The sequence below is a fragment of the Sinohyriopsis cumingii genome, chromosome 13, assembly GCF_028554795.1.
Source record: "Sinohyriopsis cumingii isolate HCF-2022 chromosome 13, ASM2855479v2, whole genome shotgun sequence".
Lineage (NCBI taxonomy): Eukaryota > Metazoa > Mollusca > Bivalvia > Unionida > Unionidae > Sinohyriopsis > Sinohyriopsis cumingii.
Genome location: NC_142973.1, coordinates 52,541,259 through 52,829,616, shown reverse-complemented (window position 1 = coordinate 52,829,616; position 288,358 = coordinate 52,541,259). Strand labels below are relative to the sequence as shown.

The 288,358-nt window shown below is 34.1% G+C and overlaps 1 protein-coding gene and 1 long non-coding RNA gene across 2 annotated transcripts; both read left to right on the top strand.

Annotated features, from left to right (window-relative positions):
• The first annotated feature begins 52,715 nt into the window (after positions 1 to 52,715).
• Positions 52,716 to 54,925, top strand: LOC149785561 (uncharacterized). Its single transcript, XR_016413518.1, has 3 exons — positions 52,716 to 52,910; positions 53,319 to 53,361; positions 54,825 to 54,925. It is a non-coding gene; the product is annotated as an uncharacterized LOC149785561 (long non-coding RNA).
• Positions 54,926 to 86,847: 31,922 nt separating this feature from the next.
• LOC149785560 (uncharacterized) lies at positions 86,848 to 276,047 on the top strand. The gene is made up of 62 exons (XM_089979356.1): positions 86,848 to 87,032; positions 88,318 to 88,414; positions 90,098 to 90,257; positions 95,306 to 95,532; positions 99,674 to 99,836; positions 105,237 to 105,462; positions 107,696 to 107,912; positions 108,701 to 108,910; positions 113,759 to 114,062; positions 116,329 to 116,561; positions 124,838 to 125,021; positions 128,891 to 129,014; positions 129,513 to 129,607; positions 130,562 to 130,747; positions 131,775 to 131,955; positions 132,350 to 132,516; positions 134,477 to 134,604; positions 139,592 to 139,838; positions 140,352 to 140,523; positions 143,382 to 143,625; positions 144,292 to 144,409; positions 147,569 to 147,747; positions 149,262 to 149,424; positions 151,311 to 151,511; positions 152,788 to 153,006; positions 155,068 to 155,227; positions 155,704 to 155,966; positions 158,830 to 158,960; positions 161,278 to 161,431; positions 162,486 to 162,713; positions 165,700 to 165,793; positions 167,821 to 167,935; positions 168,493 to 168,641; positions 169,533 to 169,666; positions 174,106 to 174,378; positions 174,622 to 174,903; positions 176,489 to 176,637; positions 185,078 to 185,219; positions 191,488 to 191,591; positions 192,471 to 192,677; positions 193,110 to 193,284; positions 193,878 to 194,152; positions 204,250 to 204,399; positions 204,754 to 205,015; positions 205,999 to 206,144; positions 206,566 to 206,874; positions 209,055 to 209,235; positions 211,901 to 212,103; positions 213,216 to 213,402; positions 218,984 to 219,154; positions 220,878 to 221,297; positions 221,948 to 222,098; positions 224,415 to 224,557; positions 229,510 to 229,601; positions 235,145 to 235,331; positions 239,896 to 240,007; positions 257,404 to 257,614; positions 258,207 to 258,398; positions 259,686 to 259,887; positions 267,035 to 267,350; positions 272,282 to 272,444; positions 275,553 to 276,047. Exons 1-62 carry the CDS (start codon positions 86,872 to 86,874, stop codon positions 275,691 to 275,693), a joined length of 11,580 nt encoding a protein of 3,859 aa, XP_089835482.1. The 5' UTR covers positions 86,848 to 86,871; the 3' UTR covers positions 275,694 to 276,047.
• Positions 276,048 to 288,358: the final 12,311 nt, after the last annotated feature.

Genomic DNA, 288,358 nt, shown 5'->3' with positions numbered 1-288,358 from the left:
CTAGTTGTGTTAGAAATGTCATTTTTCATTGATTATTTCTCTTACGCATGAGGAGAAGGGTAAAAGTTGGAGTTCTTTTTTTTTTCCTTTGCTTAACAGACCAATCATTTTCGAATCCAGACCACTTTTTATTCTAAATACCCATCTTATTCTACTTTTTGCAATGGTTTGCCTGTCAGTGCAGTTCAGACTGGTCTGCCTTAAATCTAAAGTCCAAAAAATCCCAAATCCAGACACAATTGGATTCTGACCACAGGTGAATTTTTGGTGGAAACAAATTGGGTCAAACAAATTATGTTTCTCCCTCTGTATTTTGTAGTGCAGCTAGAAAGTCCAGATTATTTGGTATCATTGCAGAGCTACATCTGTCTACCTTTCTATAATACCACCCACTTTAAATGACCTTGATGCTACAGAGATTGGAAGTAGGCTACTACCTCCTGGTCTGTAAACGAGGTGCCAGGGGTTAATGAGTAAAATAATGGTGAATAATCATCAGTCATGGTGCAAAACCACCTTGTCAGTAAAATTAGGGCACTCACATCTGGCTGTAACCAGCACTTTCCACCAATTCCATTTTAACATTGATGTAGAATGTATAACTAATGAATTTCATTTGAGTCTTTCTGACATAAAGTTTCTTGGCAGTGATATAGGACTCTTACTTTTCTCCATTAGTCTAATTGCTTTTACATTTCCATCTAAACTGAGAGTATCTGACCTCATTTTGCACTTTTTTTTGTATAACAACTTACTCCTTCACTGGCATTTTGTTGTTATTACATAAAATGCTCAGTGTTTACAAGGTAAGTGAGCTTATTAACATAATCTTCTGATTCTCTTTCAAGTGCATTTCATCGTCTATGAGAGTGAAGCCACAATGGCTAATGTACCATTTTACTTTCTGGTGAGCAGAATTGAACTGAGTAATACTGTGCTTCTCAGCAGTTAGCATTTATCATTATAATTATCAGTGGTAATAGTCAGAAATTATCAAAGTGACAAACCTAACATCTTAGGAACATACAGTGGTATGAATAATTGGATTACTTACCACTTTTTATGGATTAAAGTTACTTTATCTGCATGTTGGAACAAGTATCAATGTTAGAAATTATCAAATACTCATTAGATTTCTGTATGTTGCTACCTATGAGGGATAAATTTGTTAATTTTTTTATACTAATATGCTGGCTGTATTAGATCTTATATTAATTTAGGTGTATGGACTATGCAGTCTGAAATAAAGAATTGTCATCTAATCTTCTTTGCAGTAGAACTTGGGATAACTTAGTTTATATAATGCTATTATTTTGCTTCATCATTTGGAATGGAGAGGATGACAATAATTTACTAGACTTTCTTCACCCTGCTGGCTTTGACATGTAAGATATGATGTGTACTTCTGTATATTATAAGAAGCAACAAAGGGAGGCAACCTTTTCCCTAGGTATACACTTTGTAATGATATTCTCTCTGAGAAATTCTTAGACTTTTAGAAAAGTTAGGTCTATATAAAAAATATTTGATTTAGAATTTTCAAGATTTTACCCTTTAATACCTTTATTTTGTATATCTCATTGTTGAGGACCTAAATTTACTGGGTATTTTATAATTGGGATTGTGTTGATGTGCCATTAAGTACAGTACATATTATACTATGAATATATCAATAAGTCTTAATTAGAAATTGTATATTGAAATAATTGCTGACAGTTATAATGTGAGTTAAATTGAAAATTTTAGAGTTGATACTATTTCATATAGGTAAGAAATGTAAAATAACTTTTGTAAACTGTTTAAATCAGTGTATATCATTTCCATAACAAGGGAGATAGTATCACAAGTTGGAGAATCACAGTCATATATTGAGTGTATATGTTTTTGTAGATACAAAGAAATGTTTAGTGGTGAAGTGGGAACATCTTGTATTGTCATGAGTCACTTGTGATAATACAAAATGTTTGCACTTTACAAATGAAACATTTTCTTATATCTACTCAAAAAAACATTCAGTTTTTTTCTGATATATATATATATATATATATATATATATATATATATATATATATTCTCTAAGGCAAAAACCATCAATTTACAATAATTTTCTTCTCCATTCTGTGCTGATGCAGTTAACAGTTGCATTAACTACAGCAATAAAAAGTTCTTAAAAAATTGTTACAATAATTATAGGACAGCAATATTTTACAAATTTAATTTGTACATATAACGATTCAGATTGTGTATTTTGTCAAATTTATGACTGTGTTGATATGAAAATGAAGAGATTTTTATTTTCATTAACACATATTTTGTTTGGGTTGATACAGTGAACATTGTTGGGGTAGGGGTAGTGTAAAAACATCACCAAGCAGTCATATCTGACATATTTCAGAAAGCAACATCTATGATCAACAGATTTTAATGATTGTGAGTTTACTTGCAGTGATTTGGGTTCTATATTTTATTCATTTCTGCATTCTGAATTTTAGAATGACCATGGTAAACATGCAGTCTTGTTTGATTACAGACACTCCACCCAAATTTTGACTGCAACTTAATTTCAGTCTGCAATCAACACTCATCAATGCCTGATGTCTCCGTTATTTTCAGACATGATTATGATTGCTATGAAAGTTAAAGTAGGTACTTAAATCATTTTTATAACTTTGTTTAATAAAGAGTTTTTCCATTATATACTGTTTGTCTTAGAGTGTAACAGGTATCCAGTATTACATTGGTGACCAAGAATATTGAGTTGCTGCAGGTCGTGTAAGTTCAGTCACTGGTAGTTTGCAGTATTCGTGTGGAAAACTAATTATTACAAAGATGTTAATACTACATTTTGTTGCTTGGAGTTCATATTTAGGCATGTGTTGATGGCATCTCCTGATTGAGTACATAAATATATACCAGAGGGTCTAAAGTCTGGACATATTTTAAGATCTTCAAGAGAATGAGAGGGAGAAGGAACACAAGAAGAAGAAAAAGAACATGAACTAGACCTAACTATGAATTACAGGTTTAAATAATATGATAAGGGTACATATATTTAGAGATGTGTACAACTGGAAGAGAGAGAGAGAGAGAGACCTAACTATGAAATTACAGGTTTAAATAATATACATAAGGGCAGATATATTTCCTCAGTGGAATAGAAAATAGTTCCAAAAGTGCTATTACCTGTGGTGAAATATTTTTTCTTCCACTGATATATTTTAATATTTCATTATCATACATATATTTTGCAGGTAAGACTTTTGATTTCTTCCTCTTTGGAGTTGTCCGGATGAGGTAAGTTGCAATTCATATTTTCAGCAAATAGTCCATACAGTTTCAAGTTGTTCTAGTGACATTTTATTGACAGTTATTTCCAAAATAATAAAAATCAGAAGCAAAGACATTATGTTCCAGATTTTTTCTGATGTTTGTTTTGACTATTAAAAGTCAGCAAAGGTATTGCAATATTCATTGCAACCAATGAAGCTTTTTTAATCAGAGTTTTTTTTTTACCTTGCTGCAGTAATTCCAATCAAAGCTATATGTTTGGACACCATAATGATTCAGGTATGATGTCTTTTTTCTGTGTCCTTTAATGATTTAGATCTTAATTTAACATCAGTTGTGCTGATTGCGGTAATGTTTATTGCACTTTTTTCATTATACAGTGAAACCCCATTATAACATGATGGTTACAAAGTGCCATCATGCTATATACCATATCATGTGATATCCTACCAAGTCTCTTAACTGAAAAAAATATTTCATGTGTAATGTGCATCTTCTTAGCTATTCATGATGGAAACTATGGGCTTGAGTCTCAGTTACCAGCTTGTAGTGTAATAAATCAGAAATACCTAAAACTCGTGCTGCATGTTTAATATTTATTGTTTGGCAGAGAACCATTCATTGGTAAATACATGTGCATGTATAACGATATTGACATTTGAAGAGTAAATAAAGTAGATGTACTCATCTCATTACATCCATATTAATAATTCCATCAAAAATTTGGACAGTGAAGCATAATTTCTACAGTTTTTCTGCTTGATTCCATTTGAATCTAAGTACTTTAATTTCTTGCTAATGCACTCACACTAGGTTATGAAACAGTGTATTTTGCAAAACATTCATATCAACTGGATGTGTACAAAGGGTCTGGTTTTGAACCAACATAAAGCTCATATATCTGATATTGGGAGTTTATATTAAAAAAATTGTAGGCTTGAAAAGTGCAGGAATTTCAATTCATCCAAGAAGTCAAGGGTAATTACCTTGTAATGTATTTGCCATGAACTATTCAACAGGTTGAACCCAATGTTGGGGTGAACATTTGATTACATGGGTAAAGAGTGATCTCTCTAAAAACATTTGAATCATTCTCTAAAAGGCAGAACAAAATAAATAAATAAACCCAATATTTATTGAATGTTTGTTTATAACTATGAGTGTGCATTACTGCAGATCAAAACTCGGAATAGTATGTTTGATTATATTAGCAAATATGTCTGCCACTGATATGGGTCTGTTCCTTTTAGTGTTAACATTGCAATGACATGTGTCCAGTGTTCTTTGGAGTGATTTGAAGCTGCATGTCTGCATTTCTGACTAAAAATAAATAGGATTAAGAGTGGGTAGGGATGCATGTATGTGACAAAGACCGAAAATACTCCAGTGAAATTAGGCAATAAATTTGTTTCATTGTTTATGTATGAGTGTTGAGTAGGTGTTCATTGTTAGTCTATTTTTTTTTCCTTAAATAGGTAAGTAAATTATTTGATTTATGAATTAATTTTGATACTTGAGTGTACTGTACCAGATGACTAAGCAGACATCCTGGATTGAGCAACAGTTGTACACATAATGTATTGAAAACAAAGACAAAGAAGATAATGGCTGTATTATTGATTGTCCAATTTAATTAGTGTTACTAATTATTAACCTAACAATTATTAGGTTTTTAAGCAGCTAATGCGCTTCAAAGAAATCAAGTGGCAGTAATCAGATACATGTACTTTCTTTCTTTAAGAATAAAACATGTCAAATTATTAAATCAGATTCTTTTTAATTTTGGCACTAAAGATGGGTATGTCAAGAAATTGTTGAGATTGTTGAGATTGTTGTGAAATTTCAGAAATGTTGACACAATCATGCTGTATTCAATTTCATGTTATAACAAATTGTGTTATTGCAGGTTTCACTGTACCACTCTAATGGAAGTTAACAGATTTAAGTAATATACTTTAAACTAACCCTTAAATATTTTTTATATTTTTTGCTTGTTATTTTTGCAGATACAACGTTATTGACCTATTGGGGGAGCAAAAGTTTCTTGTCAATATGAACCTGAGTGTGTGCTTTGAAGCAAAGGAAGACTGCCTTTTTGATGTACCTGTGCTTCACAGAACATATTTACCAAAGATGCCATGTCATTGGAATGTCCCACATAGAATTGACAGTATGTATAAATTACACAACATAGTATATCAGGTAGGATGTGAATTGTTTGTGCACAGCATATTTAAAATATTTTTAAACATTATGTCTTCTCTTATAAAGAAACAGAGACCATATAGACCCAAAAGTCACAGTTAATTTTTAACAGCATTAATTTTGTTCCTTGGTCTTATTCCTTATGCAGTGTTTTCTAGTTGTTGGAGTGTATGCCCTGGGCTACATCTTATGTATATACATTGTTCTCTTATTTTAGTGTACCTGGATAACTCCCTTATATATATTTTTTAAATTTCATTTAACAATGTTCTCACTAAATAAGAATATCTGATGAATATTGATCAAAGATAATGTTGGTAATCACTACTGATGGCATCATTTGAAAAAACAATCAGTGATAATGTTGGTAATCACAGTATTGATGGCAACATTTGAAAAAACAATCAGTGATAATGTTGGTTATATTTACTGGTGGCAGCATGTGAAGAAATGATCAATGATAATGTTGGTAATCACTACTGATGTCAACATTTGAAGAAATAAAATATCAACTAAATAAGTCTTGTTGAGTGAAATTTGTGTTTCAGTTTTATCTTTCAATTAATTTTTAGTGTAATGATCATAATTATAATATGCCCTCTATGTTTCAAGTGTGAAAAGTGTCAATTGACCGTCAAAGTGTCCATGAGAATCTAATTAATTAGAGACAGTGTTTTAATATGCACCTTTTGCAGAAGTATTTATTGCATCATAACAATCTGTTAAAAGTATACCTGATTTGTATCATCACATTAATTATGTCTTAATCATATCCAGTGAAGTGGACAGAACTTGGATAAAAAAAAGTTAAAAGGCATGCAAATTCTACCTGCAGAAGATCTAGCTGTTTTTGATCATTTTAAATATCTTTAAAATGTATATGAATAATTCTTTTAAGGTAGAATTAAGACCTTCAGTAAGTTGTGAAAACTTGTTTTAAATCCAATTGCTGCAGCAATAAATATGTGATAAAAGAAACAGACCAATCAATCACCATTTTAAATATTATCAAGATGTATAAAAATTAATTCTTGTAAAGTAGAGGACCCTCAAAAAGTTGTGATCACTTGTCTAATCCAATTGCTACAGCATTAAATTTTTAATAAAATATTTGAAAGTAAACAGTAGTTCATCATAGAATTTAATCCTTTGAGCTGAAATTTACATAAAATGATGGATATAATTAAATCATATTTTCCAGATTTTAGCTTGGACAACTGGCTGGAAGACAGAGGATACAGGCTGGGACAGGATCTCTCTTCAGATATAATTTCCGAGTTAATGGAAACACTTGGAATTGTGGAATACTTAGAGGACAAGTCATGTAACAGGAGAGATAATCCCTACATACCAGCAATGGGTGGATGGAGTAATGGTAAATGAACTTTCTGTTGATATTATGTAGGTCTCTTATATCATAGACTGTAGTGTTTCATGCTAACATCAATATTGTCGAAGATATTTTCAAACATTGGCACAGTATATATATATATATATATATATATATATATATATATATATATATATATATATATATATATATATATGAGAAAATTGTCTTTACTCAGGATATTAAAATTAAGAGCAAGAATGTCATTACAGATAAAACTGCCTTGAATGGCCTCTGCTGTGAATGACCACCTATCATTTATGTCCATATTCATCATGTATGGATCAGGTTTTTTTTATATATTAGTACTGTTGTGAGCGACCACCTGCAGAATGCGACCAGTGACCATGATCTTAGGCAAAATAAGTAATTAAAAACTGCTATGAACAACTGCATCGCAAAAACAGATAACCATTGCTGACATATTTTTAATTCTTTGTCACAATGACTGATTAGAAGGCTCTGCAGGCAAGGTGCAGATTGTTCTAAACAAAACTGCTATGAACAAGGGCATTGCAAGCACCATTTTATTAAATTCTTTGCAAATATGACTGCTTAGAAGGATTTGTTCGAAATTAAAGAAAAGTTTAGTCTGGCTGCCAGTTTCTAAAACTTACAGGTCATGCAGGTAGCATCATATGATTCAGACCATAATCCAGGCTAAAGTACATGTCACCAACTACCATTATAGAACCAAAAGTAATTTAAATCCCCATTATGGTGAACCATTCTTTCTTTGAAAGGAGCAGTGAAGGATGTTACATAGTTCAGTGGTTTGTATTTGTTTTCTTTGGCAAATATGCACAACCCTTAATGTCATAATTAGAAACCTTCCTAAATGGCTTCATTGTAGCTGTAAAGTGCATTTTTTGTCTGTGGAGTCAATCCATAATTCCTGGGATGAATGATGCCTTTGTCTTTGTCTTTAATTATGTGTTTACCGTTTTTTAGATTGATTGTTATTGTCAAAAGGTGTTGTTTGTTGCTTTTTTGATGTTACTTTTATTAAAATCTGTGCATGAAGCAATCATATCTGTTCACAATAGTGCAGCCAGTTACACCATTTGTTTATCAAATGAAAATTTGTTTGTGTTTGTAACGTCTCCCTCTTAGTAAGAAGGGTGGTTAATTGGATTTGGCTGGCGTTATCTAGAGGATGACCTAACTCGATATTATAGCCTGGTAGGAGTGAAAGAAGAATAGAATTTCGACAGAGAACTGAGCGAGAATACTGGAAGAAATAAAGCAATACGAGCTCCCTTTGACAAGAAAATTACAAATTTAATCAGAACAAATTAATAATGGCTGGCCCAATAGAATTTAACAGGTGTGTCTAATTTGGATTTATTTCATCATCATCACAAGAGGTGAAAAGAGCGCAATGTCCACGATTGATTGCATCACCTTTCTTTCCTTTGTCCGTATATCAATGACTCTAGTTTATCCTTCCTAAGCTCTATGCTTTGCCCCCTTCGTGGACTTCCTGGTCCTTTTATTCTGACCTCGTCCTTCTTTTCCTCGGACTTCTGTCTTCAGACTGTCCCATCCCTCTTCCAGAAAGCTGTTCCTTAAAGGACATAATTACCCCAAAATTTCTGTATATCTCACTCTCTAAGACATAAATAAAATTCCCTCGCTTTACTTGGAGCATGTTGGCTATCCACACACTGCATAAATTCTGGCTTAGTATGGTAGGACATTGACCTCGTTTTCAGCGGCAGGTCTTAAATTACCAAGTAAGCATCTATTGAATATTACCGTATTCTTTTACATACTACTACATGTTCGATTACTATTGCATGTAATTCACAAATTGTAACTCACAGCCATCCTTAACCTACAAGATTATTCAACCATTACAAAATCAGATATAATTAGGTAAGTATCATTAACTCAAGATAATCTGTATCGTCCTAACAAAGAAAGTTATTTCTTATAACACTATGAAATCCTACACATATGAACATTGGATTGCATGCAATCAATTCTACCAATGAACTAATTGTATAATTAAAAGGTAAACTGCACAACAATTCTAGCATCAACACTTTCCATGAATTGAATAAACGATACATAATATGGAAACCTAGTGATAGCAAACACATTTGCATAAAACAAACAATCAAGTAATTGAATATTACATGAAACTAAAATTGCGTACCTTATTGGTGTTCTCTTTCAGAACTTGTGCACCTTAGCACTAAAACCTGTCTTTCTTTTTACAAGACGGCTACCTGGTCCCTTACTTGTTTAATGAGGAAAGCACTATTTTCTTTAGGCTTCACACAGAGTCAAGACTTTTTCCTCTTTCAGGAGATTTCAGACTAACAAATTTCTACTAAGGTCGTCACTTTAAAGTCTGATTGTTTCTAAAGTGTACACCTTAATTTATTCTGCCCATTCATAGCAGTGGTCCCTAATTTTCCCAAAGAAATAATTCCTTTCATCAGGTTTAGACAGCTCGGAATCTGTGAATGACAGTGTGTAACAATTTCCCTTTGAAAAATGATAAGTGGACATAGGTTGCTACCAAGCGGTTAGGGCTGGTAGCTCAAATGTTTACTTTTTGTGGACCGTGTCAATTTCACTGAGTTGGAATGCTGTCCCTTTGAAGTTTACGTTGACATGGGGGGAGATGAACGAAGAAAGGTCAAAGTGACCCTTCCAAAGACTTTTCTGGCTTAAATGTGATAACATACACCTTCACCTAGTCTTCAAATAAATTTGAATATTGTATGATGTAACTCTTTATTCCTATATATAACTATTTTAAGATTAAACGAATGCAGTATTTTGACAAAAAGTATGAATAATGAGTAAAATGCATAATGAGTAATTGTGGGTATTTTTCCTTCTTAAACCCTATTGGAGTATGACCTTGAAAACCGGTTATCTTGTACAAACCCATTATGAGAAAACACCTATCTTGAGAGACTGCTTTTTGTGGCTGAAGGTTTGGTCTCTCAAGATAGGTTTTACTGTTTAAACTTCTCTTTAAGGAAGATTTTATTCCTTATTAGACTTGGCTAAAATCAAATTAAGATTTCAGTCCACTTTTCTGTACCTTACAAAATTTATTTGAGATGAGAATAAGAGGAATTATGTGGCTGGAATATATTCGTCTTAAAAATGTGTGATGTTTTTATGCCTTGTGTCCAACATAGAAGCCTACAGAATCACCCTTGTCTGTCCATACGTCCTTCCATCCATTGGTTCATTACTCCTTGGTTAGGATTTGCATTTAGGCAAGTTTTATTGCTCTGTTCTGGGTCATCCATGTTTGATTAAGATATTTTTAGTTATTTCTAGAGTATATGTGTCTGCCTCAAAATAATAAATGTTGAATGTTAAAAACACAAAACACTGGTTTGTGACAAATAATGCACATTATGCTGTAGGAGCCCCCAAGAAAATCATTGAAATTATACAAGTAAGGTTAAGTAATGTGTAAGAGAATTTGAGCAGTCCTGTTGCATTTTATGTATGCTAATTTCAATCTTTATGAAAATTACTATGCAAAATTATTTCAAATTTTAAAACTGTATTATCTGATATCTGATTTCACATGTATCATGATTAAGATAAAAGAACAGTTCTACTTACTTAAATAAGATTCTCTTTTCTTTTTAAGCCTGTCCATTGAGCCTAAGGCTTCCTACTCTGTTTGGACCTGTTGGATGTCATGTATTTGACTACTGCACAGGGATGGAATGTTGTTTGGATATTGACTTGTTAGGACGACCGCTTCATACATATTTTCTTATGGATGCCTGCAATGATAGAATGACTGTTGGAATTGAGAAATTGAATTTCAACATATCACTGAAGGAATACAAATGGGGTTTGAGCTTTCTCTCTCTTTCTCTCATGCAGTTAATATGAATTCTTAAAATGTTTCAAGAAACACGTTGCCATGATGAAATAATCAGTATTAGTGATCTCTAATTCTAAATTTGTCACTAAAGCAGTACTTGAACTGTGAGAGTTAATTTTTTGGATATGTTACAGATTTAGTTGTTTTCAATAAGTTGTCTAGCAAAAATGATTGAGACATCCTAGAAAGGATCTTTCAGCTGCAGTTACACATTAACTAATTATGTCTCTACTGTTAATCATCTTTTTTGTCAGATCCTTGTAAAGGTCATTAAGCATTTAGATTCTAGGAAAGCCTTTCTTGCCTGCATATTAGAAAAGTTCTCAGATTTTGTTCTTGCCTGCTTTGGCTTAAGTGAGACATAATGGTTAGTCATTCTGATGATGGAGGTGGCATCGTGAGCATCAAAATTGGTTAAGGTTTATGTTAAAGTTTTTTCTGTATTGTCATAGTCCATAACCCTTTATTGAGCTGCTTTCATACATGGAGGGGGCTCCGAGTGGTTAAAGTGCTCACCATTACAGATCACTGCCATCTCACCTCTGTCTGCATGTTTTCAAGTCTTGGGCTTGATCAATGTGGGTACATGATAAAGCTTGCTTGGAGCTTCCCATGGGTCAGTAGTTCTTCCCAGGGGTTTTACCTGGTTCTTCTTCCTATCTTGTACTGAAAAATGGTATTAAACTCCATAATAAAAATCATCATACATGGACCATGGATCACACTTAGAAAGTTCAATTCACCCACACCCCTCCCAGACCAGGTTAATGACATTTTAACAGTTGGTGAGGTTTCTGGTATAGTCACAAGTCCCAAACCCATTGCGGAAGAGCTGTCATAATTTGAAAGTAGAATTAGTCAGTAGTCTCCATTCAACTCAATGGACCCCATTACTTTCTGTGACCCTGAGGCAAGGTTAAGGTTATGTGAAAATCTCTGATAAATTTTTGCAAAATTGTAATGTATTGTCAAAAGCCCCAGATAGCTATTATGCTTGGACTACAGAATCAGGAAGTTCTGCCCATTTGTATCTAGGCACCCCTTTTCTCTTTGTGGCAAAATCAAGGTCATATTTAAAAAAACACTAGGCAGTTTTTCTTTATGGTCATAAGTCAGAAGTCTTGGAAGACATATCTGTCATACTAGGACTGTTGAACAGTAATGTCTGCCCTTTTATATTCATGCGCCTTGTGACTCGGGCGATGTCAAGGTCATTTGAATGTCAGGTTATAGTTCTTTGTGTAACTGTTATATATTGACAGTATGAAAAAAGGTACCATTTGTCATTTTGTATCCATTCATCCCTATGACCCTAAAACAAGGTAAAAGTCATTTGAAAATCTTGGCTAAGGTTTCATTTAGTTTTCTACTGTAAGGTATAGCTGTCATTGTTTGACTGTAGAATGAGACATCTCTGTTGTTCTTTTAAATCCATGTGCTTGGCCAACCCTCAGTGTTAACTCAAACAAGTCAAAGTCAATTGAAAATCTTGGTTCAGCTTGTGGTTAAATGTTTTTGTAAGGACATACTTCCCATGAGTCTTTGTTATCAGCTGCAGAATAAAGAAGCTTAGATATCCATGGATCATGGTCCTTGCTTTTCACAAATTCATTGTCAGAGTCATTTGAACCAACTTCAGAGTTAAGGTTTCATTTAAGTTTTTGTAAGGTCAAAATTCTTTACCCCCAGAGAGGGATGGATATTTATCATACTAGAAAATCACTAAATACTAATGTCAATGCAGTTTTACTCTCCATTTTTCCCTCGTTCAAGTTTGAAGTCAAAATATAATATACTTATCTTCATCATGCGGTAGAGGAATTAAGAAATATAATTCCTAAAATAAAGTCTTGATTTTCACTATGCTAGATTAAATACTGGTTCAAAACTCAAGTGTTCCATAATATTTCTCCCATGTTATATTCTTGCATGATTTATTTCAGGCCAACCATCAAGAATGTGTCTGTTTGGAATAGCCTGCATGGAGTAAGATATATTTTCATCTGTATCACTACATTGATAAAATTACAACAGGACAGGAAATATTCAGTTTCTTGACAATTTCTAAGCTCTTTAATATGAGAGATAGGCAGCAACACCTACAATATTTTATTGTGAACTGATAACAAATGTATTTTGCTCTCACTCTGATCTTTCACCTTTGAATTGTGAAACTCTGATCGGTTATGTCTCTTTTTATGAACCTAAATGCTGAAATGTATATTTGTCCCAGTTAGAGACTGTCATGAATTTGCAGCAGTATAAACTGGGTCATTTATATTTAAAGTTATATACAGTTCTTAGGTTTCAGCTAATGCTGTGCTCTCAGATAAAACATTTTGCATCCCTATATACATATCTGCAGATATTATTAACAATATTCAAACACATGGAATGACGGAATGCCTTGAGGACAGTTGTTTTGACAAAACTAAATAATAAAAGATACCAGATGGATGGTAAATTCCCATTCGCTATTAACAATATTACTGTCATTTCTTTCATTTGGCAAAATGATAAATTCAGTGCCAAAAGGCATTACCTATAGATGTGATTATGTTTCTATATCTATTGATAAATTTGATACTTATTTGTTAAATTGTATGTAGTAATTAATATGTTTTTTTGTCAGTCACACTTGACAGTTTGTATGACTTAAATACTTTGGATAACTCAAATGTCATTAGCCATACTGTAAAGTTACCCATGCAATAGTACTTTAAAGAATCAGGAAGGGAGATTTTATGTTTGGATAAATAAATTACCCATTTTAAGTTTTATTATAGAATCCTACATTATTTACAATTTCAGCTTTGTTCTTCAAGACTGGGTTTGGGAACGGAAGTACTTGATCAGCCTGAACATTAGTGTGTGTATGGACTCAACTGGACCGTGTGATCTTTCCCTGCAGATTCTAGACCAGACAAGGCTTAGCAAGCCTCTGTGTGAAAGGAAGACAGACTTCCGCATCAGGAGTGAGTAATACAGTCTAAGCTTCTTAGTCTCACCAATAATCTTACAAACGAAAACTCATTCAGAATATTGGATATTTTCAGTCAATAATTTTTTCGTTGGTGGGGAGACTGTTTGCCATCAGTCTGTTTTCTGCACAAATACAGTAAAAATATCAGGTAAATTATATGACATAATGTAAATAATAAAGGAAGTAATATCTGATGGGGAGCAGCATGGAATTAATACACTGCAAAAAAATCATACAAATGATAGTGTTGCAGGATAACATTTCTTTTGCATCTTAGATATATTGAGTTCACTCATAAGAATAATCACTTCCAAATGTGGAAGGACCATCAAGCATGTCAATAATTTTCTTTTAGGCTGGTTGTTTTCTTTATATGAAAACATTTAGTCTGTATTTATATCTTTGGCAGTACTAAATGTTATTTTTCTGGATTTTAGCCTTCAAATACTGTGCAGCATGTAATGTTGAATGGAAAATTAATAAAGAGCAAAGTTGTATACCAAATTATTTTTTTTGGTTTGAATCTAATTATTAAAGCATCAGCTGAAAATAGGATTATGTAAATTGCATTATGAAAAATATAACATAATTAGTTTCTGGCAGCTGTTAAAGGAGGGTGAAAATAAATATATTTTGCACTCTCAGTGGTTAAATAAAGATTATTCTGCAAGACTTACTAATTATTTTAAGAAACTAAACTTGGACATTAACTTTTTGTTGCTGTGTTCTTTTATCATACACTACTTGTTATTGGATTGTCTTTTTTATGATACAGATTTCTCTTTGGCGTATTGGACCAGCGAAAGAGGTCTAAGCTCCATGACTACACTACCTGACTATGTCACATCGGAGCTTCTTGAAAATCTTGGTGTTTCTACATTTTTATATCAAGAACAATGCAATAGACATATAAGTCCATATACACCAATGACAAATGGATTCAGTACAGGTAAATAATGCTATTACATTCAGTAAGCTTCCATAATTATCAAACCTGTGCTTGGCAGGAAGATGAAATAGTGATCACTTTGGCACCCATGTGCCTGTCTGTCTGTATGCCCTTCCATGCATCCATCCACATCCTAGATTAATCTCAGTAATAAAACTTGTTGACTTCTTCTTTTCAGGTTTGGATTATAGCTTCAACTTACACTTATAATTATCTTATGTCATCCTGGTTCATGAGTCATCACATCAAGTGAGGAATCTTTCTTCGCTCATCTGTAAGGTGGAGTGAGCTTATGGTATAGCCTTGAGTCAGTAATGCACTTTGCATTCTTAATTTCTTCTCAAACCCACTGAACCATTTCCAACTAAACTTAGCAGAATTTGACCAAGTATTCCCATGTGAAAACTTTCAGTTTCTTTTACATTTGCAGACATGACTTCTGTCCCAGTCCCTCCATATTTGTTCTGGAAAATCAGTTTGATGATGAATGTGTTCTGGAAATATGGATTTGACTGCATATCCTAGAAAATTCAGCATGGAAAATTTTAAACTAAACAGGATCAGCATTAAAAAAAATACGTTAATGCATGTGCAAGCAACCTCATTTCATTTCAGTGACCTACGATTCGAAAGAAGGTAGATAAAGGATGCTGAACTTATGCAACTGATGATATAATAGTCTGGTTTCCTGCTTTGCATGCTTGAATGCATTGCATTCTGCTATTCAAAGGGTATCACAGTGGAGGGTTAGGGAACCATAATAATTATAAAGGATGATTGGATTTCCTCATAAGTGATTCCTACTGTTCTTTATTACATAGCATTTTTGATCACATCTGAAGAGTTCCGAGTACTTATAAATGATATCCAAACAAAACTTGAGTGATTCAGATGAGGAAACATCCAGTAAGAGATCAAAAGCTAGTAATGGTCTAACCAAGAAACCTGCTATAAAAAGAGCTCAGACATTCAGCAAAGAGTACACTAAGAAGAGGTCATTCATTCATTAGGCTTGGTGTGAAGGGTGTTAACTTTGCTTTTTTGTGGAATTTTCAAATTAGAGATCTCAATAAAATCTGGCATGAATGACGTCTGTAGGCATTGTGTAGTCACTGAGAAACATGTGAGAAACGCTGCATTATGGCAAAAACCAAAGAAAATAAAAAAATTACTGGATTTGTTTAGTCAAGGAATGTTGAAAACAAAAAGAAGTGATTTGGTCTGAGGTGACATTAGTTAACAAATGAATTTAAAACAATATTTAAAGCCTCAGAATTCACACAGCTGTTTCAGTGCTCAAGAAGCAAGGGAAAGAAATCGCTGCTAAAATATCACTCACCTTGACCTTTCTCTGTATCAGCAGATGGCTGCAATGACAGCGTCAGCAGTAAACTACTTAACAGAACTTGCTTAAATATTCAAAAGACATACTGGCATAAAAGGTTTTCAATATTATCAAATGATGTGAACATGCTGTCTAATATAACCAATGTTACTATAAATATAAAGACCTTTAAACAGCCTTTTTCTGAAATACCACTAAAAAGTTTGTCACAAAGCAGTGAGAGTTAAAGTGCTTTTGAATTTTTTTAAAATTAAACTGATCTGCTGCCATAAGTGAACTAGAGAAGCATTTTAGACTTGATTGGTAAAAATACAAAGGCATTTAAATAACTGCTTCTTTTAAAAATGCTAAGATAATTTGACCAAATTTGAAGGAAAGCATCCAATAAAAGAAAAAATGCTGATCTAACATATAATAACCCCTCTGTCACTAAAAATAGAAAAATAATGAATCTCCTCGCAGAACCTTTTCAACAGAATTTGGCCAACAGTGACTGGAAGCATCATAACATAAAGGTCCTACATTATTCAACAGGTGATGGAGATGTGCCTTCAAATATGGATAAAGATACAAACTCTGCGAGATAACTTGAAACGATTGTGGGGATAACAAATTCATTTAACAGTATAGAAATACATTTCTTTCAGAAAGATGTCTCTTGACAGATATTTCTTGGGCAGCTACTCTTTCACTCGGCTATCAGACATTTTTCAGCCAGTGAGTAATTTTGGGCTCATGTGTGCCTCTTGTTCACACTGATAGAACATAAAGCTGTAGATTAACCTTGATATTATTTTTTTGCACTCCTTATACTTCAGTAATATTGTAATTTCTCAGGTACATTTGACCACAGAGTTATGTTACTTTGTGAGTAGGTAGATTCTGATGTATGCAACACAAGTTTATAAACCATATATTAGTGCAGCATACATTCAACTATTTCCTGCCTTTTAAAAAGAATTTCATTTACCTCAGTTTATTTTATGTATTGTTTGTTAGGGTTAGGTGTCCATGCAGCTTAATTTGTGGTGCGTCTTTTGGGTAACTTATCAAATCACTAAAATATGTTAGTTTGATCAAGATTTCATGCTTCAGTGAATTTATACAAGTTTTGCATTGTGGTCAGTTTCGTGGGTGCCATATGGTACAAAGTCATTTAAATTGATAAATCAATGTGTCTTGGTGGACACAATACTATTCTATGAAATGTAGATTGAGATGACCTATATTTATTTCATCTTTGAATTATTCTGCCAGTTTCAAGCCCACTATTGGTCTGTGTCATGAAACTGCAGACATGTACTTGCTTGAAATTAATATTTTTATGGCCAGCTTCTTGATTTCAGTAAAACAATGGCTATATAAACTGTATTTAACTGATTTTATATTTGTTTGAAGCATACATTAATACATACATATGCATATAAATTGTTGTTGTTGTAGGGTTTAACACCATTTTTCAGCACAAGAAAGGCTATGCATGGCAGACAGTATAAATGGTGGAGGAAGAACCCGGGAAAACCCTGGAAAGAACCACCGACCCACAAGAAGATATTGGCAAGCTTTCTCACATACCCACATTGGCTGAGCCTGAGACTCAAACCCACGCAGACAGAGGTGAGATGGCAGTGATCCATAACAGTGAGTGCTTTAGACCACTCAGCCACTCAGAGCACCTGTATGTGTGTCAGTGTGTGTGTGTGTGTGTGTGTGTGTGTGTGTGTATATACCGGTACCCCCTCTTATGACCACTTGTGAGGGGAACATTTTACACTTTTGTACTAATATGCTGGCCTCTGGTAACGTTAGAGGGGTGGCTGTTCCAAGTGATTCTGGCTGTAAGTAGCGGGTGGCCGCTGGTCTAGGGAGCCGTTCAAGAGTGGGACTACTGTATATATATATATATATATAACAGGAATGTTAAGTATGGTTATGGTGAATAAGTACTTGATTTGTAATTGTAATAACAAAAAGGATCCAATCTAATGCTTCAATGAACGCTTTAAATTATCTGAAGTGGAGAGGTATTCTTATGTACACAGTTTTTAGCATGATATAATGCTCTTTCTATTCTTAGTGCAGAGCTAAACTATGTTAATTTTATGATTTTATTTTCAGTTACAAAGTGCCCACTACACTTCACTTTGCCTTCCATCACTGGAAATGCTACATGCTTCATACCAGAAGTTTGTACTGGTGTAGATTGTTGTATGGAAGTCCCCCTTCTTGGCAGATCAGTACATGCATACATCACCATTGATCCATGCACTTATATAATGACAGTTGGGATAGAAAGACTCAGCTTCAATGTTACACTCTTCAACTATGAATGGGGTAATTTATTTATTTATAATTTTTGTTCCAAGTATAAACTGACTATAGTTTGTGTTTCAGAAGTAAATCTATTAATATAAATCAAGTATAAAGTAAATAAATAAAACATAATTAAATAACCCCTAAGATGGTAGTGATTATTAACGTAATTGAAAAGTTATTAAATAATACTAAACTCACATATAATTTGCTGTTCAAGATTTGTTCATTATTGTGAACTTCATATAATAATAATAATAATAATAATGACCTTATTTAAAGAGGGTAACACAATTAGCTAAAAACTAATCTACCTTGAGGCCCTCATACAAAGGAATTCATTTATTTAAGCTGCATCTCTGAAGCCACTGGATATATTGGGTTTGGAAGAAAGAAATAGAGTGGGCATTTCTAATCTCAACTGGAATACTATTCCAGAGCAGAGTTCCAGAGTATTGGAAACTTTTTTAAATAACTCCTTATTTGGTTTGGGAATTTTATACTGTTTGGTAGACATGGATCACAGGTGGGGAGTATTACCAGGTAGCCTATACTGGAATAGTGATTGTAAATATTCAGGAGCACTATTATGAGATATCCTGTACATTAATTTGGCTTTTCTCAAACAGATTCGGTCTTTAATATTTTTAACCTACCAGCTAAACTTTCCTTGCTTTCTTTCTGGATTGATATTAGCCCAAATGCTCTTTTTTGAAGATGTGCCAGCTTTGCTATGTTTTTATCATTTGAATTACCCCATACTGTACTACAGTAGTCCAAATAGGGTTGTATGTAAGTGTTATAAAATAGTTTTCTGTGCCTTTCAGGGAGAAAATGTCTTATCCTACTGAGAAGCCATAAACTTGAATTGACTTTTTTACTGATATGTTTGATATGTTCAGTCCATGATAGGTTATTATCTACCAGAACACCAAGTAGTCTATCATGACAGACCATTTGCAGATTTGTATCCTTCCATGTCAGACATAGTTCATCACTATCAAGATTTGTCCTTCTTTGCCATGTTGAGATAAGTAATATTTTGGTTTTACCAGTATTTACCACCATGTGCACCAGTTTTCCAGTTTGTTTAGTGCATTCTGTAAAGAAATTTCGAGCTCATGCTTTGTGTTTTGGATGTCTGACAATGTTGTGTCATCTGCATACAGATCTGTAGATGATATTAAGTCTCTTAGTAAAAGTGGTAGGTCATTAATAAATAAAATGAATAGTAATAAACCTAGAATTGATAATCCTGATAATATTGCTTCTTATTTCAGGAAAACGAGATCATTTGCACATGATGGGAGTCATCAGAATTGAGTATGCAGTCTATTTTTGTTATAAAGTAATTTGTAATGGTAACAGTACTGTATGTTTTCAATTTACTTAATTTGATTATTTTATATTCTGAATAAATTTAGCACTGTATTCAGATTTTTTCAAGTCTGAAAATTAATTATTCCAACATGTGAATATCATATGCCAACCTTATTGAACCATGTTATTGATCAGTGAATTTGAATCGTGAAAACATTAATTTTCATTAGCTGTCGGTATCCTCAATCTTTATTCCATTTTCCTTGTGATATTTAGCTCCTGTGCCATAACCAGAGGTGTTTTAACTTGTATTTAGCTGCATTTTGACCTCACACCACATTATTGGAAGAAGAAGAACTCAAAATGAGCTAATGGTATGGCACTGCATCCATTGTTCATTTCCTGTCATGTGTCCATCCATCAGCAGAGGTCAGATATCTGATCCAATTTTAATCAGACATGGAATAGAGGTTTATGTCATTCAAAATATGCATGTGTTTGATAAATAAACAAGATGCATAGATTTTATAAGTGAGGTGATCATGCATGTGATTCGTCATCCTTGTTACCACTTGGGATGCCACTTTTTTGATCTAGCCCGTACAGAAATTTCTCATGGATTCCCTATGGAATACTTCAGGAATCTGTATGGAAGAGATATAGACTGAGAAACTTATGGAATTAGGCAATTTATTCCATATCAGTTCCATAAGTACTTCACAGCAAGTGAAAATTCCACATGGAATAAAGTTGCAACTTTAATCCATAAGCACTTTTTTCCATATGCAAAGCAGGCTCCCTGTATTATAGCATCATGGAAAATACCCTCAGAAGAATTAATGACATAAACTATCTGATTCAAATAGAAATATTGGTGGGAGTTAGAGTACATGTACATGTCAGTGTAGCTGATGTGGAAGGAAGAATATATACTCTTATAAATTTGAAGAAACACATGCATGTCAGTTTTCTTTAATTTATTTCCACAAATGTTTAAAAACAGACAAAGACATGACCCAAAAAGTAAAGAAAATGTAAACATGATCAAAAAATTAAAATCCGGTACTACAAGCATAGATGAATCTTTGGATTTTGGAAAATTTTGTGCAAGGTGGATTTTGGGCTTGATCTGATGTTTACTCTGAAAAATAATTTTTTTGGCTTCCTATTAAAATATGCTTTACAAAAATCATACCCTAGTGAAAATGTGACTGAAATTTCAGCAAATTCACAGTGAACATTTTTTGACATTCACTCAAATGTCCTTTTTCACTACAATTATGGTATTTTAGGAGATTTTACAAAAATTTCTGAAAATATCATTGAAAATTTGTCATTGAAATTTCACTGACTCTGCCAACATTTCTGAAAACATCAGTGGGAATTTGTGATTGAAATTTCACTAAGAGTTTGTCAAAAATTCTGAAAATATAGTGATATTTTGTGATTGTAATATCAGTAACATTTCAGTAAAAAATATCAATAAGATATAAGAAAATTTATTTTTTGTTTCTTGTTCAGTTTGAATGATTTTCAGCAGCATTCATATTTCCTGTTTCTTATAGCTGTAATTTTATTGTTTATTTTGGGCACAATAACTTCTTTCCACATCTTTCCTTGTTATATTTCTTTTTCAAATTTTGTTGTTGTTGTTGTGTTTTCATTTAACTTAAACTGGATTTAACTGCCCTCAAACAAGTTTTCTTGTTTTACATTTTAAAACAGAATTTCCCTTTTCTCCTGACCTGAATCTGATTCTCCTCGATACAGACCCTTTTTTTTTAAATATCGTGTCTGAAACTTTTTTTAAATAATGCTTTATTCTGGTCCCATTGATCAACAAGCTTTCTAATAGTATTTGTTCCATTTATTATTTAAAAGATGATCGCTGTAAAGAGCTTTCGGATTGGTCAAAATTTTGTACATGCCCAATGAATCGTTGCATAACGGAAACTAATGAGAATGAGCATGGTTGCTAAACAATTCAAATTTTCGAGTGGGATACGAGATTGAATATACATTTGAAAAATGTGCAGCAATGAGAATTGCTTGAATGCAAAGTCAATGGGAACATAATTGGTCAATCTGTATGAAAACTGAATGCCAGGGCTAGCATTTTGCTTTTTTGTACCATAAAGAGCTTTACAGTTGTGGCTAATGTGCTAAGTAGGACAAAAATTTGAACCAGGATGATTTCAAAGTTATATAACTCAAAACTGATTAGCATCCAGAATGAATTTAAGGAAGGACAACGTATAGATCACTGATGGGAATTGTTGCAAAATACCCATGTCTATCAAAGATAGTCATATTTTTGTGGAATGTTCTTGGCCCTTACGTATAATCATCTGTGAATATCATGAGGCATTATTGTGTATATTATCAAAATATTCTAGGTGTGTTAGAATTCATTGTAAAATAAGAGTAATTATATCATGATAAACGTTTGTCACTTTTGCTTATGGAACAAGGACTAAGTCAAGAGACCACAATGGCATCATAGTTTGTACATTAATCAAAACTCAAGTCTGCAGTTCAAGTAGCATAAGGCAGGTTCCTAGCATTTCTTCTTTTTATAATAAATGTCTGAGATGGATGCTTTTCTGTAATTTTGCATTTTTTTCACAGTTGAATTTTTCAAAGCAGATTAATATTTGATATTTTATATATGTTTATGTGTTCACATATGCCTGTGCATATGTTCCAGGTTTGATACTTTGATTTGTAAAGTCAATTATTTAGTGTCAAGTCTGAGTCTTCACTTGGTGTTGTATATATTGTACATAACAGATAGAAGGCCTCAAGGTAGATTAGTTATGTAACTGAGTTACCTTCTCTAAATAAAGTCATTATTATTATTATTGTTATTATTAACTTCCATATCTCTTGCCTTGGATGTCATATCATTACAACATCTGTATATTTGTTTTCATTCACACTTAATGTCACCTTGGTTAAAAAAGTCCTGTTTAATTCATATCTATTATTAATTTGAAACCTTCTAAAATGTCTGAAAAACTACTGAAACTTTAGTAAAATACTATATAATGATCAAAATTTTAGTGGAGTCTCACAAAAGTTTTAGTCAAATTTTTTGTGAAACCTCACAAATATTTCAGTGAAATTTTAGTGAGATCTCACCACATTTTCAATGAAAGTTTTGGTCGAAATATTTGTGAAATCTCACCAATCTTTTAAATAAAATTAAAAAGACTTGAGTGATGCCATCATAGATTACAAAACATTTGCAATGAAAGAAAATGAGGACAAGAAAAACCTAAGTCTTATTTGATAATGTCTGTCAAAATAATCCATTTTATAAATTAGTGTGAATATTTATCATTGATTCCAAATAATGTCTATGAACCATTAGGCAGTTTAATAGAAATCTGAAGCAGATTTTTTATGGTTTAGGCAGAAAGTACTTAAAAAACCTGTCTGAAATCCACTTTAAGTACACCTGGAAAATTTTGTACGGGATGGACTATTCACAAATTCCATATGGACTATTCACAAATTCCATATGGACTATTGCCAAAGTCCATATGGATTAATCAGAAATTCCATATGGATTATTGCCAAATTCCTTATGGAATTTTAATTTTATTCCATATGGACAACCTACAGATCTCATGGACTAATTTGCATATTTCATGGGATTTTCCATACGGAGTAGGTATGGAATCCATAACATTTCCATATGGATACACTGAAATCCATAAGAGTGGTTCAGCTATAGAATAAAAATGTTCTTATTGATATTTCTCTAAAAGTACATATGGATTCCATATCCATTCTATGTGGAAAATTTTGTGTGGGAGGTTTTATCAAGCTTGAAATATATGCTTATGTGTTAAGGTTTTGAATGAGGTTGGTTATGAGCCACATCTACAGAAATAATAATAATAATAGTAATAATAATAATAATAATAATAATAAAGGCTTTATGTAGAGAAGGTAACTCAATTAGTTTAACAGAACTAATCTGTTTTGAGGCTTTCTATCTGTTATGTACAATATATACAGTATATACAACATGATGTGAATAATCTGGCTTTAAGTAATTTTAAAATTCAAAGTATCAAGCCTGGAACACATGCACAGTCATCTGTGAAAACATAAATATATATAAAACATAAAACATCATCCTGCATTGAAAAATTCAACCATGAAAATGATACAAAATTACAGAAAGAATGAGGTAATCATGCATCTGATTATCTGACCTAATTAGTACTGTGTAGGACACATTTCTGACCTAGTTCTGATCAAACTTGGAAAAATGCTATGTCATTTAGATCTTGGATTGACATGAGTGAGATCCGGCATTATAATTATGTGATCTTGCATCTGATTGAATGAGCTTGTTACCACAATGGAAGACATATTTCTGATCTGATTATGATCAGACCTGAAATATGGGCTTATATCATCAAGATCTTGGATAGGTTCAATAATGAGTGAGATCCATTCATATTAATGTGGTAATCTTACTTCTGATTGGCTGCCCTTGCTACTACCTTTGGCATCAAAATAGCTGTTTGCAAATTAAAGCAAGGGAAGTAATTTATGCTTAATCCTATTAAAAATCACCACTTTCGTTTGTTTTTTTAAGAGAGTTCTCCTTAGAAAACATTTATAATCTTAATGAAAATAATTTTAATAAAAGTTATATAAATGAATATAAAATAATTGCTCGATAACAGTATATGTTTCACCTGAAACTTACATTATACTGTCATTAATTTATTTATATAGGTCCACTGATTTGCCAGGTGATGACTGTAGAAATATTTTGACTATAATACTGTGGAGAAAAATCAACTTACATAATGTTCAGGATTTTCTTTATGTTGTGGGCAGATTGCATTTCATTTGGTTCGTAGGTAAAGAGTGTCAGTTATCTTGCTTATTTTTAGTGCCTTCTTAACATTTTAAAAGTACAATTCAGCAATTGCTACTTTTTTGTGCTGTTTGCTGATCATGATTGATTCAAAGTTTCAGCAAGTTTCATCAGACAAACTCAGATTATTTATGTAATTATTCTGTGTGTAGAGAATATATATCAGTCATAAAGCATCATGTTGTTCAGTCATGCTGACAGTCTTTTCTCCAAGAAACACAATCAGGTCATGCATCCGCAGTTCACTTTCAGTAAATGGAAGTGGATAAGTGAGTTTTAAAAAATATGCGGAGATATTAGTCCAGTGTCTTTTTTTTTTAGCATCAGAGTGGGATTGAACACTTTAAATTTCTTGGAGTAAAAGACATTGTGGTAACTAAGTGCTCCAAATGTTCCTTTCCACTGCAATTTAATTTATGCATGTAATTTGCTTTTACAAGCTTGCAATTTATCAGCTGCTCAGGCCTACATGGGGCTTGTGTTTTAATAAACAAAATTGTAATATTTGTCCTATAGGTGTTAACAGAGGAAGATGCATACGTTAATTTTTCAATGACAATACCACTGTTAAAAATTCTGTATTAAAAGTCAGACATTGAGGGAATTCATCAACACAGGTACAGTAAAAACTGTTATGAGCGACCTGTGCTATCAGCAACCACCTGTCATTTCCAACCACAATTGTAATGCATGGATCGATTTTATTATATAAATGCTCTGTTATGAGTGACCACCTGCTGAACGTGACCAGAGACCGTGATGTCTTGGCTTGACTTAATCCTTTGTAAATAGGAGAGTTCAGGATACATGTAGTATGCAAAGTGTACATTAAATAACACTACAGTTGAACAACCATATAGTGAGATAAACACCGCTAACCATCATTTAATCTTTGTAACAACAACTGCATAGTAAAGATTGTTCTGATAAGGTATTTTAAAAAAATTGGCTATCTACAAGTTTTGTGAAATTTACAAGTCCAGCATATGGTGTCATTTGTAAACTGCAGTAAACCAGACTAAAGTACATGTCACTAACTGCCATTGTAGTGCCGAAGTCATGTCAATAGCCAGTAAGATTAACCATTTTTTCATCAAAGGGAGTAATGATGAACATACACAGTCAATTTAGAGTTTTGTATTTTTCTTTATCTTTGTGAAAACTCACACAATGCTGGTAGTCCTAATGTTCCTGTGAGAAGTCTTTTGAAAGGGCTTCAGTGGGGGGTTGAGTACATCGTTTGTCTTTCCAGTTAATCCGCAATGTCGGGGGTGGGGAGTGAGTGAGCTCTATGTCTTTAATACTAGTAAGTGAGAATCATCTTCAGATTCTTTTTTTAATTTTTATTTCTTTTGTTACAGTGTTTCACCAAGCAACCATCTCTGTTTACCCAGGTGCAGATGGTCGAAACCTTTGTTTATCGAGCCATAACGCTGATGATTTTAACCTTGTCTCAAAAAAAATATATTGTTTCTTGATGAATTAATTATGTCTCTTGGTTTCATTCATTGGTATATAAAATATATTTATTCCACATTTCCCCAACGCCTGATAAAAACCAAAATACATCTAGTTGTTATTATATTACTTCAACAATTATAACAATGGCAGAACCTCCGATGAAAAAAAGAAAAATTCTAATACTGGAATAAAGAACATAATCATGTGATGTTCAAATATAAATTTTATTCACGTTGTTTGAAAATGTATATCTTTATTATATAAAGTTATTTTCAGAGGAATGCATGCAATATTTAACAAGATTTGTGAATGAAAGATATGCTACATGTGCAGTGAATATGGGTAATTTTTTTCTTCAACAATGCTATTGGTCCTGGAACCAGTCCATTTTCACACACCTCTTTTGAGTTATTTTGATAGGAATGCATGCAATATTTAACAAGATTTATGAATGCATGATCTGATACATGTACAGTGAGTATGGGTATTTTTTCTTCTTCAACAATGCTATTGATCCTGGAAACCAGTCCATTTTCACACACCTCTTATGAGAGACCACCAGTCTTGAGAGACCGCTTTTGGTTGGCAGAAGGTGGTTTTTCTCTCATAACAAGTTTTACTGTAAAAAGCATAACTCAATTTTCCTTCTCTAGAGTACATGTAAAGTGGTCATAAATTGCATTAAAATTTCAAATATTTGTTTGCTTCATCTCTTTTCTTTTTCTTTTTATTGCAGCTATATCATCTTTGATTTACAATCAGAGTCTGCCTACCTATTCAACATGGACTTGAGTGTTTGCCTGGAAGCAACTGGTCCTTGTTTGATGAAGGAAACAATATTCAATCATACTAAACTCCCAAAACTGCCCTGTGCATGGAATCAGAGCTATTCAATTCCAGGTACTGTACATCTTAGATCTTCCATCATTTTTCAGAATATGTTTGAAAATATTGCAAGACAGCTAAATTTGTGGTCATGGCAACATATTGTATAATGTGCAGTTTCCCAGTGAGCAATTTGCCAAAAAATGTACATTGCAAATATGTTAAAATTACTAATTAAGTAAAAAATGAATACGTCAAAATACGATTTTCAGAAATGTACAATGTACCTTTATACATTTTTAATGGTGTTAACAAATCATACAAAAATAATATTGTGTGTTCCTGATGAGTGAAAAAAGATTGACAAAGATGGAAAATAGCATGGATAAAATCATGTAGGATTTCAACATTTTGAATAATGAATATTAAAATGTTATAATTTACCTTAATTTTTTTTTTTATTTAAACATTTTGTGTTGTCTAGATTCCACATACATGGACTTAGTCTGATTTTTACATGCATTTTCATAAATATGAAATATGCTGCATTGTGGGAATAATTTTTAATCAAGGTGAAGAATTTTTAAAATTGATGTATTACCTACAGCTGGACAGTCTCGAGCACATGCAATATATTGAGGTCTATGTGAGATTCTGTTACTTTGCAAATAATTTTTTATATTAGATCTGCTCATTGAATTGGTAGATAAATTACACTGATAACTTTTGTCAATTAGAAAGATACAGGTAGACAGGAAATGTTAAACATATCTAAGAATGATGATATGCAGAAGAATATCAGTATATTTTATAGTGTAAACACTAGTAATGATAGATTATTTAATATGATTTCTTGTTGCTGAAATTGTACACGAAATACTATTGTGTTTGGTGACATAATAATGGTACATTAAATAATATCCTCCAGATTTTTCCCTTGAGAGTTGGCTGAAGAAGGAGGGTCTTCCTGCAGGAAATAGTATTTCAAACATAATTTCTTCTCAGTTGTTGGAGTATATTGGATTGGCAGCATATGTTGAAGAGAAGTCTTGCCGCAGATCTGGATCTCCATACTCTCCTTCCAGCAATGGCTGGCACAATGGTAATCAAGAACAAGTCTACATCATTTAAAAATATCATTACTATAATAAGATGATAGACACAAAACACACTTTGAATTTATTTTATGTGTACATATCCAGAGATAACCAACCACTCCGATTTGAGTGGTATCATTCTTCATTTAAAGCTCAGATTATGTCATAATGATAACTTCTATGAGGTTCCAAACTTGCATTTATTACAACTGTACACAGATAAATGATAGTTTAGCAACATTATGTCTAAATCACTGAAACACTGGCAATGTCTGATTGTAATTATTTTATGAAAGTATACCTGAAGGTTTGTATCATAAAACAATTGAATATTAACCAGTCAGAAATCATGTTACCTGGGTATCTTGGCTCACTTGAGAAAACTTTGAAAAGAAGCTGACTAATGGAGATGACAAGTATGTTGAAGGGGATGTACTTTTCAATGAATCAAGAATTTAAAATCATTTATACATACCAAACCCTTTCAGATTCATTGATAATTTTATCTTACATTCAAAGTCACAAGCTTCAAGATATTATGCCAAATTTCTAGATTGTGTTGTAAATGTTATGGACAATACCTGTGACCATTGCATCAGCAAAAATATGTTTCAGTACATTGAATTTTATCAAAACCTACACTAGGGCCATGATGACCAAAGTAGAACTCACTGGCAATGCTTTCAATAAAAATGTGATTTTTAGAAAAATTTAAGCTAATGATATTATTAAAATATTTGCTGATAAGAAAATGTCTTCCAGTTCAAGTGCACTACTCATAGTTTGTGTTAGCCCTGAATGAATACCATACATTTTGTAGTCATTGCTGGAGGGACATCAGAGTGTCACATGCCATTAAAGATGCTTGTTGGAAGCACATTTTTTTAATAGCACTTTGAATCATTGAGGTTTATTTTTTATAATGTTGGATAAAAGTTTAATGTATTCCTACTTATGTCTGGATTATAATCTCTTAAAGCTGATATTCCTATTTCACATTGATAAGTGTTATCATCTTTACTTGTCTGTTTTGATGGTTTTGTAAAACGTGACATTATTTATGAGCACTTTATTGGAAGGGTATGTCTCTGGGTGTGGGATGGAAATGTTCCTTTTTTTGTACATGTAGATTGTTGTATGCTAAGTTTTGAAAATTCATGGTTGTATGAATCATGTAATACATGTAAATTAGTACACATTAATAAATGCAAATTTACAGTACTCTTTATGGATCAATTCATGCAGTTTTCTGTGATGTGCATGAATCTAAAATTCTGTGAGAAAATTGCTGATCTTATATATTGACAGTGACATATGTACATGGAAAAGGTTATCATTGATCCTGGAACAACATAGGTACAAAGAAACCCTGTCACCACTGCAATGTCTCTATCTGCAAACAACTTTTTCTTGAGAGATTCTAGTTTATTGTTTATTTTTATTTTCAAATATTGTCTCATTATTAGTTTTGACCAAAATATCTTTATAGTATTTTAGTTAAAATGAAAGCCGAAATGTGAGAAAATACCTTTACCAAGTACAAATACCTTAGTTATGGTAAAATTTCAGATTGACGATAATGTAAACCAAGATTAAAATTTGGATAAAAATATCTGTTTCAGAAATTCTATTTATCATTATGCCTGTTACTTTAGAAGTATGCTTTTTCCAGGAAAACCACTGAAGCAAGGCTGTTTATTTGTAAGACACAAATCATTTTGTTCACATCTTTCATTGACACAGGAGATATAAAAAATGTAAGAAATTTTTGGCTGAATTTTGTCTCATTCATATTAGGATTATACCGAGCATGCTTTTATACAAATAATGATTAATGTACGAATTTGTTTCCAAAAACTTCATTTTCAGCATGCTCCATGGAAATATCCCTGTCAAACCTTCCTAGTGAAGTGTCATGTTTCATTCCCTCCTTCTGCACTGGTGTTGAATGCTGTGTTGATGTGGATTTGATTGGTCGATCATTCCATACATATGTTTATTTGGACACCTGCAGCTATGTTTTGACCATTGGAATGGAGAGTATCCACTTCAACAAGTCATTGATCAACTATCAATGGGGTATTTTTATTTAAGATGTTCATTTTGCCACTTTTGAGAAGAGATGTAGGACAAATTTTCACTCTGATATTACATTATGTTGCAAACAAGTAAAATTGTATTGCTATATATTATATGGATTTATATATGGTTGAAGTTTAAACATAATGTAGTACTACAACCATTAAAATGACGAGGGTGATAAGTGAAATTTTAGGTGGAGGGAGGGAAGAAATTATCAGTAATTGATGTTTCCCAATTTTGTTTGATGTTGGGGAGTATGATTTCATAGAAGAATGAGCTAGATGGCAATGGTTGTACAGTAAATGAATTATGGTGCATATATGAAGTATGAGACTGCTTTTAAGACTATAAACATTGAGAAATAATCAGTCCAGGACAGTTTAATATCCCTGAGTTTTCTGCCAAAAGTGGGGTGGCAGTTGTGGGACAAAATACTTCATGTAAAGTAAAATGTTTTGTAATGCAAGTTTTAATTAAGAATATCAAAGGATCTGAAGCAAATATCTATCACAACACAAGATTCAACATTTTTTATACGTATAAATCTTTGGTTTAATCTACTTTTGTCATCATCTATATACTTTCAGGACAGCATGAGCAAGTATTTATCTTGGGTGTGTTACGTATAGAGTAAGTGCAAAATTCCATCTAAGCTAATGAATGGGAGAAAAGATAAGCAGTTAGAATGAGAGGAAAACTTATCATCACCAAGGCACAACTTACTCATCTGGGTGTTTTTAAACATGTAATTAAATGTAATCATTGTAAACATGTACACAGCATCTGTCACATTTGTGCAGCATAAACAAGATGCATTATATACAGTAAAACAAGACCACAATTTTGGATGACTCTTTGTCATAAAATACACATTGTCATGAACAGATCAGTTGTGTTATATAACATAGTGATCTTCAGTAATAAACCACCTTGCTTGAGAGGACACTTCTGCTGGCAGGAAATGTGGCTTGCAAAGAATGTTTTGGTGTATTATTTAAAGTGGTTGGTTGGTTGGTGTTTATTGGCAGAGCAGCACATCAATGACTTTTTAGTTTTCAGGCAATGGGAATAAAGGGTCTTCTTCAGGGATACACCATGACAAATGACCTGTCTAGGACAGATTAAAACCTAATACCTTTGGATTTTGGGTCTGGCACTCTAATACAGAATGTATACAAAAGTTCTTATTCATTTTACATGATCTAAGTATTACAGTCTACTTATCCACTTCATTGTAGGCTAAATGTTTTATGGTGCAATAACAATGAGATTATTTAAAGCATAATGCAATTTGTTTCAAAATCTTGAACCATATCATTAGTCAAGCACTTCATTGTAAACAAAAAGATCCATAATGTAAATATTTAAACAACATTGTCTGATGCAGATTCCATGAAAATACAATATCTACCTCTTACTTTCAGATTTGAAATCAACAATCTTCTAGGTGGAAGAAAGTATGTACTCAACATGAATTTAAGTGTCTGTTTTGAAAGCCATGGACCATGTACTGTGTCTGTTGAAGTATTCAGGAATACAGTTTTGCCTAAGGCAGACTGTGGATGGACCAATGGATTTGAAAAGAAGGGTACTGTTTCAGACTTGTAGAACAAAACATTGTTAAAAATCTTGTTAAAAAGGTATAAATAGATATTTTTACTATCTAGAAAAGTAAAAGAAAAAAATATTTATGCGTCTTTCCGAGTATTTCGTGCAAAATGTTTCTTTTTTTATAAATTAAGATGATAATTATAACTTACAGAAAATTTGTAATATTTTTTTCTTCTTCCAGATTTCAGCTTAGACACCTGGCTGGCTTCTAACACCTTGACACATACATATCCACTGTCAGATATTGCACAGTCTATGCTGTTTGAAGAACTTGGAGTTGCCGCCTATTTGCATGAAACACCTTGCAACCTTTCTTCATTTACCCCAAACAAAAATGGGTGGAAATCAGGTTGGTGCCTTGAAAAAATCTGAAATGCTGATTTGAAAGATTCCTTCATTTTTTTTTTCTAGTAGCACATTCTACCATTGCAAAAAAATTCTTACTGTAAATGAGATGATTTAATGCAAGACAGTTTCCTTTTCTCCTTATCAGAATGTCAGAACTGTACTCAAAAACACAAATAATTTGGCTTAACGTACTGAAATACTGTCTTGATTCACTAACCACTAACATCTGTATCTGATTTTCCAGAATATAATTTTGCAAACAACGTAGAATAATACTCAAATGGTCAGCATCTGTAATTAGGTCGTATACACAAAAGTTATAGGGGTTTCTTGTGGCCAAGTGGTCTGAAGCACTCGCCTTTATCACTGCCATTTCACCTCTGTCCTCATGGGTTTGAATCTCAGAATTGGCCAATGTGGGTATGCGAAAATGTTGCCAGTAGCTTCATGTGGGTCAGTGGAGCTTACTGGAGTTTTCACAGTTTCTTCAACCACCAGTTATACTGGCTGCCATGTATAGCCTATATTTTACTGAGGAATGGTTTTAAACTCAAAAAACCACAACAGAAAAGTTGTAAATTTATTTCAACACATAAATGTTATAAAATGAGAAAGGGGACATTGTATAATACACCGTACACTAAAAACTAAAGACCACTGATCAAGTCCATTTCAGCAATATTAAATACATATACCTTTCCATTGTTCTCAACAAATTGTTAACCAAATTAAAACTGATAACTGGAAACCTCACATCATGAAATCTCAGTTTTTTTGCTTGCAGGTAAATGTTAAATTGAGTTAGATTCTAATTTATAACACAGGGAGGTATATGAGGAAATTCCTGTGTGAATTGGCCATTTTTCCAAGTCATTTCAGGTGATTTTCTGCAAGACATTGTAGGTATGACTGGTAAATTATTATTCTTTTGCTAATTCAACCCATCAATGTATCTTTTGCAAAGGAGACCTTCATATTTTTTCATACCCATTATACTATGCAGAAAATAACCCCCACTGACTTGCAAAAGTGACTGATATGTACAGGAATTTTTAGCAGCTGTTGCAGTCTTCGATAAATTAAACTTGTGACTTAAATTTAGGGTACATAGCTTTGGTATTTTCAAGGTTTGTAGTTATGCCCTGAAGAACACAAACTGTATTTTTTTTTTTTTTTTAGCAGTACACCTGTCTATTATCAATTTTATTTCTGCATAATAACTCAAGTTGAGCGCAAATTATAGCAACCTAATTCTGTGGATACCTTGTACTGGGGTAATGTCAAAGCATCTTGATTTTGATTTCAAAAGGTCAAAAGTCATTGTCTAAGTGAACAAATGAAGGAGGTGGTTTCTGCACAATAACATTGTTACTACTTTACAGACCTGGACAAAAACATTGTGGCTGGCTTGGAGTGCCTTTCAATTTTTTTATCAAAAAGTGTAAACGTTCAAGGTTACTGTGTCTGAAAGAAGAAAAATTGTTTCTTCACAAAGATTTCAGTTCTTGACAATGTACCTGCACAACTGGTTGTGGATGATTTGCATGTTGTATAAGAAAACAGCCAAATTTTGTTGGGGCAAAACAATTAAGGCCAGTCTCTGACTGAAAAAAGAAAATTGGTTTTTGTATAATATCTTGATATTAAAAGTCACTACTTATATTGAATTTATTGCTGTAAGAAAGTTAATCAATCACATTTTTAGTAATAATTCAAGTACATCCTTTACCATCAATTCATAGTCTAGGGTTGTTTTTATGTTATTAAGTTTTTTAGAGGGATTCAGTCAATAAAATCGAGTATTACTTGGACTATTTTTGAACCAGTATATTTGTTATTTGAAAAGGAAGTTAAGAATATTGGTGATGTTTACTTGCTTAAAATTTGCAAAATTCATCCCAAGGAAATGAGACTAATTTAAGTATAGAATCTAGACCATGTATCTTACTAAAATCTGTGGAGGACTTGCACACGTGGTATAGAAAAAACCTATTACTTTGAGGTCAGAAGGTCAAAAGTCAAGGTCATTGTTCATATAAAAAAAGCTTTCTTGTCCAGAGTAAGTTCTTTCACAGGACTTTGTAGATGGTTTGCAATTGTGATAGTAAAGAAACATATTGATTATGGGATCTAAAAATCAGAGGTCATGATAATTTGTTCCAAAAGTCATGGACAAGCTAATAAAGCAAATGTATGTTACAGAAGTTTAGACAACATACCTTGACAAAGGGTCTAGGTAAGTAAGACTCATTGTACAATAATCTCCAGAGTCAGCTATGCCCTAACAGAATTTACACAGAGGTCTAGTAAAAACAGGATGGACACATACTGTGCCATTCAAGTTACCCTTGTTTTTAATTTAAATTAAAAAAATTTCAGTAGACTGAAAGGGGACATCTATTTATGGCTGTGTTGAATGAACAATAGGAGAAACCACAAGTCTTGAGAGATTAGATTCTCAGTGCATATATTAATTTCTTTTATCATTTGAAGGTCTCAGTTAAATGAGTATCTATCATGGGAGACGGTTGGCATCATGTGAGATCTCTCAAGACAAGTTCTACTGTCATTTGATATGCAACTTTATATCAAAATTGGATATGCTCAAATATTGCATCCTGTATTAGCCAGTTTAATTTTTCAGAATGTCCTGTCATACTTGATTTGCCAAATCTGAATGATGTTATGAAATGTCATCTGGGAAGGGATTGTGTCAGCATTGAGTGTTGTGTGATGAGTAACATTGTGGACAGAACCTTCCATGCATATGTGAACATTGATGAATGTGAACATAGAATGACTGTTGGAATCGAGAACTTGAACTATACTACATCACTGTTTACATACAACTTTGGTAAGATAATCTCAGTATTTGAAACAAATTATACCAAGTAGATGAACTGATTTACAGTGTATACATCATAATAAACATTAGGCAGCTGAACATAAAGAAATATTTAACCAAGAATCTTATCATTTTGACCAGTGCATTTTTCAATAAACATTGGAATTACTGTACATGTCCAACATAATTCTACTTATGAATAATCTATCATACTTGAGACAATGAAGCATTTTGATTTTATAAGTCTATTTTATTCCTGTAATAAGCTAATCATTCACATTTTTAGTAATAATTCAAGTACATTTTTACCATCAATAAATAGTCTAGAATTGTTTTATGTTATAAAGTTTTTAGAGGGATTCAGTCCATAAAATTGAGTATTCCTGGGACTATTTTTGAAGCAATATATTTGTTGTTTGAAAAGGAAGTTAAGAATATGTTTGATGTTTGTTAGCTTAAAATTTGCAAAATGCATGCCAAGTAAATGAGACTAATTTAACTACACTGTGATGTAGATTAAAATGTAAAATATAATTAAGTATTAATATCTATATTTCATGCAGAAAGCTCAATTTTTATCAGTCAACAATCCATCTATCTACATGCATTTTAAATATTACATTTTATTATGATAGGTGAAAAGGAAACAATTGACCTTGATGGAATGATTCAACTGGAGTGAGTAGAATTATACATAGTAATCACAGATCAATTATTTATTTAGTCTTTGTCTTTCTAAAAACCATAATAAAGGGTAAGAAAGTATTCAACATTATCTGACAGTTTCATTAAAGTAATGATTACATTTATTAATTATTATTATTATTATCATTATTATTATTATTACTGTTATTATTATTTAAGATCTTGCATACATTTTGATTTAATTTCCACATACATACATACATACATGCAGGCATACATACATACATACAAGTTCTTTACAAGCTACCATCACATAAATTCTGTTTTACTATAGTTTCAGTGTATTTCATCTGGAGACAGAAAGGAAGTATCTGATGCAGATGAGCCTATCAGTTTGTTATGATGCCATTGGTCCTTGTGAAGTCAGTGCTGTTGTATTCAATGATACAAAACTACCAAAGCAACCATGTGTGACAGACACAGCTTTCATTGATAAAAGTAAGACTAACTATATTCCCACTGTAATAGAAGGGGGACTCGATCTGTTTCTGATGATGCCACATCAAGCTAGTTGTATTAAATGATATGAATCTAACAAGGCAACCCTGTGTAACAGACTCAGCTTACAGTGATAAAAGACAAACTGTACCCCCACTGGAATAGAAAGGGGAGCCTATCTTTTTGTTATGATGCCACAGGTCCATGTGAAATTGATGCTGTTGTAATCAATGATACAAAACTACCAAAGCAACCATGTGTAATACCAGTAGATCCAGCTTACATTGATAAAAGTTAGACAGGCTGTATTCCTACTATAATAGAAGGGGAGCCTATATGTTTGCTATGATGCCATTGGTCCTTGTGAAGTCAGTGCTGTTGTATTCAATGATGCAAAACTACCAAAGCAACCATGTGTGACAGACCAAGTGTTTAATGACAAGTTTAAGTCTTGTTATGCCCCACAGTGATAGCAGCAGGGGTCATGTTGTTTTGCTGCTGTTGATCTGCATGTCTCTTCTGAATCCTCTTTAGCATTCTAGTGCAAAAGCCAACTAACTTAAGAGTCATGAAATTGTACACATGACATCATGGTTGTAAATAAATGACCTGGCTAGATGTTCAAACAGTTGTGGCAGTTTCTCCATTTTTTCCCCATGTTTTATGAACTTTTTGGACTATTTTGATTATAACCTTGTTTAGCACAATTAAAACAAAAACCAGTGGAGTTGAATAAGTGAAATTTCTGTGGACATATTTGTATTTTTATATGTAGAGGACATTTTTAGATTTTTAAACCATTTCAAAAGTTTTAAATATATTGTACAATTTTGAACTTTTTGGGCTCGAACAATTTTGACAAAAACTCTTAAGTAGGATTCAGCAAAAATCATTTAAGGTAAACAAATCAAGTTAAGTATGCATGATTATATGCATTTGTAGATGACCTGATTAGACTTTTAGGCCATTACTGTAATTTTATAATTTTCTAAATTTTATAATTATTGGGACTTAGATTGTTTTGCCTGCTGAGTAGCAAAATAACAACATTAGAGCAGTTTATTGCATATATGGTATTTTGGTATGAATGTTCATATGTATTTATAAATGACCTAGTTCAATTTTTAGGCAATTTTGACAGTTACGAAGATTTTTCTAAAATTGTAGAATTTTTGGGGACATAGCTCATTTTGATCTACAGAGCAGGAAACTAACATTATAGCAGGTTAACGTAAACATAACTTCTAGTTCATATTTTATTGTGGTCCATGAGAGTGTCTGTCCTTCAGTGCATTATGTCTGCAGTGTATACTTCCCCCTCGATAGCTCATGCTCAATGGGGTCCAAAAATATAGACTGTACTATAAATGAGGGTGCAAGTTACTGTGGGACCTCCCAAAATATAAAAAGTGATGCCATCCCTGCTAGACATAAAGAAAACCATGGGCATGGGGCGTGGGAACTGGGCTGTTTCATGACTGAATACTCATTTTATAATAGTATTGAGATAACTGTGGCCTAGTGGTTAGAGCATCCACCTTGGATGTGGGAGGTTGTGAGTTTGAACCCTGGCAGAGTCATACCAAAGACTTATAAAAATGGTATTTACATCTGCCTCACTAGGCGCTCAACATTAAGACGCTAGTGTTAGGACTGGTCAGCCTGGTATAAGGATAATGTGACTGGCTGGGACATAATCCTACATGTCTGTGGCATTAGTCTGGTTCCCTGAATGGTATGGGTTAGTGGAGTACAAAGCAGGAGCGTACAAAACAAGGAATGAGACTAACTGGTGATACACCACCAAACAAGATTTTTTATAAAAAAAACTAGTGACTTTTATTTTGTGAGACAATTGTCTATTTCAAAACTCAATTTTTGTATTGTTCAATTAGTGAAATATTCGTGCCATGATTTCATTGCAAGCAATAATGAAACTTCTTATCATCCTTGAAGATATCTCTAAGTACCATTTCAGAAATTCTCTGAAACTTATTTCTCCACAATGATCCTTATATGTGAAACAAGCCTGTTTATTTTACAAAGTATTCATTTTGTTGGTTGCCTTGCTATCTTTGATCACATTTATGACTAAGTAGGTTAGTTTAAGGTATTTTTAATTATATTACTTACACAATAACATTTATAACAGTGTTTGAATGATCAGTTGTAATGAATTCACCCAATATATGACAGGGCCGCTACTTCTTAAGCTTTTAGGATTTGCATGCCTTTTAACTTTCTTTTATTCCACCTCCTTTTTTTGATACAAAAGATGCAATTAATGTGAAAATACAAAGGTCAGTTTTTAATTCAATACAACAAATACTACTGCGTGTCACTTATTGATACATGGTCAACAAGTAATTAAGTCTTGAAGCGTTCAAGAATATAGATGTTACAGTAGATTGACACATTTTATGTATAAATACAAGAGGACATGTTACATTTATGATAATTACACTAAAAAGGAACTAAAAACTGGAACTAAAACACAAATTGCACTTGATAAAAAAAATATTTAATTGGTATTTATTTATTAAAGTACTGCCTCCACTAGGCATAAGTCACATTTCATTGATCAAAATTCTGTTGAATATCATTTTTTATGGTGTACTGAGGTGGTCATTTGGAAAGGAACTGTAACAAATTATATGGTTTCTTATTAAAAGTTGATAATTTCATAATGTTGATTAAAATTTCCAGGTCCTATCTACCATTTTTAATGACAAAACAAGTAATGCATCAGTTTTAGTTTTATCAAAATTTTCTTCAGTTTAAAAAAATAGGGATGAATTGTTGTGTATTTTCTGCTTAAAATAAATGGGATCCACTCTTAGTCCGTCATTATAAGCAGGCCCATGAGTTATTAGGGCACAAATTATCGAGGAATTAGTGTATATATTAAGTGGTTTAGTCTATTCTTATATTTGCTGGTTCCCTTAAAGACACAGTTGATTAAACACTGAACAATTGAATAATACAATTCAAGAAAATTTCAAAAGAGCGTGTCACCAGAGATAACACCTTAAAAACAAATTAATATATTTGTTGAAAAGGTTGACTACAAGGTTTTGTTTTCTTACATGTATGACAAATTTGACAGGGACCATTGGATAAGAAAGCACATTTCAAATTCATAATATAAAAAACTTATTACCAAAGTCTCCAATGACATTCCAACAAATTTGACAACTGGTAACATCATGGCCAGTCACCCCAGTAAATTTCAAAATTTGCAGTACCATTTGTGCCAGCCTATATTTTCAAACCATGATTGCATGGAAATGTGTATCTTGCATTGATTGTTCATTATTTATCTTTATGTAACTCATTGTTAACACATATTTTTCATCTGTTTGAAGAATTTTTTCAGGACTCCTGTTGTCTGAATTAACAATTGTTTTGATAATTGATAATGGGGAGACAATAAGACCATTACATTGGACTAAATAAGTGATGTGTTACATGCCAATGACTTAATATAAACATTAATAATTAAGCTACTGGCCTGTGCAAGCCACATATTACCTTGTAGTCCTTGTTGCTTACAATTGGCCAGCAAAACAATTCCTGTTGTCTATTGCAGCAAAATTCCATCTTTTCCTTAGGCACCTGGCTCTGATTTCACTTATAAAGAGATGAAACATTATCATAAGAAGTAATGTAGACAGGGCCAATGTAACCTTTGTAAAGGAATGACTTGCTTTAGTGACACAGATTCTATCAGTGGTTTTTTAGAAGAAATTTTGTTAAACTTTTAATTTTAATTTTTAGTAATGGCAATTAGTTTTGTCTTTAACTTTTTTTCTGGTTTCTTTCTTTATGTTAGTGTCTGTGAACCATATCAAGCCATTTAAAAATCTTTATTAAAAATTTGATCAGCCAGATTCATAGCCTGGCCATTAGAAATAAGATTAGTTCAAAGAGCTAGCCATAGTCCATTAAAATATATATTTTATTTAAAGAAACTATTAGGTTGTTATGTAAATTCACAGAAGTGGTAAGTTTTTGTCAATTTTGTATCTTCAGACTTTTCATATAAGGTCTGGGCGAAAGACAGAGGCTTAACCCATGGAACACCTCCCAGCAAATTCCACTTGGCACATCTTTTTGAGGAGCTTGGCATTGCTGAATATTTGAGTGAAATTCCTTGCAGTAGGCAAAACAAATTGTTTTTGCCCTCAGTTGGTGGATGGAATAATAGTAAGTTTGTCCATATTTTTTTCTGCTGTTATACTTTTTGGGTGCATAGCAAATCTATTTGAGCTTTTAGATTAATAATATCCATTCATATATTTCTCTATCCATCCATCTGTCCATCTTGCATCAGCACATGGTTACAGTTTCTATTTGGGTACGTTTCTTAGATTGTATAACTTATGGAGTCAAAATAATAATAATATTTATAATAATAATGAGGACTTTGTATAGCGCCTAATCTTTAGAAGCTCTAAGCGCTTTACAACATTAGACAACACCTATAAGATGAAAAACATGTATAATGACATGATTACAAAAACAAACACCATGAAATTAGAAAACATAAAAAACATGCTGAAAATATTTAAGGTAGGAAACATTATTAGGCCTTTAAGTTTGTTCTTGCAGTCAAAATAAGTGAGTTTTGAGAGCATTCTTGAATGGGATCACTGTGTCTTTGTGTCTAAGTTCAGTGGACAATTCATTCCATGTTGCTGGGCCCTGGTATGCAAAGGAATGCTGTCCATATGACAGTTGGTATTTAAATGTGTCACATGAAGTACTCTATCGTCCAGTGAAAATTAGTCAATGTTACCTATATTTTATGGTCAAGTGGTTCTGGTTAATCTTTTGCATATAGCTAATATTCTTATTTATTTCATTTTTTTAGGCATAATGGCTGTGAAGTTATGAAATTGTTTAATATGTGGAGTGATAACTCAAGCCACTGTAACCTATATTTCATGATTCAATAATTTGTGCGTATCTTTGCATTGGGCTTTGTTTCTATAGGTTAGGGTTCATGTTTATGCCATTATTTTGGACACATGCTCATGTAGTCACATAAGTTTGAATTAAGGTTTGTCAATCCACAGTTAAAAAAGAAAACAAAGATTTACAAGGTACCACATGAATAAAAATTAATTACAGTATCCATGATTGACAATCTAGTCATATGGCCTTTGTTGTTTTTCAGTTTTAGCATACCTGGTATTAAGTTTATGTGATCTAATGGTATCACCCTGCATCTGGCATTGGTAACCTGTCATGCACTATCCATCAACATGTGCTAATCAATATTTGGCTTCTTCTAATAGAACATATAACCAATAACAGTTGGATAAAGATGATTATGGCATGAAGAGCTTTTAAATACATTGAATGATATTAATTATTCTTTAGTTGTTATTGCCTTTACTAAAAATTAAAATTAAAATTTTTACAAAATTTCTTCCCAAAAACCACTGATAGAATCTGATCAAATTTCGATAAAGCATCCTGGCACAAAGGGCTGTCAGACTTGTATAAGTGATGCCAATCCACTATGAAACATGCAGTTCATCATAACTTAAAAAAAAAAAAGATTTCATTGACATATTTACAAAAACTGCTTAGCAAAATTTGACCTAATATGGCTGGAAACATTCTGGCATCCAGTTCTTTAAACTTTATATAAATGATGCTGATTTACCGTCAGACCTTTACAGGAGTTCTCAAATTAATTGAACAGAATTTTGCAGGATTCTTGTGTGGCAGGGACAAAAGGTGCCAATGAAATATGACCAGTTGTGTGACAGGGATTAAAGGTGACAATGAAATATAACAGAAATCATCTTGGCTGAATGGTCATATAATTTTGAACAGCTGATTATTGAACTACAATCAAATATGACTGCTTTTACTAAAAATAAAATAAAATAGAAGAAAAAAAACATTCCAAGGACTTATTCTCAAAAACTGCGAGCATACTTTGAACCAAAGTGATAGAAGGGAAATGGAGCTGTCAACTTTATGCAAATAATGCTGATTCATGATTAAATAACTCTGTCATTACTGAAAATATAAAATATTTAAACAACTTTATTCTAAAAAAATCTCCTACAGAATATGGCTAACTCTTACAGAAAGTGTCTTTGAAAAAATTATGTTGACTCTTGCATAATGGATGCTGATGTGGCATTAAATATGACAAAGATACAAACAATCGAGAAACCTTGAAACAGTTTTCATATCACCTGCAATAACAGCATTAGTAGGTTTTTCTTCAGAAGTATTCTAATGAGCCATTTTTCTTGGCTAACTACTGTTTCATTTAGCTATTAGGCAGAAGTGAAACAGGCGAGAAACCTCAGGCCCAATTTGCCCCTTGTTCTAGGTCATTGTCAGTGTTAGTCGGGTTCTATGATTGATAGTAGTTATTTTGCTTCAAAATGTCAAGCTGTTTTAAAACTGAACTAAATTCGGTTTTTTCCAGTTGATGCCTATCTTGCTATCTAGTTTGTGAAATGACATCAGTTAGAGATCACAATCCTAATGCATTAGGTTAAAAAAAAATATTATTATCTCTTATTTAATTTTGGAATGTACATGTGGTTATGTAATTAAAGCTAAAATATTATTTTGTTAACTGGAATGATTAAAATGATTTTGTTTAATTGATTTTATTCTTTCCTCAGATTGTTTCATGGATATAGTTCTACCATCTCTGCCAGATACAGTCTCATGTTACATACCCAACACCTGCACAACAGTATCTTGTTGTATGGATAGCACACTGCTTGGAAGATCGTTTGATGCAAATGTGAATATTAGACCCTGTGATGCAGTATTGTTGGTGCAGATTGAAAAGATGATGTTTGACATCTCACTTCTTAATTACAATTGGGGTATGTGCCGTATATTTGTAAAATTTGCACATTTATATATTTACTTTTTTAAGATGAATAATTATGCAGATCCTAGTTATCTAATAATTTTGATTTGAACATGCATATACAGAAGTCTAAAAGCAGAAATGTGAGCATTTTTTTGCTTTAAGTCTATTGCAGCTATTTTTGGGGTATCATATATGTTTAAATGAAATGGCCTCTTAATATACCATAATTACAATTTTACAAACACAATAAATCAATTCTAATTCAGCTATTTTCAATGAATTATAACAATGCTTTCACCTTTTTGTTTTAAACAGGTAAAATGGAACATTTCTACCTGTATGGCATTATTCGTGTAGAGTAAGTATTATATTATTCCCACACTTTAGCAGGGAGGGAATAGTTTGATATTCTTTGTTTGTGAATGCATCTCTCTGTCTTTTCATAGCTTGTATCTCCTCAAATTGCTGAGTGGAAATTCACCAAACCTGCTTAGTCTAGGCTACTTAGGAGGGTTTAATCTGTTTGACTCTTGACCCTGGGAAGTGTCTAAATACAGGTTTTAATTACTTTTGACTAAATTTATTGTGCTGATCATAGCAGGAGTACATGTAATATATGTAATGGATTTTTTATTTTGATTTGTGTGTCACAGTCTGGAGTAGTGTGTATGTCATGACTTAGGGTAGGTGGAATTAAAACCATGAGGATTTTTGATGTTGAGCCATGGAAGTAACTCTATCTGTAATATTTTAATTTGTTAACTATTGAAAGTCTCATTGGTTATTCAGGTGTCTGAGAGAGATAACAAGACAAAGAGATAAGTACAGAAAAAGTCAGTATGCTCAAAGGAGAAAAGATAAGAACAATTAAGGTGATCTTTGATTGCTTTAACATTTAAAGATTAGAAATTGAAAAAATAAAAGTTAAATTCTTTTATACTTGCTAGCTAACTTATTCATTGAGTCTATTTTGAATGCTTACATAAGGTGAATATGCAGCCTCAGTTTTCACACATGTATGGATGCCAGCATGTATGCATGCATGTATGTAAATAACATGCATGTATCTACCATATGTATGTTTGTATGTATGTATACTGTATGTATGTAAGTATGAATGACTGGTTCCAAAACAGGTCAAAATAACATGAAAAGTCTGGAATTTTGAAATTCTGTCCCTGAGCAAGTCTAACTGGGTGGAGTGCATGAAAAATAAATGACATGCATGTATCTACCATATGTATGTTTGTATGTATGTATACTGTATGTATGTAAGTATGAATGAGTGGTTCCAAAACAGGTCAAAATAACATGAAAAGTCTGGAATTTTGAAATTCTGTCCCTGACCAAATCTAACTGGGTGGAGTGCATGAAAAATAAAACTGATAGTTTCTGTATGTTTAATTCCTGGCATCTTTCTATTTCAGCCTGTTTGCTTAACACATCAAGTGTTATCATAATGTAAATATCTTACTAGAGTTTGTTTCGTCTGACCATTTAACATTATATACTTGGTTATAAATCAAGACCTATTGCAAACTGCAGATACCCAGATCTGCCAATACATAATCCACAAGCAGATCTGGACCTGTGTAGCTTATTTGGAGTTATCAGAACAAACAACATAGGCCATGATTTGCATGTGCATTATACGATGACAGATCTGGATCTTTGCTGTTTGTAGTTGGACTTAACTTATAAGTGAGTATATATGGTACTTCTGTTTTAAGTTTAATATAGACAATGTTATCTCAGTCCTAGTTCTTGAAAGATGGTTTTAAGTTCAGCATGCCTAAGCATAAGGTAGAAAATGATGTAAAGATAGCAGCCTGTTTTTTTGTAACAGACTCTTATTATTATGTTAAAGAAATGCATCATGAAACTCAAAGTATATTACCATTAAGCCTAAAGTACTTCCAGTAAAGGAGATATTGTTAGTAAAATTTGTTCTGTTGAGCTGAAAATCTAGGTACCAATACAAGTCTCATTTAAAGCAATGTTATGATAATATTGGGGATGTGGATTGATATTATGTTTGGCAGGGGTTCAGAAAAATGTGGAACTTGTATGTATGTATGTATGTATGTATGTAAATTTAACACCTGGATATCAAGTTGTCCAGTCATAAATTTTACCTCTCAGAAACTAATGTTTCTTTTGCAACTTGTTACAGATTTACAGTTCGCAACCTCGCATCCTCAAGAAAGTACATATTGAATATGAACATGAGTATTTGCCTGGAAGCTAATGGAACTTGTGATCAGGTTGTGCGAGTATTCCAAGACACAATCCTACCTGAAGTTCCATGTTCCTTTGAATCTGGATTTATCAAGCCAGGTAACAAGTTATTTTATCTAAGAGGTTGGAAATAATGCTACTCAGGAGTACTCTGAAAAGCATGACTATTTGTTTTCCTTGTTCCATCCAAGTTCAGCAATAATGGTTGCCTTTCTGGAAATTTGGTGTTACAGAAGTATAACTGGAGCCCCAAGACTACTGTGCAAGGAAAATATATGATTTGTTTCTTAATAACAGAATGTAAAATGAGGTGTGAATATTCCATGCTCTATATATCATTTAATTGTTCTTCAGAGAAAACTGCAGGTGACATTTGCTTTTGATGTCATATAAAATAGATTGTAGGTTAAATTAATCCATAAGACAAATGAAGAAACATGAGGAATATATGGTTTGATTCAGTATGTAATTCTGTACAAAAATTCATTGCCTGTCTGATATACTGATAGAGTGAGAATGAATCATGCTCAGAAACTAGAATTCGCAATGAACAACACTAGTTACAATAGATTTAAATATATGGGATTGCTTGATTTTGTATTGACCTACCTGTCCTATAAACTTCCTGTTTTTTTAAAACTATGCATGTCATTAATGGCTATGGTCAGCTTTGATGGTACATATGTAAGTCAAATAAGGGGTGGTTTACAAGTTGTATTACAAGGTTCTGAATGTTAATGAGCTGAACAGCAAGGTTCTTTATCAGTGAATGGTATGTTAGTGCATCCCATCAAAATATCCCCCATGCACCTGTACACACTTTTTCAGATTATCCAATTATTAAATGCATTTTGGAGTCACTTTTTGGTGGAATGTTGTTGATATAGTGGAAAACCACTTCCAACCATATGGTAGCTTTCATATTGTCTGCCTCTAAGCAAATCTTTGTTTATGGGATTCAGCTAAAATTCACTTGTAGCTGAATCAAGGTTTTATGGAGGGTGTGGCAATATTTGCATGCTGTGCTCCTTAAGAAGACAGCTGGATCATGAAGTAGTATTTCAAACCCTGACATTTCCATAAAAAATAACATATGGATATAACTCTCAAGCAATTTTTCTGGTCTGTAGTCATTGCTATGATTCAAACTTTATTATTATCTCTTGAGTTAGGTTCAGATATTCATTCCATGTTTCCTCTCCTGTGACACTCTAATTCATACATGTATTTGTTGACTTTATTCATATTTGGTGAGTGTTTTAATTTCAACCTAATCCTGTTTTTGATCGGCAGTCAACAAATGCAGAACCTTTCTTGCACAAACCTTTCTGAGCTTCAAATACTTCATCAGTATATTAAAAACAGCTGATGAATTAAAACATGTACATGGTAAAAGAAGTATCTTCCACTGTGTATGAAGCATGTTCATCAGTTGCTTTCTTCACAGCAGCCACTTTCTCTTCATGAATTGCAGATAATGGGTTTACCAGAACAATGGTCATTTTCCATGGATTTGCAGTCATCTTTATAACGATGAAGCCACCTAAAAATTGTAAAATATGAAAGAGAATTGCATGTGTTAATTTTATTCATGTTGGACTTGATATCCACCAGTGTACCTGAAGAATATTTGGATTTTGCAGTATGCTTTTTGCTCAGTAGCAAAATTGTTTTCCTTCCCTGACATTTTAAGGTAGATGGAATTGTTCTCCTTCTCTGATAATTTTAGGTTACTGTCATTTATATATGTTGCCTATATCTGCAGGGGAGTGTCATTCTGCTCACACAACTGCAGCTCATATGATAGATTGTTAATTTGTCTATTAATTAGTACTAAATTTATTGAATGATTCAAAGAAAGAACAGTTCAAATTCAGAATATTCACACCTTTTCAGATACATCTGATCTACATATGTAGAGGTTAAGTAGAACTAATACCAATTTTATGTCTATCTTTCTATCTTTAGAACCATCCATTGATCCCTCATTGGTTCTGTCTCAAAGAATTAAATATAAGTACAGGTTAAACAATAGGTAAAACTACATAAATCTCAATAGGTATAGCTACATAAGTCTATTAGAACTGTACTACCTTCAGGATGACTTCACTTACCAAAACTGGTGACAATGCAAACAAATTCTCGCAAACCTTTCAGATTTGTGTCCTGAAAGTTTATCAGGTCTTAATTAGTGAATTATAGTAATATGCAGGTCTTTTACTTTCTGCAGAATGATAATTGGATCTTGATTTAATTCATATTACATGTGAAACAGGTCTACATGTAAAGTTTTATGTGTTATATTATCATCATGTTGTTAACTATTGATGAGCATGTATTCTTGTACAGTAGTCCCCCTCTTATAAGGCCACCCCTATTGCAGCAGGGAAGTGGCCTTATAATGAGGGTGGTATTTCTGGAGGGGGATGACAAATGCAAATAGTAAATACATAATTTTATTTAAGTCTAAAAATTTACTATTTTCATTAAATAATCACATGCATGTTATGAAATAAATGTAAAACAAACTGTTTCATCATCTTCAAAAGAATGTTATGAATAACCATTGATATAGTTTTAAAACTGTCTTTATAATTATGTTACAAATCATATCATCTGTCACTTTGTTGGTAACAGTCTGAAAACCAAAACCAGTCTTGTCACAATTCAAAATATCCTTGCTGTCATATCCCATGCATATATCGTTTAGTCTTTTGTTCGAATCTTCATTATTAACATCAGCTGATTCTCCACTAAGGACAGAACACTTAACATTGTGTCACACTTGAAATCTTTGCAACCATCCGTTACTTGTGGTAAAGTCATCATATCCCAATTCAACTGACAAAATTGTTGCTTTTTCTTGTCATTCAAATCAGGATACAAACATCTCCTGGGTCAAACAATCTTCCTTTCTCCATCCATTTCACCTTCCCACTTCTGCAGAATTGTTTCCTTATCTTTCACGATATTGTTATGTGAGTCTTTCCGACATTAGTTTTCTGCATGGATCCTCGACACCCCCCCCCCTCGGTCAGTTGAATTAATTTCGCATTCTTTTCTAAACTGAGAATTTTTTTTTCCTCGATGACTTTTTGATCTTTTTGCAGCAAGTTATTCATGTTGCCAACTACAATACTTATAAAACAATTTTGTTATGCATCTAAACAAATTGCCATGTCTTTATAAAGGAAGTGATCTTGTCACGTGATTCGTTAGTCGCAGTCTGGTACCTTATTGTTTTTATACATTTTTTTACACTAAGTGAGAGAAGTCAAAACAGTTTTGATATGTACCATTACATCACGCAGATTTGATCTCGCGTCCGTTAGGATTTGTAATTTTGACAATTATTGTCAGTAGTAGTAGCCACTAATTATCAAAGTCAACAAGCTCAACATCTTAATAAGGGAAGCCATAAAGGCTATCAAACCATTTTCCTGCTGACTTATGTATTGTACATCGATACTGCCACTTCTCAGCTGTTACTACTGTTCAATAATTGTAATTTTAACAATTATCAGAGTGACTAAACCAGGCATCTTATGATAACACAGCAGTAAGGCTAATTGGATGACATGTACTTACCCTTTTGTATGGATTAAAATTTGAGTCTTTCTCAGCTTTATGGAATAAATAAGGCTTCTCATGAGGCATAAATGATATTTTTATGAACCTTAGTGGTACATGTACTTTAGTCAACACTTCTTTCAATAACGAAAACCTGACATCAGGAAACATAAATCTGATTACTTAACACACGTTATGAATAAAATATTGGTTCTGGATACATATTAAAATAAAATGCAGCCGCTTGTGAGGGGTAAATTTTATATTATTGCACTAATATGCTGGCTGCTGGCCGTGTTAGCCGGGTGGCCTTTTGCGAGGGGTACTTTTGAACACAAACTCGTCGGTGCCAACGGATTCTGGCCATAAGGAGTGGGTGGCCGCTGGTCAGGGGATCGTTCAAGAGGGGACTACTGTATACTTATTTAATTAGGTACCTTTCATAATGACATGGCTTTCTTTCAATTCACAATTTCTTTCTTCATAGACTTTGATCTTAGGGTATGGAAACATTATAATGGCTATGGCCCAGACCCAGTCTTATCTGAGATGGCAATCTCCCGGCTGCTGGAGGAGCTTGGAGTGTCTATGCATCTAGAGGATGTACCATGTCACAGAAACTTTACTCCATATTATCCAAGGTCAGACAGTGGCTGGAACAAAGGTAGATAGATAGTTTTATATTTTCAGATATTTAATTCATTATGTAAATTTTCAGTATGGTTCAGATGAAACTACAGGAACTACCTGTGACAAACTCAGCTATAGTGAACTTTGTCATACAAATAAAGTCCATATGATGCTCATGTAATCTATATTTCTTTTATTAAACAAAAATTCCTTTGTGCTGTCAACAATATTTTCTTAATGAAAATGTTTGAAATAGGATTTTCATAACTGAAACTAGTACATCAGACTGTACTTGGAGTGATAGAATGTGAACCAAATTTTGTGGAACCATTTGAATTTTGCAAAGACTGAATTGTTATGGACAGATTAAAATTTTGTGATGATTTTATCGTTTGCCTTGATTTGCATCACATGATATAAAATTAAAATGCATGCATAAGTTTTGCATTCTCTATTGAAAGTATTGTATCTCTGATAGACTATAAACTTATGTGGGCCCTGTTTGATGAAGGTGGCAGAGCTTTATGATAGTAATGCTATCTGGGTGTTCAGCTGTCCATCCATTTAGACATTCATCAATAATTTGGCTTCTGCAGAATAACTTTACTGGGACATGTTTGAATTAAACCATATTTGTTAGGCTGTTATATATTGATAAAACCTTGGATATCATCATTTAGAGGAGTTGTGGCCCCAGAATGGCCCTCTAATTAACTTTTGTTTCAGCAAGGTTTGTGGGATTTAAACCAAATTTGGCATGTAGCTTTATATTGATGAGACTTTAAATTAATTTGATTTCAAATGTTGTACAAGATCATGTACAGAAGTTATTCCTACCAATCTTCATGACTTACTTTTTGCAGCCGAATTTTACCAAGATTTGTTGGATTGCAAACATAGCAAGTAGCCTTATTTTGAGGAGGTTGTAAAAAGTGCAATTTACAGTACTCCATAACTTATTTTACAGGAGATTGTCCCATAAATGTCCAACTTTCTAACTTGTATTTCCAGATACATATGGCATGCACCATTTTAAAGATGAAACCTGAAACAAACTTGGGTTTTCAATGTTTTATGACATTATTTAAATGAATAATACCCCCTGGATGTCAGTTTCTATTGACTTTGCTTTTCACAACTAACTTCACCAACTGTGTTTGCTTTCAGTCATGTTTGCATGCAACTTTATATTGACAGTTCCTTGACTGTGTTACATTTCCAGGTTTCCATGACATCATTTACATGAGTTATGCCCCTTGATCTTCTGTCTCCTGACTTTCCTTTTTGCAGAACAACTCTACCAACTTATACCGATTTTCAACAAAATTGGCATACAGCTTTATATTAATAAGACTTCAAATGAGATTGATATCCCATCTTTCATGACATCATTTACAGGTCTTATATCCTCTGATTGTATGTCCTAATGACTTTGCTTTCCACAGCATAACTTTACCAAGGATTAATGGAATTCAGCCAAATGTGACAGCATCTTTCTTTTGAAATGAATTTAATTTACATCTTTACACAATATCAGTTATAAGTGTTGTCCAGTTTCCTTTGTTTTCGTAACAAGTTTTTAGTTTACAACCCTGCCAAGCAAACTGTAATAAACAGGACCCTTTGTCATTCAGCATTTTAATTAGCTCTATTATAAGACAACTAAAAGGCATAAAAATATGTCTCCCTCGCGTCTCTGCCAGTGGGAGGAAGATATTGGTTTTGTGTTATCTATCTGTCCATCACATTATCTTGTAAGCATGATACATTAAAACTATTGAGTCACATCATACCTAATTGGGTTTTGATACTTTGTGTAGGTCTCAGCACCTGATAATGTTCTGGTGATTGTGATTTTAATTTCAAATATTTTATATATGTTTGAACTCCTTGGCACACAAATTTTGTGTGCAAATAATGCAAAAATCATTAGAGGCAAACAAATGAAATGTATTGGTCATATTTGCATCATTATGTTGATGAATTCGTTACTCTTTAAGGTAATTTTAAGAATGTTTCATACTTTGTTTAAACACATTTTGTACTTTTTGGACTGTGACTTTTTGACATAAAAATTGCTAGAACAATTAAGGATGGACCACTTTAGGTAGACAAATGAAGTTTTGTTAGACTTTTATGCAGTTATGTTTATGAAACCTAATTATATTTTTAAACCATGAAAATGTCCTTGTCTGAATTCACTATAATTCCAAATTAATATTCTAGTCCAAGAATATTATTAAGAACTTTGTAATTCCAGTAAATAATAATTTGTGAATAATAATTTGAATAAAGAAATCCACTCATATTAAAAACTGAACAAGATTGATTCTGCTTCAGATGTTAAAGCAAGAATGAATAATCAAAATGTAAACAAGTTTATATACCCCTCTATTTGACCTAGATTACAATTACCATTTTCTGGAGATACTCAGTCAACTTGATGGGATATTTCTTTTCTGGAAATTTCTAAGGTCAGAATCAAGACTGTATCTTTAACTCAAACTGAAGTAAATATGTTTACAATTAATATGACCTGAATATTTAATCTGTATGCATAGAAATATATTATCTATATACATGTAGTATGTTGTTTACAAAATCATGTCACTGGTCAGGGACACCATCAACTTGAATTTGGAGCAAGATCCAGTACAAAATACAGATATACATTACATATAATAATATAAAATAACCAACAATACAAATTAAATATACATAGTGTAAGCCAAACCAGACCAAGTTTGAAATTTTGATCTCTTGAATAGGTCCCAAGACCTGATTAGGCTTTGGTGACTTCTTTCTTTCTCCAGTCTTTACCTAGTTAGAAACTTTTAGACTAAGTGCCATTTTAGAAAAAACCTTGTATACAGTTACATGATAAGCAATATATCTAACTGAATATGGGGTCAGCTCAGACATTTAGATATAATGAGTTGGTTCAAAACCTGGTTAACATTCATGGTTATTGACTGTTTTGATGAATCAAATTAGGAAAAAATCACCAGACAGTGGATGAATGGAATATGTTAGGCATACTTACATTAACATGTAGATGCCATGATTAGAATTTCAGGCCATTCTATTCTTGTTTTATGTTATCACACTTTGTTGACAGAATTATTATTAGCACAATTTAGCATAAACCATCTGAGATAGACAAATAAAATCTGGTTTGAAAAAATTATCTGTTATGACTTGTGAAAATGGCCTATTTTGTGCATGAATTTCTGTGTCTACCATTGCCAGCAGTAAAGTATACTTCTAACTGAAATTTACATTTTATTTACCAGCTCAAAATAACCAAGCTTTCAGGTTTCTTAGGTATTTTTCATTTCTAGAAGTATATATTTCATGTAAGTGGAAGGGTATGGCCATGTTGAAATGGACAATAACTATTTACATCTATTTATTTTTTTAGATTGTCCCTTGGACATCAAAGTATCCTACCTCCCTGCTGAAGCAGCTTGTTACATTCCAAGCACATGTTCAGGGGTGGACTGCTGTGTTGATGTCAACTTTGTGAGGAGGTCATTCCATATATACACACTACTGGATGAATGCAACTCAGTTTTAACTGTTGGAATTGAGAAACTTAAGTTTAACATATCACTTCAAGATTTTAAGTGGGGTATGTATCTTTTCTCTAAATGAAATGAATGTAAAATTAGATAATGATAATTTGAGCTCCTATTTAATTTTACAATCAACAATGTAAAGGTAAGTATTTGTTCAAAATTTAAAACTTTTTTTCTATTTTTAATAACAGGTATACAAGGCATGCAAAGATGATTCAGCACAAATCTTTTCATGGAGTATTAATTAACCTGAATGATCTTATACTTAGTATCTTATTCTATGTGTAATTCTTTTGAATCTTTGTGGTTGTATTACTTCAAATTCTAAATATTTATATCAATATCCTCAGGATCCACATTTACTGAGAGTAATAAATTACTTTGATATCTTGATTACAAAGAAATGATAACTTGAATTACTCATAACAGGTATTATTAATTTTTTTATTTCTGTTTTTCAGACCAAATAAACAGGTTTTACCTTTATGGAGTGATAAAAATAGAGTAAGTGATATTATCTTTCTGGAGTTGTGTCATTACAATCAAAGGCTTCCATTCAGTGACTTTATTTTGAAACATGCCATGATAGTAAGAATATACTTTTGTTCAGTGACAGATCAGCAGCAATATACAAGAGGACAATAAGATGCTATATCCTGAATTGCTGCAAAATGTGGATAATAAGTATGTACATAAAGATATATGCCCTTTGTGGGCATATAAAGTGTGTACCCATTGGTCAAAGGAAACAATATATGGGAAAAGATGCACTATCAGTAATTATTCATAAAATAATTGTTGAATGAATATTTAAAAATTAATCAAATTTGCACATTTATGAGAATGAAGATTCATCTTACACATCTTGATTAGTGAACTTCTTCAGTAGGGTACAGTTGTTGAGATTATATTAGTTGTCGGGAGCAGAAACCTGCACTGTCAGTTGATGGCAGGCCATAATCATCAAACATTCCCAAGATACAGTACGCTTTTGGTTGCACTCTTCATTTTCTTTCACATTACTGTTGATGTGATTATGAAAGTCATTCTTTAATAAGAGACAGGTCACAAACAAATCATTGATTTTGTCAACTCTTCCTGTGTTCCTATCACTGTAGTACACCGAGGTACAAAGTAACATTATATTCATGATGACACAATGTAATAATCAAGTCATTTCATAATGAACTATCTCAAGATATAAGATCCAGTTTTAGTTGATTTAAAGCACCTTGTTTCATTACCATCCTTTTATTTCTTTAATCAGTCATATTTGTAATATACTCTGCCAAATTGGTTGGTAAATGCAAATATCATAAGAAAAATGACTTCATATGACTCAATTTTAAAATATATGTTTATGCATATAATATAGAATTTACATTATAGTGGCGCATTTTGAAGTTATGATTTTAGAAAAATTATAAGTATTGAATGTCATTACATTGCAGCAAACATGAAAAGGTACTATAATGCAGCTATTTTGTGGGTTTTTTTTTTACTGCCATTGAGGCAGATGGTCAAGAGGGGAAGCAGGACTGATAACAAGTGTTTCATATATCCAGCTTTTACTGACAGTTGTGTGGTTTAAAGTACCCTCCTTATAGTGAACATTATGTCCACTTTAGTTAGTAATTTTTCTACACCTTGTATTGTTATGTTATATTAGTTATAGGTAAATCACAAATGGCATTTGTTTTCTTCAGTACCTAAATTGTACAAACTGATGTAAGAAAAATCTTCTCTGTAGAGGACATAAATGTGATGATCTTTAAAGCATGATAATGCATGAATAATTAGATCGTACAAAAAATTAAAATCAGAATGATGCCTAATGATTACTAAATTAGATTCTTTTGCCATTCGGTCATGTTGTAATAGATAAAATGTTGCATAATTATGCTACTTGTCATACAGAATGACTTATTGTACAGCTGCAAATAATATGCCTATTTCCCTATTTACAGCTACCTCTTTCAAGACTTGCCAAACCAGAAGATTTTCCTGTTCAGCATAAATGTCAGCATATGTTTTGACTCGATGTACTGTGAGAAAACTTGGAAGATCTTCCAAAATACTCTTCTTCCCAAAATGCCATCAAAGTGTGATTGGAACTCCGGTTTTGCGATTTCAGGTATTTGAAAAGGTGTAAGCTAAGCAAAGTAATATTCACTGAATACACTGTTTACACAGTTGTAAAAGACATGACCAAAGTTAAAAATGTTATTTGTATCCATGTAGAATATAACAGTACTTTCAGCTATTTTTTAATCTTGTATATATATATATATATATATATATATATATATTTTCTTTTCCTATGTTGATACAAAAATATATATCATTGTGTGGTACCCAAAAATATATTTTAATGAGTGCCAAAGCCACAAGATAAAAAATATTATTTTGGTACCACAGGATGAAATATATCTGTATTTACATAGGAAAAGAAAACTCTCTTATTATCTTCCAAACTCACTCCAAAATTGAATCTGATAAGATTTATCATCCCAAACCCACTTTTTGTACATTTTTATCACTTTGACCCATTCTGTCACAGTAATGTATATTTTTGACATTTTGTAAACTATTTGACCCAATCTTAAAACAAAGCAAGTCTGATTCAGGAATGCAACACAGTTGGTTAATCATTGTTGTCAAGGAAATTATTCTTCCTACAGCTGTTAATATATTCTGTTTTGTTCTTGGTAAAATTATGTCAGAGAGACAGTTTATTCCACAGTGCACTAATTTCAGCTTGGGTCTTATTATGGTTTGTTGATTATTACATTTGCTTGTATTTCTATATCTTTTGTGCTACTATTTTATTTATTTTGCATGTCACAACAAGATGGAAATGCAGGTCATTCTTTGAAAAACTTCTTCATTCATTTGATCTTGAGATAAAGTTCATGCTCAGTGTGGCTTTATGCTTTGGTTGAATTTTTCCATTCAGTTATATTCCTTTAACAATTTCATTGATTTTGTCAATGTTTGAAATGTCCCATTGTAAAACAAATACAGTTCATTCTGCAATAAGTTTGTTCACCTTTTGACCTTTGGATCAGAGCAACAAGGTTTAATGCAATATGTTGAGTGTTGGCTTAGCATGCAGGCCCTGCCCATGTTTTACGTTTTAACACATTAACCCCTGGAGCTTTTTGTCATTTTCGCCTGAAAATCTAGTAGGAAATGCGTTTTGAAAGCTGTTTCTGAATAGACTCAAAAACCCTAAATCCCCAGTCATCTTTCAATACCATACTGCCTAGCTGTGTTAGAAACATTGGTTTCAGTGGCTATTTGACTTGCGCATGAGCAGATGTGTAAAAGGTGGAGTCTTTTTTTTAATTTTTTTTTTTTTTTTTGCTAAACAGAGCCATTATTTTTATATGGAGACCACTCTTTATTCCAAATGCCCATCTTATCCTACTTTTTGCAAAGGCTCATCTGTCTGTTTGCAGTTCATAATGATTTGCCTTAGATCTGAGACCAAAAAGTCTAAAATCTGGACACAAAAATCGGATTCCATCCATGAGCGAATTTTGGGTAGAAAAAGTCCAGTCCAAAAAATGAGTTTTTTTAAATCTGTATTTTGTAGTGCAACTAGATATTCCATTTTATTTGGTATCATTGTAGAGCTACATCTGTCTACCTTTCTATAATACTGCCCACTTTAGTGTATCATGCATGACCATGACGCTACAGAGCTCGGCAGTAGGCTAAAACCTCCTGCCCCGTTAAGTCATCGCTAGGTGTTAATGTGTTAAATACAATCTTTTATCACCATGATGAGCAGTAATAATAGTATTGTCCAATGCATAAACTGTAAAATTTCTGTTTGAATATTTTACAGATTTTTCATACCAGAACTGGAAAAACAAGCATGGCATCAAACCAAATGATGTTTTGAACCCAACATTGTTGGCAGAACTGACAAATGATCTGGCCATTGCACCATTTTTTATGGATGAAGCATGCCATCATAATTCCTCAGGGGAAAGATGGATCAATGGTAGGTTCCTTTGATGAAGGACTCAAACTCATATCAAACAAAGCTCAATCTGATAATGATTTTAAACAAAAATAAAAACAAGAATAGCATTTCTTAATTGATGGGAACTATTTGATTTGCAAAATATATGTATAGGTTTTATTGACACCTGCAAGCAGTTTATTATTTGTACTGGTTTAGTAGTAATTATAGCTTTGACTCCTTGTGTGATAGTTTTAAATGTAATTGAACTGAAAGAAATACAAGAGTTAATAAAAATACATAAAGATGCTTTTGTACCTTTAACAGATGTTACAAGGGTGATACATAGCAGGCACAATATGTAAAATTGTCTGTCTTGTATCAAATTGTTATTGTTTGCTTGGGGTTTTGTTGTTTTTTAATCCCTAACTGCTTGCCACAGAGGTGTCTTGATTTGTGTTATCCATATATCTGTCCATTGTAAGAAGCATAGCAAGATAGCAAAAACGACTCAAGGTAGAGAGATTTGGCAATCCCCTTTGTATGATATGTTGATGACCATATTAGATTTTCAAGCCACTGGAGCAGTAAACTTGTACCCTCTGGATCTGTACCATGCAACTCTACAGTTGGAAACTTTTTAGGACTGGTACATTTTTATGAAAATTATTGCATGATTAAGTAAAAACCACTTGAAATGAAGTTGAATGGCATGCTATCATGCATATCTAAATGATATATTTAATTTTCTGGCAGTTACAGCAATATTTTGCCCTTTAAAGCTTCTAGACTTACACATTTGTAAAAAATATATATTAATAGGGTTAAAAAAATCACAAGGTATACAAATGGAACTTTGATAGGAATATATATGTGCACATAGATGATCTTATTACATCAGCAGGCTGTTATGTCAATTTTGACTTTTTGACACATTTTTTTAAAATTCTGGCTTTAGACCTTTTTAATGATAGCATTGTTTGCAGGATTAAGCAAGCATCATTTGATGTAGACAAATGAAATGTTTTCTTGCATATGCATATGACAGGAATACATTTTCATGCCACTATAAGAATTTGCACATGTTTGGTTGTTTTTTTTAACCTTTTCTGGATTTTGAATTTTGGGTTATGTGTGTTTTACAGTAACAAATAATTGTATTTGTACATATGTAATTTTGTTCCCCTTCTGGCTGTTAAAGTGAGTAATTATATTTTACGTTTAATATCAGTAGTGAACATTAATCATACATTTCTGATAATTAAATTAATGCAAGATAAAGATTCATGAAGAGTGTTTATGTAGGTTGCAAGAAAATTCATTTTTAAATTTAACAGACAGAGAATTTGTTTCATTTTGTAGACTGCATAAGTGACATAAGTCTGCCTGCATTACCAGACACAATAACATGCCAGATACCCAACTTTTGCACTGGAGTACAATGTTGTCTGAGTGACGGTGTTTTACAGAGGCCTATATCAGTATTAGTCTCAATCGATGCATGCAACCAACAGATGACCATGGCTATAGAGAAATTTTCAGTATCGGTTTCTTTATTCAACTATGAGTGGGGTAAGAACATTTTAAAAAGCAAGACTGTCTTGTCACTAATCAGGGTACCAGAGGCAAAGATGAACATTAGAGGAGAAAGCTGTTGATTCTTTCTTATAACCTTGGTATTTGAAAGAATTGAGAACATTAAATTGCCGTAATCAAGATTAAAAGCTGTTTGAGCTCCTTACACTTGCATCTAGTGGACACAGTTTAGCTTTAAAAATGTTTACTTATTTTATTAGTTTTCCTTATCATTTCAATTGGATTACCAAATAAAAGCTCAGTCTGTTTCATTGATGCCATCTGGAAACTTATTTGTGTGACATGCCTTATAAAGTTTCAAGCACAATTAGAACTCAAGCCCATCAGGTTTTTTTTACAGCTTTGATAAGCTGTTTATGCTTCATGAACAGCATGGATGACACTCCATTTGCCCTACATTACTTTATCTATGTCCATGCATTCTTCTTGTTTCTTTTTTTTTCTTCCTCTGTCACTGTGTGCATCAATGTCAGTTTCACAGTCACAAGCAAGGTTAATTGCTTTTCTTGAAATTCTCATTCTCATCATACATGTTTAAAATCATATTATGGTTTTTCATATGGTAAAAGATCATCAGCATGATTATGCATTTTGTAATTTTTGTTATTATGCCTAATTTGTCATTATGTGGTTTGAATTATATTGTAAACACATTTGCTGTTGTCATGCAACTGATGGATATAATGTGTTAATTGATGTGTAACCTTTCATTTTAAATGTTTACTTGTTGATTTTCCAATGATATTTGAGCTTTATGTTCTTTGTATTGTAGGTAAACCAAATACAATTTCAGTACGTGGGATATACAGGATTAAGTAAGTTTACATTAATGCTAATTGTATCATTTTTTTTCTTCCTGCAAGTGTTTGAGTAATTAAATTTTACTCTTTTACAAGCATCATTTAAAACTACCATGACAAGCAAATAAAAGCATTGTCAGTAATCATGTTAATGTCAATAACAAATATAGTGGTGGAACTATGAAGATGTAAATATTTATCATCATGAATAGATATTTCACATTAATAAACAGAATTTGCAAAGTAGACATATTGATATGGAAAATATACATATTTAATTTTAAGATTCTGGCCAAACATGATTGTTAACATTTTACATTTTGCTTTGCAAACAACAAATAAGAACTTGGTAGCCTACTTTAATAAAATTTTGCAAAAAATGTCATATGAGGTAAAAGAATTCTCTCAGAAGTCCATAATTTAATATTGAATATATGTGTAATATCTTTCAGTCTCCTTGTCCACAATCTGCACTTTGAGAATGTTTTCCTCACCAACATGAATATCAGCATCTGCTTGGAGTCAAATGGCCCATGTGGTGCAACAACTCAAGTGCTTACAGATACAAAACTTCCAAAACTTCCTTGTCCAAGAAAAAGTGGTTTTGCCATAGAAGGTGTACATTTGCTTTAGCTCTTATCACTTACCTAAACTATCAACTCTCTGTGCGCAAAAAGTCTAAACAGATGTGTCATAAAAAATTTTATTTTTTCTAAGTCGATTTATATTCTAGATAAATACTCACTATTATATATCTTTGATATTGTCACATATGGCACGGTTGATTCTTCAGTGTGCATAAATGTTGTATTGTGTTTGGAAATGTAAGTATTTTATGCATTGTAACAGTTGCAATTATGCTGTGTTTCATTTAGTATCTCTAGTAAAGGTTTCACAACCCAGCATTTCTCACAGTGGGAATTGGGTAAAACAGTCAATGGAAATTAATGGAGAAAAAAGTTAGAACATTTCATGGTCATAGACAGAAATCATAGGATATTAATCTTCAGTTTCTCCTTAATGTAGAGATAAGTAAACATATAAACATTTAAGACTAAAAATATGTTGTGCTGTTTAGACTAATTTTATTGAAACCATTCTCTATTTCAGACAATTAGAAACCATATTTACTTTACACATATCAAAACCATTCTGTATTTTAGACACACCAAACCATTCTGTATTTTATATACATCAATACCATTCAGTATCTCAGACAAATCATAACTATTCTGTACTTTAGACTTTTCACTGACACGGTGGCTGAGTGGGAAAGGAACGGACATTAACACTACCCTTTCAGAACCTGTTCTTCGTCAGCTTTACAGAGATCTTATACTCTACAAGTTCTTTGATGACAGCCCATGTAATGGATCAGTCTTCCCATATGGTCCTTCATCTAATGGGTGGAATACAAGTGGGTTATTTTTTTCCTTTAATTGGTGTTTTTAAATCCAGTCTAACCTTTAGCACATTACATCTTTCCCTCTACAACTCATGCACAGTAAGATCCAAGAACAAATTGCACTAGATACCTCTAACATTGAAGAAGGGGGTTCCTAGACATCAAGTAGATCAAGTGGGGAGGTACTGGTGCTGTTTAATGGCTGAATACTCATGCTGTTTAATGGTCGAATACTCATTTAATAATGGCATTGGAAATAATTGTCAGTAAACTACTTCCTCTAATGAAGTTGTTGTCTTTTCAGTATAAAATACCTTTTATTTTCAAGATTACCAGTCCCTGAAAGATTATGAAAAACATTACTCCAGGATGTTTCAACACACATCACATACAGTTGTGCCACTTTGTGTACCTGCAATAATACTGTATTTTGTCACTGCTCTTTGCGCAACTAAACTTAATTTCTTTTTTAAAAAGATTAGAGACATTTATTTTGTGAATCAACTGTTAATGTTGAAACTTGATGTCTAAAAATTGTTTAATTACTGAAATACTGATGTTGTAATTTGATTAAGTAAGAGTGAAACTCATTTTTGTGCAAATCTCTGAGTGCCAATTCAGGAACGTTAAGTTCGCTACAAACTTTGAACTAGTTTCTCCATAATAAATTGCATCTATCAAATAAAGCTTTGCATTCACTGAGTACTCCTTTTGCTTGGTTATCTTTGCTATCTTTGATCACATTTATGAATGACTGTCATAATCTATGGTATTTTTTATTTATTTACACAATAATGTTTGTACCAGTATTCAAGATGTCAACTGAAATAAGTTAATTTGAGACTTTACCATGATAACTAGCTCTTACACAGGTAGAATTTGCATGCTTTGTAACTTGTAAAAATCCCACCCGCTTTATTTGATTTAATACAAAAGGCATAATTAACCTGATAATACAAAAGAGTTTGCTTTTAATTGAGTGTAATAATGCAACAATATGTTTGTAAATCGGAGATCAAAATACAGTCAGCAATTAATTAGGCTCTCACAGAATTACTTGTAGCTGTGAAGGTACATTGAAATTTGCCATGTTTAGATACAACAAGGCATATCACATTGCTGATGATTACACTGAATGTGAATTCCATTAAAAAACTAAAACACAAACTTCATGTCACAAAACTTATATCATTTTTTATTTGTTTCTTAAAGTGATGCCATCAGTAAGCTTTAGTGACATATTCATTGATTGAAATGCTGTCAAATAGTGTTATGTACAATGTACTGAGAAAATGTTTATGGCAAAGAAAGTGTAACAAATTGTAAGTCTGCTCATTAAAAAGTTGAAAATTTCATGATGTTGATATAACGTTCTGGACACTAACAACCATTTTTGATGACAAAATGAGCAGTATATCAGGGTTTTGTTTGCCCATTTTGATCATGATTTTCTTCATATTCCACAAATAATGGTCAAGTCTTTTGGCATTTTCTAGGAAAAAAAACTGTTATTCATGCCTACCCATGTTGTAAGTGGGTTTGCAAGTCAATGAAAGAGCAGTGTATTATGTATTTTTAATGAAATTGAAGCTCTCTTTTAAAAATCGCTCTTAAGCTTGTACTTAAAATTTCAACAAAATTGCTGTTAAGGATAAATTCATTCATGAGAGTCCTCCATTGTATCCATACTGAATCCCAACATTCACTCATTTAACTTTATATAAAAGACAATTTAATTGATGCTAATCAGTAAAAAGATATTTTGTTCAAAAGTTTGCAGGTTGAATTGTTAACTGTTTAAGAAGACAAAATATATATTAGTCTGATTTTAATATTTGGTAATCTAGCATCCATCATAAGGGATTCTCTTAAGCAACTGTGATATTGTCCATCACCAAGACTATGCTTAGCCACTATCTGTGCTTTGAGACCATGAATATACATGTACTTTGTTGATAGAAATAAAGCCATAAGGGTTCTCTGTTATTAGTAGTGATGCTGACTCTTCGGTAATTTCCTTTTCAGTACCATAATAATCCTCTGAGAACATCTTTGATAAATGGACATAGCATACACCAAATGTTTTAAAGGATGGTACTTTAAACATTTGTCAAATTCAAAGTAACAGATCTTAAAGTAAACACTACAAATCATGTCTTTTCAGCTTGTCCAGCCAACCTGAAAACAAAACCCCTGAATGATAGTATTGTATGCAACATACCTGAGTATTGCACTGGAATTGACTGCTGTATCCATGTGGATCTTCTACAACGATCTTTCAGGATTTATGTGTTTCTGGATGCTTGTGATTTCAAGTTAACAGTTGGCATAGAGAAAAGGAAATTTGAGATCATATTGTTTGATTATCGATGGGGTAGGTATCATTATGTTTTTGGCAGTGGTGGTATTATTATGACTTTTCTTAATTTCTTTATATTGTTCATGTGCGTATATGTCACACAAATATTATCCTCTTACTGATCTGTATTTGAAAAAGTTTTTTTCCCCAATATCGTTGGAGTCAATGTTTATGTAAATGATAAATGGCTTACACATTATTGGTGGCTTGCACATTATTGGTTATTAAATTGTCTATTAGAATAACTAGACTTAATTTGATTTTGAGTTCAATCTGGCATTTCAGCCTTCTGTTGCGCTTGCGCCTCTTGCCGGATCCCTTGCCTCCTTTCTCACTTGGACATTTTCTGTCATGACGGAATGTGGAACTTTTTCCACCTGTCTTAATGTTTCAGCTGCCCCGATGTGCATGTAATCAGGGAACCGGGGTGGCGCTATAAATGGGCTGTCCCCAATAAGCATCTGAACAGTAGATACAGACTATTTACATGTGTGTTGGGTCCATTCCCACTCATGTTAGCTTTACAAACAGGTCGTATGGGACTATATTATCCCATGATCCTGTTGGCTAAATTGATCATCACTCTTTGAGTGAATAAATGCATGGAGGATGTGGCTCTCCTTCCTTCCCCCATGAATAATTAAACAGCCTACAGTGCATTCATAAACTAGTTGCACATGCCCTTATGGGTGAAAGTGACTTTGATTTAAATTTCAATTCAATTCAGTGCTAAACAAAAATTGCCTCTCATGCATATCCAGTCCTTGATTCAGCAAGTCTTCAGTTTACTGTATCTGACAACAGCCCACATCACTTCCATTCCTTATTTTGGAAGTTTCTCACTGGCATAGACCTTAGGCAGCAATTTTGTAATTGCTTCCTGGCAACAAAGACATGGACATAGTTTTCCAGAGATTATTTGCACTGGCCCCAGTTATTCAACAGCCGTGTATTGAAGGAATGATTTTGCTTTAGTGTCTCCCCCCATCTTCAAAAAAGGTGCAACTAGCTCAGTGACTATCATGCTGGACTTAAACAAGAAATTGTGGGTTCAGATTTTACTATCTGTTTAACTTGGGTCAGCTATTTTGGTGCACCTTAGTAAATGCACTTTACTCCAGTTGTCTTGGCACTAACATCATTCATGTTTGCTGTGCCAAATACAAACAAAAGAAAATCAAACTCAAAAGTAATGCCTTGCTTGTGCCACCAACTTTTGAGGAGGAAAGCTTTAGGATTTTAAATCTCTTCTTTTGGAATGGAAGAGTAAAATCAACAAACGAGCACAAACTCACTGGGTTTTTTCTCAAGATTCTTGTTTCCAAAGCCATCTGAAATATAGACCGGTCATAAACCTTTCTTATTTGGCAACACAGGTGCTCAAGTTTGGAATGAAGACTCCAAGATCAGTCCTCAACACCATACAAAAGGGAGTCTTTGCAATCAGTCAACTCTGTATAACTTTATATTTCCATCCACAGATCTTTTACAGGAAATTGCAGAAGCGTAAGGGACATTATATACAAGTTCAGTTCTCTTATTTTTCCAAAACCATGTAACACTTCTTGACCACCTACACTTCCCAGACATTAAATTCCATGAATGGCATGATCCAAAATTACAAGGTGAACATTATTTTGTATAAAGACATTAAATCTATTGGTTCTTTCTTGCTTTGTCTCTATTTATTTAAAATATACAAATGAAGAAATTAGCATAGTTTGGTTTCATAAGAGCAGGGTTTGGCCCCCCAGAACAGTTCCATGTGCATCAACATCCTGGAAATGAAAGCCATAATAAATGCATTTTGCCAAGAGACTCTACTAGTCCAGTGATATTTATGTTGTGTTTTGATTGAATCAGGTGGATTTATTGGGGATTGGAATGACTCCAAATGTATTATGATCATATTTGTATAGTGAAGGAAACATATTTCACTTCAGATCTTGATTTTTTTTTACCTAATTCCTAGAGGTAAATATTTATGCCAAATTTAATAGCAGTATTTAAGTGAACTTTAAAAAATATATATTATGTGCAGTTTTTAAAGTTTATTTTGGCTATCTTTCATGCATTTTTTTTTTGCTTCAGGGAACCCAGAAGAATTTGACCTCAGTGGTGTTATTCGCGCAGAGTAAGTAGTATCATATTTTAATCAAATAGTAGTAATTAAATAATAAAAAAATATAATGTAAAGAGTTGGCAGAAAAATTTGGAGAAGTAAAATTGAAATGTTTGTTATGGAATTTTCATTGTCAAATGCACCAACTGTTGAAAATGGTATTTTAAGTTAGCAGTAATATACAATGCATGCCATCTACACCTCTCCCTCGATAACTTGTGCACAACAGGGTTCACAAACATAGACCGCACTATAAGCGAGGCGTGAGTTACCGAGGGACCTCCAAAAATTGAAAAATAATCGCTTAGACGTCAAGAAAATGGTGGGGGGGGGGGACCGGCATTAGGGAACTGGACTGTTTAATGACTGAATCCTCATTTTACAATCACGTCGATAATAATTGTTATTAATGCACTTTTTCTAATGAAGTTGTTTGTTATTCTGTTTAAAAACCATTTTTTTTCTTCAAGATATCCAACATATGAAAGATTGTTCCAACTGGTTTGGACAACCATCACGTGTACGCAAAAAATCTGTGTATTACGTAACTGCTTTTTGTTTTCTTCCCGTAGTGGTGTTTAATAGTATCTTGCCAAATCGGTAGTCCATAATTTGGGAACTAGACTAACAGCTGATACACCACCAAACAAGAATCTTTTTTTTAAAAAAACATGCGAAATTTATTTTGTGATACGTCTACATCGAAACTCAATATTTTATTGTTCAATTAGTACAATGTTAATGACGTGATTTCAGTGGAATTAATAATGAAATTTCTTATAATCCCAGAGGATATCTTTAAATGCCAGTTGAAGAATTCTCTGAACCTCGCTTGCCCACAATGGTCCGTATCTGTAAAATCAAGCTCTATATTTTACGAAGTATTCTTTTCGCTTGGCGGCCTTGTTATCTTTGATCACAGTTATGAAAGAGTCAGTTAAGTGAAGGTAGTTTATGTTATATATACAATAATGTTTATTACAGTGTTCAATTGATTAAATGAAGTGAGTTCACCAGACATATGACCGAGGTCGCTAGATTTTAAGTTGTGCCTTTTTACTTTTCTTTTATTCCACATCCTTTTTTTATTTATTCAAAAGACATAATTAACATGATAATACAAAGGAGGCCAGCTTTTAATTCAGTGCAACAATACAACAAATACTTTCTGAAGTCAGTTATCAAAACATAGTTGGCACTTAATTAGGTTCTCAGAGAAACGCTTGCGGACATAGCTGTTACGGTAAATTGACGCATTTTAAGTTTAATTACAAGAGGACACATTGTATTTATGATGATTACACTTAAAAGGAACTAAAAGAATGAACTAAAACCCAAATTTCATTTGATAAAATAATTATTTAATTTATATTTATTTATTAAAGTACTGCCTTCACTCAGCGTAAGTGACATATTCATTGATCGAAATTTCCTTACATAGTGTTAATTGTGGTGTACTAATAATGTTGTTTGGAAAGAAAATGTAAAGAATTGTATAAGCTATTTTTAAATTTAATATTTCATAGTGTTGATTAAAATTTCCAGGTCCTATCTACTGTTTTCTACAATAAAACGAGCGATACATTGAAGTTTCCGTTACCAATTTTGATCGCGATTTTCTTCAAGTTCAACAAATAGGGATAAATTTGGGGGTATTTTCGGGTTTAAAAAATGGGATCCATGCCTGACACCACGTTATAAGTGGGTTCGCGAGTTATCAGGGTGCGAATTTTTGAGGGAGTGGTGTACTAGGGAAATTTTTATCTTTGTAGGTTTTCAGTGTACAGAAGTTTGGCCATGAAGTCTTACTCATTCAGCCTGGCACTCAAAGTGTGTTTTGAAGAAGGAGGCAACTGCATGAAAACAATTTCTGTGATGGAAAATACTGCTATACCCATGCAGGAATGCACTTATGGACCTCAATTCAAAGTGCCAGGTAATGCTATGGCTACCAATAAAACATTCCTTTTTTGTTTTTCCCTTATTGATCTTTGAATAAGTTAACATCCATTAGTTTTGTTTTCTTACTGTATAATCATTTTGACAGCTTATGATGAGTAACGTCTCAGAAGTAATATAATAGATTTACTGAGTTTAGACATGATCAGTGAAATTTTGAAAGTGTTTGATAAGAAAAATCTTACTAGGTGACATTCTAAATCTTTCTTCACAATATCTACATTCAATACCATTTTTGTCAAAGCCAGCTTAGCAGATGCTCCATACAATGATCACTATGGCATACATGTCCATCTGCCCATCAGTCCACACCCTAGATTAAGGATAGTGTTAAAGTTTTCTAGGTTAAGTTCAGTTTTGGAGGATTTGCTCTCTGATTAAATAAATTGTGGGCTTGACAAAATCGGATATCATGTTCTCTTTCGATGACCAGCATAAATCGTCTCATTATAAATTATATTCACCAAATGATATTATGGCATAGGGAAATAAAACATTCATGTGAAGGATGTGTATTTTTTAAAACTTGATCCCATCTTTCAGATCACAATATTCAGTTCCTTTTGGCTGTTAGTGTAATTAAAGTTATGCATTGGAAGTGAATTAAACATACCATATATACTCGCGTATAAGCCTGTTTGCGTATAAGCCAACCCCCAAACCGAACAGGTATAAACACGAAAAAGTGTATGACCTGCATATAAAATAGTTGCATCGATAAGGATTAACTTTTAATTAGTCATGCTGGCTTGCTGGCTTGTTTATTTAAGACTAATCTTTTGCTATTGTGCAGTTTGGCCACAGCTGACCAGAACATGAAAATAGGGCTCATTCTGGGGGAAAATAGGGCCTGTCACAGGGAAAAACAGCAAGTCTTTTTGTGAATTTCAAGCATATTGGACCAGGAAGATCAATCAGTATTTAGTGAAAACAAGGCTTTAAAAATGCCACGAAAAACCTCACGATTTTAGGTTCCAATCTCTATTTTTTTATTCATTCTCCCTACTTGGCTTTTGAAAAGTTCATAGGTATGGCTTACATACACCTGGTTTTACAAAACTACGGTAATCGTGCTAATATTATGAAATAAAAGGCAATTACATATCAGTGTACTGGTATAGTTGCCGGTTGAAATTCCTTCTTAACACAAGCTAGTTTCAGGGTTTTAATGATTAACTGGCTTGTACTGCTGTCGCAAAACGAAAGACAATTTTGCTGACTATCAACATAGGAGACGCTGAAACATCAAGCTTTCCATTGTGTAGAAAGTTATGATGTTTGTTCAGCCAAAACAAAACTAAAATTGATTGATGTTGATCTTAGTTGATCTATATGAGAATTTTAGCCTTTATTATTACCATTCTTCGTGAACATGTAAATTATGCTGGTTATGTGCCTTGTACAATTAAACATCCATACCTTTTTAATAATATTACCTCAATTTGTAGGATCTCTTATATCATTGAAAATTAGCAGCTTGTGAGCGTGTGATTCAACTTAAATGAAAAGCTATTGAGGACTAGCTGAAATGTTATGTGGAAGAATGCAATTTGGTCGAAACAATGAATAAGGCAGAATCTGAATTTAATATATTTGGGAATAGATAAGAATTTAAGTGATGCTATGCACGCTTTGCACTGTGTAAGTACTGTACATTATAGTTCAGTATGGTCTCCTGGGTCAAATCAACCGGACCGCAAATTATGAAGTCTTTATTTACCTTTATTTAATTTTGTGTTGGAGAAATCAGAAAATACGCACATGGAAAATAATAACAAAATCAATCATAGTACTTTATAACAGTTTAATAATTGTTGGGATACTGAAAGTTATTTTTGTTTTACATGCCTATGTCTTAGGACACTGAAAAATTATGTTTTTTGTGTCCCAAGATTTACAGCCATTACAGTAGTCAACAAAAAGACCTAAAACTGTCAGGTTTAGACATTAGCCTGCGGATAAGCCGACCCCCCTTTCTTACAGGTCTTTATTTTTTCCCAAATTATTTGGCTTATGCATGAGTTTATACAGTATATCTAAAATATAATCAAGATAAGGACAAAATTGCTGAAATGCATAAACAATTTCATAGTAATTTTTTTTTAATATAGTAATTTTTTATAATATTTTTAGCCACATGATGTAAAATGTTGTCATTGACTTGCAGGATTTTCCTTGAAGACATGGCTTTCCTCTCAGGGACTGAGTTCTACAAACAGACTGTCAGAAATCAAACTTGATAAATTGATAAATGATTTGGGGTTGACAAGCTATCTACAGCAATCTTGTAACAGATCTGCTACTCCTTTTTACCCGTCTTCTGATGGATGGAATAACAGTAAGTTTTGATCTAACATTTCATTCATAATGTAACATTTGCTGTTTGTGTTCTTTGATGGGAAAATTGAATATTGCCCAGCATTTAAGATACAGTACAACTCCACTATAACATGATGGTTGGTACTAAACTGTATTATAACCAACAAAGTCACTTAGCGAAGATAATGATGCATGTACCAAAAAGTGACCCCTGTGTATGTGTGTGTTTGTGTGTGAAAGCAGGCATAAAATACATAAATACCTACTTTTTTTGAATGAAGACAACAAACTACTCTGAAATACACTTGTATATGGACAACTTATGTTTGTGTAGTATGATATTGTTGCCAGTAGCATGTAGCTATAGTTGTTTACATGATACATGTACTTAAATTGGCCTAGATTTTGGTCAGCGGGAGACAGCTATCATCTTGCTGAGGCTACCCAGGCAATGTAGTTATTGATAGGGAAATGAAAAAATGTTGTTAAGTCCCTATGGTCACAAACGAAGTAACAGAAAGAAGTAAAAACTGACACGTTTTTTAAAACTTAACAAACAATTTTATTATCAAAGTTAAAAATAAAAATGTGAGAGGAACTTACAGTATTATGAAGTGAATCCAAAATAACCCTGATAAAGTTCTGTGAGAGTCCAAATGAAATGTAAAGTTCCATATAAATTTAAAAACTGGAAATGTTCTGATCCACCAAGAATCATGACATTATCAAGATGGCATCATCCAGAACTCCTTTGAACAAATGACATCAGTTACAGAATAATATTATAATCAACTTTCACTGAACAGTCCAAATGTTTATTCTCTCAAATAATGTCCAAGCACAACATAAAACACATCTGCAGGCTTACAAAGAGGAACACAAGAAATGGAAATGACTCCAAAAAAGGAATGAGTCTGATTGCTCAGTTCCCTCCTTAAATACATGATCTTTTACAACTGTATTTCACAATATACCACATGTGATGGTTCTTGCATTTCATTTTGCCTCGAAAATGCCTATTCATGTGGCCTAACTCAACCAATGAGAAGTTACTGATATCTTCTCGAACAATCCGAACTCCATCAGCCAATGAGAAATTAATCCAAAGGTGCCATTAGTTCTTATTATTAAGATTATTAGTAGTAATAGTCAACAGATAAGTCAGCATCTATGTATAGATCCTGTGTAATTTGTACACTTTTAACAGATTCTGGTTTTATATCCAAAATCTAACTAAAGATATTCTGTACAATTTACAACTATAAAAAAAATCACAAAAATTAAATAAAATCATGTACCAGGAGTTTAAAAACATATAGATAAACATAACAGTGTGAACAAATTAAAAAGTGATGGCCAGATATCTATTTTATGCTGCTGTTGGTAGTAATTTCAAGCATACATTTTTTTCCTGCAAAAAGGAAGCTTTCCTGGCATAATAAACATGTTCCAGTAACTTTGGAAATGCAACAATCCATCAGATTCCTTTGCTTTTATTTAAGTATGGTACTGACTTCCTTAGATGAAAGGTGCCTTGCTTTTTTTGAAGACTGTAGTTGGCTTGCTTTGATGATGGGTGCATGTGTTATTAGTGTCACTGCTAAAGGACAATTTTTGGGAGGACCAAACCAATACCCATTTGTTATTGCATTAGCAGTTTCAAATAATTGTCAAACATTGATTGAGATTGAAATTTTATTTTCATTTGCTTAGTATTTATACAGAACAGTTGGTGGTTAAGAGGTAATCAGCAAAAGTATTTTTTCTGAATACACTTAAGAAAAGGGAAAGAATTAGTATAACTATTTTAAGTTTGATTTCAACACACTCAGAACATTCTTGGCTCATTCTGTGTACCTTTGCATGCCTCATTCTCATTCTGAGGGAAAAGTATTTCATGTTGCTTCAGGAAGAGGTGCAATCATAATTAAAAAATGCACAAATCTTCACAATGGCAGCCTCATTACCATGACATTACTGATCTGAGACCAAATTGGTTCTTTTAAAATGTGCTGAGTGTATTAACCCTTTGTATTGTTGGCAAATATGTCTAAAATGTTTAAAAATTTCTAATTGAAACTTTTCATTTTCAGATATTCATTTTTTATTTTTTGTCACAGAAAGCAGAGTAATAAGTGTATTGAGATATCTGATCTAAATTCTGGATGAAAATTTTTCAAGTAAACAGTTTGAAGTATTACAGAGTCAGGGATACATCTATAAATGGCATATATAAATTGCAGGTACAACATTTTTTACAAACAGTACAGTTTATAAAAATTTTCAATTCCTCATGCTTCACAGTGAGTGACTAAATCTCCTTCAATTTTACTCCATGGTATAGGGTTAAATACCTTCAAACACTTTTCCTCATCAAGTATGCTGATGGCATCTCCGCCATGGAGGGATTAGTCAACATTACTGATTGACATCTCTCTCTCTCTCTCTCTCTCTCTCTCTCTCTCTCTCTCTCTCTCTCGCATGCTTGTTGCGGTCATAAAAAGTAAACCAAACCCATTTTATTGAGACCATGACCACTCCATGGTGGTCAACTGCAGCAACTCCTTGACAAAACATGGTATGCACAGCTACTCCCCATGAGCTATAATGGCAGCTCCATACAGATGCATAGAGAGATGGTGGAGGTCTTTTTCTTAATCCTCTCCCTTCTCTCTCCACACCCCCACACCCGCTGTGAAGCTTAGGGAATATAAAAATCACATGAGCTATTGTTTAGATATATGACACTATATTTTCAATTTATATCTTTATCATTTTTTATGTTAGCTTGTGTTTTTATTCAGATTGTAGCAGGGGGATATATACTGCTCTTCCAGACTCACTCTCATGCCATATGTCAGACAGTTGTGCAGATTTGTCATGCTGTGTTGATGTGCCTATTCTTCAGAGATCTTTGCAGACAGGCTTTGAACTGGATATCTGCAATTATATGATATATGTGAGACTTGAGAAAATGGAAATCAGCACCTCATTGCTCACCTACGAGTGGGGTATGTTCTTGATAATGTAGATGTTATTTCACTACTATTATTTCTTTGACCTACTTTTCATTCATGAATGATTTTGATAATATTGTAGTCATTGTTAGTCCTGTTGGCTGCACTTTAAGGATATAATCTCATTCAGGTTCATGCATGTCTGTCTACCTGTCGACCTGTGATGTCCTCTAAGAGCAGCAACCTTTATCTGTGGCATTAAGTTTATACTTTGCAAATACTTAATTTGCTAGGTTAAACTATTGATAATCTGTTCAGAATACAATTACCTGCTATTATTATTTGATAATTTTGAGCTAGCATTTAGCCAATCAAACACCACTGTCTGACTCATTCGCATTGGTGATTGACTCTGTTTTTATCGTTTTAGACCTTCGTCTTAGATAGCAAAGAAAATCCTTCTAGCCTGCTATTTTTTTAAAATTAAATATTTGACTATTAATATGTTGAAATGTATTGCCAAGACATTTCCAGATTCATTTTGAGAAATTCCATGATAAAGACATTGTAAGGCAAGATGAAGGATAAGACCTAAGTAAACCAAATGTGTTTTAGCTTGTATGTAAATATTATCAATTGCTTTCCTTTTCCAAGACACCAAGTTTCCTGTCCAAGCTAAATAAACCCTCCAATTAGCAACTGGTGGCCAGAATTAAAAGAAGACAGATCCCAGTCTGATTCCTTAGTCATATCCAACAGAGGGAACATTTTCCTTTTATTTCCTTGCACTCTCATGACAGTACATATGTGCCAAGTCAATCGTCAGAATTTCACATCATTGTTGATGTAAGCGTACCCAGGGTCCACTTTGTAGAAACATTACACAAAGTCCCCTCTTCTTGCAAGAGGTTTGTGGGTTGGCGGATTGTACCTTCTTTCAAGGTGTCTGCTTAATTTGGTTCTCGTTATCTAGAGGTTGACCACCCTCAATGTTATTGCCCAGTTAGAGTAAATATAAATATAAGTGGTAAAACTTTTAGGTGGAATAGATAGAGATCTGAGCAGAGACATAGAACAGACCAACACGAGCACCCATACATGTAAACAACAATTTAATCAATTACATAAAACAATTGTGAGAATTCTTTACATCAGGAATATACTCTGCTTATAGAAATAAAACTTTCACTGAATTACAAAGAACACAAATATATTTAAATAAAGTAGCCGATCTGTTTTACTGATAGATTTAGTTCATCATAGGATCGAGTGAACAATTGAAGTCAATGCCTTATACAATTGCATAACCTGTTCCTCCGGTTCACTCCACTTCCACTGTAGCTGTTCCTTGCCTCTTTCAGTCCTCACTCTGTACATAGCACATAGATTCACAGATCTCAGGAAAAGTACATCTCACTATACGTGACAGGATACCTCTCAGAATATGTCTCAGAGATAATAATTCACAGACATAATACAGCACAGGAGCTATTTTCTCCCTTTTAAAAAAATATAAATAGAGACAACCTAAATTTCCTTCTGTTTATGATACAGGGGCTTGCACTATCCCTTCTCGTTATCAGATCTTACTATCGGAGCTAAACAGATGGTAGGGCTATCAGTCGGCTCCACATGTCCTATAATGACCCTAGTTAGTTTAATGGCTAATTCATCACGCATTAACATCACGCATTAACACCACATGAGGCATAATGGTTCCGAGCCAGCCTCAATTTACACAAGTGAATAAATGAAATACATTACATGGCTTACTACATCATGTTCGGCAAATACACACTCAACCTTAATCATACGTGAAATCTTCTAAATTCGGTGAATTCACACAGATTCTCATAACTCATATTAACTAATGTAATGCATGAAATTCTTAGAACCTAATTCTTATGCAGACAAGATGTCAAATTCAAACAATTCATCAAACTTATCTAAAGATTAATGCATGACTTCCTATGCATAAACTCAACACAGTTATACTTCATAAACCAAATTGATATACGAATGTAGAAATTAAACTGATGCAAATATAAGTAAATAAATTCAGCAAAGCAATATATATGGCATCAACAAATTACATGGAATTGTCACAACTACCTTTGCTTTCAACGCCCCTTGCTTCTACCGCTAAATTTGTTTGTCGGTTTTCCTCGACAAAAGTCCTCTTGGACAACAGTTTTACGAGAGAATTTCTCCCAAATTTACTCATGGTGTCTTGTTACACTTGTTTTCTTATGCAGAAAAGCTTAGACTGATTAAAATTTTGATGTGGCGATATTACAACTAGGAAATTTAGGGTGGGAAACATGCCCCTTATTTAGCTTAACCAATCAGAATCAAATATATCTGCTGCCTTTTTCCAGAGGTACCAAAGTCGGGTCAATCTGACCTTTTACGTTGTGACTACTGGTTCATGGAAAATTTCAATTTTGACAGTTGCACTATGAAATCAAAGTTAGCTTTTGTCTCCACCAGCCTTCTGTTGGCTAAATAAATGAATGCTTAATTAAGAATAAAATTCTCCCCTTGAAAAGACCTTACCAATCATGGCAGTATGGCGATTTGATACGCGCCTGTCCCCATAAATCTAATTAATTGTTCTCTGGCCTCAAACTAATGTGTTCTTCACAGATCGCCAGAAATTTGCCCCTTCACAGTTGATATTAAACTTCTTTTCAGCCATTCCAATGCCTTTATGTGTAAATTATTTTCTTTGAAGTACTTACAATAATGAGTTTTTATGTACTGTGTTGTTATTTTGGGGGCCTTTTTTGCACTTTGTTCAGCAAGCAGTGCTTCTCCCTGTTTCTATGCTTAAGCCACTGTTCTCTGACTTCAGCTATCTGATTGATTCTCCTGCTTAACCACTCACCCCCACCCCCTCCCACTGGACTCGCATTTGTCCAAGTGGGGATATAGTATGGGACCTGGGTTCATATCCCAGTAAAGGGCTTGGATGTCCAAGCTTGAACTCCAGTGATGATCATCTCTCAAAATGATCTCTGCTCAGCTGCCTCCTTTTGTTTGATGAAGGAGGATTCAGCATCTTCTGTGCTGGCTCGAGGCTTTGGCAGAAATGTTACGGCATGCTCTCTCCATGTCATTAGTGTACTGTGCTCAGAGCTGCTCCACCTCTGCAGGAATTCCACTGTGGAAATGTCTGAGGTCTTTCTTGACCATATCAAGAATCTTTTGAGTTCTGCACAGCTTGAGTTGGGGATGCTCTTCAAAGATCTCATCCATTCTGTAGCATTACATGATTTAAGGAACTAGCAACAATGGTTACTGATTCCTACCTCAGGCCTGTTGAAACCAGCCACAAAGCCAGCACTCCCTTACCAACCATGGAACCTCATAAGTTCTTCAAATAGGGTTAGCCTCAACAGTCAAACAAGAATTTGCAGTTCAAGTCACCTTCCTGTCATTATTTTGCTGGACATGGTGATCAGAGAGACCTATAGAGAGGAATTTTTCAGACTCCTTCCTGTTTCCTAAGGAGGAAGGTAGTCAGCTCTAAGGAGTTACACCTCTCTCATGCAATGGATTCCCCTTCTCAACATCCCTCTTTTCAGAAGTTTTGTCAGGTATCAGTGATGTGTGGCTCCAAGAAGGGAGCATATGAGAAGGTGGTAAGTTACCAAACTTGAGGTTTTTAATCCCAGTTCACTGTTGCATAAATGAACGAATAAATGAATAAAGAATGGTGATAGAAACCTGTGTGCAGATTAATCCTTGGAGAGATAGAGATCTAGAATAAGTTGGAATGCATTACGCACATATTTGCACGTATTTTACAGTTGTTAAATCATCAGCTTTAGGTAGTTGTTGTAGTTCATGTATACATGGTTTCTGCCAATAGTGAGGATCAGTATAAGAGTTTCTAAGTGAAAGGTATAGAGGACAAATTAAGATAAAATGATAATTAACATTGATCTTTTATTTACACAAAGTTCCAGTTACCTTTCATGCTGTTTATTTTCTACATGACTACCAGTCTCAGTATATAATAGATGTGATGGAACCCTTAATTTACTTAAAGCCTTGCTATGGCTGTCATTTGCAATTATTCTAAAGAATCAGCTACCTTCATTATTTCTTGTTCCTAATGAAATTCCCATTCTTAGTTGAATATGTTCTGTGGGTATGATCAGGATAGGCGCCATTACCCAATTAGGTTCTTTATGACTCTTATTTGTCTTCTTTCAAAGGGAGAAGGATGGAAGGAATCAACTCTTTCTACCTTTCAGGGGTTCTTATGATATTTCAGCAACACTCATTTCCATGTGGATTTTCCTCGTCATAAAGAGAGCTTATCAGTCACTAACCAAGAGAGACTTTTCTTTCATGAGAATTGAAGCCCAAGAGAGACTTTTCTTTCATGAGAATTGAAGCCCATGAGCTTTAGACAATTGTTTCATCTTGGGCCAACTTGAATTTTTCCCCCTTGGATCAGAGCCAGCCTTTAACAGTCACAGACTACCTTTTCATCTTTGGACCTTCAATCCAGAGAAAAGGTATTTACTTGTTGGGTCATATCATTATGGCATAGCATATGACCAAGCTATTTACCAGTTTACCTTAGTGAACTTTCCTTCCATATTGGAAAGTACATTTGTTTTTCTTTGGCCAGTTTATGTTTTAGGTGATTTGCCTTCTTTCTACCTGGCAAATTCAGCATTACTTGAGTTGTGGTAATGTTTTAATGCTGTTATAATGTAGAATGTAGAGGGAATATTTAGCTTGTTACTGGAGACTTAGCAGCCTGGAAATGGAAAGCAGTGCATAGTTGCATTCAAATATTTCATAATTAAAGTTAGTTTAACTCCCCACTCCATAAAACTACATTTTAGCAAACATAGTGTATGCTAATTGACTGAGCAAGTAATGGTGGGCTGTTATTTGAACTAGAACAAACAGCATCTGTAAACAGTGAATTGACGAAAAACACAGAGGGAAATTATTAGATTTATTGTTGAAATCTCAATAAAGATTTAACAGCTTTTTATGAGGAGCTGACATCTTGTAAAATTAAAGCAAGCTAGCGACTGAATGTTGACTATTTAAACTGAAGAGTCTCAAACCTAGACTTCATTTGAAGATAGTACTTTGATGACTATTTCTTCAAGAGCAAAACACATCTCAACAGATTAACAAATCATACTTTCATGAGTGCCCTCATTGTGATGAGGGAACCCAATAATAATTATGTTTCCTACAACCCTTACACATAACTAGATTGCATTTGATACGTGAATTGCCTGTTATATATAAATGTGTCTTGTAAAAGTTTGGTATTTTCAAATCCAGTTTTGATGGAATGATTGCCCTTGTTATATCAATGTGAAATCTTTACAGTAGAAATCTTTGTAACCAGTATAATTAAGGAAGTAGTGACATGATCTGATGTCATAGTTCTCATAATTCAGTTTGGTGTGAACAATGTCTCATGTACCTAGATGTGCCTTTCATGAATATTGTTTCCTTGACTCCTTTGGAATAGAGTCATGGCACATTAAAATCAACATCATATTCTTTTATTAGATGTTGAGTATAACTAGCAAGAGTCAAAAACCATTAGTAGTATGTTAAGAATATTGTTACCCAGGTCTAGATATTGTTACCCAGGTCTAGATATTGTTACCCAGGTCTAGATATTGTTACCCAGGTCTAGATGTGCATCTTATGGGTTTTGCATCATTGTCTCTGTTTAGGGCAGAGTTAATACCCATGTCATTCAGTTTCATACTTTTTTCATGGAATGTTGCTTGTAATCAGCATAGCTCAAGAACAGTTCACAAATTTTGATGCAGCTTGTGTAACATTAATTTTGTGTCATAGTCCTAGATGTGCCTTTCATGAGTTGCAGCCTGTTGTATTTAAAGTTTGTTTCAATCCAGGGTACTGTGTCATACTGTCGCTCTTTCAATTCATTTGAGCACAACTTTATAGTAACTCAGGTATCAGTTTCAAGAAATTTGGGAGGGGTTGTTTTTGGCAAATAATAAATGTGTTAACTATTTGAAGTCTTGCACAGAGTAATTTTATACAGATTGTTGTCCAAATAACTATGTCATGTAATGTGTATATGCATCTAGAACTTTGAAATTCAAATGTTTATGTCATGATTTGCATAGTCCATACTTGCTAACAGTATGCAAAAAACAAGCAAGCAGGAAATACGTGTAAAATGTATTCATTTATTTTCAGGTACAGAAAAGACAATTACCATTTACAACGTTATTGGAATCAAGTAAGCCTTTAAGATTGTTTCGATACGTCTTCAAAACACAAGCAGTTATATTGTATTCCATTTGTCCAGTTATATGTTTATCCATGTGTGCTCCTTGTTGCTGTTGAAATTCTTACATTAGCATACCACTGATATCTAACTTGCAGTGCATATGCATCTTGTTTATAACACTGCATTACTCTTTCATTTCTTGACACTGCAGTAGTACGGTGGGTGCATTCTTACACTAAATTGGATTACTGTTACCTTCTATTAATAATAATAATAATAATACAGACTATATTTTCAGAGGGTGATTCAGTTAGTTGCAAAAGAAATCTGATTTACCTTGATGCCCTCTATTATGTACATACAAAATGCAAGCTAATAATAATATGTTCACACAAACACAAGCAAATACACAATATAAAAACAACGATTCACATAAATGCTACATTGCTGAAGAAATAAAAATGGAGCACAAGAAGTGGGTAGTATAATGTGTACTTTAATAAATACAGCAATACTTTGATAAGTACACCATTTTTTGTTATGCTGTCATCTATCTATTACACCTGTTGTGGAAGGAAAAGTTGCTTGGAGCTGATTTAACATCATATAGAATGTTTTTCCAAACAAATGCACCTGAAAATTGAATTTCTTAATAGCTCCTGTTTTGGCTTGGGTACTTTGATGTTTTGGGTTTTTAATGATCTTAGGTTTGGATTACTTTTAGATTCTCTTTTCTGGAAAATGGTGTTTTGGTCAGTGGGGGGCAGATTTTGTAAACACCTTATAAATTATTTTGGCCTTTCTCAGAAATATTATTTCATGTATTGGTAATACTTTGAATGCAGGCATTGCAGTTTGAACATTTTCTGTTTGCTGATGAAGAATTATTTTACATGTCCTTTCCCAGATTCTATTTGTAAGCAGTTGTGTTCCCCCAAATTATATGTTACAGAAGTCAAGATGCAGTTGTATGTAGCTTTTGTAAAACAGAACTCTCTAATGTAATGGAGTAAAGGTTTTGATTTATTTAGGAGCCAAAGATAATAGTTTATTTATAATTTATTTGATGAGAGCATGACAAGTTATTGTCACAAGTATTCCAAGAATTCTATCTAAACACCTCCTTTTCAGATCAGTGTTATCATAAAGAATATGCATCATATTAGTTTGCAATCCTGCTCTTTCCTGCCACGTAGTTATGAACAAGATTTTTGAAAGTATTGAAGATCATACCATTTTCCTTTCACCATATTTGAAATGTGTTGAGAACAGTTCAAAGCTTTTTTGCTACTTCAGCTTGGTTGTTTGGAGCATAAAAAACAAAGTAATGTCATCAGCATACATGTCAGTTGATGAGACTGCATCTCCTGTTTTTAGGAGTAGATCATTTATGAACATAATGCATAAGAAAGGCCCCAAGATTTAACCTCATGGCTCTTCACAACTTGTCATTTTATTTTCAGATAGGAGCCCATTTAATGCTACCTGTTGAGACTTATGTTCAAATAAGATGTGAACCATTTAAAGAGTATCTTCATTACATTGATAGAATTTTAACTTTTCAAGAAGAATTTCATAATCTACTAGGTTGAATGCCTTCTGAAAATCAATTATTATAGTACCAACTATTTTTCCTTCATCTAAGCTCTCAACATTAGAGATAAGTGCAGTTTCACAAGAATGATCTATTCGAAAGCCAGATTGATTTTCATGGTTGAGATCAATGAGATGATTCATGAAAGAACTGCATATATGCTTTTCTAGTAATCTGGAAAGGGATGGAAGAATTGATAATGGTCTATAGTTGTTTACATAATCTTTTCATCCAGCTTTATGTAGTGGTGTCGGTTCGTAAATTTTCCAAGATTGGGGAAATTGACTTTTTCGCAAAATGTCATTACATAGAAAGGTAATACTATCAGCAATAGCAGATGCAGCTGCCTTAAGAAGTCGTGGATCTATCGTGTCATAATTGGTAATTCAAAACAAACTCTAAGCGTGTGTCTGGGATTTCAAATTTAGTATCATTTGGAAGTTTTGTGGAATTAGTATTTTATCTGTAGTGAAGTAGCAGTGATCTATAGAGAGACTAGCCATCCTGAATGCATGTGCTCTCTGGCCAACTAGTTATTTCAGGGCTAGGGTTTCAGAATTGTTGTGGCACTTCTACAAATTGCAAGGAAAAACAACGATTTCCAAATCTATTCCTGTCGGGTTTTATAAATATACTATGTGTAACATTTAAGATGACTCCACTGTTAGGCACAAGAGCCAAGCAACTGACAATACTAGTGGGGAGGAAAGTTATGCCCTGCCTATTTTTGCAGTGGAATTAATATTAACTGACTTCCATATATCCAAACTGTTCATGAATATTGAAAAAGAAAATTTAAACAAATGTCTTTAATTGTTTTCTTGTAAGTTCTTGGTGACTGAATATGCATGCTTCAGCACTTTTTCTATGATGTTGTTTTGTGGTGGGCTCAAATATTTTTTAACATTAGTCATCAGATACACATTTTGTAACTGTTGGTCTACATGTGCAACTGATATTGATGGAAATTTATGTACCACGACAGATTTGATTAGCTGGATACGAAAGGTTAGGTTTTATTCCTTCTTTAATTTTAATAACATTATTGTCATTTATGGAATTGTTAACTTATTAACATATTTTGGAAAACACCTCATCTTGCTGAAGTTTCTTAATACATGTAGTGGTCTTTATTTTGTCAAAATTGAATGGAAACTTAAGTTATCAAGTAGTCTAATAAATTACTGTGGAAAATATTTATTTTCAAATTTTCATATATATTTCTTCCCACATCTTTTTCAGATATGTAATCAATAATGTACAAACAGAAAGGAAGTTGAAAGTGGATGTTTGGCTGAAACTTTGCCTAGATGCAACATGTTTAGTAGATACACCACTTTTGGAAAATGCTGAATATGAATATCCATTATGCAACAACACAAAACCAAATGCCACTGAAAACATACTACCATTTCCTGGTAAGGTTTAATATTTACTTTTATATACTTCATTGTCTTCTGTGCAGCAAAACAAACTGATTCTATTATGTACAAGAGGTAAATTTTCTGGAATAATTTTTGCCATTATTTGGTACTACTTTACGAAGTGAAGTCCTGAGAATAATTCACTTGTAAATTGTCAGTCACATGGCAGGCTTCATAGCTGTGAATGTTCTGCTGGGAAATACTGGAAATACAGAAGGAGCTTATTTATACACAATTTTTACATCTATGGTAAAACTTTGTTTTATGACATCACAGTATGAGTGATTGGATGTTTCATCCATTATGTTATGATTTATTAAGAGTTAAGAATTTTTATTCTTAAATTGGAAAATGTATTTTTATTATTATCCAAGCATGGAAACAATCAGTTTTCTTGACTGTTCAAGACAGAGTTACAAAGTAATATTTTTTTGTAATATATGTAATAAAATGAATAATTCATGTTAACATAGCAATTAATTCTTGTTTTAACTCAAGTTAAGATCATCAAAATCACAATACATACATGCATTATATTCCATTTAATCCATATTCTTAAAGGTTGGTTGAACGTTTAATCACAGAAGTGCTGCTAAGAAAGAAAAAGATTGTCTTAAGAAGTTACTATCCTACATAAAATAGCCTGCTACCTGTTAATACAGCACTCTTCAACCAGTACATAAAATAGCCTGCTACATATTAGTACAGCACACTTCAGCCACTACATAATGTAGCCTGCTACATGTTAATACAGCACTCTTCAGCCATTATACAAAATAGCTTGCTACATGTTAATACAGCACACTTCAGCCATTATATAAAATAGCTTGCTACATGTTAATACAGCACTCTTCAGCCACAACATAAAATAGTCTACTACATATTAATACAGCACTCTTCAAATAGTCAAAATAATTTCAGTGCTCACATGATTCATCTTTATTCAGCTATTCTTGGTTTAGAACAGTGAGAATGGCAGCATGTTATATATTTCTACTGATCACCAACATCCCAGCCACAATATCTGCTGTGTTCAGTGAATTTGGGATTGTTTTGCTGCTACATCTGATTTACCTAATAAATGGCATTTACTCCATTCCATTCCTATTCACCCAGTAAACTAATATCAGCACTATTTAGTGTCTTCACATGGAAACTATTGAATGGAGTCCACATATGTGCCTCAGGCATTCCCATCTTACATGGGACAGCACAGTCTTCTCCTCGCTCCTTCAGTTTCTGCTGAAGAATCTTTACTAAAGGATTCTCCATAACATTCTGTCAAAGAAATTTACAAATCGACTTTGATCTCTTGTACAATCTTGTCATGCCCAGGGCATTCACTTCATTCCATTTGATTCTATTCACCCAAGAATCTAATGTCAGTGATGTATTTGCATCTTCAAATGAAAGCTACTGAGTGGTTGCCCCTGGCATTCCCATCTTACACTAGACAGCATCTTCACTGGGCTCAACTCGAGGGTTATCCAAAACTCTCTCAAAGAGCTTCATAGCCAAGCTGTGACCTTTATGTGCAACTGTGTTGTGCCCATTCAGTTACCGCTGAATGACTCGGTGGCATAAGAACCTCAAACTTCATCAGTAGCAGCAGACTGTCCCTCCAGGCAGTATGTGTTATAAATAAAAATTTAACTTGACCTGGTTTTTGGTGTGTATAAATAATAGTGTATAGTCTAACATTTTCAATTATTTTCTTTATCACAAATGGTATATTTAGATAATGCTCATCTTTCTTTGTTCAAGAAACTTTCCTTTATTGCCTTAAACATTAATGGTAATTTTTGGGGACTAGAGTTCATAAGTATTCCTTTTTTCTGTAGGAAGCAAATTATTTTAATAGATTTCTTGTATTTATTTATAGGTCTCACAGTAGACTTTTGGAAATATAAAGAGTGCTCACCACCAAACATAGGTAAAATCTTTGATAATAATTATGTTGGATCTTGAATAAATTAGTCTTTTCTCACCTCATTTTTATAACAAAACTAAAGGAAAATATATTTGAGGAGATAGATATTACATTCGTCAGTAGAGTAGTTAAAAATATTGTTTATTATGTTTTGAGTTCATTTTTATATATTCTAAGTGCCACGATAGATTCTAATGCACAAATCATAACGAGGCTAAGGCAATTTAGTCTAGTGCATTTTATCTTGGAGTCATCTTAAGTACCAGCCATAGACAATTTGGTTTAATGCACTGTTAAAGAAATTTATTTCAATTGCTTGTATTTTCTAAAACGGTTGGATTTTGTTCATACTTGGGACAATTCATTCAGTGATGGGCAGTTAGATCAGATTTTTGACCTTGCAGCAAAGGTCATTTATTTTACAGCTACACTGTAATTGTACACTTGACATGCAGTCCCCGGCCTTCTTTTGTGGTATGATCTAATTACTACAGGGCATTGTCCACATGAAAGAATAGAATATTAAACATAAGAAAATATGCCAGTTAGAAATGTGTTGAGTCTCAGTCAGTTTTTGTAGATATTATAAAATCTTAATTTCGAAACAAAACTTAATAGATGCAGTTTAAATCTTTTTATTGAGTATTGGAATGTATGATTTCAGTCAATTTTATCCACTCTTTTTTAAAACTATAGTGGGTGTAAAGTGTTGGCCATGTCTGTCTGTCCTGTCACATATACTCCCATTACTTCTCCCTTTATGTCTGCTGCAAATTTCCTCTCTAATCAAGTTATGAAGGACCTTGTGAAATAAAATAAAATTTGGCATGAGGTATTTTATTAAGCATACCTATATGAAGTTATAAATTTTCAACATTAAATTTAATGAAGTTTATAATGACCCTAATCTGACTTAATGTTGCACTAATTCAAAAAATTGCTTCAGTATTGGTTCAGCATGCCTTTAGAACACATTTCTAGTCTGCAAACTTAAATTTCAAATATTGGTCATACAATAATTAGGTGACAATGATCAAAAACTGCAGAAAGAGATTTTACTAAAATGTTTGGTATTAGGAGATCAAGAATCCACTCTTTATGTTTGTAATGAATGACATATGGATCACTTGTCAATGACACACTCCATTTTTATATATTCCCTGTCATTTAAAATGTCTTAAATTCATGCATATGTAAGAAGTTTGAAGGTAAAATTTATACATCTTTATTAGAAGAGATTCTCATGTACATCAGTGTTTTTCAAATTGAATGCTTTTTAACTCAAGAACCTCATTTCTCACAGCTATCATAATAGAATTTTGAGATACTTTTGTTTAAAGGAGAATTAAAATAAAAAAGTTTTCCAACAGAAGCAATCACATTCTTAGCATTTGATGACAGAGTTGAACATTGGCAAGTCTTTTTAATTGATATAGAATTCATATAGCTTTCAACAAACTGACAAAGTTTACAAGCATGTTATCTTTGATTAAGTGCAACTTTGACTATATTACTTTAAGTGAACAACGTATATTTTAATAACATGTTTTACATGAATTCCATGAATTGATGATGTGAAATGTGTTGTGGAAGCAAATGTTGTTTCTTTACATTGTGGTGTAATAGGCTCTTTCCACTTGTAAATGTGTTTCACATTCTGATAAAGATAGAAAGTGAAAACAATCCATAAATCACCCGCAGATATCTTGCTACATGATAATTGAATTAATTACAATATTATTATCCTCACATGTGAGATGTTTCATTTGAAGATTGCCCAAGTGGTATATTGCCAGTTGAATTGAAGAGTATTTGTGCATTTACACCTGACTGCCAGACTGTTACCTGCTGCTTGAAATTGGATTTCATCCCTGGAGCTCGTTACATACAAGTGAATGTTGGGCTTGACCATTGTAGAGACAGTTTTACCTATGGAATTGAAAATAAACAGTGGAATAAAACTCTGAGTGGATTTTCATCAAGTAAGATATTTTTCCTTTTTTTTGTATTTTTGAATACTATTTTTTTTAAAATAAGGTTTGCCCGCGACTTCTTGCAATTCAGCAGTGCATGATTGATGCTTGTCACTTTTATGGTTTCCCTATTACTGTATGCTTCTAACAGATCCAAATTCCATTTCCAAAAATGATAGTACTTTTAAGTTCCTATCACCACACAAAATGTTTCTAATTAGAATTTGAAAAACAATCTGAGTGGCATGAATCAAATGCATACAGTTTTTTATATGGATAAAGATGTCAAATTCACATTTTCATTTTCATTTTTATCTTAGGACAGAATGATGAGTATTGTTCTGAGACGAATAATTTTCATTTTCAATTTCATATATTTTTATCCTTTTTAATTTTTTTGCAAGTCTTTTTAATTAAGAGGGTATTTGTATTATGACATTAATATTTTTCTATCAGCGTCTTGTATCTTAATACCGTTACAAACTTTTATGCTTATCACTGTTTAGTTCTTGTGACTGTATTTTTACAGAAATGATAACACTGCTTATTAGGTGTGGTCATTCATCTTACAGCTTTTGAAAATTTATGATCTATTTTCAGATGATTAAAATCATATAGGGAAAAGAACTCAAAATTAAAACACGTTTGTGATAAATATAATATTTTCTCCTACTGAATTTTCCTTATATAATTGCACACCTTCCACCTGAAAGTATCATTTGTAAATTTGTACAGTAATTCTCCATGACAAAGCATATGCTGGATAATGTGACTATAAAAAAATCTGGGTAAATTATTCTTTAAGAATGCTTTTTAAAATGATAAGAATGCACTTTGCTCCTCCAAACAATTAAAAGGATAGCACCCTTGGTTTAACATATAGGAAAACAAATCAGTATAATTTTAAAGATAAAAACAAAGCCAGACAAATTTAGAAAGATTGAATGGATTTGTGTTCAGTTTGATAGACATTTTTCATGTAATTGTTTTTTTTTCAAGTTTGATTTACAATATATTTTCAGCAGATTTTGAGAGGGTGATTGCCTCTTACAATTTATACACTTAGTGACAGCCCTACTTCCATTATTATTCACTCTTAAATTTACAGCATGAAAATGGCTTTCATTACCCAAAGTAAGCTGTCACATATCCAGAGTCCGATATAAATTCCTTATGTTCTGTTTATTATCTCAGTTTCTCAGAGTTTTTCATATTATTTATGCATTTGGTAGTGGTAGATGTTCCTTTTTAGTGCAGGAGCTTAATAAACATCTCATTGTTTTGGCAGAGTTTAGCCAATCAGAAAGTGTTGGCAGTAGTTTTGGTCTAAATCTCGATGTGGCTCAGATGACTTCAGAATATAAGCTGAACATGTCAGTAAGAGCCTGTGGTCTGGCTACAGCAGCAGAACATGGTGGCTGTCATATATACACGTTACTCATCGGTACAACAGTTAATAAACCAAAATGCACCATGTCTGGAAGAAGAAGAAAACGAGAAGCCAGCAGGTAGAGAATTTTAACATCTTTTGTGGGTTGGCAGAAAATGAGAAATTCCATGATAATTTTGCAAGATACACTGATATTTATTCCATGAGATGAAAGTACATGCACTTGAAATGGACACTGTGAATTTATACTGAAAACCACTTGGTGGCTTGTACAATTTGAGCCAAAATACCAGTATTTGACAGAGTTGTGATAATTCTGATATCAATAATTTGTCACATACATCTTAAATAATTGATTAATTTGCATCAGATAGTGATAACAACATTTCTGATAATAAAATAAAAATCATTTTCACAATGTGGTTGCACTTTGTTGTATGCCTGATACTACATTGTGTGCTAGAACTATTTTTTTTAAAATATGAAGTTTTTATATACAAAAGTCAGTATGCATGGTCTTTCAGTCAGCTTCTTTCAAATTACAGTTTCCTCCTGCTGTACATCTTAATGACTATGCTCTTAAAAAATGTTAACACTTACACATATTTTGGTCATATGTTAAAATCCAGTTGGTCAGATGATGATTACATGATGAGATATTAAAAATTTGTATGCACTTGAACAGATATGCTTCTTTGTAAATTTAGATATTGTTCTTTTTATATCAAAATTAGATTATTCAAATCATATTGCTGCAGAATGCACTGCACTCCTCTGTGGACAAACTTTAGTGATTGCATAATAATAGTCTTCATTTTGTTCTTTTAACATGATTGTAAACTATAATTCATTATTCAGTTTTGAAGAAGTAATGAGGTTGTATGTGCCTTCATGATGGGAAGAATTTCTGTTAGTAAGAATTGTATTTTGAAATCTCTGGAAATATCACATTAACTTAAAGTCTCAGATTTTATAGATAGATGGAACAGATTACTCTTGGAATGCCTTTCATAATTTCATTCTTAACAATGCTTGACACATTCTGGAGTTGTAGATTTGTATGCATATTTGTGGAAAACATACCTTGCATCTTTTATATTTAAACTACTTTTATATTTTAATTTACATATATTGACTATGCAGTCTGAAATAAAGAATTCTTTTCTTATCTTATATTAGGATTTTAAAGGTGATACTCCGTTATGTGAAACACTGATTCAAGCTTTGAATTTGTGTACCTGTCACTTGATCAGTGATTCATTTTTTTAAACCAGCCTTTAAGTTTGCTTTTTTTTCAGAATAACATTTATAATGTTTAAATATTTTTATCTAGACCATAAACATTATAAAAACAGAAGATACTTTAAAATATGTTACCAGTTTCCTTAAACTTCTTTTTCCAGTGGTAACTCTTTCAAAGGAGGCCTTCAAATTCTGGTGTCCAATGGGGCATCTGATTCTGAAATCAACAGTTATGTCGAAGATTATCAACAAAAAGAGGTACCGTAAACATGATATGCTTTGTTAAATTTTGCTGTATTTACTTCTTGAAAACTGTTAATGTTTAATTTTCACAATGTTCTACTTTCTCTTTCCATTACACATCTAAGTTACATAACACATTTAATGGTGTTTTGTTTTCATGATTTGTTACCAGTTTGCAAAAATTGCTAAATTTAGACCACGTGGGAATTTCTCATTGGCATTATACAGAATTTGTGTGTATAAGAAACAGAATTATAGAATGTCGACAACTGGATCAAACCTTGAAAGGTGAGAGGTATTTTAAAGGATTATAAAAGGAAATACAATATTACAACCAGATGTGTGTCATTTGACTTATGTTTATACACTTACTGCCTATAGAGTATATTGTGAATGGGAACAATTAGTATCATTCATATCAGAACATGCTTATATGACAGTCAGGTTTGGAGTATTGTTGATAATTCATAGGTGCATTTTATGCATCATTTTTGGGAGTGTAGGAATAATTATGGGAAAATTATTAATCATAATATTTCTCCAATTCTGAAATCCAAATCTTTCCTAAATCCTAATACAATGTTCACTTTCTAGAAAGAATGACAGGAAAACATTATTATGATTCATTTGGATTATCCTATGTAAAAAGTTATAGGATACAGAAATTACTGACAGCAAGGTTTGTATGTTATAAATAACAATGTTTTTTGTGGAAAAAGTGAGATTGGATTCAACAAATCATGTATTTCAATGCATACATGTTAAAAGTATACAAATTACATTCACTTGAAGGAACTGCTGAAGCAAAATTGTTTGTTATTAATTAAATATCAGGGCTTTATTAAGGCTATGTTGCCTTGTTTTTGATGCTTTGCCAACAGACTGACACAACAGTATTCAGAGCCAGATTCACTTGTCTGATTTCCAGTGGCAGAAATATCATTAACACATGTATCTAAACAGTCATTTGTTTTCACTCAGATGTCAGACTGAGAAGCTGATTGTCATAGGATTGAGCTATCCATACAGAATAAATTTAGTCTGATCAATGAGTATGAATCTGTGCCAAAACTTACATTGAAAAAAAATTGGGATGGGAACATCTACTGTTTCAGATATTCAAAAGAAAATGGAATTCTAAAACAATGAATGTGAAAACAACAGCTATGCAAACAAGTGTTACAACAATGCCTATATATTGGACAAACTGAATGATTTTGCATGGCAATGGTTTAGCCAAGTTGGGACTAAAAGCATTCTAAAAACTAAAAATCTCAAGCCCTATAATATATACTGGTATTCTCTCTCTCTTTCTCTCATTACATATGTGCTTAGAAAGGACTTATCTTTCACATCTACGAAACATCTCAGTGCACCCCAAATCTGTCAAAATATCAAAAAAGAAAATTTGGAGTTGTTCCCAAAGGTTTTTTGGTTTTAAGGGGTTTCACTGTGTGGGATATATATATATATATATTTATATATATATATATATATATATATATATATATATATATATATATATATATATATATATACACACACACACACACACAATCTGTGGTGTATGATGTGCATGTATTTATTGATAGAGTGACCAAGATATGTTAATTTTAAGGTGATAAGAATCAACTTATCCTTACATCAAATGGTGTATTTAAAGAACAACAAAGAATAGATGATTTGTTCATATTTTAGGCTGAAAGCAGACAACAGAATCTTGTGAGTTATGATTCTACAAATCCTAAGGAGGAATTGGGCTACAGAAGCACTGTGAGGGCACTTGGAGATAGAAATCCAGCAACAATGGAGTTCATAAAGGCATCCAATATCCACAGTAGACTGACTGTTCAAAGTGGTAAATATTCATGGCCTTGCATTACAATTACACAAGAGCCTAGCATCAATCTTTTACCAACTCTTGTTGAACCTGAAAAAGTTGTAATGGGTAGATATAATTCTAGATGTATTTAGGTTCAGAAAACTTGCACTCATTGTTTCACATATATTGGTACCTCAGTGTAATGCATTTCAGTATAGCACAATCCCTTATATAATATGGGAATATTGTATTTTCTTTTTTCTTTTGACGGTAAAAATTAATTAAATTTTATTTTTCCAAAAACATACTAAATATATTTTATGCAGTGTTGATAATAGAAGCAAATAAATGAAAAATATATACCCATGTGCAACTTAAACCACATATGGACAGACAGAACCAGGGTACCAATCACCATTTGTATTGTTTGGTGCCTAAATGTATATACAGTAAAAACTTATGAGCAACCTCTGCTATGTGCAACCACCTGTCATTTCTGACCACAATAGTAATGCACAGATTGATTTTATTATATAAACGCACTGTTGTGAACAACAACATGCTGAACACAACCAGGAACCACGATGTCTTGGCAATATATGCATTTTGACACTGCTATGAACAACTGCATTGCAAAACCGGGGATAAACTTCATCAACCTTTCTTTAATCCAATGACCGCTTATACGTTAAATAAAAAGAAAAAGAAAGAAAAAAGAGAGAGGCTGGCTACTGGTATCTGAAATTTTGTGGGTACACTTAGTGTTTCATATTTTCTGTTGTAAACCAGACTAAAGTACCTGTAGAGTATTCCCGTACTTAGCCTGGTTCCCGGCCTTATTATAATGGGACCATCATATGTACAAGTAGGACCCAGTATCCAGCTCTACAAACGACCATATTGTGAGAACAGAGACAGGCACCACTGACGTTTATTTAACCATTTGTAATAACAATTGCTTGAAATTGAATAGTAAAGATTGTTCTGATCGAAAACACACATGAAAAGGAAAAAAAAAAAAAGGATTCTGGCTACTGGTTTGTATATAGTGACATGGTGAGTCTGTAAACCAAGCTAATGCACATGTTGCAAATTTGCCATTGTAGTGCCAAAATTATGGTGGTGGTCATGAATATTGTTTGACTTCAGAGTTAATCCATATTGCCTGGGGGTAAATATTGCCTGGGGGTAAATAAATTAAGACTCTTTATCCATTAAACCAGCAAGTGAAAATTGTTTCAGCGATTTGATTAATTGTGTTAAAGGCTTTGATGTTTTGTTGGGTTTTTTCCCCTCAATGTTACAGTGATTACATCCCAGTCACTAAGCTGTCAACTTTTTGAGTTGGTGTGACCAGGTTGCACACTTTATTTATTGAGTTAAAATCCCTATATGTCTTTTTTGAATTAAGCCTTTGACCTTTGACTCTGAGTAAATGATTTTGTTTCTGGATGAGATAACTATTTCTTTTTATTTCAGTAATTGTTAGATATGCAATGCACATGCAATGATTTTTCATATTTTCCCACATACTAATCAAAACCGTCTTTACAGTCAATATTACAATAGAGCAGTCATAATGTTAACACCTGGTACCTTAATAACAATGGAAGAACCTCCAACTAAAACAAGACCAATTTTAATGCTGGAGAAGATAATTATTGTAACTGAAAGAAGTGAAAAAGAACAGACCATTTGCAAAATAGTGGTTTAAATGTCGGTAATAAAATTTAGGGTATTATAAAGAAAAAGGAGTAAATCAGAAACAGTTTCTTATGCTAATACTGTATATGTACATGTGATCTTCACGTGTAGATGTGATTTCATGTTTAATGATAGAAGTATATCTTTATTGCTGTATAATTTTGTTTTCAAATGAATGCATACAATATTTTAGCAACAACTATTAATACAGAATAGAATATATATGTACAGTGATTGTGGTTATTTTTCTTTAAATTGTTCTGAAACTGGACTTGGAAACTGATCTTTTTGTACAAACCTGTTATGAGAGACCACCAGTCTTGAGAGCCCATTTTTTGCTGACAGATGGGGTTGTCTCTTATAACAGGTTTTACTGAAATTTGTTTAGCAAATGTTAAGTACATTTCAGAATTTTAAATTTATGCTTTATGCTAGCTTTTTATATTTCTTTAAATAAGTTAATATCTACCGAAACTAATTCCTAGTATTTGCCTGGTTGCAGGTTTTAATATTATCTGAATTGGAAGTGTTATGCAATTTTTGTTTAAAATAAAGGGTTGACTTCAATAGTTTTCTCTTTTAAAAAGGTAGCATGGCCTTCTGATGTTCATGGTTGAGATTTTTTCTCTGCAGGCAAATAAAGTCTTAAACAAATGGTACTAGTGTTTGCTATATCATTGACCATGATGCTATAAACTGTGAAATATGGTTTTCCCAATTTATGGTGGTATGTGGATGCTATTTCCAATTATATGCAAGCCATTCCTCCACTTCCTGAAAGTGGTAATAGTCTGCCTCTCATCTTATCAACTTTGCAAACCAAAGTTTAGAAATTTGGTTCTTTCAGAGTGATGTCTGAAAATTACAAAGCATAAGGAAAATATCTTAATGAATAAAATTCAAAAAATAGTGCATGAAAATGAGTCAATGATCCCATCTTTTGGATAAATGTAGTTTTGATACTCCAGCATAAGGCAACCTCACTTATAAGGCAGAATATCATAAATGGCTTTCCAGAACAGTGCTATATAGAGGAAATATCTTTTGTTTCTACATGTTTAATGTGGATATACAAATATCCTTGCTATAATTAACAAGTTTGCATCCACATGAATTGTCTGTTGTAGGGGCTGTTCCATTTTAACATACACCTCTCCCTCGATAACTCATGCACAATGGGGTCCACAAACATAGACCGTAATATAAGCAAGGCGCGAGTTACCAAGGGACCTCCAAAAATTGAAAAAAAATCACTTTGACATCGAGAAAACCATGGGGGGGGGCAGCATTAGGGAACTGTCCTGTTTAATGACTGAATCCTCATTTTACAATCACGTCGATAATAATTTTTAATAATGTACTTTTTCTAATGAAGTTGTTCCTTATTCTGTTTGAATAACTTTTTTCTCTTAAAATATCCAACATATGAATGATCATTCCAACTGGTTTGAACTACCATCACATGTACGTGAAAAATCTGTGTATTATGTCACTGCTTTTTGTTTTCTTGATGAGTCTGGTGCCCATAGTGGTATTTTATAGTATCTTGCCAAATCGGTGGTCCACAATTTGGGAACTAGACTAACTGTTGATACACCACCAAACAAGATTCCTTTTTTTTCAAAAACACGCGACATTTATTTCATGACACATCTACATCGAAACTCAATTTGTTATTTTTCAGTTAGTACAATGTTAATGTCGCGATTTCATTGGAAGTAATAATGAAATTTCTTATCATCCCTGAGGATATCTCTAAATGCCAGTTCAAGAATTCTCTGAAACTCTCTTGCCTACAATGGTCCATATCTGTGAAATCAAGCTCTTTATTTTACGAAGTATTCATTTTGCTTTGCTGCCTTGTTATCTTTGATTGAGTGTTCAATTGATCAAATGAAGTGAGTTCACCCAACATACGACCGAGGCCGGTAGATTTTAAGTTAATCCGATTTTTGTGCCTTTTAACTTATCTTTTATTCCACCTCCTTTTCTTTATTCAAAAAACATAATTAACGTGATAATATAAAGGAGGCCAGCTTTTGATTCAGTGCAACAATACAACAAATACTTCCGCAAGTCAGTTATCAAAACACGGTCAGCACTTAATTAGGTTCCCAGAGAAACGCTCGCAGACATAGCTGTTATGGTAGATTGACGCATTTTATGTTTAATTACAAGAGGACACATTGCACTTATGACGATTACACTTAAAAGGAACTAAAAGATGGAACTAGAACATAAATTTCAATGGATAAAAATGTTATTTAATTTGTATTTATTTATTAAAGTACTGCCTCTACTCATTGATCAAAATTTCCTTACATATCGTTAATTGCAGTATAATAGGAATGTCGTTTGGAAAGAAAATGTAACAAATTGTATGAGTTATTTTTAAATTTGATACTTCATCGTGTTGATTAAAATTTCCAGTTCCTATTTACCGTTTTCAACGATAAAACGAGCGATACATCAGAGTTTCCATTTCCAATTTTGATCACGATTTTCTTCAAGTTCAACACTTAGGATACATTTTTGGGGTATTTTCAGGTTTACAAAATGGGATCCATGCCTGACACCGTGTTATAAGCGGGTTCACGAGTTATCAGGACACGAGTTATCAAGGGAGTGGTGTACATGGCACACAGGGAAGGCAGTTTGTTTTAAATATATGCCAGGGTACTTTGATTGCACAGAGTTCATATTAAAATGATAAGAAAATTCTAAATTGCATCTATGAGTGAGTATCCAACTTTAAAAGTGCCTTCCCTGGGTCTCGTGTAATGTATGTTTTAATGGAACAGCCTTAATGATGTTTTCATTATATTCAGCTATTATCATTATGTACAAGTTACCCCAGAGTTTCTAGATGAGTGACCACTATGTCAAGAAATTAATAATGTTAGAGTGGGGAGTGCTGTATTATATACATGTAATTTATAATTTCTCATTTAAAATGTTTATTTTCATGTGAGCTGTAAACATTTTTGTAACAGATATTTTCCTCAAGGAACCAGAGCTTATAATTTTATCAGTACAGCAGAATCTGTCTTGAAAGACCACTCCTACAATAAAAATGGTCTCTCAAAACAGATGGTCTCTTATGACAGGACGTAACTATATACAGTGTAATCAATAAATCTGTGCAGGGAGAACCTTGTCTCTTAAGACATGTGGTCTTTCAGAACAGTGGTCTCTCAAGACAGATTTTACTGTATCATGTATGTATTCATCAATTAAGATCTCTTTTATGGATAACAGCTTCATCATACATGTACTTGTTAACAAATTACTTCATAAGCTGCTTTAGTGCAGAATATATTGTGTTTTAATTGTATCTTGTTCACCATCCTCACTGTGATTTATAACTTGTGTCTTTATAGCTGATGCAATCAGTAATATACTTGGAAAGGGGAATGACATCGTAGGAAGGGCCAACCAGCTATTTATTGTTGGGCAAGGATTGTCTGGAGCCGGAGTCAGACTTCTTGGAAATCAGCTAGCTAATATGACAATTGGAGATTTAGAATCAATGCTTGAAATGAATAAGATTGACCCACTAAAAGTAATACAACTTGGGAAAGATCTGAGAGACCTGGCCAAAGCTCTAGTAAGATCACTCTATTGTGTATTTGTTAACTTCTGTTTTTATTTTATTTTCATTTTTTCTTTTAAGTGGCACTAATCTGTAAAGTATAACAAAATATGGGGCTAAAACTGTTTTGCTCCATGATTAAAGAAGTGTTCTTTTTACAGTAAGTATTACAGGGTTCCCCCATGGTTCCAGGAAATCACGAAAAAGTCAGGGAAAGAACAGGTTTGTCCCTAAATTGAAAGTCTGTAAATAAAAACAGCAATTTTAGGCTGCCACTTGGTGACAGAAAAAAAAATGTGTAATAGTGTGTGTGTGTTAATTGGATTTTTAACATATCTTTAACAATTTTTCAGTCATATTGCTATGATGTCTGCAGTGTGACATTTTATAGTGATGTCTAGCACTGGGGCATCATGCCACAGACATGTAGCATGATGTCCCACCCAGTCACATTATTATGACGCCAGGCCAACCAGTCCTAACACTAACCTGTTAATCCTGAGCACCAAGCAAGGCAGCTGTTAGTACCATTTTTGAAAGTCTTTGATATGACTCAGCTGGGGATCAAACCCACAACCTCCTGCATCTGAGGCGGACGCTCTAACCACTAGGCCACCGGAGCAGTCTGTGTAATAGTAACCGAGTCCTAATTGAAATGATCATAAGCTAACATTATTGAGTTAATTTTTTTGCTTGCCCTAAACATGTTTGTCAGTCAATTCATGCATTCAGACAATGAAATTGGTCAAGTAGGCTGGTTACCCCTTAGTCTGCTCACCAGTCTAGCATCACACTTTACCAACACATTGTCAATGCTGTGTTATCTAAGTAAATCTTAAACTGTTTGATAGTTTGCACTGGAAACATGTTGTTAATGCATTATCATCAATAATAACCTTTGACAGCCCCAGCTCACCTTATGTTGAATTTTGCTATCATACCTTGCTAAATATGTAGGAATTCACCAACTGTTGGGTATTTTTCAGTGCATAATCTCATGTTATGGGTGGCCTTGATAATGACTGTATTAAATGTGCAGTCCATAGATTACATTGAAAGTATATGTTAGAGCACCAACCTGACATAAGCAGGGCTCAGGAAACTAGTCATCCTCTTGTCCTGACTACATAAAAATTGACTGTGTCAACAAAACCTTTACTACTTACTCATCCCTGGGATGTGGATTTGCACCTGAAAATTATGTGTGTGTTTTCTACCCTTAGTAAGCTCTGAAGCTCAACATTGCTTATTTGACTGCTCCGGTGTCCTAATGGTTAGAGCATCTGCCTCCAGTGCATCTGCAAACACTTACATAATTGCAATCACACTGACATTAAATAAAAACATGGATGCAGGTTTCTGTCTTCAATATCAGTTGGATGGCAAAATATAGGTTTAATTAGAAGCAGTCTTTTTGCTGCTTTCAGTAGTTTATTTGGGGATTTGAAGGTAATGCAAATGCCATTTGTGTTCATCTTTGCACTCATTAGAGACTGGATGGAACTGTTGCTTAAACATCCCAGCTGGATTCTCTGGGCAAATCCTGGTTAAATCTAAGTTGTTCTTGACAAACATACATAATGTTAGCATTGTCAAAAGTGATTCAGGCAGAATTTGACCAAGAGATATACTTGTCTTCATCACATTTGGGACTGACTATTTTACTGGGTAAGTGGAGAGGCAAAATATTTTCATATTTAATTGGGACTGTACAGGTAATACTGCAGTAATAACTGCCTCTGTTCAGTACAGGTGTCGACTCTTCATAAACACAAATCAGCATGAGCATATGCTTATTACTGTCTTTCAATCATTCCATTTCATGGCTAAATCATCCTGAAGTGCATGGATCAATTAATAATTGGTATTTTTACAAGGTTAACATCATGAATCTGAATGTTCTGTTCAGTGTATTGAATATTCTGGTTTTCTCAATGTGACATACAGATGGTGCTGATATTTTTATGGACGTCATACGCTGCTGAATGACTTACATTGATATGTTTCTTGACACGTGTGCAAAGAATTAATGCACTCTGTTGCTGCTGTGCTTTACAAAGTAACAACCAAGAGTTCTGAAAATCAATTTTGCCATGCTTTACTGATAGCTTATGGCTTCCTGAATCATGTGAAATGTGTTTAGACATTTTTCCTTTAAAACAATCCAAACTTGAACACTACTTTGATGACTGAGATTTGTTTGATATATGGAGTTAAATCCAACTTCAAAGAAACATTGCCACTGTTCACAAACTTGACAAACTTGATTCAAAATGCCAATAAGTTGACAGTTTTTGGGACATCCTGGCAACACTCATGTTAGAACTTATAAATCAAAGAATGAAATAACTAAGTTTTGCATGTTTCTTACATCCTTGATACCTTCTGTTTATTAATCATTAGGGAGGTACAAACAAATTAGTTGGTGTGAGATGACTTTCATATCTCAGACATCCCACTAATTCTTTAGGAACTTTGATGGCTATATTGTACAGGATCATTGATTTAGGACTTAACATCATTATTTTTACCGTGAAAGACTGATTAGAGTCACTAAATTTCTCAACTTCAGCTCATAGCTTATCTGTGGTCAACTGATCTAATTGTGTCCTGTAATCACTCATAGGCTTGCATGGCAATTTTCTGTATCTCATTTTTAGAGAGAGTGAAGGTAAAAAATGAAGGAAGAACAGGAGAGCAGATTCCAAAATCTGCACAATTAGTAGCATTTTGCTGATCCATGTTTTGCACATCAATACTTACATGATCAACTGTAGATTTATTACATTAGATATAGTTATTTTCAGGAATAGTATGAATGTTTGTGTATTCTGGGTAATTCCTGTCCTCATGATTGAGGACACATTTCTAGTCTTGTACAGTTTTAATGTAAACAAATTAATGCACACTGTCCAGGTCAGAAGAATACATATCAGGATATTACATGAAGTGCCATACAAGTTTGTTGCATGGGATGTCATATGGGGTTTATTGCATGGAAGTGCTATATGAGTTTATTGCATGGAAGTGCCATATGAGTTTATTGCATGGAAGTGCCATGAGAGTTTATTGCATGAAAGTGCCATATGAATTTATTGCATGGAAGTACCATCTGAGTTTTTTGCATAGTAGTGCCATATGAGTTTATTGCACTGAAGCGCCATATGCATGTATTGCATGGAAGTACCATATGAATTTATTGCATAGAAGTGGCATATGAATTTATTGCATAGAAGTGCCATATGAGTTTATTGCATGGAAGTGCCATTTGAGTTTATAGCATGTAAGTGCCATATAAGTTTATTGCATGGAAGAGCCATATGCATTTATTGCATGGACGTACCATATAAGTTTATTACATGGAAGTGCCATATGTGTGTATTGCATGGGAGTGCCATATGAGTTTATTGCATGGAAGTGCCATATGAGTTTATTGCATGGAATGCCAAAGGTGTTCATACAAAGCAAACCATTCATGACTTGTAAATAAACACAATTGATTCTATTCCCTTATGACATATCACTGTAATTTATATAGTCAAGCTTGATTTAGTTCAAAATTGAAAGATACACTATAACCCAAATTACTGGCATGTATTGCTCTTGTGCATAAATACTGGGGATATAAGAACATAGAACAAGCGGTATTAAGATATCAAACTTCAGCAACTTATCCTATCAATGGTAAATCAGTATCAAGAATGTTATAATACAAAATACTCCAGGTGGTGTATTCCACCAGAACATTCTGAAAACCTGTGAAATTTACAGTTTCATCAGATGGAGAACAAAGCCACTACACTTGTACATAAACATACATGCAGAATGCTATTGTAAAGGTTTAGTACTATCCTGCTGTAATTAAATAATCATTTCATGTTCAAAGAATGAATTATCTCATAAATAACAATTATGCTGCTATTATTGGGATTAGCTGAAGCTGTTTCCTTGTAGTTTTTGTCATGCCAGCAGATATCAGACATAGGTATCACTGTTGGATGGCAGTTGTGATGGCACCATTGCCATTGCTAAATATGTTAAGATTGCAATTTAAATCCTATGAGATGCAACAAAACGTGGCTTGCATGTGAGACATTACATTTTTCCATGGAATCCTTTTTATTTTCTCATACTATCATTTTATTTGATATTTCAGTTTTCTGAATTAATCAAAAAGATTTTCTCTGGAGAACTTCTCAATGCCTTCAAGTCGTTTGATGTGTCCTTCAGTGGATCCTTCCCCTTCCCCAGGCAAAACATCGAATTGTTTAGGGTGTATCAACCCTTCCTTCTTGGGGGGATCGTTCCGATGTATATAGGTGAGTTGCATCTTTGTTGATTCATTGTTCTCACATTATAATATGGTTCATGGAACCATGAATGTTTACGTAGTTTTAGCAAGGACACCATTTACTGAGGTGTTTACAGGTAAGGCTGTGTCACAAATGAGTATAATGTACACCAGTCTACAAAAATATGGTGTGTACAATTTTCATTTTATAATGAATTGCTATATGTAATAAAGTGGAGCTAGCTATGTAGGGACCAAAAATATATGCTTGTCTGTTATGGGCATGTGCATTTGTTTTAGAGATTCAATATATAAGTGAAATTAAAACTAGGGAGGCATAAGTATTGTTGTTTATGAACTGTATTTTGTATGAAGGTGTTCACTAAGGCAGGTTTCACTGTATATACAGTCCTACTGAGCAGTAACTACATATACAGTGTGACCCTGCTATAGCATGCTCCGTTATAACATGAATTCGGATATAACACGGTTGTTACGTGGCTCCCAAAATTTTATATACATGTATTTTTCTCATACACAAAATAAATACTTTCTTAAAAGTACAAAATAAATGTAAAATGCTTATTATCATTTTGGGAAAGATATTGCGCATGAATAAATACAAGACAATCATGGCATGGCTCCTGAAATTTTACATGTATTTTTCTTGCACACGAAAAAGTTTTTTTGTCTTAAAATTGCAAAAAATATTGTGTAAAAAGTTTATTCTGGGATCATGTAGGGCTTTGCCAATGTCGCAAACTACAATTTTATTTTCCTTATTGGCAGCAAAATATTGGCAACATTGTTGGTTCCTTGTATATTGATTTTGGAGTGGAGAAATTCAGAGGCCCTATGAAAGGAAGCCACAAACCTGATATAAAATGCACTGAAATGTATCTATTGTTACATAAATAATTTCTTTGTCCATATTGACAAACCATCTTAACAGTGCATTGTTATATCATAATCTGCTTATGTTGACATCGAGCATGACTACTGTATGTTGTGAGATATCGGCTTTTTTTTATGCTGATATTTTTGGTAATGGAGATCAATCGGACGAGGCATTATCTCGTAATCTATCATACGTCGAATTTCAGCCGCTTGCTAGTAATTAATGTATCTACATAGATATGTGGATGGTAAGTAAAATTCCTCTTCTTTTCACTCAGAATTAAATCCTTCAGAACACTAACATTTTCTGTAATAATCCCTGTCATCAGACCAGAACATCTTGTCTCTATCTTCCATTGACCCTTTGTTACGTTTATTACGCATGTTTGGAATGCAGCATCACTCCGTCACTCTGCTACCACAAATGTCATAAAAAAATAAAATCGTTGGTCTATTCAGTAGGCAGGGAGGAACAGTAACTTCAATAAACCAAACGATGGCCAATTCCTTTTTTAAAAATGTACCCAGATAAAATAATTTGCTGAAATTTCAAAGAAAACAGATTATCTTTGAAGCACTGACTGTTATGAAAAGGTACTAAGCAAATGGAAAAAATCTAGTCTCAATCATGCAATGCAGTTGTTTGATATTGCCACCACAATGCAAAACAGGCATTTTTTGGTTCTCCAAAGCTGTCCATTAGTGGTGACTTCAATCATGCATGCACCTTGCATCAAAGAAAACCAACTACACTCTTCAATAAAAACAAATAACTTTTCTTCAAAAGAAGTCAGTACCAAACTTAAATAAAAGCAATGGAATCTCATGAATTTTTTCATTTTCCAACATGATTGGAGCATGTTTACTGTGCCATGAAAGTTTTCTTTTTGCAGGGAAAAAGTTTATTCTTACAAACACTACCAGCATTGGCTTAAAATGCAGACTAACTTTTACTGACTTGGGACGTACTGAAAAGTAAATCATGTGCATTGTCATTCATTATGTGATTGTCCTATGTTTATCCACTGAATTCAGACCTATATGACCTGTGACAAAATTATTGAATATTTTAAATCTCTGTGTGTGCATATTTCTGATGGCATTACTTGTATTGTGGGTTTAATATATGTGATGAGATTCGCAGTTGAGTACACGGTCTTGATACTCTATTCATGTACACGTATATGTACCAATCTGTGGTTCTCTAAATAAAGTAAAATATTATATATGTCTTCTCTGTTTTCACTACAGGTGTATTTCTCATTTAATATGCATCACTTTAAGAAGGTAACTGTGCCAATGAAGCACATACTTTACTGCCCGCATTTATTACCTACCGCCCGCCCCGCACAAATTTGTTTGGGTTACATGCATCATTTTCTTCAGCTAACTGACCTGGTTGCTTATAACACAGTTTGGTCTATAGCACGGATGGGTTCTATGGCTCCCAACTACCACGTTATAGTTTGGTCGCACCGTATTAGTGATTGTTTTCAATTTTGAATGATATTTAAGGATTATTATTATCACTCCTGAATGTTAGCTTTAATTGCCAGGTCTCCACTGTTCATTGAAGTGTGCTTTAAAAATTAAATTTTTGGTTTTTCCTTCTTAGTTTTCTAAAATGTTAGACATTATAATTGAGAGGATAGAGACTTCGTATAAAAATTTAATATCTGAAAATTTTCATTAGGATGAAGGGTTTTGCATCATTAGAAATACTTTGTGATAAAAAGTTTATAATTATATGTCCTTAGATATTGTAAGTCTGTTTGTGTTTGTCGATCATTTGTTTTATCACAGAACCTGTGAATATGAAGTTTCATCGAGAGAACAATTCTGGATAAGAAAGAAAAAAAAAGGGCAGATTAATGAAATCCAAGGAGAAAATTCAGATATGAACTTTTTAAGTTTATTGCTGTATTTTTCCGAGTCAGTTTCAACGTGTGCTATTGATTCCATCTGAAACCTAAATCCACCTGCAAAAATTTGTACAGGTATTTTTCATATTATTCATATTTGCTGGAAATGTTTATAAAGTCTGATTTTTGACCAACAATAAAAATGCATAGTCAGGCATTGTTAGTTTCTAAAAAATAAAATTGTATTTAGGGTTGAAAAATACTTTAATTGCAGTATACCAGAGGTAAGTAAAGGTTATTGACCCTATGATTTACTTGAGATGAACAATTCACCAGGTTTTTATCACTGCCTGAACCCAGTTTGAGAGGAAACTGTTTAATTTCATGGCTAAGTAGTGATATCCTTAAAACAGTTGAAGTATTCTCTAAATGACAAAGGAAAAAATAAGTAAAATAAACCCAATATTGATTGAAACTTAAAAACTATAACTTTGTACTGCTACAGAGGACAATCATGGAGTAGTATGTTTGATTATAATGGCTAATCCTTCCACACCTGCAATTTAAATGGTTCTATTCCAGTCAGCATTAACATTATGATGACAAGTGTCACATATATACGATTTGAAGTTGCTGTCTGCATTTCCGACCAGAAAATAGAAACAATCAGGATGGGGGGAGGGAGCAGGGAAGATACTTGTATTTCACAATCACTAAATCTGCTCCTGATCATTCAGGTGGTAAAACTTGTTTCATAGCATTGGCTGATTTGATTGAACAGGCATGGTCGGTCTATTGTTTTCCTGTAAAAAGGTTGGCAAATTAACTGATTGATAATTTTTGATGAGTAATTTTATCAGATCACTGCTTTGTTTGGTGAGTATGCCAGATGACTGAGCAAATACCTGTTGTGTCCTGTTTTCCCATTGCTGTGTTTGTATGGAGACAAACACAAAAAAGACATAATGGCTTGATGGTTCAGTGTAATTAGATTAACAGTTATTAAAAAATTAAAACATTTAACAAATATCTTTGCAAGATACCCGATCTTCAATTAACTTAAAGGCCATCTATCTATGGTTTCTGAAGATTTGTGTTTATGCCGCCGTTGGTAGCGACCATAAACATATTTTTTTCCTGCAAATTGAAACTTTTATAGCACAACAAACGTGTTCCAGTCACTTTGGAAAATGCAACAATCTGTCAGATTCTATTGCTTTTATTTGAGTTTGGTGCTGACTTCATTTGATGAAAGGCTATTTGTTTTTATTGAAGGTTGAAGGTTGTAGTTGACTTTCTTTGATGAAAGGCGCACGTGTAATTGAAGTTATCACTATAGGACAGTTTTGGAGGACTAAACAGATGTATGTTTTTTATTGTGGTGACAACTTCAAATAATTGTAGAACATTGATTGAGACTGATGTTTTTTTATTTGTTTAGTATTTATACAGAGCTATCGCTGCTTCAAAGGTGATCAGGTTTCTTTGAAGCTTCAGCAAAACAATTTTTTGGGGGGGTACATTTTAAAAACAAAAGGAGTTAGCCGTCGTTTGGGCAATTGTAGCAGTTACTTTTCCTGCCTTCAGAACTTTGTCGATTGTAGCTTTTCCTGGTAGCATAGACAGACCAACAAGTAGATCTCCTTTTTCTTTTCTTTTTTTTGTTGACATTTTTGCTGGTGGAGTAATGCTGCCTTCCCCGTATGTATCAGAAATTGTTTACAATGAATACATAGGTGTTCTGTTCTGAACAGACTACTACAGAAAATATGAGTTTTGTGAAGGATTTAATTATATAAGTGAAAAGAAGAGGAATTTTACTTACCATCCACATACAGAGGTCAGTCAAAATAAATATATTAATTTCAAGCGAGTGGCCAATAATCTGACACTATTTTATCCAAAAGATCCATTATGAGATCGGGCCATGTCCTGTTAATCTCTGCTACCAGAAATGTTTTAAAAAAATGCAGAGATCTCACAGCACACAGTACTCAGGCCAGATATCAGAATATGCAGATTATGACATAACAATGCACTGTTTAGATTGTTTGTCAATATGAACAAAGAATTAGTTTATCTAACAATAGATAATAATTCCCAGTGCATTTTATATCTTGTTTGCAGCTTCCTTTCATGATGCCTCTGAATTTCTTTCACTCCAGACCCAAGGTTGTATATGCAAGTTTAAACTGTAAATAATGTTGGGAAAAAATTGCCAGATGGTGTATTTTGTCACCTGTAAAGAATATAAATCACAATTTGCGACATTGGTAAAAACCAGTGCAATCCCATACTAAACATTTTACATGTTATTTTTCGTACTTTTAAGAAGAAAAAACTTTTTTGGGAGTTGGACAAAAATACAAGTATGTGAAATTGCAGGAGCTACACCACAATCGTCTTATATTAGAATTGATACATGATCTCTTCCCCAAAAATGATAATAAACTTTGTACACGTTACTTTTTACGTTTAAGAAAGAAAAACAAAGTTTCGTGTATGAGAAAAGTACATGTGTGTGAAATTTCTGGAGCCACGTCACAACCGTGTTATATCCAAATTAGTGTTATAACGGAGCGTGTTATAGTGGGGTCACACTGTACACACACACACACACACACATATATATATATATATATATATATATACATATATATATTTTGCAGAATTTGGAGCAGGTGGATATTATGGTGTAGACTTCACATTGACTGCATATCTGATGAGCATGAAAGGAGAAGGAAAAGTTGTTCCCTACGGTGGTCTCAAAGTATGGGGAGAACTAGGTATTGGATTTCTCCTTTATGCCAAATTGAGGCTCACTGGCTATATCATGGATACTCGATTTCCAATCAAAGCAGATATAATTTTCAGCAAGTTTCCTCTTAATGTAGGGTAAGTGAAAATCTATTTCTTAACAATATTTCTAACACTTCAAAAGGTTCTAAATATCATTGGATTGCTATGACAAACAAGTAAAATAATGTAAACTATGAGATTTGTAACAAATACTGGCTTGTCAATTAACCCCATATATTAATATGAGTTGTCTTAAACCCCTTAAAAGTGGCAGACATTGGATTTTCCATAATTCATCCATGATGTTCATCTATTACACAAATTCTTGAGCAGGTTCTCTTGGAGAATTTTGAATCAAATGGGACTGAATTTGACACATACATGCCTTAAAATGGTCTTAAGACCTGATAAGCATCTGCAGAACTTGAACTAGTTTTTCAGTGTCACTAGGGTCGCATCTTGTGCATGGAAAGTAATTTCAGTTTTGAGAAAGATGGACTCAACCTGAGATCATTTCTCATGCAGATCTCTTAGGGGGTATCCAAGACCTAATTAGGATCTGGTTTGATTTATTGATTGATTGATTGATTGATTGATTGATCAATTAATTGTGACTTTATGGTGCACCAGCACTGTTAGTCTAAATAGTGCCATAATTAGGGCTATATGATAAATGATTTATGTATGAAAAGTCATTCATTATCCAAGAGTGATAAAAGGACAAAAACAAAACAATGAGATGGTGAGGATAATATATCAAGTACCTGATCAACGGTAAATGGTGTGATAAAAAAGGGTAACTAGACAATAAAGGAAATTCTGGGTGACTGACAGTACACATATTGGTTAAAAATACTCGAAGGAAATGAGTTACACACAAGCTATATTTTAGAATAAATGTTGACTTCTTTCAAGAAATTTAAAATAAAAGTCACATTTACTGTATCAGTTCCTTCAAGTACTGAATATTGTTATAATGATCACATGTAGGTTGGACATCTAAAGAGTTTATCAGAAAGTGCCCTGTGGTCAAGAGTTTGTTGTTTGAAGTGCATTTGGGTTGTTCTTCAGCCTTTAATATGTAGGAGTTTGTTATATAAGGGGGCCACTTGCCTAAGGAGAGTTTTACCACATGGAGCTTGTTATTGACAACACCATTTCATGATGCCTGCTACTTATTTTCTTGCCAGGTTTAAAATTAATGGATGGTATTTAAAAATCAGATGTTTGTAAAGATAAGATTATTTCATTTAATATGTCTGACATGACTGGGTAACCAACAGTATATCGTGAGTGGTAGACAGCTCAGTATGTTTAATGAGAATATTGGTCAAAAATGGGTTTTCCAACTTCCTGTTGTGGAGTGACTGAAGTAATGATAATAGATCAATAGAGTTAAAAGTATTTTTTGGTTTAGATATATTTTGGGCAAGGTCTATTGTCATTAGGATCTGGTAATCATTACTAGATATACAAGGTCACAGAGTCACATTCCATTCTTTGTCCACCAGTCCATCACACTAGCCAAGATAGCTCAGAAAGTATCCAATCAAACCAGACTTTATAAAAATATAAAAATGTATTGAGAAGGCCCCAAAACCTGATGAGCAACCAGAGACCATGAGCAAATTTCTTAGTCATAAAGTGACGTTTTGTGGCTAGAAAAAATGATCTTATACTTTATTTCTAATTACAGTATATTAATCTGTCTTGAAAGACCACCCCTTCTGCTGAGAAAGTATGATCTTTAATGACAGGTGGTCTCTTATAACAGGTCATAACACTATATAATGAACAAATCTGTGCATTAAGAATCTTATTTCTCAAAACAAATGGTCTTTCTTAGCATTGGTCTTTCAAGGCAGGTTTTACTATATATAATGTGTGTAAGTGTGTGATTTCGATTTTTAACATAGCTTTAAAAAAATTTCAGTCATATCGCTATGATGTCTGCAGTGTGACAGTTTATAGTGATGTCTAGCACTGAGGCATCATCCACAGACATGTAGCCGGATGTCCCACCCAGTCACATTATCCTGATACCAGAACTACCAGTCCTAACATATTAACCTCTTAATGCTGAGCGCCAAGCGAGGCAGCTGTTCGTACCATTTTTGTAAGTCATTGATATGACTTGGCCGGGGATCGAACCCACAACCTCCTATATCTGAGGCAGACTCTCTAACCACTAGGCCACCGGATCAGTTGCTATATATAATAAATGTTTCAATGACTGTACACTGATCAACTAATTCTGCTGTATATTTTCAGGTGTACTTATTGTCTGTTGAAAGAATTTTATTTATGAAATGAAATTCATACTTTTCAGAATGACAATGGATTTAGAGCTCAAACCATTTACAATAGAACTACATGGGATGGTCACCCTGGAAGTAAAGCTTTTCATCATAAATTTAAAATTAATTCTGTTTGATCATCTGATCTGGAAATACTCAGTTCCAACCATACGTAAGAGAATAATTGATGTTGGTCGTCCTGAAGAGGACAAAAGTCCACCAGAATTTGGAAATGTTCTTGATTCACCGGTATACTACCTTTGCCCCTTGCCCTGCTCTAACTCTTTCTATCTTTCTGTCTGAATTGTAAGACCATCTTGTAAGTTAGGACTTTCTGGATGAAGTTGGAAAGTAGATACGGAGAGACAAGATACATTAAAGTATTGTCATTTAGGTATGAATTAAAAAAGTAGCATTAATTTAAAGAGTATACTGAAAGAGTAATGATAATTTATTGTGACTAATGTGTTCTGTGATATGGTTGGTATGTAATTTCTTTTTCATAAAACATTAGAGGATAGTATGTGGAAAAGATCCAACAAATAGAAAATCATTATACAATCAAAGCATATTATACTTTATAGTTATATATTACAGTTTTTCAATTCTGCAATTGAGAAGAGAAGTTCTTAGACTCTAGTAGAAATATGCACAAGAAAAGTGAACTTGTTCTGAGAAACAGTAATTTTTCAACAAAAAATGTTGTATGGACCTGCACAAGTTTGTTATAGCAGTAATCATTGCATGACAGGCGCAGTGATACTTACAACAAATACTTTACAGAATATAGGAAAATTGTGTAAAATCTTGCTAATAAGATCATTCTTAAAACTCCACAAAAGCAATCTTATTCTGAAGAGAATATTTGGTGTTTTTAATTTGCTTTCATTTTAGCTTAGTAGCATTTAAACTTTGATGATCATTAGTCAGGATGGATATCTGATTTAGAACTGACAAAGAAAATAAACTCTTAGGAATTAAATCAATTCTGAACACACAATGTATGTATTTATGACTTATATTTGTAAAATATTCAGGGTGGTAAAAAAAAACGGTCTGCCAGGTCTGTGTGCCAGGTTCTGCAACTGAAAAACAGGGATTACACTGAACCAGCATTTGAGATAGCAGTCCATGCTGTTGATGACAGGAGTCAAGTCAAATTCTTCCTGGATATTGGAACTGTTCCTGGTGGAAATAATGTCATGAAGAATCAGCCTCTTGGTGGTGCCACAACTACTCTGGAACAGGTATTTATTGCATAAAATCATTTTGATATACAAATGAGACTTATTTTATTTTGATGATAAATATACCATGGAATATGTGTTTAAATACTAACATGACTGTAAATTGGGGAACCAGATTCTACTGGAAAGGTGATTTTGATTAATCACTTTCTTTTTCATCCTCTATGACCCTTTGGTGAATGCCACTGCTTTAAAATAAACCTTACCTGGAGTTCCTTGGAAGCTTAATCTGTTTTTAACGGTGTCTCTTTCAGCTCTTTTCCAGTCATATTATTATTCTCTGCCATGTGTTTGCTGTCAGAATAGCACAAGTCTTAAGCCTTCATACAATTTTGTGCTACGACAGAAAAGATTTTACCAGAGCCTATTTTCAACCATCTGCTGTCCAACATGAGATATTCTTTTAAAGTAAACAAGCTTACCATTAGTGGTATGGAGAGCTTCCAGCAGTGAAATGCATAAAACTCAGCAAGAGCCTTCTTTAGGATGAGAACTTAATTTGCCATGCCAGACATAATGGTGTGGTAGGATTATTTTTCTTTGGTCGTACTGTCAAATGATCTGGAAGATCAGAATCAAGCTTGTCTCTTAAGGGATAATGGGGAGCTGTCATCCCAGTTTATATACTGGGTAATAAATCACTTGGTCATGGAATATTACTATTTATTATTGGGTAAGATTTGAATGTTTCCTATTCTTCTAAATATGTACACTTTACTCTGTATAAAACTTTCAACATTCCTAAATGACTGCCTGTTTCTAGCTACACATCGGTATGATTTGCATGCATGTTTGAAAGCCTTTATGTAGTAAATTTTATATGAATATCTTCTTTTTTGTTTCATTCTCTGTCTGTCTCTGTTTCCATCTCACTTTATGTAATTTAAGTATGCTTATCATAGTGTGTAGATAGTGAAATTCTTTGCTGTCCAAGGGCTATTCCATTAAACCATACCAGGGACCCAGAGAAATCACTTTCATTGTGGAATTGTCACCCATAGATGCAATTTAGATATTTGTATAATTTTCATACTAGGAGTGTGTGAGCAATCAGAGTACCCTGGTGTGTGTGTGTGTATATATATATATATGCACCACTCTCTCGATAACTTGCACGCTGATAAATCACAAACCCATTTATAACACGGGGTCAGGCATGGATCCCATTTTTTAAATCAGAAAATACTCCAAAAATTGATCCTTGTTTGTTGAACTTGATCATGATCAAAATTGATAACTGAAACTTTGATAAATCGCTTGTTTTATCGTTGGAAATGGTAGAGAGGACCTGAACATTTTAATCAACATTATGAAATTATCAACTTTTAATAAGAAGTAATATTTGTTTCATTTTCTTTCCAAACAACATTCTTAGTACACCATAATTAATGAAGGAAAATTTGATCAATGAAAATGTCACTTACACCTAGTGGAGGCAGTACATCAACAAATAAATACCAATTTAAAAAAAATTTATCAAGTGAAATTTTTGTGTTTTAGTTCTATCTTTTAGTTCCATTTAAGTGTAATCATCATAAATGCAATGTTTCCTCCTGTATTTAAACCTAAATTGTGTAAATCAACCATAACTGAGCTATATCTGCAAGCATTTATCGGAGAACTTAATTGCCCACCTCATTTTGATACCTGACTGGAGGAAGTACTTGTTTTATTGCTGCACTGATTCTTTTGAATAAAATTAAGATTGCGGAATGAAAGAAATGTTAAAAGTCATGCAAATCCCATGTGCTTAAGATCTAGCAGCCCCGATCGTGTGTTGGGTGAATTCATTTCAGTTGATCTTTTGAACACTGTTATACATATTGTATGCATAATATAATTAACCTTCCTTAAATTAACCTACTCATAACTGATCAAATATAGCAAGGTAGCCAAGCAAAATGAATGCTTCATAAAATAAAGAGCTTTGTTTCACAGATATGGACCATTGTGGGGATAACGAGTTTCAGAAAGTTCCTGAATTGGCAATTAGAGATATCCTCAAGGATGATAAGAAGTTTCACAATTACTTGCAATGATATCACTGAAACAAGACTTTACTAATTGAACAATACAAAAGTTGAGTTTCAACAGAGACAGTTGTCTCACAAAGTAAATATCGCTAGTTTTTGAGAAAAAGGAATTTTGTTTGGTGGGTTTCAACCATTAGTCTGGTTCCTTGCTTCACAGACTCCCTGCTGGACACTACACTATTATATACCACTCAGGGAACTAGACTAATCAATAAAACAAAAAGCAGTGATGTAATACACAAATGTTTTTGTGTACACATGATGGTTATTGAAGGACTCACGGTACTAATTCAACTCCAGTACAGTAGTCCCCCTCTTATAAGGCCACCCCAATGCAGCAGGGAAGTGGCCTTATAATGCGGGTGGCCTTTCTAGAGGGGGATGACAAATGCGAATAGTAAATACATATGAAAAAAGTCACAAGTACATTTAATTTTAAATATTTAATATTTTAATTAAAAAATCACATGCATGATGTGAAATAAATATTAAACAAACTTTGTCATCATTTACAAAAAAATGCTATGAATAACCATTGATATAGTTTTAAAACTGTCTTTCTAATTATGTTACAGTTCACATCATCTGTCCACTTTGTTGGTAACAGTCTAAAAAAAAAAACCCAGTCTCGTCACATTAAAAATATCCTTGCTGTCATATCCCCTGCATATATCGTTTAGTCGTTTGTTCCAATCTTCGACAGCTTCATTATTAAGATCAGCTGATTCGCCGCTAAGGACAGAACACTTGATATTGTGTCGCACTTGAAATCTGTGCAACCATCCGTTACTTGCGGTAAAGTCGTCATATCCCAATTCAACTGACAAAATGTTTGCTTTTTCTTGTCATTCAAATCAGGATACAAACGTCTCCTGGCTCAAACAATCTTCCTTTCTCCGTCCATTTCACCTTTCCACTTCTGCAGAACTGTTTCATTATCATGCACGATATTGTTTATCTGAGTCTTCTCGACGTTAGTTTTCTGCAAGGAACCATCGATGACCCCCCCTCCCCGTCAGTTGAATTACTTTCACGTTCTCCTCTAAACTGAGAATTTTTATTTTCCTCGATGACATGTTGATCTTTTTGCAGTGAGCTATTCATGTTGCCAACTACAGTACTGATAAAACAATTTTGTATGCATCTAAACAAATTGCTGTGTGTTTTTAAAGGAAGTGATCTTTTCATGTGATTCGTTAGTCGCAGTCTGGTACCCTATTGTTTTTATATATTTCTTGAAACTAAGTGAGAGAAGCCAAAACGGCTTAGATATGTACCATTAACATCATGCAGATTTGACCTCGCGGTCAGTAGTAATAGCCACTGATTATCAAAGTGAACAAGCTCAACATCTTACTAAGGGAAGCCATAAAGGCTACCAAACCATTTTCCTGCTGACTTGGGTATTGTACATCAATACTGCCACTTCTCAGCTGTTACTGTTGTTCAATAATTGTAATCTTAACAATTATCAGAGTGACTAAACCGGACATCTTATGATAACACAGCAGTAATGCTAATTGGATTACATGTACGTACCCTTTTGTATGGATTAAAATTTGAGTCTTTCTCGGTTTTTATGGAATAAATTTGGCTTCTCGTGAGGCGTAAATGATATAATATTAACCTTAGTGGTAAATGTACTTTACTCAACTCAGTAATGAAAACCTGACATCTGGAAACAGAAATCGGTTTACTTAACACATGTTATGAATAAAATACTGGTTCTGGATACATATTCAAATAAAATGCGGCCGCTTGTGAGCAGTAAATTTTATAATTTTGCACTAATATGCTGGCCGCTGGTCGCGTTAGCCGGGTGGCCTTTCGCAAGGGGTACTTTTGAACACAAACTTGTCAGTGCCAACGGATTGTGGCCACTGGTCAGGGGGGCCATTCAAGAGGGGGACTACTGTAGTAAGCATATGGAAACACTATCATATTCAAAATTCAATAACTTAAAATTTCTGGGTGCTGACGATGAGACCTATTATTCCCCATGCACAACTAACCTTAGTGCAAGCTTATGTGTGAAGAACACCATATGAGCCGCAGCATTTTGTTTATCTACATGTGCATGAAACACATGTTATTGATTCTGCACCAAATGAATCAAGTGCTACTTTCATTATTGAGTACTCCTGAGTCAAACCTGTAAAAATACTAAAATTGCATCAATAGAATTTTGTCTATATTTTTTTAAAATTACAGATAGGATAAGCTCTCAAAAGATATTTTTACTAAAATTTTACTTTTCATTATTACCCAATTATGGACCACCAAACCTGTATATGCTCTATTATTTCTTCACCCATTTCTAGACTGGTTCACAGTTCTTCCGTATAATTAGTACTGTGTGTCCTGAAACCAGTTGGATTAGTGTTAACGATCTTTCAGATGCTGGGCATTTTGAAAACAAATGTAATTTATACAGAATAACAAACAACTTCATAAAAAGTGCATTATTGAAAATTATTCCCAGTGCAATTATAAAACAAGGATTCAGTCATGAAATGGCCCAGTTCACACACACACACACACACACACACACACACAGAGTTTTCTTAACATCTATTGGATTTTTTTGGGAGGTCCATCGGTAACTTGTGCCCTCGTTTATAGCTCAGTCTATGTTTTTGGACCCTGTTATGAGCAAATTATCGAGGGAGAGGTATATATATAGTAATAAAACTGCTTTTCCTGTGAACCATGCATGTTTAAATGGAACAGCCATAAGTATCTGTAATCAATATTTCTTCATATTTCTGATAACTCACATTTACTACATGATGCAAGTAATAGTTTTCTTCTTTAGAAACTCAGCCCATCTGGAGTTCCACTGTACTTTACAATGTATGCAGAAAACAGTGCAGGAGCAAGATCAAGTGTAGCCTGTCAGCTTGAAACATACGATGTTACTTTACCAGGAGGGAGATTGTCTGCAGATTTCATCAGATCCAGTAATCCAACAACCCTCAAGGCATCTGTTGTTGTGGTTGATGATTCCAAACTTGAGAAAATACAAGTTGGAGTAGGGTTTGGAAAGGGCATATATGGTGATCAATTGGTTACTTGGACTGACATAAACTTGATTAAAAGCACCAGCAATGTTAACACAGGTAGAGAACTTACTGAAGTGTTTTATAATTACAAATTGAAACTTTGAATAATTGTCAAAAGGAAAAGCATTTTCTTTATGACAGACTTTTCTTTTGCATACTCCAATCATAGTTAGACTTAGGATAGGTTTGTGGACATGTTGACATGCTTGCAGAAGAAGCAGGTGATTTTTAGAAGGATACAAAATTATATTTACAAGATATAGCACAGACTTTTAAGGATAGCTTCCACTAAAGGTGACTGTTTGATTATCATTTCACCCATGAAAATCATTTTTGTGTCTCAACAAAGCAATGGTAAGGGAATGTATTTAGTTTTTTGGTTTGTATTAACCTAGGTAGTGAAAGACAGAATACCTGTTAACTCATGCACTAGTCTACATTATAAATACTAAATGAAATAATTATTTCTTTTTGAGGAATTGGAAAAGTTGTCATCATGCAAGGACTATGATGTCATTGCCATGCATCTTAATCATGCCCCAGTTCCAATCTCTCTTCTCGTGCTTATCATATCTTGATCTTTGATTTTATATACCTTGTGCAGAAATGTAACCTTTTTATGTTTATATTTTATCTTGTTTGTATTGCATGTTCACAATTATTTGGTTTGATTTATTTTCCAAAAGTTTTTATGTATTTTATCTCGTTTTACTTTGTGTTTGCATTTTTTGTGGGAGGTTCATATTCCTAAAATTCTTGTGAAATTCCTTCTCACATTTTGTCCATTTTTTTTTGCTGGCACCATATTGCAAATATTCTACTGAGTGCCATGAAAAGCTATATACATACATGCCTGCATACATGCCTACATACATGCCTACATACATACATACATACATACATACATACATACGATAGGTATCAAACCATAGGTATGAGAACCTGTATGCCAGAATAATAATAACCTTGCAATGACCAAAATAACCTTACATGAAAAAATGTATACATTATATAAGATCAACAGTTTTAAAACAACAAATGCCATACAACACTTTAATGTCTTTACTGCATATTTTACAAAAAGCATGGGAAGATCCTAACTTGGATACATCTACAATGCCAGGGAAGACTTTAATCCAATCAGCCTGAAACTTGCCACAACCTTGGTCAGTGTCTTCAAGCTTCCATTTCTTTGAGATAGGCTCGGCCATTTGATGGATGGATTAGTTCAGCTAGATGAAATAAATATATATAAAAAATAATTTAAATATTTAGATTTGACATGTGATAGAGGAAGATCTTCCAATTACAAATGTGTTATGAATTTATATTTTTCCCCCATAAACCCCAAGACATTATGCCTTTAGCTATCCAAAAAATTGAAATCTAAAAATATTAAAAAATCAAAAAGTAGCAATCCAGAGTTTATACCTCATAAGCTGTTGATTGTTTCTATTAAAATTGCTTATCTGGTGTTTGAAAAATCATGAATCTGCTATATGGTGTGCCGATTTTGGTCAAAAATTTGATATAAATTGGCAGTGTTACATATTTTTTAGCCTGAGAATGATGTTACTCAGTATCTGTGCTACTTCTGTCATGCAGTGCATCTTACTGTTTGCATTATGTATCTGACAAATTCAAAACTATGACAGCACAATTAGCTGGTGCTAAATTCAGCAGACTATTTATTTTTAATTAGTATACTGTTAAAAATTTTAATTAATTGACTTTATCTCCACACAGAAAAGTCGGACCAATTACGGTTACACCAACATGACTGCCACACTATGTAGAGTATGAAAATTGGTGTAAACTTTATACATTTGATAGTAATAAGTGTAATAATAAAATAATTAACCATACTTACTAACACAGGTAGTTAATATTAGCAATCCGAGTGAGTGTTGTCAGGATTCCATACAGACACTAGTTGAACCATGAAATGAAACTCGTTTCATTATCAGACAAAGGAAAAGTACTGCTTTGCTTATGATTAGATTGGTTGTTTCAGGCCACCCTGATCTCATTGAATTCTCATTCTAAAAAAAATTATTTCCAGAGTCCCGGATGCACCAAAAAATGAAGAAAAACAATTTAAGAAAAAATCATACAAAATGGTTGTACATCGTTCCATAAACAGATTATTCGTAAAGCTTGATATAACATTTTGTCTTCAGAGTAGGATAATATTATTTAGATGAAAATAGCAATGCTTTGTCATTCAGGTACATTTTTCATGGAAGCAGCATGGAGAAACTTGGATCAGAAACATTGAAGAATCTATTTTCCTTTTCAAATAATATTGATACATTTTTTGTAGGAAATGATCCGATGAATTTGCGCACTCTTGAACATTTTACTGGGATGAAGAATGGAAAGCTGATGGGGCCTAAATTCAGAGTTTATGAAAAGATTACAACTGCTGGTAACTGTGCAAGAAAGTGCTTGGACTTTCCTGAGACCAAATGTCTTAGCTTTAACTTTGACTTTGGTCCCAGTGGGATGTGTGAACTTTTGGAGGCCATTGAGGGACTCGATTACAAGATATTTCAGGTATGAAAAAGACTAGCAAATGCATTCTTTCCTGCTGCATAGCCAAAATTGATCAGGATATTTTCAGTTGGATTGAACAGTAACTATACTATTTTCTTGAAACTCAGTGCCAGCTCATAGTTGTGCAGACACAAAAGTTCTGACTTCAATTAGTGAAAGTATTTGGTTACATATTTGTAACTGATGGGTACATTTGGCTACATATTTATAACTGGCTGGTAAATTTGGTTACATATTTGTGACTGGTAAATTTGGTTACATATTTGTAACTGACTGGTAATTTGGTTATATATTTGTAACTGACTGGTACATTTGATTATATGTTTGTAACTGACTGGTAAATTTGGTTACATATTTGTAACTTACTGGTAAATTTGGTCCATAACCTTATCAACTAAAAGATTGGGTGATGGTATTTACATCTGCACTTTTTAACAAATTCTCAATATTTCTCTGCTCAGTCACCCAGGCAGATTATTCTATCCACAACATACCAATTGGTTAACATTCTATTTGCCAATAATGTCAACAGTGATATAGTGGAAACATTTTTTTAAGAAACTCCTTTTTACTTTTTATGATATGGCTTTGTTTGCAAGAAATCAAAAGCTTTGTCCACCAATCTTGATCCCATCTGCAACTTTTATAACTGCACTGTGGAAGAAAATAAGGGGAATATCTGCAGTAGAGTTTAAAACATTCAGACTGATGGGTGCCACTGGTTAGGTTATTGATTATAAGATAGATTGCTAATTGGCTGTGAGCATTTGTAAATGTTTGATGTATAGATTGATACAAGACATATTAGATTTTTCTTATTTATTTAGACTTAAGCCTCTAGCCCATCAGTTACATTTTTGAGCAATCCAAATCCAAACGTTTTAGTTGGTGGACAGTCCAACTACATTTTGCAGCTGTACAATTACAGTCCAACCATGTTTTGCAGCTGTACATTACAGTTCAACCACAATTTGCAGCCATACATTACAGTCCAACCACATTTTGCAGCAGTACATTACAGCTTCTCTTTATTACTTCAGTGTGACCCTGCTATAACACAGTAGTTGGGAGCCATAGAACCCGACCGTGTTATAGATCGAACTGTGTTATAAGCAACCAGGTCAGTTAGCTGAAGAAAATGATGCATGTACCCTAAAAATGTTGTGGGGTGGTGGTAGAAAATAAATGGAGGCGGTAAAATACATGCTTCATCAGCACAGTTACCATCTTAGATTGACGCATATTAAATGAGATATACACCTGTAGTGAAAACAGAGAAGGCATATATAATATTTTACTTTATTTAGAGAACCACAAATTGGTACATATACATGTATACTCTTTATATTTACATGTCTAATGTATAGCATGAATAGATTATCAACACGTGCAATTACCTATGAATCTCATCACATACATTGAATCCACAATACAAGCAATTCCATCAAAAATATGCACACACACAGATTAAAATATTCATTAACTTTGCCACTGGTCATATAGGTCTGAATTCATGGGAAAAGATAGCACAATCACATATTGAATGATGAAGCACATGATTTACTTTTCAGTATATCCCAGGTCAGTAAAAGTTTGCATTTTAAGCTGCCGTTAGTAGCATTCGTAAGCATAAACCTTTGTCCCTGCAAAAAGGAAACTTTCGTGACACAGTTAATGTGTTCCAGCCACATTGGAAAATGCAAAAATCCATCCAATTCCATTGCCTTTATTTAAGTTTGGTACTGATTTCCTTTGAAGAAAGATTCTTTGTTTTTATTGAAGATTTTGTATCGGCTTTCTTTGATGAAGGGTGCATGCGTTATTGAAGTAACTGCTAAAGAACAGATTTGGAGAACCAAACAAATGCCCATTTCTTATTGTGGTGGCAACATCAAATAATTCTATTGTATGATTGAGACAGATTCTTTTTTCATTTGCTTAATACATTTTCATAACAAATGGTGCTTCAAAGGTAATCTGTTTTCGTTGAAATTTCAGCAGACTATTTTATCTGGGTACATTTTTAAAAAAGGAATTGGATGTCGTTTGGTCTCATCTTGTTATTGTTCCTCCCTGCCTATTGAATAGACCAACAGGTAAGATTTTTTAAAAATACATTTCTGGTAGCGGAATGAGACTGCCTTCCAAGTATGCGTGAGAAATTTAACAAAGGGTCAACAGACAATAGAGATGCAGGTGTTCAGGTCTGATTACAGGGATTATTACAGAAAATGTGAGTGTTCTGAAGGATTTAATTCTGAATGAAAAGAAGAGAAATGTTACTTACCATCCACATACAAATGTCAATCTGTGTAAATATATTAATTACTTGCAAGTGGCTGAAAATCCAATGAAAGATAGATTAAAGATAATATCTCGTCCAGTTGATCTCCATTACCAGAAATGTCAACAACAAAAACAGATGAAATCTCACAACATACAGTACTCATACTAGATGTCAAGGTAAACGGGTTATGATATGACAGTGCACTGTTTAGATGGTTTGTCATTATGAAGAAAGAATTTGTTTATGTAACTATATATAAATTTCAGTGCATTTTATATCAAGTTTGTAGCTTCCTTTCATGGGGCCTCTGAATTTCTCCAGTCCAAACCAATGGTTGTATATAGAAGTTTAAACAGACAACAATGTTGCCAATAAATAAAACAACGCCAGATAGTATATTTTGCTGCCAGTAAGGAAAAATTATCCATATTTGTGACATTGGCAAAGCCCTACGCCATCCCAGAATAAACTTGTTACACTTTATTTTTCATCCTTTTAAGAAGAAAAATCTATTTTTTTGTATATGAGAAAAATATATATAAAACTTCAAGAGCCATGTCACGATTGTCATGTATTATTCACGCGATCTCTTCCCCAAAATGATAATAAACTTTTTACGGGTTTTTTTTCATACTTTTTAAGATTTTTTTTTCTTCGTGCAGAAGACAAATACATGTATATGAAATTTTGGGAGCCACACCACGACCGTGTTAAGGCTTTCTCTCAGCTCTTTCAACATAGCATATTAGGACCTTCTAAAATCCTTTAAATATCATCATAATATTGACTATCCATCCGAAAAGTTGATATATTAGTCTATAGAAAGGTATCTGCTATATGTGTAATCATTATATTTTAGTTTTGATAAAAATATATGAATTTTTTTTCTCACATTTTTGGACTTTGTTGGTTCTGTCTTTGTAATCAAACATGGTGTAGTTGATGTCATGTTATACATTGTTTTTTGTGCTCACCTTGTTGAAGTAATGAATGTTATTGCAATTTGTGAACACCTTAGCTTTCCAATTTGATTTTTGGTCATATCATTTCAGTGAAACAATGGTGATGAAATGCAGTTAGTGCATGAATTTAAAGGCAATAAAGACATGCAAGAGACTTGTCTCACTTGTACAATGTGTCCATCATTCTCAACATGCATTGTCATCATGGTCAGAAGATATCTGGTCCACAGCAATGAGAAACGTGCTAAGTCTTGGAGTAGTGTAATGTTTTTAGCATTCATTCAAAGATGGCGTTAGTTCTGTGTATAGTGGGGCACATCTTCGTGATTCCTTTGCCCATGCTAAATTAGACATGATGCAGACTGGAACGATTACAACCAGCAAATTGGTGGAACAAAGGGTTGGGGTACTGCCCTACCAGCATTTTTCCTAGATAATGTTGTAGCTGCAGTTGCATGAACTGGTACTGGAGGTGATGATACAATTACTATCCACATGTCTGTTGCAAACCTCCATGGATAGTTTGGAGCTTATATGGGAGTGTCCCACCTGTGTCCATTTAGCCATGTGTTTGTAAGTTACCCACATCCATGGAAGTTGGGACTATAGGACCAGGTGATGGGGCGGTATTTCTTGGATCTGAATGATTCATTGAACATCTCTTTCTGCCATATAATGCTCTGGCTTACTAGTCAGCCAGTTCAGCAGTTCCTATTGTCTAGTGACCAGAGACCTGTCACCTTGGCAATCTGTGTCACATATCACACCATGATATGGAATGATGCAGTGACTAGACTGACAATCCATCCATTTTGTCATACCTTCTACACAGTGATTTCTACAGCTTATTTATTGACTGCACAGCCAAAAGCCATGCATACCACCCAGCTAGCAACTAATCTGACCAGGCATCCAGCCATCCATCAGACTTTTTGGCTATCCATGCCTGCAAGACTTGCACAGCCACCAGCATCAAATGGATAGTTATTTATTTGTGACATTCATTCTTATACAGTACCATGATACACTAGAAATAATAGCAGTGCCTTTCCCATGACTTCAGATTGTTCTACACAAACATAGATGTAGGCCTTGATAAGAATACATGAATACAGATTTAGGCCCTGATGAGGATAATCCACACAGTGAATATGGAGATAGCCTCAGTTATTTAGTTGCTTTGAATCAACTATGGAACTAACTGATGCCTTGAAGCTTTTGCATCACTTTGTGGCAACATCCTCAGCATTAAACCTAGCATAGCCAGTTTTCAGCTTTGCTGAAAAATTGGGCAGCAATTATATGTAGGAATCTACTTGCTAGGATCACCGAGGTCATTAACAGGGCTTAGCACCTTTCAATGGCTAATGCCTTGACAACTTCTGCAGACAGATATGGTGAAACAAGACACCTGTCTTTGCTAATTCCTTGGCTGTGTGGACAACATGCTTTGGATCATTGTTACTATTTGGTGGTAGGATAGAGAAAGCGAGGAGACAAGCACAGAAACTGCCCCTCCAACTGGCCTTGCTGCATGTTATAGTAATCAGTCTGAATCAATCTCAACCTCAATGGAGACATGATCATCAGCAAAGAGATAAGCTGAATACTGCCTTGCAACAGCTACAGGTTTGACCTTGATCAAATTCAGGTAGCAAAAGGTCCCTCATTTCAGGAGGTATTTTAATAAAGGTGATAATAAAAAAGGTTTTTCTTTTCCCATCTCTCCAGAAATCTGTGCCGTGGATGAACTATTAATCAGTTGGGAGTTTTTTTATGCCTTTGTCAATCACACGCATTTCCATGGTCTTTGTACTGAAAATAATTTTAAAAAATTAAGTGTCAGAACTGCAAAGTGATTCTGATAGCTTCTCAGGTGGGACATGTCCTGGGTCAGCAGTGTCCTTTATCCTGTGATAAATATTATCATGAAAATCCAGGCAAAGCTGAACTTGTACAAACAAACATGGTTGCAGGCATTCCACCTCTGCCCAGTCTGGTTCTTGTCAGGAGAGTCCTGCAATGAAAGGAATTCAACCAATAACTCTGGAGAGCATCTCACATGCTAGAAGGTCCTCTAATTTGAAGGCTTATGAGAGAAAGTGGTGCATGTTCATGGACTGGTGCAAGGTCAGCAACATTGTCTTCTTGAGTGCCTCAATCCTGCAGTTGGCTCAGTTGTTTCTCAGGCAATTTGAGGAGATAAAATTAGCTCATATTACTATGAAAGGCTACCATTACATGATAATCTAACACTTTCAGATGTTATGGCAGAGGGGTATTGGTTATGATAAAGATCATAGGCCAAAATCCCTCAGCGTGTTTCCTGATTGGAAGCTTTCGTGAGATCTGACCTGGCTCATTTCAGATCGACTTAAGCCTTTGACCAGAGCAGTCCAGAAGCTGCTATTATGCAATACATGTTTTCCGATAGCTCTAGCTCCGGCATTCATGGTTTTTGAGTTACATGCCCTATCAATGGACCTGCGCTATCTCTAGTTAAGATCAGATGGTTCCATGGTCCAAATGATGCAACCACACTTTGTAGCAAAGAACAGGTTGCCATCAGTGGGCAGTCAAAGTCATCATATGCTTCATTCTCTGATAGATATGTTGAGATAGGTGATTATTTAAGACTGTATATTCCTTAAGGCATTGCTTGAAGTACACAGAAGAGTACGTGACATAAAAAAAAACATCACTTTTTTTCACTGAAGAACAGGAAAGATATAACCCTTCAAGCCATTGTTTAATGACTGAAATGGTTATTTTGCTGAGTGTACTCTGAAGTCTCAAAATATCATTGTTGCCTCGTAAAAAATTTCAGCTCATGTAATTAAAGCAACCTCTGATAGCCATGGATTCTAATGAAATGTTTTGATCAAAGACATAATAATATGGAGCATGTACAGTCAACCTTCTTCAGTTTTACCTTCTGGATCTAGTTTCACAGAGACAAGAATTGAACTTGGTTGGTACAGTGGCAGCCACTGAGATGATTACCAGATCCAGACAGCATCAACAAAACTGCATGATGTGATTTGAGCATTTTGGCTTGATTCACCTGGAAATTGTGTCAGTAAGACAAGTTCATTATTTTCTTCATAGCTTTGCATTGTCACAGGTCAGGTGACCATCAGGTGTGGCACTGCCATGTTAGGAGAACTGGTTATCCATCATATTGGGAATCCAGTGATTATTCCCTCAAAGGGTGCCAAGGGTAGAAGTAAGATGCTCAGCATAACCCTTTTCCTATTGCCTATTCTCCTAACAGCAAATGTGATCAGAGAACTTATTAATGGAGATAGAAGACATTTTAGTAAATTAAATTTTCACCAAGAATACTTACCAATCATAAATATTATAAAACCCTGAAACAAGCATTCTATTTATGTTTTGATGAATTTATTACTGGTGCCATCTAGTGGTGGTAAATGGGAGGTAATGGGAAGAGTTTCTTCCATTAGTTTGTGTGATATATAGATAAAAAAAGACAAAAGTTTTTGGTTCATTTTGTGGTGGGGAGGCATAATTCTGGTGGCAGTGGTGGTTATTCCTAGCATTAATGTGATCAGGTAAGTATTCTCAGAGAAACACAATATACTAAACAATTTTTGTGGGGTTTTTTTGCACAGTAACTCTTTTGCTCCTTGAGATAGCAGTATGCAACTTTGTTTAATTCCATAGTTTTACTAAAGGTATACTGGGCAGCACATTTAAGGTTATATCTTTAAGGTCATGATATTTTTCTTGATTATTTTTTTTTACAACTGCAGACTTATGAAGCCCTTTCAAACACAAACATTAAGCTTGGTACTTATATAAATATCTGCATTTGCAATACAGGAGTGAAGTACCATATATGGGGTTATATTTTCAAAGTAAATGTTTAGAAATGTAGGAAGGGGAAAACTTAATTTACTGATTTGCATATTAAAACATTGAAAATCAAAGGAGTAAATGTCACTTTTTTTAACAACTCATATTTCTCATACCATTAAGAATCAGCCCATTATAGACTGTAATCAGCATAAAAATACAATCAGGTGCAAAGCAAATTAACACTTGAAATGTGTGACATATGATCAGGAAGTTCTAGAACAAATATATATCTTCCAAACATAGCAACCCTTTGTCATAAAAATGTCCCCATCTGTAATTAATGTACCAATGTAAGATGTAATGTCATTTTTAAACTGATGATGTCACAGGTTTAATGATGACATATTTGTAGATTTTATTTGTCAAAAATGGAAGATGAGTCCATTTTTGAGTGATTAAAAAGCTTTTTGCAGAATGAGGAAAATCCTTTTCAGTGATACAAAACTGAGTTGGTAGGTGTTTCTGGACCTAAAGTACTTGATAAATCTGGAATCAGTAGATGGCCGAAACATTTTACTGATGGTGAGAAAAACTGATTCTGTGAAGTACATGTGGAGGAAGGCAGTTTATGTTACTGTCCAAGGGAATTTTAATATTTCATATGGAAATGCAGATGAAATTCTGACCAAGGCTTTAGGACTGCACAGGGTTTATGCCTATTGGGTGCCCAGATGGCTTGATAAAGAACATATGGTTTTAATGGTAAAGATTTGCATGTAAAAAGGCTATAATTTTTTAATTAAGATCATTACATGTGATGAACTTGAATTCCTTGTGACTTCTGTCTTTTTCCAAAATTTGAAAGATTTTTTAAAAGAAACCATTATGAGAGCAGAGAAGAACTAAGGGATGCAATTTCTTTACAGCTTTTGTTATAGAACTTTCTGATCAACCCTCATACAAATACATGCAGCTGCTTTTAACCTCAGATTAAGATGGATGGTGTCAGTGATAACAGTTTATACATTTATCAACCTTTCCTTTTGCCTTTACTCACAGATTGATATTTGATATAAATATGCTTATTATAATAACTTTAAAATAAACAAGTAGTAATTTCTATATTATATTGGAAGTTATTGTTACAGTTGTAGTTTTTGTACTGTTTTTGGAATTTACTTTCAAATCCAAATTTCCTTTTGTAGTCTGGCCTGTTTTCTCACTATGAACGACTTGGAATAGGCCATGCCTTGGAGTTCACCTTTGGGGATCTAATGCTGGAACACAATGGATACTATTATTTCAACCTTGAACTTGTTAATGAACTTGGATACAAGAATTTCATCTCAACAGAGGGGATACTAGTGGACTTTACTCCACCAGAACCAGGTATTTGGATATCACATTACAGTTGAAGTATCAAGATAACCTGTTGATTTGGTATTAATTGCCTGACTCATATGCAAATAACCCATTTAGATGCTACATACACATAAGAAGAAAATATCGTTTGAAATGAACATTGTTTCCAGTTTGTTTGTGTATTTCCTACACAGCATGACCCCATCTAGTCCAAAGCTCAGCCCCCAAACCTGCATTGAAACTGATGGACAGTTTGAGGGTCTGATATTATCAGATTGAGCAACCAATAAGATATGACTTTCACCTATTTGCTCATTTCAGAGTTTGGTTGCTTTGATCATGTGACTTGACTTAGCAAATATTTGAAATTGTTCTTGTTTTTAACTAGGCATACATTTAATGAACTGAATCAGAAATACACAGGTAATTTGAAATATTTTTAACATGTAATATATGCTTGCTTCATAAGTGTATGTGACAGCTACATCACGGATCCATGGATACTGGAGTCAAGTCACTTGCTTAAAGCAAGCAAAACTTTAAAATAAGCAAAGGAGAGAATGTCACATCTGATTGGTTGCTGAATCTAATGAAACAGATGTATGTAGCCATGAAATTTAAAATGGTGACAGGAGGAAGGGTTGTGTTATACCATGTGGATTTACTAGTTATCAAGCAGAACATGTACCGTTGTGTGTGTGTATACATATATATATATATATATATATAACACTGTCCAATAAGTATGAAAAGAGAAATTGCCTCAGCTATAACAACAGCTAACAGTTAAACAAAACTTTAATGGAAACATTTTTATTTTTATGTATGAAACATTTTTTGCTAGATATGGAGACAAGTAAAATGCAGTAAATAAGATAAGCTGGCACTTTGCATTGCTATAATGAGATGTGTAAATGTCTGGTATGTCTGCACAATTGACTTTATGGTAAATTCTGGTGAATACTAGACTTGTACAGTGGCCTTGAAATGTTTCACTCCAGCTGAGAGGTATTGGATGAAAAGTGTATGCAGTTTTATTTGTCTAAGTTTGGTTGCATAAGGCCTCAGTTATTTAAATCTTTTTATTTTAAAAAAGTTATCATTATCTGTTCAGTGGTTTCCCTGACCTAGTCAGTATTTTCTCTTACTGATGTTTAAAAATCTACTCGAACATATATATAGAGAACTAACAAGAATATGATTTACAACATTTTGTTGTTTTATTTTCCTCATGTTCAGGTTCTTAGGCAGGACACATTAATATGCCATCATCACTGCCATGCTGAAAGTTAGCACAGAAAATTAAGTGTAACACTTTAAACACTGGATCCATTCAAGAAATTTTATTCATAAAGGGATCTGGAGATCCTTTGGTTCTCTCCCACACATAACACAGTTTCACATCATTTTTAGATCTTTGTCATTCAACCCATTTCCCTTTTTTGATTTTAGTTTTAGTTTTTTTCCTGGCCTATTTCCTGCTTTAGTCAATAAAAATGCTGGTATATGGGTTCTCTCACCTTTCTTCTTTTCTGATTTTTTGTTTGTTTCTTCATTGGCAGTGTGTGGTCTCCTGGGATAGATTGTTTTTCTGAAAGTATGGAGGTATGAAATGCTCACTTGAGACCTTTATTTCCAGTTATTGCTGGCTTGGTTTTAATATCATCTTGTGCCTTCTGCTCAATAGTTGGTATAATTGTAGTGGCTGAAACAGATTTGGGGATTCCAGATCCAAAAGGGACAAACATTATGATAGAAGACTATATATAGACTCTCCAAAATGGCTACCACACAGACAATTTTGACAATTTTGTTATTACTGAATTACAATTCTGGACTTAGCATAGATGGAGGTATTAGACAAAACCAATAATGTCTAAGTTAAACTGATTGCAAAATTTCTTGATACATCCAATCCTTTTTGGGACATGTATGTGCCTGTGATGGTAGATAGCACCACCCAATATTTTTTTATAGGTATTATTCATATCTAGCTAGGCAGTTGAAGACATTAAAAATAGAATTACAAGTTCAGGACACAACTTGTTATTTTCTTCCATATGAGCCCTTCTTTGAAATTTTGGGAAAACTTGTATGTGTCAACAATAACAATTACACTGCTGATGGAAAGGTTGGATTTGTTAACATTGGCATTATGTCAGTGTTTTGACAGTGCACATTATTCCATTCACTGAAAGGAAATCAAAGCAATTCTCAAAATGTTGACATTTCCTTCACAAATATTGGATATGCCAGGTACAGCAATGATTATGGGAATTTGGCTGACCTTTCTATGATGTTTTACAAAGACTCATCTGTTCATGCAGATGATAACATTCATACACGTAGGTGAAATCAAAATCATGCATGTACCAGTGATACAGATGTTGAAGATCTACTCCTTATTACACCAATGACAATTTTGACTGTTTATTTCTACAGTAATCACAACAACTTCATAGAGACTCATTGAGGATTTTGTTTGCTATCCTTCTCAGTCTTATATTAGTTTTTGGTAGAAATGCTTACAAGGTTATTTTTGGAGCCAAACATTAAAATAAGTGCACCTTCAGTGATACAGTTTGGTGTGATGTAGTTGCTGCTGATGGCAAAATTGTGTTGTGAACATTAACATTGTGGATACCTGTGCTGACCCCTTCACTGACCACATAATCATGTTTGTTGTTATTTATGCACTTTGGAACCACGTCAGTACTGTTTCATGCGGTCACGACAGACTCAAAGCCAGGCAGTTCTCATCAGGGACTATTTACATGCAAATAAGACCCAACAGGACCTTAGTGCATGAAAGTATGTGTTTATGGACTGTTTCAAGATGAAGCTCAGGCAAACAATGAAACTGGTAGTGCGATGATACATAATCAGTTGGGAGTGTCTGGAATTTCTCCGCAGTTAGTGATCACCAGGGACCCACCAAAGAATTTCTGCTTTGGCAACAATCAAGTCACTCATGTATATCATAGGCTGTGGTTGCTCATAGACAAGCATCAAAACATTGACACAAGTCTGTAGATTTCCCAGCATGGCTTCATATCTTACACACCATTTATTACTTTTAGATGGAACACATGGTTGATTTTTGTTTCTTATGGGTTTAACGCCACTTTTTCAGCATATGATAGGTTGTACATGGCAGCCAATATATTTGGTGGAGGAAGAACTGGGAAAAACCAATGACCCATGCGAAATTTCTGACTTGCTTTCTCACATGCCCACATTGGCTGAGCTCAAGACTTGAACCCACACAAACAGAGGCAAGATGTCTGATCTGTAAAGTTGAGCTCCTTAGACCTCGTTGCTACCTGGGGCTCTCAAAAACCTGGAATTGTTTAAACAGCCTGTGGTCAACATGCACTTCCATGCATGGGTATATATGGACCCATTGACAAAACCTTGAAGGAGTTGGATTTCAAGCAATCCTCATTATCATGAGTCACAGCCACTAAATGCAGATCTTCTCCAAACTTTGAATTCCCAAAACAAATTTTTTCTGTTTAAGTTTCAGTGGAGCAAATTGTATTGAGCAGAGCCCTTTGCGATGCACTCATAACTGAGAACATTAGTTTTTAAAAAAGTGTTATCGTCAGAAGTGCATTGATGCTGTAATATCCTAAAGAATGTTCCAAATTGCTGCTTGCCTGGTGACACAGCAAATTTTTAGAGCAACTGATAACTATCAAGGAGTTTTGTTATTTGTTTCAGTAGTTAATTGCCCTTGTTACAAGTTTTACAAGTTGATTTCAAACACTAAACCCTAATAAACACTTATCATTACTGAGGACCTTTATCATATTATAATCATTTTCTCAATATGTTTTCTCTTGTAAATATCATTTGTAGTAATTCATTATAAATTTTAAAGATTTACATCTCAGGTCTGATAAAGAATGGATCAAAAGACTACACTGAAATTGTGCCCTGCCTTGACAACATCCCAATGGACCGACCAGACTGGAGGAAGTACTGTATTGGTTTATCAAACTCAGTGAAGAATCATAGGTGAGGCTTAAGAAATGGGGTGATAGATTATATTTTGGAATGTTCTATGATGCATTCTTTAGTCTGTTATTTGAGTACAGAGTGTTCGTGAATTTTTTTCCTTTTTTTTTCCAACTTGTTTTAGAAGGAGTTGAATGCATGCCAAATATATTGCACAAAATTCATTCAAATGTTGATAAGACAGCCATTTACAATTCATATTTTTGCCAATTTTAATTTTATATTTAGTCATACTTTTATTACTCTGTTTCATTCTCTTGACATGTTCATTGGTTGCATGTTTGAAATTCGGAAACTTTATGCTTAGTAATATACCTCATATACAAATATACCCAACTGATTTTTATGAGAAAAAAAATTAAAATTGTATTTAGGGTGATTTTTCTAATCTTAGTAATCAAATAAGATTGAGATATTTTTCTTGAGTCTGATATTATAGGAGCATCTGTTTTATTTTAATTTATTTTTAAATAATAATCATTTTTTGTGTCTGTTTAGGATAATAATTGATGGACCAGGATCTAGAACTGTATTCAATGGAGACAAACCAATGCAAGACATTTTGTACACAAGAATAAACAACTTTGTTTCTGGTTAGTAAATAATTATGCTAGAGCAATGTTCTGTAATTGGTAAAATATCTTTACTAATTACAGTTTCTTTGATAATTATAACACTCCAAATACTAATGATGCACGACAGCTCTGAACTACTAATGGAAGTAGTCAATGTTAAATGCCAATTTTTTAAAACAAGAAATAATTGGTTATGGGTCAAACTTGAACAATAAATTATGCCTGCATTCTCGAAACCTTTTGAGTAAAAAATGAGAAATTTATGGTGTGACTTTATTGACAGTGTTTAAAGGAATAGATGACAATGTATTACCGATTAATAGCTTAGTGTTGTTGGTCGCATTGGTCTTTAATGTTGAGTGTAAGTGATTTATCTTCACAGTTGTTTGATTTGTGCTAAGTCAGGTGGTAGTCTTTTTCCCCAAAACCATACAAATTGAGATCTATGAAAATAAATGATACTACAGTATCATACTTAGGTCTCATAAAGAATTGGCAGTAATGTTGAGGGACCTATAAACACCATGATGTTTGGGTGTCATTTAAATTTGGCAGTCATGTACAGGGACCAAAGAAACCCCCAAAATCATATAAGATGCTAGGGTCTCATTAACATCTGGCAGTCATGTAGAGGGACCAAAGAAAACCCCATGATCAGATATGATATTTGCGTGTCACTAAAAGTTGGCTGGTATGTGGAGGGACCAAGTTAACCCTGATAATCAGATATACTTGTGGTGTCATTCAAATTTGGCAGCCATGTTGATGGAAGAAAGAAATACTCACATCAGTACTTGTGTGTCATTCCAATTTCAGACATTGCATATGTATTTGAATGCACATATTAGAAAGACAAGACTGTAGATAGTTTATTGGAAATAAAGTGCCTAGTGTTAATCTTTTTGGTGTTATTTTAGATTAAATCATCTAGCATTTCAGTTATTTATTTGCTTGTATAATGGTCTATAACAGCCAGCTGGGATGGAATTCATGACAAAGAGACTGGTCTCCGAGGATACTCCTGGACAGTTGGTACCAAGGTCTGTGAGGAGTTGATCCACCCACATTATGATCCTCACAGACATCTCTTTGACAGGTCACAGTGGACAAACTCTGGACAGATCTACCCAATACCAGCCCCATTCACTACTCTTCCTGGTAAATCTTTTGCTTTTAATTAATAGTGTATTTTTGCCATTGTTAAAAGTTACAAAAGGCAGGACTTGAAATGGTCAAGTTACCTTTAATATAAAAATTTAGTTACAGTCATTTCTGTATTGAAAGAACTATGTCTCTGATTGAATTTTTATAATTGCCTATATTCATGTTATATCTGCAGCATCTGGCAAGTCTCCATCATTTGTTGCACAGGGGACAAGGTATCCAGCATGATATAGTGTAGGAAGTAATTGAGAGTATATGAGACAATATCTCAAATAGTTTGCAATAATGTTTTTTTACCTTTTGACTTTAACAATTGGTGAACTTGATATAAAAAAAATATCTCCTTTTATGTCCAAGATTTTATTTAGTGTTCTTACATGGAAATGTGCATAAAATGTAAATTTCAACCAGCATCAGACCATTGTTGTTTCACTTTTTTATTTTTAGAATTCATCTGCAATTTTGTTTAGCTCAGGCATATTCATCCTGCATTGTACTTTTGAGATTATAATAGACACTTAAGTTGGCACATGGTTTCTCCAGCTGGGACTTTAATAGCATATGGTTTGTCCAGTTTATGTCCAGTTTATGTAAGGACTTCAAAGAGCAGAACTAGGTTTAACAAAATCTGTCTTTTATTTCTTTAAGATTGGATGATATAAAAGTGTGTTGTGTGTGTTGGTTTGAATTTATAATTTGGTTTTGATATATATTCTGATACATGCATTTATATCATATGCAATATTATAAATCAGTTACTGGATAGAATTTATACTTTGTATTTAGATATATAAAATGTAATTGAACATAATTATATGTAATATAAACATAAATAATTTTAAGAGACTAAGTTTCTTTACAGTCACAGCATTAATTTGCACTAGCTCTCTCTCTCTCTCTCTCCCTGTCTGTCTGTCTCTCTCTCTCAATAAAGTGCTTAACTTTTCCAAGAGTAGTTGCTTTATGAAAAATACTTCTTCATGTAATTATTATTGTTATAATTATTTTATTATTATTACAGATGGAACATACTACATCACAGTGCGAGCATTGAACAATGTTCAGTATGGTGGACCTCTGGCCACTACGATCTGTCATACAACACCTTACATTGTAGATACATCTCCTCCATTTGTGTATGAGATCTTCAGCATCAAATACAACGAGGAAACATTCCTCATTTATGCCGAACACAATACAAGGTATCTAAAATTGTAGAAATCTAACTAAAATGTGTTTTTTTTCTCAAGGAAAGCAGACAATATACGATTTGCAGCACATGCATTATGCATGCATAATATCTTACAATTCGTATGTGCTTGTTTTTAAGATTGAGCAATAGGGACACTTAAAAGTGAAATATGATTACAGTTTTTAAAAAAGTTTAATTTATTAAACATGTTAAGATTGTTACCATTTCCTAGTGTTATTACCATGAAAAGTACTGTACAATGCAGCTTGGCAGTTATTTCTACCTCACTTTATAGATGTCCTGAAGTCATAGTCTTTAAATTTGCTTTAAACATTTGAAGCATTTATTGCAGAAACTATACTTGCTGAAGGACACTCTTATACGTTACATGTGTCTGTTTTCAGTGACCCAGAATCAGGCATAGCTCAGTTAGATTTGTGTCTTGGCCAGTCAACAAGAGACTGCAATTTGATGGAGTGGCAGAGATATCCATATGGACCAAATATCACTCATACCTTTGAAATCCCTAATGGAGTGCCTGCCTGGATCAAAGTTAGAGCTGTTAATAATGGTTTGTGGCCTTGTGTCTTTGTTGACAGATATTTTTTCAAGTCTGAATAATCATAGTAATAAATTATTAGAATTTTGGAACCTGATGTGTATACAGGTATAAAAAGACATCCAAAATATCATTATTTTATTATCAAAACAAGAAAATGCTCAGTCAGTAATTTTTAAAAAGATTTATTATTAATAATAAATTTAATTAGATTGATTCTGTTTGACTACAAATAGTTTAAAATGAGCATAACTGCCAAGTGTCCTGTTTTTTCCACATTTGTCCTGTGTTTTGGACCTGAATATGGCTGTATGTTTTTCTCGTTAAAAATCCATTGTTTTAAATTTTTTTAAAAATTAAAAAAATTTCTTGCAATTTTCTGTTTATAATGGGCACCTGGTTCCATTCTGAGAGTAAATATATCGCATGGATATAGGGATATTGAGTTCTAAAATATGATTGGATAAATTCAAAATTGAGGCTACCATGTGAATCTTTAACTACCATGTTGGACTGCGCAAACATTTGCCTCTATCATTGTATTTCATCATTGTAGTATTCAACTTTTAATCATGTTGAAAAGGAAAGCAGAAGATTTAGAATTTTCTCCAGCAAAGAAAAGAAAACAACTGGAAGGACAACTGTGCTATGATTTGTGAAACCATCTAGTAAAGGAGAAAACCTTGCGCTTTGCAAGTTGTGTAATTGTGATTTTGCTATTGGGCATGGAGGCACCATTGACTTAAAATAGCATGAAAAAGCTAATAAACATCAGCTTGCCGGTTCATCATAAACAACTCACACTGAACTTGCAACGTTTATAAATACCAGAGAGAACCTTGATGTAATTCAATCAAAGTTTGGTTTACTTATTTTCTTTTATAAATGAACCTTTCTCAGTTACTAGTGCTGGTGGTGAATTATTTTGCACACTTTTTCCACAGTAAAATCACAAATTATTACTTATGTACTAGATGGAGAACAGTTCATTAAAAATATCACACAGAATTCAGATCATCAATGAAAGATGGTACATTGAAATCAGTGATGATTGAAAAAACAAGGTTTGGTAAAAGCTTCTATAAACAGCCTGTGTCTGAGTGTGATTTGCATTTTTGCACCTTCCGATTGGGCACCCAAATGGAACAGGGTGCCCATTCAGAAGGTGTAAGAGTGCATCACGTACATCTTTGACATTAAATAATTAAGTTACTTTACTGATGGATGTAGATGTAAATAGTTACATATGCATTAAAGTTTTAAAAATTGGAATTTGTTCTTGAAAATCAGTATTTTTGTCATAAGCAGTCAGTATTTTTGTACTCGGGTTGGCAGCTATGAATGAGTTAGACCTGCAAACTCTGTGAAAATATTGGAAGGTATGTGGAGAGTAATGTTGGGAATGTAATAAAATATTATGATCGATCATCAGATTATGCAACCCAATCAATGGTAGATTCTTAATCAGTGCATTCATCCACATGATTTTTTTCCCCCCACATACTTTCTTGCCAAAAGCAATGTTATTTCTTAATTAGCCTCAAATGCAAAATGACAGTAATGGAACAGAACTGTATTATAGCTAAAATCAGTCACAAGAGTCTTAATTATCTCTTTGGCTATTTCACTGCAGGTGACCATTTCTTGGGCAAATCAATTAATTGGAACAGCATTGGTGTAGAGTTTTGTATTTAGTTAAATCTATCAGTCCAAATTAAAAGTATTAAAATTAGGCCAGGTATCTGAAAAAGTTGGATCCAATAAAGGTGTATTAATTAGAGCAATTAAAGGTTCTTTGAATGAGACCAACCAGCGGTTTGCTGATTTTATATATTGTACATGTACTACCAGCTAATGAAAAGAAACATTTAAATCCCCAAAACACATGAATTATTTTTTTCTTTCACATCTGTCTAGTAAACAAAAATGGAATGGAATGTGAAATGCAACAATTTTATTTTTTTGGCTATAGTTGATCTGCGAACAGTGGGTCATGCAGACCAAGCCATAATTGTTGATATTACTCCTCCTGAAGCAGGGACAGTGTATGATGGTCCAATCTATAAAACTGATCTCATGTTCACAAAAGACAAAGACCAAGTAAGTATTTGAGTTACTAGTCAACTTTTAAAGTTGGTCAAGAATACAAATATTACATGAATATTCTGATGGGAGTAGAATAAATGGGTTTGTGTTGCTTTTAACTTTTGCAAACATTCAATTTATGACCTCAGTGTTTGCAAGAGTAGAAAGAATAACAAAAGCCAGTATATATGTCTACCAGTACAGTGGTTGTTCACTCTAAAGCATCTCAATATAGCGTGATCCTGTTTATACCACTAAACTGCTTGTTTACTATAAAGCATTTCAATATAACATGATCCCTTTTATAACACTAAACTGGTAGTTTACTATAAAGCATCTCAATATAGCATGATCCCTTTTCTAACACAAAACTGGTTGTTCACTATAAAGAATCTCAATATAGCATGATCCCTTTTATAACACAAAACTGGTTGTTCACTATAAAAAATCTCAGTATAGCATGATCCCTTTTATGACACTAAACTGGTTGTTTACTATAAAGCATCTCAATATAGCATGATCCATTTTTATGACACTAAACTGGTTGTTCAATGTAAAGCATCTCAATATAGCATGATCCTTTTATAACACTAAACTGGTTGTTCACTATAAAGCATCTCAGTATCACATGATCCCTTTTATAACACAAAACTGGTTGTTCACTATAAAGAATCTCAATATAGCATGATCCCTTTTATAACACACAACTGGTTGTTCACTATAAAGCATCTCAATATAGCATGATCCCTTTTATAACACTAAACTGGTTGTTTACTATAAAGCATCTCAATATAGCATGATCCCTTTTATAACACTAAACTACAGTCATGAATCCCATTGTACTGATTGAATTATAATTTTTCCAAATACAGTAATATACTGCAGTATTGCAGTCAACATTCCAAGGATATTATTCCATTGTCCAGTTAATAATTGGAGATCTAGAATAAACATGAATCCTATCTGATAGCCCAGTCCACTTCCAAAAATCAGAATATCCTTATTTACTTGGACTTCACTTCTACATGTATTGTTTAAGTACTCAATATTTCATCATTTATGTCATCATTTGTCATTTCTGTTGTCAGTCATATTCATTTCTGTGTTGTATTTGTTATTTTCTCCCCAGTCCATGCTTTATTTTCATGTATTTGTCTCCCATTTCATTGAATTTGAAGATTTATACTAACTCTCAAGCAAAGCAAAGCAATTTTTTATCCCACTATTAGTAACTGCTATTAGGGTATGTATATTATAATCATTTGTTATTCTGGTCTGTTGTGTTATTTTCTTGCATTTCCATTCAGTATTCAACAATGTCTCAATAGGTGACTACAAGACAGGTGGCATAGCCACCCCCCAGCTGTTTAGCATGCTCTGCATGCATCCACATGGATTGATATCTGATTTGTTGTTTTTGACCTGATGATGCATGGAACTTAGCAGAAAGTTGCCGTGCCTAGAGAACCAGAAAGAAGGGACCTGGTTCTTCCTTTTCCAAAAGGTCCCCTCTGTTCTCACGAGAGGTCAAATCTGCAGTTGCTTCCTTTCATGGCATTATTGAAGGAGCTGACTTAGAAGTTTCTAGAAGTCGTTAGGTTTCCAGAGAGAAGATGCATTGATCTGTCACCTCTCCTATGCTTTAGCCCTGTGATTTCAGCCAATAGCTACGGGATCCATTCCAACACTGCCATTTAGACCACTCACATTGGAGTTAAGTGCTTTCCAGTTAGGGGTTTCAGCAGAGACCTGGTCCTATCTCCTACCAGGGCTCTGGAACTGAAAGTATGCGCACTAGGGACATATGCCTCACATGTTGATTTTTTTTCAGCTGCCTCCTTCAATATGTTGTAGGATGAATTATTATCCTCAGCTGCATTGCAAATACAGGTACAGGCCAATGCCAAGACATTAAGACACATGCTGTCGATGTTCATAGTGTTCTTAGCAGAGTTTCACCTCCTAAGGCATGCTGCCTTTGTGACATCATTGGTCTTGCTGGAACACAGCAAAAGACTGTTGTGGCTTGCCACTTTTAATATGGCAATGTTATTTGGGGGATAATATCTAGAGTGGCCTGACATATTTTGACTTAGCAACTCCACTACTTGGCTGCATTTTCCCCAGCTATTTTAACACTAGTGAAAAAAAGGATACATTATAGCATTCACTCTTGTTCTGCTTTCATTTTTGTTGCTTTTTTGATGTTCTGTTGATGAGGCCTCAACTATGTCTCTGTTGAGGGATGGTGACTTATCATCCCCTCTCAGAATTTTGTTCAACTGGGGATGAATTTCTCAACCATCAAGGAACAGACAGAATTTCATAAATACTTGCCCGTTTAGCAAGACTGGACAAGAAACTTTGTTTGCTGATCTCTGCCTCTCTTGCATGGAAGCTCTCACTGTGGTGACAGACTTAATTCCCCTGGGAAGGCTTCATATTCATATGCTGCCCCTCTGTTTCTTGCATCTGACTAACTGGAGACTTCACACAGACCACCAATCCATTCATATTCCCATAGGATCCAAGTTTCATTACCATCTGCTTTGGTGGGAAATCAGGACAGATTTCTAACTGGAATTTCGATTCATGCTTGTGATCCTCACATCTTGTTTTACATCAACACCTCAGATTCTGGCTTTGGGTTTCAAAGGGTGTAGTCCTGCATAGTATGTGGTCATTGAAAGACTCTTCCATACACAACAACAATCTAGGAATATGGGCTGTTCAGTTGGCATTTTAGGACTGCATCAACAACATAAGACACTGTTTTGTCACGGTCATTATGTACTTCAAACATTAAGGGTTACTTGTCTCCTTCCTCTCAGGTTTAATATCTGGAACCTCAATTGGACAGCTAAGTTAGGGATCACACATTCTGGGTCAGACTGCTTGTGCAGATGGGGGAGCAGTCCTCATGGAATGGTCTCTACACCAGTCAGTAGCAGAAACATTTTTTCATCTGTGGAGAAATCCAATGGTAGAATTCTTCACAATGAGACTGAACAACAAGCTATCTCTTTATGTCTCTCATGTACCAGATCAGAGGGCATGGACAGTAGACACCTTCAGCCTAAGGTGGGATTGACTGTACACTTATGCCCTCCCACATTTCTAACTGATCCCTGAGGTCTGTCACAGGGTCATGCCTTGAAGGTCATGGCCCATCCTGTAGGTCCATAATCCCAGGGAAATATGGCTGAGGAGGCATCTGCTTTCACAGCACAGAGTCCCTCATACACATCACTACTCAAATTCTCCATCACCTGGCTCATATCAAATGATCTGTCTTCAGGGACCAGTTTTCCAGCTAGATTGCTAAATGCATTACTCAGGCTGGATGGCAATCAACTTGTAATGTTTGCAGTGCCAAGTGGAAACATTTTTTGTAATTGGTGCAAGAGGAAATTTGTTGGTCCTATCAGCTCCATATTAACTGTTATTGCAGATTTTCTTATTTTTCTTTTCGATGAAACAGATCATTCAGTATCCATTATTTAGGGCTATAAAACAGCCCTCTCTGGTATTCTTAGGCTTTCTATAGGCCCCACTGTAATGTTTGGACCCACATCTGTTGGAATTGATTAGATTTTTGAGCTCATGAGTCCAGTCTCTCATTCTTTAATGCCAAGGCCTTTCATATGTTCTTTGGTTATTATCTAAACCTCATGAACCTTTTGAGTGAAGCTTCCATCGAGAACATTATCATTAAATCAGTCTTGCTTCTGTCCTAGCATCAGTGAAAAGTGAAATTCCTGATTTGTTAGTGGAAAGGGTTTGTTTACATTTCAGTTATAACTATGATTTGGTCTTTCTTCTTTACCAACTTGGTTTTCTTTTCCGAGAATCAGCTGCCCTCAGTAGTTCCTGTTCTTATTGAAATTCCCAAATTCATCATTTCATTGCTGAGGATAATAAAGATGGACTCCTTTGCCCAGTTAGAGCTTTTGGTTCTATCCAAATCAGAAAGAAAGGCAAGGGTTGTTACCATATTTTTCTCCCTCTAATAGATACTAATCCTGGTATTTTAGCAGCCACCATATCAAGGTGGATTGTTTAGACAATGAAAAGAACCTATCAGTGTATCACTTTACCTTATGAAAACCAAAGCCCATGAGGTCAGGTCTAGGTGCATCTTTGAATCATTGATCTTTGTGTATATATATATATATATATATATATATATATATATATATATATATATATATATATATATAATCCACCTTCTGGTCATTTTACTTCACTTTTTTATCATTTCACCTTTGACAAATGTCATACTAGTGAGGGTATTTATGCTTTGGGCCCAATCGTATCATCCCAAGAAGTTGTAAAGTCATTTACTAGTCTGTAGTACATCTACTGACAACAATTATAAGTTCACTTGACATCTTATCTTAGTCCAGCAGCCTTCCACATAGCTGGTAAATTCAACAATGTAATAATAGCAAGTTATATATTACTGCTATTAGAATGTAGTGGGGTGATAAAACTAGTGTTCGTTATATAATAAGTGTCTGCTGTTATTACTATGTTCCCTCATCCATATCCACTCTAATAACATTTAGAATAAGCCCAAATAAAAGAAGGATGATATTCCAGTTATCAGAAGTAGTCTGAGGTATCAGACCAGGATCATGTTGGTTTCTAATCTTGACCACCAATTACTAATTGGAGGAGAGAATAATATCTTTGAACTGAGAACTGGCTTTAGGTAAAGATGTAGAATAACAGCACGTAAGTACTAGAAAACAGAAATTAGTTTTATCACCCCCAGCCACACATTTTCATGACTCCCTCAAGTGTTATAGTGAGGGGTCACTGTGTATGTTGTATTCTACGTTTAAGCTCCATGTTTATCAAGCAGTGGAAAAAGTTAAAGAAAATAAAGGATATTGCTTCTTATATGAGAGCATATGAATTTCCTGTCATAGTTCCTGATAATCTTTAATGAACAGCTGTCACCACATTTATTGTGCCTCTCTCTTTCACTCTAATCCAGATCTGCACTAACTGGCTGAACTTCTTTGATACTGAATCTGGCATTAGTAAATATGCCATTGGTGTTGGAACAAATCCAGGCCAAACAGACATTGCAAACCTCACAATGGTGGAGCCATACATACATGAGACTTGCCTTGCTTTACAAGATGACAAACAACTTCAGCATGGACACAAGTACTTCACAGTTGTATGGGCATACAACAGGGCCATTAAACAGAGAAATGTTTCTGCTGTATCAGATGGAGGTAAGGCTTGATTTCAATTTTAATTTAATTTATATACAAATACGAATGTTTTTTAATAAATTAGGTTACTAATTAATTAGATTTGATTCTTCATTTGTCTAGCCATATGTGTGCTAATTGTCCTGAATTTAAGGAAAGAAATATTGATGAATTTAGCTACTTGTATTCATATTGTATTTGGTCTTATCCCATAATTTGTGGTTAGGGAGTTGGCTTAATTAATGAGTTATTGTTTGGTTGGATTGGGATGGTATTAAAAGTTCAACAAGAAGAGATAATATGTACCTTTACAGTGGCTGGCTATAAGAGAGGTTGTTCTAATTTCCACATAAATTAAGTAAATTTAACTTGTATATATAGTTGGTTAGTTTTTTCAAGTTAAACTGATGCATTACGAATTATTCATATTTCATAGTTTTTTTTAGGATAAGACTATAAAAATACAATGTAATAACTGAAAAGTCATGAAAGTATAAGCTAACCAACTAAAATAAATTACAAACTTTTTTGCAGTTATTGTGGACTTGACAAAGCCTGAGGTTGGGGAGGTTGTAGATGGAAATTTGACAGAATTTAGAGATATTCAGTTCAGCTCTTCAAAATCCACAGTAGATCTACAATGGCGAGGGTTCCATGACCCAGAGTCTCACATCCGCCAGTATGATGTACAGATACTCAGATTGCTGTAAGTATTTGTAGTACAGTAGATTTTGCATTTTGAATGCATGAGATAAATGAGAAATTGGTATTAATTCCTAACTGACATGATGCCATTTGCAAAACGGTTTTCCCTTCCTGCAAAGGTTAAGGAAGATGTATCATTTCTTTGATGGAATCGTCATTGTTGTTGGCAGTGTAGGTGTTTGTGTTAAGATTTGCAATATAGTTCAGTATCTCTGACACCTTTATATGTACAATAATGAAATTGTCATTATATTAATCATGAAGGGTACTACTCACTATAAGCTAAAGCTTTATTTTGCTGCAGTGATTTTGCTAAGTATAAGGAATATGCCATGGCAAAACAGGTAAGATTTAGCATTCTGAAGAATTCTTTTACAAAGTTAAATAGTATACATTTTAATACTGTTGATAGACTGACTATTCATACTGTTAAGCTATATCCATGTTGATATGTATGTTATGAGCATATTGAACACTATAATGGTGTTTTTAGTTATTTTCAATGAGTGTACAATAATTGTAAAATTAAATGATACTTAAAAAGTTGAAGTTTGTTGATAATTTGATTGAACCTGTAGTACCCTTAGGGGTAATACACAATAATGCATAGGTAAAGTGACTGGTCAGTCTTTGGTGAGGTCATAGGATACAAGATTAGAGATCAGGAAGGTGGGTGAGCATTATATACTTAGTGTAATATAAAGGAAACAGTACTAATCCGAGTCTGATTGTCTTTAACAGAAGTCTTGAAAAACATTCGGGGGAACCCTGAACTCATGGCAATTTACTACCAAATATTTGCAGTAATAAATGATTAGTATGGACAAAAGATTGTCATTATAGTGGGGGACCACTAAATTAGATAATTGAAAAACATTTTATTATTCCTCAATGTGTTAGCAGAAGAGGTCATTTTCTTCTAGCACAAAAACTGTAAAACTTACAGCCATGCAGTTGCACACCTTTATCGTGGTCATAAGTAGAAAACCTGTTTACATTTTCTCATAAATAATGTTTTAAGAAAGTTATAGGTATTGTGTGACCTAGAATTTTACAAATTGGTCCAGAGTCTGTTTCAGCAAATTTACACAACTTATTTAACATAGAACCATGCAGTTTTGTTTATCAGTTTATGATGGTCATAAGTAGATGACTTGATTAGCTTTCAATGCAAATCTCTATTTTTAATAGCATTGTGGCACTTCATGACATAATGTCCTGAATTTGGTCCAGATTTTAGGGTGAAAAGGTCCAAGGGCAAGGTTACTGTGACACAAGCAAGGGAATAGGTTTGTGTTGAATAACTTAATTACATACCACTTAATGGCACAAAAGTATGAAAATACTTGTTTTCAGCACCCTCTGCTAGTAAAATTCACAAATGATTTGCTTTATGGACTTCAATTATTAATTGCAGTGTGAATTGGTCAAAGTTTAGGTAAGTTACATAATCATTTCAGCATGTTTGCAAAACAGCTATTTCATTAAGAGTCATGAAATTTTGTTCACTTTATGATGGTCATATTTACATGCCCAGATTACATTTTCTCATGTACAGTATTATTGTTTGCAAATTATGGGCGATACTATGACTTAGAATTTTACAAGTTGGTCCAAACTCCTGTATCAGATTTATGGCATTTTTCTTCAGGAGTTATGAACTTGTATGGATTGTATGTTTTATTGGACCCCGAGGTATTTGTTCAAACTGTATCAGAGTTATTTTCTTTTTAAACAATGAGGTAGGGTCTTCTATACACTGACCATTCTTTCAGTTATGCAGCATTTCATCCATGATCAGCTGACTGGTCAGATTGATTTTTTTAAAATTGGAAAAAAACCAAGGTGAACTTATTATTGGACATATTTTGCTCATATAAAATCTTTTTAAAATTTTATTAAAGCAGTCTACAGTATAAGCATTGGAAAAATTCAATAACCTCAGTCTAAAAATATTGTAATGAAGAAGTAGGGGCATGCATGTTTAGAAAAACAATTTCTGCTTATAGTTACAAGATCCACTCCCCATTGCCATAATTGGCTTTACATAAATGACAACATTTTTGATGGCCCTCCACAATAATGACAGCAGCATTATGAGGTCACCTCTTGTACATCTGTTACACCTTGGTTAAGATTTGGATTGAGGTCAATAACTGTTTCATATCTAGATAAAAACCTTTAAGGTATAAATTGCAGGTAACTTTTTAAGGCACTTTTAGGAGGCATCCATGTTCCATAAACCATTTCTAATCACCTATTCATCTCAACAATATTTATGCAATCAAACAAAATATATGCTACCTAGATAAATTCCCATGCTTAATAGCAACCTGTTTAGTCATTTCAACTACACAACTCCTTCAAGTTTGTAAAAGAAATTATAATCATACCTCTTATGACAATTCTGGAATTAAGGGGAGTAGTCCCTTAACACTGTTGCAAGATGAGTATTGCCTGCCAATTCCCATCCTTTGATTTTTAACATTTTTTGGGATAGTACCCAGCTTAAAAAATGCCAATATGCCAAGAAAATAGACAAAAGTCAATCAAAATGGTAAGGACATTATATTTTCTGAAATTAATTCATTTTTATAAAACCTTAATTAGAAAAATGATCAACACACTGAAATAACATCTGCAATAATGCTATATTCCTTCTTGCCCAATTTAATTGGTACTAAATTTGTCAGTATGTGACCTATAGTTTCTTCAAAATCTGGTTAATTAGTTAATTAGGTGTTTTTACTGTCAAAACTAGATAGTCATTGTTATTTTGTACAGTTATATAGCCGACTCTTATCCCAACATAGTATGTCCAAGCTACCTTTATAATTTGTTCAATATTAAAATCTACAGGCATGACAGCAGTGAATGGAAAGTTCTAAAGAATTGGACAACATTTGAGAATGACACAAGCTCTGCATCATGGAAGAATTTCCACTTGCATCATAAGGACAGAGTCCGATCCACAGTCCGGGCCTTTAATGGTGCTATAAACCCAGTCGAAAGAGACAGTGATGGTTTTATTGTTGATCTTACACCACCAACTCTACTCTATCTTGGTGATGGCAACAATGATAAGTCCGATATTGAATTTCAGGTAGATTTCATATTTGGCATAGAAAAGTTTGTTCATTTCTGTTGCTTTGATAACTCAGGTTCCTCTAGTCCTTTGCATTAACAGATAGGTAAATGGATGGATTAATGTCAATTGATGTACATGTAGACAAATAACGGATAGGTAGCACAACTAACCAACTGTATTACCTTTCTACCTATCTAAGTTAAGACAAACATTTTAATAAGATTATTGCAACAAAATGCACAGTATTCAATTAATCTCCACATTAAATTTGTTGACTCAGAACTATTTTAAAATGCCCATCCTTTTTAGCAGTTTTAAAAGCTCTTACTATCATAGGCTATCATTTTTAAGTGCTCATAACTATTTATGTACCATGTAAATGTTTGAATATCATATGGGCTCTATAACTACTATAAAATTGATTTTATATTTGTATTTTTTTCTTTCATTCCTGCATGTCTGTTTTCATGAATGCAAATGTGATTTGGTTGTTCTCCAATCAGTCAATGTCCAGACCTAACAAATGAAATATGTAATAAGGTGGAATGTTGATTATGACATGCAGTACCGAACTTGCTAAAATATTTTTATATACTAAGACCAAAGGAATGGGGACTTATTTATGTGGCAGGTATACTCTTTAACTGATATGATAAAAGGTTTTAATTACCAATTTTTAAGGTGAACAATTCAGCCTTGTCAGCAAATTTCAAATTTGTGGATGAGGAGTCAGGACTTGACCATTACAAGATTCAAGTATATGAGCTGAAGGAGGGCTCCAGGCATCAAGTGTATCCAGGTACATATAGTAAAATACCATTGTAATGTTAAGGTGTTCTTGACCTATCATACATGCTATTTGTGCATCATTTTAAATTACACTCTGTTTTAATATTAGTTTGTTGGTATCTTTTGTTTTGTTTTCAACTGTGTATGCAGTAATATGTTTCATTTTTGTGGGAACAGTTGCAGTGGGGGTGGCATCATCATCAACAATGCTGTGATAATGATTCTGAAGTTTTTAACTCATCATACCTTAAGCCCAGTAAACTTTAGGTATTATCCTTTACACATCCTGCAATATCTGTTTATGCATCATCCATTCACACTTTGCTATTTACAATTTCTTTTCAAGCACTGCTCAGAAGAATTTTAGCGAATTTGCTAGACAGAAGTTTGGCATGAAGCTCTTTCAAAGTTATTCAAATGATCAGCCATCAAATATAGCTACCATTAAAGAAAATGTTGGGTTCTTCTCAAAATTTACTTAGCATTATTTTACCAAAGTTTCCTGGCATGAGAGGCCTCCATTGATTTAACCCATAACCAAATGTAGCCACCATTACTAAACTTGTAAACTATTTAAATGATTTCTTCTTAAAACTACTAAGTAGAATTTGACTGATTTGGACAAAAAGCATTCTGGCATAAATGGCTTTAATTTTTAATTTTTGCACAAATGATGCAAATATGATTTCAAATATAACCACTAATACCAGAAATAGATAAACATAGAAACTATTTTTTCTCACAACCCAATCAACAAAATTCAACCATATTTGGCAAAAAGCATGAAATGAAGGTCTTTGAGGTTTGTTTAACCAGTATAGATCCACATTTCATGTTCACTGTTGCTTCTTTTTTTTTTAGAAAAGGAAACTTGTAAGCAGTTTCTTCTCTAAAATCACTGTCAACACAGTATGACCAAATTTGAAAGAAAGCATCCTGGCTTAGAGGTCTTTCAGTTAGTACAAATGATGCTGATCAACCATCAGATATAGTCACCCTTATGACTGTTCAACTGCATTTTACTAAATTTGACAGAAAGCAATATGGGATAAAGTCCATTCAAGTTTGTATAAATAATGCCAACCCATCATAAAATATAGCCACTGTTACTAAAAATATAAAGAGCAAACTCTTGATCTTTCAGAAATTGCTGATCAGAATTCGACCAGATTTGACAAGAAACGTTTTGGCTTCATTGGATTTCAGATTGCTACAAATGAAGCCAAATGACATTTAAATGTTGCAACTTACTGAAATAAAAAATTCCAGTTATGACTTCTCAAAAACCACTTAAAAGAGATTAATCTAGTTTGACACAAACACATCGGAATGAAGTGAAATGATGCCAGTTTGCCATAAAATATGTCTGGTATCTTTTGCTTTTAAAAAAGAAAATAAATAGTAACTTTTTTTGTGGAAAAGTCACATAACAGAATTCTGATGAAATTTGACATAAATAGCCCTAACTTTAAAGCCTTTCAGATCTTTAGAATTATACTGATCTACCATCAAATATGGTGGCTTTGACCAAGCATTGAAAAACATATACATAAACTTGTCTTGACAAACCACCTAATAAAATTTGACCATGACATAGAGGACTTTGAACATTTGGCAACAATGTTGATTGGCAGTCAAGTATGAATGAAGGTACAGAAACAGGAGAAACCTTGAATATTGTAAATGGATTAGTTTTGAACTAGATTACGCTTCTTTTTTTCAAAGACTTGGTCCAGTTGAATAAAAAATAAACCCAGAGACCTGCCACAGTGACACATAGAAAATGTGACTTTAAATAGTTTCTATGTTATGTGCCTTTTTATATGCCTGTCTTTAGTTCAGTGTGTTAAGCTTATGATGATCATGATCTGCCCATTCATCTAATATTTGCTCGTCAGTCTCATAACTTGGTAATGGGTAGATATCTTTTCATGAAATTTTGGCAGGTAAATACCATATCCAGACAGCATGACATGTACAAAAGCCATGACTCTGTCTTAAGGTAAAGGTCATGGCAAGGGAAAATGTAATTCTGTGAATTGTATCTTTGTCTGGTGTCTTTTCAACTGCTAAGACATTTAGATGAACTTTGCTCAAGTATATCTGAGCAGCATCATTTTGAAATGTTATGGCCCCAGACTGCTTGTCCTTCTGACCTTGTTTTCTGTGAGACATCTTCACCAGCATTTGTTGCAATTCAACCAATTTTTTAGAATTTGGTTTCTAATTGGTGAGACCTTTAGTGAGTTTAATTTTAATTATTCCATATTGTTGTTCAGAAGTGCTATGACCCATAATTGCCAGTTATTCTAACTCTGCTTTCATCAGCATAACCTTATTAAGGAATACTGCATTTTAGCCAAAGTTTATTATCCTCATTTCTAGCATTCCATGATATGGTCTATGGGATACTGTCTCCTGATGCCATCTTCCTGATTGTGAATTCAAAAATAACTTTACTAAGCCTTTTTGAATTTAAACAAAATTTAACATGCCACTTTATATTTAATGTGACCTTGAATCTCAGAGCGAAAATCAGAGCTAGAAAAAAATAACTCTAACTTGTATCTTTGTCTCGAGTATAACTGTTTAACTCCTGAAGATATGTTAATGAAACTTATGCCAGTTGTGTATCATAATTAAGACAGTGTGTCATGTAATAATGATGTCCCTGACTCATGATGAATGCCACAGCAATGGAAAATAAAAATCTATGACTTTTATGTCAGTATATATATATATATATATATATATATATATATATATATATATATATATATATATATATATATATATGTGACTTCTTAAAGTAATGAAGTTACTGTAATGACAATTTAGCCTGTCATATCTCTTGACTTGACAAGAGTCTTGGAAATTCAGAATCATACCCCTTGCCTGAAGGTCTGAGTCACATTATAGGCTCCTGAGGTTGTTCAGGCTGCCACTTTAACCTCTACAGAGATTTTAATGAAATTAACCAAGGTCATCAACTTATACATTAGTCAAAGCCCTTCGTTGGTAGGTCAAGGATATTAGTAGGAAAATTGTCAATAGATAGGAGTAAAATATACCATTACAGCTGTTTCCTAGCTTTATTGTTTTTCCTTATGAGCAAAACATTTAATGTCATTTCCTTCTGTTTGACTTTTATTTGATGATTTGTTTTCAGTACATGATGGTACATGGATAGAATTGAAGAATGATACCAGTATCATTTCATACACCCAGACTGGACTTCACCTGTCAACTGGTGCTCACTACAGTGTACGGGTTGGTGCAGTGAATCGAGCTGGCTTTGTTGCAGCCTTTGATACAAACGGGGTCTTTGTGGACAACACCCCACCTATTGTAAGTTTCACTTTTCTTTTGGTGATTTGAAGCATACATGTACATTATAACTACCAACAGTGAGTTGATATATATTCATTATACCAATGTCAAAAACAATTAATCACTCCACCCAATGTAATACTTGTTTATCTACACCCCTTCCAAAGTAGTTTAATCTCCATTAGAATATTTATGAATTTCTAGTTCAATCCAAAAGTAGATTTAGTGGTGTATGGTTTGATTACATGCTTCATCTTGCATAATATAGAAAATGCATACATACCATTATGACCTGTGTGTGAAATAGACAAAGCCCTAATTAATGTTTTAATGAAAGGATTATTTATTCAAGCTGTAAATGATATAGATGCAGTATTCTGAAATGTAAAAAAATTTGTGATGCTACTTTTAACCAGTTGCTTACCCAGTCATTTTAAATTATCCATGGCCACACATACTTGACATGGGCATAAACCTTCAGAGTGAAGCTGGACCAAGGTGCATACCCTGCTAGTGTCCACTGACAGAGGAACACGTGTTAAGTATATTGATTTTCACCCTGTGTGATGGAATTTGTTCCTTTTCTTCATGTCAACACAATTAAGAAACTTTACTATGGTATGAGAAAAAATCTCTTATTTGAGGGAATGTGATTGTTATGGCATATTTTGATCCTATAGTTTAAGGATATTATTTTTGTAAATTTTATATTTCATTTCACAGACCTTTTACACAATTTCAGCAGCTTTACCATTTACTATTTCTATATTTACATCTCTTTAGAAAGTCTATTCTTCATAAAGTTCCTGGCATTTTGTAAAATCTTTACACTTTAAAACATTCCTTTTAATTGGCACCAAATAGTTTGTAATGCTCTGACATTTAATCCCTATACAAAAGAACCTGCCTTGAAAGGCTACCCTTCTGCCAGAAAACCATAGACTCCTTACACTATATATGCTTTGAGAATTTGGTCTCTTGCTTATTTATTAGCACAGCATTTTCTTTAAAACCAAAGATTTTCTTCTGAAGGTTTTATCATATTAAATTAGGCCAATTATTGGCTCCTATGAAACATTTCATGACTATTGGGTGATGTCAGACCATGAGTGAACTACCATTTTATTTGTAGACAAGCTTATCACCAAAAATCTGAATTTGTAATAAATTGCACATAGCCAGACTTGAGGGTAGGCATTTGTCTTTTGACATTCAGATAAACCAGTGATTTACTTAAAGTTGATGGTAGGTGGGTGGAGCTTAGGGATTTATCAGTTATCATATATTCAACACATGATGCTAGTTTTTGGATGGCCTGTTCTTATAGCAAATGCTAGGAAAAACATCCCCAGAGTGAATGATTCTTTCTGCCATAATTTTATATTTCATACCATCACATTTTTCAGGGTGTCTGATTGTGGAATACATGTGGTATGTACAGATTTAACAATATATTGTTTGAAAACTGCATCAAATATCTTTACATGAGGCAAAAAACTTATGACTATTTAGATTTCATACATTTTCTGCAGATTCATTGGCTCCATGTTGGTGTTATGGCAGGTGAAGATGAAGATGTTGATGTGGATGGGTTTGTGTATCAGTCAGATCACACTGGCATCAAAATCTCATGGTTTACCTTAGATCATGAGTCTGGAATACAGGGTGCCATGGTTGCTGTGGGTACAGATAAAGGTGAGGGTTTATTATAATCTGGCTTAGTTATTAATAACAATATTGATTTTACTAAGATATTGGCCCAGACTAATTCATACCCAAACCATTGGGTACAAGTTGTAGAAGTAATTATTTTGTTGTTCATTTACCCTCATAAGGTACCAAGTACTGAAAGCACATACAAATTATATCCATAGCTTTTCTGCAACTCCTTTCCTTTATAATTAAACTTTTTTCCAAATTCTACTGATATGACTCTAGATTTTATAAAGTCTTATGCGTTCTTTTCAGTTGCCTTAGGTCATGATATTTTATTGTTGTGAAATTTTAGCAAATTTGTTATTTCATTATGTGTAAGGAATAGAAAATGTAAACAATTTACTGGTGTATGAAAATATAATTTTGTAATGGTCTGAGTTTTTCACTCTCAATTAGATATAATGTGTATTAATATGTGATGCATGTAAATACAAATGAAATTAAATATGCTGATTCATTATAACATAAATGAATTTTTAAACTGGAAAGAAATTATATCTGTTTATAGCCAGGGGTGACAATGAAATAAAACTTTAGATAAAACATTGTTGCAGTATTATATAACAACAAAATGGTGGCTGATAACACCAAACTATGCTTTCAGAACAATCTGTCTGCACACTCATTTGAGTTCTGGCACATGTATTATGATATTTTGATCACAGAATTAGTATGTGAATAATATTGGAGGTGAAATTTAGTTCTGTTGCTGACTTTGTTAAAATATATGCCTGCTACAGCTATTTTGCATTTATTTTTATGATTTACAGTAATTATCCCACACTGATAGAGGAAGAGGATAGATAAATAGTCTCTATCCATGCTTCCATCAACCACCCAACCCCTTTCATGAACACTCTATGTAGAATACCCATTATATCCATTTGTCTCAGTTGCATATAAATGTTGAGATAGCCGCTTTTCTGTTGAAGTGTTGCATTAAAAATCTTGAAGCATAGTTAATTTTATGCCTGCCTCGCCTGTTAAGGTAGAAAGAAATTTTATTACTTATAAAACAATTTTAAAGTTTTATGTTAAAATTAATGAAAATCACATATTGTCAATATCAGTTGCAGCATTCAGCTGAAATGTTAGGATAATATTACTATATTTCAGAATTTATGTTCCGATATGTGAAAAGTTCTGTATTATCTGTTAAAACATAATGGTAAAAAGTTTTAATGTTTTTGGCATAATTATTTGAATGCTGGATACAGGGGTTTCACAAAGATATGGACTTGGGTGAGATATAATGTCAGAACTTTTCCTTTTAGATTTTAACCAAATTTGCTGTGAATTTGCATATCAGCAACAGCTTCGATTAGTTGATACAAATACAATTAAGAAGCTTTAAGATGGCACACCACCAGAAAAAAACTTGTTGGACCTTTTAAAAGAATGTTTTTATATAATAAATGTGGATGTTATATTTTAAGAATTTTATATTTTTTACATTTATCTTTTCATTTTTCTACCTTTTAAAGAATGTTAGCATCTTTACCTGTCATCTTTTGTCTTGTGGAAATGTATGTTTGTGTTTACTTGTAGGGGTATTATCTTCCTAAAGTTTTCTGCAATTTTTATCAACAAAATTGTATAACTTGAGTTTTAATGTGCACTATATAACCAGGATTGTCCTGAGGTCTTGGCAAACCCTATACATGCATGCATGCTTACCTACCTACCTTTAAACTCCTTTGTAGTCATTATCCAGCAGCATTCAGTCGATATAGCATTATATGTGTTGAATTTACATCACATACTGGCAGACATTGTATAAAGTATTTACCTTTGCTAATAAATTCTTTCTTTTACACCTGTTAACCACAATGATTTTTCAAGACACTATTCATACATGCATTCAGGAGAGAACAGTATCCTGGATTGGACATATCTAGAAGGTGATCTGAGAGACTACTATATTGAAAACCTGAACCTACAGACTACCAATGAAACAGAGAAGTCCCCAGTGTATTATGTGTCAATTAAGACTAAGAATGGTGCTGAGCAGTACTCCACTGTGGTAACTTCACACCCAATAATTGTTCTCCCAGAGGATGTCACAGGTACATTTTGTCAGATGTCTATAGACATATAAATACACGCCCATTACATAACTAACTACATATATCTTCGTACTTGATTAAAGACCTACAGATAGAAACAGATTGACCAAAAAAGTAAAAATAATAATAAGTCTTTATTATTATTATCAATAGCTGTCAAGCTGTATTATTTTATTTTTGTCCAGATAATCAGCACTTTCTTAAAAAACCTGAAAGGAGTGAAGTAAAATATTTTTTTTTAAAAAGAGCTCTTGTTTATATCAAATAAACTTGAATCTGTCACAATTTGTAATACTTTGGTCATTTTTTTAAAAAATTTTACTTAGAAGAATCTTTGCATAGTACACCTTTCTGCAGCTGACAGTATTAGAATTTCTCCTTTATAGAATAAAACAACTCTTGTAAAAGAGTGAAAGTAACCATATTAGTTTTACAATATGTTTTTATACTTGTTAAACAGCTAGGATGATGCACACAGTTAGGAAAGCATTTGAACACCATACCATTTTTTGATTCTATTTCCTACACCCCTTGATGGATATCATTTATACATTTGATTAATAATCATGATGCTAGACCATTTAGCCTTGGGGTCACAATCAGTCATAAAATATTGATGTTCACATTTTGGTTAATTTGCTTATATTTTCTAAATCCCTTGATGGATTCTGTTTATACATAGGTTATTTTGAAGTAGATGCAGTTTATTTTCTGACACACCTACTTATTCTTTTGATCTTAGGGTCAGGGTCACAACATTTGGGTTTTGTTGATGCTTTTCATTTGCTTCTTTTCCCTCATAAACCTCTTAATGGATTATATAAAACTTGGGATATATAATTATTAACTATTCATTCTCCAACACACTCACTCAACCTTTTCAGCCATGTTCGATAGCAATGGAAGCCCTGGTCATCTTGTAGTTAAAATTACAACTCTGTAGAAAATCAAATATTATAAAAATAGAGAATGGAGTAAAAGATAATCTCTTTAAAGATGATTAATGTTGCAAATACTTTGTATTGTTGCTTTTTAATTTCATAAATAGAGGATCTTTATTTTTGGGTTTGCTCAGTTTATATAAAGTCAGTGGACTTGTGTGATATTTTATACATAACAGGCATTGTGACAGATCATGCATATTGCAGATACTTTGCAGGGTTACTTTATATTGATCTCAGAACATTTCAGTTTCATAATTTTAAGGATATTTCTACTTGGTGTGGCACAGTTAATACAAAGTCAATAGATTGTGTGATGCTGTTTTACATAACAGGCATTGTGACAGATGGCCCATCCTTTGGCATTGAATATGATATTGACTATCAGTCTGACATGAGTACCATCACTGTGGCATTCTCTGGATTTGAAAGCAGTCAGCATGGAGTTATGAGCTTTGAATGGGCCATTGGTACTGTGGCAGGTGGGGAGGATATCCAACCATACACAGATACTGGAATTGCTCATACAGAGATGGATGCTGTAGCAGGAAATGGTAAATTCTTTACTAGTAATAAACTATGTGGTCATTTACTGTATTGCCAGCAGAATGCAATGTATAGGCATCAGATATATTTGATAAGTACAAAATGCGGTTTTATGAGAGTTTCTATTGACATGTCCATACATATAAAAAAAATTGTCACCTGTGTTTAAAATAATTCTAGATTTTTTAACAACATCAACAATAACATAAAAGATGATTACATTACCTTTTAGATTTATTTTATTTTATTTAAGAAAAAATGATGTAGAAATAAGTAGAAGATAGTGAAGTAATTAATTCACCTTAGTCCATTCTTTAGCTTTGATATCACTAACAGTAGCAGATATACTGTAAGTAAGATATAATCTCATACTAACAAAAGTACTGAATCTGACTGCTATGTAATGGGTGATATTTTACTTAGAATAAGAACATACATTAACATCTTAAAAGAAAAGTGTTTCACATTCCTAATGAGGTAACTGTGAAACCTTTCAAAATCTGTTAGTTCCAGATTATTTACCCAGAACACTTTTCACAGTAATAATTGTTCAAGATACTATTATTTAATATAAAAAGGATTTCTCTTATTTTGAATGCTTATAGTAATCAGTATAATTTAATTAACCCCATAAAATTGAAATGTATTATATTTGTCAGTTTCATAGCTTGAAATTCTTGGGTGTGAGCATCACAAACTGGACTACATGTTAGACTTAACCCATTGGCAGATTTAAAAACTGAGATATAATTTTTATCTGTTCTTCCTGATTTAATGATCAGTTTGAATTAGTTTTGAAATGCCCTTTTTTTGCTATATGGATCTGCAAAACTGAATGTCCTTCATATCTTTGCATTGATTATTAGGTATACAATGGTAGATAGTATGTTTTGTTTCATTATTTTGTGTAATAAAAGGGGTGATCGGTAGTTATACAACATGGATTCTGAAAATTTAACATTCTACTGTAAGTAAAAATGATTACCTGCTATCAGGGTTTATTTTAGGGGTAGTATATCAAATAATAAATACACCATAACATTTTCCAATTGAAAAGGTATTAAAAAATGGGGGATTTTATCTGCCCATCAGGAGTCTGGGAGTTTCCTGGAAAATTTGGGTAAATCACCAGGAGTTTCAATGATCTTCCAGAAGACATGTGGAAAATCAAGGAGGAACCACATACAGCTTCACTTTTCCAGTTGAAACAGCAAAAAGGGCAGCCTTGATAAAATGATGTTTATAACATTTTGCTCATTTGTTTTTTTTATGCAGTTAGTTCACTATGTCACATATGCTTATGAAAATAATGACATGGATGTATCTTTCATTGAGTACCTTAGTCATAAACAGTTTTAAAACACTGTGATTAAGCTTTCATGCTTGAGTGGATTTTGTTTTTTAATGTTTCTTTACAACAGCATCAATATCTTGGATATAGTTTCACCTTTACTTATTAAAAATGGTATTTTAATATCTGTTAGCAAAGAGTAACTCAGCCATATGAGGAGGCTGATGAAACAGAACAATATGCTACCAAAAATCAAATGTTTCTTTGATGGAATCTGCAGATTTGATGATAAAATAAAGGAAATATTTGGAATTATCAGGATTAAATGATTGTGGTTGGGTATGTATAGAGGTGTTAGTCATTTAATCATATAATAGCATTTACAATGTTCTAGTATGTTTTGGTACATTGATTACCTCCCCCCACCCGCTTCCACTTTGTCCAGACTGTAAACCAAACTTTGAGCTTTGTAACCTCACTTTTTCACACCCTTGCAAATACCACACTTATTTTGGACATCATCACTTGCGAGTTTGAGGGATAGGTGTAGTCATCACTGATGTAAATTCTTTTACATGTTTGTGTAGAAAGCAACAAATCAGCTTTTTCTCAAAACAGAAATTTGTCAGTTTTAGCTGCTTTTATTAAACAAGCAAAGAAACAAAGTATAGACTCTCTAACAATTACTTTTGTCAGGGTTGTTCAAACCATGTTAAAATTCTCATATCACTGCATACTTCTATAAGAATTCTCACTTTAAAAAATATTGTATTTGCAGGTGTTGCCAGCTCAGGCTTTGCTCAAGCTGTTGTTCCCCTGGAGCATGGAACCCAGTACTTCACATCTGTACGAGCTGTAACAAATGTTGGAAAAGTACTAGAATCCATGACAGATGGAATGATGGTGGATGTCACACCACCAGAAATCACTCTTGATAGGTAAATATTAGTTTCTGAATTCTGTTAAAAACTTTGTTCTTCTCAATATCAGTGTTTTATCCTTAAATGAAATTGCAAAGAAAAATGTAAGCAAATATAAAAGTATCTACACTGGAATTATCAATATGCTGTAGATAGGACCTGAACAGGGCTATAATTGTCAACAATAGTTAATGTATTTGCGTTAAAGTCTTTGAGCAGGTCTTGGTTTAACATAATTAGGACTTTGGGGGTTTCATTCAAAGTAATATGGGCTGGCTCCTTCCCTAGTTGTAAACTGTTTTTCATTTCATTTGTCTATCATGTATGTTTCTTTCCTTTGATATTATTGTTAAATTTTATTTTCATTTTCTATAACTCATGCTATTTTCATTTTGAAATTAAGGAACAAACATTTACATAACTGTATTTATTAAAATAATTTTCTTGGATTTCTTTGCTTTTTTAATTGATATCATAATACTTTTATTTATTAGTCTTGCTGATGTTGAGTTCAATGGTAGTGAATCAGATCAGGTATTGACACTGTACCAGAGTTCTACAGATTCACTGACTGCCAGATGGCACTACAATGACACAGAACTTCTCGAAAATGGTGTCCTTGACAACATGGATGATGCATGGTTCTCGGTAGGGACCTACCCGTTTGGAGATGACATTTTGAATGTGACTGATATGGCCGTATCAACAAATCTCTACACATCTCTGCCTATTGGCATGATACACCCAGAGTCCTCAGGTATGCATAGACTATTTAGAGTCTAGTCCAGTAAAAAATGAAAATTAATGATAGTAAATGACAACTTAAAGATTTGAAACAAATTTATACCATGAATGTGTTTAACTTCATTGAAAGAAAGGATTTGTAGCTGAATTTGGTATGAGTAGATGTAAAACATATCCTAATATAGTAGAATTGTTGTTGTTGTTGTGGGGTTTAATGCCATTTTTCAGCACGATAGGCTATACATGGCGGCCAGTATTAATGGTGGAGGAAGAACCCGGAAAACCCCAGAAAGAACCACCGACCCACGAGAAGCTACTGGCAAGCTTTCTCACATGCCCACATTGGCTGAATCTTAGACTCGAACCGCCGCAGACAGAGGTGAGATGGCAGTGATCCGTAACGAAGAACGCTTTAGACCACTCGGCCACTCGGGGCCCCTAATATAGTAGAAAGAATCTCAGATAAATTTAAAATTGGTAGGATATATAAATTTTGTACAGGACATGGGCTGCAATTCGAAAAATGTCATTTATGTATTGACATGTTTGAAATAAGAAGCATTTTACGTAAGTAAGATGAAAAATAAACTCAGAAAGGGCTAGACAGTACATAGTAAGCAAGAAGAGAAGATCTCAGATTATCAAGATTTGATAAACAGATTGATATCTGTTCAGGTGGAAACTTCAAAGTCCATCCCAATTTAAATTATTTACTGGTAATGAATAACTAAGAGAAAAAAGAAAACTATATATCATTTGCACTCTTCAATCGGACCTTAATAGACCTTAACTAATTATTTGAGATTCATAAAAATCAAAATGGGATGCTTTGTACATTGTACCAACACAATGATACATTTTCATAACATGACCATAGGAAACCTATGTCAGCTGTTTTAAATTTGTATGGTTGACTTTATACATTGCATCAAATACATACTTTCCAGTGCCTGTATTGAGCATGATTCTGTAAACAATTTTGGTTTTACAGTCAACGACAGTGAAGAGTATTTAGTCTTAGTATTTTTGTATGCAAATATTGTATATAGATGTTAAGAAGTTGTTTATATCTTGCCCTATGAACAGTAGTGTCATTGACATAATAATAACAATTATTTAATTTAAACAAAAAGACTTTAAGAGCATCCATAATGACAATGCAGAAATGATTGAAGGAGTAAAGGATGAACAAAAGTGATAGTCTTTTGAATTTACAAATTTATTTCTGTACATGAACCATTACATGGACATATTCACTTTTTCAATCTCGTATACAAGAAAACTTAAAAGGTAATAAGCAAATGTTGTTCATTTACCACGCATGTGAATTTCCCAGCTTGGACAAGATGAGAGGCATCTCCTGTCATTCATTGTGACCTCTCACAGAATCAAAATTATTATTAAAATGTTCAGAAACAGAAATCTTTCTATATTTTTCTCATCTTGTTTCCAGTTTAGTATATGTTTAGCAAAGGCTTGCTGTGATCACATGATTGTGAGTAATATGACACTTTGTTTGCCTATTTGACAGAAAATAAGCTTAAAGTAAACACTGGATTACACTATAATTATTATTATTAATATTATCATCATCATTATTATTATTATTATTATTAGATTATATTATGTGTGATCAGTAGTAATTTGGAAAGGATTAAAGATGATAATGGATTATTGTTAAATTACTAAAGAGCTCAGTCAGCATAAAACAATTGACATTACTTGGATTCTATCAGCAGGGCTGGTTTGACTTCAGTGTTTAAAGTTTGTCAGGATGTATTGTACTATATTTTATCAGAACAGTTCAGAAAGGATTAAAGAAATGAATGATTTATTGTAGGATTAATCATTACTAAGGAACTCAGGTGGCTTAAACAGGTTGGTTTGGCTTCCGTGTTTAAAGTTTGTTGAGATATCTGTGCATGCAGTATCTCCAAGTGCTAAAATGCGAAAATCTAAGCAACTAAATATGACATAAAAATAATGGATGGAAATAGGAATTTACATGGTTGGAATCAAGTTAAAAATGATACAAAATCTGCATTGTGCCATTCTTGTAATGTTGATTTTAAGAAATCATTCCCAAATTTGTCCCAGATAGCACCATTTCATTGAACCTTTCATAAGAGGACACCCATAAGCAATAGTACCAATAGTTCTGGCAGGCAGTCAGCAACCTGAATCTACCCATGGACAGGAAACAATTTCAGCTTCTCGGTGAACTTAGTAAAGTTGTAATAATATTGCCACATTTCAATGCAGACACTGAGCAAATTCCAGGCTGACTACATAGAAAACTTGGATCTAGTAGCAACACATTATCTCCTAAGTATTGAAATAATTAATGACAAGGAATGCTACAAATCTAATCCTGGCAATGATCAACTAAGAAAGGCTGATAATACTTGTTCGATATTTAAAGACAATATGAAAGGCAACAAATGCTGTGAAAAGGCTGATGTGATGAAATGTTATACATATTTTAATACAGAACAAAGAAAGTTGTCCAATAGTTGTGCAAAAACCTAGGGTGATGACCAAATTTGGCAGATCTCTTCCTCTTTCCTAATCGCATGATAACCACTCTATTTTGTTACATGTATGATTTAGCAGTCATTTTCTCCTTCTCTCTCATGATACCTGTTGCATAATAATTGTATCTAATAGAGACACACATGCTTAAATTATGTTTACAGAAAAACAGAAGATAGCATGATATATGAGCTCTCCTAAACATGTTTTCCAGCCAACTTGAAAATGATAATTTAAATTGTGTATACAGGAAGACAAAATATAGCAAGGTTCCTAAACTCACAAAATTATGTTTTCAAACAAACTTGACTATGTTGAACTTATGTTTTATTGTGTCATTACAGGCAAACCTAATTTACTGAGTATATGGGCAAGGAATTCTGCAGGGCTTATAGGAAAGATTGCCTCAGCATCTGTTGTAGTGGATCAGACCCCACCCACCAATGGACAAGTGAATTGTCCAGCTTTTGCAAAGGTAATGCACTTGTTGTCTAAGTCTAGTAATTCAGTATATTAGAGTTTTTTGTGTACAAATTAATATCAGTGGCACACATTTTGAAGTCTTGGAAGTACATATTGTCTGCAGTGGTGTACATGTAATTAGAAAGGATATAGTTTTGTCTCTTTTTGCACCTAATTTGTGTGCACTGTTTGTACCAAAATATTTTGGTATAATTGTAATTGCTTCACTGCCATATTTTTGCTATAGCCTTTCTGCTATGGATATCTTCATTTGTTCCTATCAGTAAGTCCCTGATTCTTTGCACCAGTTTTTAGAAGATGATAAGGCAGGATTGCTCAAATTACCACTCAATATAGATTGATTAAATTTTGAAAGCATATGCAGAATCCCTTATAATAGTTTCAGGCATTACATCAGTTTTGTAATTTTACACATATTTGGACTTCGACTTAAGCTTGGTTGCAAAGTTAGGCAAACTCCCTCTAAGGTAGACAGAATAAATTAGTAGACAATCTTATCGAGCCCATCCTAGTAGGAAGTGAGACCTATTGTTAAAGTTTTGGTTATTGTTTATCAGTTTCAAGTATTTTCTCAATTAATTAATAGATTCTCATTGGCATGAATCATTATGATACTCAAACAATTTCATTTAACAAAATTCTTGCTCACCTATTTTACCTTGGTGGCAAAGTCACTATCATGGAAATTTTATGTTTAGGTTTTGATTAATGTTTTCCATTTTCCTTTGGTTCTTAGACCTCAATGATAGATTCCCACCTGACATGTTATGGAACATTAAGAACCCATGCAATTTATTCACAGCATGCTTGCATACCCTTCTAACCAAGGTACCAGTGTCACAGTAGAAGAACAGGTGGATTAAGGTTATGGTTTGTTTTGTTTATTGCTTTTATTTCCTAAGTATTGATAGATTTTCTTTATACTTAGGATGAATCAATATGAACAAAAGACAATTGATTCTGTGACATAAGTCAATTTCACAGGCCACCATGTACATATAGTCTGTCATGGCCATTTGCATAAATGTTAAAGGTCTCATTACCATAATGTTTCCTGTCCAGTTTGGTCAAACTCTATAGAGGAGTTTCTGAAACGTAATTGAGTGTTGTTGTTTTTTATTTTTAGAAATCTTGGTGGCCATATTTGACAATGGATATACATCATTTGTACAAAACTGAAAGGTTGTTCCCAGTATGCTTTCTGTCACATTTGGTCCTGTTTTATTCAGAGGTTTTGGAGAAGTTGTTTCATGTTTCTTTATTATTATACTTGTAGTGATTGTGGCCATATTTGTCTCCATCATAACATATGCAATCCACAGCAGAAATTGTAATGGAAAGCATTCTACTGACCTAGATGTCTTGACCAACTGTTCTTTCATTTGATTGTTAGAAAGATACCAGCCACGTGAATTACCTCAGGGTCACATACTGTTTGAACATTTGGAACTTAAACATTTTTTGCAAAAACCTCATTAGCATGATTAAGGAAAACCAATAAGTAGACAAATGAAATTTGATATGCTATTTTTTTATGCATCTGTAAATAACCTGGTTAGTTCTTTATCCCAATATTGGATTTTTTCTTCTTCAGATTTTAGTTTTTGAACTTATGAGAGTTTACCCTTTTGGACTGAGTACTCAAATCTAATTATTCTATCAATTGTTGTTTCTTATTATTTTTCATTATCATTTTGGAAGAGATATTAAAATATTTGACTAAATGAAAAATCATTACAATTTTAGAAACCATGTCTTGTGAGATGAGCTTGCAGTCATGCATATAATACAGGGTTGTCTGTTAGCTGCTTATGAAGTACTTGATAAATTTCACCATATGTAATACAAATTACAATGTGAATGTGTGTTCTCAAGATAAATGAAATGTAATGGATATCACCACACTGGTTTGTTGAAGCAATATGTACAAATAAAGTAAAATCTGTCTTGAAATACAGCTGCTATGAAAGACCATATTTTGGGGGCAGAAGGGATGTTCTTTTAAGACAGGTTCTAATGTATCACCTTTCTTGTTTGATATTTTTGTTGTGTATTCAGTCAGATCTCATCATTACATTCAGGTGAAGCTTCCACATTCATAATCTAACATTTGGGTAAAAAGTGAGAACAACTGGAAATCTTTTTATCTATAATTAAGAATTATTGTTTATTCAATGAACATTTCTGCATAATCTCCCAGAAAATAAATACCCTTGAAGGCTTTAAAAGAATCTAATTTTCAAATTTTCAATTCACATGTTACTTTGATGATCTTTCTTTACACTTTAATATTTATTTTCTTTCTGCAGCAACACACCCCCATTAAATGCAGTTGGACAGGATTCTTTGATAAGGAAAGTCCCATTACTATGTACACTGTCTTCCTGGGTTCAAGTGAAGGACTGAGTGATATTGTGTCACCTATACAGTTACCTGGGCACTTAGATCAGTATGCATTCAAAGGTATGACATCAGTGACATCAGTTTTCTGATGTTTGCAGCATTGATTCCATCAGGATCAAGAATGTTAAGATATTTGTTAAAATTTTTAATATCATGTAATGGCACTACTTATTGGTTAGTAAAACTTATTTTAGTTACATGACAGCAAGAAACGTTTCACCAAAATACAGCATTCCTATGCTGGATATTTGTTTTTGCTTGTTAGGAAAAAAGTGTTGGATATTAACTATTGCATATTCTTTTAGCTTCATGAGTCAATAAATGATTCACATTTTACTTTAAAAATGTGTGATATTCACCACCACTCCACCCCCATTACTCCATATTTAAAATAATGGCTATTGGGAGTAATCTAATCTGATGCATTATGGATAAACATGAATGGATCTGAACTAGTTTTCAAACATACATGTATTTATGTAGATTATAGATCTTGCCCCAAAACTGGAAATGTTCTGTTCTTCTTCTCATAATGTGTGACCATGTTATCTAATTCAGCCCTTTGTTGAATGTTTGGAACATCAGTTGTTGTTGTTGTTGTTGTGGGGTTTAACGCCATTTTGCAGCACACGATAGGCTATACATGGTGGCCAGTATTAATGGTGGAGGAAGAACCCGGGAAAACCCTGGAAAGAACCACCGACCCACAAGAAGATACTGGCAAGCTTTCTCACATACCCACATTGGCTGAATCCGAGACTTGAACCGGCACAGACAGAGGTGAGATGGCAGTAATCCGTAACGGAGAGCACTTTAGACCACTCGGCCACTCAGGGCCCCTGGAACATCAGTAAGTGTTCAGACATTTCTACAAACTCATTTTAAACATTGGGGAAAAATTGCATAAACAAAAGGAACACCTAATTTTTGTGCACTGTTTGTACCAAAATATTTTGGTATAATTGTAATTGCTTCACTGCCATATTTTGCATAATATGTTGCAAATTCTTAACCATTATAAATGTATTCTACCATTGCTTTGAAAATTAGATCTTCATGTCATTCATATGGACAAGTAGCACACATAAAATTTATCATTGGTCTTTCTTTAAAGCCATGGACATGAAATCAGAGGCCAAGCATGGAGACATATATTATGCCACTGTAACTGCAACAAATAAGGTTGGACTTCAGAGCTACTCCTTCTCTGCTTCCATCAGAGTTGATACCACACCACCTGTATCAGGACAAGTTGTAGAGCTGTATGATGAATACAGGGTCAACACCATGAATGACACAGCAACAATTTTAATGAATCTGAGAGCATGCAAAACATCAGATGGTATTATTATTATTATTATAATTAGCAACAAAAGCATTATGATTAGCATTATCACCTATCTTTCTTTCCAGCAATTCAAACATTATCTTTTTTTAATATAAAACTGATTTCAAATTTGTGTTTTTGACTTCTGTTTGTTCATAAAATGTGTGAAAGTAATCCTTGCAGCAGAAGAGTAATGCATGTTGATGTTAACATAATACTATACATTTGTATATACAGTAGCACAATTGATATAAAGAATTCTTGAGAAATGCTTTTGTCTCAAATAGCATGCCTTTTAATGCAAATCAGTCAAGTTTAATCAGTGCTTTTCAAACATGTTTCACATACATATAAAAGTTAAGGATTGTACTTCCATTTCATTCTGGCTAATGCTTAATAGTTTACATGCATGTGTTACGCACAAGTAGATTATAGAGAAGGCCTCAAGGGAGAATAGCTGTTACTAAATGAACTACCATTGATAAATAAAGCATTATTATTATTATTATTTTAAAGTTATATGCAACCAGTTCATGATATATATATATAAAGTAATATTACTTTGAAATCAACCAGCATTGATCATTCAGTTAGAGAAACAGAACATGATAGAGGATTTGAATCACATCTAATTTTGAATGAATATTTCAAAGATTAAAAATTGATCACAGTATAATTTCCAAATTTGTGATGGATGCATGTTTGATCATAAAAAGTCACATCTGACATCAAGTACAATTTCAGACTATTTCAGTAGTCACATTACCTTCAGAAGTACATGTCATAATCAACCATCTTATCTGATTTTTTTATAAGCTTGTTGACCATCTTCATGTGAAGCTTTTGTCAGATGTTGAAGTTTGTATCAAAATATTTGCAGTATTGGAGTTATCTATACTGGAACCAAAATGAATCAAGACTGTAACAACAGTACCGTATTTACCGGCCTATAAGTTGATGCAGAGTATAAGTTGAATCAGCAAATTTGGCAAACTTTCCATCCTTCATCCTTATATAAGTTGATGCTAAGTATAAGATGAGGCCAGATCAACACCTCTGATTGTGTTTTTCACTTTGTTCCACACAGCATCATGATTTTTATCCTACCTGTAACTCAGTAACCTTTCTAGTAATGATCATCAAATGTTACTAAAAGTACATAATTTGTTTCACAAGAGGTATTTTAAATGTATTATGTACTTTTAGCTGCATATAATGATGCTGACCCGAAAATTTACTGAGTTACAGATAGGATAAAACTCGCAATGCTGTGTGGAATTACATTATAATAACTTTCAGTTTTATAAATATTAAAAGTATCACTGTATGCTGTTTCAGATTACCAGCAATAGAGAGATTGCATAATTAATACTAAAATGCATTTTCCAGATGTGGGGGTGGAGGGGAAGAGAGATACAGAGAGAATGATGCATATGTATTCCATCACATTTTTCTTTTTGTACCTCATGATCAAAATAAAATATGGTCCGGTATATGAGACTTCTTTTTTTTAACTTTATTGACCCTGTGTTGCTGAAGCTTTTGTCAAGGAGAGAAACCATTAATAAATGTAAATGTAAACTATGAAAGTATATACCATACTCCTTCAGGATTTAAATATTCACAATAATTATATCCATATAATCTCCATTAGGTTAAAATCTCAAGAATGACCGTTTTGCATGCTGTCAAATTTTCTTTGCAAGTATGAAAAATTTCTCCATTCCCAACAATTAAGATTTGTTTAAAGTGCATGTACTCTTCCTGTACTTAGGCAGCAATTGTTTTTGATCTTTGCTCATGCTAGATGTAGTTTTAATTGGTTTTGGTTCCATCGGAAAGTTCAAAAATGTCACTGGCTGTGAAATTTACAATAGTAACCACCTGGCATTTCCTTTAACTATATTGGTATGGTATTCATAATACCCATGGGCAGCCTCATTTCCTTAATGGTAGCCTCGCTAATCTGATCTGGTCTGCAGAATCTTGACCTCAAACATGTGTTATCTTGAATGACTGAATACAACCATAGCATATTTAATTAGCATGTAAATACCACTACAAAGCCATGTGATTCTTTTAATAATGGAAATGGAAACAAAAATTAGAAGGAATTGCTTACCTATTGGTATTAATTGATAATGGAATATGATACTGCACTTGTACACAAGTAAAATCGGACATCAGGTAAGTGAATAATACAAATTTACAATCGTGAAGACATCTCTCTCTGTCTGTCTGTCTGTCTCTCAATGGGGCATATGGATTATTTGATCATTAGGTGCAAGAAGAAAATTGTGATGGAATATGTCTTTGTCATGGTTATTCATCTTCTAACTTGTAAATTCTAATGCACATATATGTAATTAAATTTAAACAACATATATTACAAACAGTATACAGTACAAGTGCATGCTGCTTTAGCGCAATTACATCTGATCTGTGTTAATTTTTAATACTGACGATCATGTCATTGTTTAAAATACCCAATGTAGGATCCTATATTGGTTCATACACAATCTCTTCCCCAAAATGAAATATTTTTTACACATTACTTTTCATACTGTTGGAGTATTATTTTCCATGCAAAAAATATGATAAAGCGATTTGGATGACATAATCCATATATAAGTTGATTCGGAGTTTAAAACAAAGCTAAGATTTTCTGGTCAAAAAGTATTGTCTTATAGGCTGGCAACTACAGTACATATTGTCGTGGTTTTTTATTGCTAATCTTATTTAAATATTTCATTTCTGCAACACAGTTTCATGTTTTATAAACATGTAAGAATTTTATCAGAACGTGATAACAATTGACAAATTCCAATGGTCATTGTAATCATGTTGTTTAATTTGACTTTTTTCTTTCAGGTTTGTATGTGCTATCTAAAAGATCACTTATCTTTCATCGTTTTCTTTGTATTTCATGTGCAGTTTAGCCATCTTTGAAGTTTGATTTATCATATGCTAGTCACTAACCTATAAATATAAAACATTTCAGAATGCTCTGCAATTGATGCAACCTGTCAAGAATCCTTCACATCTGTGTCAGTAGCCTGGCAACCATTCCTGGATCCAGAATCTGGCATAGTCCAGTAAGTAGATCATTATGAATTAAGTTAAAATGGGTTAAAGTAATTTTTAGCTGCTCTCTTTGTTATTGCTACTTTTCCTACATGGCTGTTACAAAGTAGAGTCATGAAACATGGTTCATGTGTCACTTTTATGTCTGGTTGTTGCCAAACTAATGTTGCCTCTCAGACATCAAATATGGCTGACATGGCTGTCTTGAATATCTTGCTGTTGTACATCTGAACAGATGGCTGTATCCAGACTTAAAGATTTCCTATGCTATTTAAATGAAAATGGTCCAGCAATATATCATTTGTCTGTAATACAAATTGTGCACGTTGGACCACCAATATGCCTATGCTGTTGTGAATAAGTATGAAAACCAGACCTACTCATGACCTTGGTTACTAGTTGATAGTCACCATTGTCAGAGGTTGACTTGGGTGTTATCTGCAGTGTGTTCTGAACCTGATTGAAGAAACAAAGTATTTAACCATTTTTTTCTAACCCTGTATGTATTTAACCGAACTCAACATGTGGATATATCTTCACAATGTCTTAGGCATGTTGTTCAGTGATCATCTATCCATAATATCAGTCCTGAGAACATGTTAACTAAAACATATAAGAAAACATACTATATTTGGTTTGTTGGAATCTTCCTAGAATATGTATTTTTTTATGCAAATAGAAGAAAAGGATAGAAGAAATGTTGTCCTGACAATGCTTTTTGAGCATTGGAGCATTAGCCCCTTGGAGGGACTCTTGTTTGAACCAGGTTTCATTAAATACTTTTATAACATGATAATGTTGACACATGTACTAATATGACTATGAGCTTCATGTTTGTTTGTTTTTTTTAAAATGGGAGATCTCAGTTCTAAAGACAAACATATTAAACAATTTATAGCAAGGACTGCCTGTTAGATAAGAATAGTGACATTGAATTTTCAGACACAACTCTTTCTTACTGGTAGTTCAGGCAGATGATTAACTTTATAAAAGAAATGTAATGCTATGATTACAGGATAACATCTCCATAATTACTTTATTAGGATGGGAGTCTCAGTAGCTTTATTGGTAGAGCATTGGACTCATAATTCAAGGATTGCAGGTTTAATACCTGCCCATGTCAGCTTGGCTCAGCTGCCTAGGTGTGCCCTTGAGAAAGAACTTAGCACCCATTTCCTCAGCATGATATAACCAATGAGTTGTAGCCAACAAAAATAAACTTAATCTGGACAGCATTGATTTCAATGACACAGTACTAAAGAATAAGTTTACCATCTTTTAAACATCATTCCATTTAACAGACACGTACCTACATTATCTCTCCAATGATAAACTTAGGTGCCCAGCCTGTTAAACTTTATGTTTGTTTGAGGTGGGCTTATTATCAAAGATATCTTAGTAAATATTTACCAAATATTTTAAAAGTGGATGGTTGGTAAGCATGGGATTATCATTGAACAAATACATTAAGATTAGAATAAGGTCCATAAGAAGTAAAAATTACATTATGCCAAGGCCAAATTATGAATTGTTCAAAAAACGTTTTCAATATACTGGTCCACTGGTAAAGAACAACATTCCCAGTGACATAAGGCAGGCTCTTAGCATTTCATCTTTTCATGATCAGTGTCTCAAATGGATGAAATCTTTAGACAATTGAACAATTCTAGTACAATAAATACAACCTATTTTTCTGTAATTTTTCATCATTTTCACAGTTGAATATTTCCATGCAGGATGATATTTTATATTTTATATATGTTTATATGTTCACAGATGCCTGTGCATGTGTTCCAGCTTTATACTTTGACTTTTAAAATTACTTAATTATTTAGTGTCAAGCCAGATTCTTCACATCATGTTGTATATACTGTATATATTGTACATAACAGAGTGAAAGACTTGAGGTAGATTAGTTCTGTAACTAATTGAGTTATCTTCTCTAAATAAAGTCTTTATTGTTATTATTTTTATAGAATCTTATCAGAATTCAAAGTAAGATATAAATATTACTTAGATTCGTGATTTCTTTCTGTAGGTATGAAATAGCTGTTGGAACTAGCCCTGGAGGTGCCCAGATTAAATCCTTCTTTGAGATTCCATTGGGTAACAACTACATCATTCATGGTCTGAATCTGAAGGGAATGAAGCAGGTCAGTATCAATATAGTGAAACATGAACAAAGGCAGCAATATATTGTAAAAATATATATATACTACTACTTTACCTTCATGTGGAATGGCTACATATATCAGCTGTCATTTGCTTTTTATAAAGAAACAAAACATTGAACTTTGAAATAATGAGTAATTTTCTGTGAGGATATTATCATACAAAATTTTCTGTCCTGAGAAAAGGAAACTTTTTAAATCCAGAAAGAACACAAATCTGACTTCATTCTGGCAGTTCTTGATCTATTAAATGTACTTTTAGCATTTATATAAAATTTATATAGAAATGATAGAAAATGTTTGATTCTTACAAAACATATTTTAAAAAGGAACTGGCAGAGTTTTAATTTTTTGTCATATAAAGAATGGCCAACATCATAACAATTCATGACTTGGACTCGTATATATGTATGATTATGTTAGTAGTGGTATTCATAAGGATTTACTCAAAGTGAAGATTTTCTGGATGTTTTACTTTTTATTTGATCCATAGAGAAATTATTTTTAAAATATTAGTAAATGCTAACATTTACCAACAGGTGTTTGTGACATTAAAAGGAATCAATGGTGCTGGAATGTCTACAGTGTCCACATCAAATGGCATTTACCTATCATACCTAAGTCAAGGGGAAAATCCACCTCAGCTGATAGGTGTTTGGGATGATAATCCACACTCATATGCTGATATGTAAGTGAAATTTGAGCAACAGAAAGATCTTTGAAATGTCACGAGGCACATAGTTTGCTATCATCATGTGATGGAGAAGTTTGCACAAATATTGCCTGAAGTAAAACAGAAAGCTCTGCATGTATATCAGTATGCAGTTGTACACTTCCATACTTGTTGTTTAATGTTATTAAGTTATAGCACAATCTTATGACATTTAAGTTGAAGAACATACATTTTATTATTAGAGAGTAAATTGTATATATTTTACCCTTTCCAGCTAATCTAGTTAGGCTTTTCCTTAATATTGTTCTAAATGAAAAAGTGTTTATGTTCTGAAGGAGTTTACTAAATAAACTTGTTTCATTGGCAAATTATTAACATGTTGCATGCAGAAACATGGATGTCATGAGTTCAGCAATTAATGTTTTAGATGATGATTTGAGAAAGAGAAAATGGAGGAGCAATATTTCTTGTCTGTGAGAATTTTTTTTTGTGAATTTATTTTGTCAGCAACTTGATGGTCCCCTTCTTTGATAAATGGTACCACCTATTTTATTTGATCACATATTATGCAAGAAACATTATTGTGCAATAGTTTTTAAGAGGGAATAAATTTCATTTCATACAAGAAATAGTTAATTTGTAGATCAGTGATTGTCTGCTATAAGTCTTTTGCTTGTTTTGAGGTGGATAATATCACATATGACTGGCAGCAATACTCATGAAAGGAATTGTAATAAATGATTTTTCAGTATCAAAAACACAAATGTTTTCATGGAGAATTAATGGGGTTCTTTTTCTGTCAGACTGACATTTTATGTGTCTTTGTTCAGATGTTGAAACTCAGATGATTTGTCTTTACAAAAGTACAACTGTCTCCATAGACAAATCTAACAATTTACTTTTCAGAGAGTATCAGACAGACAGAACAACACTGTATGCACGATGGGATGTCAGTGGAGACCCATGTCCAGCTGTTAAATATGAATGGGCCATTGAAAGAATTGATGGTTACCGTGTCCAGGACTTTGTCAACACTTATGGTAAATCCTCACATCTCCATTATTGATTCTGGACTGGAACATTTGTTCCCCATCTGTTCAGAGCACATGCTAACACACATACACACACAGACAAAGTGCTGACTCAGATTTTAAAATGAATGTTTCCAATTTGTCATCCAAAATTCCAACTATCCCTACTCTTGTCATGTTCTGCAGTCATATTAGATTATAATTAAATATGTCAAGACTTCATACATTACTACATACAGCACCTCACCATGACCAACAATGATGTATCTGGTGGCTTCTTTTAGCAGAGCTATACTATTCAGAATATAATTTATAATATATTATAATTCTTTGCATTTTCCAATTTATCTTGTCTACATTGTTTTGGAAGGGTGTATCTACCTAAATTTTAGAAGAATTCATTTTTTTAGATTTTCAAACTTAACTATTCTTAACTGAGCCACCTGTTTATAAGACTATGCTAGATAATTATCCTGTTCCAATGGTGGCTATATCTTTATGAATTGGACAAAAGGTTCCACATTTTTCTATTATATGGGGTCCCATCTCAGCAAATGTTTAGGACCTATCTTGGCATATGGCAGTCATCCTGCTGCAGGATGCACCATCTGCACTCCTTAAATGAATTCAGCAGGTTATGGACACTTTTAGGAATACTCACTTCATTCGCTAGAATATGAAGGCCATTGTCTTTGGTTTTCAGTTGTGGCAGGAGATGTTTTCTGCAATGGGTATTCTCACAGAATCCAACAACTTCATTCATAAATTGTTTCAGAAGGCAAAGTAGAAAAAGCCCCATCACACACATGCACACACACACACACACACACCCCTCTACTTGCTGGTTTGAGATTTTTCAGTGATATCATTTTTAACAAATGTGTCATTACAGAAAACATCACCCTTTCAAGCACTGCAGTCAGTTAATCTTAACTATCTTATTGAACATTTGCTTGCACCTTTTGGTGCCATGATGCACTTTGAGATTGTAAAGATATCAGCAAGAGGGAAAAAGATAGAAGACTTTACATTTTTATTGAAAAAATGTATACCTACCTGCATCCTGCCAGAGGATCCTGTTTGTCCTTAATTTTGACCATCTGCCGTCCATCCCTTTGACTTCTATTGGGAAGTAGGTGATGACCTTTGTGGCTGTGATCACTTTCCATTATATTTAAGAAGTAATATTCTTAAACCTCAAGTGCTCTGACAGATGGAAATTGAACAAGGTAGAACGGGAAATGTCTCAGTCCCTCAGGGAGTCAAATCCAACAGCTGATCCACTACACCTATATAGAAAGATGCTTCACTATGTTGCTGGGTATAAAATACTAAAAATTTGATGATTCCTAAATGTGTTAGCAAACCACTGTTTAATAATCTATGTCATTGTAACATCCCATGGCACCATCTCAAACCAGTTACCAGATAAAGCTTAAATTTTGCTGCAGAAATTCAGTCATACCGGTATTCAGAGCTTTGAAATACATTGAGACCTCATACAGAACAACTTTAATCATCATTTTAGATTCCCTTTTCAGAATGAAAGCCTTGCAGGATCTTAAATCTGACATCAGTTATTATCCCAGATACAGTATTACAGAAGCATGATATTCTCATGCAATGAAGGAGGGGCCCTGAGTGGCTGAGTGGTCTAAAGCACTCTCTGTTACGGATCACTGCCATCTCATCTCTATCTGCATGGGTTCGAGTGTCGGATTTGGCTAATATGGGTATGTGAGAAAGCTTTCCAGCAGCTTCTCATGGGTCAGTGGTTCTCTCCGGGGTTTTCCTGAGTTCTTCCTCCACCATTAATACTGGCTGCCATGTATAGCTTATCGTGTGATGAAAAATGGCATTAAACCCTACAACAACAACAACAATGAGGGAAAATCATTCTGTACTGCTAGCTGCATAGTCACATTGGCATAAAGGGTAATGATATGCAGATAAAGCAGCCAAATCATGTTCCATGTTCCCTAGTTTACATACCGTATATACTCGTGTATAAGCTGAATAATTTAGGAAAAAATAAAGGCCTGGAAGAAGGGGTGTCGGCTTATCCACGGGCCAATGTCTAAACTTGACAATTTTGGGGCTTTTTGTTGACTACTGTAATGGCTGTAAATCTTGGGACACAAAGCAGTGATTTTGTCCATGTCCTAAGACATAGGCATATAAAAAATCATTAACTTTCGGTGACCCAACAATTATTAAACTGTTACACAGTACTATGATTGATTTTGTTATTATTTTGCATGTACATATTTTCTGATTTCTCCAATACAAAGGTAATTAAAGGTAAATACAGACTTCATAATTCACAGACTGGTTGAGTTTACCAGGGAGACCATGCTGAACTATACTGAACAGTACTTACACAGTGCAAAGCGTGCATAGCATCACTTAAATCCTTACTTATTCCCAAACATATTAAATGCAGATTTTGCTTTATTCATTGTTTTGACCAAATTGCATTCTTCCAGATAATATTTCAGCTAATCCTTAATAGTTGTTTCATTTACGCTGAATCATGCACTCACGAGTTACTTATTTTCAATGATATAAGCAATCCTACAAATTGAGGTAATATTTTTGATTATACAAAGCACGTAACCATCATAATTTACATGTTCGCAAAGAGTGGTAATAATAAAGACTAAAATTCTCGTATAGTATAACTAAGATCATCATCAATCAATTTTAGTTTTGTGTTTTAGCTGAACAAACATAACTTTTTACACAATGGAAAGCTTGATGTTTTGGTGTATCCTATGTTGAATTTCTTAAGTTTTGCGACAGAAATTCAGGCCAGTTAATCATTAAAACCCTGAAACTGGCTTGTGATAACAGGGAATTTTGACCAGTAACTGTATATGTACATTTATGTGTAGTTGCCTTTTTTTTTCCATAATATTAGCACGATTACCTTAGTTTTGTAAAACGGAGGGAAAGGCATACCAAAATAGTCAACCATATGGTACTATACATGTGGCAACTATTTTCCCCTCTTTGTATATCTGACCATATTCGCTTATTGTAAACTCGTAAAGCATTTAGTAATGATTATTATAAGACATGCATTCTGAATTAGTTTTTTGAAGACACATTTGCTGTGTGGTATGTATTTTCATTCCTTCTTTTATAATTTGAATGATGGTAATTATCATTGGTATATACGGTATAAAAATGCCAGGTGTTCACTCATTTAAGTTTCTTTCATGGGAATGGCACTATAGGATATGAAGTTACAGCATTCGTAGTGATCATTCTTGGGGTTGAAATTAATTTTTAAATTTTTTTATTATTATAGAGGTAAAAGAAAATCATTAATTTATGTGAATAATGTCTAAACTTAACATTCTGTTTAGTGAAGAAGCGAATTCTTTATAGAACAGTAATTATTTCGTCACAACAATAATTCACAGGTGATACAACAGAACATGTGGGACTTTTCTTGTTTAGAAGAAATGAAAGTCGAAGACATAATATAATAATCAGGAGTTCTCAGCAAAAATCGGAAGATATTATGTAATCGGGAGGTAGGCATGGAGTGACCCCAAAAATCTGGAGTTTTTTTCCCTCCAGCATGAAAGTTGACAGGTATGGTGTATGGTCGCTTACATCAAAGCAAACTACAACTCAGCTTTTATGGCATTAGCATCAAACTGTATTGTTTGTGTTCATTGTGTTGTCATACTGGGGTTACATTTTAATGAGTTAGTTATTTATAGTTTCAAAGCAAAGTAAAAACGTAATTACCAGTGCACTGATATATAATTTCCAATGCAATTATGCATAAACAAACAATAATTGAGTCAAAAGTGAGAGATAGTGTTAAAGCAACTCGTGAATGCTAAATTCTTGTCATCGTTCGATCAAATTATACACAAATCTAAATTAGGCAGAAACAATAATAAAACAGAAAGTTAAATAAATTACTTTTCAAACAAGTTTATACCATTTCATTTTAACAATCATGCATGCTAACCTCAAGATAAGTATACATGTAATTTTTTTAAAATATAACTTTGCCTAAATAAATGCATTTAGAACTTATCTTGTGCATCTTGAGATGTCTCAGAGTTGTTGGTCGGCTTATACAGGGGTCATGCACTTTTTAGTGTTTATACCTGTTCAGTTTGAGGGGTCGGCTTATACGCGAACAGGCTCATATGCAAGTATATATGGTACTTGTAGTATCTGCCCATTTTCAGTTCAGAAGTTTGCACCATATTGCATGATGTAGTTTATATCAGTAGTTTTCAGTTTCAGTCAAAATCCTCTTTTCTGTGTTCCACCATAAAAAGGAAGGAGCATTTATTGTTATCTATCTCAGCCCATTTGTTCATCCAGTTCAGTGATGGGTCAGTTCTAAGACACTGACGTGGGGCATTAATGTTTCATGAACATTTATTTACTTATGCCCTATACTATACTTTGATTAGGTACAACCCATGGTGTGAATGATCAACTACAGATGAAAAATGGAGAGAGGTATTATTCATTGCTGAGAGTAACGAATGCATTGGGATATCAGTACACAATACGATCTGACGGTGTTACAATACATGAGCACCAACTTGTGCCAGGTCAAGTCTATGATGGAGACTTATTTGGATATGATTTGAACATCATGAAGACAAAATCAAAAGCTACAGCAAACTGGGAAGGGTTTGGTGTTCCTCGAGATGCAATTAAGAAAGTGGATATCCTCACAGGTAAAAACAGTAAATTTTTGGTTTTTTTGTTAAAGGTATTTACATATTGTGTAGTACTGTTGCTGATATACTTTGCAGTAGCAATTCATGGTTTAGGTTGAATTTGTTTCTTTAAATGAACTAAATGTGTTATAAGCTTAGAAATAAAATCCTGGAAATCTGATGAATTTTACAATTGCTTAAAATTGAACATAACAGATGGAGATTATTTCCAAAACTAAACGGCAGCATATTTTTTGACAGGAAATGCAGGAGTGCAGGTGGATGACATTACCCCATCAAAGGATCAGGAGGTTGAATACTATGAAGTGGCCCTTGGTACAGATCGTCGTTTCAAGAAAACTCGAGATAATGTTGTTCCATTCACTAAAGTTGATAGAAATACATCTATCACCTTCTGGGATCTGGACCTTGTACCAGGATTTGCAATGTATTACTTCACTGTCAGGGCATACAGTGCATCATATTCAGTGTCAGAAGTGACTTCAAATGGGTTTTATGTTGCATTTGATGGTGGAGTTACAGGTAGGTTAGAATACTGTTGATAGAACTTTCTTCCTACTACTATCATTTATCTAAATGTCTGGATTCCCAAATTTTCTAGACAACATATGTTCCAATTAATATAATTGTCAACAGTACCGATAATTTTATTTCCTTTATGTACATTTTTGTTGTTAGAAAATGGAAAATTTAGTTCCGATTTATTTAATTATCAAAATCTTAGTTCAAGTTCCTCATTCCCTCTCAGCTGTTGTTTGTATTCTTTTGAGTGATCAGCACTTTTTCACCACTTTGTTGCCTCATTTAAACATGTTTTAATCATGAACAAGAGTGCTGAGAATGCTAAAGTAATTGTACTTTTAATGCTTATTGCATTTAGAATCTAGTTATACTTCCTTTTCTATGTAAAGGTTGCCAAATATTTAGGACTCGGGCCTATCAGTTCTGTCTATTTTTTACTCATTGGCACTTGCGTATAAAGAAGGATATCACCCTAATCCAAAAAGATCAGTCAGTTGGAATCATATTTTTAAATGGTTAGATCTTTCTTCAGATTTATCTCTAATTATGAATTAAAGGAAAACTATGGCCTGAAGTGCAACCAATATTCATTGTTTGTAAAGAATACACCAAAACAATGTCGGCCTAGTCTTCTTTATTTATAATGTAACATAGTTTACCTAGTCCACCTCTGTCTGGTGTTCAATGAGATAGACACAAAAGTGTACAGTAGATATTACAAGATATTTGGATAAAAAAATCATAATTTCCATTTGCACAGTTTGTCCAGACAGCGAGAAAAGTCATTTTGGTAATGATTGAAAAATTGGACATGCTGTTCTACACCTCATTACAATATATCATGTAATATTATGATAATAATTAATAAAGATTTGTAAGCATAACATTAATGGCATGACATTACATTTCAGAAATTTTGTGCTAATAAAATATTTTAGCCATAAGAATTTCAAACCCAGAAGGTGTAAACTTTGAACTGTCAGCCATTTCTTGCAAGTTGTCAAGTTTAATCAGTTGTGTTTCAAGATATCAGATCAAGTACAACTTGTTAATGTAAGGAGCATGCTAGTTGTGTTTTTAGAGTTTTGCAGACTTTAATGTCATCATTGATTGACATAAAATTTGCATGTATTTTAGGAGTATGACTTTGACAGAGAGTCTTGGCTGTGGTGCATCACATATAATTATATTGTACACAACTAAGGTGCATGTTTGACCACACCATAGTCTCTTTGTCTTATTTTTAAGCTGTTATTGTTATGCCTTTATTTTCAAAATGAATAATTGTTATAAATCCTCTATTCTTTGCAATATATGTATGATATATGGTATCCATATCTGTCCATTTGTCCATACATCTTACAGATCTTATATTACAAAATTTGCTTCTGTTTTTTATCTGGTGAGAGACTTTATAAATTTAAACTAATTGTTGGGTTGAGCTTGATTTCAGAAGTGCTAGTCTAAGTTTGATGTTCATCTTTTTCATCCAGATTTAGCTGGTCTGTGTTTCCCTTCTTTAAAAGTAATGTATTGGCTGCGTCATTTTGTTCCTGATATGAATGTCTAGTTTTCCCTTTTTCAGCCGGAAAGATTATCATGCCTGACTTTGTACCAACTAATGAATACTTGGATGTCAGCTGGGAAGGTTTCACCTCCAAAGTGGATATTCTCCTGTACTATGTTGCTTTGTCTAACAATTCTTTGGCCAATGGAACAAGCTGCAAACATTATGTAAGTACTGCTACCACCACTTATTATGATTATTATTATTATTATTATTATTATTATTAAACACTTAGAGCATCCACCTCAGATGCGTGAAGTCATGGGCTAATTCCCCAGCTGAGTGATACCAAACACTTATAAAAATGGTACTAGCAGCTGCCTTGATTGGAGCTCAGCATTAAGAGGTTAGTGTTAGAACTGGTCAGCCTGGTGTCAGGATAATGTGAGTGCAATTGAGACATGTCTGTGGCATGATGCCCCAGTGCTAGACATCACTGTATACTAACACACTGCAGACATCATAGTGATATGACTGAAGAATTGTTAAAGCTATGTAAAAAATCCAAATTACATGCTTACATAATTATTATTATTACTGTAGTAGTAGCAGACATAAAGTTGATTGTCATTATTACTGATGACTGGCTTCACACATCATTCTTTTCCATGCATAAATTACAGGATGAGTTTGAAGTATTTTAGTCTCATCCATCAAAGATGCAGTTAATTATTGTTCCATTGCTCTGTATTTCATTTTGTCAATGGTAATAGATGTGGATTTCCTGGGTGTTTCATCATAATGCAGCACTACAATGAATAAAATAATTTGCATATTAAGCTGAATTTACAATATACTTATAATTAACTATGCAATATAAATTAAGTACAGAGCCTTAACAAATGATGTAATGTAAGGAACTGTAAACTGGACAAAATCCAGTCACTAATATTCATTTGCTTAGATCTTAAAAGCATAGGGCTTAGACTTTATTTGAGTAACTTTAAAAATGAAAATTATACAAAAAGTTACAGAAAATATGGGTACAAAATTAAATGGACTTTTTTCATTTCAAACATTCTATTGCCCTTATATACCATCCCCTCGATAACTCGTGCCCTGATAACTTGAGAACCAGCTTATAATGCGGGGTCCAGGTCAGATCCCATTTTTTAAACCAGAAAATACCCCAAAAATTGATCCCTATTTGTTGAACAAAATCACAATCAAAGTTGGTAACAAAAACTTTGACGTATTGCTCGTTTTATCATTGAAAACGGTAGATAGGAACTGGAAATTTTAATCAACACTATGAAATATCAAATTTGAAAATAGGTCATACAGCTTTTTACATTTTCTTTCCAAATGACATTCCAAGTACACAGCAACTAATGATATGTAAGGAAATTTTGATCAATGAAAATATCACTCACTCCAAGTGGAGGCAATACTTTAATAAATAAATACAAATTAAATAATTTTGTTATCAATTAAAATTTGTGTTCTAGTTCTCTCTTTAAGTTCCTTTTAAGTGTAATTGTCATAAATGCAATGTGTCTTCTTGTAATTAAATGTAAAATGTGTCAATCTACCATAATAGCTATGTCCATGAGCATTTCTCTAAGAGCCTAATTAAGTGCCAACCGTGTTTTGATAACTGACTTCCAGAAGTATTTGTTGTATTGTTGCACTGAATTATAAGCTGGCCTCCTTTGTTTTATCACATTAATTATGTCTTTTGAATCAAATAAACGAGGTGGAATAAAAGAAAAGTTAAAAGGCATGAAAATCCTACAAACTTAAAATCTAGCGGCCCCGGTCAGATGTTGGGTGAACTCACTTCATTTGATCAATCGAACACTTATAAATGTTATTGTGTATGTAATATAAACTACCTTAAATTAACTGACTCTTTCATAACTGATCAAAGATTACAAGGCAGCCAAGCAAAATGCATACTTCGTAAAATAAAGAGCTTGATTTCACAGATACGGACCGTTGTGGGCAAGTGAGTTTCAGAGAATTCTTAACTGGCACTTAGGGATATTCTCAAGGATGATAAGAAGTTTCATTATTAATTCCAATGAATTAATTCATGGCATCAATATTTTACTAATTGACCAATACAAAAATTGAGTTTCAATGTAAACAATTGTCTCACAAAATAACTGCTGCGTGTTTTTGAAAAAAGGATTCTTGTTTGGTGGTGTATCAATAGTTAGTCTAGTTCCCTGCCCTGTGGACTCCTGATTTGGCAGGATAATATGAAACATCAATACGGGAACCAGACTAATCACGAAAACAAAAAGTAGTGATGTAATACACAGATTTTTTTGCATGTATGTGATAGTTATTGAAACCAGTTGAAACTATCTCACATAGGTTGGACATTTTGAAAATAATTGTTATTTAAACAGAATAATGAACAACTTCATTAGAAAGAGCATGTTATTAAATATTATTATCAATGTGATTGTGAAAAGAGGATTCAGTCAATGAACAGCCCAGTTCCCTAATGCCACCTCCCCAATGGATTTCTTGATGTCAAAGTGATTTTTTAAAAAAATGTTGAGGTCCCTCGGTAACTCGCACTTCACTTATAGTGCAGTCTATGTTTGTGGACTCCATTGTGTGCGAGTTATTGAGGGAGAGGTGTATGTTGAAGGGCAGTGAGACTGGACTGCAAGTTTTTACAAGCTCTCAATGATTGTCCCCTTATATAGTACACCTATGCATCATATTATACAGTAGGCATGCACTAAGTTTATAATGATAAATGTTCCAACAAAAAGCAATAGAAAACGCAGAACAAGAGTGAATAAGTAAGAAGAGGAAGAGGAAAAAGAAAATTGAATGGGTGCATGGAACCCCACCTTCCACAGACCCTTGCCTTAGAGTATACAGTAAACAAAATAAAATGCATTCATTGAATGCATGAGCTTACTGAAGATAAATTTGGGTTTGTTCTAGAAGATAAATTCTTTAGGTTTTATGATTTGTTAAGTATTATTGAAGAAGTATATTTTACTACAAAAATTGGTTTCTTGACGTTATTAAGTTTGTGTCATTCATTAATATATTTGTTTTCACTGGTTTTGTTACTACCAAAAACAAAGATTTGCATGTTCTTTCTAAGTTTTTTTAAAGCTTGAATTAAAATTATTTTTTCTGTCAGCCTTGTGATAATTATTATGTTGGGAATAGTATTGTTCATAAGTTTCATGAATTATCTCATAAAAGTAGAAACCTTATCCATGAATGTTAGATGCAAAAGTTTATGGATTTTCAGGGTTTGTATGTGACTTCGAAGAGGCTAATATATATGAACATTTAAATATAGAAATAGGATGTCAGAATGATAAAAGTAGCATGGAGACAATCTCAGTGAGTACCCCATTGCATGATGACATACATATAATTGATATGAAACTAAATACAGAAGGTTTTAACATAGGTCACTTAAATGTACAAGGTATAGTGGGAAAAATAGACCAGATTAAGTTAATGTTGTCTTCCAAGGAAAATAATATACATGTTTTAGGACTCACTGAAACCAAATTAAATGCTAACCACCAATGATGATCTATTTCACCGTCAAGGCTACAATTAACCATTACGTAGGGACAGAGAGACAGCAGGGGGGTCTTGTTGTATACATTAGGGAAGATGTAAATGCAGAAAGCTGACTTGACTTGGAATCACATGAAATTGAGAGTATCTGGGTGGATATTTTTCAAAATAATGCAGAATCATTCCTTGTTGGTTTCATTTATAGGCCACCTTCCTCCAAAGCAATTTGGAATGATAAATTTTTGAAACAAATGGAAAATGATCTAGCACATGAGAAAGAAACAAATATACTCGAAGATATAAATAAGGACCTTCTCAATATTCAAATCAGGAACAACTGGATGGAATTTATTGAATCATTAGGCCTAGACCAGCTGGTAAATGAGCCTACAAGGGTAACAGAAAAATCCAGCACTCTTATTGATCACATTTATACCAACCTACCAGACAATGTGGCTTGCGTTAATGTACAGAATGTTGGTCTTAGTAACCACTATCCTATGTTTTTGACAAGAAAGGTTTAATGCGAGAAAAAGAAGAAAAATACACACAAAACAAACACTTCCAGATCATTCAAAACTTTTAATGAAGAACAATTTCTCAATGACCTATATGACATTACATGGAATATGATCCAAAATTTGGATGACACAGATGAAGCTCTGAGGCTGTGGACTGACTTATTCATGGGTATAGTCTCTAAGCATGCACCACTGAAAGTACATCAAGTAAAGACTGAAATTCAACCTAATTGGCTTACTACTAAAATCCTAGATGCTATGAAAACATGAGACCAATTCAAGGCTATGGGAAACCATGCACAATATAATGTATGGAGAAATAAAATAACAAGTATGATTAAAAAAGCTAGACAAACTTATTATCAATCATTGCTTAAAAACAAAAAGAGCAACACAAACTCCATTTGGAAAGTCTTCAATAACCTCACTGGAGGAACACACAAAGATCAGACAAATAAAATTCACTCACTTCTGGTAAATGACACCATTGTCACTGATGACACTGACATTGCAAATGTTTTCAATGATTTTTTCACCAACATTACCACAAAGTTAAAAGAACCAGCGATAGAAAACAACTTTAATGAAATGAAAAGTTCTGCATCAGCAAAATCTCTAAGGAGGTATGTTTCTCTATCCCACCTGTATCAAACAACTTTGTTAAAATATGTTTCAGTGAACTTGATACCAAGAAAGCTACAGGACTTGATCGGATTGGTCCACAACTCATTAAATCTTCTGCCTCTGCTATTGTAGATAGCATAACATTCATAATCAATTTAAGTATTGCAACCTCATCTGTCCCCAAAATATGGAAAACTGCAAAAGCAACTCCTGTTCACAAGTCTGGTTCTAAGGATACGCTGATAAGTACCGACCAATCTCAATACTACCAAACTTGTCAAAATTGATTGAAAAACATGTCCATGACTCATTCATGTCATATTTAACCAAACACTTGCTGTTACACCCTAATCAATCAGGCTTTAGACAGAAACATTCCTGTGAGACTACCTTGATCTCGCTAACTGATAAATGGCTTCAAGCACTTGACCGAGGTAGAATAACAGGATCTGTATTTGCAGATTTCAGGAAAGCTTTTGACATGGTGGATCATGAAATCCTTTTGAAGAAACTGAAAATCTACCAGTGTGATGAAAGAACAATTAGATGGTTTACTTCTTACTTAAGTGAGAGAACACAACATGTTTACATAAATAATGTTCTGTCTGAACCTGGAACAAATAGATATGGAGTACCACAAGGCTCAATTCTGGGTCCATTACTGTTCATTTTATTTATTAATGACCTACCACTTTTACTAAAAGTCTCCGTATCATCTATAGATCTCTATGCAGATGACACAGCATTGTCAGACATCCAAAACACAAAGCATGAACTCAAACTTTATTTACAGAATGCCCTAAACAAACTGGAAAACTGGTGCACATGCCATGGTATGGTGGTAAATACTGGTAAAACTAAAATATTACTTATCTCAACATGGCAAAAAAAGGACAAATCTTGACAGTGATGAACTATGTCTGACATGGAAGGATAAAAATTTGCAAATGGTCTGTCATGATAGACTACTTGGTGTTCTGGTAGATAATAACCTATCATGGACTGAACATATCAAACATATCAGTAAAAAAGTCAATTCAAGTGTATGGCTTCTCAGTAGGATAAGACATTTTCTCCCTGAAAGGCACAGAAAACTATTTTATAACAGTTACATACAACCTTATTTAGGCTACTGTAGTACAGTATGGGGTAAAAGCTGGCACATCTTCAAAAAAGAGCATTTAAGGGCTTATATAAATCCAGAAAGAAAGCAAGGAAAATTTAGCTGGTAAGTTAAAAATATTACCTATTAAAGACTGAATCTGTTTGAGAAAAGTCAAATTAATGTACAGGATATCCCATAATAGTGCTCCTGAATATTTACGATCACTATTCCAGTATAGGCTACCTGGTAATATTCCCCACCTGCGATCCATGTCTACCAAGCAGTATAAAATTCCCAAACCAAATAAGGAGTTATTTAGAAAGGTTTCCATTACTCTGGAACTCTGCTCTGGAATAGTATTCCAGTTTAGATTAGAAATGCCAACTCTATTTCCTTCTTCCGAACCCAATATATTCAATGGCTTCAGAGATGTAGCTAAAATAAATAAATTCCTTTGTTGTAGATTAGTTCTTAGCTAATCATGTTACCCTCTTTAAATAAGGTCATTATTATTATTATTACTATTATCCAATTGCTCATTTTAAATCAACTGTTTGAGTTCTTCAGTGTTACCTCCTATATGCATCCAGATCTGTTTGCTTTAAATTCATTTCAAATTTGTATTTACTTTGATCATTATAAATATTACTTTCTGATCACAAATAGAGTTTACTCAGCAGAAGATGCTTTTGAAAGAAATTAAAAAATTATGCTCCTTGTCCTAATCATTTGGTGACCTAATTCTAAGTAAGTTTGATGGAAGTTGTCATTGTTACTGTAAAGTGGTATGTATATAACACTATGAAGTATATTGAAAGCTTTGAGCTTAATTTGAAACAAAATATTTTAACAGCAGGACAGTCAAAACTTCTCATTTAGTGCTACAAACTCTAAACCACCACCATGATTTTCCCTATTGCACCTGTAGGGCTTATGGAACCCATCAGTGATGAGATCATAGTTCAAGAAATGACTCAGCAAAATGTGTTGCGGGAGAATATTAAAGATCAAAGGCTTTGCTTATACATCAAATAATGGACATTGTTTTTTGACCCAATTCAAACTTCAGACATTTTTATATATATTTAATTTGCATTGTTTGTTTTTTAGGTGGGTTTTTTAATACATTTTCATCTTATGCTATGGATAATTTTATTTTGGACTTGACTTTGTCCAAAATCAAGTTCATTTTCTACCTGACCAAAATCATTGATTTGGGTTTTGTAGTTGTGATCCAACAAGAGACTGTTGGCACATCACTACTACATGCGCCACAACAGACACATCAACAGACCGCTCCGGTGGCCTAGTGGTTAGAGCGTCCGCCTCGGATGCGGGAGGTAGTGGGTTCGATCCCCAGCCGAGTCGTACCAAAGACTTACAAAAATGGTACTAACAGCTACCTCGCTTGCACTCAGCATTAAGAGGTTAGTGTTAGGACTGGTCGGCCCGGTGTCAGGATAATGTGACTGGGTGGGACATCATGCTACATGTCTGCGGCATGATGCCCCAGTGCTAGACATCACTATAAACTGCCACATTGCAGACATCGTAGCGATATGACTGAAAAATTGTTAAAGCTACGTTGAAAATCAAAATCACAAATCACAAAATCAGACACATCAACACTTCCAGCATTGGATTTAATTTGGATTTTCAATCTTTAATCATTAGGACATATGTCTATTTTTTTCTAGGACTTTTTTATGATTTAATTTGCAAGTTCCTTTTTTAAATTTGTACTTTGTATTATAGGGTAATAAATTTTTTGTTGAATTTTACAAAGCTTGTTGCTTCTCATTCTTTTCTATTACATGTTTTGAAGACAATAGAGACATAATATTTAGATAATATAAAGACAACATTTTATTTGTGGAGTTTGTCTCATGACTAATTATCTGTATTGGAGGACCCAATACAAATGAATTTCCTAAATTATCAAAAGAGATTGTAAAAGAAGACAGTTTATATTATTAAAGTAAATAGCTAAGACCATTACAGAGACACTTATAAAACTAGTACTGCATGAACTAAATAATATTGTAATAGATAATATTGTTAATACATTGAAAACAAAGTGAAAGATATTAATCTCTTTGCATTCGTTGAAATTAGCCAAACATTCATTCAAAGCCTCACTATGATTTGATGATTGACATAATTATTACCTATGATCACAAGCAAATGATGTATGTATTTTTGGAGTAGCATTTTATGTCACCTCAGCACAGTAGTGGCTATATGGTACCAACTAAAATTAATGTTACAAAAAGTGAAAACGAATTGCTCATAAACTTTTGGACGATAAATCCTTCCATATTAATGTAAACATGCAGTATTATGTAACTAGGCAGCAAACAGAAGAGAATACTTTTTTCCAGATTGTTTGAGAACATAATGTTTCTGTAATATATGGGATGTTAATAAATGATCATGGAAGAGTAGTGAGGCTTTTTAATTGGATACATTTGCTGCATACTAAACACCAAAAGAATACTGGATGAAACAGAGAAATCAAAAGAACATTTATAAATAAGTGTATAAATGACAAGAGTTATAGATAGAAAGAACATTCAAATACAAAAAGGCTGAAGCAGAACTACTTGCTGAAATTAATTTCTTTTGAAAAATAATGAAATATAGATAACAGTTGCATGTAGTAAGTAATATCAGAATAGATGCTTAGAAAAAGAATATCTTTCTTTTGCTCCATATTATCTTTGTGCATTTTCCAGTTAGAGAAAAATGTGTTGACATTAATAAAAATAATTAACCTTTGCTTCTATCAAACATAATGTGGAAGTCTGTGGAACTAAAGTTGATTATGAGAACCTTACATTTTTACAGATTGATGGAGGTAGTGCCACAGAAGAAGAGAAAACAAAATTGTTCAATGTATTTGGTGTGACAAATGTTGGTACTAATACCCTGTATAGATTCTCTAACATCCTCTTGAAACAAGGGGCAACCTATTTTGCCTGGGTAATGGGTAAGTCAAATTTATTATGTGGTAACATTGCTCTAACATGTGGTAACATTGCTTTAACATAAAGGGGCCCTGAGTGGCTGAATGGTCTAAAGTGCTCACCGTTCCAGATCACTGCCATCTCACCTCTGTCTGCGTTTGTTTGAGTCCAAGGCTTGGCTAGCGTGGGTACGTGGGAAAGCCTGCCAGTAGCTTCTCATGGGTCGATGGTTCTTCCCTGGGTTTTCCAGGGTTCTTCCTCCACCAGTTATACTGGCCACCATATATAGCCTATCTTGTGCTGAAAAATGGCATTAAAACCTAGAACAACAACAGCAACAACAAATGCTCTAACATATTCATGAAACAAGGCACAACCTATTTTGCCAGGGTAATGGGTTAAGTCAAATTAATTCAGTGATAGGATTGCTATAACATCCATCTGGAACAAGCAACCTATTTTGCCTGGGTAATAGGTAAGTCAAATTAATTCAGTGATAACATTGCTATAACATCCATGTGGAACAAGGGCAACCTATTTTGCCTGGGTAATGGGTAAATCAGATTGGTTATGTGATAACATTGCTATAACATCCTCCTGGAACAAGGGGCAACCTATTTTGCCTGGGTAATGGGCAAGTCAGATTAATTCAGTGATAACATTGCTATAACATCCATCTGGAACAAGGGCAACCTATTTTGCCTGGGTAATGGGTAAATCAAATTAATTCAGTGATAGCATTGCTACCATATCTTATTGAAATGAGCACATTGCATGAGAATATTACTTTCTTACATAATATATACTTCCATGTAATTGTCCATTTAATTTACTTGTTACATAAACAGTGTCTCTTTGCACAACCATACATGGTTTAATGATAGATGTTTATGGAAATCAACCTTATATACATGCCATATTTTCAGGCAGTGTTGAGAGGTTTTTGAGGCTCAAAAAGTGCGTTTTGAGATCCCAAAGGGGCTTAGCATTCATGACACCTAAAAAATGTCATCAAAATGAGAATAAACTATATTTTCATTTCATGCTTTAGAAAATGAGTGGAAATATCAAACCTGAATATGATGCCAATATCACCTGTAGCTGTTTTCTCTGAAGCATGTAATATTCTTACAAACAAATCATGATAGACTTAGGATTGTCAAATAATATCACCACACAATTATGTGCCTATGGTGACAGCCCCATAGACATTAAATACACACTACACTAAGTTACTTTCTTTAAAATCCAGTGCATATTGGAATTTAGACTTAATTACATGCAGAATTTGCTACTTTTTATTATTTCAGTATATGGTTTAAAAGTAATGCAAGTGGCATTCATGTTCATCTTTGCACTCATTGGCGATTGGATGGTGCTATTGTTCAAGTTCCCATAAGATCTTGCTGAATTTTTCTTAGCTTGGAGAATGTCCTATTAGCATCACGTTGTATGAGGGAGTGTCAAACATGCAATGGCAATTTGAGTCAGGTTATCAAATCATAGTTTTCCTGAAGTAAAATGGCAGTTTGCTATTTCTGCCCAGAATAGGTTCAGATATGTTATTTCACTTTCAAATTGTGGCAGCTCCTGAAGTGGTGTAACTACTGTATGTAGTCTTCAGTTTCCTCCAGCAAAGAAGCTTGTTTGCCCTCTTCAAGTGCTTCAAACCTAACAGCCAGTCCTGCAACTGAAAGATGTCATTGAGAAAGCTACAGTGATCTTCTCAAAGAAGCAGCTTAATTGATTTAATTTCGGGGTGAGGGGCACTACAAGACCACCTAAGTAAGGGTTTTTACGTAATCTCTTTATCAGTGAAAATTAACTGTGTAAACATAAATGTGTGTATATTATTGCCCTTAATTTTATTTATTTCATGGCTATAATTATACCAAAAAGCCTGAGGTAATTAAAAGTTGGTAGTTGAACAAGATTAAAATAATGAATAATAATAAAGAATACCAACCTGAATGTTGCAGTCAACATGGCAAATATATTTTGACTTGTCCTGATGTTACATATAGGCAGTTCAAAAAACTTAGCACAAACTTTTTCTTAACAGCATGGTCATACACCCTGATTAAAATAGTGAAGGTCTTTTCACCTCCTTTGTCATTAGATTTGTGAATCGGGAATGAAAATTTGTTATTTTGGGGGGAACTCTGTTTCTTGTGTGTCCATTGTTGGTGCAATTGCATTAGGAATGATATTTGCTGTTCTTTTCATGTATGGTCATATATGCTTGTAGTTCACTGTTCCTAACAATACAACTTAAAATGATACAACTCCCCCTCATTAAATCATGCCTGGATAACTCAGTAATCCAATTCTATATTGTGGAGTCAGGTGTGGTTTTTATGTATTTGTTGAACTTTAAGAAAGTTCAAATCAAAACTTGTAATAAAAACTTTGATATATATAGCTCATTTTATCATCAAACACAGCATTTAATGCCCCAAAATCTGATTCAGCAACACAAAATTCTCATTTTTTAATAATAAAAATCATAGATTTGTGACGTTTTCTATACCACAAACATTTTTTACAATGTAAATAACAATATTTGATAATCTTTTGATCCTTAAAAATATCAGTAATGCCCACTGGTGACAGCACTTTAAGAAATAAATACCAATTAAATAAGTTTTGTCACATGAAATTCATGTTCTATCTCCAAATTCAAATTCATTTAAATATCATAAATGCTATACGCCTTTTATATTCAGACGTGCAAAGTCTCAGTCTACTATCACAGCTATATCCATGACTGTTGCTAATAATTTAATTTTGTGCCAACTGCATTTTGTTCTCCAATTTGCAGAAGTGTTTGATGTATTGTTACATTCTATAGATAGACCTGCATTGTATCACCATGTTAATAAAGAGGTGGAATAATAAAACATGACATTATGGAGAAGGAGTTCCAAAGTTTTAGTGAACTTAGAATTCCCAAATTGTCATTTATAGGTTTCCTCAAAAATGAGCAGCTATTTCACTATTACTTGCAATGAAATCACAACATCAGTATATTATGGATAGTACAATATTTTTGTAAAAGGTATTTGCAGCTGATGTTTCATGAATTAAATGTCCCTAGTTTTGCAAACACACAAATTTTGTTTTGTTGTGAATCAACAACAACACTCAAATATATCCACATTCACATGCAAAAGCAGTGATGTAATACATAATGTTTTTGGAGTACACATGTGTATCATGTCAAAATTTCTTGAAGTAATGTTTATACTGACTTTTATTGTTGGTTATCTTGAAAGTTAATGTAATTTTTATACAGAAGAACAAACAATAACATTAGAAAAAGCATTTGATTGATAATTATTCCTAATTTGATTGTAGGACAAGTATTAAAGCATTTACAGCCACCACCACCCCATCTTTTAATTGTCAAGGTCCAGACAGGATGGTATCTCCCATCTTGGTCATTTAAGCCCTCGCTTATATTGCAGTCTGTGTTTTTAAATCCTGTTGTGCATGAGTTATCAAAGGAGAGGTTTATTGTGTTTATTACTATATGCGTAAAGTGTTCCAGTATCAAGCATTTACTTTAAGTTAAATTACAAAATATTAAATCATGGAGTATTTTGCAGATATTTTTAAAATAAAATTGAACCAGAAGAGAATGGCTACAGTATTTGTAGAGAAAAGTTTGATAGAAAATAGCATGCATGATATATATGAGGAGCAGTATATTTTTTTTGCCCAAGAAATATGCCTGTTGTAAGTTTAGGTGCCATATCACACAAGAGGCCCATTTAAAAACTACTTTCAGCTCAAAACAAAACCACCGCTGAAGTAAAACATCATTGCTCGTTAGGTCATGCATTTTTAATTATACTTTAAACATCCATAATCACTCTGGTTAGCTCTACTGATCACATACCAGAAGACCTTATGAGATGGCATTTTATTAGTCCATTAGCATGAGTTATCACTAATCCTCCTAACCTACTTGGAGGATTGTCCCCAAAACTTAAAGACACGCATATTTATCCCAATGTCTAGTAGGTCCTAAATGAATATGGTGCTGATGAGATTCTTTCAGGGATTTACGTTGCTGCTGTTCTTGAAGAGATGGTCATATCAACTTCGGGTTTTCACAAAAACATCTTATGTCTAGTTCATCCAAAATGAAAATGGTGCCTCTAAATATTTCAGTACTGTCACCATCATGGTTGTGATGTTTAGTTGGCTGTAAGTGATAACATCACTGACCTGACACCCAGTATGGCAGCCCTTTTGAAAATATTGTTATCACTACTGCTTCAGAAAAAATGGCTGTATCGATGTTCAAGTTCAATTAAAGACATGTATGTTGTTGGCCATAAATAAAAATGTGCCAATCTGACAGTGAATATTTAAATATCATCTTGAAAATCTTGCTGTTATTACTGCTCCTGGATGGATTGTCATGTTAACTTGGAGTTTATACTATCAGACTTCCTATCATATCTTAGCTGAACTGAGATGAAAATTGCACCAATCTGTTACAAAATTCAGCTGAATTGGTGACCATCATGACAATTTTGCTATCCTTGTATCGACATGGAGATTTCAGTAAAAGATGTCTTATGGTATCTAGTTTGCTATAAATAGAAATATTGCCAATGAAATAAACATCTTGAACATGTTGTTATCATTATTTCTTCTTTATGAATTGTGTGGTCAACTTGGAGTTTTACTAAAAGACTTATTTCACCTTTGCTGAAAATGGTACTCATCTGACATCTAATATGCCAACATGGCAGTAATATCCTGAAAATTCTAAACAGTTGGCTATAACATGATGGTCTTTTCACTAAATGTTTAGCTTAAATACAAATTATTTTTACTTGACAGTCAGTATGGCCACTATAGAAATCATCACTTTCACTCTTCTTCTGCTAATGGTTAGCCATAGGGTTTTCACCAAAAGACTTCTTATAGTATCTAGTTGCTCCTAAATGAATACAGTGCTGATCCAATTTGATGACTATGGTGGCAAGCATAAAAATATGTTTTATGGCCATTTCTCCTGAGTGGATTGTCTTAGTGAAATGAAGATATCACAGAAAGATTTCATTAGATGTGTAGTTGGTCCTAAGTAGAAACAGTGACAATCAGACCTCCAAGGTGGTTGACATTATAGCCATCTTGAAAATCCATTTTTCCTGACCGATGGTCATACAGAAATGAGGTCTAAACTACAGGACAATCACATTTCTTCATAATAAAATCAGAAACAATATAAATGTTCCCTGTTTTATGCATCAGCATGATACAGAAAAGCATGCAATATTTTATGAATAAAAACAATATGGACAAGAGATTTAAAGTTTATTTAGCTAAGTCCCTCAGCCTATTAAATTTGTAGGTTTCTAACTTGCTCTCTTCTGTATCTTCTTGGACAGTGACTTTGGAATATGCCAGAAATTGGGGGAGTTTCCATTACATGAGACAAAAATAAGATAATAAACAAATATAGTTTTATTTTCTAATTGATAAATTGATATATTATTGTAAATTGACATTATGTCTACCAAGCATGAAATGAAGAAATACTTAACCAGTTATCTGCCATCTAAACATCTTGACATTGAACTGTGAATCGCAGATAACTTGTTTATTGGATAGATGTATTACACTGAATGAAATGAATGAGTTCCTCCATCACGAGTATGAAAAAATAAAACTATAGTCTTAGTGATATGATTATCATATTATTTCTTTAAAGTCTTTCAAGTCACCCTAGCAATGGGTAGAGGAAGTACATTGGAGAGGGTTTACTCCAGTGACTGCAAAACAGATGCATAATCTCAGCATTGATATCATGTCCTGTGCTATCAAAATTTCTTGATTATTGTAAAGCAAAATCAGTGATAGAAAATCATATGGACTGCCTAAATGTTAATAGGTACGCTGTTATTGTACCAAATTCTTTAGGCTGAGTAAGCTACAGCTCATAGTTTATGCCCAAATATTTGAAACATTAACTACTTGCTTTCCTTCAATTATCATGGTTGAAAGAACTTTGTTTAATGTGTTTTATATCAAGACAAATTAGGTAAACAGATAGAGTTTTGGAGTTTTCAGTGCATAGTTACTGACAGTGTGAAACATTTCATGTAGTTTACGTGGTCTCAAAATGACCAAATTCTGTAATGACAGACTTACTGTTGCTGCTTGAATAAGCACACTAGAGCCAGAAAGAAACTATCTTGGAAACTCAAAAGTAGACCGAAAACTATGTTGACATCAGAGACCTTTGAAAATCATCTTTTTAAATTCTTACAGGTGCTGACAAAGCAGGAGAATGTAACATGACAGTCCATCGAGTTACAATTGATGTTACGCCTCCAACAATGGGCAAGATTCGATCAGGACCCTACTATGATATGGTAGTGTATCAGATAAAATATCTCTATCAAAAACTTGTCATCCATACATAATGATAATAATAATAATAATAATGAGGACTTTGTATAGCACCTAATCTTTAGAAACTCTAAGCGCTTTAAAACATAGAAGAAGTAAGATTAAGCTTTAAATCAGCTAAGACAGATATTCAAGTCAAACAATGAATGGAAATCTTTCCTACTAAACAAGCTGTTTTAGGTTTCAAGGCATACTGTTTATGTTAAAAATGAAATGATTGGTTATGTATATTAACAGTCTTGCAGAATACAGTAAAACCTGTCTTGAGAGACCATCTATTTTGAGAAACCAGGATCTCCATGCACTGATTTATTGATTATATAGCTTTATGACCTGTTCTGAAAGATCACATGTCTTGAGAGACTAATATTTTTTGGCAGAAGGGGTGATCTTTCAAGACAGGTTCTACAGTATTTATAATCGAGTAAAAAATATAACTTTACAGGCCTAAAATGGTATATCTTTTTTTTCTTATCCAAAATATTAGTCATGTACATTAAAGACATACTGTATAAAATGTTCCATGATATTTAACAAAGCAAAATTAAGTTGTATATTTTACCAAATCACATTGGTAATTTCTTAGTACATACAACTGTGCAATTATTAATTCGCTATAATCTCCTTTATCTGACTTAAGTTATAATTTCACAAGCTTTTGCCATTCTTCTTTATATGGAAGACATAAAAGCACTTTCAAGGATGTGAATTTATTAAATCTAAAATTTAGTCTGTATGAAGGTATGAGTTATTTATCATCAAGCTAGCCTCAGGTAATAATATACAACTGCAGTAATAAATTAGTACCATACCATGGGTATAAGTCTTCTCTGATATTTCAGCCTGTGTCCTACACAATGAGCAACAGCAGTATCCATGCATATTGGCAGGGATTTGATGATATGGAATCATCCATAGACCATTATGAAATTTCTCTATGGCAGAACTCGACCTGTGACAGACAAACATCAACACAGAATCTTCTCATTCCCGAAATAAAGCTGTCTTCTAACTATACAGATTATGCTTTTGTTGAGCTGAATCTCGTGGTATGTATGAGTTGAATTATTTGTTATAGTGATTCGAATTGTTAAAATGATGAACTCAGACTAATTCATGCTCAATTTAAATTTTGTCCTTTTTACAATTTAAAAAACTGGTAGTGTATATGTCTTGCAACTTATTAAAAGCTGTCAAATTTGCAATGTCAGTGTTATCTACACTCCATATTAGATTTGGCAATATTCAGTGTTAATAGAATTCTACTTGATGAATAAGTACATAGTAGTAAGTTTTGTTGTACTTTAGTTATCTTGGACTCAACACGTTGTTTTATGATCACACATGCTGTTGTAATTATCTCATTATAATGAAATCTGTGTATGATTAAAGTACATTGATTGGCTATGTTTTAAAGCAGTTTTTATAGGAATACATTGACTGAACAATGGTAACAATGTTGATTTTTGTCGTTACATTAGCACTCAGTACCTTATATCATCAAACTGAATGTTCTGAATAAAGCCGGCTTGTCCATCAGCGTAATCACAACACCAATATTGTATGATAGCTCAGAACCCAGACCAGGAAATGTTGGAGAGGGAGCAGACTTCATGAAAGATGTCGTTTGGTGGGGGTCAGACATGGAAGTTAATGGTAAGGTCAGAAGTGATTAAAAGCAAGAAAAGCACAATGCATGTAGATATAATTGTTCATTAATATCCATCAGACATGCATACAACATATCACTTGAGACAGGTTAAAGTTAAATATAAAGAGAAAAAAGGTAAAAATGTGGCTATTTAATTTGTCAAATAATGGTACAGTGTGACCCTGCTATAGCATGCTCTGTTATAACACGAATTTGGATATAACACGGTCATGGCATTGCTCCCGAAAGTTCATGTACATGTATTTTCTCCTACAAAAAAGAAATATTTTTTCTTCTTAAAAGTATGAAGAAAAAAAGTAAAATGTTTATTATTATTTTGGGGAAAAGATTACAATTGTGGCATGTCTCCTGAAGCTTTTTTTGTATTTTTATGATTTATCTGTCTTATTTACTTAACATATATATCAGCCTATTTGATGCACTGATTTTTAATTCACACAGTAATTACATCAATACATGCATGCTTATGACACAGAGGTAAATGTTAATGTATAATGGTTTAGAAACTCTCAATTTCGTGTTCTGATTAATTATGTATCTACTTAAATTTCATCAGCTATTTTCAACTTTTCCACAGGTACACTGTTACAACTGCAAAATCCCAATGGTCCTTCCTGTCCAAGCAGACACACATCCTTCAAAGACAAAATGACTTGGAAAGCTCTAAATCTATATGGATTCAGGGACAAGAGTGGAACAGATTGGAACATAGTGTACAGAGAGGCCAATATTCTCATCAATAACCTCACTGATGAAATGACAATCAAACTAGCCAGAGACACTAAGTCTGAACACATGTTTTCTGGTGGTTACTTTATATCAGCTGATATGGAGAATGGTGGGAATTATGAGGTAAATATGTGTAGGGTAGATAAACGTGAAGAAAAGTGAGAAAAAAATTCAATTGATTCTTGTGCCTTTTTGCAGAAAGCTTAGTTGATTTTTCTCTAATGTCCCTTTCTGTTCCTAATAAATCAGTATTTGAAACAAATTCATAATCTTAAGATGAAATTTATTTTGTATAACACATTTTAGCATGAACTATTTTTGACGTCCTTTAAAATCTGCTGTATTAAAATGGTCTCTGTGAGAGAAAAACACTTCTAGATTGTTAAATAGGTGACAAGAACATTTAATCTAAAACGTCTGGCATCTTTCTAGTCTGTGAACTATGAACTGTAAGAAGATTTAATCTAAATGAAAGTCTTGGATCTTTCTAGTTTTTTAACTATGAACTGTCAGAAGAAGGCTACCCTATTTAAGAGGAGGGCATTATATAGCTTTAATTTTGGAAATTCGTTATCTTACATATTTATAATTTAAATTTTAATCAGCATCCTATATAACCAGTATTGTGCTGACATGCTAGTGAACATTATACAAACATACAAGTTGCTTTCAGATTTTGGGCTGGATTGCAAAGCAGTTTCTGTTTATGGGTTGATAATGTTTGTCATGAAGTCCATCTGTTTGGGGAAAGATGGTAGCTCACTGGTTAGCATATTGGCCTCACACACAAGAGGTTATGGGTTCAATTGTTAGGTCATCTGCCTAGGTGTATATCTGTGTATGGCACATTATTCTAATTGCTTCAGTACTGTGGTTTAATATTCCAGTATTCTAATTGCCTTAGCAGTACCCGTTGATATGCCAGTATTATAATTGCCTCAGTACTATGAGTTGATATGCCAGTATTCTAATTGCCTCAGTCCTGTTGGTTGATATGCACATTTTTCTAATTGGCTCAGTAGTATGGATTGATATGGCAGAATTCTAAAGGTCTCCATACTATGGGTTGATATGACAGTATTCAAATTGCCTCAGTACTACGAGTTGATATGCCATTATTCTTATTGCCTTAGTACAGTCAGATGATATGCCATTAGTCTAATTGCCTCAGTACTATAGGTTGATGTTCAGATTATTTCTAATTGCTCAATACTATGGGTTGATATGCACATATTCTAATTGCCTCAATACTGTAGTTTGATATGTCAGTATTCTAATTGCTTCAGTACTATGAGTTGATATGCCATTATTCTAATTGCCACAGTACTGTAGTTTGATATGTCAGTATTCTAAATGCTTCAGTACTATGAGTTGATATGCCATTATTCTAATTGCCTCAGTAATGTTGGTTGATATGCCATTATTCTAATTGCCTCAGTAATATGAGTTGATATGCACATTATTCTAAATAGCTCATTACCATAGGTTGATATGGCAGTATGCTAATTGTCTCAGTACTATGAGTTGATATGCACATTATTCTAAATAGCTCAGTACTATAGGTTGATATGGCAGTATGCTAATTGCTTCAGTACTATGAGTTGATATGCCAGTATTCTAATTGCTTCAGTACTATAGGTTGAGATGCACATTATTCTATTTGCTTAATTACTGTGGGTTGATATGCCATTATTCTAAATGTCTCAGTATTATGGGTTGATATACACATTATTCTGCAGGCCTCAGTACTATGGGTTATTAGGCCATTATTCTAATGACCTCAGTACTATGGGTTAATATGCCATTATTCTAAATGTCTCAGTATTTGGGTTGATATGCACATTATTCTGCAGGCCTCAGTACTATGGTTTTTTATGCCATTATTCTAATGACCTCAGTACTATGGGTTAATATGCCATTATTCTAATGACCTCAGTACTATGGGTTAATATGCCATTATTCTAAATGTCTCAGTATTATGGGTTGATATGCACAATATTCTGCAGGCCTCAGTACTATGGGTTTTTATGCCATTATTCTAATGACCTCGGTACTATGGGTTGTTATGCCATTATTCTAATGACCTCGGTACTGTGGGTTTTTATGCCATTGTTCTAATGACCTCAGTACTATGGGTTAATATGCCATTATTCTAATGACCTTAGTACTATGGGTTGTTATGCCAGTATTCTAATGACCTCAGTACTATGGGTTAATATGCCATTATTCTCCAGGCCTCAGTACTATGGGTTGTTATGCCATTATTTTAATGACCTTAGTACTATGGGTTGTTATGCCATTATTCTATTGACCTCAGTACTATGGGTTGTTATGCCATTATTCTAATGACCTCAGTACTATGGGTTGTTATGCCATTATTCTAATGACATCAGTACTATGGGTTAATATGCCATTATTCTAATGACCTCAGTACTATGGGTTGTTATGCCATTATTCTAATGACCTCAGTACTATGGGTTGTTATGCCATTATTCTAATGACCACAGTACTATGGGTTAATATGCCATTATTCTAATGACCTCAGTACTATGGGTTGTTATGCCATTATTCTAATGACCTCAGTACTATGGGTTAATATGCCATTATTCTAATGACCTCAGTACTATGGGTTAGTATGGCATTATTCTAATGACCTCATTACTATGGGTTTTTATGCCATTATTCTAATGACCTCAGTACTATGGGTTAATATGCCATTATTCTAATGACCTAAGTACTATGGGTTAATATGCCATTATTCTAATGACCTCAGTACTATGAGTTGATTTGCCATTTTTCTAATTGTCTCAGTATTATGGGTTGTTATGCCATTATTCGAATGACCTCAGTACTATGGGTTAATATGCCATTATTCTAATGACCTAAGTATATGGGTTAATATGCCATTATTCTAATTGTCTCAGTATTATGGGTTGATATGCACATTATTCTGCAGGCCTCAGTACTATGGGTTGTTATGCCATTATTCTAATGACCTCAGTACTATGGGTTAATATGCCATTATTCTAATTGTGCAGTATTATGGGTTAATATGCCTTTAAATAGTCATAGAATAGTGTTTGTACACTCGTCATTCCATCTGGCATCAGCACTGAGATTGGGGTTTGCATTTGGCTAATTTTCGCAGACCCTATTGCTTGTAACATAACATGACTTGTAAGTAAACGTTACATATGGATGTTCTACAGACGTAAGTGAAATTTAGGTGAATTTTACCTCACATTTAATGGTTTATACATTTGTCTGTTTCTTTATGTTAATTTCATTCTTGCCAGTTTACGGTTTATGGTATTCTCTCAGATAATTTTGGTTCAAACCTCCAGGTTCAACAGAAACAGAAATCAATGGAGATTAATACCCATTCATAAGAAATGCATTTTACAGTATTAATTGTTTACTATCTAGCTTTACTGCCACTGTATATCATGTTGTGGGTACAGACACTGACAGTTTTAAAATTTTATTCCAAATCTTTTTCCATCTCGATAGTATTATTGACTTCCCTGTATTAGTTAGCAGTATGACATTGCTATGGCTTTTCCAGCAGTGTGTAACTTTAAAATTGCCTAAATCCTTGCACCATTTTCTAATGAAATATTCCAGGACACCGTCAATTTTATAAAATCAGATTATATCCTGAACTCTTGGTTGAGAACTATACATGTTGTTTTTTTTTAAAATTGACGTGCTATTGTGTGAACACTGCAACAACAAAAATAACAGACTGAATTGTAATCATCAAGAGTACCTCAAACAGCTTTGTGGCATAAATTAATTTAAGATTCATTTGATCATATGTTTTGGTTATATGAGTGGTCTCACAATGACCAAATACTAACATTTCAAACATGTTGAGAATATCCCAACTTGTTGTTATTGTAGGGTTTAATGCCATTTTTCAGCACACGATAGGCTATACATGGCGGCCAGTATTAATGGTGGAGGAAGAACCCAGGAAAAACCCCGGAAAGAACCACCGACCCACGAGAAGCTACTGGCAGGCTTTCTCACATACCCATATTGGCCAAATCTGAGACTCGAACCCACGCAGCCAGAGGTGAGATGGCAGTGATCCGTAACGGAGAGCGCTTTAAACCACTCGGCCACCCCCCAACTTGTGTTGATAGCATTGTTTATATTGATTGGATGTGCTAATATAATACAGATTGCACTTATGTCAGGATCAGTGCACCAACAGATTCTAACAACATGATTTAAGTTTTATTGTTACACATTAAATAATTTCTTTATGCATTTTTAGTCATTTGTTAGCATCAAATATGCAAATGCTCTTCCTGTCAAGAGCTCTGATGTCAGATTGTTAATTGTTTATGTGTTTGTATTTAGGTAATTTTCTCAGACTGATTGATTGATTGATTGTTTGTTTTTTAACGGCGCATCAGCACTTTTAGGCTATTTAGCGCCAAACAAAGTGTTATTTGTATAATCTTTTAAAACTTATAAAAGGTCCTATATCAACCAGCGATATAAAAGAACAAATGGTTGAAATTAAAAACGGTAAGATGGTAACGGTGCAAAATAAAGCTTCCCGATCAACGGGAGATGTAAAAAAGATGAATAGGTATTAAAATGGGACGGTATATATATTGCATAAAACTGCACAAGGTGATAGCATAAAAGTCAGAGTTTAGAGTAAATATTTACGGCTTTCAAGAACTCTATAATACGAGTGATGTTTATATTATCAAAAAGTTCTTTCATGTCATGCACAATGTAATAACGATCGCGCGTAGGTTGTAGGTCAAAGCACTCTATCATAAAGTGCTTGACAGTGAATGGTTCATTGCAAGAAACGCACTCTGGTGGGTCTTCACCTTTTAGTATGTGGGTGTGGGTGATATAAGTATGACCAATTCGGATTCTTGCAATGACTACCTCCTCCCTACGAATGGTTCTGTAGGAAGGAGTCCATTCTCCTAGAGTTGGCTTGATTGCATGAAGTTTGTTATTTACAGCATCATTCCATGATGCCTGCCACTTCTGACGTAAGAACTTTCTGATACAAGGTTTAAAATCAGTATATGGTATTTTAAAATCAGATGGTTCTTGAGAAAGGGCCATTTTAGCAGCGCGATCTGCTTTTTCGTTACCTTTAATACCATTGTGGCTAGGTAACCAACAGTATATTATATTGTGGGAGACACTCAGCTCGGTATTTTTGACGAGTATGTTTTTCAATAATGGGTTCTCCAGTTTTCTATTGTGTAGTGACTGGAGTACTGATAGCGAGTCAGAGAAGATGATACAGTTTAAAATACGGTTCTTTTCTATATGTTGCAGAGCAAGGTCTATTGCTCTGATTTCGGCTGTAAAAATTGATGCTCCATTTGGTAAGCGAACTTGCGTTGTGTGATTTCCACAAACAAAGGCTGCAGCAGCTTTTCCCTCATCCTTTGATCCATCAGTGTAAATTCTGGTGTAGTTTTTAAATTCGGTGAGGAGTTCATGGTAAGAGTTGTGGAAGATAGAAGGGTTTGTTTCGGATTTTTTTCCATCGTGTAGCGTAAAACGTACTTTTGGTTGTTTAATTAGCCAGGGTGGTGTTTCGGAGATGGATGTTTTCTGAATTTTTGAAAGATCTATATTTGCAGTGTCAAGGCTGGATGATATTCTAATGCCAAAGGAAGGTATGGCGTTTGGTTTATTTTCGTATAAAGTTTTGTATTTGGGTTGAAAAACAGCCGAAAAAGCAGGATTCAGAGGGTTTGATTTTAATTTGAGAGCATACTGTGCGGAAAGCATTTCTCTACGATGCGATAACGGTGGTTCATTCGCCTCAGCTAGAAGGCTTTCACACGGGGATGTTTTAAATGCTCCCAGAGCCAGTCTTATTCCCTGATGATGAATTGGATCAAGCATTTTAAGATACGATTTTCTGGCAGAACCATACACAACGCAACCATAGTCTAGTTTGGAGCGAATAAATGTTCTGTATAAATTTAGGATGACTTTTCTATCAGCACCCCAATCAGTGTGCGCTACTACTTTAAGTAGGTTAAGTGCTTTTAAGCATTTAGCTTTTAAGTTCTTTAGGTGTGGAATAAAGGTCAGTTTTCTGTCAAAGATTATACCTAAAAATTTGGTTTCCTCAACAACTGGAATAGGTGTTCCATCCAGTGTGAGGTTCGGTTCATCGTGATGTTTTCGTAACTGACAGAAATGCATGCATACCGTTTTTGATTTCGAGAATTTGAAACCGTTTGCATTGGCCCAATTTTGAATTTTGTTTATATTTTGCTGCAGTTGTCTTTCAATTGTATGCATGTGCTTTGACCGATAACATATTAGAAAATCATCAACGTATAACGAACAATCCACACCAGGAGTCAAACACTTGGTGATGCTATTAATTTTGATGTTAAAGAGCGTCACAGATAAAATACTGCCCTGGGGCACACCCATCTCTTGCTCGTGCAGATCTGAGAGGGTAGAGCCCACTCGTACTTTGAATTCTCTGTCGGAGAGAAAGTTGGATATGAAAGAGGGCAGACGGCCTTTTAGACCTAGATCGTTCAGGTCATTTAGTATCCCGTACTTCCATGTCGTGTCATAGGCCTTTTCTAAATCAAAGAAAACCGCTACTAAATGTTCTTTCTTAATAAATGCATCACGAATGAATGTTTCTAGTCTAACCAGATGATCATTGGTGCTCTGGCCATATCGAAAACCACTTTGGAAAGGAGATATTAAATTGTTAGTTTCCAAATACCAGACAAGCCGAGAATTGATCATTCATTCCATTGTTTTGCACACACAGCTTGTGAGTGCAATTGGTCGATAGCTGTTGGGGTCTTCGCTATCTTTACCGGGTTTGGGGACTGGTATTACAGTTGCTTCTTTCCAGATTTTTGGCACATTACCAGTAATCCATAAATCATTGAAGAGTTTCAAAAGAGATGTTAATGATGATTCTGGAAGGTGTTTCAGAAACTGGTAATGTATCTCGTCAGGCCCAGCGGATGTATCATGGGCCTTATCTAAAGCCTCCCTAAGCTCCGATAGTGAGAACAATTGATTATAACTTTCTGAGTTGTTGGTTGTGAATTTTAAACGTGACTTTTCTTTTTGAGTTTTAAGTTTTTGGAAGGCTTCTGAATAATTAGATGATGAGGAATTTTTCGAGAAATTGTCAGCAAGAATATTTGCAATGTCACGTTTTGAACTAAAGTTGTTATTGTTCAGTGTCAGATGTCGGAGAGGGTTTTGCTTTCTCTTTCCGTTTATTTTGCGTATAGTGTCCCAAACTTTTTTAACAGAGGAACGAGAGTTTAAAGAAGAAACATACTTCTTCCATGATGCTCTTTTACTTTCTTTGATTATGCGGCGAGCTTTGGCCCGGGCAATGCGATATGTATTTAAGTTTTCGGGCGTCGGTTGATTATTACATTTCCTTAATGCTTCTCGGCGTAGTTTAATGGCTTCCTTACATTCCTTAGTGACCCAAGGTTTTTGGGTTCTTTTACAATATGGCGAGGACTTGGGAACGGATTCTTCTGCAATCTCTATTAAAATAGATGTAAAATGCTGAATGGTATCGTCAACATTGAAAACTGTATCCTCATTCAGCCTAGTTTTACAGAGTGTTTCAAACTTGGCCCAGTTGGCCTTCTTTAAATTCCATTGTGGAATTACTTCATCGACTGTAGAGTTAAGATTTACAAGAAAGATTGGGAAGTGATCGCTGCTGTGAAGGTCATCAGCGACCTTCCATTCATAGTCCAAAAGCAGAGAAGGAGAACAAATTGTCAAATCGATGCATGTGTATGTACCCGTGCCTGGGTGTAAATATGTAGGTGTTTTGGTATTATATAGACACAGATCATGTCTAGAAATAAAGTCTTCAACTTTGTGACCTCTGTCACTTATATGATTTGATCCCCATAAAATGTTATGGGCATTAAAATCCCCGAGTAAAACAAAGGGTGCGGGAAGCTGTTGAACAAGATTGTCGAGTTCGTTTGGTACTAGGTTAGTGTTTGGTGGTAAATAAATAGAGCAAAATGTAATCACTCGATGTAGAGTGACGCTTACAGCAATGGCTTGTAAATTGGTGTTTAAATGAATGAAGCTATGAGGAGCTCTGTTGTTCACAATAACAGAAACTCCTCCTGATGCCCTATCAACATTTGGAGAGCAGGTGTTAAACAGGGAGTAGTTTTTAAATGTGATATTGTCCGTATATTTCAAGAATGTTTCTTGAAGGCATAGTACCGCAGGATCATGTTCGTTTAAAAGCAGGAGAATATCATTGTAATTTGCTTTAAGTCCTCGACAATTCCATTGTATGATAGTGTTTTTCATTATAAATTTAAATTAAAGATTGTGGAGCTAGGTTAGACCTTTCGCAGAGGGAATTTGTTTGGTTATTTCTCTGGAAGAAGTACGGGGGTGAATTTTTTGTTTGTAGGTCTGGAGTTCCCTTGGGCGCATGGAGCAGATTCTTCTGCATCCATGCTCTTGATGTCTCCAAACCTGTTATAAAGTTTGATGGGGTCATCTGACCCCTTTTGTTGCCTGTTTCCGTGAGATTTTTTACTCTTTGGTGATTTAGGTTGTTGGGTATTATTAAATGTAGTCTGAGTAGATGCCGTGTTTTTCTGTGCTTGGTAATGGGGGGTGTTTGAATTTGGTGTTGAATCGGGTGCTTCTGTTTGTGTTTGAGCGTCCTTCGTTGTTTTAGGATTGCTCTTCACTACAGTGGAGAAGGATCGGCCAGGATGGGCTGTTTTTGCCTGTACAATTTTTCTGGCTTCTGGATAGGGAATATTATTTGTGTATTTTACCCTTTGAATTTCCTTCTCCTGTTTCCAGGTATCGCAATCCTTGGAATTTGCGTGGTGCTCTTTTCCACAGTTGACACAATGCGGAGTTGCTCTACAATCAGATTCCTGATGAGCATTGTCTCCGCATCGGCCACATATTCGGCTCTTGGAGCAGCGGTCTTCGTGATGGCCGTATTTTTGACACTTATAACACCGAAGGGGGTTGGGAATGTAAATCTCTACCTTTACTTGCAAAAAGCCAACTTTTACCACTTTGGGTACAGTTGGCCTGTTGAAGGTGAGTACAATGGTGTTGGTGTCCTGCAGATTGTTATTACGTTTAATACGTATTCGTCGGACAGCAGTGACACCTTCATCTTTCATGCCTTCGATGATGTCAGCGTCGGTGACTCCAGTCAAGTCACGGCAGCGAATCACGCCTTTGGACGTATTCAGTGTGGTGTGAGCGAATGAGGTTACTGGGATATCAAAGAACGTTTTCATTTTCCTGATATTGTCTGATTGACCTCGTCGCTCACACTCAATAAGAAGACAACCCGATTTCAACTTTTTAACACTTTTAGGTGTGCCAATCGATCCTGTGATAGTCTTTTCGATGACAAATGGAGATAGTGCGGCAAGCGGTTTCGTGGCATCTTTTGACTGTATGACCATGAAGCGTGGAAATGACTCCACACTACATGGTTCATCGTCAGACTCTGATAAGGGTTTCGATCTTTTATTTTGATTTTTTTTGGAATTATCCATGATGGCTAGATTAAAAATTCAGCACCCGTGCTCCCCACCCACCAAGGAGCCCAACAAGGGGACACTTTTCAAGTGCCAGGGATACACAAATGCCATACTCAGTTGATAAAATTACCTTTGATTGACCTTGAAGTTGCCAGTTTCTAAGGTCGGTAAAATTACCCCCCGATTGACCCGTTAAGCCACCGCCTTCTAGGAAGCCTTCTAAGACTTGGAAAAGGGAAATATAAAGGAAAAGAATATAGGGGCAACGGTGGTATCAAGAGAGATACAAGGAGAGAGAGAAAGAAGGTGAGAAAGTTAATAAAGACCTCCTAGGGCTCGGCGTGACCAGCCGATTTGTCGGAACCGGGCCCATCCCGACCACCCGTCTAAGAGAAGTAGAGGCCAAAGTAGTGTATTGCAGGGAAAGCCACTGCTCAACTACCAGGATCCTTTCCTCCCCCGACACGGGACGCAACCCACGGCAAACAGGTTGCCTCTACTTAGTCGCCTTTTACAACACGTAGCGAGGCACGTCGGGCCAATTCTACAACCCCGGACCCGCAGGGGGCTAATTTTCTCAGACACTATTGCATGTAGAGTCACATGACTTGTATGTAAACATTACTAGAATGTAAATAACCATTTTTATTTTTTATACCTTAGCTATCAATTAAAGCTGCTAATGGTGATGGGAAGGCAGTTACAGAAATCTTGTTTTTGGATGGAGACATGTCACTGCTAGATACCTTCCACTTTGTGGAGGAACCAGACTGGACTGCTGATGTGTGCTCCTGCTGCTTTAACACTCCTGTTGTAAGTATGATTCATAATAAATAGAGACACAGACAGACATTGTCATGGGTACATGTACCTAACATTTCTAATGCATATTTAGGAACAAACATCAAGTACATTATCCTTAGATATACTGGTCAAATTCACCCTGGGGTTATGTTTGTTATATTGATTAACAGAGAAAGTATTTTTCTTGTCCATCTGAGCAAATGTCTTTATACCAGTGTGAAATTTCTTATCAGCTCATCTTGCTTGCAAGATATGTACATTAAGAAATACAGATAGCATGTTATACAAGATCACCATTGCATGTTGTTCAAAAGATCCAGCCTTGTGTTGAACTTCTTCAAGATTCAGTTTTATCCTCTTCAGTCTGACACCTGCACATGCAACTGTTCATCATACTTAGAGACAACAACAGCCTATAATGCAAATCTAACTTATTATCAGAGAGGAGAAAACCAAACCACAGTTGCACCCACTGCTACTATTGTTACTTCAACAGACACAGGAAGCACTGTTCCATGGATAAAAGTGGACAATAAAGTCAAGCAACAGTTAAAGTATAATTATACCAACATCAATATTCCCAGTCATGTGACACAAAGAGCATGTGGATTTCAAATATATACAGGTTTGTATGGCATGATATAGTTGACATTTAATAATACCAATATCATTCTCCCCAGTCATGTGACACAAAGTGCATGTGGATTCCAAATATATAGAGGTTTGTCTGCCATGATATAGCTGAAATTCAATAATACCAGCATCAGTATCCCCAGTCATGTGACACAAAGAGCACGTAGATTCCAAATATATACAAGTTTGTGTTCAGTTTTAAAGACACTTTTAAAATATGAATGGAAATAGTCAAAACCATGCTGATAAGGATTTTCCTCAATTGTAAACAAATACATTTTCAGAACAACCAATAACCAGATTGTTACAAATAATATAATTGGACCACCTGAAATATGTTTGATGCTCTTTAAATCTTCACTTGAAGTGTGCAAATCAGGTTTAAGTCCCATATAAATATTCATGTAAATTTTACATGATTTTGCAAGAGTGGAAGTGATTTGTAAGAATTTAATTTTGAGTAAAAGTTTGTGTGATTTATTTGAAAGATTGTATTTATTTCAGTTATATTCTTTGCTTTGCCTTGCCTTATTTTATGCATTGGTTGTCTTGTGTTGGCTTTTACATTATATTTGTATGTGACCGTAAATAAACATGACTATATCTAATGTACTTCTTTTCCTTATTATCAAAAATTTAATTGATTGAAATTAAATTTGATGCAAATTTGAGTTATATGAATCATATCTAGGTCATATTGATTTGCTACCTTTTGGAATCCATATTGAAGGAGACATTGCTCCAGATCATTTTCAGCCATTCTCAGATTTGTATAAATTAGCACCATTTGTATGTTATATTTTAATATACCAAGGTGTTCATACTCAAAATAATTGATTAGTTGTTTTATACATCATTATTATTATCACTATAAATCATCATAATTCATTATATCATTATCTTGCCAGTTTTACATATGTTGCATCAGTTGGCTGCTTAACTAAGTGAACCAACACAATTTATTTAACTTGATAGGACCTGATCCATATTCAGTTGTCTGGTGCCGATTTTATAATGACTCCAGCTATCCCATGTCCATAAAGACAATGTTGCCATTTAATCCTGTTGAGGAATTCCATCAGTACAAGATATCTTTTTCTCCTGTAAAAGAGGAAGTTATGGTAAGAAAAAGTATAATTGATTTATAACTGTCAAAATTATCTGTACATTTTTGTTTCCTAATGTTGTAAAAGTACCATTTAGAAATTTTGTGTCATTCATTCACTGTATTTCCAGCAATAAATATTAAGTAATGTTTGTTTGATTTTGAAGTAAATTAATTATACGCATTTCCAATAAGCAGTGTTATTTGTCTTAATAAAAGACAACCTTGTATAGTTTTTAAACATTTATTTGGTCAGAAACAAGGTATTCAGAATCAGTATCTCAGTTATCCTGTATGTTTTTCCTGCTATACATACAAGTTGAGTATTCATCTTGTATTCACATATTTTAATAATTTTATATCACTTGTAGAAGACATGTCACACATCTTTCCTTTTATTACATAAACTCAGTCAGTGTAACAAACTTCAATTGCAGGTCTCATGGTGTCTGTATGTGTATACTGATGATCAGGCACTTAGCCAGTTGTGTGGAATTCCACAGTTCACTTCTGACACCAAGCTTCTTCTACATGTATGGAATAAAGACAATTTCCTGCCAGCAGTGGACGTTTTATTCCAAACATGGACTGTTAGGGCCTCATTTAGGGATCTCATTCTTCCACCAGTTGTTGGTGCTTTGTGTCGCTATGGAGAACCTTTCCGTGGAGGAATTAATCCAATCATAAGATATGAAGCTGGCATTGGGACCCAGATGGGACTTACTGATTTTGTTGACTTTAGAGAGGTTAGTTACATTTTTGTAGTGTATTGATTTTGTGTTTTTAATATATGATACAGTAAAACCTGTCTTTAGTGACCTCTTCTGTGGGTGCCTACCTGTCATTTGTGATTAAAGTTATCATTCAAGACTGGTTTTATTTAATAAATGCACTGGTTTGAGCAACTACCTTGCAGAACACACCCAGTGACCACTACATTTAGGCAAATATAATGCTGCTATGAGCAGCCACATCACAAAACCAGAAATAAACACCACTGGCCTTGAATCCTTTGTAACAGTAAAGGTCTGCAGGCAAAGTGCAGACAGTGCTTAATGACAGTGTGAAAGATCAGCATTACAAAAGCAGAGACAAACTCCACTGATCTTTATTTAATCCACAGCAAATCATGACAGCTTAAGAAACAACAGCAAAAAAAGTAAAGACTGGCTGCCAATTTGTTTAAATCTACAGTCGTGTAGGTAGAATTATATCTTACTGACCATAAACCAAACTAAAGTACACATCACTAAAAGCCATTGTAGTGCCAAAATTATATAAATCACCATTATGATTAACTATTCCATCTCCAGTGGGTGAAGTCAAGGATATATATAGTCAATTACAAGGTTCATATTGTCTCATTATCTTTTGTGAGAAAATGTCATAATGAGAAACCATTTTAAAGGGTTTTACTGTAGTTTTCAAGTATGTCATTTGCCTTGGATGTCAATCTGTAATGCCTAGTACTACAACTCTGTGCCACAAACTAAGTAACAGAAAGAAGCGAAAGCAACAAGTTTTGTAGAACTTTACAAACAATGTAATTATCAATGTCATAGAATGAAACTTTAACAGGAATTTACAGTAGTGTGAATTGAATCCAAAATATTCCTGAAAAGTACTATTAATGTCCAAAAGAATGAAATGCTCCATATAAGTTTCTGATCCATGAATATACTAGTCTGCCAAGAGTCCTGGTATGTCAAAATGGCATTGTCCAGAACTACCTTGAAAAATTAACAATAGTCCCAAATTAATATTTATAGTCCAATGAGTACTTTTTATTTCCACTGAATAATCCAAACAAATGTTTTCCCTTCGAATAATATCTGAATACAATATTAAATACATCTACAGACTTGATGTTACAACAAGAACACAAGAAATATGAATTGGAAAACTGCCCAGTCTGAGCTGCTTATACAGGTGAAAAGGTTAAAACATGCATATTATCACTACTCCAATGTGACAAATTGCAAATTTCCAACATCGTAAAAGGACTAGCATGATTGAACCCATCAAATATGAATTAACTTAATTCTTCTAAGATACCACCTGACCAACCTATCCAATCAGAAAATCCAGAAACTTGTAAACATATTTACTAATAATGTCAGTACATGTATTAGTAACTGTAACACATACGCAAGCATCTTTATATAGATCCTATGCAATTTTACATTCTTTAACATCTTAAAATAGAACCCCTACATGTGTGAAATATCAAGTAGATTTAATCGCAACAACTTATAGTCATCAATAAAAATTACAAAAATTATATATATTTATAACTAGGATGAATGAGGCTGTTTTCTTGGCCCTTAATAAATATAAATGATTATTGCTTACCAAACTTGATTGTCATTGTGGAAAGTTCTTGTATTTTTTTGCAATTTATATCCTAGTAAATGGATTAGAAATCTTTAGATATATGTGAATGTTTTATGATAAATGTATATCTTGATTGCTATATCAAATTATTTTGAAATGGAATAAATATGATATTTCAACAAAACTATGAATAAAGGATACAATTCATATACAGCATTTCTCAAGGCAGGTCTCACTGTTTCCATATTTTTACATTATTTCTATAACATATAGAATAATCTGTTTCTGTTTCCAATATTTTACACATGCAGTATGCTTCATACATGATAAGAACAGGATGCCAGATGTGTCTTAATTTAAGGTAAATCATGTCATTAAACTGATTTAACAGTTTATTGAACAAAATATTGGCCTATTTCATGACTGATAAAATATTAGTTTTCAGCACGTGATATGGGATATTTAAGACTCATTAAATGTTTCAAAATAGTGCTAGACTTGCAGAAAACAACAGTAATACATTATTTTGTATGGTAATGGCTTAACATATACTTAACTGAATTTATTACAGGTGTATCTAAATTTATTTCAGGTATTTTCCCCATGCCTTCCTTGCTCAGATACATGTTCCCATTATGTATGTGATCCTGCTTGTGATGGCAACACTAACACCCTACTGCACTTCACTTTGAAAGATCTCTATCTTGAACCAGAAGTGAATGTGGATACTGAAAATGGGACTGATATTTTGCCTGCTGTATATTATATTACTGGTAAAGAATACTTGTGTAGTTTAGGAAATTTTAATTGGAATTATTACACTTTAGTATGATATGTTTTATTTAATTGATATTTCCAAAAGAGCAGAGGATATTTGTGCATAAGAAAGTTATTGATATTTCCATGAGGGTAGAGGATATTTGTGCATAACAGTGTTATTGATATCTCCATAAGGGTAGAGGATATTTGTGCATAACAATGTTATTGATGTTATGTTTCCAAATTATTTGTTGCTAATTGTGAGATTGTCTTTGGTGTCTTGACTGCATACTCAAGTTAACATTAATGAGTTTTGCTTAAGTGGGGGATGGGGAGGTTGGTTCAGAGGTATGCAACAGCATTATAGACTGACTAGTTTCATACACTTCATAAACACTGTATGATAGTTGCTAGAATTGGAATATATTAAAATGATATTCATATACTAATAATAAATAAAATAATGTTTTTTTTAAATTTACCTAGTGATTGGTTTATTTGCAATGTTTTTATTATTATCATGGGAGTGAAAGTAAAAATTGTGATAAAAATATTTCAAAAAGTTAAGAATATCAGGATTGATGTTTTGGGCATTTTTCTTGCTCATTGTGTTGAGGAATAATGACAGTGAATAAAAAAAGTATAACTTTTCACAAATGAAAACCATCTATATAACAAATGCCACATTGATCCTTTTTATACATTGATTTGATGACATTCATGAGTGGCAGATATCCTTTGCAAGAACTGTTAGTCACATAAGCAGAGACAAAATTTTAAATATCTAAACTTCTTAATTGTATATGATAGAGTAGACTTCCAAATATTGCATTATAAAGTTCATCTTCATTGGTCGATGTTCCAATATATTAACCATATCTACACCCTGGCAGGTCGAGTAGATATTTCTGTGCTTTGGGTGTGTAAATTTCAGTGGATTTGGCAGCAAGCCATCACATCCAATCAAAGTTATGTTGTTCAAATTTGAACACTGTCCTACATGATTGACTGTATAACTTGGATGGATCCATAAATAAGCAATTTTCTGCTGCTGGTCTGTGTTTGTACAAATGTCTTTCACTCAAATACACCTGTAATGGCTTTTCTTTGGTACATAGTCATACTGTCAATGTTAAATTTAGTATTCTTTTGAAGTCAGTTGCCATCACCATTTTCGGCTGATATACAATGCAATGCTGTGACATTCTATTGGTAAGTCGGCATTACATTCTAAGGGAGGCAACTTATAAAAACCAATGGATATCACTAGGACAAAGTACTAAAATATCTGCTTGATCCACCAAGGCATAGATAGGATTAACATATCAAAACCATAGCTAGCAAAGATGAATAAAGTTAGAGTGCAACAAAAATCTCTTATCTCAAATGCATAACTATAGCTGTTACATACTATTGGTTAGTTGGCATTACATACTAAGGGAGGCAACTCATGAAATCCAATAGATGTCACTAGGACAAAGTACTAAAATATCTGCTTGATCCACCAAGGTGTAGATAGGCATAACATATTAAAACCTTGGTTAGCAAAGATGAATAAAGTTAGATTGCAACAAAAATTTCTTATCTCAACTGCAACACAAAAAGAGATGCCTGAAAACTAATTTTTCCAGCTCATCTGGCCTAATGATATAATTGTGCGCATGTCTGTAACAACATTACAGTTTTTTCTCAGTAACTATTGAGCACTATTTGATAAAACAAACTGTAGGATTGTTCCTTATGATGTTCACTATTTTATATATTTTATGGCTTAAACAGACATCCTTAGCACAAACCTTATTCTTGACATCTAAAAGGGAGCAAAATACTATGCTAGTTTTTATCAAACATTGAAGAAACATTGCAGTAATGAACTATGTTGTATACCAAATTAATAGGTATTTAATCTCATGTGAAACACTATATTGCAGGATAGAAATAAATGCAGAAAAAAATGAAGATTTTACACTCTTGGATCATTTTTGGTTTTTTTATACAGTCAAGGAATGCAATGTCAAACACATTAAAAAAAATGTGCAGTTCTACTGGTAACAGTACAATATTCAGCATTTTCATCAGCCATTTAAAGAACCTTATTAGAATATCCCTCTTGCAATTTCAATGACATATTTTAAAATGTGCATTTTTACCCCATAACCCCCAAAATATGAATAAATAAAAGTAATATAATTCATATTTTCCACAAGCATTATTTGTATTTGTTTGTTCTGAAGCAGATAGCAAGTTTCAGGTATGCAGAAGTGACAGCAGAGTTTATTTGTCTTGCAATTCTGCTGAGAAAGAGTTTGATGGAACTCCATTTTCTCTTCATATCCCCAAAACTAGTGCACATCAGTCACAAATGTGATAAATTCACTATTTGTATTATATTTTAGTTTTTCTTTCAATTATTACACCAAAGTTAACTTTACATTTTTAAAAGTTTTTTTTATGACTGACTATGAATATGGTACCTTGGGCCAACTCTCCATACATAGGTCTGTTCATATGTCTTTTTAAGTTTTGCATTTAGGTACATTTTTCAGGTACAGTTTTATTTAGTTCCAGAATGTTCATATTCATGTTCCTTGAATATGTTCAGACACGATACGTTTAGCTCTAAAGCATTCATGGTCTTTGAACATAATTCTTGTTTACTTAAAACTATTATTTTCATAGTACAAGCTGTACTTGGATCTGGAGCCATAGCAACAGCATCTTCCAATGGATTTTATGTTGATCTGACTCCACCTGTCTTTGATCCTGATGTCATGATGTATATTGATGTCAGACAAGGAGAGTTTACACCCACCCACTTTCAGAGTTCAAATGACACCATAAAGTCTGTCTGGCAATGTCGGGATAACCAGAGTGATATAGAGGTCAGTTTAAGTTGGATAAGCCAAAAATATAAAAGATAAATGCTAACTTTGGAAATGTCAGAGTGGAAGAGATATTGGTTTCAATTTATCATATCTATTCATGTCTGCTATTTTCCCATTCCTGCGTTAGTTGATGGTAACTTTAATAAGCAAACTATAGTGAATGTAATCAATAAACACAAGTCATAGATTTTGTTGTGGTATCTGAATTATGGCAATCTTTTTAAGTCTGTATTTCTAGTGAATAAGATTAGAGCAACCACTAGACAGACCACTGCCTTTAGAAGCATATAAGTTTATATTTATTGCCTAAGCAGATTCTTGTAATTTCAGTAATTTTGTAAAGTGAGCCTGTGGTCATCAAAGCTCAGATATTCTATGGATAGTACTATCATTGTCGGTTGATGTACTTAGTTACATCATACTGAAATTTCCCACAATTATTCAAGCTCTAGAATGACATACCTTCAGATTTACATACCTTTGGATTCATATACCATGTCAGTTAACCTTGCCAATAGGGAATTTCAAAGCCAGTGAAATGAATAGTTTAACTTCTTGACTAGTTTATATGTTTCCCAATCAAGTTGTCAAGCACTAGATCTAGCAATGGGTGCAGCAGGTAGTTTTTTTAATTATTTTTACCCCTGTATAAATGTCACTTATTAGATGTGTCTCTGCTTTGTACATCTAATAAAAAATTCATTTATTCTACCATGTATTTATATAATTAACTAGGATAAAATAGGTTTAGATTTACCTAACTAATATCTGCATAAACTTGACAAATTGGAAGAAAGAGATCATAACTTTGTTTTTTAGAAATGGTGCTTTCTAAAGAATGTTTTTAGTATATACAATATATATGGACCACAAATGCATTGAATTTTATGCTGCAAATGTACAAATACATTTAATGATGCACATTTTGTAACAAGGAGAGATATTTTGCAGGCATAATTAATTGTTGAAAACAGATCATAGGAAGATCACTTGAAATGTTTGAGTCTGTATTGAGTAACTTTCTTCCTGTATTCTTTGAAAATAAATATACATTATTGTATGATTTCCTACAAATTCCTCTTTAATTATATTTTTTGTACATGATTTAGGAATACCAGTGGGCAATAGGAACCACTCCTGGGGGCACTGAACTACAGGCATTCATCTCTACAGGCATCAATCCAGTTGGGATTAATTCCAATCTTAGTGGAATTCTGGAGCATAATACAACATATTATGTGTCTGTCAAATGCAGGAATCAAGCTAGCATCACAACTGTATGGAAAGATACTAAGGGTGTGTTCTCATTTCATATGTAATAAAATTATATTTGTTAGTTTCATATGTGGCTTAGTAAAAGTCAATGCTTTATATATTTTTTTTGAAAACATTAAGCCCCCCTGTGACACAAATACTTTATTTTGTACATACTTTCAAGGCAGGGGTACATACCAATTGTCATCTTCATTTAAAAATCTTGTAAGTGTAATAATTCTCACAGTTGTTGGTGAATTATAATGAAACTTTTGCAAATTTTATGGGTCATTACATGAAGATGCTCACTTTTTCAAATCACCTGACTTGCATAATTTTTTTATTATATCAGTTTGTCACAATCTTGTGAACACAACTAGTCCCAAAGTGTTTGATGGATTGTCTTGACCATTGGTAAATATTATGATTATCACCTGAAGATGTACATATTGACCAATCACTTTACTTGCTCAGTTATTGATTCTTATTTTGTTGTAACTTAATGCAGACATTTCATAATATCATTAGTGCAACAAGGCCCACAAATCTTGATGGATGGATTACTGTGGAACTAGGATGATCATCTCTGGAAGGTGTGCATATTATCAGATTACTGGGTTCATGTGCCTTTTATAAGAGTTATTGCCCATGTTGACTTGCAGCTGAATGCAGTGTAAAGCCAAGCTTTCTGAACACAATAAGTCTCAGATTTCATTGGATCCTGTCATGCTTGTTTGAAGTTTTCCTCATTTTTACTTGAAGCTTGACATACATTTGACTTACTTTTGCAAACATAGTCTCATGGTTTTCATTAGATCACCCTAAAACTTTGTACATGTTATCATCATTGGAAGATGTACATGTCAACAAATCGTGTTGCCTTGCAATTTTTGTTTGAGTTGTTTTCCCATTATATCCTACAGCTATATACATGGTAGGACAAAATCTTGTTCACTATTTCAGATGTTATGAATTTATTTGAAACTGGTACATATTATGGTCATCATCAAACAATGTTCGAAATAATAAGTCTTACTTTATAAGAGTTGGCCATTTTTTGACTTAGAAATGACAGAATTTTGTAAATTGCAGTTTGTAGTGGATTGCATTGAAGTTCAGTACATGTTACACTCATTATCAGAAGATCTGCATGTTGCACTTTTTTATATTTTTGACCCATCTCCATCACATGTAGTGGAGGGAGGCAAGAGTTAATTTTCATGAGCATATCACTCATGATTTCCATCCTTTATATTAGCCTTAGCGAGCTCATGTTCTGTAAAATTCAGATAGGAAGTGCAATCGGGGAAAATAAGCATAAACAAAACAAAAGGCATGCTGCCCTTCAGGTTGCATAGCAAACGTGTGTGTGTGTGTGTGTATGTTTTTAAAAGCAAAATAGAGGCCAAATTTGTAAATCAGACAGAAATTCATTCCCAATTATGTAATGTACTTGTCTTTTTTATTACTTTATTTCTGATATTTCATTCTTGATTTTCACACATCTTCAGAGTAGGCAAATAGTTCATCATGATGGTTGTCACTATTGATAGACACGTATAAAAAAAAGTGTATATGACCTTCACTAATAACCAGGATCAGGTCAGGCTATTGTTGAAAGTTGAAAGCAACACCTGACTCCCTCTGGAAAGTCTACCCTGATGGATCAGGTGACTGAAGAGATATGCTCATTCCCCCCCCGCCCCTTCCAAGCTGTAAAGACATATGGCAAGAGCTGTGTGGACAGCACAGGACATCAATTCAGGTTCAGTAGGACCTGATAGCTATCTACTGCATCTGTACTTGTATCCATATGTCTCAGCATTGTAATACAATTGGATTCAGACAAAGTTGGTCGAGAGAGTAAGTTTCCCTCATTTAAAATTCAAACTCAAAGTGCAAGCCATGACATCATCTCCTACCCCTATCATGATCTATCTTCAAGTCCAATGGCAATGGACAAGTAGCAAAGCAGCAGGTATGGGTACATTGATATCTGTAGCTGCAGACCTGCACACAGTTGGCTCAAAGCATAGGGTCACTTTTCATGGGACCAAAACAGCAGTGGAAGTCAAATGCTGCTGCCCCCTAGGTGACTGAGCAAGTTAATTTGGATCACACTGCTATTTCTGTAGAATGAGAAAGGGGCTAGAAAAGGTGTCCAAAACATTGCCAGCTTCACTTCAACTCTGGTGGCAGATTCAGATCCCACAATAGTGGTCAAATATCGAACAAGAACACAAATGTGATGCCACTCACCATTGATGCCTGGAATATGCACACACTAATGGACTCTACCTCAGCAGATAGAGCAGAAGAACAACCCTAGGTTGTAGAGAACTGTCTAGATTTAACATCCAGATAGTGGACCTGAGTGAAACTCGCCTAGCTGAGAAAGGGCAATTCACCCAAATAGGAACTGGTTATGTCGTCTGGAGTGGTTGAAGTAAATGAGTGATGTGAAGTTGATGTTGGGTTTGCCATCAAATCACAGTTAGCCAGCAAGCTTACAAATCTCCCAAAGGGTATGAATGACAGACTAACAAGATATACAACTATTGTCATCGCTTATTCACCTACCATGGCCAACATAAATGAGACAAGGACACATTTTATGAAGACCTGGAGTCTCTTATTGCAGAAAGACCAAAACCAGACCAGATCATCATCCATGCGGATGTGAAAACAGGAGTTGACACAGATCACAAGACATTACCAGGCATCATCAGCAAAAATGCCTGGCAAATGCAACAACAGATACCTACTACTGTTGAAATATGCTGAATATAACTTCCTAATTACCAACAGTCTTATGAAACTTCAGTAAGAAATCCAAGATTCACCCATGCTTCAGTCACTAGCATCTCACTGTCATTGTCAGGAGAAGAGATAGACAGGATGTCCAAATGATGAAGTCCATGAGAAGAGCAGAATACTGGCGTGACCAGAAGGCAAAAAGCACCCAAAAAGCTAAATATCTTGTAACTGAAACAGGAGAACATGAAACAGACATTTTTTGAAGAACTGCAACCAATTTGAAACAATTGAAGCAAAATCCAAGGACATTGGGAAATACTTCAGAGACTCTTTATACTCAGCTGCATCCAAAGCCCTCAATTCTACCACATGTAAGTATCAATATAGGTTTGACGAGAACGATGCTGCCAAATGTAGACTACTGATGAGAAATATCAGCTCTGAAAGGCTTGTTTATAAGACAACACTTCCTCATTTAATAAAGCAGCCATCAATGGAATAAAGAGGACCATTCTGTACACACTCAGAGAGTTGTTATACATGATTGTGCAAAAGACATATGAGATTCAGTACTGTAAAGACAGGAATAACATGAAGAACTTCTGTGGTGCTTTGAAGACAATCCTTGGGTCATCCATCAGCAACATCTTCAATACTGAGTAATGATTGTGCCACATTGATCACTGACAAAGAAAAGAATACTTCAAAAATGGGTTTCAACACTTCAGCATTGATCAACAATCATCTGTCATTTAGGAGGCAATTGATCAAATGTCCCAAATGAAAATCAGTCTCTTGCTGATTCTTCAGTGCTGACTAAACCTGAGAAAGCAACTGACCTGTGGTCAAGTGACAAAGTACCAGAAACTGATGCTATAGCAGAAGTCTGCAAAGCTGGAGGCTTGCACATGGGACAGAAACTGACGACATTTGCAGTCAGTGTAAACTCGAGGAAATATACCACAGGAGTATGACAGTGCATCCACTGTCAAATTGTGCAAGCAGAAAAGCAACATATAATGCTGTGACAAACTATTGTATATTATACTGATACTTAATTTTAACTGATTATGTTCTTTCCCATGTCTCTCAGTGCCTTTTCAATGTTTTTGTTTTCTAAATACTGCATTACATCTTCTTTAATTATTCCAGTTATTTTGGTTGCTCTGAAGTTTGAATCCAACAAAGTCTTCCAGTTTTACATACTTTAGTGTTTGGCCATTTATTGTTATGCCTTCAGCACAGTTGCAGAAATGACTCTAATGATTTTAAGCTATGTCTTTGTATTATTAAAAAAATTATTTTTCATTTGCATTGGGAATTCTGGATTTTTTTAGGGATCTAATAACTACTTACCATACAAGATAACCTGCAGATCTTTTTAAGTAAAGACATTTAGTAGGTTGCACAACTGTCTAAGCAGCTTTGGGGGTGGGAGGATGTATATATATATATATATATATATATATATATATATATATATATATATATATATATATATATATATATTAAACTTCTTGTGTTATAATTCAGTGATATATCTGCAGCAGAAACAGTTTCAGCTTAGCTATGAAACACATGTATGTGACAGCAAATTGGCAGATATATCATTCACTTTAGATATTGCAAATACACACCAGCACTTGTCAATCTATGCACACCATGCTTCGGGACACAAAACAATCAAGGCTATCATATATTGTCATTTCAGTTTTCTTTCATACATCATCAGCAATATGGCTGGATCCATAATTTATTTCTACATGGGTTACTTCTTTTGAGAACAGATGGTTCATTTTGGTAAAAATGGAAATTTTTGCTGTTTTCTTCAATGAAAATATCACTGTGTACTCACATTATTGCTAGTGTGAAAGGTCGAATGTGAATTGTTCATAGTTACATCATGTTTAAATTTGCTGGTTCTTTTGAATGTATTTATTTGCTTGTTGTTAATGTTGGTATTGGAGTAGAGTACCACCAATCCCAACTCATTTTAAAATTGCAGATAAACTGTAGTAAATATTGCAATGGAGGCAAATTGCTTCACTTGCTTAGAGGCACAACTGTTGCCCCCAGCTATCACTATTAAATGGATACTGGTAAATGTTATTTATGTAATTGCCTCTTACATATTTAATATTATTTAGACTCAGAGATACATTTAATATAATATCTCTCCAATTTCATTGTATTTCTAGGATTGCAAATGTGTTATATTGTCGCATCCCCTCCTTGGCTCAGATTACAAATATGGTACGATAGAAATCTGCTTCTTTATTACAGTATTGCTCAAGTGTATATATTTTGAGTCCATATTTAAATTCAAGCATTTTCCTTCCATATGTATGTGAAGTTATCTGGCATCTGATAAAATACCAGTTGCATTAATATATACTATAAAACTATGTACAGGCACCTACAATCTGGAACTAAATATCCATTCAACTGGAAGAAAATATTTTGAATTTGATGATTGCATTTGTTTTTAAATAAATCTCACAGTGTTATGTTTAGGACTAGAACCTTACAGCATCTGAATGTCCTTCATTGTTTTCACCCATAGTCTGTCAGCCATCAGCTGACTTGCACATAAATTACACTGTTCTGTGAGAGTGATAGACTTGAAATTCGTCCATCTTCGTCAGCTGTTGACCACTAAAGTGAGACTATGGCTCCATAACTAATGGGAGCTAAATGATTAATGCATTAACTATGAGGAGTTTCATTTTCTAACTGACATGGTAATTACCTTCATAGAAATGAAAAGAAGGCAGATGTATGTCATGTCTTTAATAAGTGCTATGATTCAAAAGTTAGCAATTTGGGCTTATCATTCATCAGACTAACACAAATATCAATATTTCAGGTGTCACTGTACTATTAGAACCTCCAGATGTTGAGAATATTAATGCTAGCATTGAGGGGGCCAGACAATTTGATCATCCAGTAGAACCCAAGGATGCCATGACAACAAGTGACCCCACCACAATTGGTGGTTCTTGGGAAGTCAGTCCTGATCCTTCAGTTAACAGATATGGTAGGTATCAGTTGTATGCACTATAGTATAATAAATAGGATTTAAACTAATCCTTATTTTGAAAAGTAATATTATTTTATTCAGTCTTATAGTTTTCTAAGATTTTTATTAGAGCAATTTTTCTGCAGTGGAAATCGCAAACTACAGACATGTCAAAATGTAAATGACATGTGAGATTGTGTTTAATACCTTTTCAGTCTCAAAATAGGTGCATGTGCATTAATTGCACCAATTTGGAATTGATCTCATTATAAAATATCATAATCATCATCATCACTATAGTCATCATCACCATTGTCATCATTACTATGAACAAAACTTGATCTTTTTTGTAATTAAAATGCACTAAATATCTATGCCATTAGTAACTATAGTAATTAGTAAGCAGTATAAAGGAAACAATATGATATAGTTTTACTTTTTAAGCAAGAAGAATTTAAAGATGGTTTTTATATATACATGGCAGCACCAATAGTATCAAATAATGCATCTGTTTTGTTAAAAACAATTAACTGTTTATTGTACCTATTGAATTCACTAGCGAAAGATGTAGCATTAATATTTGTTGTCACTTTTGCCCGCTTTTTAAACATATACAATAATTTTGTGAATATAGCCATACATAAAACTTATGCACTACCTGCATACATAATACAATTTTGTAATGTTATCTGCTATTCATAGACAGACAGATAAAGAGGTAGATGGGTGCATTGATTGTAGGTGGATAGTATAATAATCTTGGTTGTGAATATCTTACAAGATTGACAGTCTGACTGATGGATGCACAGACATGTACAGGTAAAAGCAAAATTAAGACAGTTGGACAGACAATGGAAGCAACTATCTCCACAGATGAACTGATATGATGAGAAACCTCTTGTGCAAAGAAATAGTGTTTATCTGAAGCAATATAACATTTACCATTGAAGCTGTACTAGCTCACCAGTAAATATCATACTTTGTGACATTTACAGTTTCGTAAATATCATAACAAAAGTAAGCATCACAAATTGTTCCGTTTTCTGGCAGCACAGTTTTCAGAGTCATCAGCAAATATTACATTGTGACATCTTTGACTTTGCAAGCAAACACTATTAAATATTACTTGTGACATGTACAGGTGCTACAGTACCAATTTAATTCACTTTCAAAAGGTATCATTAATATTCTTTTATAGCGAAAGACATTAATCAGAACATTAAAGTTGTTTATGTATTGTAGGTGATTTTATTTTTACAAACAGACCTAAGACATGAGTCTCATTATGTTGATACACTTTGGTGATTCGGATGGTCCTTCAGTTTATATTTGCAGTTATTGCTGATGAGTTTCTGACCTCAAGTTTGGTCAACTTTTATAGAATACATACTTTCAGGAAGTGTAATATTTTGATGAACAAATGTTCTCATTTACTGATATATTATTAAGAATATGCAAGGCTTGTTTTAGTCATGGTGTTTATGGCAGATCAAAACATGGTCATATTGTGTCAAGACAAGTAGTGTAAAGGGCATTGCCCAAGAACACATGAATGTAGTTGATTTATGTTGATGCTGATTGTAGGATTCAAAACCAGATCCTTTTGGTGTGGCATCTAATGCCTTAACCACTGTACTCTGCTGCTTATTAGAGAATTATTATAAATACTTACTTAATGACAGTGACATTATCAGCACATTAAGTTCATAATGCAGATACAAGTTTTAACTTTGTATTACAGATTACTGTGTGGGAAGCTCCAAAGATGTAATAGATGACATTTTCCCTTGCACATGGGTAGGATTGAATGTTTCTGGAACTGTAGCTATCAAGGGAGGTAACTTGACAATTGGTGGTATTCCTGTGAGAAGACTGTCAGAATTGAAACCACTGGGAAATGACTTCAATGATACTAAATACAAGACTGATGCAGAAAATATTTTCTACATGGAACCAGGGCGCACCATGTTTATCACATTGCGACTCTGCAATGAGGCAATGCTTTGTTCAAATAAATTCCTTGGATCAGTTGTTGTTCAGACACCCAATATGAAAGTTTCAACTTCTACTGACGGAAGTCCCATAGATGTAAAACTTGATGCAAATGGAGCTGGAAAGCACAGACGTTCTGTGGATGTGATTGACATTCAGACACCTTCAGGTTAGCTATGCAACAGTTTATTGACTTCAACAGGGAACACTATCACCAATGTGCTCATTGCCATTGCTAATTGCTTTTTCATTAAACAATGAAATAATTTTCTGATTGTTACTTAGCAGTTAATAATAAAGAATAAAAACAGACAATAGACCATGCTGGTCATTTTAAATCATCACTATGAAAAATAGCACAATTTACACAATTTCTCATACAAAGAAATTGATTTCTTTTGTTTCTCATAATCAGTATGTATGTTTTCTTGACATTAAGCTGAAATTGTCAGCTGCTAAATATTTATATGTATACTGTGTAATTAAGTACATGCATTGGTTTGTCCAAACCAATTATTAAAAAAACTTGAAATACCAATAAACGATTTTTATTCCAGTGCCATAGAAAAAGATACAGCAATGAAATCAGCTTCTGTCTTGCTTGTGCTTCCACATAAGACAAAAGCATATCTTTCATTTTAATAACAGTGGCATTCAGAAAAGCAATATCAACATTTTTGCATTAAAACTTGTGAAAGACATCTCATGCAGGTACATAGAAGTGTAGTTAGAAATCATATATTTAGGAGATATCACAGAAGATGATAATGCCTTTTATAGGTGTTTGTTTAAATAACTATTTTATGCATTGATTTTCAGGCCTTAATCCAGGACAAAGCCTCATTACAGCTGTTCTCGAAAACATTGATTTGACCACTCAGTACAGATCTGATGCATCAATGGACTTCGTACCCTACATTGTAAATCCAAATGACACTATGGATTTAGTGGAACGGAAGTTAGCAAGGAGGTATGTGTCATTTTATCTCATAATTAGCATGATGTAGGTGGATAGAAAAGGAGATATACGAATCACAGTTTAGATACATCAATGAAACCAGTCTTGTCTTTAGGTAAATCATAAAATATTTAACAAGGATAAAAGCAAACAATTGATCTAGCAGTGTTTCATCTGAAACTGAAAAGTGAATAGTTCTGAGGAGGGGTGAAAATCATGGCTAAACACCACATAAATATACCTTGGACATTTTCAAGGCCAACCAGTCATAAAAGGATAATACAAAATTACAGTATAAAAGAAATTATTTTATCAAAACCAATCATAAAATGGTAAAATAAAATTGCAATTATAAAAAGAACTTATTTTTAATCAAAATTTAAACTAATACAAAAAAACGTTACACAAATATCGTTGACTTCATTATGAAAAGTTAATTTCTGCTGCAGTATAAGTATGTATTAGCAGTTAAGCCGTATTTTAGTACATTGCAACAATAGACCTGTTTGTGACCTTACCAATATTCCTTTACTGAATGTATAACTATAGTAAATACAACAGGTGTAAATTTCATCTGATGTTGCTATCAGTGGTGATCAGAAGAAAGATCTTGTTTAGTCATAGCCTTTTATGAAACATTTTTCAACTTTGAATAACTGTAATATGGCAACTTCTGTCCTCAGCAATAGAATACATCAGAATAGATTGATGAATTCGTTTAGTACTGGAAATGTTTTGCAAGATTGGTGTACATACATGATGTACTGTTAGATTTTCCTAATTTCAGGAACATTTTGTTTCTTGTAATTTTTTTCAATCTTTCATTTATGGGCATTTTATAAAAGAATTGACCTCATCTATACTCAAGTTTGACAGCCATTGTGTTCACTCCTTCCCACACCCCATCCCATGCACCAGAACAAATATCTAGCCGAGAAGAATCCAGATTTGTTTTTTCTCTGCTAAACTTATGAATATGTGAAGACAGAAACAAAATGTGGCATTGCTTATGGAACCAACAGGGTGATTTGCAAAAAATTAAATGGGCATCAATAAGAAAAAGAGATGCAGTGACAAAATGTTGTAGATTGTGCTCAAAAAAATGGCAAGCTGCTTATGGCTCTGTACTAGCTGGAACGGAACCCAGTTGAGCTTTTTGACAATCCACCATAGAAAATCTTTGACTTTCTGATTGAATGCATTTTATGTAGAAATTTTGACCCTATATGTCAGGCATGTGCAACTTCCTTCAGGGCATTGACTGGAAATGAGATTTTGAAAGCCACAGCCTTTGATGTGAAGAAGTGGATAAAACCAAGTTGCAACTGTAGGTTGCACATGCTTGTTCTATATTAAAGAATGTATATATTCTACTTTTATCTTTTATGTTATATACACCTTAGTTAATTTTAACATCATTACCTTGTATTTTTTTAAAGTTCTGTAATTAATTATATTTGCTTATCTGGAACTTTAAAGTGACTCTGAATGGCCCGTAATGTGCTGGAATGCCTTTAAAGTCTAATACATTGCTTATTCTCACATAAAGTTTGAATCCTTCTGATTACTTATGTATACAAAACTAATACAATGTAAAACAATGCAGAATATGTAATTCTTTCCATTTGATAGTTAACTCTTTAACCTTGTCTTTTGGGGTTTGGTCAGATTTCAAGGTACCAGTACTTTGGACTAGTATACACATCAACAAAACCAGCTAATAAAATCATAAGGTATAATGTCTCATTCAGATATAGTGGTGGAGGAGTCATTTGATATGATGAATACATATTAATTCAGCATCACATAGTATTACTATGTTTTAACAATGAATATCGGGAAGAGTAAGTTAAGCAAATGGAAAAGGCATTAAACTGTGCTATAGTCATTATGCATTTTGTTGAACTTTAGTACTAGTACTGTCATTAATTATGATGGCCTAAGTTTATATTGCTATACTCATATCTAATTACAACAAAAAATGATTTAATTTACTGAATAATGCAAATTAAACTGTAGAATTAAAATTGTCTGATGTTTTAAGGTATACAACTTTTCTTTTGTATTTTTTAGCAAGAAAAGTATCTGAAAGCTTAGAAATGTGAGTTTACTACAGTGTTCTTTCATATCTAAACATTAGACAGATGTCAGTGGATTGTGGGACTGTTCAAAAACGTTTCCATTAAATGTCGAATGTAACAGCAAAATAACAATCCCTTTCCTTTGCAGTTTGTTTTCATATATCTTCTTGGTTTTGACTGGTTGGTTTTATAGACTGTTTATATCTTTTCTGATACACTCACATTACTCTTTCTTCTCTAATTTCAGACTAAAGGAGATTTACACAGTTTTTACTGTGGTTCCTGTTGGACACATGTCTCTGCCAGGCCCATTACTTATTACATTTGATAATTCCAATGCCAGTATTTCAGGAGATGACAGTGTCATTACATTGCTTCACTGGAACCTAGGTACAATAGCTTATACATTTTGTCCTTACATTTTTGAAGGAAAGTGGGGGACACAGTATCTGCATCCATATATCATATTTTTATTCTAATCATGTATTTCAAGCTTTTTGTGAATAAGGAAAGACATTTTGCCTACTTATAAGTGATGATCAGGGTGTCTCACATATTACATAAAGAGTGCTATCTTGAAAGTGAAAGTCACAACTTAATACACCTCTCCCTTGATAACTCGCAAACAATGGGGTCCACAAACATAGACTGCACTATAAGTGAGGATGCAGTTCACCAAGGAACATGCAAAAATTAAAAAAAATTTGCTTAGACATCGAGAAAACTGCTGAGGTGTGTGTGTAGGGAACTGGGATGTTTAATGACTGAATCCTTGTTTTACAATCACGTCGATAATTAATATTAATAACATGCTTTTTCTAATGAAGTTGTTCCTTATTCTGTATAAATAACATTTATTTTCAAAATGTTCAACATGCAAAAGATCATTCTAACTGGTTTCAACAACCATCATGTGTATGCAAAACGTGTATTATGTTATTGCTTTTAGTTTTTGTTGCTGAGTCTGGTTCCTGGAGTGGTATTTAAAAGTATACTGCCATGTCAGGAGCTAAAGTAGTAGGCAACTAGAGTAAGTGTTGTGAAACGAAGCTCTTTATTTTATGAAGTATTCGTTTTGCTTGATTGCCTTGCTGTCTTTGATCACAGTTATGAATGAATCGGTTAATTTAAGGTAGTTTATGTTACATACACAATAACATATATATCAGTGTTAGATTGATCAACTGAAGTGAGTTTACCCAACATACGACTGGGGTGCTAGATTTTAAGTATATAGGATTTGCATGCCTTTTAACTTTTCTTTTATTCCACCTCCTTTATTTGATTCAAAACACATAATTAACAAGATATATACAGAGGAGGCCAGCTTTTAACTAAGTGCAACAATGCAACAAATGTTTCCGCAAGTCAGTTATCAAAACACAGTTGGCCCTTAATTAGGTTCTTAAAGAAATGGTGCAGACACAGCTGTTATGATAGATTGATATATTTTATGTTTAAATACACATTGCATTTATAATGATTACACTTAAGAGGAACTAAAAGATAGAATTAAAACACAATATTTCACTTAATAAAAATTGGTTAATGGTCATTTAAATAATAATTCACTGCCTACACTAGGCATAAATGATATTTTCATTGATTAAAATTTCCTTGTATATCTTTAATTACTGTGTACTAAGAATGTCGGTTGGAAAGAAAATGTAACCAATTATATGACTTCTTATTAAAAGTTGATAATTTCGAAATGTTCAGGTCCTATCTACCATTTTTGATCATTAAATGAGCAATATATGAACATTTCAGTTACCAATTTTTGATTGTGATTTTCTTCAAGTTCAGGAAACAGGGACCAATTTTTGGGTATTTTCTGGTTTTAAAAAAAAATGTGATCCATGCCTGACTCCACATTATAAGCGGGTTTTTGGGTTATCGGGGCATGGATTTTCAAGGAAGTGGTGTATTTTACATTTTCATCACAGTTTCCCACCCAGTCTATAGTTTGAAAGCCATTTAAGATTTGGGGATGAAACTTAATATACATAAAGATCATCAATAGAAGGTGTGTCTGTACCCATACTGTCAAGGTGAAGGTCACTACTCAATATTTTACCATTACTAAACATCTTCAGTTTTAATCTACTATAAAGAGCATTCCAGATTCACTAATGAAATTTGGCACACTTGTCAGCTATCACCAAAATATGTGTCACATACTATATGGGGGTAGGCCAAGCGGCCCAATGCATTCTCCTTTACCAATCATTGCCATCTCACCTCTGTATGCGTAAAACCAACAACAACAACAATCAGATGGAGGGTCATATCTGCATGGTCATAGCTAGATGTTTTACATTTCATTACTTTTTTCCATTCCAATCCGTAACTTTAAAACCATTTGAGATTAAGGAATGAGACACAACATATTACTTACATAAGTACAGTATCACTAGAAGGTATTGTTACAAGCCATATGTCTTTACTTGACCGAGCAGTGTCAAACCCTGGTGTGATTCCTGCTAGAAGTCATAAGTTTACCCCAAATTTGAAAAGACTTCCATACAACTTCAGTTGAAAATTAGAAAGCCTGATGTGTCCATTGTATACATCAATTTTACTCTTTTCAATGCAAGACCACAGATCTCACAACCTCAAGCAAATGTGTATCAACCGCACATTTGCATGGTTACTCTTAGGTTTCCATACCGCCAGCAGTTCACTCCATAGAAACTATACAACTAACCCGTAACACAAGGAACTATTATAACTATGCCACCTTAGGCCATCAAACTATGGCTTCCAGGCACTTTTAGCCAGTACAACTGCATCACCTTTGCCACCATGGCAACATAAATGGTATTTGTCGAGTCCCCTTCTTATTGGTTCCATAGTGTAATTTACCGGTTTTCTAACATAAATACTGCCACTGCAGTCACATTGCTAATGTACACCACTAGATTTTAGTAGGGACTTTATTATTCCATGGACACTCATTCAGTTTGAACCTTGATCCACTACTTAAGTGAACCATGGCATCATGGAAACTCACTAACACTTTGCTCCATGATGTTTGTTCCTAGTAATTGGCTAATTATTTTGGGCAAAGGAATATCTCTATTGCACCGAATTCCAATAATCAAACAAGTAATCACAAAAATCTAAGAATTCCTTAAACTGAGGCACTACAACCAAATGCACATACTCCAAATTTATTACTTTTATGTTGCATTCCATATTGGGATGCCACAGCTCAGTATTCTTTATTTCCATCACACCTTCTGCTGTTTAACTTGAATTTAGCCAATTATGATTAGGGATTAAACTTGGTACACTTATTCATCATCACTAGTTGGTATGTCAGTGAAAATGGGGGTGGGGCATCTTAAAGGGCATGACCACAGCTCAATACTTAGTTTCCATAACACCTTCCCTCCCACTCCCCCAGAGCCATGTGAAATGAAACTTGGTATACTTAAGTAGTTATCATCACTAAATGGTGTGTTGCATACTACATTGCAGGACTGTTGTGAAGGTTACAGCTCAATATTTTACATTTTCCTAAAACTTTCTTTCCCATCCTATAACTGTAGAACTGTTTAAGATTATGGAATATAACTTGGTAACTTAATAGGTGATTATTCGCAAGTTTCTTGTGTACCATATTGCAAAGGTTGTTCTCAGAGTCAATTTCATGGTTTCATATACTGAGTTATTTGTATTGCACTTTCACTCTGTAAGTTTGGATCCATATGGGATGAAAAGATAAAACTATATATCATCACCAAAAGATGTGTTGCTTATAACATGTGGGGTTCTATGTTCATAGACAAGGTTACAGGTCAGTATTTTAGTTTTCATTCAGTTTGTAGCAGAAGAGCTCTGTAAGATAAATGGAGTTAGCATGTATATTGTCACTAGAAGATGTGCATGTTGTAATTTTTATCAGCGGTCTTATCCTCAGTCTAGGCCACAGCTGAGTATTGTAATGTTTCTGTTGTTTGTCCATTGTATCATACAAGATTTTTATGTACAGGGATGAACCATGGTATGTTTAGGATGGTATCTCATGTACAGTCAAAGATTTATCTTCAAGATCAAGGTCATTGATAACTTTTTCCCTTTATTTGCTTTTTCTCTTAAGATTCCCTTTGAGATAGGGGAATGAAACTTGGTTACTTTGCACATAGCCCCAATATTATTTACCAAACTTTGTTAAAAATTCATTATAATTTTTTTTATTACAAACTTTTATGACCTCTGCATGGTAGATATGAAACAAAATTCACTGAACTTGTTTGTTTATTAATTCTATTATTTAAAGTGCAGTTAGATGTCAGTATTAATAGTAACAAAACCTGCTTTAGAAATGAGTGAAGTATAAATTTTCTTACAGTTATGTTTTAGTATTTCCTATCATCCAGAAGGCAATGTTCGTTAAATGATATCTTACATTCTAAGAGGAAGAAACCAGAAAATATATTCAAGGAAGTATATTCAAACACCAGTTCAGGTAATAATGAATCATAAAATTGAAAGTAATGTCAGATTTTGTCTTTATTTGTTGAGATCCATCATTATGCATCATTGAGTGACTTTTCTTATTCCATTTTGTTAAAGAGAGTCTTTTGATAGTGATGGTAGAGCTTCCCAAACCATTTCATGAAGGAGAGTCAGTTTTATTGTCAAGGAAGTGTTAGAACATTAAACAATTATTTAAATTCATACCTTAAAATATTTATATTCTGTTGCATATAACTTTTGTCTGTGAGACTGAAATTACTATAAATAACATCACTGCTGCATTGTTAACATGATAAGTGTGAAATTTGAAGTTACATTTAGATGGTTATATGGCCATGTGGCAAAATACTGCCTCACTTTAAAGCTGACTCCAGTTCAAATCCATAAGTTGTGAATCATTTTTTTTCTTCATAATGAGTTATTTTATTTTGAATTGGGAACGAGAATTAAATAACTATTTTAAATTTTCTGTTTGAATAATCACAAAACACAGCAGAATATAAATGGTAAACCACAGATATCATGTAGGATTCTGTAAGAAATCTGTTACTTCAATCTGTTATACAGACTACACACATGCCAATACATTTGAGTAAATAATGAAAAGAAAATTTTCTTTGCTACAAGTGAATAATGGATATATTTCATTTTGTTGTTGAAAATCTTACTGAAAATACTTAGTTTTTCACAGCTTGTTGAAATATATCTGTTATTCACTCATTTCAAGCAATATCCTCTATATATTTTAAAACACGAATTATAACTATCACAAGTAATTCACTGTTATTATACAAATCTTAAGTGTTAAAACATTTATCTTCATTTTAATCATAAAATGTTATTTTATTTGTATTAAGCTGCCCAGCAGTGGCATATTTCAAGTGGAAGCTGTAAAGATGCAAATGAAACAGAGATTACAGACTCCACTACTGGAAAAACTACTGTAAAGGTAACATGTATTGTTTGATTAAATGCAGTGTAAAAGTAAGAAATACTAGTTTTAACATTACATACCATCATCAAAATATATAGAACAGGACTGGTGTTTTTGTTGTCTTTCATACATGGATGCTAATGAAGATAACATTACTAAATGCTATTAAACATTATTATAATATAAAAGGTACATTTTTTAAATCTTTTTCTTTTACATGTTTGCTTGTTTTTGATATGCATATTAAACTCTTATCATGTCTTTTCATCATGCTCATTAGATTGTCTGGACTCCAGATGCCATGATACCTTGCTAGTCCCACTGACAGCAGCACATATTCCTGTCAGTTTACATCTTCTACCATCTAAGACAGAAGTTTTTATTAAAAATTTAATTTTTTATGTGATTACAATTAAGAAGCTTGTATGATTTTCCACCAGAGACAAGAATGAGATTTATTTATTTTAAAAAATCTATATATTTGAGGCTTTTTATATATATATATAAGCCTACCATAAGATGGAGAGTACTATGTTTTGACATTGTCTGGATGTCAGTCTGTCATTTCATCCCTCTGTCACTAATTTCATTTCTGTAAAATAACTTTTCTCCACTGTCTGCATTTTCCAAATTCAGTAGATTGCGTGCACTGGGGTTTTGAAGAAACCTCACAATTTTGGAGTCAGATGGACAATATTTAAAGTCACTGTGACTAAAAAAAAGAAAAGTGGTTTCTGCACAATAATATGATTTCTGCATCACACAGAATAATTTTTGTGGATGATTTGCACTTAGGGTGAGAAAAAGTTGATTTGGGATTTGTAGGTATAAAAGCTAAGGTAATTGTGACATAAGGAAGAAAATTGTTTCAACACAGCAACATTAGTTCTGTATCAAAGATAAGAAACAAACTTTATGGATTTGCTTGAACTTGAAAAAATCAAGAAGTCAATTTGCGGGTCAGATAGCCAATTTTCAAGGTCATAGGGATTAAAAGAAAATAATTTTTGCAGAAACATTTCAGTTAAATATGTCATACTTTCACCTAAGTTTATTGATCACTTTTACATTGCTTATGAATGAGGTCTATTGATTTGAAAGTTGCCGAGGTTCCTGTGACTGAAAGAAAAAGAAGAAGAATAAATTTTTTTTGTTCAAGTCAAAAAATCAGAGTTAGGCTGTTCTACTACCCCTGCATTAGTGTCTGCACAGATACAAACGTACATATGTACACCCTCACTGAATGTCAACCATTCTTCATTGGTCCTAGGAAAGAATTTGAAGTGGGTTTCTTAGCACCTGTCCCTACGGCAGAGGGATGAGGGGGCAAAATTTGTACATTTTTGTATACGGTTTCCATTTAAATGGCTTCATTGAATGTGTGCATTTAGATCATAATGAAGTTTGTGTTTAATGTATACTTATGCTATACCTGAAGAGGATGAATATTAATGAGTACTACACAATCTTCTTAAAGGAGGTCACAGTGTGCCTTGTTTAATATTTCACTGACTTTGTTTCAGTTTGACATTTTTACTGTTCAGTTTGTAGTCATTAAACTAGGGAATTGTATAAAACTTTCTTAAGTACCACACCCATGCAAAAATGGTCAGTGTGATTAATATTTCACATTTTCAGGCTTAGCTACGGTTGTTGCATTTAACTAATGATCACACAGGGTTTTTTTCATCCCCTATGCATACTATCCTACAGAGAATTATGAAATAAATACAGGGATACATCTTGATTAGTGCTACTCCCTTATTTCACTAGCTGGTTGGTATCAACCTTATTTTACATCTCACAGACTTTGTGTTTGGTATTGATTCTCAGGAACTGTATGGCTAGCATTATCTTTAACATGGTTATTGGAGACCATTGAAAATAGAGATGAGCTATATAATCAGTGTTAACTCTATGATTTTAATAGCAGTAATACAATACCTATTATTTTTGCATTGCTATATCTTTTCCTGCTCCGAGACCCCAGTGTAAGGAGATCATTCCCTGCTGCAGTTAGTAACTGGAGATCTCGAATAAAGAATAACTTGATCCCAGTCCAATACCTTAGTCCACTTCTGATAATGGGAATATCATCATTCTTTTTCCTTGGACTTAATGCACTTTTGCACCTGTCTCTTAGGTGCATAACACTTCTTCATTTAAGTCTTATCTTGGCAGTTGTGCAGTCATTTGTATCATTTTTGTGTTGCATATTGTTATTTTATATCAATCCCTGCTTTATTTTCATGTTTCTGTTTTCCCTTTTCGTAGATGTTTAGGGTTTTGAGTACCTTAGGAGCAGACCGCTCTGGTGGCTTAGTGGTTAGAGCATCTGCTCTGGATACAGGAGGTCGCGGGTTTGATCTCCAGCCAAGTCATACCAGAGACTTACAAAAATGGCACTAACAGCTGCCTCGCTTGGCACTCAGCATTAAAAAGTTAGTTTTAGGACTGGTTGGCCTGGTGTCAAGATAATGTTACTGGGTGGGACATCATGCTACATGTCTGTGGCATGATGCCACCGTGCTAGACATCACTATAAACTGTCACACTGAAGACATCGTAGCGATATGACTGAAAAATTGTTAAAGCTATGTTAAAAATCCAAATCACACACACACACACACCTTAGGAGTTGAAGCATTGCTTCTTGCACTTCACCCTTCTAATTGTAATGTGTTAGGATAAGACATTCCTACCCAATTTTTTGTTCCAGTTTATTGCATTATTTAGAGTATTCTTTTCAGCATTTAATAAAGCCTCAAGGTGATGCTAAATTTGGGCATAAAATTGTCATGTTGGACACACACACATGGTTAGCATGCACTGCATTTGTATGCACAGACAGCCTCCCTATTTGTTGATTGTGGCACTGATTAGGTTTAGATTTTGAGGAAAAAAATGCTAGTCCTATATGGCCAGGTAGAAGGGTCATGCTTCTTGTACTTTATCTCTGGAGGACTCATCTGTTGCCAGGAAGGGCTACAGCATTTCTCAGTTTATGCAAGTCACCCACTTCCTCCAATGACACATTGTAACAAGGTGCTAGTTCCAATGAGGGAGGATAGCACTTCCTATTTTATGTAATTGCCTGCACCCAGTAATAAGTTCTGCCTTCCTGATGTTATTGAAGCACAGTTGTCATCTCACTTAATTAAACCTGGATTTAGCAAGGTGATCTCATCCACTGGAGTAGGGTTTTCCAAAGTTGGCCAATAAGGTCTATATGATCCCAATGACATAGCCTGGGCTCTCATCACAGTTAAATGTATCAAGTGACGCTCATAGAAAGTCTGCTACCAGTCATCAGCTGTCAAGTACAGGATCATCGGACACTGTTAACTAATCTCTATATAATGTCCCAAGTGATACTCACCAAGTGTCTGTTACTGGGCAGTAAGCATTGGACACAAGGTGTTGATCACCTGATATGTTGCATTCTGCTGATCTATATTTTGTTCTCATGTCACTGACCACAGAACACAGTGCAAGTCATAGAACACTAGGCATGGGACTGAGGAATGGATACCAAGCATTTGACATTAGTCTTTTGACTGGATACTTTGTTTTAGGACACACGGTACTAATTATACGGAAGAACTGTGAACCAGTCTAGAAATGGGTGAAGAAATAATAGAGTATTTACAGGTTTGGTGGTCCATAATTGGTTAATAATGAAAATTAAAATTTTAGGAAAAATATCTTTTGAGAGCTTATCCTATATGTAATGTAAAAAAAATATTGACAAATTTCTACTGATGCAACTTTAGCATTTTTACAGGCTTGACTCAGGAGTACTCAATACTGAAAGTAGCACCTGATTCATTTGGTGCAGAATCAATAACACGTGTTTCATGCACATGTATGTAAACAAATTGCCGCGGGTCATATGGTGTTCTCCACACATAAGCTTGCACCAAGGTTAGATGTGCACGAAAAATTATAGGTGTCATTATCAGCACCCATAAATTTTAAGTTATTGAATTTTGAATATGATAGTGTTTCCATATGTTTACCATTGGAGTGGAATTAGTACCGTGAGTCCTTTAACCATCTGTCTAGCAGAAGGATCAGTTTGATAAACTTCACTCCCCATTCTCTATGTTTCCATTCAGTACCAATGGGAAATATGGGGAACAAGCTTCAAAATTTGAGAACTCATCTAGGGGAAGAAATTGGTTTAATACTCCTCCTGTCTTTATGTTCTTGGAGCTTGGCGATTCCTACCAATTGGTACTGAGTTGTCCAGGTCTCCGTTTCTAACCACAACATGATGGCTTGGCAGTGTCTTGTTGGATCAGTAGACTGAGCACACACAAGATGTTCCCTACTTCTTCCAGCCCTGTTTTCAGGGGAAAAGTAATGAGGGCTGCCACTTGAAGCCTCCATATCTGAGAGGAAATTTACAATCTTTTCTAGAGTGAGAGAGTAGATCAATATGAGTCCTGAACCCCAATGAGTGGAGGTGGGACAATAAAGCCCAGGTTAGAAAGCTGCTTACTCAGTGGGAGAGAGATGAAATGAAATAGTTCTGCCGCACCCTGGAAGCAAAGACAGGACAATAAAATATTGATTTTTGTGGACATAAATGAGTTTCCAGAAGGATTTGTCACACTGGGTCATTTTCATCTGTTGGGTCTTCTTTTTGCTGCTGTATGAGTCAAGTGACTGAGGAAAAAGGAATTTGAACTTTTGATAAGGCAGTAAATGATGTTTATCACTGCTTTTCACATGATCTATCTCTTAAACTCTTGGGATAATGTTGGATGCTAAAATCCTTTTCTGTTTGGTGATGCTACCTGGGGCAGAACCTAAATCTGATCTGCTTTTGCTCCCTTTTCAACAAAGGTGAGGGAGTTCACTCCCTGGTTATCTCATTGCCAAAAAGGGGTCAGATAGTAGAAGGTGTGGTCTGCCCCATCATATTCTCAATGGCTCCTGGTTTCAGCCTCACCTTTATGGATTCTTAAGCCCCACTCCTACTTTCAGCCTCACCTTGATGGACCCTTAACCTTCATGCCTCCAAAAATTGGACTCTGTGTTCTCCAGGTGGGGATTTTGGGAGGGACCTCATCACATATCTCTGTCAAGACTTTTTTGGCTTTGGAACTGAAGACATGAACCTAGTTACCATAGCCTTACATGCTGATCTTTTTCTCTGCTGCCCCATTAAATCTGTTTTAGGAGAAATTATTATCTTCAGCTGCAATGCAGAGATTGTTAGAGACTTAGCCAAGACATCAAGACACATGGTTTCAATGTCCAAGGTGCTGTCTGCACAGTTGTTTCATTTCCAGAAAGATGTTGCCTGGAAACATCAGAGGCTTTGTTGAAACACAGCAAAAGTCTATTTTGCAAGCTGACCTTCTTGATACATTGATGTTATTTGTAGGGCTAATCCCTTCAGTGGCCTCACAAGATTTGAGGGACTAGGTAAACCAGTTCAGATTCCTGGCCATCAGATTCCTACCAATCTAGCAAATTTAGAAATGCAAGAATATCAGGTAATGTATTACTGTTATTAAATTATATACATACATAATTTATTTTATTAGGTATGTGACACGAGATCACAGAATACAAATATTACCAAGGCAAGGTTCCAGAGAGATACATCTCTAACAGACCACAGCATGTTCTCTAGGGAGACAATGTTTGCAACAGCAAGAGTGAAAGCTGGCATTGTCAATGATGCACCAGTTCTAAATTGTACCACTCACTTTGTTATAAAAGAAGATCAAGGTAACTAGAATTCAGTGTGTTATCATTTTAGTGCTTGCCTTATATCATAGTAAAATTTCAATGAGTTGTATCAATCCAAGTTTCATCATTATCTCAAAGTTACACTTAATTACATAGAGACATTAATGAGATTCCCAAGGACATCAAAATCTGCATTGAAAGATACAGTAACAGTGTTAACAGGGACATCAAAGTCTGTGTAAGATGTATATTTTAATTTTGGACACATCACAATTCCATTATATCATGTTTACTGAATTTGCATAGTGATTATAAATCTGGGTTATCAAAAACAGTCTAAGTGATTATAATAGAATTACGGGAAGTCACAGAGGCCAGTTCTTTTTAGATATTGAGATTAGAACACATATTTATCAGTGAACTAATTACAGACTTGTGCTTTAGAGCCTCATGTAGATAAGAATCATCCAGAACAATGCTTTAAATATTTGAAACTCCCTCTTTTTATTGAATACCGTATTTCCAAACATAAGTGCCCATATATTGGGACTTTTTGTTATTCTTTTCTGTAAAGTCATTGTTTGGGAGGCAGGATCGTTTTTTGAGCAATAAAAATTCTTATTTGAAACTCGGCAGTTTTCAGTGTCATGTGCAGAGGTACTTCATTTTTTGAGTAATTATCAAATGGGTGCTTTCTGTTGACAACACACATCTTTAGACCACAAAATAATATGTTTCCTGTTGCATTGGTTTTAAAATTAGGGTAGGCATGCAATTTCTTTATATTTTTATTTGATTTTTTTAAACATTATGTGTGTGTGTGTGTATATATATATATATATATATATATATATATATATATATATATATATATATATATATATATATATATATATAATGCGATTATTTGGTGGTGGGCAGTTACATTGAGGGAAAAAGTGCTATAGTCAGTAATGAGAAAAGGATTGTCAGATGACTAGAAAGACACATTTTTTGGCCTTCATACTTTTTTGGTCCCAAAATGAGCCCGTTTCTTGAAAAACTGGCTAACAGAAAGTAGATCATAATTGATCTAATTCTGATTTTAAAAAAAGTTTACAAATAATAAACTAAGAGATTAATAGAATTAGACCTTCATATTGTCTGTGAAATTAATTTATGTTGGCTAAGGATTAATGTGAATATTGTTTGTTAATTTGCTAATTCTTTATGAGTACTGGAGTATTCTGCTGTAAAATGAATGATATTGTGTTGTTTAAAGATGAAATTAAATTAGACCACTACTGTGGCCTAAGTGGTTAGAGCATCTGCCTCAGGTGTTGGAGGTCACAGGTTTGAACCCTGGCAGAGTCATACCAAAGACTTATAAAAAATGGTAATAGCAGCTGCCTCACTTGGCTCTCAGCATTAAGAGGTCAGTGTTAGGACTGGTTGGCCTGGTGTCAGGATAATGTGGCTGGATGGGACATGATGCCACATGTCTGTGGCATGATGCTTCAGTACCAGACATCACTATAAACTGCCACACTTCAGACATCGGTACGATATGACTGAAAAACTGTTAAAGTACATTAAAAATCCAAATCACACACACACACACACACAAGAAATGAAACTAAGCTGTGCAAATAAATTAGTACAGAAAATAAGCTTTAATCTTGTCTTTGATTCCTACTGGTTGCATACACAAAAGTCATTTAGAATTGCTATAGTTTTAAATTCACAATCACAGTTGCGATTCTTGATTGCTTGTTATGGACTTAAATCCTTATATAATAAAATCAAATATTTATAATAAATGAGCAATAGCAATCTTCATATTGGTGTCACAACAATAAATGCATAAAGCCCTCAATTACTGCAAAGGAAACAAAAATCTCATTATTGGAACTCTTATTTTTTTGCTTCAAGAAAGGAGTTCCCAATGTTCCCAGTTTACTGAGAAATTGGAAGACATTCAGGAGAAATACTAGGTTTGTTCCCAATAAGAAAACCCTTTAATATTGACTAGAGTTGGAGATAAACCTGGAAATTTCAGCTGCCACTTAATCATGCAAAGAACATGTAAGTGAGTCATGTATTGTCATCATGAGTTAAATTTACTGAGTTCTTACCGGACCTTTTGAAGGTTGTGTAACTCTTACATTGGATCATTTGGATGCTTGTCCTACACTTATTTGTATAAATGTTTGGGTAGCTTGTCTTGAAGTAGCTTGGTTACCACATAGTCATCTCTATATAAATATCTTTTCAAAAGATCAGTCTAGTGTCACATTCTGCCAGTATTGCCTGCGACATGTAGTCACAGTATGTTTAAGAGAAAAATAACAGAGCTTATCTACCCAGTTCTGCTTTTGATATGTAAAGTAAATGAAAATGTACTGTGTTAAGTCATGACTCATTATTTGATAGTTCATACTGGGAACACAGTAAATTAGCATCATCATTAAGAGCAACCTTTGCCACCACTCCCACCACAAATTCGCTACCATTGTGTTGAATTTTGCTATTAGATCTTTTTAAATATGTAGACATGCTGAGACAGTTTTCAAGTCAGAATCTCGTGCTCTAGGTGCACATGACAATACAAATGCAGTTCTTAGGCATATTACATTGAAATTAGATGTTATGGTATCAACCAGACATAAATGGATTTTGAAGGAAAAAATTGTCCTTCTTTTTATACCAAAGTATATTATTTTTAAGGGCTTGTTTCAAATTTAAAACCAGCTTTTTCAAAAGATAATTTCTTCAGTCCAAGATATGCACTTAAGCAGAGTCAAGTTATAACTGTTAATTCTCTAAATTGAAATAAGTAAATTTATAAGAATTTCATTTTTATACTTATTTTATTGATAGATCCTCTACAAGTTATACATAGAATTAAATCAGCTATTTAGTATTTGATGTATACTGATCAACTGATTATTTCTGTATTCATGAAACATCCTGGGAAATTTGATGCATTACACCTCTCCCTCGATAACTCATGCAAAACAGGGTCCACAAACATAGACTGCACTATAAGGGAGGCATTAGTTACCGAGTGACCTCCAAAAATTGGAAAAAAACAACTCTGACATCAAGGAAAACTGGGGGGGGGGGGCTGTTTATTGACTGAATCCTCATTTTACAATCACATTGATAACAATTTTTAATAACACGCTTTTTCTAATGAAGTTGTTCGTTATTCTGTTTAAATAACATTTATTTTCAAAATGTCCAACATATGAAAGATCGTTCCAACTGGTTTCAACAGCCATCATGTCTATGCAAAAATATATGTGTGTTACATCAATGCTTTTTGTTATCTTGTTGAGTCTGGTTCCCGTAGTGGTGTTTAATATTATCCTGCCGTATCAGGAGTCCACAGGGTAGGGAACTAGACTAACTGTTGATAACCGCCAAACAAGATTCCTTTTTAAAAAAAAACACTCAACATTTATTTCGTGTGACAATCGTCTGCATCGAAATTAAATTTTTGTATTGTTCAGTTAGTACAGTATTGATGTCCTGATTTCATTGGAAGTAATAATGAAACTTCTTATCATCCTTGAGGATATCTCTAAGTGCCAGTTCAAGAATTCTCAGAAACTCGCTTGCCCACAATGGAATGTGTATGTGAAATCAAGCTCTTTATTTTACGAATTATTCATTTCACTTGGCTGCCTTGTTATCTTTGATCACAGTTAAGAAAGAGTCGGCTAATTTAAGGTAGTTTATGTAACATACACAATAACATTTATAAGTGTTCGATTGATCAAATGAAATGAGTTCACCCGACATATGACTGGGGCAGCTAGATTTTAAGTTCGTTGGGTTTTCGTTCCTTTTAACTTTTCTTTTATTCCACCTCCTTTATTTGACTCAAAAGACATAATTAACGTGATAATGCAAAGGAGGCCAGCTTTTAATTCAGTCTAACAATACAGCAAATACTTCCGGAAGTCAGTTATCAAAACATGGTTGGCACTTAATTAGGTTTTCAGAGAAATGCTCACAGACATAACTGTAGATTGATGCATTTCATGTTTAATTTGAAGAGGACACATTGCATTATGATGATTACACGTAAAAGGAACTAAAAGATAAGAACTAGAACACAAATTTCAATTGATAAAAAAATTATTTAATTTGTATTTATTAAAGTACTGCCTCCACTCTGCATAAGTGACATTTTCATGGATCGAAATTTCCTTACATATCCTTAATTGCGGTGTACTAGGAATGTCGTTTGGAAAGAAAATGAAAAAATTTTATGACCTATTTTTAAATTTGATATTTCATAGTGTTGATTAAAATTTCCAGGTCCTATCTACCATTTTCAATGAAAAAACGAGCGATACATCAAAGTTCAACAAATAGGGATCAATTTTTGAGGTATAAGTGGGTTTGCAAGTTATCAGGGTGCGAGTTATCGAGGGAATGGTGTATTCAGTACAAACTACAAAAGGTCTCATTGCAGGCAAAATTTAACTCGTGTTGTTTCATTGACTGCATGGTTATGATCAGTTAGATCATGTGTATTTTGCAGCATTATTTAATTTATTTATGATATAAATAACTTTTATGTATGTGTAATGGCACTGTTGTCATTCAACAGGTGTCATGTATGACCTGGACTCGAATGATCCAGAGGGAGATGAAGTCATTTATAAAATCAACACTTCCCAGCTTCCAGTCCCAGGAGAAGTGATAATAACACCCAATGGAAGGTATTTACTTTTTATAATACTGGTCCATTCAAATTTGTTTTTCTTTTGTTTAGCTCAAGTATTGACAGTTGCTAGCTGATTCAAATTTTCAAGTAAGAGATATTCTATTCAGCATTTGTAATATGCTTTCTGTTATTGTAAACTCTCTTGTTCTTTGGTATGGAATAAACACCATAATGATATTCTGTAATGGTTCAATGGCTGATTAAATTTGCCGCAAAGAAAAATATCCTTCAGATTACAAAACCACATATGAAGCTATTCATGAATTGCAGAATTCCTAATACATTTATTGATTTACACTCACTGAAACAGCATTTTTAAAATTTGTTTCTATACATATTGTATGTAAATTGTGAAACATACAGTGCTTTTCCACTATGTTTAAAGGCTTAATAATTGTATGTTTTTATGCATATTTCATTGGAAAACATTGGACTTCAAAATACTAAAGAATGATTGGAGCATACCCGACAATGAGTAACATCACCGAGATGCTTGAGATCATTAGTTTGCTATTATCATATTTGACATCCTATAGGTTGATGCAGATTATAAGTCAATGTTGCAGATTATGTAACTTTTCTATCCTTCATCCATGTACAAGTCAGTGGTTAGTATAAGATGAGGACTCAGCTTAGTCTTTTTCATTTTGTTCCAAAGAGCAACATGAACTTTATTGTATATGTTACCCAGTAGATTTTCAGGTCAGATGCTAGAATGTTTCTCCATGGTTTTGTTTTAAAGAAAGAGAGAGGGGGGCATATGTATTCCTTTACATTTTTCTTCTTGCGCCTCGTGATCAAAATAAAACATGTTCTGATATAAGAGCTAGCGAGAGAGAGAGAGAGAGAGATTTATGCCCTTCCTCATGCAATTTTGTACCTTACTGCCCCTGTTTAGTGGAAGTTTTTGTCAAAGAGAGAAAACAGTAATAAATAGTTAATGGTAAATAATAACTACATGCCATACTCCTTCAGTTTCAAAGTTTAAATATTCATAATAATTATATCCAGGTAGATTCCATTTAGGTTAAATCCCAAGAATGAACATTTAGCATATTATTTAATTTTCTTTCAACTACAATGACCTCCATTCCCAATAAGTAAGATTATCTTTTATGAATACATTTACCTACTGGTACACTTCCAGTATTTTGGGGCATTTGAATTTGATCTTTGCTCATTCTAGTTGTTAATTTAAATGGCTGATAGTTCTGTCTGTGAGCACAAAAGGTGTTACTGGTTGAGAAAATTACATAAATAAGCACCTGGCATTTTCTTTCATTACACTGCACCATATTCACAATACCTTTTGGGTAACCTTTTTTCTCAGTTGATAAGCTCTTTAATTTAATGTGGTCTACCGAATCTTTCTCTCCGACAGGTGTGAGCTTGAATAACCTGACCACATCTGTAGCATATTTAATTTACATGTAAATAACACTTCAAAGCCATGTAATTCTTGGGGCTTCTGGGACAATAGAATCATAACTAAAACTAGAAAGAATTTTTTACTCAGTGGTATTAATTGATTATGGAATATAGTATAGCCATTATACAGGAGCAAGATCACAGTAGTCAGGTAACTAAACAATACAGATTACAATAATTCTGAAACTTCTTCCTCTTTCAGCTGTGTTAAAAATCTAAACCACATGCACACACTGTCTTATATGAAGGCAATATTTTCTTTGATCACAAGATGCAAAAATTTAATGCACATATATGTAATCAAATTTAAGCAATGTATATTATAGTGCATGCTGCTTTAGTGCAATTACAGCTGATGGACATGAATTTAATCCTGATGATTATGTACATATTTTAAAATCCTTCTTTTGGTTTGAACCTATATTATTTTTTTACACGTTATCTTTCCCAAAATGATTTTAAAAAATTACACATTATTTTTTGTTCTTTTCGAGAAAAGGTTTTTCATTTACATTCTTAAAATTATATGACATAAGATAAAGTGATTTCAGTGAAAAAATCTATATTATAAGTTGGTTCAAAGTAAAATATTAAGTCCAGATTTTCAGGTAAAAAATTATCAACTTATAGGGTAGCAGATATGGTAACCATATCATTTATATGACATCATTTGTAGCAGCAGAGGGGGCGAATCGGACATTTTGTCCAATCGTTATTTGGCTTAATTATTACTTTCTGCACTCAACGATCTAGTGTCGTCAGCGCCTGGTAAAAAAAAAACGACGACGTCGTTGGGGGATCGTCGCGTCGTCATTTGGTTTAATTAACACCTTCTGCGCGCCGATCCCCAGCGTCGTCAGCGTCCGGTAAGCACATCGACGACCGCGTCGATGTCATCGCCCCCTCTGCTGCTAAGTGGTTATTTACAATGAAAATTATTTACAACTAACCGAATATTTGGTCAAGTCCGATACGATATCGTGTCCGAGGATCATGTAAATTTATCGTTATGAATCCATGTGGGGTCGACTGAGCATGACTAAAAAAGTTTCGAAAAACATTAAAGTCCATGTCACCGCCGCACCATGTCTGCCAAATATTTCGTAGCGTGTGTGTATCAACGCCGTTGAATACAGCAAGAATATTGCAGTTATCTCTGATTACTTTTGGAATCTGAGTGTATCGTTGAGTGACATATATCACGTCAGTGTTTTTATGCCTGCCTCTGGAAAATATCCTAGCTGGGTTCTTTTGATTGTCTAACATAACATCATCGTACACGACTAGATTGTTAACGTCGCCATCAATATCATCAATACCCGGTGCATCATTGATATCTGTAATAAACTCAATAACATTTTTTTTAGCGATCGCTGATGCATTCTCGTTGAAATCTTTCAACACCTCGTAGCATCGTTGATCATCTACGCTAGGAGCAACCAAATACAACTTATCCCACTTCATCCATCTCATTATTAAATTGAGTAACAATTGCGTCTTGCCGGATCCAGATGGTCCGATGATAATCATCCGGATCGAGTTTGGTAACGCTGCAACATGTTTAACTGGTTCTCTTGTTTTAGTCGCCGAAAAATCAATTATATTCATATTTCTATACATAAATTATGGATCTATATTGTGTGAAGTGTAGAGTACGTACTGGTACAAATGATATGACAACCGCTACAACAAGAAATAACAGATCGGCCCTTACTGGCAAGTGTGTACAATGCGGTACAAAGAAATTTAGATTTATTTCTATTAGACCCGGAGATGTTTTAAAAAAAAGCGAGGAGGTGACATCGCAGCCAAATTGGCAAAACTCCCCGGAACACCGTGGGCAAAGTATCCAGGAGAAAAACACCTCCCAGGATATAACTACTGTGGCCCCGGAACACGATTAGATATTAGACTCGATGATCAAAATCAGCCCAAACCCGGTGAGTATCCAATAAACGCTATCGATAAGGCGTGTCATGCTCATGATGTTGCTTATAAAAGTAGCGATCTGCAACAGCGCCATATCGCGGATGTAAAATTAATTCACGCGTTAAATGCTATTCCTGATAAATCCGTCAAAGAAAAATTGGCCTCATGGTTGGTAAAATCGGCTATGAAAGGTAAATTAATGATTGGCGCTGGTAATTAATAACAATCATCCAAGAAAAACGATGGATTCCATCTATTATTCTCCGAGAGGATACTGGAAGGGGAAGGCCGCAATTGGTAAGCTTGCAAGCGCTGCAAAGGTAACAAAGACCACTGCGGCTAATTGGTTATCCAAACAGGCTATATGGCAAATCTATCTACCACCGCCTAAACAAATCAACTTCTCGCGCTTTGATGTCAGCGTACCTAATGAAGTTCATCAGGCTGATATACTATTTTTGCCGCATGACAACGGTTACAAATACGCGCTAACCGTAGTTGATGTTGCGAGTCGATACAAACAAGCGGAGCCGTTAAAAACAAAGTCGGCAACTGAAGTAGCCGCTGCGTTTGAAAGAATTTATCGAAGAGGCCCTCTGCGCTGGCCAAATCTATTACAAGTTGATCCCGGTAGTGAATTTCGCGGCGCTGTTTTATCAACGCTGAAACATCATAGCGTCGCGATACGACGAGGTCATACTGCGCTACATCGTGATCAGGCAATTGTTGAACGATTCAATCGGACTCTCGCTGAACGGTTATTTGGATATCAATACGCGAAGGAATTCATCCAAGAAAAACGATCTCGTGAATGGGTTAAAAGGTTGCCAGGCGTAATTGCAGCGTTAAATAACGAGATTACCCGAGCAATCAACATGAAGCCCAGCGACGCGATTAAATACGAGTATATACCCGGAAAATCAAAAATAAATAGCGTTTCCAAGCCGATTCTTGGCGATGTCACTGTTAGATATCTATATGAACCAGGAGAGCTTGAAGGCGGTAAAAAAAGGGCTACCGATCCTATTTGGAGTGTTACCACACATAACATATCAACGATAACACGATCAACTGGTAGACCACCGATCTACAGACTGGATTCAACTGCTCCTCAGCGCGGATTTACACGCGAGCAACTACAAGTGATACCTAACGATACTCAATTACCCCCACGTGGTCTTAACTAGCGCCGTTGCGTCTATTGCACTCAAGACAGGTCAACCTCACATTGTTTTTGACATGACCGAGACTGTTATCGATCCTATCCACGGTAAATTGGCGAGTGTCTTTATCCGAATAACGCCAACTCATTATACAATTGCAACTCGCACAGTGATTATTCTGTTGTTGTCGTAGCGAGATTATTAATTCGGCATCAATATCAAAACGCCGCTGTTTTTTTTTATCCTGTTGGCGGTAACCCGAGAGTTTTCTATCAATGACGCTTGCATCGATGGTGACTTTGTCGTTGGTGACTCCGTCACTGACTTCGTCAACAACAATTCTTCGAAGCTGATTTATCCTTCGTACTCTGGACACTGCAAGATAGACTAGATTCGACCATTCGATGCGATTATCAACTATCCAAACAATTGTGTCCGTGATGGTTAGTCCCTGCGAGGAATGTATTGTTGTTGCGTATCCTAGCGTCCACGGGGATTTATCAGCACGTAGCGCGTCCTCGACGACGCTGATATCAACGAGCACGATATCATTCAGCACGAGAATTTGTTTTTTTGCCCCCGACGCTGTCGGGGCTGGAATTTCAACTTCAATGTTCTGCCGCCGTGTGTCCGCGGGTCTATAACATAACGGCACTGGACGCGTTGGAAACCTTTCCTTATGCAACGTAAACAACTTCCGCTGAAGTGTGTCTCTGACTATCTTTCTACTCGCTACAATTAAATCGTTTGGTCTCCATGTTTCCCAGAATTCATTTAACGGCGTTTCCGGAATCACCTCGCGAATTATTTCACATTGAATTCTATCCGGCTGTAATCTGATTAGTTTTTTAACCTCGCGCAGTTGTTCATCAAGTGCTCGGTAATCAGTATCGGTTTCTTCATAATAGTCCACGAACCCGCTCAACCAATCATGTGGACCCTCGCCGACAAATGGTGGTGGTTGGCCATGGTCCCCACACATGATTACCGCTGTATTCGCGCGCAGCAACCACTCAAGAAACATTTGTAAAGTATCTAACGAAACAGTACATATCTCATCCCAGATGATAATGTCGGGAATAAATTTTTCCCCCATTCGATCAGGAGTCCACTCACCACCGCTGTATCGAAAAAAGCTGTGATAAGTAACGGCGTCAACATTTCGTTGTTTTATCTCTCGCGCTAGTCTATGGGTCGGTGTAAGCACGATCATACTTGCCCGCGTTCGAAATAATTCAATTGCCCGAGTCGTCTTTCCTGACCCGCCACAGCCGCTTAAATAAACCGTCTTGTGTCTACAAATTGGATCAGAACACGGTGGTGCATTAGACCATTCTGATAATTTATCACCGCGTAAGTAGTCGTTCTCAACGGTGACATCTGCTGACGGGGAATAATCGCGTCGTATTTCATTTTTAATTCTCCATGTACCCCAACTCTCGTCCGGACTAGTAAACTCGGCTACGTTTCCCTTATACGCTACGTCAACATAAAACGAATCAACGGCTACTCTAACCGCGGTATCGGGGAATCTATTTATCATCGAGAATAAATTGATAGCGGCATAACCCAGCATAGACGCCCTCAAATGTGGATACGCCGGGCTGTCTCCATCGCTGTAGGTAACAACTGTACCCAACCTCGTTCCATTGGACAAGAAAGCTGTTTTGCAGTTCACGTATCTATTTTTTGCCACTGCGTCCTTGATTACGAAATCATATTCTGCGTCATCTATAATCAGCCGTGAGCAATATCGTTTGTAGTCGTGGTTTTTTCCACCTTGTGTGAACTTACCAATTATTCTTCTACCGAGATCTTTTGCCTCGCGGTTTCGTTGGTTAAATATCCTCCTGGACCATTCGATGATATATTCCTCGTCGGCATCAATGTTTTTTCTGGACTCGTCAATTATGCTATCTAGACGCTCCGGTTCTGGTAACCAGACTTCAGTCTGTGCCCGGTATGATATAATCGCGTCACTGACAATCAACGAAACTAGCATGCTACAATCAATCATATACCGTAGCAGCGCTATTGGCAGCCACTTCTTTTCAGCCATGTGTCTACCGATCCAAATATAGCAACAGCGATGGAGTCCTGCCGCGAATTCAAATGATACTATGCGAGCGAATCCGGTTAAATCAAAATCGGGCAGTGGTCCATTAATAGCAACACGAGTCATTTCATGTCTGGGGTGTCCAAATCGTTTGAAATACTCAGCGGCGGATCCATACCCGAGAAAACTCGCTGGATAACAGGCAACCATATCAACCGAGATCATAGCGTCGCGGTTGTATTCAGTGTTCCATAGTCCACCGTGATAGTATTCCAAACAACTGGATTGTATATCCGGTAGAAATTCCTTGCGCGTTGGTCTCCACGCATTTTTCCTTGCTGCAACATGAGCTACAACCGATGGAATCGTAAAACAATTTGTTAACAGTTGTTCATCATGCTCCTCAAATTCTATAGCGGTTTTTTCATCCTGTTGTGAAATGCTTCAGTGCGATATAATTCGCCGTTTGGTCTTACAAACTGATCAAAGGTATCCGCATCGTTTTCAGCGCTGCGAAGTAACCACACTGATACAGGGTCGTTTTTACACAAGTAGGCAATAGCATCAAATAGTTTCCTCTCCGCGAGAAAACCATCCCTGGAGAATTCTTCTCCTAAAAATTCTTCGGGTATATACTTTACTGTTCTATCCCGTGGAAATATTGTGATCACGGGCGTCCATGCGTGTTCGTTATGATCGATAATTTTGATTGGGGCTCCCTTCGATTTATACTTCGATTCGTATAATACTTCACCGGTTATCGTTGTAACGGTTATTGGAAATCTCAACGACGTTTCTAATCTCGCTATGTCGCTGATGGTTGCTCCAAGCTCTTTTACGGTTAGTTCCCACTGGTTGATTTTGCTACGTCGTAAATCAGTCAATTTGTTTCCTCGACATGCATTTGTAAAATGCTCTATTATTCGTTCTGCTACACAATTTATCCCAGTTGACTGTTTCATCGGTTTCAGTTTTCCGATATCAGGTTTCTTATTTAACGGGTATATTCCATAAACAACTGCTGTTTCAGGATACGCTCGTTCATAGTATGGTCTATCAATTCCGGTTAACAACCCCGGCTTGGAGTCGCGGCTGACAGTGACTGTTTTCTTGTCGCTGAGAACTGGTTCAAATTTATCACGTATGATCCAATCGCCTGATTCCACCCGGACAATGAATTTTACTCTGAAGAAATACCTTTTACCGTCAAGTTGTGATATTATCGTTGATGCGCGGTTGTCGTTCATGGTAGCATCAACAACACCATCAATTCGAAATGTTGACCAACTATGAGATGCACCATCACGCTTGAATTCATTAATACAATCGCGTATTTTATTCAACAGGGTTCTATCGTTTATTAACGCTTTTGGTGTGTCCTTGAGGACTCTATCGAGATTGAACTTAATATTTTTCCGGGGCTTAATTGCTGCTAATCTCTCGAACTCATCCATATAATTAAAACAAGTATTTAAATGAAAGAATATAGTATAATGAATCACTGCAAATGGTTGATGATTGGGTCGACAACCCCGTGCAATAAATCATGTAGAGGTGAATTCTGCGGATATCATTTACAAAGCGTTCGTAATGGTTCTCTTGGCCCCCTACCGTGCTTGGTTTGCCACGTCGGTGTAAGAGGAAAATCCCAGTTGTGTATTAATTGTGGCGGAAAGCGATACAGGGAACTAAAACGCTATTATGACAAACGAATTAAAAACGCCGTCATTGACCCCACCGCTGACTCCGTCATCAAAACCCCCCAAGACTACGTTGAAAGATTCATAATTAAACCAAATAATAAATTAGACAAGTAGTATTATTATACAAATGGACCAAGAATTTCAGCCGCACCCCCTGCTCGTCAATTACGAGGCATCTCGCGACGGTATTGTTAGAAACCGCAGACTGAAGAAGCCGGTTGGATGGAAAAACAATCACGGATATTTGATGTTTACTGCTGGAGGGAAAAAATATCTCTGTCACAGAATCATCTATGAATGTTTCCACGGATTGATCAAAGATCGTCTCGTTATTGATCATATTGATGGATGCCCTCAAAATAACAGACTGTGTAATTTGCAAGCCATCTCTCAGAGTGAAAACAGTAAAAAAGGCCAAACTGGTAAGTACTCAAAAGCAACAAGGGGTGTCAAATCATTTGATACAACAACTCACGAGGAAAAAATATTTCAGTCGATGAATGAGGCAGGAAAATATTTTGACATTTGTATCACCTCAGTACGATTTGCTGCAGAACGAGTATATCAAACAGCGATCTCAAAAAGGACCGGACACAGAATTCGATTTTCATATATAACATCAAAGGGAGATAACTCGTTTTGTGATAGCGTCGCATGACAAGAGTTACGTCCCTTGAAGTCCAATTAATGTTGCGATTAATTAATCATTTTACGATGAAAACTAATGAAATACACGCTGTTATCTAACAGCTGTATTCTTTTTTTTAATGTTTTATTTGAGTATTTGGTTTCATTTAAATGCCGTGAAACACCATTAATAAGTATTTAAGGATTCAAACGATTCAAGGGAATTCAAATTAACACACACCTTGTGACTGACGCCGCTGTATTAGTCACTTTATATATAAGATGACTCGTTATAAGCCTGGGGCTTTCGAAAGCCAATTCAACCAATCAAAACTAACCCACGCTCTTGACCCGGGCGTGTGGTTGTCTTTTGTTCACAATCATGCAACCGGGTTAATTTAATTGGGTTGCTTTTGATTGGTTGAATTGGCCGTAGAGTTCCGCCCCGTCGTTTTATGTTCGTGCTGTCTTGTGTCGTCCCATCATCCATCAATCATTTCATTGTAAATATATTCATCCTTAATTAAGTACATGTAGTGATGTCCCCCAAGCATATCTTCTGGGCGGTCTACGATGACGTTTGTCACCCTAGGCCTCCCTCTCGGAGATGTATGCTTTGGGGTTCCAAGATGTGAATGTCCTTAATTAAGTATATGTATATGCCTGTAATCTGCCACAACACTCGAGTGGAGATCTACGGCATTGTACTGTCCATGTATGCCTGTAATCTGCCACAACACTCGAGTGGAGATCTACGGCATTGTACTGTCCATACAAAAAACGGGGTCAAAAATGACCCCCAATAATTTTATTAAAATTTTTGATATTAGAAATAAGATGTTTATAAGAATAATGAATATCGAAGACATCAATAATATATTAACTGAGATTTCAAAATTAAAAAATCAAGGAATTGAATTATCTGATGGTCTCGACAGTGAAAAAATATTATCCGATTATGAGATTATTAACGAACAGTCGAAACGGGGGCGTTTTACCCTGGCCCGCGAGTATTTTTTTATAAAACGATTACAACATACGATCAATGAAAACTTGTACCACAATGACGCAAATGCATTCATTGGACTATTTACTGCCGTTGAAATAATACGAAAAAAACTCGGACGTGTTTATGAACGACGCCGGGAGATTTCTAGCAAGATCAAAAACATTAGAAGAATTATAGACGGAGTCTCCGGCGAGAAATTAGAAATTGCTTCGCAATTGCAATAATGGTAGGCGAATCACTTACTACTCGGCTAGCCAGAGAGCGGCTAGCAGCGCTTAGAAAGTTCATACCGTTACGAGACAGGGTCCGAGAACAACTTCAAACGCGGCAGCAAATGCAAACTGATTTTACTGTTGGAAGCGAACAACTCTTTGCCCCGGTAACTAAAGCGACCAAAGATGTTACGGCGGCAACTGTACCCGTTCTTGGTGCGCTTGAAAAGATAGCGGCTCAGACCGAACAAACAAAAAGGTCTTTAGAAACACTCCCTGCAAAAATAGCGGCTGCTACAACACGGAGGCCACCATCACTCGCTATAACCGAACCACAAGAACCCTATGTTACAATGGCCGATGAAGAAGAACTAGGCGCCACCGCAAGAGAACCAGAAGAAGAAATACCGGAAGAAATACCAGAAGAAGAAATACCGGAAGAAAAAGAGGGGAATATACCCCGTATTGTACTCAAGAAGAGCACAATAGATCAAATTAGAGGCTTCAGCAACAGGGAAGAATTAATTAATTTTGCTGCCAACAATTTTGCTAAGAGCATACGAGATAAGAAGCATATCAATAGCGGTTACGAGAAAAATATAAAGTCGTTAAAGGACTGGGTAAGAATAGTGTATTTAGCGAGTAAACATAAAGAAGCATTACCACATCGTGGTAATCCCGATTACGATGAATTCCACAAGGAAGTTAAGAGTATAACACCAAAAAAAGGAAAAGGATACTCTGTTGGTAAAGAATCCTACGGCGTTACCTGTCCTGGTAGTGTTCTCAGTGATATATCACGGCTAGAGGTACTAATTGGAGGAAAACGAGCCGGAAATAACTCTACGGAAATAATCAATGAGGCCGCTGATATTTGCAAGCGGTTATTTGCAGGCGGTATTATGGACATTAATGCATATCGAACGCTCATAGACGAACTCGTGGATGATTAATTGGAAAACTGGTGTTTTTAATAAGGATGATCATACACTACAACCATGATAAACCAGTACTCGTCTACGTGGTAAACTCGCGATTGCCTGTTTACCGCGCGTACTATGGAGATGGTCTCGGTAGCACCATTGCGGGGTTATTTACAAGAATGGCTCCAAAAGTAGCGCCGTTAGCCAAACAATTAGGAATGAAGGCTATTGATGTTATTCGTGATAAGGGAATTAGTGCTATTGGAGATGTTGCCGGAAAGGCGCTTTCAGCCGCGCGGGACAAACTAATGTCGTTGGTAAAATCCAGGAGAAAAAAACAGAAACCACCGGTAATGCCATCAACGACAGTGATGCCTGCAAATGTCAGTAAAGTAATAAATAACGCCGTGGAAGAAAAACTAGAGTCGTTGGCGGCTGAGTCATCCACTAACGCGCTCATGAACGCGATAGCGGGAAGTGGTCTACGACGAAAAAATCGCAATTGAAAATATCAACATGATAAATAATAGAAATGTTTGCGCGAACCGCTGATCCCGCGTTTGATATGGATGCCCCAGTGCGCAGGGATGATTCTGTCCGTGATTATCAATATTATTCTTATTATGCAACGCAACCGAATCTACGATCGCGAATTGAACTTCAAGTCCAAGATACCAGTAGATACTTTCTGCCATGTGAAGCGTTTATCGAAATTGAGGGGGAACTCGTGACAAATGCTGCCGATAATGCACCATACGACAACAACCCGGTTATCCGAGTTGGTTTTGTCAACAACGGCGTAATGGCGTTATTTGAGAGCGCAAAATATCTCATTGACGGGCGAGAAATTGAATCAATAGAACGCGATGTTGATGTTGCAACGACGATAATCGGGCTAGCGAGATACTCAGATGATTATACAAGGTCGGCTGGTCCGTCTATGATGTTTGCGAAGGATACTACCGATAACGCTGAACACAATCAGTTTTCTAGGGTAAAGGCAACACATGCCACCGCGGTTGATCCAGCACCGGCCGGGTATGTAAGACCAGCTGGGAGCTTCGATGTCATAAATGTTATTACTAATTACAATCTAGGGTTTGCAACACGAGTAGGGATGTTGCAAGGACAACGCCGACAGTTTTCATGCGCGATTCCACTGCATCATATATTCGGATTCTGCAGAAACGTCAGAAAAGTCATCTATGGGGCTAAGCATACAGTAGTACTCGTGCGAAAGGGCAATGATAATGATGCAATCTGGCATGATGCTGGTGTTGCCGACGGTAAGGTCAATATAAAGAATATAGTATTGTGGATGCCAGTAATGACCCCATCAATCACCGCAGAACAGCGATTACTCTCATTCATGGAGACAGGTGGTAAATCACTGTTGAGTTGGCTCACAGTAACCACTGATGCTAAAGAGGATAATATGGATGGTATATTTACATGGCACCTGGCATCCAAACAGGGTGTTTCAGCCCCGCGTCATATATTTGTAGCGCTACAGAATAAGGCGCGATTAGGCTTCCAAGAACGCAGCCATATGATATTTGATCAAATCGGTGTCAATGAGGTCTCGTTGAGAATAAACGGACAGCAGGAACCATCCGAGGATATACAACTCAATTACGGTGACAACCATATCGCACGTGTGTATCATCGATTGCTGTCATATATGGGTCGTGATCAAAACGTCGACACTGGTTTGCAAATATCACAACTTGATTTTAAAAACCAGTATCCGATTTATTATTTTTCGTTGGAACATCTCGATTTAACGAGACAATCCGTCGTTGATATACACTTCCGAGCTCGTGTGCAACGTCCTGGTGGTATTGCCGAATATAGAGCGGTTGCTGTCATTCTCAGCGATAAATCAATGCTGCTAGAAGGTGTTGGTGGACGAATGAGAATCGTTGATGCGCCAGTGGAAAACATGTAATTGAAAGCACAAAACGCGTTTACAATAAAATGTCGTATAGTGTCGTCAGTGTAGAGTTGACTGATGGTCAAGTCAAGAAATTACGATCAAAGTCGGCTAAACAATGCGGGACCACAATAACGCTGAAGCCGTCGCAGATGGCGGGTGGTAATCATAAGATATCGTTGACGGCGCGTCAAATAAAACATTTCAATGATGCGATGAAGAATAAAAAGGGTGTTCAAATAGATTTTTCAGCCGCAGCGATTAAAAACATGGAAAAGACCGGTGGGATATTTCCGCTTTTAGCTGCGATTCCAGCGTTGATTGCCGCGGCCGCACCAGCAGTGGCTAAGGCGGCGGCGCTGGGGGCCGTTGGTACCGCGGCGGGAATGGCATTGAAGAAGGCAACCGGGAAAGGCTACAAAAAAAAACGACCCGTGGCCGGAAAGGGTCTAAGACTACCGGGAACCCCGTATTCATGGTACTCGGGAAAGGGTCTAAGACTACCGGGAACCGTTTATTGACTCGGGAGTCAATGACTCCTGAGTCTATGACTCCAATGTCTAATTTTGATTTAATAGACGCCGCAAACGCGTTAGCGATAAAAAACTTCAGAGGTGTTTTCATGAGGGATCAATTACCGGCGGCACCAAGGAATATTGAAACCGGTATAATTAACCTCGATGGGTCCTCCGGAGCGGGAACTCATTGGGTTGCATACGCGATTGATCCGCGTGCAATCGTCTATTTTGATTCATACGGGTTAGCCCCGCCGAAAGAGTTCATGCGGTATATCCGGGCGTGTTCAGCCCGGGCGTGTTCAGCCCGGGTTTTTTATTCCACGCTGCCAACACAGCAGTTAAGTGACCCACCGATATGCGGCCGTGAGGTATTGAACGTACTCGCGGCGATTTCATCATCGCGGAAACCACCTCATGTGGCTGTAAACGAATACACTAGTGGGGTCGTAGAAGCTCAACGGATTTTAGAGAATAACATTTACAATAATAATGATTGATATCTGGGGACGACCGGTTTCGGCGCTGAAAAAGCCCACGGAAACGGCCGCCACCGATGACATAAAAAAACTAATTGAGGATGAAATCGCTGATACGTTGAATTTAACCAGTGTTGACCCGGACGAAATAGTTGTATTTCAAGACCGCCAGGGTAAATTGAAATCCAGTAATGTGTCGCTGGATGACGTTTTAACACGACAGCGTGATGCCGGCGAGGGCACTATCGCGTTGTATACCGGCGACGGACGACTCAAACCGGGTGAACATATATCGGCGGTAACATTAGTCAAAGACGGTTTTATAAGGTTGGATAGATCGGTGACCGAACTTGACGCGCAGGTGAAAAAATCTATCACCGATATACAACTCACTACCGCTAGTTTTTTCGGGACCCCGGCGGTAACCGAACCAAATCTTGCAGCAATAATGGGTGCTATTTTGGATTTTGCAACGCTGTCGGGCCAATTTGTCTCGTTACGGAAAAATGTTAACAGGATCGATGACAACTTTGATAAATTCTTTGGTAAAAAAAATACCAGACCGGATGAGATTACAACAACTATAAATGATATCACTGCGTATGGACAGGAAATAAAAACAATCAAACTTGATGTTGCAGAGAACAGAAATGGTGTAGACGTGCATGAACGGGAAATAGGAATAATCGGCGCTAATGTTGCAACGATCATAAATAATGTAGACTCGCATGGACGGAAAATAGAAACAATCAAAACTGATGTTACAACGATCATAAATAATATGAGCGCGCATACACAGGAAATAGGAACAATCAAAACTGATATTGAAGCGAACAAAAAGGGTGTGGACGCGCATACACAGGAAATAGGAACAATCAAAACTGATGTTGAAGCGAACAAAAAAAATGTAGACGCGTATTGGCGGGGAATAGGATTAATTAAAACTGATGTTGCAGCGAATAAAAAAGGTATAGACGTGCATACATATGAAATAGAAACAATCAAACTTGATGTTGCAGCGAACAAAAAAAGTATGACCGAGAATACACGGGAAATAGAAATAATCAAAACTAATGTTGCAGCGAACAAGAATAATATAGACGCGAGTTGGCGGGGAGTAGGAATAGTTATAACTGATGTTGAAGCGATTAAAGACAGACTACCGAGAATGGCAGAGCAACTCGAAAAAATAAAAACCCCTCATGAGAACATCATCAACACAGTATACACAATTCGGCATGGATCATTCGATTGGACTCTTACACAGAATACAGTAAATATCACCGCAACTGTTAAGGGCATTTATCGACTGACACTGGTTTCAATGATGCAGTTTAATATATTATCGTCGAGTTCATCCGGGTTTAACAATACAATATCAACAATTATAGACAAGGACGCAACTGAACCGTTTACAATTTATGCCGTTGATGGAAATTTAACCAGGGCAAACATTACATGGTATGTGGAATTTGTAGCGAATCTAAGTAATTAAAAACACTAGCTCTTTTAAAATAAAAATGACCACCAAGGAAATTGAATCAGAGGTATCACCGACGTCACATCAATATCGATTCGATACCGCAAAAGAATTTTCCGCGAACTTAAAAACGCTTTCCGAACAATACCGTGCAAAAATAAAAAAATACCGCCGAAAAATAACCGCCATCGACGCGGTCGTGTACTCGGTGTCGGGTATAGTAGCTGGCGCCGGTGTTATTTTATCCACGGTGACCACGATAACCCCGATCGCTGTTCCAATCGCTGTCTCCGCAATGACAACAGTTGCTGGAGTTGCCAACGCAATCACTAGGAAGATATCATCGTGTTTTCAGAAAAAACTCAACGAGTATACAGTAAAACATCAAATAGTATCCGACGCATACTCGAAATTATCCGGGTTGATCTCGTTATCGATTGATAATTTGTTCGTATCCGATGTTGAATTCTCCACGATGGTCCAGTTGTATAGCTCCGCGATGTCAAAAATCGAGGATTTTCAACTGGAAGCCGGAACCACCTGGTTGTTAAAATTAGACACTAAAAACAACGAATAATAATAATGTCGCTGAACCCCGAAGGGTCTCAATTACTTCAGCGGATCGCGGAGAATACCACTCCGGTACAAACAAATATGATATCGATAACATCAACGAAACCCGAATTCAGTGTAAACTTTCCATCACCGGTTCCAGTAAAGGAAATAGCGCTGGCAAAATTGCGAGTATATCACAGTTGGCCTAATATCCGAGCGGACGCATTTAACGGACAACAACCTAATAACTCGCTGGTTTTTGCACGGAAAAATAAACCCGATGGGACCCCAGACTGGGAGGAGGTTACAATACCAACTGGGTCATACCAAATAGAGCAAATCAATAAAGAATTTCAACGCAGAATAAAATCGATCACAGGAAAGGAATCAAAAATCGCTATTACGGTTCATGAACCGACGTTATCGTCGACGATTGAAATAAGCACACCGGGGTATATGGTTGATATTTATAACAGTTCAATAAGAACCATACTAGGATGGCCTAAGAATCCACCCGCGGATGCCCCCCCATCAACTTATATCCTCAGACACGATAACGGAGATGATGGTAGGCATATTGCCCCGTACAACGTAAATATCGCATCGGTGATAGCGATTAATCTAGTGTGTGATGCTATCGAAGGAAGTTACCAGGTGGATACCAAGCAATCAAATCAGGCTCAACAGGGATATATCCTTTATTCATTTTCACCAACAGCCCCTCCGGGATTTTTAATCGTTGAGAGTCCGATTAATCCGGTCTATATGCGATGCCATGATCGGTTTTTAACGAGAATTAATTTTAGAATTACCGATCAGTCAAATAACCTAATTGATCTGCAAGAGGAGGAGTTAGTGATCACTCTGTTTGTAAGATCATTGTAAATAACCACTTAGCAGCAGAGGGGGCGATGACATCGACGCGGTCGTCGATGTGCTTACCGGACGCTGACGACGCTGGGGATCGGCGCGCAGAAGGTGTTAATTAAACCAAATGACGACGCGACGATCCCCCAACGACGTCGTCGTTTTTTTTTTACCAGGCGCTGACGACACTAGATCGTTGAGTGCAGAAAGTAATAATTAAGCCAAATAACGATTGGACAAAATGTCCGATTCGCCCCCTCTGCTGCTTTTGTAGATATATTCACCTAGCATTCTTAACCATTATGTTACAGGTATTTTTTGAAGATACATTTAAATACCAAATTAAGCTGAAAATATGTCTATGGTCAACTCCTAAAATAACATAAATGCTAATATCTTTTAGGTGAGCTTGACAAAGATTGATCCATGTTAGCAGAGTGCTTTTTTCTTTCTAACTTCTTACATCATCCTCATCCTCTAGCAGTAAATACAAAGTGCTTTTATTTCCACAGATTTACATATATACCATGCAGGGACTGCTCTGGAAACATAACATTTGGCATTATTCTGGAAGATCACCCTTCAGCAGTAGATATTCCATCAGCTAGATCAACTTACCTGTTAACAGTGGAGGTGCAGGAAGAAAATGATCCACCAACAGTATTCCTCTTTGATGCTGACAGTCAAAATATGCTTCACCCAGATCCAACAGAACCAGTCATTGTATGAACTATTTTAAACAATTTATTCTTTTCATATTTTGCTAATTTTTTTTTATATCTTATTGTGAAATATGTTTGCAGAAGATTATTTATTTTTCAAATTGATGCTAAATGTTTATTTTATATTTTCTGGTGATAGATATAATCTTCTTATAAGAATGTTTTTTAGAGATCAAGCTAGATATTGTAAATGTCAGAAATATATTCATTCAAGTGATTTCAGAAAGATTTTGCATTTCCCATATGTACACGGAGGATATATCTCTGCAAATTTTAATTGTACACAATGATTGAATTATACAGTATTTAAATCAGTTATTTATTTTTCAGTTTATTATATAAAAAATAATTAATTTGTTATTATACATTAGACTCTCATTATTTTGTGTTAATTGGATAGTTTGCCAGAACAGGTATGATTTATACTGTGTACCTGTCTATATGGTGATACATGTTCAGTTCAACCTATTGGGTGAAAAAATGCTTTCTAAGAATATTTGATGGATGGAACTTCTGACTGTAATTGCATTTGTTTTCTCTTTTGTTTTCAGTTTCAATTTGAATTATTTTTATGACGTTTTCTTTTCTTTCAGAAATTCCATGAACAGCTGAAAGTAAATGAATCATTTTCTTTCACTTTTGTATTTGGAGCCTTTGATGTAGATTATGGAGATGTTCTAACTTTTCACAAAAATGAAGCAGCACATGGGACTTTTAAGAATGAAACACTCCTTGTCAACCTCACAGATAAATTCAAGACATGTGACACAGCAGTTGAACCTATGGTAATCTTGTTTAGAAACGTCATCCAGAAATATGAATTGATACTACTGAGAATGTCATTAAAATACAGTATATTTATCATTCAAACTTCATAACTGATTAATAGTAGCAAACAGACTGATTTCTCCAGCATAATTAGGGCCTGGACTGAAAAGCTACAATAATGTTATCGGATTGTAGGAAACTTAAATTATACTCAAGACTTAAGCTTCAATACCTGCTAATGAAAGTAGAACCAGAAAAATGTTTTGTTCCATTGTGCCACACAGTGAATATCGAAATGTGGCATGAGAATGAAATAAGTTCAATCTCATGTTTAAAGTTTCCCAGTCAACTACTTCATAAAAAAATATATATTTGCTTATCATACAACCGCGTGAAAGCCTGTGGTACAAACATTACAAACTAAGCTCTTTGAACCAGTTATTCTGATCTCTGCTTACAAGTATGCAAGGAGATTAATTAATTGCAGCTAATACTGTATTTGCCATGACAAATATGATGGGAGCATGTAGTGTTATCTTTGCCTATCTCACTTTCTTCCAGGATATTGTTCCATGAACACAAATTGAGTTCTGCCTTCAATTTTAATCATTCATTTGATGCATAGTTGTATATAAATCTGTTGCTTTTTCTCGCATATCATGGACAGTTGTTGGCTACATAATGTTGTCATAGATTCATAGGTCTGTATATGAGATAAGATCAAGCAGACCTTGAATAGAATCATGCAAAGCGTTTATAGTTAGGTACTAAGTAAAGCTTAATAAACTCAAGTTCATCAGAGATAAGAGTAATACCATTTTCTGCATTCAGTTGTGGTTGATGATATTAACAGATTCATGTGATGAGTTTTATGTAGTGGTCAAGGATATATGAGGCCATTAACACTAACCACACTTGCTGGTCTGGACCTTTCTTCTAGTAGTATGTGGACCTGTCTGAAACAGGTTCATTTACCTATGGTGACAGCTCAAACTGATCTTGTCATATGTTGGCATCTCATCCAGCTACTAGTATTGGCAGGATGGTTAGAAGATGAGTTTCAACCCCTCTGAGAGGTTATCAAATCAGGGTGACATTTGAGGATGAAATTTAATGGGCCAAAAAGGAGTGCAGAGGTAGACGTATACAATGCTACTCAACTTAATGGTCTGGTTGTTTGTGCACCTGACTACAAAGCATATTAATCAGGTTTGGTTCTCAGTGGTGATGTCATTATTTATTAACCCTTCCTATGTAATGAGCATGTAAGATCCTCTATACTGACACTTTCAATGCCATTACAGTGTCCAGATGTCCATTCTGCCTTGGACCGATCCAAGATGACTTGGATGGCTGTAAAGATAACCTACCACCTGGATTCTCCCTACATCGGATTGGACAACTTGACATTTGAGGTTACTGATAAGAGTTCCACCAGGTCTGATATTGTGACTGTACAGATGGCGCTGATGGCACAACCTTGTCTCAACAATGGAGGCTGCAAAAGTAAGTGAAAGAAAATAATTGAGGGAATACAGTTCAAATAAGTTACATATAGAAAATCTGTTCATTATAAAAAAACATTGATTTAACATAAATTTTGTTTTAAATTAGCACTAATTCAAGTCCAAGCTTAAATGGAAGCTAAACACAGCCATACTTGTCTTTAAGTCGACATGGATGACAAATGATTAAAATTGGCTTTTAAGAAATTCCATTGCATAAAAGAGGTTTAATGCTGCAATAATTTTGTTTAGGAGACTGCAAAAGTGATTCTTTATGATGGGTAGTTGCTAAATAAAGGTGATCCTTAAGGCAGGTCTGACTTTATTCCTGTTTTTCACAAACTTCTTTGGTATGCAAAAAACTGAACAAATTGCTACTATTATTTTCAATCCTATTGTGTAGACAGTTTTGTGGGTTAGATTTCCTTCTTTATTTTGTAGTGGTTGATGGATTGAGTGTTTAAAAATACAATAAAAAATTGTGAGAGATCACCACTTCTACTAACTTAAGATGGACTCTCAAGACATGTTCTCTTGCAAGATGTTATAACATTATATAGTATGGATGATCCATACATGAAAATTATAATCTTTCATGACAGGAGATTTTATAATCAGTGATCTTTCAAAGCAGGATTTATTGTATAAGAAGATTTGTTATATTATAATCTTTCTTCAGATTTTTAAAAAAATATTTTTCGTGCGCTTTAGTGGGATATGGAAACCCTATAATTATTTTTGTTCACCGTCTTCTTGTAGTCTTGCAACCTTCATATATATCATACTTTGGTTTAAATTACACACATTCTTAGGCATTGTTTTTTTTTTGGGGGGGGGGGGGCTTGAGGATGTGTGCATTTTATGGTAGAAAAACAGTTATTTTTTCTAAGTCAATTTCATGAGGACCAAACCATTAAAGTTACCAACACTTGCATTACATCCTTGTTAAACACTTAATTCATTGTATAGTAACTACATGGAATTCATTGTGGTACTTGTACATGTAATTCAGTAATGCTCTAGCACTAGCAGTAAGCATAAAAAAGGAAACATGTACACTCAATGGATAACTACAAAATATATCACCAGATATTCTGAACTTTTGTCAAGTAAATTAAATTTTGATAAAATTATGGTGCTTGGTATTTTATTTTTTATTCAGTACAGGTCTGTTGGGATGAAACTGGTTATTTCTTTCTTCCTTTTCTAAATGACTGTGCATGCATCCAGATAGTTTTCTCACCATAAACGTAGGTCAGTATATGTACACTGTATAAAGCTGCTGAAATAGACAACACATTATCCTCCATACAGAACCAGAATTCGGGAGAAGTAATTGGTTATGCTTTCAAGTTCCAACTCAAAGAAGAGTGCTTTTCTTTTAGCCATTTATAAATTTGTAACTGTACTGAATTTGAGAAAAAAATGCAGTTTTTGTCTGCGAATTTAGCAACGGCAAAATTAAAATTGTCATGACCAACAACTACCAAGCCAAGGTAATGCAACAAATTATTTTTTTTAAAAATCTTTGTATGAAGCAAAGGGGAGATGGAATAGAGAAAGCAATGGTAGAATGATATACATGGACATACAGAATTGGCCAGGTGTCTTACTCAGATAATTCAGCATCCTGTATCCACTATTATTCTTGGGAGGCAAATGTAAGAATTGAATAGCAGTGAAATATAATGACTGACTTTTTTAAGTAGAGGGCACTAAATTAGGGAGTGAATTATGAACTTGTGGTTCAGCAGAGCATATCAGATGAGCCTCAGATGAATTGAATACTTCACAACACTTCTGTTTGCTGAACAGTAAACCACAAGTTTGAAATTTAATATCTCTAAACATTTGATTTTTGTCCCCACTAAAGGCTTTCCAACCACTTTAACCCCCTCCCCCCAACAAAACCTTGATGGATTTGCATGATTTGGAAGATCAACCTGTGGTTTCATTTTGAAAAGCAGAATTTCCTTCATATGAAAGAGAACTTTGAGTCATGGGATCATAGGTTTTTTTTAAGTAGCCAGGTAAATCACCCAATCATTTGACATCACTGTCGATTTTGTTCTTTAACTCAATAAACTTGAAAAACTGGTAACTTGTTCATCTACTGACATGAATATTTTCATGCTGTGCAAATTACTACATTACAGTAACATTGCTTTATATAGCAAAACCAGGAAATAAGTTATTTTATCAAATTTGCAGTTTATTTACTTTTCTTTGGACAATAAACATGGTTGTTTGATCAGTACTTCATTAACTCAGCATGGTTTGTGAAGGCAATGAGTGCCATTGATGCATCAAGTCCAATGCATTATTGACTTTTCTTCAGAATATACCCAGTATGTTTGGTTCTTTGATTTATTTCTCATCTTGAATCACCATATTTTACTTCTTTGTGACTATGCAGTTATCACTGCTTCGATGCACTAACCAAAAGAACATATTTTCCAGGTAAAATTGCAATTTACTTTTCTTTTGAAAATGAACTTGTTTTTTTTGTTTTGTTTTATTTTTCATTTTAATAACAATATTTGATATTTCTTTGTGACCATGCAGTAATCAGTTACCTAATTGACTCAGTCTGATTTATCATGGTAATGAGTGCACTAAGCATAAGTCCATTGCATTGCCTTTATGAATTTGTATGTTAGGATCTTTCCTTTTGAAAATAAATATGTATCTACATTTTATTTCTCATCTTAAATCACAGTCATTTATATTTTTGTGAGACCTTACTGTGACCAATTGACTCTTAATAGTATTTTCAAAAGGTTATCTGTGCCTGCTAAAACCTTGATGTGCCCAACATAAATATGATGCATTGTTTGGGTAAATTTTAGACACTGATTTATAATTATAGGTTACTGCATATGTATGGGAAAATATGAATGTGTTTTTTTAATGGAAATACTGCATGACCTTGTGAGTGCAGTATATCCATCCGACAATACGAGTTCATATTTTTCCATAAAAATGCAGTCACCTTTTTATTATATGCTAATTTTTTTATTCTACCTAATGCTTACTTATATTAACAAAATACACTACACGAAACAAAGTAACTGAATGTATGCCACATTTCAAACTAAATACACAAGTACATATTCATCATTACACAACAACAACATTATTACTGTGCACATAAATCTGCCCAGATAAATTTGAACTTAGTCATGTGCTTGACATAATTTTCAAAAGAAAATGGCATGTCTAGTTAAAATTGAAATTTGGAGTCATATTGTGAATGAATGCACATTACAACAACTTTTCCATTTGATCTGGAATTAATAGATTTTAGGTTTTTTTTTCTTCGATTCTATGAAATTTTGTGATTATGGACTGGATTTATATGAGACAATTCACATTGAAATACATGGGATGTGACAATTCCACATGAAATACATGGGATTGAAGAAGCGAGGGAGAAGCATTTTGACATCTGCAAATGTGTTTCTGTTTCTGTCATTGAATGTTTGAAATTATAATGTGGGAAAAATAGTAAGTCTTTCAATTGCAATTATCAAAAAGATGCTATGGAATTTAATGTTTTTTCATTTTAAGTGCAGTAAGGAGGATGTAATTGCACTTATCATCGAAATTACAGTACAATTTCAAAATGTGTAATCAAGATTGAGAACCTATGACATGGCTCATGTAATTCAGATTTGCAGAAGTAAGAAAGTACATTTTGAGGAAATTCAGGATGTAAAACTGCTGTACGTATATATTTTTGCCATTCTTATCACCAGCTAAAGAAGACAGTATTTGACTTGTCACTTGTATGTTATTTGCAAGGACCCTTTCTTGCATCTGTTGTATACTGTAGCTAGCCTAAATCTGAAATATTGTATCAACAAAGTTAATGCAGAATGTGCCAAAGCAGCTGGTATGTGGCAGTCCACAAAACACCTGCTTTAGTTCAGTCAGAAATAAATTTAAACAACCACAACATAAAATGCCTACTATGCGAGTGTACATGATTTGTTTACAAATCAAAAGTGCTGGCATCTCCATCCATTGTTTTTTTACAATAGAAAGTAGTTCCGTTATGCACATGAATGTAATATGTATATTTGCACGCGAGTTCAGTATCAGGTAATATTGAACAATTCTGACAATGTAAAGTTAACGGAGAAAAAATGAGCATAATGCAGGATCTTTACTTTCACATAGTATCTTGTGTTAAATCTTGAAACAAGTATAATATCATCATGGGTCACATACAAAACTTCTACACTGCAATAGACAAGCTAACCAATATAAACATGTACAAGTAATAGCACTAAGAGAAAATATCAAAAACACCACTGTTTTTGTTGTAAACCAATTAAACATCATCTAATAAATGATGAGCGGCAGCCATCCAAAATGGCAGAGTTTTGTTTCAATGAGGAAACAGTGAAATCACCAAGACTTTGTGTTTTGTCTTATCACATGTGCATTGTACATCTTAACTGTTTCGCCTCATTCTGTGCTAAAAGTCATAGAAATAGGATGTTATTCAGTATGTAAATAACTTATTAAAATCATATAGATTTGCCTTTGGGATTTTTTTCTTTTTAAGTGAAATTTTGATCATGTTATTATCACTTTTGAGTCATTGTAGACCCTTTTAACTGGTATAGTACAAGAACTGTTCGACACATTCCAGTTTACATGTAGTTTGGTTTGTGGATTGTATAAAAGGCCTGAATGTGTCTTTTTGCATGTTTTGTCTTGTCAACTCCATTTTTGATAGAGTTATGGACCACGATATCTTCTCATGGAATGTTTCTTGTAATAGATGTATCTTAATAATCATTCAGCCTTTTCTTTTGAAATTTAGTGTGAACATTGTCTGGTAGACTTGTATGTACCTTTTATGGATTTAGTCTCATCTACCATGCTTTGACAGACTTGTGGTCCTTGTTGAGCAAATTCTTGTCTTCACTTATAAGTTTGCTTGCAATCAGTATATAGCACAAGAACTAGTGGACATATTCTGATGGAATTTGATAAAAGTATTCTCTTTGAGACATCGGTTTGATTTATATGGATTTAGTATCAGCTATATTTTTGGCAGAGTTATGGCCCTTGTTTATCAACATAACTCCAGAACCATTCAACATATTCCATGCAATTTAATATGAACATTGTTTATATAGACCTAGATGTGCCTGTTATTGGTTTTGTCTATTTTGGACAGTTATTTAACCATTGTTGATCATCTTTAAATGGGATGTTGCTTTTAGTGAAGAGTTCAATGAGTAGGCTTTCAAGCATTCATTATCAACTTTTAGAGGATTCATGGCTCTCAAATGATGATCATCTCCTAAGTTTGGTCTCCCAACATGTTTCTCTGCTTTAAAAAAGGGTGTATTGTTGAATGAATTGTGTAAGTGTGAAACAATAATCAAAACTGTTTTCTGCAACAGAAATCTTGTGCAGCCAATGTACAGCAGGTCATAAAATTTGAAAACTTTCCAAAGGTGACATGTTCTTTTGATTGCCTGTATTTTCTTTCACATGAGTATACATATATATATATACACAATGTTCTGCACTGCGACAAGTTCCATCTTCAAGTAGGAATCCACATTCCTTGAGCATTTCAGCTTCAGTGCTGACTCAAAACACTCTCTAGTGGTGCACCAGGTTGGTCAGACTCAGCCTGAAACTGTTGCCAACCTTGACAACTAAATTTCTGCAGCTAGGTCCCATAATGACAATGACTGCCAAGTCATGCCAAAATGTCTGTTATGCAAAGCCACATCATCCTATTGCCACAGATAGATTCCAGGCCTACCATCCTTTCTGGTGGCATTCATGGATAATTGGCTGATACTTGGCAAATTTCCTCTCATGGCCTCCATTCTTCCTTCCAAAATGCATTGTCAGTGCCAGCAAAATCAACTGCTTGGTACCTCTTGACTTCAGTTGTTGAGGTAGTGTTGAAGCATGCCCCTGAACTTCTCTGTGTGGATTGCTGTCAGATGCATTGTAGAGGTCTAATCCACAACACTGTCCTGGATGGTCTTGGTTAAGACACTTGCGTACTCATGGCAACTAGGTACTCTTGGAACTCCACCTTTCTTAACTGAAGTATCGATGTCCAGCATGTATTTTCATCAGCCATTAGGACTGGCGAATCTTACCTTCTCTGGCATGTTTAGTGTCCTGAATTGTATTACCTTTCTGTCAACACTTTCTGCCCATGCTACTTCCAATATATAGTCTACATCCTCATCAAAATGCCTCCCTGCTGAATTGTTTGTACTCACAGGCCATTTCACTCTTATTTTCTGTGAACTAATGCTCTCATTTGCCATAGCCACCCTTCCCTGAGTATCTAACTTTTGTCTCCTGCTCAGATCCACTAAAGCATCTATCAAGGTAACCTACACTGAACTTGTTTCCATCCTCTGGCAATTGGAGGTGCTCATTGCCATTGTCTATCCTGGTCTATAACCTCCATCTTGTCAGGTTGCCATATGTGTTGTACTAAATTCCGGATTTGAGGACAGCCCGTCTTGATACTGTTAATCTTAACACAACTAGATCTTTTCATATTCTGACTCTTTGTCTTTTATTCAGGCATTTTTGCCTCCATAGTCTGTCTATTTGTTTGATCATCCTCTTCCACTTGAATGACCTTGGGGTTATCACACAACATATCTGTCAGTAGCAAAGTTGACATTTTTTCCTTTACTCTTTTGTACAAAAAGATTTACTTTTTCATTATTTAAAAAGAGATATAATTTGCAACCATATCTCCCAGAGTTCAGAGTGCTACAATACAACATGTTAAAAAAATGACATCATATCAATGTTGTCATAAGGTAATAATTTCATCAGTTTGAGCTGCAGAGTCAGCATGGATGTTACAAAAATGGATGTCCCTAAAATATTAATTTGCAAACAGGCACTCAATGTTAAGTTCCAGTGTGCAGCTGTGATTATATCTATCTTATTCTCAAAATGACAACTATAATGTTGCCTTATTCTCAATTAAGTTCATTATTTCTAAATATAAAATGCAAGGCTTCATTTAAAATAAATACAATAATGTACATCATTATCTGTGACATATGATAATAAATTTGATCTTCTGTTAAAATGAATTTACTATTTAAAATATTTTGATCAATGTTTTTTTGCAGGCAAATATCCCAGTAAATATCATTGTGAAGACATCAGACGCACGGAGAGCTTTGATCAGTACTATACATGTGATTGCCATGGAGGGTGGACAGGGTTACATTGTGAACAAGATATTGATGAATGTGTTGGAAACCCATGTGCAGAACCTCTGATATGCCTTAATTTGCGCAACCACTTCCAGTGTGCATGCCCCCCAAATCAAACCAACTGTCTTCCAGCTCCAGATGAGTTCAAATGGTGGATGGGAGCATTGATAGCTGTGGGATGCTTGCTTCTCATTGGAATTGTTGTTTTATGTGTCCTCTACAAAACTGGGTATGGCTACCAGAGATAGCATTAATACAAATTTTAATGAAAGCACATTGTTTCTATGATACTATGTTATTCATCAGACCCCTTTAATCCTGCACCCAGGGGATAATTCAAAACATTATGCACATTACAAACCACCACCAATTATATCTCTTACTTTTGATTCTCTCCAAAACAATGTAGGAGAAAGTTGCTTTGCCTTTCACAGAAATGCACCATTTGACCATTTATAAAAACTGAGCAAAATCACAATGTTCTAAAATTGTCTTCGATAACCATATCGGTAACCTAAAATTCTGGAAATGTACTGCGTATTTGGAATTAATTTAGCTCGCCATAAGTTCATGTGAGCCTATGGCGTAGCCCTGCATGCATTGTGCCTCCTTAAATGCTGCCATTTTGAACTTCTTATCAAAACCTGCTGGACCAACTTACTTGAACCAAACTTGGCAGAAAGCATCCCTGTATGAAGCCTTTTTATTTTAAAGAAAGACTGCTGATCTGCTGTCAGAAACAGCCACCGTTACTAAAAATAGAGAAATGTTTAAATGAGCTCTCAAAACTTGACCAATAATTATAACCAAATTTCACATAAATGCCATTATCCACAACTGTCCGATGTATGTTGCTAATACTGATATAACATCAAATAAGGCTACCAGTACTTAAAATAACCAAATCTTTCAGTGACTTCTTCTCAAAAACATCTGATAACAATTGGCTAATTTGACAGGAAAGCATGCTTGCATCAAGGGCTGTCAATTATATGCAAATAATGCAGATCTGCTATCAAATATAGCAATTGTTTTTAAAATTAGATAACTTTTAAAAGAAAAAAATGCATGACAGTATTTGAACAAATTTGACAGAAATTACCATCTTGACACAATTATGCTGTTCCACCATCAAATATAACCTTCTGTTAATAAAAATAGAAAAACCTTAATTAACTTCTCGAAGTTGCTTATGAGAATCAAACCAAATTTGTCAGAGATTATCATTGCTTGTAGACATTTCAAATGTATGCACTTATGTTCATTATACCTTCATTGCACAAGCCGGCACAATTTACGCAGCGCATAAATACATAACACGTCACTCTCCCAAATCCCAGGTTGACCCAGATACACATAAAGTGTAGATGACAGTGATACTAATCAGTATAAAGATAATCCAGGTAGTGCCAGCCAAACAAGCACACAGTTCATTATACCTTCACTTGCACTAGACTCAAGCCACACATTGCATGAATATATAACACCTCTCTCACTAATCCCAGGTAAACCCAGATGCACTTTATCAAAGTGTGGAAGACAACTACACTATCAAGATAACGTGACTTCTTTTAAACATAATGCACAGTGCCACGGAAAGGTATGTTCTCAGTGACTTGATAGTCTTAATAGGGCTTTTCGATTTCATTGAAGCTGTGGTAATATTAGACAGATTGCCACTTGCCCAAGATATAAAAACACAAAATTAAGTACTTTGACTCAGACTGACCATTACAGGTATACCAGATAAACTTGTGAAAAGGAAATTTATCAAAAATCAATGAACTGTCAAGTACCCAAAGAGTAACAAATGTGTCATCAGCTCCTATCCAAGGCACAGAATGTACCAAAAGCCAATAATATGCAGAATCGTGAAACAATATCAATATACAATACAACAGATGGATCAGATAATCCAAGATGATGCTGATATAACAGAAATCTCAGATCAACAGACCTGAATCAACATACTCTTCTGATGTCTGACCAGTTTTAAAGTATATATAAGCAAAAGGTCTATTTAAAAAAAGATGGTTGATGTGCAACATTTAAGAGGAGCAAAAGTGAAGGATTGGCATGCAAAATTGAGATCAATAGCATGGGACAAATATGCCAAAATCATAATACATAAAGGTTGAAATAAATTTAGCTGTGGTCATATGTTCGATATTCAGAATGATGTCTATCACTTATCTGACTATAATAAAAATTGGTCAACAGTGACAAGAATAGTGTATGTTGAAAATCACCCCAGAACAGACTGTGATGTGAGGTCACTAAATATTAACTTGGAAGAAATATGCAATGATTATAGCATGTAATTCATCCCAATCTATGATGTGTTTGTAGACAAAGATGGTATTCACCTCACCTCATTAAGAAAGGAACATAAGCATTTGTGAAGAACATTGACCATTATTTACAAATTCTTAAATGGAATATGTTTAGTCTCAATATGATGGTGATTGTTACTATTGTAATGAAAATGGACACATAACAAAAACATGTAAGCATGGAAAACTTATAAAATATCACAGATGTAATTGACATGATAATAAGCAGAAGCAATATTTATGAGATCAGAAATTCAGCACAGAAGTAGTAGCCAAATATTTTCAAACTAACAATATGTGCAACATTTTCCTCCTTAATATCGCTGGATGACTCTTGTCAAAATGATGTCTGTTGACGTAAATGGACTCAAAGAAATCCCGGCTATTCAAAGCCAGGCTTGCTTGATAAGAGGACTATAAATATGTGTGTATGCTGACTCACCTCTACTTTCTATTCACTTAATGTAATGATAATTAAGACTGATGCATGATAATATATAATTGGTATGAGCATAATGATGTAATGTAACTAATTAGGAATTTAACATGACAGTAGTTATACAGGGAATCCATATGTACAAATACCATTAAAGCTAATAGTAAACATGACTTTAGTTCTGACAAGGAAATTTGTAATATTGGCAGTGATCAAGATTATGGTAATTTTAATCTTGTTTAAAAACATGTTTTAAAATTGGAACCTTAAATATATGTCACTTAAAAAGTTTAGTTAAGTGAATATATCACTACATTAAAACTACAACTTCTTGAATTGTATAGAATTTTCCCTAATTCAGGCATAACTGATACACAGTTACAGATAGTTGGATTTGTATTTGAATGGAAGGATAGACTATGCCAATATTTGTGCTATATATCAGGAATGATATACAAGTACTGCTAGACTTAGAACGTGCTGATCTGGAAGTTGTTTTGATTGAATTCACATTTTTCCACATGAAGTCATTTCTAATATGCTTTGTATTCCATCCACCAGTTGCCCTATCTTCATGGTCAGATAGTTTGAAGAGCAAATAATTATGGTTATGTCTGGAAACCTGGAATAGTTTGATTATGTTAATATAAACTTCAATCCGTCTTGAAGCAATAGTAAATCATTGAATATGACAGAAGCATATTATTTTAGCCAACTTGTGAAAGCATATTATTTTAGCCAACTTGTGAAAACATCAGACATGTAAACAAATTATAACTTATCCATTATTGACCATGTACATTCCATTCATCCAAAAGATATCAGAATTAAGAGTACTGTTACTAATACTATAAATGACCACTATGCAGTTTGTCTTACAAGATTGGTTCACACACCCCAAAAAAGGGAAATTGAAATACAGTTGTTATAAAATAGTAATGAGAATACTTTTCTACTAGATTTAGCTTATGCATCATTTGATATAATTTTTGATTGTCAGGACCCAGATGAAGGTCTTAATGTTTTACTCAAAATTCTTAGATATAATTGATAAAAGTACTCTGCAAAAACATAAAAGGATAAAAAAACACACAGACAGCCTCATTGGTATAATAAAAAAATCCAAACTGATAGAATTATACTAAATCTTGATCCAGTGCCACCCTCTGCTGCAGATGGTTAAGTCTTTAAATTGGCTGAAGAATTTTATATCATAGATGTACTTTGGTCTGACAATGCCCATCAATATTTGGCACCTCTTTACCAGAATAATATGCCTGTCAAAACCAGCAGTACTGCTTATCTCTGTGTACTCTTTTAAATCAGCACCAAACCTGTGTTTGAAACTAGCTAGAACAAGAACTAATGCAGTACATTTACAGGACCTTCTGAATGGAATAGGCTACCACTTTAACTAAAGCAGGTTGACAGCCTTGCCTTGTTCTAATCAGGATGTTTCAAGTACCTGAAACTGTAATATCTCTCACCAAATATTCCAACAGTTTTTCCTTTGCTCTTATGCATATTCATATATCAGCTACAAACGTCTTACAATGATGTAAACCCCTCAGTAGAGTTTGACCAGCTTGACAGAAAGCATCATGACAGAAGGGCTGTCAATGTTAAGCAGCTGATGCTGATGTGTCATCAAATATGGATGAAGATAAAAATATAGAAAAACCTTTAAAAAATTGTTTCCATAATATATACATTAACACATCTTTAATGTTGAAAATACTTGAAATATAGCTTTTTCTTGTGTAAAACAATTTAAACAAAATATTTATTTTCTCATTACTGTAAATGATAAGAACACGTGCAGTGAAAATTTATGTTTCAAGAATCATATAAACATCAAACTTCTTAGATACATATGACAAGGCTCAGATGGCCTAAGTGTTTAGAGCATCTGCCTCAGGTGTGGGAAGTAACAGGTTTGAACCCTGGCTGAATCATACCAAAGACTTATAAAAATGGTATTAACAGCTTCCTCACTAGGCACTCAGCAACATCAGTGTTAGGACGGGTTGGCTTGGTGTCAGAATAATGTGACTTGGTGGCACATCATGCCACATGTATGCAGCTTGATGCCCCAGTGCTAGACATCACTCTAGATTACCATACTGCAGACGTCATAGCGATATGACTGAAACGTTGTTAAAGCTACTTTAAAAATCCATCTCAAACACACATGCACACAAATACATATGATTTTATAAGTATTCATATTCACCCAATGGTATTAAATGCATCTAAAACTTTGATTTACATGTACTAAAAGGACCAGAAACAAACAGAAGTCACTACAAAAGTCACTTTCTTGATCTAGCTGGAAAAATATATATATATAATAATAATTATTATTACGGTATTATTATTATTAATTTCCAGACGTCTTATGGCATGGAAGAGAAGTGCGTATAATGCAATGGCCAGAATTAAGAATCGCAGCAAAGTGTCCATTATGTCTGATGAATCAGATGACTCAATCAGTAATAGAGATGACAAAATAGAGGAAAATGAGGATGACAAAGAGGAGAGTGTTGAGGTTGAGGTATGTTCCACATGAAAAATATTTCCTTAGTCATCTACTTTATTTTCTGTCATATAATGTGCATTAGTTTGTGTACAGCAAAACACAAAGTCTTTTAGATTAGGATCTAGGTGTTGTTTGTTCCATGGCTACCGTATTTATTACATGATTGGCCTTTGCTTGTTGAAACCCTGACCCCACCTGTTGCCACCTTTTGACAATTTGGCAGTCATTTACTAAGGATATATTTCTCTGATAATAAGCCCAATAACTACATTTTGACATTTGGTCTTGTCATGGGAGAAATACTGTTAATCCAAGCAAGCATTGTCTGTGATCTGGTGTCACTTTATGTGACAGATGAGCTGGGTCTCCACTGTTCACAATAGGATACATATTATACACATAGAGTTCTGTATCTATCTGTATTCTATTTCCTACATGTCCCTCCCTGTCTACCTTTTAACCTTATTGCAGTGGTACAGTGGTACCTTGCTGTAACAAAGTACAACAGTATAGGGCAATATCTTATATAACACAAGTATGATCATCAATTCCATTTATGAGATAACTGTTTCTATTTTATGACTACCTAAAGTTATAGTGACAGACCATTGTAATATACTAACTTTACATCATTGTTATCTCAGCTTCAGTCCTAGAGCCAGCTTTTAGTTGTCTGTCTAAAATTGATGATGGCCTCTTGAATTTCTGGATTCTTTCATTTTACAAGACTTATAGTGACACTATGTGGGTTACCAGAAGTTCTTAATTCAAACTTTTAAAGATTATTAATCAAACAGATAAAAATATATAAAGATGCCTAATTTTTTTCATCCAGCTTAGTAATATACAGTACAAACTCGGATCACCTTGGTGCCAACAAGAAAGATATTTCAATTATTTGATGCAGGTAATGTTCTCTATTTATTTTCTTCTTGGACCACTCCAGTGGCCTAGTCTGCCTCGGATGCGGGAGGTCATGGGTTCGATTCCCGGCCAAGTCATACCAAAGACTTACAAAAATAGTATGAACAGTTGCCTTGCTTGGTGCTGAGCATTAAGAGGTTAGTGTTAGGACTGGTTGGCCTGGTGTCAGAATAATGTGACTGGGTGGGACATCATGCTAAATGTCTGTGGCATGATGCCCCAGTGCTAGACATCACTATAAACTGTCACACTGCAGATATTGTAGCGATATGACTGAAACATTGTTAAAGCTATGTTAAAAATCCAAATCACACACACACACACACATTTTCCTCTTCCTTTTATCATTTGTATGCCTTATCCTTGACAGTGGTAGGGTACATAGTGTTACCCTTGTTTGTCCTACCATCACATATTGGTTAACTTTTGTATTAATTTATTTCATGCACTTTAATGTGGCATCTGTGTTCCGTGATGTCGTTTGCAGTTTAATCAAACAACTAGTTATTATGATAAATTCAACATCGGTCAGTATATCCGGATAGTAGTTTTTATGACTTTATCTTGTTACATATAGAAGAAATACTAATTGTCTCATCAGCCATCATATCAGTCCTTCTATTAAACTTTGTTCTGGTTGTCCATCTATATATCATATTTTATTGATGTTTATCTCACAATATGAATACTAACTCTACAAAGATGTCTAATTCAATGTTCATTTTTTTTCAGTATGAATACTAACTCTTCTGAGAGATATATATATATATATATATATATATATATATATATATATATATATATATATATATATGACCCTGCTATAGCACACTCTGTTATAACACAACTTCAGATATAACAAGATCGTGACATGGCTAGCATAAATTTTTCTCATATGCGAACGAAAAAATATTTTGTTCTTAAAAGTACAAAAAATAACATGTAAAAAGTTTATTATCATTTTGAGGACGAAAACTTATAGGAATTCTAATATAACGTACAAGGTTTGCTATCATTTTGAGGAGGAAAACTTGTATGAATTTTAATATAAGACGACTGGTTCATGGCTCCTGATTATTTTTTGGTTACATGTATTTTCTTGCACTCAAAAAAATATTTCTTTTTCTTCTTAAAAGTATGAAAACTAAGTTAAAAGTTTATACAGGGATCTATCCATTGTTACATAAACAAATCCTTTGTTCTTATTAACAAACCACCTAAAGAGTGCATTGTTGTATCATAATCCACTTATGCTAGAATCTATCCTGAGTACAGTTTGTTGTGAATAAACTAAAATAATCATGCTACCAGACTAGCTACGATCAATAACCTTTGAAGGTAGGAACAGGAATGACTACAATCAACCAAAAAATGGCTATTCTTTTTTTAAATGTACCCAGCAAAAATAGTTTTGCTGAAACTTCAGTGTAAACTGATTACCTTTGAAGCACCGATCGTTCTGTATAAATACTAAGCAAATGAAACAAAATTTCAGTCTCAATCAGTGTTCTACATTTATACATGTTATTTATTTAATGTTACTGCCAGAATAACAAATGGGCATTTGTTTGGTCCACTGAAGTTCATCTTCAGCAGTGAATTTAATAACACATGCACCCTTCATCAAAGCAAGCCAACAGCAATCTTCAGTAAAAATAAAACATTTCATCAAAGGAAGCAAGCATCAAACTTAAATAAATGCAATAGAAGATGGCTTGTTACATATTCCAAAGTGACCAGGAAGTCATTTATTGTGCCATGAAAGTTTGTTTTTTTTAAAGAAAAAATGTATATGATTATGATTGCTACTAACTGCAGCATAAAATGCTAACTAAATTTCCCATCTTTTGAAGCTATAGATATCTGGCCGTAAAGTTCATTTTTAATTTGTTCACATGTTTTCATTTCGCTATGTATAGCGTCATTAGCTAGGTAGCCTCACCAAGATAATAGCTGCACCCACTTTTATTACACCCCTCCCCACCATCTTTTATCGGGACTTGCATTATTTTCTTCAGCTAACTGGTTATAAGAAAGTTTGGTCTATAACTCGGTCTGAATCTATGGACCCTAACTACCATGTTACAGTGGGGTCACACCATATATCTAATTAGCTAATATCTGGGCAATTTATATTTTATGTTCATTATTATTGTCACAAGAAATGTATGAATAATTTTGTAATTTCATTATTTCTAGGAGGAAAATGGCCACACCTCTGTCCTAGAGGTTAGTGGAGTGGACATCAATGCAGACACTCCCAAACTGGACTTTGGTTTAGCCCCTGGAATATTCCACCCACCGCATCACAGGATCAAGACTAAGACCACTCACACCTGAATGATGACTGCATGCTGATGCAACTTTGGTTGGCACAAAATGAAGATCTTTCTAGACTGATTTTATTTAAGTTACTTTTTACATGCCTTGTGTAAATTTCTGCCCTTATTATCTGACATTGCCTTTTTCAACTGCATTCTGTGAATTTCCAATCTTAGTTGTTGATGCTACCTTTGTACAATGATTGAGTCAGTTTCCTTCCTTATTATTTTACTGTAGCTTAATATGAAATGATGATTACTGAAATACTTTATTGTAGTTTTACCCTACGCTGTCTGCTCAATGTTTCCTTTAACTAAATTAATGCACAAACAAGTTAAAAATTAAATGACCAAATTAAAGTAGTTTTGCATATTTTTCATTATGTTGTTATTTGTCAGTCCTTTTTTAATCTATTGTCATCCTTTCTAAAATCTATGTCAATATGGATAGCACTGATGCATCTGAAGAGGCATAGACCATTCTTGTTGGCTTATTAATTTTCTCCACAATGGAAATGTTGGATATGGAACCTATTGGATAGATTTTATTTTCCCCACCATGTCAGTTACAGCAAGCACCATGTCATAAATCCCCACAACTTGAAGCAAGATGTTTTTCTTTATGGAAAAGACTAATTTCAACAGTATTTATCTGCAGAAGGTATGATGGTAAGTATGAAACAAAGCATGATGAAATGAATCAATTGAACATGTTGGAATGTATAAAATTTAAGAAAACATAGTATAAAATTGAACATGGTATGATGGAAAGTATAAAATTGAACATGGTATGATGGAAAGTATAAAATTGAACATAGTATGATGGAAAGTATAAAATTGAACATGGCATGATGGAAAGTATAAAATTGAACATGGCATGATGGAAAGTATAAAATTGAACATGGCATGATGGAAAGTATAAAATTGAACATGGTATGATGGAAAGTATAAAATCAAACATGGTATGATGGAAAGTATAAAATCAAACATGGCATGATGGAAAGTATAAAATTGAACATGGCATGATGGAAAGTATAAAATTGAACATGGTATGATGGAAAGTATAAAATCAAACATGGCATGATGGAAAGTATAAAACTGAACATGGCATGATGGAAAGTATAAAATTGAACATGGTGTGATGGAAAGTATAAAATTGAACATGGTATGATGGAAAGTATAAAATCAAACATGGCATGATGGAAAGTATAAAATTGAACACGGTATGATGGAAAGTATAAAATTGAACATGGCATGATGGAGAATATGCAAAAGAACATGGCATGATGGAAAGTATAAAATTGAACATGGCATGATGGAAAGTATAAAATTGAACATGGTATGATGGAAAGTATAAAATTGAACATGGTATGATGAAAAATATAAAATTTAACAAGATATTGAGAATTGAGTAACAAGCATAAGGTTATATCAAGTTTCTCCCCGTTAACTATAACATTTATGTTTATGATGTAGCTGGTGTGAGTGATGAAGTCATAGGATTGCAAATCAAGATAAATGCTAGTAAGGTATTAGAAGAAACTTGTACATAAAAGATTGTAATAATATCAAGGAGTAACTTACACCCATTTATAACAGAAATATGTTACTTTATACTTGAAGTAGCAGCTTGGTGGTTAGTGTACTGAACTCTTGAAAGAAGGGGTGTGATTTCAAATCCTATGATCAGATGAAGCTGAAAAGGCTAAAATGATATGTACTTGAGCAAGGCACTTTACTCCAATTGCCTCAGTATTAAATAAAGAAATTGTGTTGTTGTATAGTAAATTACCGAAGAAGATTAAATGTGAAAGACAAATATATTTTTAAAAAGTACAAAGATATTGGTTTCGATAGGGTTGGAAAAATTACTTTTAATTTCTGTTCTGGCAGTATCATTGTAATTAATAAATTCTTTCCAAATATATAACAGCTTAGTTGGAAAGCACAGGTAGTGATCAAAAAAATCTCTTAAGTTTCAGTTATTTCCTTTTGGACCATTTTAAATTTAGTCTCCCTGTTGATCTCGAACTATTACAAAAGGTTGGCCAATTATCTTGAACCTGTATCTGTATTCTGTGGTAAAGTCTAATTGTATGGTTTATGATAGCAAGATACTTTGTACACTCTGCGAGAAATGGTGCTAGTCTTGTGCATCATAGATATAATATTTTCTTGAAATAGTTGGTCGTTGTTAGATATCTGTAATAAACTTTATACAAAATCTGAGTAGATTAACAATGTTGCCAGTAAGCAATCTCTAAAAATATATAAAATTGCCATGAAACTAGTATTGCATATATCAACTGTGACTAATAGAATTTATGTTGGGGTTTGGACCAAGACAAGGAAATCACAGTCAAGGGGGCATAGCCTCGTGGGGAGACAGTGTAGTCCCGCAACTGAGATTTCCTTGTCTTGGTACAAACACCAACATATTTTATTTTTCCGACCCAGTTTTTTCCAACTAAATTAAAATAAACCTACACCCTTGCAATTTAATTAGCCGATTCAGAACACAGTATTCATTAGGTACCCATATTGCTTCTCTCTATAATGGCATCATGTTTTGTATTCTTTTATGAAAATTTGAATAATTATCAAAATGGAATCTAGCTATCAGAAAAGGAAAAATAAATCAAGAGAAAATAATTGCCGCTATCAGAAAAGAAAAAAATAAATCAAGAAAAAATTATAATTGTTATGTGTGTGTGTGATTTGGATTTTTAACTTACCTTTAACAATTTTTCAGTAATATCGCTACGATGTCTGTAGTGTGGTAGTTTATAGTGATGTCTAGCACTGGGGCATCATGCCGCAGACATGTAGCATGATGTCCCACCAGGTTGACCAGTCCTAACACTAACCTCTTAATACTGAGCGCCAAGCAAGGCAGCTGTTAGTGCCATTTGTGTAAGTCTTTTATGACTCAGCTGGGGATTGAACCCATGACCTCCCGCATCAGAGGCATACACTCTAACTGCTAGGCCACCAGAGCTGTTATAATTGTTCTGTGTTGGAAGTGTCACACAATGAGCATTTCAAGGCACATGCTTTTCTTTATGCTGTGCATTAAGATGAAAATGTTAATGAAGACTTTGGGATGACTTGTTGACCCTAAGTACACAAGTTATATGCATGAAAAAATAGAAACATAAAAGCATTTGCTATTACTGTATTATCAGATTTAATCGATGGACATCATATGATATTTACAATAAATTATTAATATCTTTTATACAGTTAAGTTTAAACTTTCATCAGTTTTAATTTGGGAAACATTCTATGGTGGGCAATGGTACAGTACTTTGCAGTACAATATGCCTTCTGGGTACAGTTATAATGTGTATAGTGACATCAGGAAATTTATAATTCATGACTTTCTTGGAAAATTATATTTTCTGTCCTTAAAAATATAGCAAGTGTTGCAACTACTAGTACAGTGACACTACATGGAAATCTTTTTGGGGAATAGCATAAACCACTTTGGTTGCAAAGTCTTCCTTTGCAATCGCATTATTATGTTTGATCCAACTGGGGCAGATTGTGGGTACTTGACAAAGAAACCAGCTTGACATAACCCATTTCTGGTTTTTGCCAGCTTTGCAGTATGACTTGAGAGAGTTTCGCTTTGTGTGGCCAGTAATATGTATTGAATGTATGTCTGGAGCTCTATCAAATAGCTGTTAGGCTATTCTTATGTTATATAAATTCAGTTTAAAAGGATTACTTACAAACATAGCAAATTATGTGCATTTTTATCTCGTACTATCAGTTGAACAAAATCATAACTATAGGGGCCCATTCTAGTGTATATAATGCTAGTAGTGTTGACTTGGTACTGAAAAATAATTGGCAATTGCTTACATCATGGCAAAAAATGCTCTTAGAAATTATGACCATGTTATGTTGTAATAAGAAAAAATTATTATTCATAAACATGAACACAATAGTGTTATTAAATTTCTGTTAATAAGACTGACAAATGTGCTAACTGTAGGTAGTAGTTTTGGTACCAACAATGGCATATTAGTCCTAAAAGATGGGTCCATTTTGGTGTTCACAGACAACATTTTCCATGTAAATCATTTGTGATTTTTGATAACGGTATATTTTTATTTTGTTTAATTTTGTTTCTGGTATACTTTTTTGCATTATTAAGATATTTTGAATACAATGAAGGCAAATTTAATGATCCTGTCATGAATGTTACAATTCTTTTATGCTGAAGATTGTTATTTTTACAGATAATTAAAACCATTTCAGTCAATATAAACTTAATTAATATTGACAATGAAAATAATCCATTTTGGTTTTTTAACAACTTTAAATTTAAGTCAATGGTATTTCATTACAGTTTTGGCTAATAAGTTCACAAGAAAAGTATAACATTTATTACAGAAAGTTTGAAAAACATTCTTGAAAATGTAAAATTTTCTTGTTATTTTCCATTAACAAAATATGAACTTTTGGAGCTCACTTGTGCTATTAAGTTAATTATTTATCAATAGTAAAATATGAAAATAAAAGTAAAATCTACAGTGGGTTACATACGTAAAGTATTTTTAAGATGTGTCCTCAAACAAATGCATACTTTATTCATCAGACAATGTTATTACTCATTTAAAATCTAGATTCAGCCCAAATGGTTCAGCTTTTTATAAATTATATTACACACACACACACAGACACACACTGTATTTTCTGATATTGTTAATAAAGCCTTCACACAAAGTTTGACATTGGTATTATTGACAGACTTCTGGACTGGTTTCATGAGTGTTTTAATTTTAGAATGCAAAGAATTATGATAGATGAACTTATTAACAACTGAGTGTCTGGTCTGAAGTTTTTCAGTGCTCTCTACTTGGGAAGCATTATTGTTAGTTTAAATAATTGATATAAAATTCCATGAACTACAGTCAAATATAAAACTAATAGCAAATCAACATCAACTATAATGGAAATCCAGCCCAGGCCGTGTTCTGAATGAAGACCTTCAAAAAATCTAATCATGGGCTAATCATGGAGTAGTTGGTTTAAATTATATTTTTTTAAAATCCTGATTCTATGGTTTTATTGTGAAAACTATAATCTTTGCCCCGTCTACCTATTTCTATGAACACTACTCTATTTAAAACAAAACTGTCATTTCACACAAATATGTTGGTGCTTAATACACAGTAATCTATTTACAGATCCAATTTTTTAAATATCAAAAAAATCATACGTATTAACCTTAAAAATAAACAGGAACAGGTGACCTTCAAGATTTCATTAAAGAAACACTGCACTGCTTGCCTTCAGAATTATAAAAAAAAATATGTGGCCACTCTCAGAATATATGAAAGAAATATCCTGGCTGACAACCAACATTTTATGAAAACAAAACTGATCAGTGATTATCTGATTTTATGAGAAACGTAAAACATTCAAAATTTTATGAAAATATGTCATTGGATACAAATTCATTGTGTATCTTCCAATTTCATTCTTTTCAAATTAACTCTGAATCATTGGAAGTATAACAATTGTTATGTAAACAATTCACTGACATTAGATTTAAAATCCAATAAGTCAGTGTACCTTCTTATCATGCAACCCAATTTAATATAACAGTTAATAGAATAATAGCAAATCATTGTAATGAGAAACAATATTTTGCACCATAAATGATTGTTCTACCTGCAAACCACTAAATATTTTTTATAATTACAGTTTAAAAGTAAAGAATAATGATTCAGTGAACAGTTACAGGTAATAATGTGACACGAAATTTGGGCAAAATCAATGAAAATGTGCAATTTGGATGGCAACATGAAGATGCAGAATATTTTACTGGCATGAGAAATTGGCAAAGCTTAGAAAAAAGCAAACCATATATGTATAATATGCCCTCTCAGATACAAAAACTTCTCTAAGAATGCCAGTCAAAATTATTTTAAGCCAACAAAAAATAATAAAATGTAAAGCAATTTCAGATAACTTGTAATACATTTGTTATTCCTGTTAATAACGATTCAAAATATATTAGCAGAAAAAATAAATACCATAGATGCTGGAATAACATAAAGATCATATTTTTATGCTTCCTTGTTTATCAAACCTATTTCTTTGAAGCCATACCTTCCATCCATTCTTTGGTCGTTATAGATCGATTATAATTTTTCATCTTATCAAACCTATATAGAAATTCGAATTGGCTTCACCCATTTTTTGGTAATGCAATGTTTTGCCTTAAATAGAAAAATGTGTTTACTTAATTTAATACAGTTAAGTTATTGATTTCAAATTTGTCTAAGATAGTCCTTATATAGGTCAGCTACTTCTCTATTTAATTATTGAACTGTTTTTGATGGGTTATATATCTATAATTTGATAAATTATTATGACAAGATCGTCTATAGCAGAATTTATATTCAGTACCTTCAAACTGTTCTATGCTACCACCTTCACCCATTTTACACTATTTAAATTGATCAGATTCACTTGACTGAGTTAGTTTAATAGATTCTAGGCAAACTATTAATATACAAGAAGATAGCTGACTAGCACTTAACCAACAGGGAATTTGAATAAATGGATTCAAAACACAAATGAAGAAAATGTATAATTATTGTAAATACTAGATCTGCTAGAATAATGAAGTCATTGTCAGATGTAATGATAATATTCCTGGATAATATCTTGGATTAGTAAATTTTTCACAAATTGGTTACTTAAATGGATCACAGAAATAGTTGAAAGAAGACTACTTAAAATGATCTGAAATAGATATGTCAGCCTTTATCTTCAAGTCTGAAATACAAATTGCAGCCATAATAGGGACCTCCAAGTGGCATTTAAGAGTGCTAACAGTCCACTCCCTTCAAAACTATTAATCAACTGACGAAACAAATTAAACACTGTGAAAAACTTAATATGGATAGAAAAGCTTGTTGAATATTGACTAAGAGAAGCAAAGACAAAGACCAATATAGTATGCTGGACTTCAAAACTGTCTGATAAAAGATGCTACTTACACACTGCACAAGTTCCCAAACAATTCCATATATAATGGTTAATGTTAATCACACATAAGATCAGTTATTGGCAGATGTAGTTGATATGCAAGCATATAAAAAGTTTTTTTCCATGGTTATAGACATTCTGACATCGCTCAGTTATTTTCTCAATATATACCTGTGCTAAGAAAGTTTAAAAAAAACGGGAGTTGATATACACATTATTTTATAAGAATATTTAACCAAGGGAAACCAGAAAAACACATTCAGACGAAGGAAAGGCATTTTATAAAGTAAACGTCAATGAATTATTGGATGAAGAAAATGTCCAAGACTCTCTCCACTCACTCAGACAAACGTATGTAGTGGACAGATTGAATCAAACTCTTATGTCGAGAATGTTTAAGATTTATACTGAAAATGAAACTAGAAAATGAGTAGGTACACACTAGATCATATCAACGATCTAAAGACCTTTCACCGTTTGAATCCAGCAAACCATCAACATGTCAAAAGTATAGATTAACATTTTTGGCTATCTTACGACAGAAGCCACTGTGACACCCAGATGTTTTGGCTATCTTACGACAGAAGACACCCAGATGTGAAATAGGTGAGAAAGGAACACAAAATATGTTTATTCTGGCTAAAGCCTAGCTTATAATTTATATGAACGAATGATTTTAGGAGACCTTTGGTAAATAAATTAGAATTCTAGGGAGATAATATTTAGTGAATATATTACAAAGAGGTTTTATTTCTATTCTACAAGAAAACAACGGAATGGCATATATATGTATTAGTAAAATGGAAAGGATATTACGAGCCTTGTAATAGTTGGAAAAAATGTTGTCTCACTGAAACAGACCTTGTGAAATTGGTTTGCGATTATGTTTGGAGTAGACCATGATTAACAGACATACAAATCACGATAGCTTGTATATGTTAAAAGGTTACACTATATACAATTAACCAATAATATGGTATTTGTGATATCTAATGAATTTTATGATGAAATGGAACGTCGAAAAACTCACTATACATGATGTAAAGATTGTGCAAATATGAAGAAAATCTCGATAGGAGGAAATAAACTCAGAGAATACAAAGAAAGTGAAAATATGGAATTGCTGAAATTTGTAAATAGAAAACCATAGACCAATCTAAAAAGATTGAACATTTTTGCATTTATTTAAAGAACTTAATTTATGCAATGGTATCAAATCCAAACGAAGGAAATTGTAGCCTCTTTTAACACCTGTTCCAACAGGAAATAAAAAGAATTGTACATGAAACAAAAAGAAAAATAAATGGCACAGGAAAGCTACATGATTTCTTTAATAAGTGTTTAAATGAACATATCTGTCAGGCTGGAGAAGAAACTAACAAGATCTTTTTTGAAGAAGCTGAACCAAAATTATAGTAAAATATTAGATGGGAAATTAGCGACCAATGTCCAACAAAACTCCATCTAGATGTTCAGATTTCACTCGTAAGAAAAGAAATAGATAAACATGGATTATATCATTTTCACTACTTAACAAAGAACACAACATGAAAACATAATTTACAAAAACTGAAATAGAAAGCAAAGCTGAAGGACTTTTTGATATACTAACTACAAAATTTGATCAGGAAACAAACATATATATACACATTATTCATTTTGATAAAACAAATTATTTAACATTACCTGTTGATAAATTTACACCAAATGCAAAGAGATTTGTGCATAGAGTTACCACATTGGATAAAAGATAAAAATCATACCTTAAATGTACAACCTACTGAATATAAATATTTTTGCATACAGTACAATTATTCAAAAGTTGGGGATCACCCAAATAGGTTATATATATATATATATATATATATATATATATATATATATATATATATGCAAGATATAAACAATTTACAAAATGAATGCACTATTTCTGTTATTGTAAATAAATCAGTTGAAAAACATTTTAGACCAGATAGAATGATGGAAAGAGAAAGAAACAGGAATAAAGATCTTATAACATATTTAAAAGGTAATACATGATAATTGTCTGCTAATGGCGATGCAGATGTAGAAGCTGTAATCATTAGCGCAAACCCTACCATTAACCTTGGATTTGTACAATTCATTGGAGATTCACCGAGGGTTTCGTGCACAATTCCCGTCAGACACATCTTTGGGTTTTGTAGTTTGTGAAGTTATATTTTGAGCTAAACCCACAGTCACCTTATTTCGTAAAAACAACTCCGGCAAAATTAACTGGAAATTTCCCCATTGGCTGACCCAAACACAGCTCCCTCCGCGTAATGCGGCCAAACACAATAACACCTTGGCAACATTAAAATTATAAAAGTTAGAGGTGATACAAATGCAAAAGGCTGGTGGAGTAATTTCATTTCTGGCAACGATTATAGTAATTTTGGCCGCAATGGTTCCTGCGATGCAAAAAATGCAGTGTTAGGGACTGTCGGAACTGCATCAGGAATGGTACTGAGAAAGGCAGTCGGCGTCTGTATAAAAAATAAAAGGTCTTCGATTACCAGGCATGAATTGTCGGATACCCCTGGGCTAAGGTCTTCGATTACAAGTGCAGAGAAGATCTCACCGTAGACGCGTCCATTGACCAATCTTGATTTACTGGCGATGGCAGATGCCACGCACACATGAAACCAGCATCGTCAATCTTAATTTGAAAACAGGACCAGCAAATTATGAGATGCATTTGTGGTAACACCTCAATAGCGTTTGTATTTTGACTCGTCTGGACTTGTAGCGCTAGTTTAAGTTGTTAATTATTTATCTGAACAGGGTGAACGTGTACGACAGAATTAACTGACACTGTGTTATTCGACTATGCCAGTACAAACTCAGATGGATTTGTCCCATATGCAATCATCGTCTTGTTGAAGCGTTGTGTGCACTGGACCGTTCACTAACACGCAAGCACTTTTCATTTCACATTAAAGAGCGTGTCATATTATACAGAAATGTCTATTAACATTTGCAGAGGATACTCATCTCGACAACAAGATGCTGGTGCAGATCTAAGCAGATTTGCCACCGAAGCGGATTTGACTCAGTTTCCTGGTTGTGTTGTTGCTTGCATTGATCTGATGAACATCTGATTTTCGAAGATCAAATTCGTAAGCTCAAACGTCTAATGTAGACATTCAAGATATTATTTTCAAGTTGAAATGCGACTTTATGGTAAAATTCCTGGTAGAGATGACTGACAACAGTGGAATCAGAGACAGCAGCATGTTAGTTGCATTTATCAGAAACTAAGTTGATACAACTAATAAGGCAATAAAACAATCAGTGGAAGAAGAAATCGCTCACGTGCCAGCAACACAACGTGCAGTAAGTTCATGGAGTGCAATTCCAGGAATATTAATCAAAGAAGGAGAGGAAAACACTAACTTAATAATCCTAGCAAAATAATCGACATATTTTAAGTTCTCTTGATCAATATGGCTTTGATGACATAAACGACGAATCTTAAAGGTACGCCAGTCTGCATCATACTTGTTTATCATACTTGGATGCAATGGTGGATGGGGTTGAATAGCCATGTTGATAAATAATCACCGGCTTCTTGGGTGTTTGTTACCTATATCACGTTTCGACAAATCTGGTCATGTAGAAGATTTCTTCACATATATAGTATCAAAACATTAGTCGCAGGAGATGAAATTCACTTCAAAGCACTCAGCGCATATCCTGATGGGTACTTCACCGTCTTTGGTGTATGTGTTTAAGATTAGATTTTATCATGATTATATAAGCAATGTAATCTGACCTTGGTGATGTGACGAGGTGTTGCATCAGATGGGAGCAGATGCTAACATTGATAACAATGTTCCACTTGTCAATAAATATGTGCTGCAGGGTGGTGTTACCAGACCCTCGAATAACCTGTCATATAATTTTGTTAAAGGTCAAGTAGAAACTGCCCTCTGGAATTACCCTCATGTTACACAACCAATTCTGGGCCATCTTATGACCATCGTATTCGCAGGTGAAAACGATAAATCACTAAGTGCACCAGCAGATGCACAACCTATCCGGAATTATTTCTACAATGGCGAAATAGGATTCTCCGTTGTATCCATCCTGGTTATGTTCAAAAACCAAATAATTTATACCAGCATTGATTCAGCTTAGGCAACAATCTGGACTATTATTCAACAAGGACGCACTTGATGAAATTACCAAGAGAACCGCGCAGATCGTTGAATACAAACGCTCGTTTGGTTGTAGATGGTATTTGTGATTTTGCTGCGGTAACGACCGTTAGTCTTGGTGTAAGTGGAATCACGACCACAACAACCATCGTAGGTGCACCGATAGATATAATTATCGGAGCTATATCGATAGAACAGTTGTCTCTGATGGTACTAGCACATTTATTTCAATGCGACTGCAGTCACGAATACTCGTCTATTCCAAATTGTTAGCGACCACACAGAACGGTCTAGATATGATCAATAAACCATTTGGTGGCAATTGAGGATAAAATAATCAGTGCAGCTGAGTTTAAGACTGCGCTGGCGGAAATGGAAAATCACATGCAATTTCGTGCACAAATAAGAAACAGAACAGATTCACAAAATGTAAAAACCGAACATAAAAAAAAAAAAAAAATCTTCATATCAGAAAAATCTAGTATATTGACAAAAATAGCAGGTGCCATTGTGCATTTCCGGGGTAGTACCATCGGTACCATGCAAAAGAATCTTAGTAGTATCAAAGACTGGCTTTTGCCTTGCTTTGGAAACCCTTTGTGGCAGCGACATCCATCCTGGACTCTACCCCCCATGACTGGTTCACGTGTGGGCAAATATAAAATTGTAAAACATGCAGTGGTCACATATGGGCTACATATTGCATCGGGGTTAGAGGCCATAATAGGTGGCAGGGACCTAAATGGAATCAAAAAGGCAAAACGAACAATTTGATGCTACTAGAGGTAATAGGTTCAGCCAATCAGATACGAGGATTTTTCATTAAAGATACATATGCCGTAGTTTGTTCTTTTGTGGCTTTTGTGCTATAATTTTCTAAGACAAGACAAAATACTTGCAAATTTCTGGTAGCTTTTGTCTCATTTGTGAACAGCAATTAGCAGGGATCGTCCTGGGCTTCGCCAATGTCGCAAATTGCGATTTTTTTTCCTTATTGGCGACAAAAATATCCCATCTGGCGATTTTTTTGGCGACAGACTTTTTGGTTATTTAATTTGTACATACAATCATAGATTTGGACTGGATAAATTAAAAGGGAGAACGAAAGGAAGCCACAAACTTGACTAAGCAATGCATTGGAATCAATCTGTTACACAAACAATCCTTTGTTCGTATTGACAACCCCATCTTTACAGTGCATTGTTACATCATAATCTGCTTATGCTGACATCTGGGCTGAGTACTGTATGCTGTGATACAGTCAATCATGCTACCGAACTATACCTACAACTGACCGACTTCTGAAGACGCGAATAGAACAGATACAATTAATTGAATGTCTAAATCTTCTGTTGTTGTTGTTTTTTTGTTTTTTTTTACATATACCAGTACAATAGTTTTGCTGAACCTTCATAGAAAACTGATAACCTTTGAAGTACCGACTACTGTGTATAAATACAAAGGAAATGGAAAAATCTCAATCACAATTATG

Coding starts and splice junctions, on each gene's coding strand:
- LOC149785560 (XM_089979356.1), top strand. CDS start 86,872: ATGACTTCAGAATATAAGCTGAACATGTCAGTAAGAGCCTGTGGTCTG. Junction 209,236..211,900: donor TGCTGTATATTATATTACTG/GTAAAGAATACT, acceptor TTATTTTCATAG/TACAAGCTGTACTTGGATCT. Junction 212,104..213,215: donor ATAACCAGAGTGATATAGAG/GTCAGTTTAAGT, acceptor TACATGATTTAG/GAATACCAGTGGGCAATAGG.